The sequence below is a fragment of the Stegodyphus dumicola genome, chromosome X1 (assembly GCF_044657685.1).
Source record: "Stegodyphus dumicola isolate Sdum_Otavi_A_Nest chromosome X1, ASM4465768v1".
Classification (NCBI taxonomy): domain Eukaryota; kingdom Metazoa; phylum Arthropoda; class Arachnida; order Araneae; family Eresidae; genus Stegodyphus; species Stegodyphus dumicola.
The window spans coordinates 44,082,300-44,370,657 of NC_140780.1; the positions used below are offsets into that span (position 1 = coordinate 44,082,300).

At 36.1% G+C, this 288,358-nt stretch overlaps 1 long non-coding RNA gene across 2 annotated transcripts; it reads right to left on the reverse strand.

Annotated features, from left to right (window-relative positions):
- Positions 1-196,733: 196,733 nt before the first annotated feature.
- Positions 196,734-199,697, reverse strand: LOC146993130 (uncharacterized). Of its 2 annotated transcripts, none has more exons than XR_015038715.1 (2): positions 199,518-199,697; positions 196,734-196,875 (listed from the first exon to the last, which is right to left on the reverse strand). It is a non-coding gene; the product is annotated as an uncharacterized LOC146993130 (long non-coding RNA). The 2 variants fall into 2 exon arrangements; XR_015038714.1 differs by lacking the exon at positions 196,734-196,875 and adding an exon at positions 198,486-198,657.
- Positions 199,698-288,358: the final 88,661 nt, after the last annotated feature.

Genomic DNA, 288,358 nt, shown 5'->3' on the forward strand with positions numbered 1-288,358 from the left:
ACCCGATTAGTTACTCCAGCCAGAAACTTACCAAAACACAACAAGCATGGCCAACTATCGAGAGGGAAGCTTATGCTGTTATTTGGAGCTTGAAAAAGTTTGAAACTTGGATTTTTGGATCACCCGTGGAGCTGATAACTGATCACAATCCGTTAACTTTCATAATAAAGAACGCACCACAATCTTCTAAGTTACAAAGATGGGCCTTAGCATTACAAAAGTATGATACTACAATTTCACATTGCCCAGGTGCTAAGTTAAGCAATGCTCATGCATTGTCTACACTAGAGACTATTGAGTGACTTGTGTGAAAGAAAGAACTTTTCATAGACATTTATCAACTCTTAATATTATTATTTTTTATGTGTGTGTTTCTTTTTTAGCTACTCTCCTAGAGACTTTTAAGTATATCATAGAAACTTTAAGTATTCTATTGCATTAGAATTGTTTGATTACTAATTTTTAATCATTTATATGTTAAAGTTTTAGAAAAAGTCTTGTAGAAGGCGTAGAACTTGTAAGGATCCTAAGTTTTACTAACGTTTATTTTATTCTAAAACTGTACTATCACATCTTATTTTCTAATTCCGGCCAGAATTAAACGCTTGAACGTATTTATGCAAATTGTCTTGTTAACGCCAAGTACTTAAGTTGTGGCTTTTTGCCAAGCAAGAGAGAGTAAGGAGTTATTGGAAGCAAGCCGCTTGCCACTGTAGTTTTACGAGTTTTCACTCTGTTGCTGGTTGCCTTCAAGGCCAGAGGTTTAGCCCTCTTGATAATTGCAGACGTATCGTAGTTTTAGCAGCTCGGCGTACTACATACGTACCTTTCTTTAAATAAAGGCCAATCTTAGTGCTAGGCACTTGTATACTAATTCAAAGTTAGTTTTTAGTTAGAATTTTAGTTAGTAGTTTTTATATTCTTACGTTCAGACCACAAGTGGTTGGTCTCTGTATTTCGAAGTTTCGGAAATTCCTGCAAAGTATAAAAAATAAAGGGTTTCGTATACCCTTCCTGCTTGTATTGTCTACTTCACACATTCTTGAACATAGCTTGAGTAAGCTCCCTGTTCCTATTCAGGACCATTCATGTTTCCAAAGCAAGTCAAAAGAAACACTAGTACTGATAAACTAACCTGTATAATTAACCTGTATAAGTATTGTGTTATATGTCTTTCAACTTCAGTATTGATTAATTTGTAGACTTTAGTAGATAAGTAACTCTTTTGTTTGACGTCACCATAATTTGTCATATTTCAATAGGCTTTCACCCTATTTCAATCTTGGATGGGGGGTGTGATGTATGGGTGACGCCAACCAACAAGATGTATAGAGGGCGCTAACTCTCAGTCTGGAGAGGTGCCAAAAGTTTAGTTTCCAAGAGGGAGATCTACAGAGAGGTAATAGGGAAGGCTCATGGGAGCCATTAATGAAACGAAATTAACTTGTATTACTCTATATATTTCAGTTATTAGTATTGTAGTTTAGTATTAGTTTTGTGTTTGTGAAATAAATGTTTAAAAATACAAGAAGGTGGAGTTATTTCTCTATGAGGCGGTGGATGAAGAAAGGAATGATATCACAATCATGTTTGTAATACTCTTATTTTCCGGAGAACACCAAACGCGTGAAACAGATGCTTCTTGAAGAATGAGAACTTTTCCTACTAGAAGTATTAGAGAATCTAGTGCTGAGTAACGGCAGACGGTGCAACTAGGGAAGGTCATAGCTCTAACCAAGACACTTTGATTTCTTGTTCTTCCTCTTGGTCTTTTGTACCAACGTGGTTCTGTCAATAAAACCTTTTTCTATTATTTTCGTAGTGTATGCATCCTATGAAAGTTTTTTCTACTATACTTTCCTCATCTTTACTACATTTTGCCTCTGTCGTATGAATTTCACGTCTTCCAGTTGATTTTTTAAAGTTGCTTAGTTTTGCACGCTAGTGTATTATAGAACCAAAACTGAGTCATCGAACTGGGAGGAGGAAAGTTGAAATTCTCATAATGGCAAAAAAAAAGTTCCTTAAAGCCATATTAAATTAAGACATATTAATACTTACTTAAAGACAGCAAGGAGCTGATGGATATAGAAAAACGTTAAATCTTTTAAAATTTCCAATACACAGTTTATGCTACATTACGTTACACTTTTTAATTTAGATGTAGAAAAATGAAAAATAAAAAGGAAAAATAAATACCGTTGTAACTACACCATATGGTTAACAATGCAAATATTTAATACAGTTTTACCATTTATATAATTTATCACGAGTTTTAATTTGAGTAATTTTTACATTTTTTGTTGTTAATTTCTCATGTATGCTTCATTATTGCTTACTTATTATTTTTAATTTCACAAGAACTATTTTTCTGTATCAGCACTAAATCATTTTTAACACGACAATTATTTGCAATTAATGGACGATTCTGTAATTTGATATCACGATATTTTATAATTTAGGAATAAATGATAAAATTATGGATCCAGTGGGAAACAAGTATAGGAATATTTTACAAAATTTGACTATTAAAAATTTAATTCGCTGAAAATATTTTAAATAAAACTGAAAGGAGAATCTGAAAAACAGAAAAAATTTTATACAGTACAGAATTTCTTTTAATTTTTCGTTTAAATTACATCCGGTTGAATTAGGCCTCAGGAAAATGAATGTTTTTCAAGGGACCATAAATTTCAGATTTTCATATGTCATACTGGATTGGACGAAAATAAAAATTTGTGCATAAATAGAGCCCTGAGCACAAAATTGGCTTAGAAATAGAAGAATCAGAGCATATTTATCAGTAAAGCTTGCAAAAGCGAAACGCAAGTATTTGTCATATTTGTTTCAGTCACTAATGCAAATACGACAGTGGAAATAGTTTACGCATATGTGTAATAATTAACTTTAAAAAAATTTTTATGGATTAAACTCTACGAAATAAATTTGACTACATAATTACAATCATTCTGAATTAAATATCTTCTCCATGGTTTTGTTGGCACCTGTGTCTCTGCAACATAACCAAGTTATTTTGATGTAGGAGAGCGGTTCCTGTTGATCTAAGAGAGAACGTAGGGCGTCGTTGTCTGCGTGCGCATCTGGATTGATGTTTTTGAATGCGTTTTCGAGTTTATATGGAGACCATGAAAAATGTCTTGCAGAGAGACATGCAAGCTTCATGATAGTTTTGAGTTGCTAATAAATTTGATTTTTAAAATATAAGGAAGCATTTACTTTATTGTATTTTTATTGCGTGAGTAAACAGAATTTAATTACGATATGCTAATCAAAAAGAGTTCCATTAGTCCTGATTGAGAACGTTTCGATTTCTTACCATCATAGTGTTGCTTGCTTGAGCATCAAGCGCAGATCGAGAAGATTTCCATTGTTTCATATTGCGACTGCTTTGCCGAATTCAGAATTGGGACGACTTACAAAGGAATGCTGATGCATAAACTCAGTAATATTACAAGTAAACGCAAAATCTTATAAAAGCATGGAAAAGGGTGACTGGTGTGAAGTAATCTTAAGATAAAGTGATGGAATTCATGAATTTTTATCCCTACACGAGAATAAATAAGTTTTCGTGTGAAAACGTTTCGTTGAAACGCTTATAGCAATTGTATTTGGAAGTCTGTAGAGGCCAATCCTAAGAACACTACATAGATTCCAGATCTTATTCCATTTTTTTTACTTTCTCCGTGCAAGACATTTGTTTGTGCAAAAAATTTGCACTTTGGTTCAAGAATTTTTTACTCCCAGAAAATTTGACATATGCTTTATAATTTTCGGTATACTTTCCAGAAAACAATCCGCATTTCCTCTTTTCAGTAATCAGAATAGAAAAAAATTCAGTTCAGTGACTTCCAATGCAAAGGTATTAGGGCGAGTTAAACCAAAAAGTTTAACATTTTTTTTTTATTATCGACAACGCTGACATTAGAAGAGAGCAATGACCTTGAATGTTCATTTGACAAAGTTTTTTTTAAATTATATTCCCGTTGGGTTTGAGGTTGAAGAAGAAAAAAATGGAGACTTTTATGACATATTCTATCTTATTTCCGAAAAGTCAACAATGTGAACTGTCAATAATTTAACAACTTGTAGTAAAAAACTGTGTCTCACCCTCCTGACACTTCCCCAAGAAAATACCATTTCTCTATCTTATGAGCTCCCCTTTCTTGTCCAAGAAAAGGCACATCAATTTATCGTGCAGTGCACCAGAGACACTGATTTTTACAAGTTCAGTATAGATGACCTTGCCACATGTTGACAAAATTCATTGATTTAGCTTGAAATTATTTTCATTAAACATGTATTCGTTGTCTTTTTATTCTCATCTATTCAACCTGCTTTTTGGCATCTCGCTTTTATAAGTTATTTCCATCATAAAAGCCTATCTTTATATACACTGTATGCATTTAAGAGTGTTTCATTGCATGTTAACTGAACACAGACTAAAATGTGCCTATGGTTTTAATTTCTGCTGAAGCAGAACAGATTTGCATATGTTGCAATGAACCTCTCGGACTAGCGAATCAAATTATTGCTTTAAATGAAAGTGAAAGAAACAAGTAATTTTCTAAGAGCAATAAAATCTAAAATTAAGAACTAAAAAGTTATTTGAAAATAATGAAACCAAAATTTTGCATATCTGCAATAAATGAGCTGATTTTCTTATTATCGATCAGCTTATGAAATAAAGTATACGTACTGCTCAAAATAGAATTATTTAAAATGTAAGTAGGCAATTACCGTAGATTTTGTAGAGCACGCATACGTCATTCATTTTTTTTTTAATGTGTAAAAGAAGTTCAATTTGAGTTCAATGTTCATGAAAAAATTCGTGTTTAAAAAAGGTTGTAAGATTTTTCTTTCTTCTTACCGAGTGTATTCGTAGTGTAATTTGAAAGCATGTCCTGCTAGCATTGGGAGGTCTGGAGATCGAGTATCGGTAAGAGCATTGCACATTTTTTATGTTTCCTACACTAAGTTATGATATATAAATAATATACAAAGACGCGGAGAGAGACCAAAAAAAAAAAAAAAAAAAAAAAAGGGAAATAGTTATATTCATATTAAATGAAATGGAACGCAAATACTTCTCAGAGCACTAGTTTGCTAATATGGCATTTCTTTCATAAGATCGAAGCCGTCTCATTGTTTTCTAAACACAAGTACATAAAATACAGCAAATCAGATTTTTTAGAAGAACTTACCATTGATGAAATTTACATTTCATACGTCATTGATGAAATTTACATTTCATCACTACTTGTTTCAGTTTCGAGGCATTGTTGGTTAATACTAGATCGCTTTTTATCATCTACTAAGTCAGGAAAATTTATTTTGGATTCAGATTTGTACTGTATTTCAGATAAATTGAAATCAAAAACGTTTAATACTGAATGAATTGTATCAAGCTGTATTTAATAACTTGAATTCGTTCAGTATTAGCTTTATTACTTTAAGGAACAAAAGATATGTGCAGTTATAGCGAAGTGTTTTGAAAAATGTGTATTAATTTTTGTCAGTGCCTCCCAGACAGTATAGTAGTTAATCTGCGATACCGAAGGGCGCGGGTTCGAATCCTGGAGAAGGCATGGATGTAAGATTATCTGTCCCTTCATAGGAGGTAACAGTGGCCGCCTATTAGGTGCCTCCACAATAAAATGGCCACCAGTTCTGGCCTTAGGACTGGCCAATGCCGTTACAGGCAAGTGCCCGGCATTGGGGGGATTGTCAGTGCTTTCAATGTTTATCCCTATTTGAGTTTCAAAATTACGTTTTCAAACATTTACAATGCATACGCTTACAAACATATGCTAATTTCCCAACTTAAATTTAGTTCGAGCCAGAATTCCCTCTAGACACCTTTTCTGAATATGTATTTTAAGGATTTTGATTTTCTGACTGTTGTTTCCCACATAATATTATTTTTATTTCGTCCAGACTAGCCCCCTGATCCCTGATCTGTTGAGGGTTAGCGAAACCGACTGCAAACCGACCTGACTGGAAACAGGTTCGAAACCTGAAGAAGGCATGAATGTATTATAATTGTCTATCCCTTATTCTTGCAGGTGGAATAGCAGTAGCTTTCTGTATTACATCCTGCGCATCGCTTTCCGTGACGAGATGGCTAAATAATAGATGGATTCGGACATTATACGAAAGAACCGTGTTTTGCACAGGCACTACACTATAATTTAATAAACTCAAGAACAATGGACTGTATTATATCTCACTTTTATTCTCATTAATTTACATCGTTCATGGCCACTCGAAGCCACGGATTCTCTCACACGCTCTTAGCTCACAAACTCCAAGAGCTCAAGGCGCATGCGCCGACGCTAGTAATGAAATGCGCGCACAGGCGCAACGTACAGTCGGTCACAAAAGTATTCGAACACCGGTACCCTATCAGAAAATGACAAGATGGAGTTTTTTTTTCTCTTTCTCTCTGTGTGTCGTGTTATTCCATCCTAGGTTTTCTTCTCCCCCCCATCTTGGAAAAAACTGGAAAAAATTGGTTACGATCTCTTTTTGAATGGGGAGATGCCATTTTGAGAAAAAGCTGACGACCCTATCTTGGAGAATGAACATGACCGCTCTACACACCCTTTTACTCTCTCTCTCTCTCTCTCTTTTTGAATTGGGAAGCCATTTTGGGAAAAAGCAGACGACCCTATCTTGGAGAATGGAAATGAACGCCTCTCCCTCTCTCTTTGAAATGGAAAGCCATTTTGGGACCCTCTATTCTTGGGAAGGGAGAAAACTGAAGTCTGCACTTCGCTGTCTCTGAATGCGGAAAGCCATTTTGGGAAAAGTGGACCCTCTTCTTCTGATCTTGGAGAACTGGAAATGAACGCTCTACACGATCTCTCTTTGAATTCAGAAGGTATTTTGGGACCTTCTAATGTTGGAAAACTGAAATGGACGCTCTACGCATTTTCTCTCTCTCTCTCTCTTTAACATGAGTAGCCATTTTGGAGGATTCTCCACCACCATCCTATCCTTGGAAAACTGAAATGGACGCTCTACACCTTCTCTCTCTCTCTCTCTTTCTCTGAAATGGGTAGTCATTTGAAAACTCCCTAACTTTGGAAAAAAACAGAAATGAACGCTCTACACCATCTCTCTTTGAAAATGGGGGGGGTGTCATTTTGAGACCTCCCTCCCCTAAACTTGGAAAAAAAAACTGAAATGAACACTCTACACTTTCTCTCTTTGGACATGGGTAGCCCTTTGGGGACCCTGTGCTCTTGGTAGGAAAAAAAAAGAACTGAAGTGAAGGCTCTACACAATCTCTCTTGGAATGGGATCCATATTTCGGGAAACGTGGATCACCTCATGCTGGAAAACTGAAGTGAACCACCAAGATTGGACTCTATATAATATTTTTTTTAATTGACATCATGACCCTCCTCCCATTTGTTATTAAAAAAAATTGTTTTTTGTTTGTCTTGGTTTTTATCCCATTTCCGATGTGATTTCAGAAATGCAATTCCATAACAGTTCAATTTCATTTGAGGTTAAATGATCTAAACAGTCTTTGACCCACCCATCCGTATGATTATTTTCTTCTCCTTCCTGTTGCACCAAATTTTGTAAGTCCATATAATCATTCCATACGGGAAGGGCTGGATCCTCACAAGGCTGTCTTGAAACGCTTGGAGTCTCTTTGGGATGAGTGGAGGGATCTAGGATGTCTGGACCCGGCTGCGATTCTACCTCCATGATTTCTGGACCCGTTGGAACTTGTTAACCCGGCTGAAATTCTACCTCTACGATTTCTGGACCTGTTGGAACTTGTGAACCCGGCTGTGATTCTGCCTCCATGATTTCTGGACCCGTTGGAACTTGTGGACCCGGCTGACATTCTGCCTCTACGATGTCGGGACTTTTTGAAGCTTGTGGACCCGTCTGACATTCTACCTCTACGATGTCAGGACAGGTTGGAGGAGAAGAAGAAGAAGAAGAGGATACTGGAAGAGGTTCTGTCTGTGAGGAGTCCGAAAGAGGTTGCCTGTTTGAACAAATCGGGGAAGAAGAAGAAGCTTCTAGATTCTGAAGCGGATCTTGCACGCCAGGTAGGTTCCGGTAAGTCGACCGTTTTTTAAGAGGTAATTTTTTTTCTTCCTCCTCATCTTCAATTGTGATGACTTCAATTTCATTCTGTTGCCGGGTCGATTTTGTTTCGGGCCATGACGACGGTTTGGTCCAGCTCCTCTTATCATCTAAGGAAGGGATGGGTAAAGGTGGCGGAGGGTTTTCTTCTTCTGTTTCTTGAAACATCATCGGCAATTGGAAAGAAATCTCCTCTTTCAATTGTTTCCAAAGCGAGTACGAGCACCGATCGACGAGAAAGAGACTCTTCTGGGTTGTGACGATGAGATATTGCGTTTTCGGGGGAACGACATAGTTTTGAAAAGGTCTTAGAATATATTTCTTATATTTCATCCTGTCGCTGACTTTAAAACTTCTTTCCTTCAGATTGGGGGACGATGATTCGTAATAGGCGAGAGGAGCGGCTGTGGTCTGAACAATATGAACTTCGTCCTCAGCCGTCGTTCTCACTCCAAACGTAAAATATCGTTTCGTGAGAAAAATATTCTTCCACCGAAAACTCGTGCGCGGATCTGTATATCGCCGGTCTGTTTGAATGGGCCGTCTCAAAGCTCGATCCATCCGATTCCAAGAGAAGGGAGATTCCTCTTTCGTTTGTTGCGATTCGAATAAATTTCTGTATATATTCTGAACGAGCAGGTTGGAGGATTCGACATCTTGGTTGAAAGAAACGATCGCTTGATGAGGTGGTAAATGCGGAATAAATGTCGCACAATGACACGCCAAAAAGATTTTCAAGTTGGAGATTTGCTTTAGCGTCTTCAAATCCTCCCCGTTCGAAATCCGTTGAGTTGGAAAAACGTCTAATAGCGACATGGCTCCCAATGGAAAAGAAATGATCTCGCCCAGTACTCTCGTCTTTTTATATATCTATATAGACACACACAGACACACATAGAGGCTCTATGACGTCCGTTTTATTTGTTTTTTTTTGTTTCTCTCTCTCTTCTTTCCAAGAAATCTTATCTCTATGACCTCTTTTTCTTTTCTTAAAAAGATGAATGTGTGTGGGAATGAGGAAGTGAAAGTAATAATTTAATAAACAAAAAATTATCCAACCATGACCTTCTTTTTTTTTCAAAATCACCCTTTCCAATCCAAGGACGTCCAGAGATAGAGGAAGCAGAGAGAGAGGAGGAGGAGGGAAGGGAAGGTCACACTCTCTTTCTTTCTATAAATAAAAGGGGAGAGCCCCAAAGTCGTATTTTTGTCCAAGTGGATCATGAGGAGGCATCCCCAGCTCACTACGTGTATTCCTTTCAAATATAAATATGTTGATCTTTCCTTTTATATCATCCAAGGAGTCGTTTACCTGAAAGCCTCCGATTTTTCAAAATGTGCGGGTTATTATACCGTGGGGAGTTATCAAAAGATGCGGGACGAATTTTTATCCGACGAAAACGTGTTGATGGCTCGTGACATTCCACCTTTGGATGCACAAATTTTGTTAATGAAACGAGCCAAATATTTTTACACGTCCCACTTTCTAACCGTCTCGCAAATGAATAGGATTATGGATCGTCTTGAGAAGACAAAAGGGATTCTCGTTCATTTTAGTGAATGGTTGCACAAATGTTTGCACGAACCTCTCTCGATCGAGAAGACTGGGAAGAATACCTATTATATTCTTCTCGAGGACTCTCCTCGTTCGTCTCATCATAGAGAGGCCACGACTTTTGAAAAAATCCTCGAGCAAGAAAAAATAGAATGGTGGAACAACTACCCCATCCCTCTCCCCGAGCATCAAGAGGAGCCTGTTCAGAAGAAAAAGAAAAAACCTTTCCAAAAGCCTATCCTCATCCTCCTCGATAATGATGGGGATGAGGAGAAGCCTGTTCAGATTCCTCTCCGTTTGTCAAAACCCGTCGAGGATGCAAAACCTCTCCCTTCCTCAAGACCCCTTGAGGAAGAGAGACCCCTCGAGAAGGAGAAATCTCTCCCATTGTCAAACCTCCTCGAAGATGAAAAACCTCTCCATTTATCAAGACCCCTCGAGAAGGAGGGACCTCTTCCTTTATCAAACCCCCTCGAAGATGAAAAACCTCTCCATTTATCAAGACCCCTCGAAAATGAGGGACCTCTCGATTTGTCAAAACCCCTCGAGGATAAGGGAACCAAAACATCTCTCTCTTTCGAAGAGGAGGGACCTCTCAATTTGTCAAGACCCCTCAAGAATAAGGGAACCGAAAATCCTCTCCCTTTGTCAAGACTTCTCGAGGAGGAGGAGGAGGAGGAGAGACCGCTCCATGTCTCAAGACAGGACCCCCCTCTATCTCTTGAGGATCCGAGGGAAACGATTCCTATTGAAAAACCATCTATCGACGATCCCCAGAAAAGGTCTTCGGAGGAGATTAGACTTCCATGTAGAAAACGAATCTGCCACAATCATCATCATAATAATAATAATAATATACCCCCTTCTCAACAACAGAATCCTACAACATTTGCAGATAAATGCATTCAAACCAATCCCTTTATAGTAACCCTTTTGATTGGAGAACCCGTGCATTAGACTCGAAAAATAAAATGAGATTCTAGACTGTTTCTATGACCAGAATGTTAAGCCAATAGATAGGTCTAGCTCAGAATTTTTCTTTTTAAAAGAAAATAAATAAATAATCCAAAGACTATTCGTAAATATAAATGGTAAAGTCTTGAGTCGGCTGGAAAAAAATTTTCAGAGCTGAGAAAAATTCTACAACTCAAAAAAAAGAAAAAAAAAAAAAACTTTTTGTTAATTTTTATCATGTCTTAGACATGATAAAAATTAACGACCCTCTTCAATTTTCGTCTGGGAATGTTGTCTCACTCTTTTGAAAAACAAATCGTGATTCATTCATGGAATGATTGCCATTAGAGAAAGGATGAGTCATGGTCTATTTTTAGAAAGGGTGAGACATCCTTCCCAGACAAAAAGGGAAGGGGGTCGTTAATTTTTATCATGTCCAAGACATGATAAAAATTAACCAAGAGTTTTTTTTTTTTTTTTTTTTCATTAGAGAATTTTTATCTCAGCTCTGAGAAATTTTTTTTTCTCCCAGCCGATTCGAGACTTTACCATTTTATTAAGAATGATTTCTCCCTGATCTATTATTTCAAAATTCCAAGTTTCGCTTCAGAACCATCTGTGCTGTTGAAGAAGTAACATGATATATGTATTTTTTTTTAATGAGTTCTGTCAAGATTGAATTGTGCAGGATCGACCTTGCGAATTTTTTCTCTGTGTCTTTAAATAATAATGATACCGAACCGCTTCTTGTAGAGCGCAATGGAAAAAACCTTTTGTATGGTTAGGACAATTCATGTGTTCGATCCCATTGTATTTGAGAATCTCTTGCGTCGATCCGGAAATGCAATAAATGGATCTTTGCAACCATTTCTCTAAAAACCGCCGCTTCCAAATCATGGAAAAAGGTTCCGTCAACATCGTTAACACCCATGGAAAATAACTGTACGGAATTTCTCCTTCGTACCACGACAAGCCGTGATAATAATCACTCGCCCACACAGCGGTTCGTTTTTCTTTCTCGGTGAGCATTTGCTATGGAAATGGGGGTTTAAAAACAAATACCCCTCGAGAAGTACCGTCCAATGTGACGTAAGCCAATTTTTTCACAATAAAGGCTCCTTGAGAATCGTAGAAACCTTCAAAGTCGAGCACGATTTCCATGTTTTTTATTTCTTTTTCTTTCCAAGGTGACCTTTATTATTATTATGATGGATGTGTATTGAGATACGCACGATATTATTCAAAAAACAAATATATATATACGAATGTGACCTTTCCCAGAATTCATACGACCTGTCACGTGCAACCTTCTCTCTCTATATATATAAAAGAGGAGACGGCGAGAGAACGCTGTCCATTTTTTCCTTCAGGACACACAGCGAGAGAGAGAGAGAGAGAATTTTGTTTTCTTTTTTTCCTCAATTGAAGAAGATGGACATTTTGAGTACCAAACCTCTCAAAGATTCCTACATTGTTCTGGACATGGAATACTTTCACTGTTATGATCCAAAGACGGGAGATATATGTTTCATCTTGAAAGAACTGGGCTACATCACTTGCGATTTAGCCTTATGCGGATCCATGATTTTTCTCCCTCCTGTCCATTACGATGACTTATCGTCCCGCAATCAAGCTGTGGTCAACCAGACTACAAATAACCGACACGGCCTGCAATGGACCGAGGGTCGTCTTTCCTACGAGCATCTTCCTACGATCCTGAAAATACTGACCGAAAATGTGGAGGTGATCTACGTCAATGGATACGATAAAGCCGAATTTTTCAGCAAGCTCTGCCAGCGATCCGTTTACGAGTTTTACATCCCAGGGAAAACCGAGTGGCGGAACAAGTCGAAATGCACGCGACACCAATATTTCCAAAAGATGATTCATTGTGCCGAGAACAAGGTGAGAAATTTTCGATACCATTTGATGGAGGGTAGTTACGTTTTCCGGAAATTACATTGTTACCCCTCCGAAAGCAAAGCTGTCGAAGAGGGGGCGGAAGAATCTCCCAGGAGAACTCGTGCGACGATGAGGAGGAGGAGGAGGATGAACTTTCTAATAATAATAATAATAAATGTCTAAGTTGGGATGCTTTAGAGACCCAAGAATATTGGTCTCAACCCTTATCTCACCTAGACCTGAAAGAGGATCCTCAAGTGTACTCTTTGTGGTCCTCTTCTAAAATTTGGTCTTGGAGAGAACCCTTGAATGTTCATGAATGAAATGGTATGTAAATCCCTAGAGAAAAAAAATAGAAAAAAAAAGTTCTTTTTTTTGTAATATGTTGATTTCTTTCCAATCCCATTTCTTTTCCATAACTCCAGCCCAATCGACGAGAAGAAGACGAATTTTCCAAGTTACACAAGACGAATCTTCCAAGTTACACAAGACGTAGAAAGATTTCACAAGGATTTATAAATTACACGCTCCCACATGATATATGTATAGAGAGAAAAAGACCGTCTGTTCTCTAGCCAATACGTCAAGACTTCCCTAAACTAAGAGAGATCATGATCGGATCAGTAGTTTTTCCCTTTTCATCGTCGAAAAAGATTGGGAGGAAAAATCTTTCTCAGCTCTCTCAGAAAAATTTTTCAGCCTTTAAAAAAAAAAAAAAAAAAAAAAAAAAAAAAAACTTTTTGTTAATTTTTTTTATGTCTTAGACATGATAAAAATTAACTCTACCCCCCCCCTTTGCCTGGGAATGTTGTCTCACACTTTCTAAAATTAGACCATCACTCCTCGTTTCTTAAAGAATAGAATTCCAAGAATGGGATCTGGTCTATTTTTAGAAACGGTGAGACCCTATTCCCAGACAAAAGGCGGGTAGAGTTAATTTTTATCATGTCTAAAGTTCAGGGTCCATCCATCTTCTTATGTGAAACGGTGACCCTGACAAGATCGAGATAAACAAGTCCTGCGAGTTGTTTTGTAATCTTGACGCGATCCAAGAAAGACTTTTTATTATTTTTTTTTTGAAATAGGCGGGGGGTGGGGAGAGAAAATGTTCTCACGACCCTCAGATATCGTTTCATAAATATATTTTTTATCAAAGTGTTTCTTTCATTCCGATCCTTTTAAGAGGTTGGAATGACCCTGACATTTAGATGGGGTCGCGATCCCGACAGATGTCGCGCGAGTATAAAAGTGTGTGTCCTCCGCGAGATTTCTTCAGAGAACAGAAGAAGACGTGAACTGAGCTGGTAAGTCCCTTTGGTCCTATGAATATGGTTATCTATAAACTCGATTTGATTCTTAGCTTTTTTTAATAATGATAATAATCATAACTTCATTTAAAAAGACCTTTGAAACTTCTTAACCCTTTGAAAAGAAAAATGTCTCTTTCAAGACGATGACTCTAAAACGTTTTATTGTTTTTCCCCCCCTTTCTAGATCTTCCCTGTTATACATATATACCTTTTCGATTCTCTTTTTTGCTCCTGTTTGTGGAAGACATCACCGTATTCATCGCCATGGCGTGTTCAGAAAACTTTATCGTGCTCGATCTAGAGGGTTTCCAGTCCTACAACCACAAGAAGGGTGAATTTACCTACGTTTTAAAAGAATTGGGCTATGCGATAAAAGATTTTTTGACCGTGGGATCGTTGACGTTTACTCCTCCTCACCCCTTCCACCAACTGAGTGAAAAAAACCAAAAGACAAATGCCTGGCTGACAAGAAACCGGCACGGACTTCGTTGGAACGAGGGTCATATTCCCTACAACCATTTAGGACGCATTCTCCAATCGCTCACTCACAGCTTCTCCACGATTTATGTGGTGGGATGCCAGAAAGCTAAATTCTTTGCTAAAGCCTTGGATTATCAAAAACCCGTGACGGAAATTTATGTGCCAGATGGAATCATTTGGAAGTATCGGGAAAAATGTGCCCGACATCATCAAAGGATGAAATATTTCCATTGTGCCGAAAACAAAGTGCGCAACTATCGATGGCATATTATGGAAGGAGATTTTCATATCAATCACGTCTATCCAGATGGAACGGAGAAAGAGGAGAGGATTCAGGAGGAAGCAGACAATCCTCTGCAAGCTTTTGATAAGGCCTACGATCAGTTAGAGAAGGATCCGTCCCCAAAAGCGTACGATAACCTCATCCAGAAATGGGATAATCTGTCCTGTTTCCAAGTGATGGAACATCCGGATGAGCATACGCCTTTAAACTTGATGGGCTCTTCTTCTTTGTCGTCAACTTCCTCCAATAACTCGAGGAAGACGGAGGGTTGGGGAGACATACCTGAAAATATTCCCCATTACGATACAGCAGCCTGTTGGGACGAACCTTCCAAAGAATCTCATGAGACCCCCAAAATATCTTCAGAGGATACAAAGACAAAATCCACTGAGTGTTGGGACAATGAACGGACGACTCATGCTCCAAAATCCACTAAGACTATATCCACTGAGTGTTGGGACAATGAACGGACGACCCATGTTCCAAAATCCACTGAGACTATGTCCACTGAGTGTTGGGACGATGAAACCGAAAAGACGACAGAGAATTGGGATGACCGTTCTCAAAAGTATTTGAATTGATATATACATAAACTCAGGAGGAAAAAAATAAAGAAAAGATTTTTAGAAATAAGTAGGGAAAGGTTCTCCGCTTTCCCTATATTTATGGAAATGGACTGAGAAGAGAGAGAGAGAGAGACGAATCAGGAGACCAAAAAAAAATGGGTCTTGGAAGGAATGAGTGCAAATGCATTCGATTCCTTCCGAGACCCATTTCTTTTGGGTAACTCTCTCATCCAATCTTGGAAAAGAACTTTGTCGTATTTTTCTAGGTCCATTCTAAAAGAAATGAATCTATCCATAAATTTTCTTAAAAGAAAAAAAACAAAAAGATCCATTACCTCTTGACGGTCCAAAGTCGAGAATCTTGGAAAAAGTCATCCACTCTCTCCATCCAGTCAAGCTTCTCTGTAGAAAATCTAGTAGGTGCATCTGAATTCTCGAACACCCGGCAGTTATTATTGGACGGGAAACGTCGAATGCTGAAATAGTTAACAGTGATCCCATTCTTACAGAAACGGGGATGTTTTATTCATCCAGTCGAGTGCGGAAAAATTTCTGAGAGCCGGAGAAAAATTTCTCTGGCTGAAAAAAAAAAAAAAAAAAAACCCTTTTAGTCTGAAAATTGATGTCTTCAATTTTTCAAAATCTGAAGACATCAATTTTCAAATTTTCAGAGTAAAAGGTTTTTTTTTTTTTTTTTTTTTTTTTTTTTTTTTTTTTTAATATCTAACTTTGAACCACAGAAATTTTTTCCGGCTCTCAGAAATTTTCCCAACCGACTCGATGTAAATAAAACTTTACTGTTTGTTAAGAATGTTATTTAATGGATCGATTTCAACCTATCGAGTTTCGCTTGAGTTCCGGCCGTGCTGTGGGCCCACCTGGATACAAGTTTTCCCCTTTTGGAATAGAATAAAACTTTACTGTTTGTTAAGAATGTTATTTAATGGATCGATTTCAACCTATCGAGTTTCGCTTGAGTTCCGGCCGTGCTGTGGGCAAACCTGGATACAAGTTTTCCCCTTTTGGAATAGAATTTCCGTCAAGGTAGGCTACTTTTCCTCTTTTTGCATTTTTCATGTCATTTCATTTGTATTACAATATTCTGAAAACGAGCGTTCGAACTGATTTCTAGGCTATTTCTATACAAATGGAGCTAGATCTAAGAAAGAAATGATGTCTTTTTTTTAATTTTGTGGACTGCCAATTTGTATTGGAATATACTGAAAACGGGTGTTTGAGTCGGTTTTCAGTATATTTCAATACAAATAGAGCTCGGTCCAAGAAAGAAATGATGTCTTTTTTTTATTTTGAGGACTGCCAATTTGTATTGGAATATACTGAAAACGGATGTTTGAGTCGGTTTTCAGTATATTTCAATACAAATAGAGCTCGATCCAACAAAGAAATGACGTCTTTTTTTTATGTTGTGGACAGCCAATTTTGTATTGGAATATACTGAAAACGGGCGTTCACGTTGGTTTTCAGTATATTCCAATACAAATGGAGCTGGATCCAAGAAAAAAATGATGTCTTTTTTTTATGTTGTGGACAGCCAATTTTGTATTGGAATATACTGAAAACGGGCGTTCACGTTGGTTTTCAGTATATTCCAATACAAATGGAGCTGGATCCAAGAAAAAAATGATGTCTTTTTTTTTATTTTTTGTGGACAGCGAATTTTGTATTGGAATATACTGAAAACGGGCATTCACGTTGGTTTTCAGTATATTCCAATACAAATGGAGCTGGATCCAAGAAAGAAATGATGTCTTTTTTTTATTTTTTGTGGACAGCCAATTTTGAATTATTATACTGAAAACGGGCATTCACGTTGTTTTCAGTATATTTCAATACAAGTGGAGCTCGATCCAAGAAAAAAAATGATGTCTTTTTTTTATGTTGTGGACAGCCAATTTTGTATTGGAATATACTGAAAACGGGCGTTCGAGTCGGTTTTCAGTATATTCTAATACAAATGGAGCTCCATCCAAGAAAAAAATTATGTCTTTTTTTATGTTGTGGACAATCAATTTTGTATTGGAATATACTGAAAACGGGCGTTCGAGTCCTTTTTCCGACTATTTCTATACACATTCCACTATATTAAAATGACGTCATGGTTGAGTCCAAACAGAGTCGTCCCCGGATAGAGTCGTCTCCGGACAAAGTCGTCCTCGGACAATTTTATACCGAATTTGTATAGAAATATACTTAAAATGGGCTTGGAAGGGGGGCGGAGTCCAAACAAAGTCGTCCCCGGACCATCTTGATGACCAGACATATTGCCTTTTCAACAGCCCGTATTATTCTGAACAAAAACGTGGAATACTTTTATAGAAAAGAGAAGAATTGAAAGTGAAAGTCAAAAAGCAAAATGGGATCGGCTGGGAAAAATTTCTGAGAGCCGAGAAAAAATTCTGAGTCAGAAAAAAAAAAGAAAAAATATATAATATATATATTATATATTATATATATTATATAATATATATTATATAATATATATTATATAATATATATTATAAATACTTTTTGTTAATTTTTATCATGTCTTCTAGACATGATAAAAATTAACTCATCCCCCTTTTGTCTGGGTATGTTGTCTCACCGTTTCTAAAAATAGACCAGAACCCAGTCTTTTCTTGGAATTTAAAAGGATGAGTCATGGTCTATTTTTAGAAAGTGGGAGACAACATTCCCAGACAAAAGGGGGGTGAGTTAATTTTTATCATGTCTAGAAGACATGATAAAAATTAACAAAAAGTTTTTTTTTTTTTTTACATCTCAGAATTTTTTTCTGAGCTCTGAGAAATTTTTCCTAGCCGATCCCATTTCGTTTTTCGACTTTCACTTTCAACTCTTCACTTTTCCTATCCACTGTCGTTGGAATTGTGTTCACTGGAGGCTATTTCTTTTTTTGCAATCTCGCTTTTAGTTTTCTCTGAGATTCTTTAGAAATGGCTATACAAATTTCACCATCTATATAGAGATGATGTCCAAACAAAGTCGTCCCCGGACCATCTAGATGACCGAATATGTATAGAAATAGTCTGAAAATGGGCTTGAGGGCCGGTTTCTGGACGATTCCTCTACAAATTCGGCCGCATCCAGAAAAACAAAAATACGTAGTTTCTTTTTGGGTGGACAGGAGATGATTAATTTCTTTTCTCTCTCTCTCTCTCTCCCAAGATTGGAGGAGAGAGTGGCCCAAAAAAATGGGTCTCGGAAGGAATCGAATGCATTTTGAAATGCACTCATTCCTTCCAAGACCCATTTTTTTGGTCTCCTGATTCAACTCTCCAGTCTATGGAATAGGGAAAGCGGAGAACGTTTCCCCTTCTTTAAGCGACTGGAGACCATATCGCATCATCATCATCACCATCATCATCGTCCTCTTTCTGATACTTTTCAACGAAGGCTTGATGTCTCTGGATGATTTTGGGGAGATGATGGATCCCGAATTGAGTGATGAAAAAGAGAGGACACTTTTCCCTTCCTTGTTCGTCTTGCACAGTCTCTCGGAGGGTGATATACGTTTCCCCGTCCTCCTCAATTTTCGTCAGAGGTCTCATGAATATTTTACACATCCAAGGGAAGAGCGACTTGTTATGCAGGGATTTCGAAGCGACGAAAGCCGCTTCATTCGAAGTGAGGACAATCTGGTTCGGTTGACCCCATTCTTTGGAGTAGTTGTCCAAATCGCCTAGTCGAAGAAAATGGTGTCGATTAGGAAAAAAGACTTGGAGAACACTCGTCGTATGCGAGACGTTCGTAGGTAAGAGAGTCAAGATATCTTTGGCATTCCAGTACAGGAATCCTAGATCCACATACGCGTGCACGTAATAGTCATCGTTATATTCCAGGTTGAGCAGCATGGCTTTTGTATTTTTTTTTCCTTTCTCAAGGCGAAACACTCGTCTGATATGAACAAGAGCTCGCTGGCGATCCGTTTATATAGACTCCTCAGAGAGAGAGAGAGGGAGAGAGAGGGAGAGGGGAGGAGGAACAAGGTTGATGAATTCTAAAATAAAAAAAATGATAACGAAATGAGTGTTTGTGAAGGTCATAGAGAGATGATTATAGAGTTGTTTTATTTTTTATTTTCTCAAAAGAAAAAACCAAAAGGGTCCCATTCCATACGACATGGCCTTTGAGAAGGTGACGGGGTCATGTGTCTACAAAGTTGATAAACTTTAGAATAAAAAAAAAAAGCTTTCATCACGTAGCTCTCGAGAAGAAAATGACAGGGGTCTCTAGGATAAGGTTATAGGTAGTATACAAAGGATGGTTGATTTTTTTTTCTTTCGTTCCTCTCAATCCCATGACCTTTGAAAAGGTGACGGGGTGTTCTTTAGGAAAAAAAAATAGAAGGTTATAGAGAGAGAGAGGTAGACAAAGTTGATTTTTTTCTAGAAGTCAACCGTCACGTCGCCCATCACGTGGTCTTCTCGTATATATAGAGAGGCGAGTGGAAGACAGACTCTATTTCCCAGAGAGAGAGACTGCTGTGCGTATCCATATTTCTACTCAAGATGATGATCCGCATCTTATATAATGAGTTTGTGAGCATTCGCTGTTATGTGGATGACGGAAGATTGTTTTGGAACGCTACGGACATTTTGCCTCTGATTCATACTTCCAGTAAAAGAACCTGGGACATTCTCTCCGTGTTTTTCGACGAACACCACGTCTTCAGGAAAATAAAAGATCTTGAGAGTCTCGGCAGTTCTCAAGAGGGATATGTCCTCTCCAGCGAAGAAATGTTACATCTGGCCGAAAATAATCCTAAAAATAATCAGCTTCTGGCCTGGGTGTATAGCATTTTAACTCAGCCGCTGGTTCGAGTTGTACCCAATCAACCCGTTTACCGACTGCTCTATCCGGGGGAGAAATTTCCCTTCATTACCCTCTTTAATCTGGGAGTGCGCTACATACCGCCTCATCCAGGCATGACGGATTCTTCTACTTACCCTAAACAATATGCCAGCGCTTATTGCCAGACAGACCCCCGTCAAGAAAAGGTCGTCGAGACTCAAACGGATCCTCTGGTGGTCTCTTTAAATGTCACTAAAGTTATCACCTTCTAAAAAAAACAACCACCACCACCCAAAAAAAATTTGCTCCTCCTCCAAATTTTTTTTATCTTCTCGAAAGAAAAAAAAAGAAACTTTTCCATCTAGCCTCTTTCTTTCAATCCCTCTTAAGAGAGAGAGGGAGGAGAAAAGAAAGAGAGTTCTGAGGAGGCAAAAGAAATGGGTCTGGAAGGAAACGGGTGCATTGCGAGAAAAAGAGGGTCCTCTTTTCTTTTCTCGAAATGCACCCTTTTCTTTCCAGACCCATTTTTTTTGATCACTTCTTCAAACCAATCTTGGAAAGGTGGGGATACAATAAATTGTGCGTAAAGTCCATTTCGATCAAGACTGGATTTTTTTTTTGAAAAGAAAACATAATGTTATATATAGATAGCTAAATCTTTATCATGATATTCTTTAAGAATTTCTTAGCCATTTGTCAAAGAAGGGGACTATAATTGAAGAATTTATGAATTTGGGAACATGTCACCCATGACAAATCTAAAATCTTGGAAGTGGATACTGGAAAGCCCCGCTCTGATTATAATTCTGAGTTCTAGCATGGGACATTTTTTAGATCAATAAGCTAAACTATTTTTCTAGTCTCATATTCTCTCGTGACTAGGGTTTCAGATTTGGGTAGAGAGAGACACTGTTCTGAACAGAAACGTGGAATGCTTTTATAGAAAAGTGAAGAGTTGAAAGTGAAAGTCGAAAAACGAAACGGGATCGGCTAGGAAAAATATTTTCAGAGCTCAGGAAAAAATTCTGAGATGTAAAAAAAAAAAAAAACTTTTTGTTAATTTTTATCATGTCTTCTAGACATCATAAAAATTAACTCACCCCCCCTTTTTGTCTGGGAATGTTGTCTCCCACTTTCTAAAAATAGACCATGACTCATCCTTTTAAAGAATAGAATCCAAGAAAAGACTGGGTTCTGGTCTATTTTTAGAAACGGTGAGACAACATACTCAGACAAAAGGGGGGTGAGTTAATTTTTATCATGTCTTCATCTCACAATTTTTTTCTGAGCTCTGAAAATATTTTGCCAGCCGATCTCATTTCGTTATCATTTTTTTATTTTAGAATTCATCAACCTTGTTCCTCCTCCCCTCTCCCGCTCTCTCCCTCTCTCTCTCTCTGAGGAGTCTATATAAACGGATCGCCAGCGAGCTCTTGTTCATATCAGACGAGTGTTTCGCCTTGAGAAAGGAAAAAAAATACAAAAGCCATGCTGCTCAAACTGGAATATAACGATGACTATTACGTGCACGCGTATGTGGATCTAGGATTCCTGTACTGGAATGCCAAAGATATCTTGACTCTCTTACCTACGAACGTCTCGCATACGACGAGTGTTCTCCAAGTCTTTTTTCCTAATCGACACCATTTTCTTCGACTAGGCGATTTGGACAACTACTCCAAAGAATGGGGTCAACCGAACCAGATTGTCCTCACTTCGAATGAAGCGGCTTTCGTCGCTTCGAAATCCCTGCATAACAAGTCGCTCTTCCCTTGGATGTGTAAAATATTCATGAGACCTCTGACGAAAATTGAGGAGGACGGGGAAACGTATATCACCCTCCGAGAGACTGTGCAAGACGAACAAGAAAGGAAAAAGAGTCCTCTCTTTTTCATCACTCAATTCGGGATCCATCATCTCCCCAAAATCATCCAGAGACATCAAGCCTTCGTTGAAAAGTATCAGAAAGAGGACGATGATGATGGTGATGATGATGATGATAATGATGCGATATGGTCTCCAGTCGCTTAAAGAAGGGGAAACGTTCTCCGCTTTCCCTATTCCATAGACTGGAGAGTTGAATCAGGAGACCAAAAAAATGGGTCTTGGAAGGAATGAGTGCATTTCAAAATGCATTCGATTCCTTCCGAGACCCATTATTTTGGGCCACTCTCTCCTCCAATATTGGGAGAGAGAGAGAGAGAGAAAAGAAATTTATCATCTCCTGTCCAGCCAAAAAGAAACTATGTATTTTTGTTTTTCTGGATGCGGCCGAATTTGTAGAGGAATCGTCCAGAAACCGGCCCTCAAGCCCATTTTCAGACTATTTCTATACATATTCGGTCATCAAGATGGTCCGGGGACGACTTTGTTTGGACATCATCTCTATATAGATGGTGAAATTTGTATAGCCATGCGAGATTGCAAAAAAAGAAATAGCCTCCAGTGAACACAATTCCAACGATAGTGGATAGGAAAAGTGAAGAGTTGAAAGTGAAAGTCGAAAAACGAAATGGGATCGGCTAGGAAAAATTTCTCAGAGCTCAGAAAAAAATTCTGAGATGTAAAAAAAAAAAAAAAAAAAAAAAAAAAAAGATTTTTGTTAATTTTTATCATGTCTTCTAGACATGATAAAAATTAACTCACCCCCCTTTTGTCTGGGAATGTTGTCTCCCACTTTCTAAAAATAGACCATGACTCATCCTTTTAAATTCCAAGAAAAGACTGGGTTCTGGTCTATTTTTAGAAACGGTGAGACAACATACCCAGACAAAAGGGGGATGAGTTAATTTTTATCATGTCTAGAAGACATGATAAAAATTAACAAAAAGTATTTATAATATATATTATATAATATATATTATATAATATATATGTTATATAATATATATATTATATATTTTTTCTTTTTTTTTTTTCTGACTCAGAATTTTTTCTCGGCTCTCAGAAATTTTTCCCAGCCGATCCCATTTTGCTTTTTGACTTTCACTTTCAATTCTTCTCTTTTCTATAAAAGTATTCCACGTTTTTGTTCAGAATAATACGGGCTGTTGAAAAGGCAATATGTCTGGTCATCAAGATGGTCCGGGGACGATTTTGTTTGGACTCCGCCCCCCCCTCCAAGCCCATTTTAAGTATATTTCTATACAAATTCGGTATAAAATTGTCCGAGGACGACTTTGTCCGGAGACGACTCTATCCGGGGACGACTCTGTTTGGACTCAACCATGACGTCATTTTAATATAGTGGAATGTGTATAGAAATAGTCGGAAAAAGGACTCGAACGCCCGTTTTCAGTATATTCCAATACAAAACTGATTGTCCACAACATAAAAAAAAAATTTTTTTTCTTGGATGGAGCTCCATTTGTATTAGAATATACTGAAAACCGACTCGAACGCCCGTTTTCAGTATATTCCAATACAAAATTGGCTGTCCACAACATGAAAAAAAGACATCATTTTTTTTCTTGGATGGAGCTCCATTTGTATTGGAATATACTGAAAACCAACGTGATCGCCCGTTTTCAGTATATTCGAATACAAAATTGGCTGTCCACAAAATAAAAAAAAGACATAATTTTTTCTTGGATGGAGCTCTATTTGTGTTGAAATATACTGAAAACCAACGTGAACGCCCGTTTTCAGTATATTCCAATACAAAATTGGCTGTCCACAAAATAAAAAAAAGACATAATTTTTTTCTTGGATCGAGCTCCACTTGTATTGAAATATACTGAAAACAACGTGAATGCCCGTTTTCAGTATAATAATTCAAAATTGGCTGTCCACAAAAAATAAAAAAAAAGACATAATTTTTTTCTTGGATCCAGCTCCATTTGTATTGGAATATACTGAAAACCAACGTGAATGCCCGTTTTCAGTATATTCCAATACAAAATTGGCTGTCCACAAAAAATAAAAAAAAGACATCATTTTTTTCTTGGATTTTCTCCACTTGTATTGTAATATACTGAAAACCAACGTGAACGCCCGTCTTCAGTATATTCCAATACAAAATTGGCTGTCCACAACATAAAAAAAAGACATCATTTTTTTCTTGGATCCAGCTCTATTTGTATTGAAATATACTGAAAACCGACTCAAACATCCGTTTTCAGTATATTCCAATACAAATTGGCAGTCCTCAAAATAAAAAAAAGACGTCTTTACTTTCTTGGATCGAGCTCTATTTGTATTAAAATATACTGAAAACCGACTCAAACACCCGTTTTCAGTATATTCCAATACAAATTGGCAGTCCACAAAATTAAAAAAAAGACATCATTTCTTTCTTGGATCGAGCTCCATTTGTATAGAAATAGCCTAGTAATCAGTTCGAACGCCCGTTTTCATTATATTGTAATACAAATGAAATGACATGAAAAATGCAAAAAGAGGAAAAGTAGCCTACCTTGACGGAAATTCTATTCCAAAAGGTGAAAACTTGTATCCAGGTTTCCCCACAGCACGGCCGGAACTCAAGCGAAACTCGATAGGTTGAAATCGATCCATTAAATAACATTCTTAACAAACAGTAAAGTTTTATTCACATCGAGTCGGCTGGGAAAAGTTTCTGAGAGCCGGAAAAAATTTCTGTGGTTCAAAGTTAGATATTAAAAAAAAAAAAAAAAAAAAAAAAAAAAAAAAAAAAAAAAAAACACCTTTTACTCTGAAAATTTGAAAATTGATGTCTTCAGTTTTTGAAAAATTGAAGACATCAATTTTCAGACTAAAAGGGTTTTTTTTTTTTTTTTTTTTTTCAGCCAGAGAAATTTTTCTCCGGCTCTCAGAAATTTTTCCGCACTCGACTGGATGAATAAAACATCCCCGTTTCTTTAAGAATGGGATCACTGTTAACTATTTCAGCATTTTTCTGAACACGCCATGGCGATGAATACGGTGATGTCTTCCACAAACAGGAGCAAAAAAGAGAATCGAAAAGGTATATATGTATAACAGGGAAGATCTAGAAAGGGGGGGGGAAAAACAATAAAACGTTTTAGAGTCGTCGTCTTGAAAGAGACATTTTTCTTTTCAAAGGGTTAAGAAGTTTCAAAGGTCTTTTTAAATGAAGTTATGATTATTATCATTATTAAAAAAAAACTAAGAATCAAATCGAGTTTATAGATAACCATATTCATAGGACCAAAGGGACTTACCAGCTCAGTTCACGTCTTCTTCTGTTCTCTGAAGAAATCTCGCGGAGGACACACACTTTTATACTCGCGCGACATCTGTCGGGATCGCGACCCCATCTAAATGTCAGGGTCATTCCAACCTCTTAAAAGGATCGGAATGAAAGAAACACTTTGATAAAAAATATATTTAGGAAAAGATATCTGAGGGTCGTGAGAACATTTTCTCTCCCCACCCCCCGCCTATTTCAAAAAAAAATAATAAAAAGTCTTTCTTGGATCGCGTCAAGATTACAAAACAACTCGCAGGACTTGTTTATCTCGATCTTGTCAGGGTCACCGTTTCACATAAGAAGATGGATGGACCCTGAACTTTAGACATGATAAAAATTAACTCTACCCGCCTTTTGTCTGGGAATAGGGTCTCACCGTTTCTAAAAATAGACCAGATCCCATTCTTGGAATTCTATTCTTTAAGAAAGGAGGAGTGATGGTCTATTTTTAGAAAGTGTGAGACAACATTCCCAGACAAAAGGGGGGGTAGAGTTAATTTTTATCATGTCTAAGACATGAAAAATTTTTATCATGTCTAAGACATGAAAAAAATTAACAAAGTTTTTTTTTTTTTTTTTTTTTTTTTTTTAAAGGCTGAAAAATTTTTCTGAGAGAGCTGAGAAAGATTTTTCGTCCCAATCTTTTTCGACGATGAAAAGGGAAAAACTACTGATCGGATCTCCCTACGCTTTAGGGAAAAAATACTTATGAAATATTCATGTGTTGAAATTGGCTATTCAAATAAGTGACATTTTGTTTCTCATTGGAACTGTTCAACGGCGAGTCCACTCGTCTCATTCTTTGGGGTAGGGGATGAAAGTACAGCAGTTTGTTGAAATCGATGATAGTTTCCTCTTTAGTCGGCGGAACTGTAAATCTATCCCGTCTTAACTCTTCTAATCTCTTTGAAAGTCTTTCCACTTGCTCTGCTAAGGTTTCCTCGGTACTCATGATCTCTCTTAGTTTAGGGAAGTCTTGACGTATTGGCTAGAGAACAGAGGGTCTTTTCCTCTCTATACATATATCATGTGGGAGCGTGTAATTTATGGAAAAGAAATGGGATTGGAAAGAAATCAACATATTACAAAAAAAAAAGAACTTTTCTTTTCTATTTTTTTTCTCTAGGGATTTACATACCATTTCATTCATGAACATTCAAGGGTTCTCTCCAAGACCAAATTTTAGAAGAGGACCACAAAGAGTACACTTGAGGATCCTCTTTCAGGTCTAGGTGAGATAAGGGTTGAGACCAATATTCTTGGGTCTCTAAAGCATCCCAACTTAGACATTTATTATTATTATTAGAAAGTTCATCCTCCTCCTCCTCCTCATCGTCGCACGAGTTCTCCTGGGGAGATTCTTCCGCCTCCTCTTCGACAGCTTTGCTCTCGGAGGGGTAACAATGTAATTTCCGGAAAACGTAACTACCCTCCATCAAATGGTATCGAAAATTTCTCACCTTGTTCTCGGCACAATGAATCATCTTTTGGAAATATTGGTGTCGCGTGCATTTCGACTTGTTCCGCCACTCGGTTTTCCCTGGGATGTAAAACTCGTAAACGGATCGCTGGCAGAGCTTGCTGAAAAATTCGGCTTTATCGTATCCATTGACGTAGATCACCTCCACATTTTCGGTCAGTATTTTCAGGATCGTAGGAAGATGCTCGTAGGAAAGACGACCCTCGGTCCATTGCAGGCCGTGTCGGTTATTTGTAGTCTGGTTGACCACAGCTTGATTGCGGGACGATAAGTCATCGTAATGGACAGGAGGGAGAAAAATCATGGATCCGCATAAGGCTAAATCGCAAGTGATGTAGCCCAGTTCTTTCAAGATGAAACATATATCTCCCGTCTTTGGATCATAACAGTGAAAGTATTCCATGTCCAGAACAATGTAGGAATCTTTGAGAGGTTTGGTACTCAAAATGTCCATCTTCTTCAATTGAGGAAAAAAAGAAAACAAAATTCTCTCTCTCTCTCTCTCGCTGTGTGTCCTGAAGGAAAAAATGGACAGCGTTCTCTCGCCGTCTCCTCTTTTATATATATAGAGAGAGAAGGTTGCACGTGACAGGTCGTATGAATTCTGGGAAAGGTCACATTCGTATATATATATTTGTTTTTTGAATAATATCGTGCGTATCTCAATACACATCCATCATAATAATAATAAAGGTCACCTTGGAAAGAAAAAGAAATAAAAAACATGGAAATCGTGCTCGACTTTGAAGGTTTCTACGATTCTCAAGGAGCCTTTATTGTGAAAAAATTGGCTTACGTCACATTGGACGGTACTTCTCGAGGGGTATTTGTTTTTAAACCCCCATTTCCATGGCAAATGCTCACCGAGAAAGAAAAACGAACCGCTGTGTGGGCGAGTGATTATTATCACGGCTTGTCGTGGTACGAAGGAGAAATTCCGTACAGTTATTTTCCATGGGTGTTAACGATGTTGACGGAACCTTTTTCCATGATTTGGGTGCGAGGAGAAATGAAACGGCGGTTTTTAGAGAAATGGTTGCAAAGATCCATTTATTGCATTTCGGGATCGACGCAAGAGATTCTCAAATACAATGGGATCGAACACATGAATTGTCCTAACCGTACAAAAGTTTTTTTCCATTGCGCTCTACAAAAAGCGGTTCGGTATCATTATTATTTAAAGACACAGAGAAAAAATTCGCAAGGTCGATCCTGCACAATTCAATCTTGACAGAACTCATTAAAAAAATACATATATCATGTTACTTCTTCAACAGCACAGATGGTTCTGAAGCGAATCTTGGAATTTTGAAATAATAGATCAGGGAGAAATCATTCTTAATAAAATGGTAAAGTCTCGAATCGGCTGGGAGAAAAAAAAATTTCTCAGAGCTGAGATAAAAATTCTCTAATGAAAAAAAAAAAAACTTTTGGTTAATTTTTAGCATGTCTTTGGACATGATAAAAATTAATGACCCTCCCTTTTTGTCTGGGAAGGATGTCTCACCCTTTCTAAAAATAGATCATGACTCATCCTTTCTCTAATGGCAATCATTCCATGAATGAATCACGATTTGTTTTTCAAAAGAGTGAGACAACATTCCCAGACGAAAAGGGAAGAGGGTCGTTAATTTTTATCATGTCTAAGACATGATAAAAATTAACAAAAAGTTTTTTTTTTTTTTTTTTTTTTTTTGAGTTGAAGAATTTTTCTCAGCTCTGAAAATTTTTTTCCAGCCGACTCGAAACTTTACCATTTATATTTACGAATAGTCTTTGGATTATTTATTTATTTTCTTTTAAAAGAAAAATTCTGAGCTAGACCTATCTATTGGCTTAACATTCTGGTCATAGAAACAGTCTAGAATCTCATTTTTTTTCGAGGCTAATGCACGGGTTCTCCAATCAAAAGGGTTACTATAAAGGGATTGGTTTGAATGCATTTATCTGCAAATGTTGTAGGATTCTGTTGTTGAGAAGGGGGTATATTATTATTATTATGATGATGATGATTGTGGCAGATTCGTTTTCTACATGGAAGTCTAATCTCCTCCGAAGACCTTTTCTGGGGATCGTCGATAGATGGTTTTTCAATATGAATCGTTTCCCTCGGATCCTCAAGAGATAGAGGGGGGTCCTGTCTTGAGACATGGAGCGGTCTCTCCTCCTCCTCCTCCTCGAGAAGTCTTGAGAAAGGGAGAGGATTTTCGGTTCCCTTATTCTTGAGGGGTCTTGACAAATTGAGAGGTCCCTCCTCTTCGAAAGAGAGAGAAGTTTTGGTTCCCTTATCCTCGAGGGGTTTTGACAAATCGAGAGGTCCCTCATTTTCGAGGGGTCTTGATAAATGGAGAGGTTTTTCATCTTCGAGGGGGTTTGATAAAGGAAGAGGTCCCTCCTTCTCGAGGGGTCTTGATAAATGGAGAGGTTTTTCATCTTCGAGGAGGTTTGACAATGGGAGAGATTTCTCCTTCTCGAGGGGTCTCTCTTCCTCAAGGGGTTTTGAGGAAGGGAGAGGTTTTGCATCCTCGACGGGTTTTGACAAACGGAGAGGAATCTGAACAGGCTTCTCCTCATCCCCATCATTATCGAGGAGGATGAGGATAGGCTTTTGGAAAGGTTTTTTCTTTTTCTTCTGAACAGGCTCCTCTTGATGCTCGGGGAGAGGGATGGGGTAGTTGTTCCACCATTCTATTTTTTCTTGCTCGAGGATTTTTTCAAAAGTCGTGGCCTCTCTATGATGAGACGAACGAGGAGAGTCCTCGAGAAGAATATAATAGGTATTCTTCCCAGTCTTCTCGATCGAGAGAGGTTCGTGCAAACATTTGTGCAACCATTCACTAAAATGAACGAGAATCCCTTTTGTCTTCTCAAGACGATCCATAATCCTATTCATTTGCGAGACGGTTAGAAAGTGGGACGTGTAAAAATATTTGGCTCGTTTCATTAACAAAATTTGTGCATCCAAAGGTGGAATGTCACGAGCCATCAACACGTTTTCGTCGGATAAAAATTCGTCCCGCATCTTTTGATAACTCCCCACGGTATAATAACCCGCACATTTTGAAAAATCGGAGGCTTTCAGGTAAACGACTCCTTGGATGATATAAAAGGAAAGATCAACATATTTATATTTGAAAGGAATACACGTAGTGAGCTGGGGATGCTTCCTCATGATCCACTTGGACAAAAATACGACTTTGGGGCTCTCCCCTTTTATTTATTTCCCTTTTATTAATTCCGTTTCTAAAAGTAATAAGACTATCAGCGACAGTTCATCTGTTTCATAATTGGAGAGACAGTGATTACGGATTTGATTCATCTGCTCTGCTGTAAAAAGTTGGTGTTTTCGACGACGAGGTTTCTTGACCACCACCTCATCTGCAGAAGGTAAGAACCATTTTCGTCGAATAGCATTTAAAGCATTTGAAATATATTTCGCGGAACGTTGTTTTTGATCGATAAGATATTGGTGATATTCTTGAAGTGTTTCGGTATGATTTAGATCTTTATGCATTTGTAAACACCAAGTTTCATATTGATTTTCATAAATAGAGTAGACTAATTTACTAGTTTCTGAGGGAGACATGATGCTTCTTTTATTTTTGGTATAATGAAGAACTCTTACTTATTTATAATTTTTTTAATAGGTTTTTGAATCAAAAAAAAATATTTATAATAAGAAGAAGAAACAGTAGAAACAAAATGGCCGAATGTTGTCCAATTTGCTTAGACGAACTCATCGCCGAAGATGTAGAAACCATTTCTACTTTAACGTGCCAACATCAGTTCCACACGAAATGTATTGACATTTGGAGAGAAAAAGCATTGACGTGTCCTGTCTGCCGAGAACCGTTTGAAGATGCCCTGCAGAAATTAATTTCTATGTTTCTCCCTTTGCGACGTTCTTTTTTATATGATGTAATTTACGATTATGAAAACCGCATCAGGTTTTCAGACGATGAGGCTGATTTAGATGATTTACTCATGTATGAATTATTGGGACCTTGGGAAACTTCTGAGGAGGAAGAGGAGGAGGAAACAGAATCAATCGAACCTGAGGAAGAAAACCAGAGTGAGGAAACTAATTGAGACTGGAAAAAGGAATCGAGACCATAGATGGGTTTGAGTAAATTAGCCGATGACGGATGTAGGGATTGGACTCGAACCGATGGAATGGATTGGGACTGATATTCATCCCATTTCTTTAATCCCATCCGAAGATTTAAAGCCAATGACTTTTTCATATATTCGGAAAGAAGGAATCGCCAGGTTTTGGGACGATACTTTCCAACAATCTCGAGAGCGTTTAACATGCTGAGATAGCATTCTTGAGCTGTCCGACACAGTTTCAAATGAAAGACAACATCCATTTCATTCTCGACTTGCTTCCACCATCTCCCAGTTTGATATTTCCTTGGGTACAGCACTTCATTGTGTGGATATATTTCAGCCTCATCTTCGATCCACGGTTTCATGGTACTGGAAGGAAGGTCGTAGGGATCGCCTAAATGATAATTCAGTAACTGACAATTAGATAAATTGAGATGAAGATGGCTCGTGAAAACAATGAGACGATCGGCATAGGCTGGTTTGACCACCGAGTCTCCAAAATTCGGTTCGATCCAGATGAGAAGATCGCAATGCGTGCCGTCGCATTCGTAAGACGGATCTAACCCGCTGACGAACCAATCGTTGGAATCGTCGAGAAGAATATGGACCGTTTTATGATGTCGAACAAAAAGGGTTTCCAAATGATAGGATAAGAGGGAAGGATGCCTTCCTAAATTACCTAATACAACGGTCACGGGTGCGTCTTGACATTTCTTGAAAAGATCTTGAATGGAACCCATGCTGGTTGTTCCGCATACTTGATTCCCGAGACGAGTCAGAAAAGATCCCATGCTTCTTTATTTTTTTAACGCAGCTCGCATATATTCTTGATCTTTCTGGAATTCCGATTCAGGATAAGGTGGCTTTTGAAGACTGGCATTCACTTCATTATGAAATTGAAACCAGACGTGGGCAAAGTGTTCGCCTAAAAACCGTTCTTTATACGTTTTGAGTTTGGATAAGTAATGATACACACAAATCCCGCATCGGAGAGTTCGATATAAAGATTCTGTCACAAAGTCTCTCCAAAGAGTTTTCGCGAGACGAATATCCTCGTCCTGCTCGTCCTGAACTGAAAACGCTTCGGCCATCCAATCCGCCAGTAATAAGGACCAAAGACCAACGTGTTGTGGTAATTGATGTGATGAAAATAATCTTCGGCTGAAAAAGGTTGTGGGGATACGGAAATGCCGATCCGGGTCATCAAGTCTCGAATCGCCTGACTTTTCCCCTGGAGTAATTCAATCACCGCTTCGTCTAAAAAGAAAAAGTATTCGCTCTTCCATCGAATACGGTACAGGAGCGTTAAGACGCAGTACGTGGTCAATTTAAAGAGTTGAATCCAACTGTATTCGCCTACCCAAGCTCCAGGTCGTAGAAACGTCCTTCCCCATTTATCTTGGTTCATTAAATTGGCCATGAATAATAAATAAGTGACGACGACTTCATCTAATCGTTGTTGGGGCTCTTCTTCTCGGAAAGCGGTCGTAAAGTGGGTGACGTCGATACCCGGAGGAGGAGGTGGAGAAGAAGGGATTTTGAAGTGTAAAAGTTCATGAATTTTATGAGCCACGAACGGTGAAACACGAGCCTGGCTTTCTTGGAGTTCGTTCGAAACGATCGGTTCATCTTCTAAATAAGTTCGTTTTAAACGTTTAAAGGTTTGAGCATCCATTCTCTTTACTTAAACCACCATTGACGAAAACGGCAATACCAATCTCCCACGTCTTTATTTTGCACCAAACTGCCGAGCAATTCCCCGAAAGTTGTAAAAATCGTCAGCTTGCGAATGTATCCAAAAGCCAGAAAGAGAAAAATGAGTCCGTTGATGAGGAGGAAAAGGAGAAAGAACCAGCTTTGTGTTAAAATGAGACAAAACAGGATCACGAAGGACGTATACGCTCCAGCGACTAAAAGCGTTCCTAATGTTAAGGAATCCATTTGTTTTGTTTTCTTCTTCTTCTCTATTCTTGACCTAATGTCTCGTAATAAAGGGTCCGATACGTAATATTCTGGTAAGCATTATAAACGGGATGGTGGATAAAGAGAAATAATAAAATCCATAAGAGGATCGATACCATATTTTTGTTTTCTTTGTTTTGAGTCAGAAGAGAAGAGATAATAATAAAGTAACTCATATTAATTAAAAAAATGGTTCGAATGGATAAATCCAAATCTGATAAAGCGGAACGAAAATTGCTTCGAATGGAAGCAGCTCCTCCTAATCATGTAGGAGACCCAGTCGTTGACAACCCCCTTAACAATCACCCTCCAAGCAATCCATTTAACCATCCTCCTCCAATCCATGACAATCCTCCTAATAATGATAATGTAGGCAATATTCCCATGGACGTGGATGAGGAAATAATTCGTCGGCATAGGCAAGATCTCCTGAATTACGAAGAATACTACCCCGATCGAATGAAATCAGATAAGCGCTATGCCAGATTGGCTGACGGAAATGAGATTTATGCTAAGAATCGACAAGGAGATGAATTTTATATGCTGGATCCCGATGGAAATATTGTGTTTGCAAAACAAATCTCTCCCATCACCGGTAAAATAACCCCTGTCTATGCCGTCGATCATCTGAACAGTTCTATTTTACCCGTCGACGCTCAAAACCGTCCCGTGTATGGATTTGATAGTGATGGGGAACCCATGTTTCCCATGGAAAACGGAAAAATGGTGTATCTGTTCTACGGAGGAAAAGAATGGTATCCGGAAAATCCTCAGACCAAAGAACAAATCTATGCTTTAGACGAGCACCATCGACCCTATTTTGCCAAAGACGAGCATCAAAAGCCTTACTATGCTCGAAAACTCGATGTCAATCAATTCCCTATCGAATATGCCCCTCTCGATTCCAACGGTCAACGGATCTATATTCCCTTAGAGAACAATAAATTCCAATACCCGTTTAATCTCGTCACAAAACGACCGCTGTTTGAACTCTCTCCGGATCAGGACGAAATGTATTTCCGAAACAATACGCTTGGCGAATATTATCCCGTCAACGAATTCAACGATGAAATTTACGCTCGAGATCGTTTGCACAATGAAATGCCGGCTAGGAACATCGATGGAAACCTTTTTTTTTTCATTGTTAATTTTTATCATGTCTAGAAGACATGATAAAAATTAACAAAAAGTTTTTTTTTTTTTTTTTTTTTTTTTTTTTTTTCATTACAGAATTTTTTCTTAGCTCTGAGAAATTTTTTCCAGCCGACTGGATTCACAAGTCATCACCATTTTTTTTAGGAATGAACTCTTCCTTATCTATTTAAGCATTTCGAGTTTCGCTTCAAATGTGTACGTGCTGTTGAAGAGGGACCCACCTAGATCCTAGTTGACTCATTCATGGGGAAGGAAAAAAAAAGTATTCTATAACGTGTTGGATAATGTTGGAGGTAAGTCTCTTTCTTTTTCATTTTTTTCTAAAGATTTATGAATGACAAACGGAAAGGTTTCTTTCTTGTACTCTTGAAGGCGATGAAAATAAAACAAAGCTTCTTGGAAAGCACAATATTTGGTCCGACCTATATGTTTCGGACAAAACGATGAATATTCATAGTTCATTGGTATGGGCGCGGTATGAAACGCCTCCTTGTTCTTGGAGACGAAATTGAAATAAATAGGACGGGCCAGTATCTGGTACAAAACATTAATTTTCCAATAATGAGGGCAGTAAATGTTTTTATATCCTGCCGTTAGAGCTACGAGAAACGGTTTTAATTGATCGTACGGCAAATGACCCTCATTCCATGAAAAGCCATGCGTTATATCCGCTAACGGTAAATGAACACTCGATACACTTTGTTTGGCGGAATAGGATAATTCAGACCACGGTATGGGTGGTTCCACGTAGATAATGCCTTGGGAACGATCATGGGTGATATAAGCCACTTCTTTAATAATATAGTCGGAAAAGTCATCATTATAAGAAAGATTAAGTTCTTTGGCGAGAGGATCACCATTCAATTCGAAACCTTCGAAATTGAGAACGATATAGGATTCCATGTTTTATTTTTATCGGTCATCTTGTTCCAGGAGAACATTGAATCTAAAATCCTCTACGGTTATCACATGAAAATCTCCCAATTTGCCTTTTAGATAGGTGGCTCCAACTAAGTGGATGGATTGAGTTCCATATTTTTTCTTTAATTGTTGGAAACAAATCCGCTCTGATACTTGTACTGCAATAGGTCCTAGACGTATCTTATCCTTGCGAGTGAACAGAGTTATATATTCTATACCCACTCGATGTTGACGAAACTTTTGTAGAAATTGTATTAAGGACCAAGATTGAAGACCCAAGGTCGATTTTAAATCTCTTTTCAAATTAAACGTGGCAGTATGGGAAATAAGAACAATATATCGAAAGGAGGGACCTATTTGTCGATTGAACCGTTCGGTGATTTGCCATGGAAGAAAGGTTGAATGATTCATTTTTTTTTCAATTTAATTTAATTTTTTTTTCTTCTTCTTCGGTTCGAAGGATTAAACAAGCATGGCAGAGTATTACGATATTTCTGTTTTGAAAACTATTCAATTACCGATTGATCGACTCATCCGATTCGTGATTGGGCAAAATCCTCAACTTGAAAACTATCAAGCGACGTACCGGTTTCTGAATTTATTTTTTGAGATTACGCCTCGACTCGTTCGAGATTTTCAATCACAGGCCGTTGCTCATATCCGTCACGTGTTAGATAATATGTCGCAATATGGACACCTATATCTTTTAATCGATCAGCAGCCCCTGTTTAATGCCCTGGAATGGAATGATGAAGAATTTATTTTATCGAATGAAGAAATCTTAGACCCCATTCGCAAAATGGCCAGTCAGTTTTTTCCTAAAGATTCTGCTCATTACCATGTCACTTGCATCTATCTCTTATATTTTTACGCACTACTCGCGAATCCGAAATATACTTGGATCACAATGGATTATTTAATGCACCGCAATAAATATCATCAATATTTATTAGCTAAACATGCTCATGAAGAAAAGTAAAAATAAAATCATTAGACGAGAAATTTATTTTTGAAAAGATAAAGCAATATAATGGAATTTTATCCGAATCGATATGGTAGCGAATATTACAAATATCGAAAAAAAGATCCAGTCTTTGTGAAAAGTGAATATGGTCATGAAAGGTATGCCATTCACTCCCAAAAGGGGGAAATCTATCCCGACAAAGGTGATCCTTTCGCTAAAACTCGAGACGGCCTTCCATATTATGCCAAAGATCGGAAAGGAAATGAAAAATATCCTCTACAACGTAAAAAATCCCTCGTTATTCAAATTCAAAACGAATTCGTTCTGGCCAAATACGCGGACGGAAAAGAACGATACCCGGTGGATTTCCGAGGGAACGAATATTATTTAGTGAAAAATGAAGAACCTTACGTCCTGAAAGATGCCCAAGGTGAAATCTACTTTGCTAAAACATGTAGTGGAAAAGTCCTCATTCCCTGGAATTATTTTGAACAGTACAAGTATCTTCTCTCAGAACATTATAAACGCACATGCGATGCTGCAGGAAACTGCGTTTATCAATCCACGGTACCCGTTGAAGAAATTCTTAAAAAGTTGTTTCCATGCCTCTGTTTGTGCTTAGCTGAAATACCTACAATGGCTTTTATTCTAGCAGCTACGTTAATGTAAATACCAGGACTGTAAGAACAACGTTCTTATATATAGTCAGTGAGAAGAGAAAGAATGACTCGAAGCTGGCTGAGAAAAAATTCTATTAAAAAAAAAAAAAAAAAAAAAAAACTTTTTGTTAATTTTTATCATGTCTTTAGACATAATAAAAATTAACTCTACCCCCCTTTTTTCTTTTTGTTGTGAATGATGTCTCACCCTTTCTAAAACTAGATTTCTAAACAAAAGAATGAGTCATATCGTTCTTGGAAATTTATTTTAGAAACATGTTGACACCTGATTCAAACCAAAATAGGGGTGAGGGGTGGTAAAGTTAATTTTTATCATGTCTAAAGACATGATAAAAATTAACAAAAAGTTTTTTTTTTTTTTTTTTTTTAATCTTTAGAATTTTTTCTCAGCTGTTAAGAAATTTTTCCAACCCGACTCGATCGACCGGACATCACCATGTTTTAAGAATGGACTCTCACTTATATATTTCAGCATTGCGAGTTTCACTTCACATGATTCTGTGTTTTTGAAGAAGAAACATCTTGAAATCTGGCTTTCTTCAGTCAACTTTTGTTTTTTCCAAGTCATTACACAATGAAATGTTGGGAACCTACCTCATGCATATGTAAAAAGGTTAGTAATTCTTGTCTTTTTTCAGATTTTTGATGATAACATTATCGTAATAAATAACTTGTCTTTTATGCTGAGGCAGATCAATGGGTTCATCGTCCACTTTTAAATGTTTCGTGGTTGAGTGTTCTCCCTCTTCGTCGTCATGCTTTCGTTTGAGAGACGAATTCAATTCGGCATTTTCAAACTGAAGGGGTTCTACTATATCCAAAGACGAGGAAATATTATTTTCGGCTGAAAAGGAACTGAAATCCATTTCGGTCCGTTTCAAATGTCCAAATTCATCATTGAAACGCATAATGAGTTCCGTTTCGTGGATGGAGGTGTCGCGCATCGTTTTCAAAAATTGTCGAATGGCCGATTTCAGTTCGTTAAAGGTCGTAACAGAACCGGGAATGATTTGTACATCGGCATACTGTTTGAATTGTGTAAAAATATCGGTCGAAGATAGAAATTCTTTTTTGAATTCTACTAATATTTCAGGTTCGGAACGTTAACGGATCATGCCGTCCTCCATGTTAATATTGTGGGCCAGATGCAGATAAATCATTAAAAAGAAACCTTTATAGGAATCTTCGACGATAGAATCTTTGGTTTCGAGTAAATATTGATCCTGCATCACTTGTTCTGAGGTGAGGGATGGAGCATTTTTCGTAAACACGGCGTCAAAAGGAATTGCTACCACGCGATCATTAAACGCCTCTGTGGCCGTACACACTGGGAACGTATTGGTAGAAGCCATGAGTTTGGCACTGGGAATCGCTCCTACATTTTGCTCGTATAAATTCCGAAAACTGGTGGTCGAATTACCCGTGATTTCTTTCACGAGGTTTTCGTTTAATTTTCCCGACATTTCTTCAACAGTCACTACCCGACAACAAAATAACGAAGAGGCCAGTTCGGGTTGGGCTGATAGTCCTTGACCACTCGTCGTTTGTAAATTGACGGCTCGAATACCATGACTATAGCCTCCAAAGACCTTCGAAATCATTTGAAAGAATTTACTTTTTCCATTGCGCGTGTTGCCTTTCAAAATAAAAAATTTGCGACCGTAATTGGTCGCAATGAGAAGACTGGCCAGGACATCTAAAAGGTACATGAACAGATCGTATTCGAAACACGTATATTTACACATGTGCACATAAAAATGAAGCATGCTTTGAATGAGCGGGTTGGTTTCTAGTTTGTCATGAAACTTGCGCACGTTTTCCCGCAGCGTATCCAGTAAATCGTCCGTGAGGTCGAGAAAACAGCTTTTCAGGTATTGTAGAAAAAATTTCCGGTCGGTTAATAAACGATAGATGGCTATCAAATCCGGATCGTGACGAAATTGCATCAACTCGTGTCGACTAAAATTGATGCCCAGACGTCGATCCGATAGGTAAAATTCCGGAACCGTCCCTCCTACATGACCCGTCAAGAGATTCAGAACCCCATCGTGGGTTCGAATATGCCATTTATGTCGATCCATTTGAATGATTTTACGATCAATGTTGGTTCGACTCAGAATGGACGAGACCACATAATTAATGTTGACCTGTTTCATAATGTCTGTGAAAGGACACATGTTTTTAGTTTTATCGGCAAACTGATTCCGAGCATAGGCCTGAATGGAGGACCAGATGGCATTCATCAGGTTTAGAATTTCTATCTGGTGGGGCACTTCTTGCCAGTACTCGTGGATATTATTCCACATATAGCGTTGAGGTTTCTTACAGGAATTGTGCATGGTAATGACGAGAATCGGAAAATATCGCTCTTGAATTCGATGAATTTGTTCCACGAGCTGATCTCCAGACACCGAATATAAAATAACGCCTTTCATGGTTTTGATAATAGCTTCCAGTTTATCTTTAAATTTGTAAATTTTAGGATTGAGATTCGAACCACAAAAGAGGATCGTGTCGAGAGTAAAATCTTGGGAAATGATATCTATAATTTTACTGTTGATTTTTTCTACAGAATCTATGAGTTCGTGAGATTCTAATATCGTACGCAAATGGGATGCGAGTGTATGGGAGGACATTCGTAAATGTTGACACAAGGCACAAAAGACAGGTAAAAAAATAGTAACCTTGATTGTACTGCATAATCGTACGAAGGGGATTGGGATCGGAATGCAAACTAGGATTGTCTAACTTGAGAGCTTGATTCACTGTCTGGAATACATCGTTTTCGATGACGATAGAATTTTGACTTTCCCGGTACCATCGTTTTAGAGCCCGGTTATTCGATTCAAAGTCTGAAATCACAAACCCGTTAAACTTGATAAAGTAAAACGTTTTTAACCAATGATGACCTTCGGTTCCAAAATCCTTCCCTTTGTAAATATACATCGGGGTTTTTAGTTTATACACAAATGTAGCCACTTTTTCATCGTCGGGTCCAGCTTCCTCATCTTTGCTAATAAGCGTGGGATACGATACTCGATACAAAGGATCGTACAGTGTCACCACAGGCATCATATATTCATAAAGTTGTTTTTGAATATCCATTGGCTGGAGGTGGAGCAGTTTACGAAAAAAGCAATTGGTATTATCCTTGCGACGTTTAAATTTTGATTGAATGCCTAACAATCGCATGCTGAAAGCATTAGGATTGGTCAAATCTAAACGCCAGGTGGTTTGTTCGTCTACATAAATAATCAGCATGGGTTCGTATTTATTCGTATAGGGCTTGGAGGAATTCACAAGCGTCGCATTCGCTAAAACGTCCAACTGGAAAATAAATTCAGATGTTTCGTGATAGAACCGGGGTTGAAGTTGGCTGCAGAATTGAATATAATCATCATGAGCGATCGAAATTTCCGGCAAATGGACATGAATACCACCTCCTGGACGAACAGCCACAATAAAAGTAAAATGCTTAAGGGATAAAAAGTAAAATTTTAAGGTTGAGAGAATAACAGAATCTACATAATCGTAGAGCATAGATGAAGGAAGGGATGCATCGCATTCAGTTTTAATATCAATATCTAGGATAAGGGAATGATGGGTCGTCGAGCAAAGATCCATCGTTAAAAAAAGATTTTCGGCAGACGTTCGAGTATAAAATCGAGAAAATTGTGCGTAGTCTTTTCGGTTACAGTAAAAGATTCCTCCCGACATCTGGTAGAAAATGTAAGCATCGTTGGGCGCATCTCCAACCGAATTAATCCTTGTTAAATAATGGAGGCTCTGCGACATGATTATATATCTTTAACTTGATTAATATTTCTTAAAAAAAATACAAGCAATTCTTTGTAAGTAAATATCGTATAAAATCTCCACGTGCTCCTCTAAAGAATAAATAAACTGAGCACTTTTACCTTCATAAAGTCGGTTCCTATATAATGTTGAATTCACGGCACAGAATGATTTAAAGTGAAATTCGTTTCGCACGTCTTAAATAGATAAACCAGAGTTCTTTCTAGCCAGAGCTCAGAAAAAATTCCAAAGTGGATATTAAAAAAAAAAAAAAAAAACTTTTTGTTAATTTTTATCATGTCTTTAGACATGATAAAAATTAACTACCTTCCCCTTTTGTCTGGGAATGTTGTCTCACACTTTCGGAAAATAGAACATGACTCATCCTTTCTAAAAATAGAACTCCAATAAAAGAATGGGTCAAGGTATATTTTTTAGAGAGTGAGACATCCTTCCCTGACAAAAAGAGGGGACAGTTAATTTTTATCATGTCTAAAAAACATGATAAAAATTAACAAAAAGTTTTTTTTTTTTTTTTTTTTTTTTTTTTCCAGATTATCTGAGAAATTTTTCCCAGCCAGCTTTTACTTTTCTAGACATAAACGTCCTTGTTTATGTCCTTGAATGACGTCATTTCTCATGTATATATAAAGCGTGTAAGTTGGCTCTGTAGACTTATTCCTTTCGAGGAAGAAGGCGAGATAAAGTAAGCTCTGTCATGGATAATGAAAAGTACTACAATGTTTCGGATTATGTGGAAGTGTATGGAAATGTTTATAGACAATATTATTTTATAGCTGTTCGTTTCAAATTACCCATCTTCCATGTTGATACTTTGAAACATTTTAGCCCGGGTCTCGTTCGAGCACCTTGTATTCTCGTGGTCAGTGAAAATCGACTCATTTTCCAAGGAGAAAATTTAGACAAAGACTATCCGTTTCCTCGTGGGTCTTTAGTCTTTTGCGTGCATGGAACAAAAGAGGATCCTCGTTGGATTAACGTCTCTAGAGATACGACAGATCAGTTTTTACAAAGTTTATTTCCCTCTCGAGATTTTATCAAGGTCTCCTATGAAAATAATACTTTATTTGTTTGTTCGACCATCAATCCGTTTTCCTTGTTCTGGAAAGTACTTCCTCGCAATATGGCTTTTCGTGCCTTAAGCGATCTGACGATGACCTACATAAAAAGAGAACCTTTCCAGTTAGAGCATTGCATGCGCCTCCGATTTTTCAAACGAAATACGCACGTCTGGGAATCGTGGTCCAACTGGTATCACTATTTACATCCCATGCTCATCCTCCACTTCATACATTTAACGGGACAAGCTGCGAGTGCTCAATTGGCTGCCAAACTTCATAAATTGTTTAAACGCTCCCTTCCACCTTACCTGCATACGGATTCTATTCCATCGGACTTTTATACTTGTGAAATTACTTTTGACGACACGAAATTAACCGGTGTTTGGTTTGTCGTTTTGAATATGTCTTTAGTGATGTATGTTTCGCCTATGATTGCGTCATTCCATCATGAAACGTTCCTCGACGTGAATCGTGAACAATGTAATTATTGGCTACCGTTTTACCGAAATAATGAATTATGGACCCGAGAAGGATTTAAAATATACGTTTCCCACTTTAGAAAGAATCGTCGCTACTTGAAAGAAGTCATGATTTGGTTATCGTCCCGCTCCGAAGAAAAATATCAATATATGTTGCTCGATTTGAACAAAGTAGCCTACCTTTTAATGATTTAAAAAAAAGCAAAAAGAAAAGAATGTTACGAGAACTGGTTCGATGTCTTATTCAATACCAGTCCGACCCCACTTTTATATCTTTAAATGTTGTCGATGGTCTCAAACAAAATCTTCGAGACGACGTGATCGATGCTTTTCTCCTGAGTCGACTTTTACTCCATCTCTATCCTCAACTGTATAAAAAGAGTTCGAGCATCATCGATTTCTTGTTTCGCATTTCGGGTTTGCATTTGGAAGAGATTGTTCCGATGGAATCTCAGGACCTGGAAAACAAAATCGCTTCTTTGGAAACTCAATTGGAGGCAGATCGGAAAGCTTTTGAGAAACAAATCGAGACGCTCCAACAAGAGCACAGGAACGAAATGCGTTATTTTCTAGCAGAAAAAGAACAATATGTGAATACCGCTCGATTCGGAAAAGAGCATTCAGTCGTGGATTTGCAACGACAATTGGAACGCCTTACATGGGAGAAAGAAACCCTGCAGACTGAGTTGGAGCAGCTGAAACGGAATCACGAAACCTTACAAACTCAGTGGGAGCAATTGAAACGAGATCACGAAACCTTACAGACACAAATTCGAACGCACGAGTCTGAAAAAATACAATGGCAGAGGCAAATAGTAGAACAACAACAACAACAACAATTGAATAATAATAATAATAATAATAATAATAATAATAATAATATCGAGTTTCCAAACCGTTTGATGAACGAATGGCAAATGCTCCACCAACGCTACGAAACGGGACTTGAAGAATGGATGCAACGAACGGAAAGTTTAATCCGCCCTTTGCAAATGGCTTTACAAGAAACGATCGAGCAACTGAAACTTCCTCCTTCTTCTACGACTACGGTCATTGAAACTTACCGCTCGAATCGCCTCCTTCTCAGCAGCTCATGATCGAGTCGTCGCGATCTAAGTTAGAGCAATTACAAGAAACCCTCGACCAGTTTTTAACATCGTATCAATCGGAACAAAAACAGCACGTCCAGCAATTGAACGAGGAACTGAAAGGACAATTGACCCTTTGTCAAAACGAAAAACGGATATTGGAAAAGCAGTTGGAGCAGGGTCAGAAAGAACGAACCGACCTCCTGCAAAAATGGAAAATCGAGTCCGAAACACATTTCCAGGAAGGTATTCAACGCGTTCTTGACACGCTGCAAAAGAAAAATCCTCATATCGAGACGAAATGGCTAAGCAAATGAAGGAGTTCCACGAAACGCAGTTTATGACGTTTTTACAGACGATCCTTCCCCCCTCATTTTGGAAACCTTTAGGTGCGAACCAAGATTGGAAAACGTTTTTCTTCCAACAAATTCAAACGTATATCCAGTATTTACAAAATTGGCAAACCCAGCTTTTGAACCAATTAACACTTCTCGGGAATGCTTTAAATCAATCGCTAACGCCCGACAATTTAGCTCATACCGTTCTTCACAGTCTCCCTTCTTCCTCTAAAAGCATGATGGAAGACACGACCCTCTTGCAACGATTGCACGATCTTCAACAATCGATTGAGAACCAGAACGAAGCGAAGGAGGTCCTACAACAAATCCAAGCTCAACTCCATCGGGATCGTAGCCAAGAACATAAAAAATTACAGCAGAGTCTAGAACATGAAAAACGGCAACGCGTCGCTTTGGAAAAGAAACTGGAGGTCCTGAAAACGAATTTGGTAACTCTGATACGGACTAAATGGAATGCGTATTTTGGGGCCACGGATTACGATCAGATTCTCGCGGAACTCGAAAAAGTATTCCAATTCAAAGAAAATCTAGAGAGGACCCTCGAAACGCAATTGGCGCAACTGAAAGGTCATTTTCCCGAAATACCGGTCGTTCAATTCGATAATTTGGCGTCGAGCATGATCGAATGGGCTCGACAGGTCGAGAATCACAACGATTGTGAAGTCGAGCTCCGTAAAACAAAAGAACAACTTTTCGAATTGAAACAGAAACTCGATCAAGTCGAAAGTAATTATACGAAATGTAATGAGTACCTCCTCTACGCCAAAACGAAATTGACCACGTTCCTAAAAACGATCCTTCAGAATGACCCTAGTGATCAGAGGGAAGATTGGCCGCAAGCTGTTGTCCATCAACTCCAAAACGTGATTCACGAGCATCGACAATTTCAAGATCTCGTTTATAAACAAATTGTCACGCTTCGAGCCCAGTTTCCGAACATACCGGATCCTATTGAAGAATTGGCGAATTCGGTGATTTTATATTTCGAGCAGGAACGAGACCTGTATCGACGGCAGTTAGAGGAACGTCCTCATATTACCGAAGTGAAAGAACCCACTACTGTACCGGCCATTACGTATCCTACGGATCAAGTGGAGGAATTACAGCGGGAAGTGAAAGATTTACAAAACCAACTGGAAGTGTCTCGGTCTCGAAACCAAACTTTAGAAAACCAACTGGCTAAAGCTCTCGTAGCTCCGCAGGATGTAGAAATGTCCGATACTTCGAAATATAAACGAAAGCACGTATCGACGGTCGACGAAGACTATGTAAGAGGTCTGTCATTGGATTTACAAGAGGCCAAACACGCTTTAGATCGATGTCTGGACGAAAAAGCCCACTTGCAAAAGGAATTGGAACACATTAAAACCGAACTAACCCCTTCTCCCTCCGTATCGTCCGATTTCAAAATCCTCAGCGACCTGTTTTATCAATTATACGTGTCCTATTTTCGATTACGATTTGATGTCGTGTACGGAAAAACCGTTTTTTCGTCGGAGGAATATATTAGATCCGTGCTGAATAAATTGGATTTCGTGGATCGAAGCATTCGATCCAATATGACTGTGAAAGAATGGACCGATGTTTTATTGCAATACATCAAATGGGACGTACAAACTCTGACAGGAGGGTTAGATTGGCAGGGGTCGCATACAGCCTACATTAAAGATGAATTCTTAACCTATTGCATGAATCAAACGATTGAAATCATTGACCGGTACGCGAAAGAATTGAGGAAACAGACCGAAATGTTTAGAAGTCCATAAAATAATAATAAAGGGGAACTATGGAATATTCAGAGTTAATCGATCGTATTCTTGCGCACCCGATTTTAAAAGCGGGGATTGACGAAATCGTTGAAAATAACCCGAGAACGTTAAACCTCGTGAGCCGAGAATGGAAAAATATATTAGCCAACAATCCTCAGTTTCAAGATTTTCAAGCTAAAGCGATCCCGTTCCAGCATCCCGTAGAAAAAGGTTATATTCAGATTGAAAATATTAAAGATTTCAATCATCATTATAATATTCTCGTAGCGGGGTATTGGGTTCTCTGCGCTACTAATTATAAGAGGAATCTGAATGCCCATTCTTTCATATGTAAACTCTGTCCTCCTCTGGTGGACATTACCAAAGCCGTGGCCGCCGATCATTCCCAAATGCTGATTTCAGAACAATGTCGGTTCTTCATTGAAAAATGTAGACCTTCTCTCTGTAAAGCGTGTCGGCAAATGAGTCAACGAAATGATCTGAATTCTCAGATGTCTCAAAATCAATGGTGTTTACGCAAAACCAAAGTGTTTGATGGAACGACCCTTTTAAACGTGTTTCAAGAAACCCTGGACCAAGAATTTGTGAATAACGATATGTTTATTGGTATTTTAAATATTAAAATTAATTCGCGGTACTTTTACGAAACGGACGCTTTGTATTGTAGAGTAGGAGGCATTTGTAGAGATATGATTCTCTTTCAAGAAGATGCTCTGAATATGATCGAAAAACCCGTGTTTCAGTTAAATATTTTAGAACCTTCTTCGAGAAATATTATTAACGAAACCATTTCCACTACCTAAAAATAGAGAGAAACCTAAAAATAAAGAGAAAATCAAAACTGAAAAGGTGGATCCAGACCAGGTTCCCATCAAAAGCAAGATCAATCCAGATCTGTGCAAACCATTCAAGAAAGAGAAGTCTAAGAAGGAGGCTGAGGATGTAAAAGGCAATGAGGATCCAGTCTATTTAGGTGAGGTTTCTGCCAGTTCTATAAAGAACAAGTTTAGTAAATTTGCGTATAAACCGTACGCTCTCAGGTCTCGTCGTGATCTGGATGATCTGGATTAGAAGTTAAAAAAAAAAAAAAAACTTTTTGTTAATTTTTATCATGTCTTTAGACATGATAAAAATTAACTACCCTCCCCTTTTTGTCTGGGAATGTTGTCTCACTCTTTTGAAAAATAAACCGTGACTCATTCTTGGAATGATTGCCATTAGAAAGGATGAGTTATAGTCTATTTTTAGAAAGTGTGAGACAACATTCCCAGAAAAAAAGGGAAGGGGATTGTTAATTTTTATCATGTCTAAAGACATGATAAAAATTAACAAAAAGTTTTTTTTTTTTTTTTTTTTTTTTTTTTTTTTTTTTTTTAGATCTCAAAAATTTTTTCCAGATCAACAAGACCATCATTTTTTTTCAAGAATGTGTTCTCACTTATCTATTTAAGTCATTCAAGTTTCATTTCAGATCGTTTAATGCTATGGCCTGTGTACAAGCTTCTACATGATGAAAACAGATTCTGTGTCAAGGTATATTACCATTTTGTTTTTTTTTCCTTTTTACATAATAGAAATTTTTCTGTACTGACTTTTTAACCCCCCAACCAAATCAATTTTTTTCTCCAAACCTTTTCGCATTTAGCAAGTTAGGAACCGCGTATCAGAAAACTGCATGGCATTTTTCATAATGAGATTATCGGGCAAATCCTTTCTCGTCAATTGTTTATTTAAAGCCGTTTCTTTGGGATACGTGATGCATTTGGATTGATAGAGATACGAAGATCCTGTTTCTTCTCCCATCACAACAATCGGTTCAGGGTGACAAATATCTTCTAACGTATAAAACCCAACCCCTTTCTTGTACGCGACATTCGAAATGACGGTTTCGGGAACGAGGTCTAAATTGGGTAGCTTATGAAAATCGAATAAACAATGCGCCAGCAGGAAATTGTAAAAAGGAGAGAATTCCGTTTTAGGGTCGACAAAGAGACCTCCATTCGCCATGTCGCATACCTTTATCTTGTCGAAGAGCGTCGCTACATTTGAATTATTAATATAGTGGTATAAACCGCAAAGACGTTGCTGAAGCGTGCTCTTGAAATGCACCATCATTTCTTCTTGCATCTTCGTGGTATTGTTCACGCCTAAACCAATTTCGTTCGTGTTGCCAACACTTAAATTCCGTAGCAGTTCGTAATGGAAACGCCGATCAAACACATCCATGGCGTTATTGCGTTTCAAGTCGGTCGGGTCTTGAGAATACAGGTGGTTGATATAGTGCTCGATGCACGGGTTGAGTTTAAACGTGAGATCGTCCAACTGGACGTCGTGTAAATCGGGTCGGTAATGTTTATCCAGGAACTCGCGTGTCGGTAAAATGACAGTATTTTTCGGAAACGAGAAATTTTCCTTCACAATCAGGAAAGGTCCAACGACTTTGGTATGCGATTCCGATTCCATTCGATGATAATAAATTTGCAATCCATAAGGATTTCGAAGATGGTTCAGGCAGAGAATATTCCGAAACGCCGAAATATTGTCCGACCCACAAGGAATTTTTCGATTACTAAAAATACAATTGGATTCGTTCATTGTCTTGGTTTCTGAAAATCCGGCAAGGGTCAAGAGACATGCGATTTTTTAACAAGTCTGGAGGCAAAGTCGCTAAACAATTTAAACAATTCGACATTCCTGTCAAACGAGCAGGGGAGGTCGCTAAAGTCGTCGCAAAGAATAAACCCCTTCAAAAAGCTTTTGATAAAGTGTTTAGTAAGAAAGCTTTTCTGACCGCAGGAGGGGTGACGGCCGTCGCGCTCGGTTCTCAATATGTCAACCAATACATTCGGGACAATTCGGGCTGTTTTCTCTACAACGGAGGGGACATGGTTTGTAAACTTAAAGAATTGAGTTGTTGTCAATCCGAACCTGTTCACGGGATCGAATCGTGCACGGGATTTCCTATTCAGCAATGGAATGCGTGTGAAGGGTACGACAACGAGAAAGAGGATACGTGTTGTCGATTATGTGATTGTCAATATCACGATTGTACACCGACGCAAGAATTGAAATGCCGTCGACCCACGATCGGAGAAGCTTTAACGCATTTCAGTCAAGACGTGACGGGTTCCATCACGAGTGGTATTTTAGATGTTTTGGGTAATATACCGTACCTAAAACCAATCTTGTTGGGAATCGTTCTTGTCATCATCGGCCTTATTATTTGGAAATTCGTATAAGAAAAGATGGATATCGTTACACTTCAATCCTTAAAGACTCCTATCGATCACCTTCTTCATCATAAATATCGTCCTCGACTGAATACCGTGGTACCTCAATATATCAAATTTCATAAATTTCCGCCCTTCACGAGCCTCGTCACGCTCGAACTGGTGCGCGATCCAGAAGTACGGGAAGCGGTGCGAGACTATATTCAAACGCTGTTTCGAGAAAAAGAGAAATACGGCTATTTGTATTTTTTGAGTGAACAAAACCTCGTACTTCCATTTACAATTCAATGGAATACAGAATTGGTCGTGGATCCACTGAACGTTTTTACTATCATTACGGAAATAGATCAGATAGCCGACCAGTTCGCTCAACGGGGAGATATGACGTACGAAATAACTCGCGTTGAAATACTCTATTTTTTAGTGTTGATTGTGAATATTCAACAATTCCGAAATGGAAAAGAATACAATATGATCTCCAAGTTACGAAATGCTTCTTCTTCAACCCTCCTGAGCGATCTGAAGTAAAACTTGAAATGTTTAAATAGATAAGCGAGAGTCCATTCTAGAAAGAATTTTGAGATGTATTGCCAATCGAGTCGGCTAGGAAAAATTTCTGAGAGCCCAGAAAAATTTCTGTAGATGAAAAAAAAAACAAAAAAACTTTTTGTTAATTTTTATCATGTCTTAAGACATGATAAAAATTAACTCTCTCTTCTTTTTGTCTGGGAAGGATGTCTCACCGTTTGAAAAAACAAACCATAACTCATCCTTTCTCATGGCAATCATTGCAAGAATGAGTCACGGTTTGTTTTTCGAAACGGTGAGACATCCTTCCCAGCCAAAAAGAAGAGAGAGTTAATTTTTATCATGTCTTAAAGACATGATAAAAATTAACAAAAAGTTTTTTTTTTTTTTTTTTTTTTTTTTTTTAAGCTTTTAGAAATTTTTCCAGCCGACTCGATTCACAAGACATTTCAAGATGACGTCATCGTTTCAAGAATTGTGTATATCAGTGGATAACTTTCGCACTTCTTGTGAGTTGAGTTCCTAGCTGAGCTAAGGGAATCACCATTTCTCAATCTACAGATATTTGTTTCGTTTTCTTTTTTCTCTTTACAACAGAACACATGGAGAGGAAACTGGTCGTTCCATAAATTCAATTCTTAACCGGACAATATCGAGAAATTTTCGAGCTTCCCGACTTAGGCGAATGACGATCGGGGACGATGAATTTCTTGGTATAATGATACCTTCTTCTTCTTCGGTTTCAACCGTTTCGGCCGAAAAGCATATTTTATGTCGAGCCAAAGTTAGAGCCAATTGAAAGAGTTTCAGATTGCCGTACCTGATTTCTGGATCCGTGGAACGATTCTGATGATAAAATTCCAGCCATGATTGAACCAGGTAAGGTAGATGAGCATAGGGTTTAGCAAGTGGAACTGGTTTTTCTTCTTCGATTTTGGTCAGACACCATAAATCATGAGGAATGGAAGCATATCGAACTCGGTGAAGCGCATACTGACAATCGTATTCGTAACTCTCGAGAAACGTCAATTCGCTCACATCTGTGACGGGATGGAACAGACACGCCGTGTTTCTATTAGCAGGTTGTTTCGGATGAGATTCGAGCATGACATAACTTAAACATAAGAAAGCCTTTTTGTATTCAAACCCGATGATCGTCGAACAGAGTACGACCGGTTGAAGTGGATACGTGGTTTCTGGTTCGTAAAGAATAGGAATCCAGTGCACGGTCGTGGGAATGGCTTGATATTCCATGTACCGCTGATACGGTGATCGAACATATAAAATCGTTTCCGGTTCAGAACCGTTGACGACGAGTCCAATGCATTTCCCGTTAGGATTCGATCGAGTAGCATTTTCGAACCCGATTTGAAACGGGTATTCGATCAAGAGTCCGACCTTCTCAAGCGAATTTCTCTGATCGTACGTATTCAAAATATCTTGGACAATATATTGAGGATGGTGCTGATACGTCCATTGTTTTTGAATGAGCGCCGTACTCTTATTGTACTCAATGGGAAACGGGATGGGTTTCTCAGGATTCACGGACGGTAAAAATTCAATAAAGGAAGACGGAAAAGCCGTTCGCGTTTTCAGAGGATCGTAATAAACGTCCGGTCGATCTTTCCATTCGTTGATGAAATTATGGACGAGGTCATTCTCGTGATGGACCTGGTTGGATAAAAAAACAAAGACGATACCTTTTCCCTCCGTCATCTTCTGGTAAATGTAATCTGGGCCCGTTATCATCATCAAAGTAATGTCCTCCTGGATACGGTATATCCCATTCGTCTAAATATAGAATTGTATGATTATTTTGGGAGCGGTACACGTTTTCGAACACGGGATTTTGTAAATACCGTTCGATCGTTTTAGGATCTTTCACAAAAAATGGTGTGGCGAAAAGTTTGAAAAGATTGTGGGAGGATTCCGATGAATTCGGGATCGTGGGGAAAATGACCCGTTCGTTTTCTAAAAGAAGGATCCATGACGCATTGCGTTGAAGAAAAACGGTACACGACAAGTCCGACATTTTACAATAGGCGGCTAGGGCGAGAACGAGTGGTTTCTGACTCGGGACGACTTTATCGAAATGAACGAGTTCTCGAATCACAGAAGATTGAAGCCGCATATGGGCTAAGGGAAAAAAATCGTATCTTGAATCACATTGAATCCTCCTAAATGCAAGCCATGAAATTGGCTGTAAAGTGTAGCGTATTTATGAATATTCCTTATCCTTTGTTTTTGAGAGGGTCGGATTAAAAAAAGAAGAAAATAGACATCTGAGAAAGTATCCGCAAGTGGAAAAGCTTACGATGAGCCGATTTTATAGTTGGCGTAGTATCCGAACTGACATACGCTAAGGGGTCTAATAAAATCTAAAATCCATGGCTAGAGAATAGATGGGAAAGTCTTTTATGCTTCTGATAAAAACCGCTCGTTGTAAATCCAGAATCCATTGGTTAGAACAGATGCGGGAAATGTATTTGGAATTCTAATAAACAGACCAAACTGCCTTGAGTATCTGCAAGTAAAAATTCTTACGATGAGTCAATTTTATGGTTGAAGTAGAATCTTGGATCCATTAAGGATACTGATAGAACTTGTATGTAAATAGAGAGAAAGGAATGAACAAGATAAAATGAGTTATGAATCATTTCTCCGATCCGTTTTTGGATCTAATTATAAGACATTTATGCCTTTTATTCATACTATTCAGCTTTACTGTTTATTTGTCATTACATTAGTAATTTGTCTGACCATCTACATGATTTATGAAACACAGCAAGATAAACATTAGGAAAACTATGTTCCCCCTTCATGGTATTTGTTTTTCAGACATATATATTATGGATTAAGTTATTTCTTTATCAATAGCGTCAGATCCTGGCACCCATTCAAAAAATCATTAATAATAATTTAATATCATTAATAAAATTTTGAAACCTTCTAGTATAAACCTTTTTATCAAATTTTTAGTAAAATAAAAAAGATCCTAAAATCCTTACCTTTTAAATCTAGTGTGTCCCATAGGACAAACCGGTTTGTCCCATGGGACACACTACATTTAAAAGGTAAGGATTTTAGGATCTTTGTTATTTTACCGTCAAGGAAAATTTAAAAGTTTTATGGAATCCTTATATTTTTTTAATCAATTTACTTTTTATGTACCAAAAAAGGATTAGATTAAAAAATATAAGACGAAGTGAAAAATAATAGATAATAATTAATAATGAAGGGTAGGAGTCAAGATGGATACTGAGGAACCTACAATTTTATCTGAAAGGAAAAGAAAAAGAAAAGCATATTTGAAACATTATTGGTCACTGGAACGAGTAAAAGAAGCAAATCGATGGAGAAAACGAGAAAGGCGAAAAGATCCAAACGTTCGATTCAAAGAAAAAGAATACCAACGAATGAGACGATGGAAATGTTGGGATAACGCTCTTCCTAAACATAGACATAAGCCTGACAATACAGTATTCAAACAATGTCCGTCGATGGAGGAATGTCAAAATATTATTAAACGTATGAATATTTCGGAAGGAACACGAGCTAAGTATGAATTTTATTTTAATGAATTCTATGATTGGTATCAAAAACATGGTGACGGTATAAAATATCATTATAAAAGAGCACTAGAGATATATGAAAAGTATCTGACTGAGGAAAAGAGGAAATCGTATAATAAAATAAAAAATAAAATCGTGTTTTTATACCGTTTGCTCGGTGAAAAAAGGGAGCGCTCGAAACAAATTCATATTAAAAGATGTCAAGGTCCTCTTCTTACATTAAATGATCTCAAAATACTTAGAAAAATAGTTATAGATCGCTATGAATATGAAGAGATGGCTTTATTTATTCTTGTCATTCTTGAAACTGACTTAAAAGCAAACGAAATTTTAAAACTTCTGAACGAAACAGATCTTCGACGACATTATGCAGAAAAGAAATTGGCATCGTCCAATATATGGGATCAACGTAATCGGTTTTTGTATGAATTTTTGGCTTGGGTTATTGCCGGCCCACTTTTCCCTCGATCATTAGATGGTTGCTTAAGAAAATTAAAACGATTCTTTCAAAAGTATTTTCCGAATCGATCCTTTAGTCCTTCCTTTACCATCATTAAACGTTCTATGAAAATTGCAGGTTATCGTAAATATATACAAGAAGAAGCTAAAAAGGAGATGGAATCAGTAACACAAGAGTCTATTCTTTAAAAAACTTTCAAAAAATATAGGGATCATTGCTTTTATGGATTGAAAAAGATAACCAGATTGGATCTTCAAAAGCACTTCGTAATCTGAAGTAGAACTCAAAACACTTAGATAGGTTCAAAAAAAATAGGATAATCATTTCTTTCTAGTAAAATGAAAAATAATTAAGAAGGAAAAATCTCTTACCTTTATTGAAGCATTTGTCGTAACGTAGAAGCTGCGTTGAAAGATGTTACCTCTTCAGCAGTACAGACTGATCTGTAGGGAATGTCGGATTGTTTAAATAGATAAGTGAGAGTCTGGATAATTAAAAAACCATAAGGATCAAGTCGATTAAATTGGTAGAAAAAAAAAATCTCTCTTTTCGTCCGAAATTGATGTCTTCAATTTTTCGAAATTGTGAGACATCATTTTCGGACGAAAAGAGGGGTAATTTCTAATTGCACCCAATGTAAGATAGAGTCACGGTTTGTTTTTTCAAAAAATTTGAGACATTTTCAGACGTACATTTTTTAATGATCCAGTTCATTACGGATCCCGATAAAACCGAGCTATATTCCTATGCACACACTGAGGTTTTCCTTGAATCATAGCCTTTACTTGTGGAAATTGACACATGCATTCATGCTGATTGAACCCCCTATAGATAAATGTACCATTTTGACAAACGTCTTTCGCCAATTCTCCACAATCCGGTCCATTGTAAAAAGCTGGATCCGTACAGTAACACGACCACTGATAGAATCCATTTTTTTCGGTAAGAATAATCATACCCCCTTTTTCAGTTTGACACGGGTAAGGATTCAGTTTGGGCATACAGAGTCCTCGAACACATTGCATTTCTTCCCCGTTTGTGCAAAGAAAATCACATGTATCCACACACCAGACTTTTTCTCGTCGACAATCTTTAAGCGGTATAGATTCGTTCATGGGGATGGAATCCGATTCTATGACAGAAGTAGGAAAGAAAAATAGAAAGAGACCAAACATCATCAAGAATATATACATTTCAGCCATCTTTTTTTTTCTTTGGAAAAAAAACAAAGGATAAGGATATGGAAAGACGAGTTGATCAACACGAAGAACGTCGATCTTGTCGTCAAACGGCTCTTCAGTCTAAAATTAATACTTGGCGAGATGCTTGTACGGCATGCTTTAAAATCATGGATGATTGGGCCACGATCGATTTTAAAAAATTCCATTTCATATTTGAACGATGGGTCTCGATTCTCAATCGTATCTTGGAAAATCCAATTCGTCGATTGGACCGTTACGAAATGTCCATGTATTATTGTGAAGAGCCAGGAGGACCCAAAGAGGTTATTCAGTTATATATTAATGAAACCGAAACCGAGGAAGGAAAAATTCCCGTCTACGTTATTTTTAATCTTTTCGAGTTTATTAAAATTCATCGCAATTACTGCTTAAACTATTCCACTTCGAACAAGATGCTGGTAGATCAAAACAGGGGCACGATCAATATGAACACCTATTATGCTAATCAGGTCAATGTAGATCAAACTCGATTTTATCGTAATGAAACGACATGGCAATTATTATTCATTTTTACTTTACATGCCTTGGCTCATTTAGATGTGTTTGATTTATACGATCACGCTTACTATGATACACACCAGCACGTTCGAGATTCAGTTTTCTTCCGATTATATTTCTATGGACAAGTCATTTGGGGAATATAAAGCAAAAAAAAATGTCTTATCCTTCCAAAGTTCCTATTGAGTATGTTCAAAAAGTGTTAGAAGAGAAATTAAATCGAAACGTGCGTCGTTCTGAATTGACAGGGACATGTTCGTTGGGGCACGTTTTATTCGACTTGTCTCATTTACAAAAATTTTTTCCCCGCTATAGTCCAGAAGAGTTTATAAAGTTTCGAGACGATAAATTTATAATCATTCCGGGAAATTACTGGTATGACGCTATGAGTGAAGAACCTCGTGTCCAAGACTATGTAAAACGTTTCTTAAACCGTAATAAAGTAGAAATAAATCTAAATATGCGGCGTCGATCTCAACGTCAACGTTCTAGAAGTCGATCGAGAAGTCGATCTCAAAGTCCAACGAGAGTCCGAACACGATCTCAAAGTCCAACAAGAGTCCGAAGTCGATCTCCAAGTCCAACAAGAGTCCGAAATCGATCCCAAAGTCGCTCTTCGAGTATAGATATACCCATTCGGCATTACTTGGCTCCTCTACCTAAAAAAAGAGGGAGAAAGAGAAAGTCCAAACTCAAAGCTCGTGTTGGCTACGATCAAAAGTTTATAAAAGCCCTCGAGACAAACGAATCGGGTCTGATTCTAAAACCGACTCGAGGAATGGATCGAGATTTAAATTTGCCGGGATCTATTTGTCGGGGTATTCGCCAAGTCTGTCGCTACAAGGATCCTCAAACGAAACGTTACATCAATTTTGTTCGTGACGGGAGTGAAGATGATGAGTACGTGCTGCAACTGGAATATTAACAAATGATGGGATTTTCTAACGGATTAAAAGCCAGCGGGACAAGAGCCTTCCAGTGATCCGAATAATATAAATTATAAGGATCGTAATCATATACATAAGACGGTAAAATGGCTTTATCGGTATGATTCTTCCAAGCATAATCATCTCGAAGGGACAATAATACTGATTTAGAAGTGCACGGTGACAATAAACCTTGAATCATGCGTGTTTCCAGTAAAAGAGATGAACGGGGTCCAAAATATTCGGGATCCATAATTTGATGAGTGATCTTGGCCGTTTTATAGTTATACATCCATAGTCGTATGGACTGGGGTAAATATCGAGTACTTTCGTCGTGAGTTAAGTTCAAAAATTCTCGAATGGCAGGAATGTTACTATTCAGATACATTATGAAATTATAAATTTGTTCTTCGAACATCTTGTATTTAAACATATCAAATTCAGCAAGATGGTGACTGGACAGTTTAACACGAAAACATTTTTCCAGATATTGATTTATATTAAAATCTTTAGGATCGATTTGTCGTCGAATAACCAATTTACTACTCTCGTCCGAAGTGATAAATTCCAGTTTATATGGATTGGGTTCTTCTAAATATCTTTGATTCAACTCGAAACATGGGGAGTCAAATCGTTTTACTTTCCCGTCTGATTTATAAACCTCTTTGTAATAAATATCCATGACCACATAACCCACTAAAATGGGATATTTTTTCTGTTTCAATAAATCGAGGACGAGTTGTTTATAATCCATCTTCTTGTTTATCTCGCAGAAAGCCACGTTCGAATGAGTTGACGAATAGGCTCATGGGGCATGAGTTCTTGAAAAGTATCTAAAACCTCGGCCAGACTGCGTTGTCGACTTTTACAAATCAGTTGATGCGTTACATCGTTGAAGACCACTTTCTCGGAGAGAATGCATTGACCACGACATTTCTTCTTAAAATAATCCGGATGCATGAGTTTCACGTACCGAATAATGTCTCGAGTCGTTCGTCGTTTCAAGAACCGATGCCATTTCTTCTCGTTTAAAAATTCTCGATGACCGATGCGTTCTCTCTTTTCCACATTCAGAGCTCCAATATCCACGAGCACGGGATGATGGTCCGTGTACACAAAAGAACATAATTTTAAAACGGGAGCCGTTTCTCCGAGTCGATAACAAATACTACACAAGAAAACAATGAACGTGTAAAACGTTTCTGCTAAATATTCCGGTTGAAGAATGCGAGCACTATAAAGTCCAGGATTCATTTCAAAGAGACCTATTGTATATCCCGAACGTTCTCGGAAATGCGTCGCAAAAGGCAACACATACTCCGAACTCAATTGTCGATGAAGAAGGATCAAATCGAAAAAATGTTCGGGCAAGTCACAAGAGCTGCTGGCACTGTAAGATCTCCACTGCATCGAGTGGGAAGTAAACAGGCAGTGGAATCGTCTTTGATTGAAATTATTTAAAATGAGAAAACAGACATAATCAAAATGCCAAGCACATTTGGAAGGAGCATAATAAACAATTTCTTTCACGTGTTCAATAATAGTATGAGTGGTGGATCGACTCATCTTCTTCTTTCTTTAAAAAAGAAAGATGGTGGTGGTCTGTGTCTTAGATATGGATGAGACGCTTGGATACTTTGAAGGAGAAACATTTCAAATTCGACCCAAAACCAATTTCCTGATCCAGTTTTTACATCTTTGCAATATCGATATCATTTTGTGGAGTAAAGGTTCGGATGATTATGTCGAGCGAGTGATCAACAGTTCATTGCACGATATTGCACGATATGCGTATCGGATATTTGGCCGCACGCAATGTGAAAAGTCGTGTCGAAAGTATAATATTTCAAAATGTTCGGAACATATCAGAGTCTTGTACGATTACGACATTCTTTTAATTGGGGTCGATGATAACGTCAATGAAAATATGGACGAGCACTATGATTTAAGAATTCACGTGAAGCCGTACAAGCAGATAGATCCCCGTGATCAAGAACTGTATAAAGTCGTGGAAAAAATTACCCAATTTTGTATAGATCATCAACGAGAGTTGTAGATGAAGCGAGATAGGGTTTTTGCTATGTCAGCTGGGAACCCCATTCCGTATAGAGAAGTGAGTACGAGAAAGTTATGTGTATATAGTTCTTGAAGCAATGACGTCATTTTTAAACAAATCAATAGCGAGCCAGTTTTAAAAAATGATGATTGGGAAAAGGTCGGTTGAAAATCTGGCTGGAAAAAATCTGTCAGGAAAAATTTACAACTGAAAAAAAAAAAAAAAAAAAAAAAAGAACTTTTTGTTAATTTTTATCATGTCTTCTAGACATGATAAAAATTAATGACCCCACTTTTTTGTTTTCAATGATGTCTCAGCACCATGTTTCTAAAATACACCATGACTCACCATTTCTAAAAATAAAATTCCAAGAAAAGAATGAGTCATAGTTTATTTTTAGAAATGGTAACACATCATTCAGAGACAAAAGGGTGGTAGTGTTAATTTTTATCATGTCTTAAGACATGATAAAAATTAACAAAAAGTTTTTTTTTTTTTTTTACTTTCCAGATATTTTTCTTCCAGCTCTCACAAAATTTTTTTTTCCACTCGACTTCATCAACCAAACAAGACATTGCAAAATTCCTTCTAGAATGAATTCTCGCTTATCTATTTAAGTCATCCCATTTTCGCTTCAAATCAGTTTGTGCTGCTAAAGAGGTAACATCTCCTAAGGCCAGTAGTCTAATAACCAAGATACTACATTCTACTTTGTTCGAAAAGAAGAAATCTATTGAGTAAGAATGGATTATTCGTTGATTATCAAGAATATTCTTTCTTCTCCCATCCTTGAGAAAGCTATCGACGAATTAAAAGAACGTCAAGGTGCTCTCAACTTAATATGTCCCAACTGGGAAGATGTTTTAAATCACGATCCGCTGTACGAGACACATTGTCAACAAAAAGTTCAATTTTCCAAAGGAACTCGAAAAGATACTGTTCACATCCGAAACATTATTGGTTTACAAAATTGCTATAATGTTCTCGTGGCTGGTTATTGGTATTTGAAACCGGGGGAGAATAATAAAATAGGAACTTCGTTCATGACTCGACTGTGTGCTCCTTTAACTAAAATTGGCGAAAGCATGAAAGAGAATCCGCAACACAAATTTGCGGAGAATTGTCGTTTTTTCATGGACCGGTGCGATCCCGCGTTTTGCTCTGCTTGTAAAGGAGCCCAAGATAAATTTCAAATTCATAGAAATATGTGGTGTATACGAAAGAATCGGATCTTTAATGGAGAGGGTTTAAAAAATACTTTTCAGTGTTCGATTGAAAATATGTTTGGTACGACGACTTCTTTTCTAGGTATTCTAAACCTTCAAATTTCTAACCGGTACACGTTCGGAGAAAATTCGTACAAGGTAGGAGGTTTAGTTCGCGAATTTATCTTATTTAAAGAATCTGTCCTGTTCTCGACCGATCTGGATATTGAAACTCCTCTTTCCCTCCCTGTAGTCGAAGAGATGGAAGAAGGGGAAGAGAAGTGTCCCGAAATTATCGGCATTCCCAATTACTTCAAACCCGTTACTCATTTTTAAATAAGAAGAAAGCATTTAGAAATGGATTTATGGAAAATCCATCGTCGACATTTAGTATCCAAACGACGTTACCGATTTTTTGCCAAGATGGCTCAAAAAGAAATGGATCAACTTCCCTATCTCACCCCTCATAATATGTTTATTCATCGAGGTTTATCGGAATCGCTGTTGAGTAACAGTTTTGTGATTACCGATCATATGCTTTCCAGCATTATACACCGAAAAGATAATATTGATCCTCAGTACAGTCAATATTTGAACAAAATCGTTCCTTGCCGCAATTTTAATCAACCTCTCCTCCTTCAGTTAATAGCCACCTCGATCGCGGAAAAGGTGAAAACGGAACAGAAAGAATTACCGATGGACACAAGAGGACTTCCTAAAGACCCAATAGAGGATCCAAATGCTAGGAAAGTAAGTGTTATTAAGGGGGGTCCAGGAACCTCCACGGAGGATGCACTGAATCAAATGTTTGGCGTAAACAAGTAATTTAAAAAATAATGGACGACCCTGTCAAAATGGTGAAGGCTCAACGAAACGATATGGTCTACAGTGTTCGAAAGTATTTATTATCGATCCAGAATCTACAAACCAAATATAAACTTTTGCAATATTTTGAACAAATAGGGGCTCAACGAGATAATGCCGGTCTGGTGCATGAAGATCGAGGCGATAAAATAAAAGTTGTGAACCTCTATTGAAAAAAAGAAGATGACGCTTTGGATATTTCTTCTCGTCTTTTATCTTTACCTGATCATGATCTACCTGTTTCGAAACGAGTCACAAACGACTACAACCCATCCTTGGCAATCCATTTCTTACCACCCTCCTCAGCGGACGACGCTTTATTCGACTTGTATTCACGCAACCGATTGTGACGACGATCAAATATGTTTTCGGGGTGAATGTCTTCCCAAACTCCTTCCCCATGCTACTTGTTCTTCAGCTACGGGAGAGTGGGTTCTAGTGAATCAAAAAGGATTGAAATTCGCGACCTGTTTTTGTAAATATCCTCATCTCGTCACGCAAAAAGAACGCGGGGGGAATTGTGACGTAGACATTGCTTGCGGACCTCACGGCCGATTAGAAAGTTTAGACAAAGATCCTTTGAAAGAAGGTAAATGTGTTTGCGATTTTGGATACAAGCCGCTTTTGCAAGGTTTCGGGTGTGAAGAAATGACCGCTCACGAACGATTAGCGTTTTCGAAGGAAGAAGAAGAAAACAACGTATGGGATCCGACTGTATTTTCCGAAAAGTATCTCGCGTCTTTCCAAAAACCCGGTTACTTCCAGCAGCCCTGTTCCTTCGATGCCTTTACAGGTCAGCCTTTAAAACATACTTTTTATCATGCAGAATTTGGAAGTTGTGTGTGTGATCCGAGGTATGGGAATATCGGGGTGCGACTCGATCATCCCTATTATTTGAAAAATAACGATAAGGGCTATAATGCTTGCGCGAATATTTTTAAAAGCGAACCCGATTCCCCGATCCATCATGTGAAACTGTTTGCCTATTTCTACATGTTTGATTATTCACCGGTCGCGTTCATCGAATTTGAAAATTTAGACCCGACTCAATTATCCTATCCTTTCAATTATTACGTGGTCCAATCCAAGAAACACCATCTACAAATCGAAGAAACGTGGCCTTTTGACTACATGCAATATGTTTTTAAGTACCTTCCCTTTACGGTGCATACGCGTCACTGCCACAAAGATCCTATTTTTCATGTTAAAACGTGCTACGAAACCATTATTCGACAAAACCAGCTCACGCGTTGCCAGTTGATCGAGCAAGAACTGGATGGAAAATTAAGTCAACACGCGAACGCCTACACGCTCCTGTATCGATATCCCGTATGTCTTTTTTCAGAGGAGGATCGACGCGTTCCCGAAATTTATCAAGGCCATGTCGTTCTCAATACTTTCCATTTACTGTTGAAAACCCTCCCAAACCTTCTTCGATCGAACGGTATTCAGATGAAACCGAATGAGGAAGGCATGTGGCACGTCACGTTTGCTCGAGCTCCTTATGTAGAAACATATGCGGCGACGTTAGATCCAGCCGTCTTTCCCGATATTAAAGGAGAACCCACGAAAGCGTTGGAAAAAGGTCATTTCTTTTAAAGAGAAAGAGAGAGAAAATCAAAATAAAAGAAAGGGAGACATATAATCAAAATAAAAATGAAACGCGCTCATGAAGAATCCGAAAAGGAAATGGACCATGAAGAGGGGGAGAAGGAGGAAGAAGAACCTACCCATAAACGAATTAAAGAGTCGGACGTGTCTCTATTATTAGAGCTTCAAAATAAACACACAGATCCCGGTCAGCAAATGAATCGAGAATTGGAAACGGCTCACGAAAAATATCTCGTTTCTTATCTACGGAAAGTCATTGAAAAACTGCCCATGAGTAAACACGTTCTAGATTCAACGACCGAAATTCCAGAAGGCTACGAAGGATTTTTAAAAATGTACAGTATCGCTAAAACATGCGTCCATTCGGAAATTCAGTTAAAAAAATTGATGGCGTTTAATTCCATCTTTGACATGTTGAATGGCGTGATCGGGAAAGTCATTCACGATAAATATATTGCTCCATATTTAACGAAACTTGTTACCGATCACGATTTGAATCGGGCTTTTGCCGTATTCCAAGAAACTCTGCAAGCAGACGATACGAACGTATCCACGGAACTCCATTGCGTTTCGTTTTTGATTCAAGACGAATTGTCAAAGAAGGAACCTCTCAAAGTCCCCAATCCTTTGTATAATCGTTTCACGCAGCAAATGTATGCCGTCAGTAAATACGTGACAAGTATATTAATGGCGATCGCAGCGAATCATGCAACTGCATCTACGCCTGACTTTGAAATGATCGGAACACCTAGAAAAGGAGAAAAATAACCAATGAAAAAAAAAAAGCTTAGGAATACGAAAGTCCATTAGTAACAAAACATGACAATGTCAGTTGGAAAAATTTTCTAACAGCTGGAAAAAAAAAAAAAAAAAAAAAAAAAAAAAAAAAAAAAACCTTTTTGTTAATTTTTATCATGTCTTTAGACATGATAAAAATTAACTCTACCCCCTTTTTCTTTTTTGTTGTGAATGATGTCTCACACTTTCTAAAACTAGATTTCTAAGCAAAAGAATGAGTCATATCGTTCTTGGAAATTTATTTTAGAAACATGTTGACACCTGATTCAAACCAAAATAAGGGGTGAGGGGTAGTAAAGTTAATTTTTATCATGTCTAAAGACATGATAAAAATTAACAAAAAGTTTTTTTTTTTTTTTTTTTTTTTTTTTTTTTTTTTTTAAGTCAATTCGATGTGGACAAGAAGTTACCCTTTTTTAACCAGAATAAACTTTCACTTAACTATTTAAATCGTCAGTCAGTGCTGTGGACTGGATCCAAGCTTATACTCCATCATAGGAAAAAACCTTCTTATTTGGGTCCATATTCTTAAAAGAATTTCTTTTTTTGAATGGCTATTCTCCATTCGATAAACCACGCAACCAACACCAGAAACACGATCCATCGAAACTGAAATATATAGAAGAGTTTAGGAAAGAAATGAAATCCATGGAATATAGTTTCGGCCGCTTCATGATACCGTAAAGGCCGATCAAGGTTGACGAGCTGTTTAACCGGTTCAGGAGCGATTAATAATTGTCTGTCTTGATTCACCAGAATCACGGAATGAGCCCAATCCACCTCATTTAAAGAATCCACGTTGAATTTTTCTGCCGAGGGGTAATTGGGATAAACATGTTCCGTTACATATCGTAAATGCGCGTCTAAGAGTTGAGCTGTAAAAATAATATTTTTGGGATACGTCAATAACAATTGACTTCTTAGAAATTCTTCCTGATAAGGAATCCAAGCTGATGAACGATCAAGAATCGTTTCCATCATGATATTATTTCATCTACTCTGTTTTTTCCTTCTTTACCTATTCCAATGTTTCATGTACCGAAATTTACTCGTCTATTATTCGGGACAATCGATCCCTTTACATTTCAATCTTCTTCAATGGTATCGACAAGTCCATCAAGAAATCACATAATAAAGGAATCATTAGTGGATAAAACAATGTTTGGTTTTAATCTTCGTTCGACTCTCGCCATAACCATTTTAATATGTCTGGTGACAACACTGGTCATCATGGCCCTCATCGTATATCGTCTCTCCTACGGCAGTGTGGCTTTCGTTTACGATGCTGCTGATCCGAATAAAGTCACGACCAAAGGAACGACAGCGAGCGATTTCTGGGCCAACAATAAAATGTTGCTCATTGCTCCAACGGTTGTCAATGTGATCAATATACTAATGGTCAGTTTATTACTTTACGTGTAACCGAAAAGAGAATAAAGACTAGATTCAAAAATACATCACGATGGATACAAAGGCTATCATGGTAATTATCTTATTAGGAATTGTATTTGTCTCGTTACTCAATATGTTACTCAATATAGGCTACCTGGCAACAGCTATTTACAGTGATGCGACACCCAAAACAGGAGCCGAACATTTTAATCAACGCAACTGGATGTTTTACGGAAATATAATGCTACATATTATTGCTCTGATGCTAGGTGGAGGCATTTTTATGAAAAAGTAATGATTTAATTTAAAAAAATATGACAAGACCTACCCAAGATGAATCCAAAATCTTTCAGAGAAATACTTTCATAGATAACGATGAGTCACTCGTATTCATAAACACGTTCAAGGTGATGGACGGGCGTAACTTCAATCCAAGAAGAAATATACCAACAACTGCTTTTATTGACATCTTGCCCACTCAAGAAGGAAGAACAAGAATGATCAGAGTCAGCTAGAAAAATTTCCCAAGAGCTTAAAAAAAAAAAAAAAGTCTTCTAGACATGATAAAAATTCACTCTACCCTCCTTTTCGTTTTGAATGATGTCAACATGTTTCTAAAAATAGATCTCTAAGAATGAATCATACTTTTCTTGGAAATCTATTTTTAGACACATGTTGACATCATTCAAAACGAAAAGGAGGGTAGAGTGAATTTTTATCATGTCTAGAAGACATGATAAAAATTAACAAAAAGTTTTTTTTTTTTTTTTTTTTTCACTACTAGAAAATATTTTTCTCAGCTCTCAGAAATTTTCCCAGCCAACTCGATTGACCAGACATCACCATTTTCTTACAATAATGAACTTTCACTTATTCATTTAAACCATCCCAGTTTCACTTCAAATCAGTTTGTGCTTGAATACAAGCTTCTGTTCAGGTATGTTAATAATATATTTTTTGTTTCTTTGGCTTTTCGCGTTTAGTTTATGTGATTCGTCTTTCGCTATAGAGATCCAATATTTTATAATGGCAATTTTGATTTAAGATGGTCACCATTTTTGCCATTTTCCGTAGCGCTTGATCTGCTCGAGTGTCCATGTTGCGTCTATCTTCATAAGACATATCTAAATACAGCTCATTGGCGTTCGGTTCAATATTTAGGTGATACACTTCATGATTGCGTTCTTTGTCCATGAGAAACTTGAACACATCAAATTCATTTGGCCGGCGATCTGATTTGAACGGTTTCAGGACTCTCGGACTGTAAAGTCGTTTCCCCTTCGGATCAAAGACGAAACCCGGACAAGGTCCACCTTTTTGAGAACGAACTTCCACCTCGTCCGGTTCGACATCTTCTTCGACCTGTCGGCCATTGTCGGAACGATACTGTAATTTAAACCGTCGCCAGTATCCTCCGATTCTGGAAAATATTGTCGGTAAAGCGTTTCGGCTTGAGTTGTTCTTCGGGTAATAAATTGGCATACTCCACATATTCAGTGAACAATTTCCGGAAAATAGGATCTTTCTCACTTAAATAAGTGGCCATTTCATCCAACGTCATTTCGTATAACTGTTCGACAAAATTCATGATGGAAGTGCTTTTTTCTTCTTATTATTATTATTGAATTTTCAAAGCGGACATTATATCTTCCATTCTCTCACATTGATAACGGTATTTTAAATATTTGAAAGATGTGATGGCCATGAGCGCTAGAAAAATGACGAGCGTTAAGACCGTGAAATGAAATTTAAAGTGAGTTTCTTCCTCATGCACAATCAACACGCAAATGGAATAGAGTAATCCGCTCGCTAAAGCAAAGATACCGAACGGTTCTAGCTTCGAAATATTCATGGGGATCCTAAAAGCGACTGGGCAACTCTCAAGTTAGTAAATACTTTATTCCAAAATTCTTCGTGAATAGCGAGCGAATTTTCTAAAGAGGCCTGGAACGTTTCGTACTGAGGCAGAGTTTGAGCAAACGATAAAATACAGTCTTTGGGATTCTGCATCGGCGTATAAACTAACCATTCGCGTAACCGGTTCCACGTCTCGGGCCAACATTGAATTTCTTGGTTGAACCGATCGGCAATCGAGGGACCGAACGTTTCATTCAAAAACCAAGAAATGCAAGCTACAGTTTGTTTCATAATCGTTTCTGAATTCATGGTTCCTTATTTTTAAATATTTTTTTTTTCATTTATTTCAGAAAAAGAAAAAGAAGAGCAAAGACTGAATCATTTAGACGAATTGTTTCAGTACCTTCTCCAACACAAGAAAACAATTGTGTTTGGGAACCTGAGTCGATTACCCTATGTGATCAACGATTACATTTCCAAACATTTATCCCACCTCACCATTTTTGTCATTTGTCCCTTTTATACGTACCCGTCTTCCCCTCATGTGCGTGTGATTAAACCGGAAGAATTGAGCACGAACACGTGCGATTTATTATTCTACATTGAACCTTTTCCGCATGCCGTTTTACACCACGACATTAAAACGGCTCAACACCTCGTCATTTTAACGAGCCACATGATTTTTATCGATCGATACCATACGTGTTCCTATTTATCCTATTTTCATTTCCCGGGAAGTTTAGAAAGGTATATGGAAAATACCAAACAGCTGATGGATTTGGAACAGACGTTCCTTTACAAAACGGATCTACCCGAAGTTAAAGAGTCCAAGAAAGCTCTTTCGATCGGTCCTAGTCCTACCCTGGATCGATGGATCAGTCCCGAGAATCCCGATCCGACTCCCTTAGAAAACATGTCATGGATTTTAATCGATCTCACGTCCTTCCGGAATACGTCGTCACTGTTATTTCATTTTTGGACAGCTTTTGATTACATGCTGAATCATATCGATCGCATTGAAGGCTGGCAATTGTGTTTTAAAACGTCCGCGGAAGCTCGTGCTTATAAGAAACTCGTTCAGAAATGGATCGATTATCTCTGTTGTAGGGAATTCCAGCACGGGAACGTGTTACAATTGAATGAAATTCTCTCCCTCACGCCTTTTTATCGAGCAGGGACGGTCGATCTTCCCATTATTTTAGAAAAGAAACGATTCGGACCTTTGGAATATATTGTTTGCACATCGGTTCAAGATGCGTATCGAGCTTCTATGCGATATAACTTAGATCCTGTCGTCGGATCCGTGTTTCGATTGAAATAAAGTCAGAATGAATGATCCTAACGAGGATGATGTTTCGAAGGAAATTCCACCTCTTGGAACACCCGAAGTTATTTATTATGACGATATTCTACCTTCACAAATTCAAAACCAAGTCGACCTTCCCGACGATTTCGAACTTCAATTTCCTCTCCACACGTATGCCAAATCCGATGTAACCACTAGCCCTTACATTATTCGACCGTCCGTTTCTCCTTCTTCTCGAAGTTCGAGTCCAAGTTCAAGAAGAAGTCCAAGAAAACGCAGTCCGAGTCTAAGCAGGAGCAGAAGTCCAAGTCCAAGAAGAAGAAAAAGTCAGAGAAATCGTAGTCGTAGTTTAGAAATACGTCATACTAGAAGCAGAAGTCCTGTAAGAAGAAGTCGTTCGGCTTCCTTTTCATCGTCTGCATCTTCTTCTTCCTCTCCTTCCAATATGAATCGTAGAGGAACACAAAGACCCATTCGTAGAAGACCTATGAGAAAACGTCGAGGATACGTTCTTGGATCTCGAACCGTTCGTGTGGGTCCTAATCGATTGCTTCATAAATATGGTAACCATTCCATTACGTTTGTGACCGAAGGTGGGGCCCACATACGAAATAAGAAAATTCCCAATAAAGCTTGTCGATATCTATTAAGTCATTGCTCACGACGGCATCCAACAGCTCGAGATCGATTGCCACGACAAGCTCGTATTGTTTTGAGAAAGAAAAGAGCTTAAACACAACGAGTTGAAAAAGAAACAATATCCAAGCAATTCACAAAAGCCAAAAAACAATTCAACAAAATAATAAAGTTCACTTACCAAAATGTGTATATAATAGACTTTAACTGAAGATCTTTCGAGGCTGGTATCCAAAGCACAAACTGATCTGAAACCGAAACTCGAGTAATTTAAATAGTTAAGTGGAAATCCTTTTTCTGGTTTTATCGATCGAACCAACTGGGAAAAATTTCCAAAGCTGTATTAAAAAAAAAAAAAAAAAAAAAACTTTTTGTAAATTTTAATCATGTCTTCAGACATGATTAAAATTAACTATACCCCCTTTTGTTCAAATGATGTTAATCTGTTGTCTCGATATGTTTCTAAAAATAGAACATGACTCATTTCTTTCTTGGAAATTTATTTTTAGAAATATGTTCGAAAAGATGAGACATCATTCCCAGACAAAAAGAAGAGAGAGTTAATTTTTATCATGTCTAAAGACATGATAAAAATTAACAAAAATTTTTTTTTTTTTTTCCGCGAAGTTAAATTTTTTCCTACTACCCAACTTTTGCTTCTCCTTTCTACCTCCTCCCCCCTTTCGTTTCACAGTATATAAACAGCTGGAGCTGAGACGATTTTCTCATTTCATACTGAGGACAAGATGGATCAGGAAAACACTGTAACCCTGGAGCCTTTGACATTACCCTTGAAGGATCGTCTCAAGTACGTGTTGGATGAAGTCGTGCTGGAAGAATTTAATCAATCTAATTTGTTTACGACTAAAACCACCGTTCAGTTGAGAGTTTTAAAAAGAATAGCTAATATGATGATGTTTCCGTGGACCTTGATTCAAGATTTGAAACCTCTTGTACCCGTCCATCGATACTGTTTAAATACCATTTGGCGTTTATGGATGGATGTGCAACAGCAGTTGGTACAAAATAAAACCATCTCCACGCCAGATGAATGGAATATGATCGAGAAAGTTTTATTTAAAGACTATTCTAGATCGACCGATCTAATAAGACTTTCCAACATCTTATTCAAACGACAGGAAATACCTAAGATAGAAGTGTATAAATTATTTGCCGTAGACGGATTGCTGGGCGAGGATCTGCAAAAGTATGTTTTTAATCTACAGTACGGAGGAGATGAAAAAACACCTTTAAACGAACAAGAAGCTCTAGATTTTAAAGCAGTTCATGCTCGAATCGTCCGTTGTTTATATCACGAAGTTTCCAAACGATCGGAATCTCTTCTCTACGTGGATGTGATTCGACGTACTATAGAAGAAATAATAAACACTACACCTTCTACCATTGATGAAGTAAGCGAATGGGGTGCATTGTATTTAAAGTATCTTGGAGAGGATCTATTTTCAAATATATTTTACGAAATTAAAGTCTGGAAGACGAAAGAATTGGAACAATACCAGGCGAAAAAGAATCAACAAGAAAATAATTCTCAAAAGAGAAAGAATGTGAGAGAGGATCCTAGAATCAAGAAGAAAAACAGAAATAATATGTCGGACCCTACTTTAGCTTCGAGTGATTATTTCGACCCTTCGATTGTCGATTTGCAACCTGTTCGTTATCCTTCTCCCAAGAGTCCACCTCCATCGGAAAAGGGGGAAGAAGATCCTATTTCTCCCGAGAGTCCACCTCCATCGGAAAGGGGAGGAGAAGATCCTGTAGAAGCTTCCTTCGAAAGACTAGAGTGTGAAGACGAAAATGTAGAAACTACAAGTAGTGAACAAGGCAAAATGAACCCCTAGAGACTCGGAACATTTTTTCCATGGCTCTTTAATGGAATATAAAGAGTGGACAGTCCAATAATACATTGGAGGTATGTGGGAGACTATATATATATATTTTTTGGAATAGATTTAAATACTTTAGATGCACAAATATTAGACGAAATGAACTTGTTTTTGTCCTTTACAAGAAGAACTACTAACCATGATAAAATGTTTTTCGAATAGCATCCTTTCCAAAATATTTTTTCATCAGGTTCCATCCTCAACTGTAAAAACTGATTTTGACAAGATTTTATAGATAAGATAGTTCATTAAAAAAATTTTTGAAAACTGGTTTTTATCGCTATTCCATACGCAACTGTAAAAACTAAAATTTATAGGATTTTATAGTTGAGACAATTTATTTTTTAATTAAAAAATTTTTTTTTGGAACTGGTTTTTGTATATGTTCCATACGCAACTGTAAATACTGAATTGAATCTCATTTTATACTTGTTACTATATAAAAAAAAGAATCCTTTTATTTTTGTTGTTAAAAAAATGCAACAACATCGAACTTTTTTTCGATATATAGGAACAAAGCCCTCCTCCAAGATGAAATGGGAATCGTTTCAAAATAGAAATGAATATACTGTCACTTCTTACGATCTCGATCACGCTATTCGGTATGCTCAAGAAGCGACTCAACTCTATATTTACGAACAAGCTCTTCAAAGTCGGTACGCTTTTATTTTTAAACATACCACCTTCCAAATAAGAAAAGCCGACTCCAAACGGGATTACTACATACCTAAAACCCTCGATCCGGAACAATGTCACGTCGTCGAAAAATTTGTTTTTACGCAAACGGGATGTGACATGATTGCCTGCTTCCCTTTCCAAGAAAATTTAGAATCGTGTTCCCCGGAAGATGAACCGCGATGGATTCGACTCGGAACGGGTTTCAGTTTAGCTTGCCAACCCGCCTGCGATCGTTTATATTCCAACACGCAGCAGAGTATGGACACGGAATATCGAAATGGAAAATGTGTAGCCGTAAATCTCGCCAAGAAATTATTAGCTCTCTTGCCCGAACAAGTTTTCTTTCAATCAAATCATCCTTCTCTTCCTCGTCATCATGCCGGCCTCAATCTCGTCGAGGGTCATTTACGACTCAACCAGCCTTATTGTGAAGCGTACGGTCTTGTTTTCAACGGGTCTGATTGTGTGACGACGACGGGGCAAGATATTGGCGAATTTTTCTTGGGAAGCAGTATCTATCGATCTATTTCCACTCTGCAAAAAAACCATACGTTACCACCATTTCCTCCTCATCTTCCCGACTTTGTACAAAACTGGCCCAAGAAACATGTGAAACGGTCCTTGGTTCATGAATTGGCGATTGATGTAGGGATCGATATCGGATTAGAAGCCGCGCAAAAAATCCTTGAAAAACGGATGCCTAAACTCTTAACCAAATTGAGTATGCAGTCTCTTCCCATTCAATCGGCCATCCTTCAAGCCGTCGTTCGGACCCAATTAAGTACGCTCGCAACACTTTCCAGAATCGCCGCGACAGGATTCTCGGTTACTTCCAATGTGCTAACGGGTATAAGTATTCTGTCCGCCGTACTCGATATATTGGATCCGTTTCATTTCAATAAAGTGCTGACCGCTCGAACTCTTTACGATATCGACTGGCGATTAGACGTTCAGTTTTATCAATCGGAAACGGACCATGTTCTAGAAATCACACCCGATCTTCTATGGGACGTGTTAGAAGAAGATGCGAGCGATCGATACCTCTTCTTTGCCGAGAAAGTGCAAGAATATTTAGATGCTATCCATAAAGTGCCCATGACCGATCGACCCCAAACGCGAATGTCATTTCTCCAAAAATCACGAACAGACGAAAGAACCCCGAAAAATTGGATTTATTTCACGATAATTGTTTATTTGTTAACAGGATTCACCTTCCTATTTCAACCCTACATGCATTACTTATGCGTGACCATCTTTTTCCTATTTGTGTTTTATTTTTATCGTCATTCTAAATGAAAGCTGAAGATTTTTGGAGGGAAAAAAAACGAATGACTTGGAGGGGGAGTAACTAACCAGTGAATAAACTAAAAATCAGTTAGTACTTACAAATTACAAGAAGATGTTTCTTCTTTCACAGCACAGAGTGATCTGAAGTGAAACTTGGAGTTTAAATAGATAAGCAAGAGTCTCTTCCAGAAACAATTTTAACATGTCTGGTTTTCTGGATCAACTCGGCTGGGAAAAAACTGTAAGAACTGAAAAAAAAAAAAAAAAAAAAAAAAAAAAAAAACTTTTGGTTTATTTTTATCATGTCTTTAGACATGATAAAAATTAACTACCTCCCCCTTTTGTCTGGGAATGTTGTCTCAAACTTTCTAAAAATAGACCATCACTCCTTTCTAAAGAATAGAATTCCAAGAATGAGTCATGGTTTGTTTTTTCGACTGGGTGAGACATCCTTCCCAGACAAAAAGAGGGGACAGTTAATTTTTATCATGTCTATAAGACATGATAAAAATTAACCAAAAGTTTTTTTTTTTTTTTTTTTTTTTTTTTTTTTTTTTTTTCAGCTGTGAAAAATTTTTTCCCAGCCGACTCGATGGACAAGATACTATTTTTTAATAATGGACTCGTTTATCTATTTAAGCTTTCCAAGTTTCGTTTCAGATGAGTCCATGCTGCGGATACTGTTCTCCTGAAGATCTTTCAATAATACCACTTTCTCGGATAAAATTCATTACCATTCGCTTTTTTAGCATAACTTAGATAGATATAGAGAAATTCCTCATTTTTATGATCTTTCGGGTAATACTCATTTCCATTTTCGTCTCGTGCATATCGGATGTAATTCGTCTCTGGCTTTTCCCGAATTCTATCCTGAATATAATATTCTTTTCCAATGCTGGATTTAGGATAAATCTCTCCTCCCCTCGCATTGACAGCATACGTTTTCACATTTACATCCAATGAATTTAACGGGTATTCTCCTCCATTGTTTAATTTAGGATAAAATTCGTCTCCGGAATTGGATTTGGCGTACCGACGAGGAAGCGCTATATATTCATGACCCCGATATTCCACAGCGTAATATTCATTTCCATGCTCGTCTTTGGCAAAAATAGGTCGATTGTCATTATCGAAATAATACAGCTCCTGTTTAGGTTTTTTAGGATCTTTTGGATATCGTTCCTTTCCAAATTCATCTATGGTGTAAACCGAAACCATGTTTTTTTCCTTTACCGATCTTGATATTTACATGAGTCACCTCCGATTATCCAGTTATCTTTTGATACATCTTTCGAATCCAGTCTTCAATCGATTGGCCCGTCGTTTTGAGATGTTCGGAATTATGAACGGTCAAATAAGCCATGTAAGCGGCTAGACCAAACGTGAGGACTAATAAAAATAAAAAGATGAGCCGGTTCGTTAAGAGGGTGACTGCGACTAGGATGATGCTGATATAAACCGTAGAGTAAAACAATATGCCTTGACCTAAATAATGATCCATTTTTTTTCTACTTTATTCCATTTGAATCAACGAGTCAGCCGAGACCGGATAGTCATCGGTCGTGACGGGCTTTTCGGTCATTTCACCTGTGTACAACAACGTCATGTCAGGATCGGGGAGGGCTTTTAATTTTCGGTCTTCCCAGTAAGCTGAACGAGGATGCGTGACGAGAATTCTAAAAAACAATTTCATGTCGCGCTCGGTCCAAATTTCATAGACTGAGGTAAAGAGGGGGATACCTTCGGGATGCTGCGTCGCATCAAAAACAGCTTCTCGTCCATCTATTTTATATCGCGCTCCATGTTCCGGTATAATACGACTCAGCTCTTGAACTTCAAGTCGAAGGGTTAATCCAGCCGGTAAAATCCCTTCATAGGCTTCTTCTTTGGGTACGCATACGTGATACCCGTACGGAGTGGCTCGAATTCCTTCTGTGGAGGAAGAAGGACAAAAGACAAAAGGTTAACGCCAATTACAAGTGGCATATAATACGGAATCGGGAATAAATCGTCCCGATCGTATGCGATGGCCTTCACGACACGTTTCGGGAACACTATAAGTCGAAGCCTGTTTCACGAATCGCTGCGACCAAAATTTCAAACCTTGCCGTCGAACGCGTTTCTTTCGAATTTTTCCCTTTTCGAAAAGACACATGTGAGGAGAAGTGGGTAAATAAATAGCCGTTTTCAATTGTTTGAGGAATGGGTACGGCGTGCAGTCGGGATGAGAACAAATATTATAGCCGGGAATATAAACTTCTTCGTTGGTTTCGTCACAAGAGGCACGAGGTTCATGATCAAGAGTCGTCCAGGGCCGAATCCAGTTCGCAACGATCGATAAATGATCGAATTTAAACACATCGAGATGCCGATACTGAAACGCGCCGGGGATGCGCGGTCGACATTCATTTCCGTCAAAAAATGTTTGAGGAGGACACGTTTGAATTTCCCTCCGAGCGCAATCAAAATATTGATCGCTCGTATCGCCTATCGCGAGTTTCGACGATGACGACTTATCCTCACAAGCCCATTCAACCGTATATTGATCCGACACTCGATAGCCTGGTTCTAGAACCGTACGTTTTCGGGTTGGATCACACGTGTAAGCTACAGCTCGATCCAAAGATGTTGAAAATGGATAGGACGGGAGATGTTTCGTATACTCGTGAGCGGGAACGACAGTTTCTTTTGAGCTCGGTTGAACATTTTCACAGAAAAGAGGCGGTTGACATGTTTGGGACGTTTCGTCGTACACCATCGGTAAATGGAATAAGGCATCGCCGGTCCATGTATCCCAGGAAAGAGGACAGGATATAGTGTCTCGAACCATTCCGTTTTCACAAATCGCGTAACCCGGAGAGTACAGAAAAGATCCTTTTTGGACGATGGGGAGAGGTCGTTGCGTATTATCCGGAAATCCGTCGCAGAGATCAGACACGCATCGCCGATAATGTGTCGAATATTTTTCTCCGGGCGAACATCGAATCATTTTCGGTCGATGGCCACGACACTCGATATACGTCACCTCGTCAATCGGAAAATGTTGACCGTCTTCACAGTAAGATACGAAATGTTTTCGCGAAGTGCAAGCGTCGTAGTAGAAAAATGTCTTGGGCGGACAGGCGATTCGAATCGGTTGTTCGTTCTGGCATTCGTAATAAAAACGTCGATTGGTTGGATCGGGTAAAACCGATCCGTCATGCTGATCGATGCAGGGATTGATAGGAATGCAGGTAGAAGGAGAATGTTCTTCTTGACACATGAGCACGTCTAGAACACGACCGTGCCGACATCGATAATAATAATACATCATGGACTTTTCGCGGGGTACAAAACTCTGCGATCGTAATAAAAACAGGTAGAGGTTTTTCCCCGTTGCGGGGAGCTGAGTATCATCGGGCTGTCCAAAACATTCATCTTTTTCCCAAATCCGTCCTTCCGCGAAATAATATTCGAGTGGGAGAGGAAACGTCCATGTTTTTCCCGTGGAGGTGTGAAACGAAACCTCGTTGTCGTTTGAGGTCTCGATCTGATATTGGAAACGCGTCGTTGTCGTCGGAGGAGAAGAAGGAACTTTCGGGGACGGGACCGAAAAATTATAGAAATACAAGTAGCAGGAGTATAAACCCAAAACGAATAAAAGTATGACGAGCATCCAGCCTTTATTCATAAACGAGATGTGCCAATTATGGAAAGAGCAAAAAATTCCGAAAAAGGACGCAGCAGCGTGTTGTTCCAAACCGAATTATCGACATTTTTTAAAACAAGATCGCGCGTTGGATGAAATGCCGGCTCTGTATCGTGAATGTTTATCCTGTCAACAAAAAAGAAAGATCTTGGCGCGATAAAAAAGTAAGTCAGAATGGATTCGTATCGTCTAACCCGACGTTATTTTCGTCAATTGCAACGGCTTCACTTCCTCTCGCAAATGCGGCAACGTGATTGGTATCATCATATCGTCATCCAATACGTGATGGATCCCCAAAAAGGACGCCATTTCACACTTTTTCATCCGGCTATGGATACCCATACAGAAGAGTCGCTGGTTTTCTTTGGAAAACGTCGCTTGTTTCTTATGTTTATGTTGAAACGGATCGTTCACCAAGGTTTGAATGCCGAACAACGGTTACAACCGAACGCGTTATTACCTCTCAAATCGCTCGACGATCCCGTCTATGAAACATAATGCAAGGCTATTCAAAATATTTGGGAGGTCGATGCTCATTGGTATACTACGGAGAATAAAAACGATATTGCCGTGAAGAATACGGCTCCTTTCATCAAAACCGAACCTCAAGCTCTGTAATTTAAAATATCCATCGGATGGGTGAGATGATTGGGATACGACACGATTTCAATCGTATGAGACCATTTTAGCATGTATTTATAATGTAAAAGATCGTGCCGTCTCAGCGTATCGAGCCGGATAGCTGAAATATAGGTTTTTTCTTCGTTGGTTTTCTCGTACAAATAACAAATACCTTGATCGACGAACACGTAAACATCTTGAGGAAACAGTTGCAGAAGCGACTTGTCCTTGGAAAAGTGTCGAATCACAGTATAATGAGAACTCGTAGGGATCGGAACCGGTTCTAATTTATAAAGGAGGAAAGAAAGAAAAATGATACACCCGAGCGCGATCATTCTATGCATTGTATTTCTAGTGACTCTCTTGAATCTTTTTTATAAACCCAATCTCCGGATGCCTTCTATTCCTCCCTCATCATCATTAGCCTTACCAGAAATTTCAACCGAGACGTATTGCCCTTTCCAAATCTTTCAGTGTCCCGATAGCCATTGCGATTGTTCTCAGCTCTGTGAAACAAATCCCACGTTTTACGAAAAACTCACTCTTTCTGATAAAACATGGAATCATCTCGAACCGGGTACTTATTGTATTCCCCAAGGAATCCGGACCGCTTGTCTTTCTTCCTCGGAAATTCCTATTTTTTCGGCCTCGGGATGGCTCTGTGCTCCTCGTTCCTCTTTCACCCATCCCTGTCAACATCCAGAAGCCCGTGATCCTTCTCTCAATGTTTTAATAGATCGTCGAACCCAACAACCCGCTCAAGAAGTAGCCGATTATTACGAAATGTTAGAAGATGGATCGTTCCGATACCAGTGTCAATGCCATTCTTTAGATCGACGAGGTAATCGAATGATTCAAACATCTCCGTGGGTCTGTTCTATCGATTACTGCGTTCGAGATTTGTGGAACGTGCCCGGACTAGGATGGGACGCCGAACAACACGTCTGTGAATGTGGACCCTACGTGCATCGAGTTCTGGGCGATCTATCTTCCCCCTGTGTTTTGGAATATACACACATAGACGAAAAGCATAGGTTAACGGGAAAACGAGAATGTATGACCGACCAATCTGTTGAATTCCGACCGATTTATTGTCCAGAGAATCAGTCGGTTTTACGGTTCACAAAACGGGTCTTGCGAGGCAACACAGCGTACGATTATGTCACTGTACATGGAACAAGTGTTCCTAAAATTTCGAGAGGTCAAGAATGACATCTCATTTCAAACGAATCGAGAAAAATTTTCAAACGGACCAAGAATTGAGTCGGTTTGAAAAGGAAGACGAAAGCCCCAAAGAGGAAGGATGGTCAAAGAGACAAACGTTCGCCATTCATTTACTACTGGTAACGGCGGGTCCTACGATTCTTTTCGCTTTACTTGGCAACGTATTGAAGATTCATTATTATGTCGTCTGTTTAATTCTATTATTTTACTTTGGAGCTCTGGCCTACTTGATACGATACCGATTTCAGTGGCTATTGCAAGCTTTTAAAGAAAGCCAGAAATATATTCGTTGAATATGGGAGTGGATTATATAAAAAAACTTTGGAAAAAAATGAAGAGGGAGAAGAATAATAAAAAAGGAAGAAGCAATAATTTAACTATGGCGATGGATCCTGTACTTATTCATCTATCTCCCAAAAATTCTGAAGGTAAAGAGTTAGATTTGGAAATATGGATAAACCCCGATGATACGGATGACAAGATTATAGAAATACATCGTCATGATCGCAAAGACAAAACGAAAGAATTTGAACCCTGTTGTCAAAATCCTTTTTTAACTCCCGCTATCCTCCAACGTAGAGAAAATGAAAAGAATAAGACGATAGATAAAACATTAGAATTGACCAAAGAAGCCATTCACATGTTGAAAGAAGTCTTTTCGGGAAATGGAGAATTCAGTACAATGGAATTTGATGCATCGTCCACTGAGGTAAGAGCTGATTTTAGACAGCCGACCAAAGAACCTGAAGTTGAGAAAGCAACAAGTTGTCAAGGTCGTAAACATAAGAAAAGAGTTAATAAAAAGAAATAATACATTTAAAAAGACCTCCGCATCTTTCCATGAATTTCTTGAACAATTAACTGTTTTCACGAGACTCAATCCACATCTTTGCTGGATCTAAAGAGAATCTTGAGAAAAGATATGGCTTAAAATGTTTCCAGGAGAGTTGAAGTGCAGGCTTTTTTTCAACAGCACAGAGGGATCTGAATCAAAAATTTAAATGCTGAAATATATAGAAGAGAAATTCCATTCTTAAAAAAAAACTGGGATTTCTTGTCAATCGAATCAGGTGGAAAAAATTCTAAAGGCTTAAAAAAAAAAAAAAAAAAAAAAAAAAAACTTTTTGTTAATTTTTATCATGTCTTTAGACATGATAAAAATTAACTCTACCCTCCTTTTTGTTTCTCTACCCTCCTTTTTGTTTTGAATGATGTCTCACCTTTCCTAAAAATAGATTTCTAAGAATGAATCATACTTTCCTTGAAGTCTATTGTTTACAAACATGTCTAGACAACATATTGACATCATTCAAAACGAAAAGGAGGGTAGAGTTAATTTTTATCATGTCTAAAAGACATGATAAAAATTAACAAAAAGTTTTTTTTTTTTTTTTTTTTTTTTTTTTTTTTTTTTAAGGCTAAAGAATTTTTTCTCCCAGCTCTCAAAAATATTTACGATGTCTCGATACCTCTACCTACTTTTATTTCCCCCCTCTCCCTCTCTTAGTATATAAATGGTTGAAAAAGAAATCGGAGTTCATTCTGTTTCGTAAAAAGATAGCGAACACATGGCAACGGATAACTTAGTCATTTCATATGAAGAAGATCCTTTTGAGGATATTCCAGATACGGAACCCACTTTTTATGGACCATTTTCACCCGTTTTTAGAGTACCGAAAAAGTCTTCTCCTTCTCCAACTCATTCTTTGGAAATACTGTCTTCTCCTCCCTCGTCATCCACTCATCAGCGCTCTAGAAAGAAGAAGTCCTCACAGACCAAGCTCCACCAAAAAATTGTTGGTGTGTTGACTGTCACCTCTGATGGATATACTCTTACGAACTGCGTCCGGTTTATAACCAGAGACCTGAAAACACATACGAAGGAATTTATTCAGCAATTGAATGCGGATCTGGAACGACTTCATATTGAAAAACTGTACGTGGCAAATGAACCCACTCGAGAAAAAATTCATCAAAAGGTACATCTCAAGTTTTTATGGACTGTTATTTACAAACCTCAACATCGTCAGCCACAGCAATGTCCATCTTGTCGATCGAAATCTTGTCATCGATTTATGGCCATGCTAGCGCTCCAACAATTAGTGAAATTTGCTGTTCATAAATGTATTCATTGAGTGGATAGGTAATCAAGGAATTTTTCTCTCTTTTTCCTTTTTTCAGATGATCCAGAGAAACAAATACTCTACTTCATATGGTTTAGTGGTAAAGACCTCATCAGGACAGGTGGTGATGATTCATCGAAAAATGCCATACTGTTTTCAAAATTATTTAATTCAGCTTTTAAAAAATAAACGTATCGAACCACCCTTCGATTTGGAAAAAATATCGGTGCTTCAAGATGAATTTGAAAACCATATTTATCCGACTCCATCCCAATTTACAAGACGATTATGATCGGTACAAGGCTAAATTAGCTTATGAAGATGAATGGGATTTCCCGCATGGACAAATGGATAAAAGACGCTTCAAAAAAGACGACGACCCTCGATTCAAATGGTTCAGAGTCGCGTATCAGGAATTTGAAGAAGAGTCCGGCTACCGATTCGCCTACCAACCCTCGGACGTGGCTCAGTATCCCTTAATCAAACTAGAATTTACGGGATTAGATCAATGCATTTATACACAATATTTTTTTATAGTCGAACATCCTAAACATTTACGCCGTAATACCTACTTTGATAATTATTCTCCTTTCCAATCTCAAGCTGCTTATAGAATGGCTCTCGAACGCAATATCGGGAGTACTGATGATCGGATGGTCTATCGGGGTTACTTAATTAAAATCGAAGAGGCTCTAAAGTATCTAACACGTCAACAGGAAATGAAAAAGGACGGGAAGGATCAAGTGTTGCTATATTTTTTAGACGGAGATAAATGGAATCCACCCGATTCTATATATTTGTTATTTAGAAAAGTAAAAAAATGGAATAAGATCCCTTAACCACCCCGCATTTCCCACTTGAAGAATCCATCCTATCTATTCTTTTTTTTAAATGTCTCGGGATGTCATCCGACGCATTCTCTCCACAAAAAAAAAAAAAAAAAAAAAAAAAAAAAAAAAAAAAAAAAACAAGTTCCTCCCACCTACCCCAAAAAGAAGAAGAAGAGGAAATTTCCCATGAGTCTTTTGGAGAACCCTCCCCCCTCTCTCTCTCCCTATATATAAAAGAAACCGAGAGAAAAGTTGTCTTTTCTTTTTTTTTTCCATCTCGTCCTCAGGAGAAAGAGAGAGAGAGAGAGAAAACCAAATGCCATGGAGTGGTTACGGCGAGAGTCTTTTTCCCTCGCGATTCGTTTCCGTTTTGCCAAGACGATCCCCCTCACGTTTTACTTGAGGTCGGGCACGCTCTATTTTCGAGGATCGGAACTCGTGACTTGCCTTTCCCAGCAAGGGACTTGGATGAGTCCGAAAGGTCAACGGACTATTCAGCAATGGATCTCTCGAGCCCCTTTTCGCCCTTACCGATCCTTAACGACGGATCTCTGGATCGATACGTCGGACCGCCCCAGCCGGATTCTCCGCCATATCCCTTTTATCACCTTCGATTCCCTGGAAAGACTGCTCAACGATTTGGGTCCAGACGCTCTCCTATTTTCGACCTGGCTTCAGAGTGTGATGAGAGAACCTCTTCAAATCCAAGAAGATTCTCAGACCGGGGAAACTTATTTTAGTCCCGTGGAGAACAAGGTGATGGATTTTCAGTTTCAAAATTTATCGGAACTGTTTCAATGTGCTTTATGTTTTTATTCTTCTTAAAGAGGAGTGGGGGGGGGAAAGAAAACCTAAAAATTGTAGAATAATCATAAAAAATAATTTTGTTTTTCTTTAAAAAAAATATTGAGATAGTCCAATCTTGTGGAGGAGGTGGAAAATTCAAAACTATTATCTAAAACAGATATGGCGGTCAGTCCATTTCGATCCACGGAGGAGGATATGTGTGAGATTCTCTGATCCATAGAGGGTTTCAGGAAAAAAAAACTGCGAAAGTTTCCCCCCTATCTCCAAAGAATGGGTATCCAGGTTGAATGCAGAGTACAGACTGATGGGAAGCCGAAACTCGAGTTTCTTAAATAGAAAAAAATGAGAGCTCCTTCTAGAAACAATTTTAGATGTCTTGTTTGGATGAGTGAGTCGACTGGGAAAAATTTCTCAGCGCTGTGGAAAAAAATTTTGAGTTAAAAAAAAAAACTTTTGGTTAATTTTTATCATGTCTTATAGACATGATAAAAATTAACTCTCTCTTCTTTTTGTCTGGGAATGATGTCTCACCGTTTCGAAAAATAGAACATATCCCATTCTTGAAATTCTATTATTTTAGAAAGGATGATGAGTGATGGTCTATTTTTCGAAACGGTGAGACATCATTCCCAGACAAAAAGAAGAGAGAGTTAATTTTTATCATGTCTATAAGACATGATAAAAATTAACAAAAAGTTTTTTTTTTTTTTTTCAATTTAGGAAATTTTTCTCTGAGCTTTGGCAATTTTTTTTCCCAGCCAGCTCCATCCATAAAACAACACCTCTCAAAATCTTTTCTCACTTATCTATTTAAACCACTCGAATTTTTTTGCTTCCAATGAGTCCACGCATCTTGGCCTTTCTTCCACTCTGCTCTGAGAAAGATAAGGTAGATTGTTTTCGGTGGACCGTCCTGTTGACGCTTCCGATTTATATAGAGAGTTATATATAGATAGGGTCCCTCCTAACTCCCTCTATTATGACTATTAGTCTTTTTTTTTCCAAGAAATATACAAAGAATGATCCACAGTTTTTTTTCCGTTAATGAAAAAACAAATATGCTTCTACCTTCCGACTTCTTTTTAGTACCTCTTTAGGTGTCTCCTCCTTCTGGATCTTTTCCTTCTCCTCTCTTCCTCGCGAGCAGGGAATTGGAAATGCTGTTCAGGATGCAACGCCCGTAAAGACACCATTTTCTTCCTGGAGAGGGCGTCTACGGCAAACACCGTCTTGTCATGAAATTGGAGTTGGTAGTAAAGAGGTCCGTGAATAATATACACGGAGCGAGCTCGCAGTCGATAGGGAATCATACGATACCCATCGGCTTCTGATTCCATTTCCCATCCATAAAGACGGATAGAAGCTTCTCCGGTTTGAAGAATATGAACCCACTCGGGTGAAACGTAAAACAGTTTTAAAAAAGTTCCAGCATCGACAGCGATCACATTTTCCCATCGCAGATAAGCGTGTAAGCGAAAGGTTCCTGCCTCCATCATCGATTGGAAAGCAAAGTGCTTGAAAACTTCGATGGACGAAAAATAATGCAGGATTTTTCCATCGTAACAGGATAAATAGCACATGGTTTCTTGGACGATTTGTTCCATACGCTCCGGGTCCCGAAACCATTCTTCGAAACGGGAGAGAGGTTCCCATTGATCAGCTACTTCGAGATGACAGACGGGCGTGATTTCCACCAGGGTAGGTAGAACTGCAACAGCATCGGTCGACATTTTAGTTTTGCTCGGTTGAGAAGGAAGAACGAGAATGAACCCTGTAAGCAGAAAAACTCGGATCTATATAAATACTAGAGGAAAAAAGGCGGGGGGGGGAAGGGAAGTTCTTCCCTCCTCCCAAAGAATAAGAAAAGTGGGTGGAAAGAAAAAAATCATTTCACTTTCAGGAAAAAAAAAAGAATTTTTTTTCTTGTCAACATGTTGTCTAGACATGTTTCTAAAAATAGATTTCCAACAAAGGTTCATTCTTTTCTTAGAAATCTATTTTTAGAAAAGAATTGACATATCCTTCAAAACAAATTTCTTTTTTTTTTCCTTCCCTCCAGCAGCCAACTGGATGGGCAAGCGTTTCGGGTCAGATCAGTCCGTGCTGACATTATTTTTTTTAAATACAATGGAATTAGTATAGGAATGTACTAGAAACTGACCCAAGGTTGAAAAGAAAATATCAAAATCAATACTCACTTCTTGACGATTTCTTTTTTCCAAAAACCTGTTGAAGAATTCTTGATGGGTTATCCAATCTCTAGACCTGTCTGAAGGGAATCCAATCTAAGGTGAGCGCGCATTTACCTGACGCGAAACTCGGAATATCTGCATAAATAACAAAACGTCCATTCTTAAAAACTCATCGTCTAGTCCATTGAGTTGGTTGGAGGGGGAGAAAAAATTTCTAAGCAATTAAAAAAAAAAAAAACTTTTTGTTAATTTTTATCATGTCTTATAGACATGATAAAAATTAACTGTCCCCTCTTTTTGTCAAGGAAGGATGTCTCACCGTTTCGAAAACGAAACCAAAACTCATCCTTCTCATGGCAATTATTCCAAGAATGAGTCACGGTTTGTTTTTCGAAACGGTGAGACATCCTTCCCAGACAAAAAGAAGAGAGAGTTAATTTTTATCATGTCTAGAAGACATGATAAAAATTAACAAAAAGTTTTTTTTTTTTTTTATCACTCAGAAATTTTTTCCAAAGCTCTGAGAATTTTTTCCCAGCCGACTCAATGATCCAAACAAGACAGATCCAAATTGTTTCTAGAAGGAACTCTCCCTTCTCTATTTAAACCACTCGTGTTTCCAACTTCAGTTCAGTCTGTGCTGTGAATTCGACCTGGATACACACTTCTCCCTCCTGAAAGAATTTCTGTGAAGGTATGCGAACATTTTTCTCAGCTCTTAGAAAAATTTTACCAGCTGACTTGATCGACGAGAGACATCTCGAACATTCTGTTATCTGCGGAAGTCGTTTCATTTTCGTGCAGTCCATGCTGTGGACTCACCTGAATATCCATTGCTCCCTCCCCCTTCTGGTAAGAGTCGTAGCTTTTTTAGATCCTCGTCGCTCTTTTTACGTTTCGTTGGATATCTAGGACGAACTTTTTTACCTTATTCCTTTCAAACTCTAATATTGAGGTTGGAGAGCCATCATGGAAAATCAGCCATGATCCTGACGAATCTAAACCGACTCCTTGAAAGCAGAGCTATGTCATGTTTTTTTTGATGACAGATTTCCAAGCTCCGAGTGATGAGAAATTTAGAAATTTTGCAGTGTTAACGGAAAGGAGGAGACAGAAACCTGGAGAATGGAAATGAAGCTGAGAAAAAATGCTAAGAGCTCAGGAAAAAAAAGGCTCTTTCCAGGAGGGAGGAGAAGCGCAATTCTAGGTTGAGTGCACAGCACACACGGATCTGAAGTTGGAAACGCGAGGGGTTTAAATAGAGAAGCGAGAGTTTCTTCTAGAAACAATTTTGGATGTCTTGTTGTTTGGATCATCGAGTCGACTGGGAAAAAAAATTCTCAGAGCTCTGGAAAATACTTTTTAAGTGATGAAAAAAAAAAAATTTTGGTTAATTTTTATCATGTCTTCTAGACATGATAAAAATTAACTGTCCCTCCTTTTTGTCTAGGAAGGTTGTCTCACCGTTTCTAAAAATAGATCATGACTCATTCTTGGAATAATTGCCTTGAAAAAGGGTGAGTGATAGTCTATTTTTAGAAAGGGTGAGACATCCTTCCCAGACAAAAAAGAAGAGAGAGTTAATTTTTATCATGTCTTAAGACATGATAAAAATTAACCAAAAGTTTTTTTTTTTTTTCAATCTCATCTAGAGAATTTTTTCTAGCCGACTCGATCGACAAGACATGACATGACCATTGTTTCTTTTTTTTAATAATGGACTTTCACCTATCCCTTTCAACCCTCCGAATTTAGCTTTGGATCCGTGTCCTTGCTTCCACATTCAGAGCTCTTTTCTTCAACATTTCGTTGCAGGGGAAGAATCAATTCTCTCACGACGTTTAGATATTCTTTCAGAATGCTAGAAAACTCATTCAAAGAAGAAGTATCTAAGGGTGGAGTTGCCGGTTGAGGAAAATTCACGAGTCTTGGAACCGGATTATGCGAATCCGTCTGTATGCCAAACTGTAAAGGTGAACCACCCGCTTTAGGAGAGCATATAATAGTAAGATCCATCTTTTTCCAATTTTTGATTTGAATATACTTGTTTCTTCTTACTCGGAACATTTTCCTTTTTCTTCCTCCTCATCCAGGAACTGAATTCCAGGTGGAAAGGAAGCATTTGTAATAAACTGTTGTTTCTTGGTTCCACACGCCTGACATTTTCCCGTGACCATCGGCCGTCGATTTTTCGACATGCGATAGTGGACGTCGACCGTATCGGTCTTGGTTCGGCATTTCACACACCAAATGGAATACGAAACAGGTTCCGCGTCAGAATGCTCCATTGCAGTAACACACTCTTTATTATTTTCTTCTCTTTCGATAGAGAGAGAGAGATCTTAACCAGAAGTGTACATATAAAATTTAGGATACGTTTCGGATCCGTCCGCTCTTTTCGCATACCCCACTTCTTCACAGAGGTATTCCGTTTGCTGATCCGCTCTTCGAGGATAAAACTCGTTTCCCCAAGCATCGCGAGCATAACGAATTCGATCGCCGGCCGTTAAACAATATTCGACTCCATCCGCCTTTTTAGGATACATTTCATGCCCCGATTCGTCTTTGGCATAAGGGAATAAAACAGACGTATAAAGCGAATACTCGTCCCCATTTTGAAATTTCGGGTAGTATTCTCGTCCAAAAGCCGTTCGGGCATACCGTCGAGGAGCTAAAATGTATTGGGTTCCGTTTAAATCTACCGCGTAATACTCATGACCATTTTCGTCTCGAGCCAAGATAGGATTTCCTTCAGGATCCGTAACGTATAATTCGTAATGAGGATGTTGGGGGTCGGTCGGGTATCGTTCTTTCCCCGATGCGTCTACTCGATAAACAGACATGCTTAGTTCTTGTCGCCTGCTCCTTCCTTCCTCCCACTCGAGACCCGTTGAGGTGAGGGTATGAGGTTGATATCTATAAAATGGGTTGACCCTTTCAAACTATTCTATTGTTTAAAGACGGGTGGGTTAGGAAAAAAAATATTAATAAAAGCAAATATCTGAACGGTTTAACACAATGGGTGAATGGAAAAAGGAATAGTTCTCTCTCTCCACTCACAGGATGGTTTCTTCTTCTTGAACGGCTCACACTCAACTGAAGCGAAACTCGGAACTCGAAATGTTTAAATAGATCATAGAGTCCATTCCAGAAAGAATCCGGAGATGTCTTGTCCAGCCAAGTTGACTGGGAAAAAAATTCTCAGAGCTCTGAAAAAAATTCTCAGAGTTTAAAAAAAAAAAAAAAAAAAAAAAAAACTTTTGGTTAATTTTTATCATGTCTTATAGACATGATAAAAATTAACTGTCCCCTCTTTTTGTCTGGGAAGGATGTCTCACCCATTCGAAAAAACAAACCATGACTCATTCTTGGAATTGTTGCTATTAGAAAGGGTGAGTGATGGTCTATTTTTAGAAAGAGTGAGACATCCTTCCCAGACAAAAAGGGGGGTTCATTAATTTTTATCATGTCTAGAAGACATGAAAAATTAACCAAAAGTTTTTTTTTTTTGAGTAACAGAAATTTTTTCCAGCCGACTCGATCGATAAGACGTCCCCATTTTTTTATTTAAGAATGGATTCTTGTTTATTTGTGTAATCATTCCGAGTTTCGTTTTAGATGAGTCTATGTTGTTGAAGAGGAAACATGGGTACCCTCATTTTTTTTTCCTATCTGATTTCTAAGATGAATTCAGTGAGTTCACCTTGACCTTTTCAAATTTTGTTTGTTTACTTTTAGCCCAGAGGTCGACGGATAAATCATTCTGATTTTTTATACATTTTTTTGTGTCCCTCTCTCTCTTTCTAAGAAACCTATCTCGTTCCAAGTCTTCTCGAAGTGCTATTGGTTCGTTTCGAGACGAGGTCATTTCACACACACCCCTCCTCCTCCTCAAAAAGCATATGTATATAAATTAAAGGAAGTGATTTTCTATACACACCCTTCACCTTTTTGAGTCGTGTCACGATGAGCCTATCCAGTAGAGAACGTCTTAGGGAAAGAATGCGTGAACAGAAACGACGCTGGCGAAGCAATTCAGCTAATCGAGAGCGAGAACGAATACTTCAAAAGGAACGTTATGCTGTTCTTAAAAAGAACTCCCGACCGCGAAAGAAACATCTTCCTCCCAAGCAGTGGGAAAGCTATACGAATTTGCAGTATAAGGATATGTGGTCCGAAGAAGCCTATCAAAAATGTATTCGACAATGTAATAAAGAGCAATACAATTTCCTGATCTACGTTCTCGTCCGTTTGTACACCTATTACGCGTTACCTGAATCGAAACGTCCCCCTCCTCTGGATATTATTGTGCAAGGATCTGCCGGAACGGGTAAATCTTTCCTGATCCAAGCTTTATACCAAACTCTGATTCGAACGCCTCTTTTTAGCGAAGCGTGCTCGGTTCTCAAACTCGCACTCAGTGCTCAAGGAGCGGTTTACATTACGGGAGATACTTTGCATCATGCCCTGCGTCTTCAAATGAACGGGACTTTTGTTCGACCTCTGACCCAAGAGACTTTAGACTATTACAGACCCCTGTATGCTCCTTTACGGATGGTGATTTTGGATGACGTTTCCACGATCGGATCCAATTTATTTTCGCGCCTCGACCAGCAACTTCGACAATTGTGTCATGTGCCGGATAAGCCGTTTGGGAATGTGCATATGATTAAATTCGGAGATTTGCAGCAGCTCCAACCGATTCGCGACATGCCCATTTTTTATTCTGAAGGGTGGTGGACGCCTCAATCCACGCTCTACTATGAACTAGTCGAATGTATGCGATTCTCTCTGGATTACGAGGAGAGACTCGATCGTTTAACGAGAAATCACTTTTTAGAACCGGACGATGTGGCATTTTTCCAGTCCCGCGTTCGCAGTTTCGACGAAATTCCTCGCGAAGCTATTATTCTCTGTTTTTCGAGCAAGGATGCAGAGAAATATAATATGAAACGTCTCCAATCCCGAGGGACGTACTGTTCGTGTCTGGCTCGAGACGTGATTTATTCCGAGAGCGAAAAATTGCGGAAGAGGATGATGAAACGGAGTCAACATTTACATCGATCTCAGATGGCGAATCTCGAATCCGTCCTCCATTTACAAAGAGAAGCGCGATATCAATTGACTAAAACGCTCGACAGATCCAAAGGATGGATGAATGGAGCGATTGGAACACTACACCAAATAGACCAGGATGAAGACGGAGTTGTGACGCGAGTCTGGCTGCAATTTTCGAATAGTCTAGCTCCTATCGATCGCGTCTCCATTCGTATTGACACCTGTTCGACAAAAACACTCGCATTTTATCGCGAACAGTTTCCTTTGATGTTAGCCGAAGCGATCACGGCTCATAAAGCCCAAGGAGCCACCTTTCCGTCGATCGCAATTTACATGCACGGACCTTTTAATCGATTTCAGCAATATGTCGCTTTTTCTCGAGTGACTCAACCCCAGGGATTGTATATTCTGGACCAGTTTCGTCCCCGCATGAAATTGGCGAGCAAGCAAAAATACGAGGAGGAACTGGAGCGATTGCAAAACATGTCCCGGATTCCGTGTGATATATCGGCTCGAGAAGAGAACCAAGATCCGTACGAGTTTCTCATGAACCTTCTTCAATGTGGGAATCGTCTTTCCTTCCATCTTTCCAATAGAAACATCTCCCAAGAAAAAGAAGTCGTCAAACTAGAAGAAAAACCTTCTTTCCATGTAAAACCTGTTATAAAATGTGAATCTTAAATCTTTTTTTAAAAATTCAATAAAAAGAAATATTCTCCATCAAAACCCCTCCATTCTTTCAAAGCTTCACAAAACGCTCAACAATGTCCACACAATGGGAAGAGAAAAATCGATCTCAACGGTCCACACAACATGTTGACTCCTCAAAATATGTCTCTCCCAAGTGACAGGATGCTTCTTCTTCAACGGCTGACACTCATCTAAAGCAAAACTGGGAATGCTTAAATAGATAAGCGAGAGTTTATTCTTAAAAAAAATGGCGCTGTCTTGTCAATGGAGAATCGAGTCGGCTGGGAAAAAATTTTGAGAGCCGGGAAAAAAAAATTCTCTAACTCTAAAAAAAAAAAAAAAAAAAAAAAAAAACTTTTGGTTAATTTTTATCATGTCTTATAGACATGATAAAAATTAACTCTACCCTCCTTTTGTCTGGGAATGTTGTCTCTCCGTTTCTAAAAATAGACCAGAACCCATTCTTGGAATTTTATTCTTTTTAGAAAGGATGAGTGATGGTCTATTTTTAGAAACGGTGAGACAACATTCCCAGACAAAAGGGGAAGGTAGTTAATTTTTATCATGTCTAAAGACATGATAAAATTTAACAAAAAGTTTTTTTTTTTTTTTTTTTTTTTTTTTTTTTTTTTTTTTAGAGTTAGAAAATTTTTTTTCCTGCTCTCAAAAATATTTTCCCAGCCGACTCGATTCTCCAATTGACGACACAGCGTCATTTTTTTAAGAATGGATTCTCGTTTACCTATTTAAGCATTTCGAGTGTCACTTCAGATGAATGTCAGCCGTTGAGGAAGAAAAACACAGATTCCCATTTTCTCATTTCCTTCAGAGAGAGAGAGGCCTAGATTTTCGAGACTCGATGACATTTCAAGCATTTTTTGTTTAAGCTATTCGACTTCATATTTGTCTGACGTTCAAGAGTATGATCTCTCGTGGATGGATCTCTTCCACCTCATTCTCTTTCCAGTCGATTAGAAGGGGAAGGGGAGATTTTTTTTTCCTCATGGAGGATGTCTCCTGAATACCGTTCAAAGAGTCTATGGAGAAATTATATGGTCAGAGTCACGGATTTCCAAGGCAATCTGCTTCTCAGCTAAAAAAAAGGATCTCTCTTTCCCAGTCTGTCTTCGATTGCCTCGTTAACTGTGAAACCATTCGCTTTCCCGATTTTATGGTTCTCCCAGTATAATCAGACAGTCGGTCACAAAAGTATTCGAACACCGGTACCCTATCAGAAAATGACAAGATGGCGTTTTTTTTCTCTTTTCCTCTGTGTGTCGTGTTATTCCATCCTAGGTTTTCTTCTCCCCCCCCATCTTGGAAAAAATTGGTTACGATCTCTTTTTGAATGGGGAGATGCCATTTTGAGAAAAAGCTGACGACCCTATCTTGGAGAATGAACATGCCCGCTCTACACACCCTTTTACTCTCTCTCTCTCTTTTTGAATTGGGAAGCCATTTTGGGAAAAAGCAGACGACCCTATCTTGGAGAATGGAAATGAACGCCTCTCCCTCTCTCTTTGAAATGGAAAGCCATTTTGGGACCCTCTATTCTTGGGAAGGGAGAAAACTGAAGTCTGCACTTCGCTGTCTCTGAATGCGGAAAGCCATTTTGGGAAAAGTGGACCCTCTTCTTCTGATCTTGGAGAACTGGAAATGAACGCTCTACACGATCTCTCTTTGAATTCAGAAGGTATTTTGGGACCTTCTAATGTTGGAAAACTGAAATGGACGCTCTACGCATTTTCTTTCTCTCTCTCTCTCTTTAACATGAGTAGCCACTTTGGAGGATTCTCCACCACCATCCTAACCTTGGAAAACTGAAATGAACGCTCTACACCTTCTCTCTCTCTCTCTCTCTTTCTCTGAAATGGGTAGTCATTTGAAAACTCCCTAACTTTGGAAAAAACAGAAATGAACGCTCTACACCATCTCTCTTTGAAAATGGAGGGGTGTCATTTTGAGACCTCCCTCCCCTAAACTTGGAAAAAAAACTGAAATGAACGCTCTACACTTTCTCTCTTTGGACATGGGTAGCCCTTTGGGGACCCTCTCCTCTTGGTAGGAAAAAAAAAAGAACTGAAGTGAAGGCTCTACACAATCTCTCTTGGAATGGGATCCATATTTCGGGAAACGTGGATCACCTCATGCTGGAAAACTGAAGTGAACCACGAAGATTGGACTCTATATAATATTTTTTTTAATTGACATCATGACCCTCCTCCCCTTTGTTATTAAAAAAAATTGTTTTTTGTTTGTTTTGGTTTTTATCCCATTTCCGATGTGATTTCAGAAATGCAATTCCATAACAGTTCAATTTCATTTGAGGTTAAATGATCTAAACAGTCTTTGACCCACCCATCCGTATGATTATTTTCTTCTCTTTCCTGTTGCACCAAATTTTGTAAGTCCATATAATCATTCCATACGGGAAGGGCTGGATCCTCAAAAGGCTGTCTTGAAACACTTGGAGTCTCTTTGGGATGAGTGGAGGGATCTAGGATGTCTGGACCCGGCTGCGATTCTACCTCCATGATTTCTGGACCCGTTGAAACTTGTTTACCCGGCTGAAATTCTACCTCTACGATTTCTGGACCTGTTGGAACTTGTGAACCCGGCTGTGATTCTGCCTCCATGATTTCTGGACCCGTTGGAACTTGTGGACCCGGCTGACATTCTGCCTCTACGATGTCGGGACTTTTTGAAGCTTGTGGACCAGTCTGACATTCTACCTCTACGATGTCGGGACAGGTTGGAGGAGAAGAAGAAGAAGAAGAGGATACTGGAAGAGGTTCTGTCTGTGAGGAGTTGGAAAGAGGTTGCCTGTTTGAACAAGTCGGGAAAGAAGAAGAAGAAGAAGAAGCTTCTGGATTCTGAAGCGGATCTTGCACGCCAGGTAGGTTCCGGTAAGTCGACCGTTTTTTAAGAGGTAATTTTTTTTCTTCCTCCTCATCTTCAATTGTGATGACTTCAATTTCATTCCGTTGCCGGGTCGATTTTGTTTCGGGCCATGACGACGGTTTGGTCCAGCTCCTCTTATCATCTAAGGAAGGGATGGGTAAAGGTGGCGGAGGGATTTCTTCTTCTTTTTCTTGAAACATCATCGGCAATTGGAAAGAAATCTTCTCTTTCAATTGTTTCCAAAGCGAGTACGAGCACCGATCGACGAGAAAGAGACTCTTCTGGGTTGTGACGATGAGATATTGCGTTTTCGGGGGAACGACATAGTTTTGAAAAGGTCTTAGAATATATTTCTTATATTTCATCCTGTCGCTGACTTTAAAACTTCTTTCCTTCAGATTGGGGGACGATGATTCGTAATAGGCGAGAGGAGCGGCTGTGGTCTGAACAATATGAACTTCGTCCTCAGCCGTCGTTCTCACTCCAAACGTAAAATATCGTTTCGTGAGAAAAATATTCTTCCACCGAAAACTCGTGCGCGGATCTGTATATCGCCGGTCTGTTTGAATGGCCGTCTCAAAGCTCGATCCATCCGATTCCAAGAGAAGGGAGATTCCTCTTTCGTTTGTTGCGATTCGAATAAATTTCTGTATATATTCTGAACGAGCAGGTTGGAGGATTCGACATCTTGGTTGAAAGAAACGATCGCTTGATGAGGTGGTAAATGCGGAATAAATGTCGCACAATGACACGCCAAAAAGATTTTCAAGTTGGAGATTTGCTTTAGCGTCTTCAAATCCTCCCCGTTCGAAATCCGTTGAGTTGGAAAAACGTCTAATAGCGACATGGCTCCCAATGGAAAAGAAATGATCTCGCCCAGTACTCTCGTCTTTTTATATATCTATATAGACACAAACAGACACACATAGAGGCTCTATGACGTCCGTTTTATTTGTTTTTTTTTCTTTCTCTCTCTCTCTCTCTCTTCTTTCCAAGAAATCTTATCTCCATGACCTCTTTTTCTTTTCTTAAAAAGATGAATGTGTGTGGGAATGAGGAAGTGAAAGTAATAATTTAATAAACAAAAAATTATCCAACCATGACCTTCTTTTTTTTTTCAAAGTCACCCTTTCCAATCCAAGGACGTCCAGAGATAGAGGAAGCAGAGAGAGAGGAGGAGGAGGGAAGGGAAGGTCACACTCTCTTTCTCTCTATAAATAAAAGGGGAGAGCCCCAAAGTCGTATTTTTGTCCAAGTGGATCATGAGGAGGCATCCCCAGCTCACTACATGTATTCCTTTCAAATATAAATATGTTGATCTTTCCTTTTATATCATCCAAGGAGTCGTTTACCTGAAAGCCTCCGATTTTTCAAAATGTGCGGGTTATTATACCGTGGGGAGTTATCAAAAGATGCGGGACGAATTTTTATCCGACGAAAACGTGTTGATGGCTCGTGACATTCCACCTTTGGATGCACAAATTTTGTTAATGAAACGAGCCAAATATTTTTACACGTCCCACTTTCTAACCGTCTCGCAAATGAATAGGATTATGGATCGTCTTGAGAAGACAAAAGGGATTCTCGTTCATTTTAGTGAATGGTTGCACAAATGTTTGCACGAACCTCTCTCGATCGAGAAGACTGGGAAGAATACCTATTATATTCTTCTCGAGGACTCTCCTCGTTCGTCTCATCATAGAGAGGCCACGACTTTTGAAAAAATCCTCGAGCAAGAAAAAATAGAATGGTGGAACAACTACCCCATCCCTCTCCCCGAGCATCAAGAGGAGCCTGTTCAGAAGAAAAAGAAAAAACCTTTCCAAAAGCCTATCCTCATCCTCCTCGATAATGATGGGGATGAGGAGAAGCCTGTTCAGATTCCTCTCCGTTTGTCAAAACCCGTCGAGGATGAAAAACCTCTCCCTTCCTCAAAAAGCCCTTGAGGAAGAGAGACCCCTCGAGAAGGAGAAATCTCTCCCATTGTCAAACCTCCTCGAAGATGAAAAATCTCTCCATTTATCAAGACCCCTCGAGAAGGAGGGACCTCTTCCTTTATCAAACCCCCTCTAAGATGAAAAACCTCTCCATTTATCAAGACCCCTCGAAAATGAGGGACCTCTCGATTTGTCAAAACCCCTCGAGGATAAGGGAACCAAAACTGCTCTCTCTTTCGAAGAGGAGGGACCTCTCAATTTGTCAAGACCCCTCAAGAATAAGGAAACCGAAAATCCTCTCCCTTTCTCAAGACTTCTCGAGGAGGAGGAGGAGAGACCGCTCCATGTCTCAAGACAGGACCCCCCTCTATCTCTTGAGGATCCGAGGGAAACGATTCCTATTGAAAAACCATCTATCGACGATCCCCAGAAAAGGTCTTCGGAGGAGATTAGACTTCCATGTAGAAAACGAATCTGCCACAATCATCATCATCATAATAATAATAATATACCCCCTTCTCAACAACAGAATCCTACAACATTGGCAGATAAATGCATTCAAACCAATCCCTTTATAGTAACCCTTTTGATTGGAGAACCCGTGCATTAGCCTCGAAAAATAAAATGAGATTCTAGACTGTTTCTATGAGCAGAATGTTAAGCCAATAGATAGGTCTAGCTCAGAATTTTTCTTTTTAAAAGAAAATAAATAAATAATGCAAAGACTATTCGTAAATATAAATGGTAAAGTCTTGAGTCGGCTGGAAAAAAATTTTCAGAGCTGAGAAAAATTCTACAACTCAAAAAAAAAAAAAATTTGTTAATTTTTGTTAATATATTATATAATATATATTATAAATACTTTTTGTTAATTTTTATCATGTCTTCTAGACATGATAAAAATTAACTCATCCCCCTTTTGTCTGGGTATGTTGTCTCACCGTTTCTAAAAATAGACCAGAACCCAGTCTTTTCTTGGAATTTAAAAGGATGAGTCATGGTCTATTTTTAGAAAGTGGGAGACAACATTCCCAGACAAAAGGGGGGTGAGTTAATTTTTATCATGTCTAGAAGACATGATAAAAATTAACAAAAAGTTTTTTTTTTTTTTTAATCTCAGAATTTTTTTCTCAGCTCTGAGAAATTTTTCCTAGCCGATCCCATTTCGTTTTTCGACTTTCACTTTCAACTCTTCACTTTTCCTATCCACTGTCGTTGGAATTGTGTTCACTGGAGGCTATTTCTTTTTTTGCAATCTCGCTTTTAGTTTTCTCTGAGATTCTTTAGAAATGGCTATACAAATTTCACCATCTATATAGAGATGATGTCCAAACAAAGTCGTCCCCGGACCATCTAGATGACCGAATATGTATAGAAATAGTCTGAAAATGAGCTTGAGGGCCGGTTTCTGGACGATTCCTCTACAAATTCGGCCGCATCCAGAAAAACAAAAATACGTAGTTTCTTTTTGGGTGGACAGGAGATGATTAATTTCTTTTCTCTCTCTCTCCCTCTCCCAAGACTGGAGGAGAGAGTGGCCCAAAAAAATGGGTCTCGGAAGGAATCGAATGCATTTTGAAATGCACTCATTCCTTCCAAGACCCATTTTTTTGGTCTCCTGATTCAACTCTCCAGTCTATGGAATAGGGAAAGCGGAGAACGTTTCCCCTTCTTTAAGCGACTGGAGACCATATCGCATCATCATCATCACCATCATCATCGTCCTCTTTCTGATACTTTTCAACGAAAGCTTGATGTCTCTGGATGATTTTGGGGAGATGATGGATCCCGAATTGAGTGATGAAAAAGAGAGGACTCTTTTTCCTTTCTTGTTCGTCTTGCACAGTCTCTCGGAGGGTGATATACGTTTCCCCGTCCTCCTCAATTTTCGTCAGAGGTCTCATGAATATTTTACACATCCAAGGGAAGAGCGACTTGTTATGCAGGGATTTCGAAGCGACGAAAGCCGCTTCATTCGAAGTGAGGACAATCTGGTTCGGTTGACCCCATTCTTTGGAGTAGTTGTCCAAATCGCCTAGTCGAAGAAAATGGTGTCGATTAGGAAAAAAGACTTGGAGAACACTCGTCGTATGCGAGACGTTCGTAGGTAAGAGAGTCAAGATATCTTTGGCATTCCAGTACAGGAATCCTAGATCCACATACGCGTGCACGTAATAGTCATCGTTATATTCCAGGTTGAGCAGCATGGCTTTTGTATTTTTTTCCTTTCTCAAGGCGAAACACTCGTCTGATATGAACAAGAGCTCGCTGGCGATCCGTTTATATAGACTCCTCAGAGAGAGAGAGAGAGGGAGAGAGAGGGAGAGGGGAGGAGGAACAAGGTTGATGAATTCTAAAATAAAAAAAATGATAACGAAATGAGTGTTTGTGAAGGTCATAGAGAGATGATTATAGAGTTGTTTTATTTTTTATTTTCTCAAAAGAAAAAACCAAAAGGGTCCCATTCCATACGACATGGCCTTTGAGAAGGTGACGGGGTCATGTGTCTACAAAGTTGATAAACTTTAGAATAAAAAAAAAGCTTTCATCACGTAGCTCTCGAGAAGAAAATGACAGGGGTCTCTAGGAGAAGGTCATAGGTAGTATACAAAGGATGGTTGATTTTTTTTTCTTTCGTTCCTCTCAATCCCATGACCTTTGAAAAGGTGACGGGGTGTTCTTTAGGGAAAAAAAATAGAAGGTTATAGAGAGAGAGAGGTAGACAAAGTTGATTTTTTTTCTAGAAGTCAACCGTCACGTCGCCCATCACGTGGTCTTCTCGTATATATAGAGAGGCGAGTGGAAGACAGACTCTATTTCCCAGAGAGAGAGACTGCTGTGTGTATCCATATTTCTACTCAAGATGATGATCCGCATCTTATATAATGAGTTTGTGAGCATTCGCTGTTATGTGGATGACGGAAGATTGTTTTGGAACGCTACGGACATTTTGCCTCTGATTCATACTTCCAGTAAAAGAACCTGGGACATTCTCTCCGTGTTTTTCGACGAACACCACGTCTTCAGGAAAATAAAAGATCTTGAGAGTCTCGGCAGTTCTCAAGAGGGATATGTCCTCTCCAGCGAAGAAATGTTACATCTGGCCGAAAATAATCCTAAAAATAATCAGCTTCTGGCCTGGGTGTATAGCATTTTAACTCAGCCGCTGGTTCGAGTTGTACCCAATCAACCCGTTTACCGACTGCTCTATCCGGGGGAGAAATTTCCCTTCATTACCCTCTTTAATCTGGGAGTGCGCTACATACCGCCTCATCCAGGCATGACGGATTCTTCTACTTACCCTAAACAATATGCCAGCGCTTATTGCCAGACAGACCCCCGTCAAGAAAAGGTCGTCGAGACTCAAACGGATCCTCTAGTGGTCTCTTTAAATGTCACTAAAGTTATCACCTTCTAAAAAAAACAACCACCACCACCCAAAAAAAATTTGCTCCTCCTCCAAATTTTTTTTTATCTTCTCGAAAGAAAAAAAAAGAAACTTTTCCATCTAGCCTCTTTCTTTCAATCCCTCTTAAGAGAGAGAGGGAGGAGAAAAGAAAGAGAGTTCTGAGGAGGCAAAAGAAATGGGTCTGTAAGGAAACGGGTGCATTGCGAGAAAAAGAGGGTCCTCTTTTCTTTTCTCGAAATGCACCCTTTTCCTTCCAGACCCATTTTTTTTTATCACTTCTTCAAACCAATCTTGGAAAGGTGGGGATACAATAAATTGTGCGTAAAGTCCATTTCGATCAAGACTGGATTTTTTTTTGAAAAGAAAACATAATGTTATATATAGATAGCTAAATCTTTATCATGATATTCTTTAAGAATTTCTTAGCCATTTGTCAAAGAAGGGGACTATAATTGAAGAATTTATGAATTTGGGAACATGTCACCCATGACAAATCTAAAATCTTGGAAGTGGATACTGGAAAGCCCCGCTCTGATTATAATTCTGAGTTCTAGCATGGGACATTTTTTAGATCAATAAGCTAAACTATTTTTCTAGTCTCATATTCTCTCGTGACTAGGGTTTCAGATTTGGGTAGAGAGAGACACTGTTCTGAACAGAAACGTGGAATGCTTTTATAGAAAAGTGAAGAGTTGAAAGTGAAAGTCGAAAAACGAAATGGGATCGGCTAGGAAAAATATTTTCAGAGCTCAGGAAAAAATTCTGAGATGTAAAAAAAAAAAAAAAAACATTTTGTTAATTTTTATCATGTCTTCTAGACATCATAAAAATTAACTCACCCCCCCTTTTTGTCTGGGAATGTTGTCTCCCACTTTCTAAAAATAGACCATGACTCATCCTTTCAAAGAATAGAATCCAAGAAAAGACTGGGTTCTGGTCTATTTTTAGAAACGGTGAGACAACATACCCAGACAAAAGGGGGGTGAGTTAATTTTTATCATGTCTAAAAGACATGATAAAAATTAACAAAAAGTTTTTTTTTTTTTTTTTTACATCTCAGAATTTTTTTCTGAGCTCTGAAAATATTTTGCCAGCCGATCTCATTTCGTTATCATTTTTTTTATTTTAGAATTCATCAACCTTGTTCATCCTCCCCTCTCCCTCTCTCTCTCTCTGAGGAGTCTATATAAACGGATCGCCAGCGAGCTCTTGTTCATATCAGACGAGTGTTTCGCCTCGAGAAAGGAAAAAAAAATACAAAAGCCCTGCTGCTCAAACTGGAATATAACGATGACTATTACGTGCACGCGTATGTGGATCTAGGATTCCTGTACTGGAATGCCAAAGATATCTTGACTCTCTTACCTACGAACGTCTCGCATACGACGAGTGTTCTCCAAGTCTTTTTTCCTAATCGACACCATTTTCTTCGACTATGTGATTTGGACAACTACTCCAAAGAATGGGGTCAACCGAACCAGATTGTCCTCACTTCGAATGAAGCGGCTTTCGTCGCTTCGAAATCCCTGCATAACAAGTCGCTCTTCCCTTGGATGTGTAAAATATTCATGAGACCTCTGACGAAAATTGAGGAGGACGGGGAAACGTATATCACCCTCCGAGAGACTGTGCAAGACGAACAAGAAAGGAAAAAGAGTCCTCTCTTTTTCATCACTCAATTCGGGATCCATCATCTCCCCAAAATCATCCAGAGACATCAAGCTTTCGTTGAAAAGTATCAGAAAGAGGACGATGATGATGGTGATGATGATGATGATAATGATGCGATATGGTCTCCAGTCGCTTAAAGAAGGGGAAACGTTCTCCGCTTTCCCTATTCCATAGACTGGAGAGTTGAATCAGGAGACCAAAAAAATGGGTCTTGGAAGGAATGAGTGCATTTCAAAATGCATTCGATTCCTTCCGAGACCCATTTTTTTGGGCCAATCTCTCCTCCAATATTGGGAGAGAGAGAGAGAGAGAGAAAAGAAATTTATCATCTCCTGTCCACCCAAAAAGAAACTATGTATTTTTGTTTTTCTGGATGCGGCCGAATTTGTAGAGGAATCATCCAGAAACCGGCCCTCAAGCCCATTTTCAGACTATTTCTATACATATTCGGTCATCAAGATGGTCCGGGGACGACTTTGTTTGGACATCATCTCTATATAGATGGTGAAATTTGTATAGCCATTTCTAAAGAATCTCAGAGAAAACTAAAAGCGAGATTGCAAAAAAAGAAATAGCCTCCAGTGAACACAGTTTCAACGACAGTGGATAGGAAAAGTGAAGAGTTGAAAGTGAAAGTCGAAAAACGAAATGGGATCGGCTAGGAAAAATTTCTCAGAGCTGAGAAAAAAATTCTGAGATTAAAAAAAAAAAAAAAACTTTTTGTTAATTTTTATCATGTCTTCTAGACATGATAAAAATTAACTCACCCCCCCTTTTGTCTGGGAATGTTGTCTCCCACTTTCTAAAAATAGGCCATGACTCATCCTTTTAATTTCCAAGAAAAGACTGGGTTCTGGTCTATTTTTAGAAACGGTGAGACAACATACCCAGACAAAAGGGGGATGAGTTAATTTTTATCATGTCTAGAAGACATGATAAAAATTAACAAAAAGTATTTATAATATATATTATATAATATATATATTATATAATATATATATTATATATTTTTTCTTTTTTTTTCTGACTCAGAATTTTTTCTCGGCTCTCAGAAATTTTTCCCAGCCGATCCCATTTTGCTTTTTGACTTTCACTTTCAATTCTTCTCTTTTCTATAAAAGTATTCCACGTTTTTGTTCAGAATAATACGGGCTGTTGAAAAGGCAATATGTCTGGTCATCAAGATGGTCCGGGGACGACTTTGTTTGGACTCCGCCCCCCTCCAAGCCCATTTTAAGTATATTTCTATACAAATTCGGTATAAAATTGTCCGAGGACGACTTTGTCCGGAGACGACTCTATCCGGGAACGACTCTGATTGGACTCAACCATGACGTCATTTTAATATACTGGAATGTGTATAGAAATAGTCGGAAAAAGGACTCGAACGCCCGTTTTCAGTATATTCCAATACAAAATTGATTGTCCACAACATAAAAAAAGACATCATTTTTTTCTTGGATGGAGCTCCATTTGTATTAGAATATACTGAAAACCGACTCGAACGCCCGTTTTCAGTATATTCCAATACAAAATTGGCTGTCCACAACATAAAAAAAGACATCATTTTTTTTCTTGGATGGAGCTCCATTTGTATTGGAATATACTGAAAACCAACGTGAACGCCCGTTTTCAGTATATTCCAATACAAAATTGGCTGTCCACAAAATAAAAAAAAAGACATCATTTTTTTCTTGGATGGAGCTCCATTTGTACTGAAATATACTGAAAACCAACGTGAACGCCCGTTTTCAGTATATTCCAATACAAAATTGGCTGTCCACAAAATAAAAAAAAGACATAATTTTTTTCTTGGATCGAGCTCCACTTGTATTGAAATATACTGAAAACAACGTGAATACCCGTTTTCAGTATAATAATTCAAAATTGGCTGTCCACAAAAAATAAAAAAAAGACATCATTTTTTTCTTGGATCCAGCTCCATTTGTCTTGGAATATACTGAAAACCAACGTGAATGCCGGTTTTCAGTATATTCCAATACAAAATTGGCTGACCACAAAATATAAAAAAAACGACATCATTTTTTTCTTGGATCCAGCTCCATTTGCATTGGAATATACTGAAAACCAACGTGAACGCCCGTTTTCAGTATATTCCAATACAAAATTGGCTGTCCACAACATAAAAAAAAGACATCATTTTTTTCTTGGATCCAGCTATCCAGTATATTGAAATATACTGAAAACCGACGTGAACGCCCGTTTTCAGTATATTCCAATACAAAATTGGCAGTCCACAAAATAAAAAAAAAGACATCATTTTTTTCTTGGATCGAGCTCTATTTGTATTGAAATATACTGAAAACCGACTCAAACACCCGTTTTCAGTATATTCCAATACAAATTGGCAGTCCTCAAAATAAAAAAAAGACATCATTTCTTTCTTGGATCGAGCTCTATTTGTATTGAAATATACTGAAAACCGACTCAAACACCCGTTTTCAGTATATTCCAATACAAATTGGCAGTCCACAAAATAAAAAAAAAGACATCATTTCTTTCTTGGACCGAGCTCTATTTGTATTTAAATATACTGAAAACCGACTCAAACACCCGTTTTCAGTATATTCCAATACAAATTGGCAGTCCACAAAATTAAAAAAAAGACATCATTTCTTTCTTAGATCGAGCTCCATTTGTATAGAAATAGCCTAGAAATCAGTTCGAACGCCCGTTTTCAGTATATTGTAATACAAATGAAATGACATGAAAAATGCAAAAAGAGGAAAAGTAGCCTACCTTGACGGAAATTCTCTTCCAAAAGGGGAAAACTTGTATCCAGGTTTGCCCACAGCACGGCCGGAACTCAAGCGAAACTCGATAGGTTGAAATCGATCCATTAAATAACATTCTTAAAAAACAGTAAAGTTTTATTCTATTCCAAAAGGGGAAAACTTGTATCCAGGTGGGCCCACAGCACGGCCGGAACTCAAGCGAAACTCGATAGGTTGAAATCGATCCATTAAATAACATTCTTAACAAACAGTAAAGTTTTATTCACATCGAGTCGGCTGGGAAAAGTTTCTGAGAGCCGGAAAAAATTTCTGTGGTTCAAAGTTAGATATTAAAAAAAAAAAAAAAAAATACCCCCCTTTTACTCTGAAAATTTGAAAATTGATGTCTTCAGTTTTTGAAAAATTGAAGACATCAATTTTCAGACTAAAAGGTTTTTTTTTTTTTTTTTTTTTTTTCAGCCAGAGAAATTTTTCTCCGGCTCTCAGAAATTTTTCCGCACTCGACTGGATTAATAAAACATCCCCGTTTCTTTAAGAATGGGATCACTGTTAACTATTTCAGCATTCGACGTTTCGCGTCCAATAATAACTGCCGGGTGTTCGAGAATGCAGATGCACCTACTAGATTTTCTACAGAGAAGCTTGACTGGATGGAGAGAGTGGATGACTTTTTCCAAGATTCTCGACTTTGGACCGTCAAGAGGTAATGGATCTTTTTGTTTTTTTTCTTTTAAGAAAATTTATGGATAGATTCATTTCTTTTTAAATGGACCTAGAAAAATAGGACAAAGTTCTTTTCCAAGATTGGATGAGAGAGGGACCCAAAAAAATGGGTCTCGGAAGGAATCGAATGCATTTGCACTCATTCCTTCCAAGACCCATTTTTTTTGGTCTCCTGATTCGTCTCTCTCTCTCTCTCTCTCTCTCTTCTCAGTCCATTTCCATAATTATAGGGAAAGCGGAGAACCTTTCCCTACTTATTTCTAAAAATCTTTTCTTTATTTTTTTTCTCCTGAGTTTATGTATATATCAATTCAAATACTTTTGAGAACGGTCATCCCAATTCTCTGTCGTCTTTTCGGTTTCATTGTCCCAACACTGAGTGGACATAGTCTCAGTAGATTTTGGAGCATGAGTCATCTGTTCATTGTCCCAACACTCAGTGGACATAGTCTTAGTGGATTTTGGAGCATGAGTCGTCCGTTCATCGTCCCAACACTCAGTGGATTTTGTCTTTGGATCCTCTGAAGATATTTTGGGGGTGTCATGAGATTCTTTGGAAGGTTCGTCCCAACAGGCTGCTGGATCGTAATGGGGAATATTTTCAGGTATGTCTCCCCAACCCTCCGTCTTCCTCGAGTTATTGGAGGAAGTTGACGACAAAGAAGAAGAGCCCATCAAGTTTAAAAGCGTATGCTCATCCGGATGTTCCATCACTTGGAAACAGGACAGATTATCCCAATTCTGGATGAGGTTATCGTACGCTTTTGGGGACGGATCCTTCTCTAACTGATCGTAGGCCTTATCAAAAGCTTGCAGAGGATTGTCTGCTTCCTCCTGAATCCTCTCCTCTTTCTCCGTTCCGTCTGGATAGACATGATTGATATGAAAATCTCCTTCCATAATATACCATCGATAGTTGCGCACTTTGTTTTCGGAACAATGGAAATATTTCATCCTTTGATGATGTCGGGCACATTTTTCCCGATACTTCCAAATGATTCCATCTGGCACATAAATTTCCGTCACGGGTTTTTGATAATCCAAGGCTTTAGCAAAGAATTTAGCTTTCTGGCATCCCACCACATAAATCGTGGAGAAGCTGTGAGTGAGCGATTGGAGAATGCGTCCTAAATGGTTGTAGGGAATATGACCCTCGTTCCAACGAAGTCCGTGCCGGTTTCTTGTCAGCCAGGCATTTGTCTTTTGGTTTTCTTCACTCAGTTGGTGGAAGGGGTGAGGAGGAGTAAACGTCAACGATCCCACGGTCAAAAAATCTTTTGTCGCATAGCCCAATTCTTTTAAAACGTAGGTAAATTCACCCTTCTTGTGGTTGTAGGACGGGAAACCCTCTAGATCGAGCACGATAAAGTTTTCTGAACACGCCATGGCGATGAATACGGTGATGTCTTCCACAAACAGGAGCAAAAAAGAGAATCGAAAAGGTATATATGTATAACAGGGAAGATTTAGAAAGGGGGGGGAAAAACAATAAAACGTTTTAGAGTCGTCGTCTTGAAAGAGACATTTTTCTTTTCAAAGGGTTAAGAAGTTTCAAAGGTCTTTTTAAATGAAGTTATGATTATTATCATTATTAAAAAAAAACTAAGAATCAAATCGAGTTTATAGATAACCATATTCATAAGACCAAAGGGACTTACCAGCTCAGTTCACGTCTTCTTCTGTTCTCTGAAGAAATCTCGCGGAGGACACACACTTTTATACTCGCGCGACATCTGTCGGGATCGCGACCCCATCTAAATGTCAGGGTCATTCCAACCTCTTAAAAGGATCGGAATGAAAGAAACACTTTGATAAAAAATATATTTATAAAAAGATATCTGAGGGTCGTGAGAACATTTTCTCTCCCCACACCCTGCCTATTTCAAAAAAAAATAATAAAAAGTCTTTCTTGGATCGCGTCAAGATTACAAAACAACTCACAGGACTTGTTTATCTCGATCTTGTCAGGGTCACCGTTTCACATAAGAAGATGGATGGACCCTGAACTTTAGACATGATAAAAATTAACTCTACCCGCCTTTTGTCTGGGAATAGGGTCTCACCGTTTCTAAAAATAGACCAGATCCCATTCTTGGAATTCTATTCTTTAAGAAAGGAGGAGTGATGGTCTATTTTTAGAAAGTGTGAGACAACATTCCCAGACAAAAGGGGGGGGGGTAGAGTTAATTTTTATCACGTCTAAGACATGAAAAATTTTTATCATGTCTAAGACATGAAAAAAATTAACAAAAAGTTTTTTTTTTTTTTTAAAGGCTGAAAAATTTTTTTGAGAGAGCTGAGAAAGATTTTTCCTCCCAATCTTTTTCGACGATGAAAAGGGAAAAACTACTGATCCGATCTCCCTACGCTTTAGGGAAAAAAATACTTATGAAATATTCATGTGTTGAAATTGGCTATTCAAATAAGTGACATTTTGTTTCTCATTGGAACTGTTCAACGGCGAGTCCACTCGTCTCATTCTTTGGGGTAGGGGATGAAAGTACAGCAGTTTGTTGAAATCGATGATAGTTTCCTCTTTAGTCGGCGGAACTGTAAATCTATCCCGTCTTAACTCTTCTAATCTCTTTGAAAGTCTTTCCACTTGCTCTGCTAAGGTTTCCTCGGTACTCATGATCTCTCTTAGTTTAGGGAAGTCTTGACGTATTGGCTAGAGAACAGAGGGTCTTTTTCTCTCTATACATATATCATGTGGGAGCGTATAATTTATAAATCCTTGTGAAATCTTTCTACGTCTTGTGTAACTTGGAAGATTCGTCTTGTGTAACTTGGAAAATTCGTCTTCTTCTCGTCGATTGGGCTGGAGTTATGGAAAAGAAATGGGATTGGAAAGAAACCAACATATTACAAAAAAAAAGAACTTTTTTTTTCTATTTTTTTTCTCTAGGGATTTACATACCATTTCATTCATGAACATTCAAGGGTTCTCTCCAAGACCAAATTTTAGAAGAGGACCACAAAGAGTACACTTGAGGATCCTCTTTCAGGTCTAGGTGAGATAAGGGTTGAGACCAATATTCTTGGGTTTCTAAAGCATCCCAACTTAGACATTTATTATTATTATTAGAAAGTTCATCCTCCTCCTCCTCATCGTTGCACGAGTTCTCCTGGGGAGATTCTTCCGCCTCCTCTTCGACAGCTTTGCTCTCGGAGGGGTAACAATGTAATTTCCGGAAAACGTAACTACCCTCCATCAAATGGTATCGAAAATTTCTCACCTTGTTCTCGGCACAATGAATCATCTTTTGGAAATATTGGTGTCGCGTGCATTTCGACTTGTTCCGCCACTCGGTTTTCCCTGGGATGTAAAACTCGTAAACGGATCGCTGGCAGAGCTTGCTGAAAAATTCGGCTTTATCGTATCCATTGACGTAGATCACCTCCACATTTTCGGTCAGTATTTTCAGGATCGTAGGAAGATGCTGGTAGGAAAGACGACCCTCGGTCCATTGCAGGCCGTGTCGGTTATTTGTAGTCTGGTTGACCACAGCTTGATTGCGGGACGATAAGTCATCGTAATGGACAGGAGGGAGAAAAATCATGGATCCGCATAAGGTTAAATCGCAAGTGATGTAGCCCAGTTCTTTCAAGATGAAACATATATCTCCCGTCTTTGGATCATAACAGTGAAAGTATTCCATGTCCAGAACAATGTAGGAATCTTTGAGAGGTTTGGTACTCAAAATGTCCATCTTCTTCAATTGAGGAAAAAAAGAAAATAAAATTCTCTCTCTCTCTCGCTGTGTGTCCTGAAGGAAAAAATGGATAGCGTTCTCTCGCCGTCTCTTCTTTTATATATATATAGAGAGAGAAGGTTGCACGTGACAGGTCGTATGAATTCTGGGAAAGATCACATTCGTATATATATATTTGTTTTTTGAATAATATCGTGCGTATCTCAATACACATCCATCATAATAATAATAAAGGTCACCTTGGAAAGAAAAAGAAATAAAAAACATGGAACTCGTGCTCGACTTTGAAGGTTTCTACGATTCTCAAGGAGCCTTTATTGTGAAAGAATTGGCTTACGTCACATTGGACGGTACTTCTCGAGGGGTATTTGTTTTTAAACCCCCGTTTCCATGGCAAATGCTCACCGAGAAAGAAAAACGAACCGCTGTGTGGGCGAGTGATTATTATCACGGCTTGTCGTGGAACGAAGGAGAAATTCCGTACAGTTATTTTCCATGGGTGTTAACGATGTTGACGGAACCTTTTTCCATGATTTGGGTGCGAGGAGAAATGAAACGGCAGTTTTGAGAGAAATGGTTGCAAAGATCCATTTATTGCATTTCGGGATCGACGCAAGAGATTCTCAAATACAATGGGATCGAACACATGAATTGTCCTAACCATACAAAAGGTTTTTTCCATTGCGCTCTACAAAAAGCGGTTCGGTATCATTATTATTTAAAGACACAGAGAAAAAATTCGCAAGGTCGATCCTGCACAATTCAATCTTGACAGAACTCATTAAAAAAATACATATATCATGTTATTTCTTCAACAGCACAGATGGTTCTGAAGCGGAACTTGGAATTTTGAAATAATAGATCAGGGAGAAATCATTCTTAATAAAATGGTAAAGTATCGAATCGGCTGGGAGAAAAAAAATTTCTCAGAATTGAGATAAAAATTCTCTAATGAAAAAAAAAAAAAAAAAAAAAAAAAAAAAACTTTTGGTTAATTTTTATCAGGTCTTAGACATGATAAAAATTAACGACCCCCTTCCCTTTTTGTCTGGGAAGGATGTCTCACCCTTTCTAAAAATAGACCATGACTCATTCTTTCTCTAATGGCAATCATTCCATGAATGAATCACGATTTGTTTTTCAAAAGAGTGAGACAACATTCCCAGACGAAAAAGGAAGGGGGTCGTTAATTTTTATCATGTCTAATACATGATAAAAATTAACAAAAAGGTTTTTTTTTTTTTTTTTTTTTTTTTTTTTTTTGAGTTGTAGAATTTTTCTCAGCTCTGAAAATTTTTTTCCAGCCGACTCAAGACTTTACCATTTATATTTACGAATAGTCTTTGGATTATTTATTTATTTTCTTTTAAAAAGAAAAATTCTGAGCTAGACCTATCTATTGGCTTAACATTCTGGTCATAGAAACAGTCTAGAATCTCATTTTATTTTTCGAGTCTAATGCACGGGTTCTCCAATCAAAAGGGTTACTATAAAGGGATTGGTTTGAATGCATTTATCTGCAAATGTTGTAGGATTCTGTTGTTGAGAAGGGGATATATTATTTTTATTATTATGATGATGATTGTGGCAGATTCGTTTTCTACATGGAAGTCTAATCTCCTCCGAAGACCTTTTCTGGGGATCGTCGATAGATGGTTTTTCAATAGGAATCGTTTCCCTCGGATTCTCAAGAGATAGAGGGGGGTCCTGTCTTGAGACATGGAGCGGTCTCTCCTCCTCCTCCTCCTCCTCGAGAAGTCTTGACAAAGGGAGAGGATTTTCGGTTCCCTTATTCTTGAGGGGTCTTGACAAATTGAGAGGTCCCTCCTCTTCGAAAGAGAGAGAAGTTTTGGTTCCCTTATCCTCGAGGGGTTTTGACAAATCGAGAGGTCCCTCATTTTCGAGGGGTCTTGATAAATGGAGAGGTTTTTCATCTTCGAGGGGGTTTGATAAAGGAAGAGGTCCCTCCTTCTCGAGGGGTCTTGATAAATGGAGAGGTTTTTCATCTTCGAGGAGGTTTGACAATGGGAGAGATTTCTCCTTCTCGAGGGGTCTCTCTTCCTCAAGGGGTTTTGAGGAAGGGAGAGGTTTTGCATCCTCGACGGGTTTTGACAAACGGAGAGGAATCTGAACAGGCTTCTCCTCATCCCCATCATTATCGAGGAGGATGAGGATAGGCTTTTGGAAAGGTTTTTTTCTTTTTCTTCTGAACAGGCTCCTCTTGATGCTCGGGGAGAGGGATGGGGTAGTTGTTCCACCATTCTATTTTTTCTTGCTCGAGGATTTTTTCAAAAGTCGTGGCCTCTCTATGATGAGACGAACGAGGAGAGTCCTCGAGAAGAATATAATAGGTATTCTTCCCAGTCTTCTCGATCGAGAGAGGTTCGTGCAAACATTTGTGCAACCATTCACTAAAATGAACGAGAATCCCTTTTGTCTTCTCAAGACGATCCATAATCCTATTCATTTGCGAGACGGTTAGAAAGTGGGACGTGTAAAAATATTTGGCTCGTTTCATTAACAAAATTTGTGCATCCAAAGGTGGAATGTCACGAGCCATCAACACGTTTTCGTCGGATAAAAATTCGTCCCGCATCTTTTGATAACTCCCCACGGTATAATATCCCGCACATTTTGAAAAATCGGAGGCTTTCAGGTAAACGACTCCTTGGATGATATAAAAGGAAAGATCAACATATTTATATTTGAAAGGAATACACGTAGTGAGCTGGGGATGCCTCCTCATGATCCACTTGGACAAAAATACGACTTTAGGGCTCTCCCCTTTTATTTATAGAGAGAAAGAGAGTGTGACCTTCCCTTCCCTCCTCCTCCTCTCTCTCTGCTTCCTCTATCTCTGGACGTCCTTGGATTGGAAAGGGTGACTTTGAAAAAAAAAGAAGGTCATGGTTGGATAATTTTTTGTTTATTAAATTATTACTTTCACTTCCTCATTCCCACACACATTCATCTTTTTAAGAAAAGCAAAAGAGGTCATGGAGATAAGATTTCTTGGAAAGAAGAGAGAGAGAGAGAGAGAAACAAAAAAAAACAAATAAAACGGACGTCATAGAGCCTGTATGTGTGTCTGTGTGTGTCTATATAGATATATAAAAAGACGAGAGTACTGGGCGAGATCATTTCTTTTCCATTGGGAGCCATGTCGCTATTAGACGTTTTTCCAACTCAACGGATTTCGAACGGGGAGGATTTGAAGACGCTAAAGCAAATCTCCAACTTGAAAATCTTTTTGGCGTGTCATTGTGCGACATTTATTCCGCATTTACCACCTCATCAAGCGATCGTTTCTTTCAACCAAGATGTCGAATCCTCCAACCTGCTCGTTCAGAATATATACAGAAATTTATTCGAATCGCAACAAACGAAAGAGGAATCTCCCTTCTCTTGGAATCGGATGGATCGAGCTTTGAGACGGCCCATTCAAACAGACCGGCGATATACAGATCCGCGCACGAGTTTTCGGTGGAAGAATATTTTCCTCACGAAACGATATTTTACGTTTGGAGTGAGAACGACGGCTGAGGACGAAGTTCATATTGTTCAGACCACAGCCGCTCCTCTCGCCTATTACGAATCATCGTCCCCCAATCTGAAGGAAAGAAGTTTTAAAGTCAGCGACAGGATGAAATATAAGAAATATATTCTAAGACCTTTTCAAAACTATGTCGTTCCCCCGAAAACGCAATATCTCATCGTCACAACCCAGAACAGTCTCTTTCTCGTCGATCGGTGCTCGTACTCGCTTTGGAAACAATTGAAAGAGGAGATTTCTTTCCAATTGCCGATGATGTTTCAAGAAAAAGAAGAAGAAAACCCTCCGCCACCTTTACCCATCCCTTCCTTAGATGATAAGAGGAGCTGGACCAAACCGTCGTCATGGCCCGAAACAAAATCGACCCGGCAACGGAATGAAATTGAAGTCACCACAATTGAAGATGAGGAGGAAGAAAAAAAATTACCTCTTAAAAAACGGTCGACTTACCGGAACCTACCTGGCGTGCAAGATCCGCTTCAGAATCCAGAAGCTTCTTCTTCTTTTTCTTCTTCCCCGACTTGTTCAAACAGGCAACCTCTTTCGGACTCCTCACAGACAGAACCTCTTCCAGTATCCTCTTCTTCTTCTTCTTCTTCTCCTCCAACCTGTCCCGACATCGTAGAGGTAGAATGTCAGACGGGTCCACAAGCTTCAAAAAGTCCCGACATCGTAGAGATAGAATGTCAGCCGGGTCCACAAGTTCCAACAGGTCCAGAAATCATGGAGGCAGAATCACAGCCGGGTTCACAAGTTCCAACGGGTCCAGAAATCATGGAGGTAGAATTTCAGCCGGGTAAACAAGTTCCAACGGGTCCAGAAATCATGGAGGTAGAATCGCAGCCGGGTCCAGACATCCTAGATCCCTCCACTCATCCCAAAGAGACTCCAAGTGTTTCAAGACAGCCTTGTGAGGATCCAGCCCTTCCCGTATGGAATGATTATATGGACTTACAAAATTTGGTGCAACAGGAAGGAGAAGAAAATAATCATACGGATGGGTGGGTCAAAGACTGTTTAGATCATTTAACCTCAAATGAAATTGAACTGTTATGGAATTGTATTATTATTATTAGAAAGTTCATCCTCCTCCTCCTCCTCATCGTCGCACGAGTTCTCCTGGGGAGATTCTTCCGCCTCCTCTTCGACAGCTTTGCTCTCGGAGGGGTAACAATGTAATTTCCGGAAAACGTAACTACCCTCCATCAAATGGTATCGAAAATTTCTCACCTTGTTCTCGGCACAATGAATCATCTTTTGGAAATATTGGTGTCGCGTGCATTTCGACTTGTTCCGCCACTCGGTTTTCCCTGGGATGTAAAACTCGTAAACGGATCGCTGGCAGAGCTTGCTGAAAAATTCGGCTTTATCGTATCCATTGACGTAGATCACCTCCACATTTTCGGTCAGTATTTTCAGGATCGTAGGAAGATGCTCGTAGGAAAGACGACCCTCGGTCCATTGCAGGCCGTGTCGGTTATTTGTAGTCTGGTTGAACACAGCTTGATTGCGGGACGATAAGTCATCGTAATGGACAGGAGGGAGAAAAATCATGGATCCGCATAAGGTTAAATCGCAAGTGATGTAGCCCAGTTCTTTCAAGATGAAACATATATCTCCCGTCTTTGGATCATAACAGTGAAAGTATTCCATGTCCAGAACAATGTAGGAATCTTTGAGAGGTTTGGTACTCAAAATGTCCATCTTCTTCAATTGAGGAAAAAAAGAAAACAAAATTCTCTCTCTCTCTCGCTGTGTGTCCTGAAGGAAAAAATGGATAGCGTTCTCTCGCCGTCTCCTCTTTTTTATATATATAGAGAGAGAAGGTTGCACGTGACAGGTCGTATGAATTCTGGGAAAGATCACATTCGTATATATATATTTGTGTTTTGAATAATATCGTGCGTATCTCAATACACATCCATCATAATAATAATAAAGATCACCTTGGAAAGAAAAAGAAATAAAAAACATGGAACTCGTGCTCGACTTTGAAGGTTTCTACGATTCTCAAGGAGCCTTTATTGTGAAAGAATTGGCTTACGTCACATTGGACGGTACTTCTCGAGGGGTATTTGTTTTTAAACCCCCGTTTCCATGGCAAATGCTCACCGAGAAAGAAAAACTAACCGCTGTGTGGGCGAGTGATTATTATCACGGCTTGTCGTGGTACGAAGGAGAAATTCCGTACAGTTATTTTCCATGGTTGTTAACGATGTTGACGGAACCTTTTTCCATGATTTGGGTGCGAGGAGAAATGAAACGGCAGTTTTGAGAGAAATGGTTGCAAAGATCCATTTATTGCATTTCGGGATCGACGCAAGAGATTCTCAAATACAATGGGATCGAACACATGAATTGTCCTAACCATACAAAAGGTTTTTTCCATTGCGGTCTACAAAAAGCGGTTCGGTATCATTATTATTTAAAGACACAGAGAAAAAATTCGCAAGGTCGATCCTGCACAATTTAATCTTGACAGAACTCATTAAAAAGAAAATACATATATCATGTTACTTCTTCAACAGCACAGATGGTTCTGAAGCGGAACTTGGAATTTTGAAATACTAGATCAGGGAGAAATCATTCTTAATAAAATGGTAAAGTATCGAATCGGCTGGGAGAAAAAAAAATTTCTCAGAGCTGAGATAAAAATTCTCTAATGAAAAAAAAAAAACTTTTGGTTAATTTTTATCATGTCTTAGACATGATAAAAATTAACGACCCCCTTCCCTTTTTGTCTGGGAAGGATGTCTCACCCTTTCTAAAAATAGACCATGACTCATTCTTTCTCTAATGGCAATCATTCCATGAATGAATCACGATTTGTTTTTCAAAAGAGTGAGACAACATTCCCAGACGAAAAAGGAAGGGGGTCGTTAATTTTTATCATGTCTAATACATGATAAAAATTAACAAAAAGGTTTTTTTTTTTTTTTTTTTTTTTTTTTTTTTTTTGAGTTGTAGAATTTTTCTCAGCTCTGAAAATTTTTTTCCAGCCGACTCAAGACTTTACCATTTATATTTACGAATAGTCTTTGGATTATTTATTTATTTTCTTTTAAAAAGAAAAATTCTGAGCTAGACCTATCTATTGGCTTAACATTCTGGTCATAGAAACAGTCTAGAATCTCATTTTATTTTTCGAGTCTAATGCACGGGTTCTCCAATCAAAAGGGTTACTATAAAGGGATTGGTTTGAATGCATTTATCTGCAAATGTTGTAGGATTCTGTTGTTGAGAAGGGGGTATATTATTATTATTATTATGATGATGATTGTGGCAGATTCGTTTTCTACATGGAAGTCTAATCTCCTCCGAAGACCTTTTCTGGGGATCGTCGATAGATGGTTTTTCAATAGGAATCGTTTCCCTCGGATCCTCAAGAGATAGAGGGGGGTCCTGTCTTGAGACATGGAGCGGTCTCTCCTCCTCCTCCTCCTCCTCGAGAAGTCTTGACAAAGGGAGAGGATTTTCGGTTCCCTTATTCTTGAGGGGTCTTGACAAATTGAGAGGTCCCTCCTCTTCGAAAGAGAGAGATGTTTTGGTTCCCTTATCCTCGAGGGGTTTTGACAAATCGAGAGGTCCCTCATTTTCGAGGGGTCTTGATAAATGGAGAGGTTTTTCATCTTCGAGGGGGTTTGATAAAGGAAGAGGTCCCTCCTTCTCGAGGGGTCTTGATAAATGGAGAGGTTTTTCATCTTCGAGGAGGTTTGACAATGGGAGAGATTTCTCCTTCTCGAGGGGTCTCTCTTCCTCAAGGGGTTTTGAGGAAGGGAGAGGTTTTGCATCCTCGACGGGTTTTGACAAACGGAGAGGAATCTGAACAGGCTTCTCCTCATCCCCATCATTATCGAGGAGGATGAGGATAGGCTTTTGGAAAGGTTTTTTCTTTTTCTTCTGAACAGGCTCCTCTTGATGCTCGGGGAGAGGGATGGGGTAGTTGTTCCACCATTCTATTTTTTCTTGCTCGAGGATTTTTTCAAAAGTCGTGGCCTCTCTATGATGAGACGAACGAGGAGAGTCCTCGAGAAGAATATAATAGGTATTCTTCCCAGTCTTCTCGATCGAGAGAGGTTCGTGCAAACATTTGTGCAACCATTCACTAAAATGAACGAGAATCCCTTTTGTCTTCTCAAGACGATCCATAATCCTATTCATTTGCGAGACGGTTAGAAAGTGGGACGTGTAAAAATATTTGGCTCGTTTCATTAACAAAATTTGTGCATCCAAAGGTGGAATGTCACGAGCCATCAACACGTTTTCGTCGGATAAAAATTCGTCCCGCATCTTTTGATAACTCCCCACGGTATAATAACCCGCACATTTTGAAAAATCGGAGGCTTTCAGGTAAACGACTCCTTGGATGATATAAAAGGAAAGATCAACATATTTATATTTGAAAGGAATACACGTAGTGAGCTGGGGATGCCTCCTCATGATCCACTTGGACAAAAATACGACTTTGGGGCTCTCCCCTTTTATTTATAGAGAGAAAGAGAGTGTGACCTTCCCTTCCCTCCTCCTCCTCTCTCTCTGCTTCCTCTATCTCTGGACGTCCTTGGATTGGAAAGGGTGACTTTGAAAAAAAAAGAAGGTCATGGTTGGATAATTTTTTGTTTATTAAATTATTACTTTCACTTCCTCATTCCCACACACATTCATCTTTTTAAGAAAAGAAAAAGAGGTCATGGAGATAAGATTTCTTGGAAAGAAGAGAGAGAGAGAGAGAGAAACAAAAAAAACAAATAAAACGGACGTCATAGAGCCTGTATGTGTGTCTGTGTGTGTCTATATAGATATATAAAAAGACGAGAGTACTGGGCGAGATCATTTCTTTTCCATTGGGAGCCATGTCGCTATTAGACGTTTTTCCAACTCAACGGATTTCGAACGGGGAGGATTTGAAGACGCTAAAGCAAATCTCCAACTTGAAAATCTTTTTGGCGTGTCATTGTGCGACATTTATTCCGCATTTACCACCTCATCAAGCGATCGTTTCTTTCAACCAAGATGTCGAATCCTCCAACCTGCTCGTTCAGAATATATACAGAAATTTATTCGAATCGCAACAAACGAAAGAGGAATCTCCCTTCTCTTGGAATCGGATGGATCGAGCTTTGAGACGGCCCATTCAAACAGACCGGCGATATACAGATCCGCGCACGAGTTTTCGGTGGAAGAATATTTTCCTCACGAAACGATATTTTACGTTTGGAGTGAGAACGACGGCTGAGGACGAAGTTCATATTGTTCAGACCACAGCCGCTCCTCTCGCCTATTACGAATCATCGTCCCCCAATCTGAAGGAAAGAAGTTTTAAAGTCAGCGACAGGATGAAATATAAGAAATATATTCTAAGACCTTTTCAAAACTATGTCGTTCCCCCGAAAACGCAATATCTCATCGTCACAACCCAGAAGAGTCTCTTTCTCGTCGATCGGTGCTCGTACTCGCTTTGGAAACAATTGAAAGAGGAGATTTCTTTCCAATTGCCGATGATGTTTCAAGAAACAGAAGAAGAAAACCCTCCGCCACCTTTACCCATCCCTTCCTTAGATGATAAGAGGAGCTGGACCAAACCGTCGTCATGGCCCGAAACAAAATCGACCCGGCAACGGAATAAAATTGAAGTCATCACAATTGAAGATGAGGAGGAAGAAAAAAAATTACCTCTTAAAAAACGGTCGACTTACCGGAACCTACCTGGCGTGCAAGATCCGCTTCAGAATCCAGAAGCTTCTTCTTCTTTTTCTTCTTCCCCGACTTGTTCAAACAGGCAACCTCTTTCGGACTCCTCACAGACAGAACCTCTTCCAGTATCCTCTTCTTCTTCTTCTTCTTCTCCTCCAACCTGTCCCGACATCGTAGAGGTAGAATGTCAGACGGGTCCACAAGCTTCAAAAAGTCCCGACATCGTAGAGATAGAATGTCAGCCGGGTCCACAAGTTCCAACAGGTCCAGAAATCATGGAGGCAGAATCACAGCCGGGTTCACAAGTTCCAACGGGTCCAGAAATCATGGAGGTAGAATTTCAGCCGGGTAAACAAGTTCCAACGGGTCCAGAAATCATGGAGGTAGAATCGCAGCCGGGTCCAGACATCCTAGATCCCTCCACTCATCCCAAAGAGACTCCAAGTGTTTCAAGACAGCCTTGTGAGGATCCAGCCCTTCCCGTATGGAATGATTATATGGACTTACAAAATTTGGTGCAACAGGAAGGAGAAGAAAATAATCATACGGATGGGTGGGTCAAAGACTGTTTAGATCATTTAACCTCAAATGAAATTGAACTGTTATGGAATTGTATTATTATTATTAGAAAGTTCATCCTCCTCCTCCTCCTCATCGTCGCACGAGTTCTCCTGGGGAGATTCTTCCGCCTCCTCTTCGACAGCTTTGCTCTCGGAGGGGTAACAATGTAATTTCCGGAAAACGTAACTACCCTCCATCAAATGGTATCGAAAATTTCTCACCTTGTTCTCGGCACAATGAATCATCTTTTGGAAATATTGGTGTCGCGTGCATTTCGACTTGTTCCGCCACTCGGTTTTCCCTGGGATGTAAAACTCGTAAACGGATCGCTGGCAGAGCTTGCTGAAAAATTCGGCTTTATCGTATCCATTGACGTAGATCACCTCCACATTTTCGGTCAGTATTTTCAGGATCGTAGGAAGATGCTCGTAGGAAAGACGACCCTCGGTCCATTGCAGGCCGTGTCGGTTATTTGTAGTCTGGTTGAACACAGCTTGATTGCGGGACGATAAGTCATCGTAATGGACAGGAGGGAGAAAAATCATGGATCCGCATAAGGTTAAATCGCAAGTGATGTAGCCCAGTTCTTTCAAGATGAAACATATATCTCCCGTCTTTGGATCATAACAGTGAAAGTATTCCATGTCCAGAACAATGTAGGAATCTTTGAGAGGTTTGGTACTCAAAATGTCCATCTTCTTCAATTGAGGAAAAAAAGAAAACAAAATTCTCTCTCTCTCTCGCTGTGTGTCCTGAAGGAAAAAATGGATAGCGTTCTCTCGCCGTCTCCTCTTTTTTATATATAGAGAGAGAGAAGGTTGCACGTGACAGGTCGTATGAATTCTGGGAAAGATCACATTCGTATATATATATTTGTGTTTTGAATAATATCGTGCGTATCTCAATACACATCCATCATAATAATAATAAAGATCACCTTGGAAAGAAAAAGAAATAAAAAACATGGAACTCGTGCTCGACTTTGAAGTTTTCTACGATTCTCAAGGAGCCTTTATTGTGAAAGAATTGGCTTACGTCACATTGGACGGTACTTCTCGAGGGGTATTTGTTTTTAAACCCCCGTTTCCATGGCAAATGCTCACCGAGAAAGAAAAACTAACCGCTGTGCGGGCGAGTGATTATTATCACGGCTTGTCGTGGTACGAAGGAGAAATTCCGTACAGTTATTTTCCATGGTTGTTAACGATGTTGACGGAACCTTTTTCCATGATTTGGGTGCGAGGAGAAATGAAACGGCAGTTTTGAGAGAAATGGTTGCAAAGATCCATTTATTGCATTTCGGGATCGACGCAAGAGATTCTCAAATACAATGGGATCGAACACATGAATTGTCCTAACCATACAAAAGGTTTTTTCCATTGCGCTCTACAAAAAGCGGTTCGGTATCATTATTATTTAAAGACACAGAGAAAAAATTCGCAAGGTCGATCCTGCACAATTTAATCTTGACAGAACTCATTAAAAAGAAAATACATATATCATGTTACTTCTTCAACAGCACAGATGGTTCTGAAGCGGAACTTGGAATTTTGAAATACTAGATCAGGGAGAAATCATTCTTAATAAAATGGTAAAGTATCGAATCGGCTGGGAGAAAAAAAAATTTCTCAGAGCTGAGATAAAAATTCTCTAATGAAAAAAAAAAAAACTTTTGGTTAATTTTTATCATGTCTTAGACATGATAAAAATTAACGACCCCCTTCCCTTTTTGTCTGGGAAGGATGTCTCACCCTTTCTAAAAATAGACCATGACTCATTCTTTCTCTAATGGCAATCATTCCATGAATGAATCACGATTTGTTTTTCAAAAGAGTGAGACAACATTCCCAGACGAAAAAGGAAGGGGGTCGTTAATTTTTATCATGTCTAATACATGATAAAAATTAACAAAAAGGTTTTTTTTTTTTTTTTTTTTTTTTTTTTTTGAGTTGTAGAATTTTTCTCAGCTCTGAAAATTTTTTTCCAGCCGACTCAAGACTTTACCATTTATATTTACGAATAGTCTTTGGATTATTTATTTATTTTCTTTTAAAAAGAAAAATTCTGAGCTAGACCTATCTATTGGCTTAACATTCTGGTCATAGAAACAGTCTAGAATCTCATTTTATTTTTCGAGTCTAATGCACGGGTTCTCCAATCAAAAGGGTTACTATAAAGGGATTGGTTTGAATGCATTTATCTGCAAATGTTGTAGGATTCTGTTGTTGAGAAGGGGGTATATTATTATTATTATTATGATGATGATTGTGGCAGATTCGTTTTCTACATGGAAGTCTAATCTCCTCCGAAGACCTTTTCTGGGGATCGTCGATAGATGGTTTTTCAATAGGAATCGTTTCCCTCGGATCCTCAAGAGATAGAGGGGGGTCCTGTCTTGAGACATGGAGCGGTCTCTCCTCCTCCTCCTCCTCCTCGAGAAGTCTTGACAAAGGGAGAGGATTTTCGGTTCCCTTATTCTTGAGGGGTCTTGACAAATTGAGAGGTCCCTCCTCTTCGAAAGAGAGAGAAGTTTTGGTTCCCTTATCCTCGAGGGGTTTTGACAAATCGAGAGGTCCCTCATTTTCGAGGGGTCTTGATAAGTGGAGAGGTTTTTCATCTTCGAGGGGGTTTGATAAAGGAAGAGGTCCCTCCTTCTCGAGGGGTCTTGATAAATGGAGAGGTTTTTCATCTTCGAGGAGGTTTGACAATGGGAGAGATTTCTCCTTCTCGAGGGGTCTCTCTTCCTCAAGGGGTTTTGAGGAAGGGAGAGGTTTTGCATCCTCGACGGGTTTTGACAAACGGAGAGGAATCTGAACAGGCTTCTCCTCATCCCCATCATTATCGAGGAGGATGAGGATAGGCTTTTGGAAAGGTTTTTTCTTTTTCTTCTGAACAGGCTCCTCTTGATGCTCGGGGAGAGGGATGGGGTAGTTGTTCCACCATTCTATTTTTTCTTGCTCGAGGATTTTTTCAAAAGTCGTGGCCTCTCTATGATGAGACGAACGAGGAGAGTCCTCGAGAAGAATATAATAGGTATTCTTCCCAGTCTTCTCGATCGAGAGAGGTTCGTGCAAACATTTGTGCAACCATTCACTAAAATGAACGAGAATCCCTTTTGTCTTCTCAAGACGATCCATAATCCTATTCATTTGCGAGACGGTTAGAAAGTGGGACGTGTAAAAATATTTGGCTCGTTTCATTAACAAAATTTGTGCATCCAAAGGTGGAATGTCACGAGCCATCAACACGTTTTCGTCGGATAAAAATTCGTCCCGCATCTTTTGATAACTCCCCACGGTATAATAACCCGCACATTTTGAAAAATCGGAGGCTTTCAGGTAAACGACTCCTTGGATGATATAAAAGGAAAGATCAACATATTTATATTTGAAAGGAATACACGTAGTGAGCTGGGGATGCCTCCTCATGATCCACTTGGACAAAAATACGAATTTGGGGCTCTCCCCTTTTATTTATAGAGAGAAAGAGAGTGTGACCTTCCCTTCCCTCCTCCTCCTCTCTCTCTGCTTCCTCTATCTCTGGACGTCCTTGGATTGGAAAGGGTGACTTTGAAAAAAAAAAGAAGGTCATGGTTGGATAATTTTTTGTTTATTAAATTATTACTTTCACTTCCTCATTCCCACACACATTCATCTTTTTAAGAAAAGAAAAAGAGGTCATGGAGATAAGATTTCTTGGAAAGAAGAGAGAGAGAGAGGGAAACAAAAAAAAACAAATAAAACGGACGTCATAGAGCCTCTATGTGTGTCTGTGTGTGTCTATATAGATATATAAAAAGACGAGAGTACTGGGCGAGATCATTTCTTTTCCATTGAGAGCCATGTCGCTATTAGACGTTTTCCCAACTCAACGGATTTCGAACGGGGAGGATTTGAAGACGCTAAAGCAAATCTCCAACTTGAAAATCTTTTTGGCGTGTCATTGTGCGACATTTATTCCGCATTTACCACCTCATCAAGCGATCGTTTCTTTCAACCAAGATGTCGAATCCTCCAACCTGCTCGTTCAGAATATATACAGAAATTTATTCGAATCGCAACAAACGAAAGAGGAATCTCCCTTCTCTTGGAATCGGATGGATCGAGCTTTGAGACGGCCCATTCAAACAGACCGGCGATATACAGATCCGCGCACGAGTTTTCGGTGGAAGAATATTTTCCTCACGAAACGATATTTTACGTTTGGAGTGAGAACGACGGCTGAGGACGAAGTTCATATTGTTCAGACCACAGCCGCTCCTCTCGCCTATTACGAATCATCGTCCCCCAATCTGAAGGAAAGAAGTTTTAAAGTCAGCGACAGGATGAAATATAAGAAATATATTCTAAGACCTTTTCAAAACTATGTCGTTCCCCCGAAAACGCAATATCTCATCGTCACAACCCAGAACAGTCTCTTTCTCGTCGATCGGTGCTCGTACTCGCTTTGGAAACAATTGAAAGAGGAGATTTCTTTCCAATTGCCGATGATGTTTCAAGAAAAAGAAGAAGAAAACCCTCCGCCACCTTTACCCATCCCTTCCTTAGATGATAAGAGGAGCTGGACCAAACCGTCGTCATGGCCCGAAACAAAATCGACCCGGCAACGGAATGAAATTGAAGTCACCACAATTGAAGATGAGGAGGAAGAAAAAAAATTACCTCTTAAAAAACGGTCGACTTACCGGAACCTACCTGGCGTGCAAGATCCGCTTCAGAATCCAGAAGCTTCTTCTTCTTTTTCTTCTTCCCCGACTTGTTCAAACAGGCAACCTCTTTCGGACTCCTCACAGACAGAACCTCTTCCAGTATCCTCTTCTTCTTCTTCTTCTTCTCCTCCAACCTGTCCCGACATCGTAGAGGTAGAATGTCAGACGGGTCCACAAGCTTCAAAAAGTCCCGACATCGTAGAGATAGAATGTCAGCCGGGTCCACAAGTTCCAACAGGTCCAGAAATCATGGAGGCAGAATCACAGCCGGGTTCACAAGTTCCAACGGGTCCAGAAATCATGGAGGTAGAATTTCAGCCGGGTAAACAAGTTCCAACGGGTCCAGAAATCATGGAGGTAGAATCGCAGCCGGGTCCAGACATCCTAGATCCCTCCACTCATCCCAAAGAGACTCCAAGTGTTTCAAGACAGCCTTGTGAGGATCCAGCCCTTCCCGTATGGAATGATTATATGGACTTACAAAATTTGGTGCAACAGGAAGGAGAAGAAAATAATCATACGGATGGGTGGGTCAAAGACTGTTTAGATCATTTAACCTCAAATGAAATTGAACTGTTATGGAATTGTATTATTATTATTAGAAAGTTCATCCTCCTCCTCCTCCTCATCGTCGCACGAGTTCTCCTGGGGAGATTCTTCCGCCTCCTCTTCGACAGCTTTGCTCTCGGAGGGGTAACAATGTAATTTCCGGAAAACGTAACTACCCTCCATCAAATGGTATCGAAAATTTCTCACCTTGTTCTCGGCACAATGAATCATCTTTTGGAAATATTGGTGTCGCGTGCATTTCGACTTGTTCCGCCACTCGGTTTTCCCTGGGATGTAAAACTCGTAAACGGATCGCTGGCAGAGCTTGCTGAAAAATTCGGCTTTATCGTATCCATTGACGTAGATCACCTCCACATTTTCGGTCAGTATTTTCAGGATCGTAGGAAGATGCTCGTAGGAAAGACGACCCTCGGTCCATTGCAGGCCGTGTCGGTTATTTGTAGTCTGGTTGAACACAGCTTGATTGCGGGACGATAAGTCATCGTAATGGACAGGAGGGAGAAAAATCATGGATCCGCATAAGGTTAAATCGCAAGTGATGTAGCCCAGTTCTTTCAAGATGAAACATATATCTCCCGTCTTTGGATCATAACAGTGAAAGTATTCCATGTCCAGAACAATGTAGGAATCTTTGAGAGGTTTGGTACTCAAAATGTCCATCTTCTTCAATTGAGGAAAAAAAGAAAACAAAATTCTCTCTCTCTCTCGCTGTGTGTCCTGAAGGAAAAAATGGATAGCGTTCTCTCGCCGTCTCCTCTTTTATATATATAGAGAGAGAAAAGGCTGCACGTGACAGGTCGTATGAATTCTGGGAAAGATCACATTCGTATATATATATTTGTTTTCTGAATAATATCGTGCTTATCTCAATACACATCCATCATAATAATAATAAAGATCACCTTGGAAAGAAAAGGAAATAAAAAACATGGAACTCGTGCTCGACTTTGAAGGTTTCTACGATTCTCAAGGAGCCTTTATTGTGAAAGAATTGGCTTACGTCACATTGGACGGTACTTCTCGAGGGGTATTTGTTTTTAAACCCCCGTTTCCATGGCAAATGCTCACCGAGAAAGAAAAACGAACCGCTGTGTGGGCGAGTGATTATTATCACGGCTTGTCGTGGTACGAAGGAGAAATTCCGTACAGTTATTTTCCATGGTTGTTAACGATGTTGACGGAACCTTTTTCCATGATTTGGGTGCGAGGAGAAATGAAACGGCAGTTTTGAGAGAAATGGTTGCAAAGATCCATTTATTGCATTTCGGGATCGACGCAAGAGATTCTCAAATACAATGGGATCGAACACATGAATTGTCCTAACCATACAAAAGGTTTTTTCCATTGCGCTCTACAAAAAGCGGTTCGGTATCATTATTATTTAAAGACACAGAGAAAAAATTCGCAAGGTCGATCCTGCACAATTCAATCTTGACAGAACTCCTTAAAAAAAAATACATATATCATGTTACTTCTTCAACAGCACAGATGGTTCTGAAGCGGAACTTGGAATTTTGAAATAATAGATCAGGGAGAAATCATTCTTAATAAAATGGTAAAGTATCGAATCGGCTGGGAGAAAAAAAAATTTCTCAGAATTGAGATAAAAATTCTCTAATGAAAAAAAAAAAAAAAAAAAAAACTTTTGGTTAATTTTTATCATGTCTTAGACATGATAAAAATTAACGACCCCCTTCCCTTTTTGTCTGGGAAGGATGTCTCACCCTTTCTAAAAATAGACCATGACTCATTCTTTCTCTAATGGCAATCATTCCATGAATGAATCACGATTTGTTTTTCAAAAGAGTGAGACAACATTCCCAGACGAAAAAGGAACGGGGTCGTTAATTTTTATCATGTCTAATACATGATAAAAATTATTAAAAAGGTTTTTTTTTTTTTTTTTTTTTTTTGAGTTGTAGAATTTTTCTCAGCTCTGAAAATTTTTTTCCAGCCGACTCAAGACTTTACCATTTATATTTACGAATAGTCTTTGGATTATTTATTTATTTTCTTTTAAAAAGAAAAATTCTGAGCTAGACCTATCTATTGGCTTAACATTCTGGTCATAGAAACAGTCTAGAATCTCATTTTATTTTTCGAGTCTAATGCACGGGTTCTCCAATCAAAAGGGTTACTATAAAGGGATTGGTTTGAATGCATTTATCTGCAAATGTTGTAGGATTCTGTTGTTGAGAAGGGGGTATATTATTATTATTATTATGATGATGATTGTGGCAGATTCGTTTTCTACATGGAAGTCTAATCTCCTCCGAAGACCTTTTCTGGGGATCGTCGATAGATGGTTTTTCAATAGGAATCGTTTCCCTCGGATCCTCAAGAGATAGAGGGGGGTCCTGTCTTGAGACATGGAGCGGTCTCTCCTCCTCCTCCTCCTCCTCGAGAAGTCTTGACAAAGGGAGAGGATTTTCGGTTCCCTTATTCTTGAGGGGTCTTGACAAATTGAGAGGTCCCTCCTCTTCGAAAGAGAGAGAAGTTTTGGTTCCCTTATCCTCGAGGGGTTTTGACAAATCGAGAGGTCCCTCATTTTCGAGGGGTCTTGATAAGTGGAGAGGTTTTTCATCTTCGAGGGGGTTTGATAAAGGAAGAGGTCCCTCCTTCTCGAGGGGTCTTGATAAATGGAGAGGTTTTTCATCTTCGAGGAGGTTTGACAATGGGAGAGATTTCTCCTTCTCGAGGGGTCTCTCTTCCTCAAGGGGTTTTGAGGAAGGGAGAGGTTTTGCATCCTCGACGGGTTTTGACAAACGGAGAGGAATCTGAACAGGCTTCTCCTCATCCCCATCATTATCGAGGAGGATGAGGATAGGCTTTTGGAAAGGTTTTTTCTTTTTCTTCTGAACAGGCTCCTCTTGATGCTCGGGGAGAGGGATGGGGTAGTTGTTCCACCATTCTATTTTTTCTTGCTCGAGGATTTTTTCAAAAGTCGTGGCCTCTCTATGATGAGACGAACGAGGAGAGTCCTCGAGAAGAATATAATAGGTATTCTTCCCAGTCTTCTCGATCGAGAGAGGTTCGTGCAAACATTTGTGCAACCATTCACTAAAATGAACGAGAATCCCTTTTGTCTTCTCAAGACGATCCATAATCCTATTCATTTGCGAGACGGTTAGAAAGTGGGACGTGTAAAAATATTTGGCTCGTTTCATTAACAAAATTTGTGCATCCAAAGGTGGAATGTCACGAGCCATCAACACGTTTTCGTCGGATAAAAATTCGTCCCGCATCTTTTGATAACTCCCCACGGTATAATAACCCGCACATTTTGAAAAATCGGAGGCTTTCAGGTAAACGACTCCTTGGATGATATAAAAGGAAAGATCAACATATTTATATTTGAAAGGAATACACGTAGTGAGCTGGGGATGCCTCCTCATGATCCACTTGGACAAAAATACGAATTTGGGGCTCTCCCCTTTTATTTATAGAGAGAAAGAGAGTGTGACCTTCCCTTCCCTCCTCCTCCTCTCTCTCTGCTTCCTCTATCTCTGGACGTCCTTGGATTGGAAAGGGTGACTTTGAAAAAAAAAAGAAGGTCATGGTTGGATAATTTTTTGTTTATTAAATTATTACTTTCACTTCCTCATTCCCACACACATTCATCTTTTTAAGAAAAGAAAAAGAGGTCATGGAGATAAGATTTCTTGGAAAGAAGAGAGAGAGAGAGGGAAACAAAAAAAAACAAATAAAACGGACGTCATAGAGCCTCTATGTGTGTCTGTGTGTGTCTATATAGATATATAAAAAGACGAGAGTACTGGGCGAGATCATTTCTTTTCCATTGAGAGCCATGTTGCTATTAGACGTTTTCCCAACTCAACGGATTTCGAACGGGGAGGATTTGAAGACGCTAAAGCAAATCTCCAACTTGAAAATCTTTTTGGCGTGTCATTGTGCGACATTTATTCCGCATTTACCACCTCATCAAGCGATCGTTTCTTTCAACCAAGATGTCGAATCCTCCAACCTGCTCGTTCAGAATATATACAGAAATTTATTCGAATCGCAACAAACGAAAGAGGAATCTCCCTTCTCTTGGAATCGGATGGATCGAGCTTTGAGACGGCCCATTCAAACAGACCGGCGATATACAGATCCGCGCACGAGTTTTCGGTGGAAGAATATTTTCCTCACGAAACGATATTTTACGTTTGGAGTGAGAACGACGGCTGAGGACGAAGTTCATATTGTTCAGACCACAGCCGCTCCTCTCGCCTATTACGAATCATCGTCCCCCAATCTGAAGGAAAGAAGTTTTAAAGTCAGCGACAGGATGAAATATAAGAAATATATTCTAAGACCTTTTCAAAACTATGTCGTTCCCCCGAAAACGCAATATCTCATCGTCACAACCCAGAACAGTCTCTTTCTCGTCGATCGGTGCTCGTACTCGCTTTGGAAACAATTGAAAGAGGAGATTTCTTTCCAATTGCCGATGATGTTTCAAGAAAAAGAAGAAGAAAACCCTCCGCCACCTTTACCCATCCCTTCCTTAGATGATAAGAGGAGCTGGACCAAACCGTCGTCATGGCCCGAAACAAAATCGACCCGGCAACGGAATGAAATTGAAGTCACCACAATTGAAGATGAGGAGGAAGAAAAAAAATTACCTCTTAAAAAACGGTCGACTTACCGGAACCTACCTGGCGTGCAAGATCCGCTTCAGAATCCAGAAGCTTCTTCTTCTTTTTCTTCTTCCCCGACTTGTTCAAACAGGCAACCTCTTTCGGACTCCTCACAGACAGAACCTCTTCCAGTATCCTCTTCTTCTTCTTCTTCTTCTCCTCCAACCTGTCCCGACATCGTAGAGGTAGAATGTCAGACGGGTCCACAAGCTTCAAAAAGTCCCGACATCGTAGAGATAGAATGTCAGCCGGGTCCACAAGTTCCAACAGGTCCAGAAATCATGGAGGCAGAATCACAGCCGGGTTCACAAGTTCCAACGGGTCCAGAAATCATGGAGGTAGAATTTCAGCCGGGTAAACAAGTTCCAACGGGTCCAGAAATCATGGAGGTAGAATCGCAGCCGGGTCCAGACATCCTAGATCCCTCCACTCATCCCAAAGAGACTCCAAGTGTTTCAAGACAGCCTTGTGAGGATCCAGCCCTTCCCGTATGGAATGATTATATGGACTTACAAAATTTGGTGCAACAGGAAGGAGAAGAAAATAATCATACGGATGGGTGGGTCAAAGACTGTTTAGATCATTTAACCTCAAATGAAATTGAACTGTTATGGAATTGTATTATTATTATTAGAAAGTTCATCCTCCTCCTCCTCCTCATCGTCGCACGAGTTCTCCTGGGGAGATTCTTCCGCCTCCTCTTCGACAGCTTTGCTCTCGGAGGGGTAACAATGTAATTTCCGGAAAACGTAACTACCCTCCATCAAATGGTATCGAAAATTTCTCACCTTGTTCTCGGCACAATGAATCATCTTTTGGAAATATTGGTGTCGCGTGCATTTCGACTTGTTCCGCCACTCGGTTTTCCCTGGGATGTAAAACTCGTAAACGGATCGCTGGCAGAGCTTGCTGAAAAATTCGGCTTTATCGTATCCATTGACGTAGATCACCTCCACATTTTCGGTCAGTATATTCAGGATCGTAGGAAGATGCTCGTAGGAAAGACGACCCTCGGTCCATTGCAGGCCGTGTCGGTTATTTGTAGTCTGGTTGAACACAGCTTGATTGCGGGACGATAAGTCATCGTAATGGACAGGAGGGAGAAAAATCATGGATCCGCATAAGGTTAAATCGCAAGTGATGTAGCCCAGTTCTTTCAAGATGAAACATATATCTCCCGTCTTTGGATCATAACAGTGAAAGTATTCCATGTCCAGAACAATGTAGGAATCTTTGAGAGGTTTGGTACTCAAAATGTCCATCTTCTTCAATTGAGGAAAAAAAGAAAACAAAATTCTCTCTCTCTCTCGCTGTGTGTCCTGAAGGAAAAAATGGATAGCGTTCTCTCGCCGTCTCCTCTTTTATATATATATAGAGAGAGAAGGCTGCACGTGACAGGTCGTATGAATTCTGGGAAAGATCACATTCGTATATATATATTTGTTTTCTGAATAATATCGTGCTTATCTCAATACACATCCATCATAATAATAATAAAGATCACCTTGGAAAGAAAAGGAAATAAAAAACATGGAACTCGTGCTCGACTTTGAAGGTTTCTACGATTCTCAAGGAGCCTTTATTGTGAAAGAATTGGCTTACGTCACATTGGACGGTACTTCTCGAGGGGTATTTGTTTTTAAACCCCCGTTTCCATGGCAAATGCTCACCGAGAAAGAAAAACGAACCGCTGTGTGGGCGAGTGATTATTATCACGGCTTGTCGTGGTACGAAGGAGAAATTCCGTACAGTTATTTTCCATGGTTGTTAACGATGTTGACGGAACCTTTTTCCATGATTTGGGTGCGAGGAGAAATGAAACGGCAGTTTTGAGAGAAATGGTTGCAAAGATCCATTTATTGCATTTCGGGATCGACGCAAGAGATTCTCAAATACAATGGGATCGAACACATGAATTGTCCTAACCATACAAAAGGTTTTTTCCATTGCGCTCTACAAAAAGCGGTTCGGTATCATTATTATTTAAAGACACAGAGAAAAAATTCGCAAGGTCGATCCTGCACAATTCAATCTTGACAGAACTCCTTAAAAAAAATACATATATCATGTTACTTCTTCAACAGCACAGATGGTTCTGAAGCGGAACTTGGAATTTTGAAATAATAGATCAGGGAGAAATCATTCTTAATAAAATGGTAAAGTATTGAATCGGCTGGGAGAAAAAAAAATTTCTCAGAATTGAGATAAAAATTCTCTAATGAAAAAAAAAAAAAAAAAAAAAACTTTTGGTTAATTTTTATCATGTCTTAGACATGATAAAAATTACCGACCCCCTTCCCTTTTTGTCTGGGAAGGATGTCTCACCCTTTCTAAAAATAGACCATGACTCATTCTTTCTCTAATGGCAATCATTCCATGAATGAATCACGATTTGTTTTTCAAAAGAGTGAGACAACATTCCCAGACGAAAAAGGAACGGGGTCGTTAATTTTTATCATGTCTAATACATGATAAAAATTATTAAAAAGGTTTTTTTTTTTTTTTTTTTTTTTTTTGAGTTGTAGAATTTTTCTCAGCTCTGAAAATTTTTTTCCAGCCGACTCAAGACTTTACCATTTATATTTACGAATAGTCTTTGGATTATTTATTTATTTTCTTTTAAAAAGAAAAATTCTGAGCTAGACCTATCTATTGGCTTAACATTCTGGTCATAGAAACAGTCTAGAATCTCATTTTATTTTTCGAGTCTAATGCACGGGTTCTCCAATCAAAAGGGTTACTATAAAGGGATTGGTTTGAATGCATTTATCTGCAAATGTTGTAGGATTCTGTTGTTGAGAAGGGGATATATTATTTTTATTATTATGATGATGATTGTGGCAGATTCGTTTTCTACATGGAAGTCTAATCTCCTCCGAAGACCTTTTCTGGGGATCGTCGATAGATGGTTTTTCAATAGGAATCGTTTCCCTCGGATCCTCAAGAGATAGAGGGGGGTCCTGTCTTGAGACATGGAGGGGTCTCTCCTCCTCCTCCTCCTCCTCGAGAAGTCTTGACAAAGGGAGAGGATTTTCGGTTCCCTTATTCTTGAGGGGTCTTGACAAATTGAGAGGTCCCTCCTCTTCGAAAGAGAGAGAAGTTTTGGTTCCCTTATCCTCGAGGGGTTTTGACAAATCGAGAGGTCCCTCATTTTCGAGGGGTCTTGATAAATGGAGAGGTTTTTCATCTTCGAGGGGGTTTGATAAAGGAAGAGGTCCCTCCTTCTCGAGGGGTCTTGATAAATGGAGAGGTTTTTCATCTTCGAGGAGGTTTGACAATGGGAGAGATTTCTCCTTCTCGAGGGGTCTCTCTTCCTCAAGGGGTTTTGAGGAAGGGAGAGGTTTTGCATCCTCGACGGGTTTTGACAAACGGAGAGGAATCTGAACAGGCTTCTCCTCATCCCCATCATTATCGAGGAGGATGAGGATAGGCTTTTGGAAAGGTTTTTTCTTTTTCTTCTGAACAGGCTCCTCTTGATGCTCGGGGAGAGGGATGGGGTAGTTGTTCCACCATTCTATTTTTTCTTGCTCGAGGATTTTTTCAAAAGTCGTGGCCTCTCTATGATGAGACGAACGAGGAGAGTCCTCGAGAAGAATATAATAGGTATTCTTCCCAGTCTTCTCGATCGAGAGAGGTTCGTGCAAACATTTGTGCAACCATTCACTAAAATGAACGAGAATCCCTTTTGTCTTCTCAAGACGATCCATAATCCTATTCATTTGCGAGACGGTTAGAAAGTGGGACGTGTAAAAATATTTGGCTCGTTTCATTAACAAAATTTGTGCATCCAAAGGTGGAATGTCACGAGCCATCAACACGTTTTCGTCGGATAAAAATTCGTCCCGCATCTTTTGATAACTCCCCACGGTATAATAACCCGCACATTTTGAAAAATCGGAGGCTTTCAGGTAAACGACTCCTTGGATGATATAAAAGGAAAGATCAACATATTTATATTTGAAAGGAATACACGTAGTGAGCTGGGGATGCCTCCTCATGATCCACTTGGACAAAAATACGACTTTGGGGCTCTCCCCTTTTATTTATAGAGAGAAAGAGAGTGTGACCTTCCCTTCCCTCCTCCTCCTCTCTCTCTGCTTCCTCTATCTCTGGACGTCCTTGGATTGGAAAGGGTGACTTTGAAAAAAAAAAAGAAGGTCATGGTTGGATAATTTTTTGTTTATTAAATTATTACTTTCACTTCCTCATTCCCACACACATTCATCTTTTTAAGAAAAGAAAAAGAGGTCATGGAGATGAGATTTCTTGGAAAGAAGAGAGAGAGAGAGAGAAACAAAAAAAAACAAATAAAACGGACGTCATAGAGCCTCTATGTGTGTCTGTGTGTGTCTATATAGATATATAAAAAGACGAGAGTACTGGGCGAGATCATTTCTTTTCCATTGGGAGCCATGTCGCTATTACACGTTTTTCCAACTCAACGGATTTCGAACGGGGAGGATTTGAAGACGCTAAAGCAAATCTCCAACTTGAAAATCTTTTTGGCGTGTCATTGTGCGACATTTATTCCGCATTTACCACCTCATCAAGCGATCGTTTCTTTCAACCAAGATGTCGAATCCTCCAACCTGCTCGTTCAGAATATATACAGAAATTTATTCGAATCGCAACAAACGAAAGAGGAATCTCCCTTCTCTTGGAATCGGATGGATCGAGCTTTGAGACGGCCCATTCAAACAGACCGGCGATATACAGATCCGCGCACGAGTTTTCGGTGGAAGAATATTTTTCTCACGAAACGATATTTTACGTTTGGAGTGAGAACGACGGCTGAGGACGAAGTTCATATTGTTCAGACCACAGCCGCTCCTCTCGCCTATTACGAATCATCGTCCCCCAATCTGAAGGAAAGAAGTTTTAAAGTCAGCGACAGGATGAAATATAAGAAATATATTCTAAGACCTTTTCAAAACTATGTCGTTCCCCCGAAAACGCAATATCTCATCGTCACAACCCAGAACAGTCTCTTTCTCGTCGATCGGTGCTCGTACTCGCTTTGGAAACAATTGAAAGAGGAGATTTCTTTCCAATTGCCGATGATGTTTCAAGAAAAAGAAGAAGAAAACCCTCCGCCACCTTTACCCATCCCTTCCTTAGATGATAAGAGGAGCTGGACCAAACCGTCGTCATGGCCCGAAACAAAATCGACCCGGCAACGGAATGAAATTGAAGTCACCACAATTGAAGATGAGGAGGAAGAAAAAAAATTACCTCTTAAAAAACAGTCGACTTACCGGAACCTACCTGGCGTGCAAGATCCGCTTCAGAATCCAGAAGCTTCTTCTTCTTCTTCTTCTTCCCCGACTTGTTCAAACAGGCAACCTCTTTCGGACTCCTCACAGACAGAACCTCTTCCAGTATCCTCTTCTTCTTCTTCTTCTCCTCCAACCTGTCCTGACATCGTAGAGGTAGAATGTCAGACGGGTCCACAAGCTTCAAAAAGTCCCGACATCGTAGAGGCAGAATGTCAGCCGGGTCCACAAGTTCCAACGGGTCCAGAAATCATGGAGGCAGAATCACAGCCGGGTTCACAAGTTCCAACAGGTCCAGAAATCGTAGAGGTAGAATTTCAGCCGGGTAAACAAGTTCCAATGGGTCCAGAAATCATGGAGGTAGAATCGCAGCCGGGTCCAGACATCCTAGATCCCTCCACTCATCCCAAAGAGACTCCAAGTGTTTCAAGACAGCCTTGTGAGGATCCAGCCCTTCCCGTATGGAATGATTATATGGACTTACAAAATTTGGTGCAACAGGAAGGAGAAGAAAATAATCATACGGATGGGTGGGTCAAAGACTGTTTAGATCATTTAACCTCAAATGAAATTGAACTATGGGATTGCATTTCTGAAATCACAACGGAAATGGGATAAAAACCAAAACAAACAAAAAACAATTTTTTTAATAACAAATGGGAGGAGGGTCATGATGTCAATTAAAAAAAATATTATATAGAGTCCAAACTTGGTGGTTCACTTCAGTTTTCCAGCATGAGGTGATCCACGTTTCCCGAAATATGGATCGCATTCCAAGAGAGATTGTGTAGAGCCTTCACTTCAGTTCTTTTTTTTTCCTACGAAGAGGAGAGGGTCCCCAAAGGGCTACCCATGTCCAAAGAGAGAAAGTGTAGAGCGTTCATTTCAGTTTTTTTCCAAGTTTAGGGGAGGGAGGTCTCAAAATGACACCCCCCCATTTTCAAAGAGAGATGGTGTAGAGCGTTCATTTCTGTTTTTTCCAAAGTTAGGGAGTTTTCAAATGACTACCCATTTCAGAGAAAGAGAGAGAGAGAGAGAGAGAGAGAGAAGGTGTAGAGCGTTCATTTCAGTTTTCCAAGGTTAGGATGGTGGTGGAGAATCCTCCAAAGTGGCTACTCATGTTAAAGAGAGAGAGAGAGAAAGAAAATGCGTAGAGCGTCCATTTCAGTTTTCCAACATTAGAAGGTCCCAAAATACCTTCTGAATTCAAAGAGAGATCGTGTAGAGCGTTCATTTCCAGTTCTCCAAGATCAGAAGATGAGGGCCCACTTTTCCCAAAATGGCTTTCCGCATTCAGAGACAGCGAAGTGCAGACTTCAGTTTTCTCCCTTCCCAAGAATAGAGGGTCCCAAAATGGCTTTCCATTTCAAAGAGAGAGGGAGAGGCGTTCATTTCCATTCTCCAAGATAGGGTCGTCTGCTTTTTCCCAAAATGGCTTCCCAATTCAAAAAGAGAGAGAGAGTAAAAGGGTGTGTAGAGCGGTCATGTTCATTCTCCAAGATAGGGTCGTCAGCTTTTTCTCAAAATGGCATCTCCCCATTCAAAAAGAGATCGTAACCAATTTTTTCCAGTTTTTTCCAAGATGGGGGGGGGAGAAGAAAACCTAGGATGGAATAACACGACACACAGAGAGAAAGAGAAAAAAAAACGCCATCTTGTCATTTTCTGATAGGGTACCGGTGTTCGAATACTTTTGTGATCGACTGTACCGCCCGCCTTGACATGATGTAATCATTCAAAATTAAATCTTACAATAAAAAATTACAGAGTGACAATACGAAATACAAGTAAATAATTGTAAACATCAATTAATAACATCAACAAAATCAAACTACTATAATAAGAAAATACAATAATTAATTACAAACGTACTTTTTGTTTAATTTGGCATAGGTAAAAGACAAATTTTATTAATTGATCTCTTAAAAATACCTCTTTTCGTTTTCACTGAAACTACTCTAACCTTATTGTCTTTTTCAAAGAACCATTTAGTTCTTTCTTGCATTGCACTCAAATAGTTATTTCTCCAATACTTTCAATTTGTTTGCACTATTTTAGTCAATTTTTGCCAGCTCTTTAATCTATTATCGTTAACGTTTAAAATATTAGTTTCTGCAATAGCCGTGATAGGTCTGCCTATCAGGAAGTGGCCTGGTGTCAAGATATCACAATCCTCTGGTTCAGATGATAAAGGATGCAAGGGCCTAGAATTCAAATGCCTTCAATTTGAGCAATTACTGTAAGAAACTCCTCATATGTTAGTTTTAAATTGCCTACTACGCGTTTCAAATAAAACTTAACAGATTTGACACCTGCCTCCCAAAGACCTCAATGATTGGGAGCTCTAGGGGGAATGAACGACCAATCAATACTCTCACTCGATAAATAATTACCTAATTCATCATCTGGTTTGCTGACTAGCCTATTCCATTTCTTTAATTCTGCATTACTACCAACAAAATTGGTTGAGTTATCTGAAAATATGCGTGCACACTTGCCTCTCCTGCTGAAAAAACGCTTTAAGGTTGCAATAAATGCTTGACCAGACAGGTCTGTTTCCAACTCAAGATGGCAAGCTTTGTTAACAAAACAAACGAAAATGCACACATACACCTTGTTAAGGCGACCTTTTCTCTGATGTGGGTATTTTATAAAATAAGGACAAAAAAAAATCAACTCCAACACAATTGAATGGAAAATTCAGGCTGACTCTTTCTTGAGGGAAATGACCCATATGTTGTTGACAGGGCACTGGTTTTGCTTTGAACACAATAATTAGATTAGTCAACTTATGATTCTTTGGTAAGATTATAGGAAATTTTCTATCAAAATTCAACTTACAATTAGCTAATCTGCCTCCAACTCGTAAAATTCCATATTGATCTAAAAATGGAAAAACACGTCTTACCTTGCTATCTGGAGGTACCTTACCCTCCTTTTCGAGGCTTGAGATTTCTTTTTTAAATTCACTATCTTGAATTAGCTTAACCAGTTTAAGTTCAGCTAATTTTAATTCTGAGCTCTGAAGAGGACCTGAAACCTTGTCCTTCCCCTTGCACTTGTTTACAAACCTAAAAATAAAACTTAAAACACGAATAATTTTAGTGTAGTTGTTACTTAAATTTAAGAAATCCTCAATGAAAAGGTTAGCTTTCACATTAAGAAAAATATTAGATTCACTAAGGATTTTAAGTTCGTCTGGAAAGTCCTTCACAATGACTTCCACCGGAATCTCTCTATTTGGATAGTCGTCGTGTCTCAGGAACAGAGGGCCTTTCCACCACATATCATTTTGTAGAAGTTTACTGGGATCCAAACCTCGGGATATAAGATCACTCGGATTCTCCTTTGATGACACATGACGCCATTGATGACCATTAGTCAACTCTTGAATTGTTGCCACTCGATTTGCAACAAATGTCTTCAACTGGTAAGGTTCCTTTTGTATCCATGAAAGCACGATCATGGAGTCACTCCACAGATACACTTTGTTCACAGGAATCTCTAATGCAGATATTACTCTAACAATTAACTTTGCAAGTAGGACTGCCGCACAAAGCTCCAGTCTCGGGATTGTAACTCGTTTAATAGGCGAGACTCTGGATTTACTCGTCACTAGCCTTGTCTTCACTTCTCCATCACTCGAAAGGCACTTGCAATATATGGTTGCTCCGTATGCTACCTCAGAGGCATCTGCTAATCCATGAAGTTACACATAGTCTACTTCTGCAATAAGAATAAACCTTTCAATTTCTATTTTACTTAAAACTTCCAGTTCAGTAGAGAACTTCTTCCATTTATCAGCTTCCTTTTTGGTAGTGGTTCATCCCAATTCAGCTTTAACAACCACAACCGTTGGAGGAATATTTTGGCTTTACTTATGATTGGCCCTAGTAAACCAATCGGGTCAAACAATCTTGCAATTGTGGACAATATTTGTCGTTTGGTAACAACTATGTCATTATCGAGTTTCACTCTAAAACAGAAACAGTCTCTTCTAGACCTCCAAGACACTCCAAGTGTTGTAGACTCTGCTTCATTAGGAAAGGAATAGGAGTGATCTTCTTCCGCAAGTTCAGCATGATTACTGCACCACTTGTGCAGTGTCATTCCTGCACTCTTCAGTATTGCAGTTAACTGAGATTTAAGCTCCTTAGCTGTACTCAAATATTCCGCTCCACTAAGCACATCATCCATATAAATTTTTTTAAGTAAGACTGGCGCAGCTAATGGAAATTTTCATCAATCGACAATTGTTTAAGAGTTCTCATAGCTAAGTATGGCGCACTAACTGTACCGTAAGTCACAGTATTAAGCTTGTAGATTTTCACAGGTGCATCATTTTCTTTTTTCCACAGGATTCCCTGCAAGCATCTCTGTTCAGGGTTAATTTTAATCATTCTATACATTCTTCTAATATCCGCCGTAAATGCGAATGGGTACTTTCTAAATCTAAGCATGATTGAAAAGAGGTCATCTTGAATAACCCCTCCATTACGTTGTAAAGAATTTAGCGAAATTCCATTTGATGTTAAATATGATGCATTAAACACTGTTCTCAATTTAGTTGTTGTTTTTTGAGGTCGGTATATCCCATGATGTGGCATATAGTACACTACACTAGGCTCATTTTTCTCTTCAACCTCAGTCATATGCCCAAGCTCTTCATACTCCTTTAAAAAATCCTGATACAGACTCAAATATGCAGGGTCTTTAACTAATCTTTTCCATATGGAATTTAATCTCTCAAAGGCAACATCTTTTGAATTTCCTAAGCAAATAGGATCTTCCTTTAGTGGCATTGTTACAATGTAACTCCCTTCTTCATTCCGCTTATGAGTTTGCACATAATGTTCTTCACATATTGCTGTTTCTTTATTTTTTTTGAATGGCTATTTCAACATTCTCTATTTCCCTAAATTTTCTCATTGTTTGTTCTAAGTCATTAGATGTTTTCATTAAGCCACAATGTACGCGGCTCTGTTCTTCTGATGTAACGCTTCCCGACACTATAAACCCGAACACGCTGTTTTGTAAAATAAGACTCGAGTTTTCATAGTGAATTTGTTCAGATTTTAATATCTCAAAGAAAACCTCAGCTCCTAAAAGCATCTCTATACGTTCTGGAACATTAAAATTCTCATCAGCTAATTTTATGTTACAAAACTCCTACATTTTAATATCAATTTTCCTTGAAAGAATCAAGTCTTGCGTGATTTTTGGTACTACTAATAAGTCTAAATGTCACATGTAACTTTTATCTTTATTGCTAATGCATGCCGAAACTCTTTTCCGAATTGTAAACAAGGAGTCACTTAATCCGGAAATCGCAATGTTTACCTTCTCAGAATCAAAGTTGAATTTATTTGCACAGTCTCTGCTTATAAACGATGAAGTACTGCCGCTATCAAGTAATGTTTTGACTGGATGTAGCTTACCCATACCATCACTAATAAAGCAAATAGCCGTGCTCAGAAGAACACTTTTTTTGGATCTGTTTACACTGGTCGCTGTAAGTAGAGTATTACCGCTGTTAGGCAGAAAGTCTGGCGCTAGGGGGAAAAGCACACTGGAACTACTCGCTGTTTCGTTTTTATTTTTTCCCTTCTCTTTCGATGATTTATTTTCTACTGGAAAATACAGTGTCACGTGGTGTCTTTTCCCACAAACGGAACACGAAAACTTTGATTTGCAGTTTTTGACAGAATGATTTAAGACTAGACAATTAAAACATAATTTATGACTTTTGATGATTTCAACCCGATCATTCACCGGTTGTTTCAAGAAATTCGGTCATTTAGCCAAAAAATGATTCTCCTCACAAAGAACACACTTTAAACCTTTTACATCGGTAAGGAATACCTTTTAAACATTTTTCGACGTTTTGTAATTGTTGCGAGATTTTTGAAAACTGTCCACACTTGCGGCAAGGGACTTTTCGCGAGATGTGAAAAATAAATCTGCTTTCTTTGCCATTTGTTGAGGCGGAAACCAACTTTTAGCTTGCCCTACAGAAATATGGGCTTACGTTTCTCGATCTAATGTCTCAAACAATTTGTCTGATATTACTAACTGCTTCAGAGTTTCAAAATCAGACACTTTCCTCAATTTTAAGTAATATTCGAAATTTGTGGTTAATCGCGACACGAACTGCACATGGGACTCATTTAGGCGTTGAGCCTTTTTAAAATTTTCTAAAACAATTTGTGGTGTAGGTTTTTATTCTTTTAGAATAATAGCTTTTACTTTTTCATAGTCACTTAGCTCTTCATCTCTAATATACACGATAATGTTCGAAGCCCGTTCCCCTAACAAGTTTAACAATATTTCCGCTTTAGATTTCTCAGGAAAATTTTTTGTCGCGAAAGCTTTTTTCCAAAGACGAGAAAAAATAACTCCAGTTTTCAGGTTTACTCGGAACCTTCAATGTTAGTGTTCTTATACTTTTAATAAGAGAATCTAAGGAATCGGAACTTTCTCCTTTAGTTTCGTTTTGATCATTATTAACACTTTTGGTTTCAGCTCGCAATCGAGCAATTTCCAGTTCTGTTTTACATCTCTCTAATTTAATTTGTTTTAACTGTAATACTTTAGCTTCTTCAGATTTACGATGCTTTACTATGGAATTACCCAACTCTATTGCCTAATTTGGATCGGATTTAAAAGCTTCACTACTTTTAATCGCTAAATTTAAATCTGTAACAGTTATCTTTTCACGTAATTCTATATTCAGTTCTAAAGCCAATAGCTTTATATCCTCTTTAAGTGCACCTTTTATCAACATTGTACTCTTAATGAAATAACACAAGATAATAAGTAATTCTTCTCAATTACTTAAACACAGTAACACAGTATATACATTTTCTCAAAACTCTTACACAGCATCTCAAAATAACAAAATGGCCCTTTATTCTTAAATCGAAACTGCTGACTTACTTGTTACTTGTAAATAACTCATAATCCATAGCTCTCTGGCCCATGACGGACCACGATGTTTTGCACAGGCACTACACTATAATTTAATAAACTCAAGAACAATGGACTGTATCATATCTCACTTTTATTCTCATTAATTTACATCGTTCATGGCCACTCGAAGCCACGGATTCTCTCACACGCTCTTAGCTCACAAACTCCAAGAGCTCAAGGCGCATGCGCCGACGCTAGTAATGAAATGCGCGCGCAGGCGCAACAAACCGCTTAAACACAATACCTACCTGTTAATAATAATTTCTAATAAGTGTCATGAGCATTTATATCATTCGTCTACTTAATCAAAGACGTAAACAAAGGTTAATAACGTTTGACGTTTAGTTGATTATAGCTAAGCAAAGGAGGGCTATTAGTTTAAATGAAGAAGCCCTTCGTGTAGGATGATTTTAAAGAAAAGTGGCTTGTATTTATAGTGTTCATGGGGAAAACCACAGAAACGCAATGCAGCCAGCGCGTTGCTGGAATTTGAGCCTGGATTGAAGTACCTGAGCAAAAAATAGTGTTGGATGTATATTTAATATTTGCAGTTATTTTTTTCTTTGTCTTATTTATTTGCTCACTGTTTATTTTTATGTTATGATTTACAATAATCTTGTTACTGGCAACATGCTTTATTTTACTATTAAGTTTGTGTGAATGGCAACAGTTATTCATGTTTATGTTTCAGTAGAATAGCGTTCTTAGCCGCACTGCGCTGCAGACAATTTTTCTCTTAGATATTACATGTTTTACAATATCAATAAAGTTTTTATACAAAAGTAGTAAGCGCCCGTAACCGGCGAACGGAAGTGACGTCATAGAAAAGGGCGTGCGCAGTATCCAGAGGGGCCTGGAATCGGAAGTGACGACACCAGCTCCATCTTGTATCACGCGATGGAATGACATCATCAAACTTTCGTTTTTATTCTGTGGCAACGATTTTATGTTTTCAAAGTTTTTATTTTTTGTGGCAACGAGCTCTGGAGCCACGTGTTTGGCATGACATCACTTTTAATTTATTATTTTTAATTATTTAACACGTGATTAATTATTTAATACGTCATTAATTTTTAATTACTTACTCTTTTTTAATAAGCATTTTAATTATTTAGTACGTCATTATTTTAATTATTACCTTTAATTAATTTTTATGGAATTTAATATTATTTTCCCTGAATTTTAAAAATAACTCCACGACCGGGATTCGAAACCGCCATCTCTGAGATGAAAGACCTGAACGTTACCACATGGCTACCCGGTTGTCTTATCAGACCTGTTATTTTAAACCCTCTTTGTTCCTTTCACTTTTTTTGCACCATTGATGTCATAAGGCTGAAAGTCTGCGCATTCGCTTTGACATGAAAACCGCGTCACACATTTGTTTTTACACGACGGGTACGATTTCTTTTGGCTTCTTAATCATTACTTTATTTATTGCTGTTTTAAATGTAAGATTTTCCCACAGTTTAATTTTTTTATTATTATTAAGATATTTTTAATTGTTTTCATTTTTCATCTCATTCTTACTATTTTTAAGTTATTAGTCAATTTATTAATTTTTTATTTCATTTTTTTTCCTTTCCTAAACATAAATTTTATTTTTAACTTTCGCAAATTGACGTTTACTTCCACAAAAGTGAATTTAAATTTTCTTTTGACATTTTATCTTGCAAAGTTTTTTTTTTCTTTTTTCTTTTCAAATTTATTCCCTTTTCTATTTTTGCTTTAATTTTTTTTTATATTTAACTTTTTTTTGGTTTTACAAAAGTAATATTTTATTTTTACAAATTTATTTTTTTCCTTTTCACTTTTTATATTGCAAATGTTTTTTTTTTCCAAATTTATTCTTTTTCTGTATTTTTATTTTATTTTTTTATTTACATTTAACTTTTTTACTTTAAAAAGGTTTTTTTTTGTTTAAACGCTTTTTTTTTTACAAAAGTAATATCTATTTTTACAAATTTAATTTTTCCTTTCCGCTTTTTATTTTAAAAAAAGGTGTTACTACATTTTTAACTTTATTTTTTACAAAAGTAATACTTAGTTTCATAAGTTAATTTTTTTTTTGAGTTTTTTGTTTATACAAATGCAGTCTTTTGTTTTTCCTTTATGCATTTTACTTCCAAAAGTAAATTTTTTTTCCCCTTTCCTTTAATTTTTTTTGTTACATTTTTATTTTACCCTTAACATTTTCCCCTTGTTTTAAGTACAACATCATGTTACACTTCCATATCTCCAAACGAAAACTTACCTACATTTCTCCGTCTTTGAAATTTTAAGCTGGAATTTACATGCATATAACTTCACTAGATAATATTTTCTGTAACTTTAAACCAATATACACAATGTTCATTCTATATAGTTTAACTATATACTCTATATAGTTTAACTGGAATACTACTTTTCTTGCTATTTTACTACTAAGTTGGAGATACTCAGAACTTTTCCTTCTAATGTATTGTACTAACTATTAATGACTGTATTAACATTTTGGCCAACTATACAAAACTTCGCTGATTTTCTTTTACACGTCTTGCTTTTATTCAAAGGCTTCACCAAACTATGTCTAACAAATGTAATTTTTACAGTTTCCATTTACACATTTACCCTTATATATAACTTCTAAAACAAATTCATGCTGTATTTCTGATTCATTTTCCCCCAAAATATTAAATATACTTATATGAATGTAAATTCCAGCTTAAAATTTCAAAGACGGACAAATGTAGGTAAGTTTACGTTTGGAGAAATGGAAGTGAAACATGATGTTGTATTTAGAACAAGGGAAAAAAGTTAAGGGTAAAATAAAAATGTAACAAAAAAAAAATTTAAAGGAAAGGGGGGAAAATTTTCGTTATACAAATTTCGTTTTTTCAAGACCTACTGACTTTATACAAATCTTATAAGGAGCAATAAATTTTCATGGTATGAAGTCCACTCAAACCAATGCATAGGGCATTTCTACCCAGTTAAGTTTAGATACATACCAATAGTACTTCATCTCTTCTTATTTTACTCTACAGACAATTATACATATATATATATATTCAGAACACTCCCTTTTATTCAGTAAGATTCATTTATACTACTGACACAAATTTTGCTAACTCTTTGAAATATTTTACAAAAATATCTTGTATTTTCTTGCACACATCCTCACATCCTACTTAAATCACCGAACATACACTTAACCTTTATTTTTCCTTCATATGAAAACGTCACTCGGATTCTTAATATGATTCCACCATTTACCGCAGAAACTTTATAAACACTACTATATTTGAACTTATCACAGCCTTACTCCCTTAACAAGGTACAGAAGATTGAATTATATTTTAACTACACAGAAGAATATCCACATTATAACGTATTATTTTAAATTTGAATTATAGTCACATTTTGTGAAGGAGAACTTGAAGTCTATAATACACAGGGAATTAATATTCAGCCATGGAAATGAAATTTATCGCCTTTTTCCCAACTTGGAATATAAAAATTTGTTAACTTGGAATATTTTTAACGTATTCATTGTAACTTAACTGAAAGATACCCATATTTTACATTGTCATAAATTTATTCAGCAAACTTACTGAACTCTTACAGCCTTTTGAGAACGAAATTTAATTTATCATACCTGACAAATAACTCCTACATAGTTATGATACATTACACAAAATATTGAGCAGACTTCCAAATAATGATCCAACATAGTAATTAACTTAAAAGACCTAACACAAATAATTTTAAGATATAAATTTCAAACTGACATTGCTTAATAATGAACTTTTACAGCTTTTTTGACATTTAACTTCTCATAGATAGTAAATAAAATTACACACAAATAATTATACAAAATAGGTAATAATGACAGAAACTCCATATAATGATCTACTATAGTCAGCAATTTTAAAAATTTTAACGCATTTTAATATGTCATAAGAAAGATCACACTTTCAAAAAGCATTATTATAATTAAACATTGGAGTCACACAATCCTGCTCACATGTATAACATTTTTATTTATCACGAACATGGCACATAATAAGTAAATAAAATACATTTCACAAAGTATGAATCGCATTTTCTCTTTTAACCGGTTGTACTCTTAAGAAAAGATGCAGTATGGAATGCTTAGAACCACTCGGTGCCACAGTTCCTCATTTCCCCACGCATTGATCAAAATATACGTGTACTTTAAAAATCAATTAAACAAATTCAAATGCAAGTATTCAAACAGGAATACTTCACAAATTAGATAAAAGACAGGTACACAATGAACTTAAGTGATAAACACAGGAAAGCATGTAAGGACCAAGAAACAAAAATGTATTCGCGCAGAACTTTTCAAGATAAAGTTGCTCTATTTTTTGCACATGGGTTGCATTTTTCGTTTCAGATTAAGCAAACATTCAAGATAATTACTGTATAGCTAGGAATTTTATTCACACTTGTTAGTAACGTAATTTATTAGAATAGTGACCGACATATAGGAGAAGTATACCATATCCATGGAAAAGAAAAAATTTCCCCAACCGGACTGTAATAGTGAAATATAAAAGGGAATAAGAAAATACCATATTTCCAACAAAATTAGTATCTGAGTATACAAAACATGAACAAGAAAGGAATATTTTTTTTCTGAAAATGTTCCGAATGTGATAAGTCAGGAATAAGAATCTTGACTAGTTTCATGAACATAACAGAGCATAAAAAATAATGGAGAATTTTTAATTTTATTTTGTCTGTAGTACATTTACTTATACTAAATTCTTCCACTTGGTTGACTGTACTTTACATTTAGACGCAAGTTGATAAATCAGACTGATTTTGTGTTTTAAAGCTTCAAATTCAGAAATAATACAACACAAAAGCAAAAAGATTAAAACGACAAGAGAATATACTGTAAACAACCGAACGTGATAAATGACTTTTGGGGGCTGATTTTCATGAATTCATAGATCGATAGCAAAATTTTAATGCATTGTATATGAACTATGTTTTCAAATGTATTAAGATCACTCTTTTCCAACTTTACATAGACTTTAAGTAATTATTTAATATAAATTGATCGTTTTTCGTGCGATTTATCTACGTATTTACTTAATTTTTGCATTTTGTTTCCAATTATAATACCAAAAGGACATAAGAGAACATTTGTTTCTTGAAATCGTCCATATTTTTACCCAAATGTTATTTCTTTCATATCTTTGAAGTAACCTATAAAATACATAGTTATCTTGTACTACCCAGACAACCGTTGGTCTTGCCAATGTCTGAGTCACAAAGCTAGAGAATTTATGTGATATTTAATCATTGCGGAGAACTTCTTACTGCGTTTTTGATGAAAATTGGCCGAATTTAGTAGTTCATTACCGATCTAGGAGCCTTTAACTATTTCTATTAAAAACAAACACACTCAGAAATTATCATCAAGATTTTCCATACAGATATATTTGTCTAATTTTCATGCCATTGCATTTCCATTAAAATATGATTCATTGCCAGATAATTAAATTTTTGTTATTTTTCCCGCATCCGAATGCTGATTACATATTTTTTAACAAAATTGCAAACAAGTTAAATGAATATTTCTTGAAATACTGAACATTTCATTCCGGAAAGTTTGCATGAGTATATTCATTTTGAATCGTTTAATATTTCTTTTCCTGCATCCCAAGTAAATTTTGAACATAAAATTTTCAGTTTTGACGAGAAAGTTAATTGCGGATGGCTGTGATGTTATCGTGTTTTCATAAACAGTTTTTTTGTGAAGTACCTTTTCGATAACCTTTTGAACGCTTTGAAGATTACCACTTTTACATTACTGCCAGTGCAAATCATTGAGTTTTCAAATATTTTCCTATTTATCGTTTAGAACGCTTCGTAAAGACTTGCGATCAAATTTTTACTAAATAGTTATATTATTTGATTTAATAATTGTGTTACACATTTAGAAGATTTAACAACACTACTACGCTGAACGAGAAATTACTACTACGCTGAAACACTACTACGCTGAAAAGAAATGGAATTTTTATCTTAGTATACTATAGGATCACCACGATCACTGACTTGCATTTTTATAGATTTTTCTCGTAAAGACTATTTCTTAAAAGAAGTTTATATACTAATTTCATTAGAAACATGTCTAAAAATATTTCATCTTCATAAGAAACATCAACGCTTTGATTTGAATTGCTAGGAAAACAAGAACCATTGTTTTGTATACATTGTTTCTCTCTGACTCAAAAGTTTCTGCTCTGTCATGTTCGAAATAAACAATTAACCGTATATACCTAATATATTGCATTGATGCGTTATATTTTAACTTACTGCATTACATTTCAAGTGAATATGTTTATTGCATCTTTTTATAAAGTCTTAAAGGCTGAAATGAGTGTTTCATTACCAAATTTGTACTTTCTAACTTCATTCTACTGAAACGAAAACTTCATAACTTATTGCAAAGAAAAATGTTTACGTGCTATACTTTTTGATTAATTTTCATACCACAGTATCATCTTTGAAAATTTGTTTCCTAGTCCACTGCTAATATATTACTAATTTTCGCTCTTTCAATACATTTCGTGCGTGACAAAAATCTCAGTTTAGAAAAAATTTTTATTTAACAACTTGTATTGCATTGCTGGGCCGGAGCCATGCTTATGAAGTTTTCGTTTCAGTAGAATGAAGTTAGAAAGTACAAATTTGGTAATGAAACACTCCTTTCAGCCTTTAAGATTCTATTAAAAGATGCAATAAACACATTCACATGAAATGTAATGCAGTAAGTTATAATATATCTCATCAATGCAATATATTAGGTATATACGGTTAATTGTTTATTTCGAACATGACAGAGCAGGAAATTTTGAGTCAGAGAGAAACCATGTTTACAAAACAATGGTTCTTGTTTTCCTAGTAATTCAAATCAAAGCGTTGATGTTTCTTATGAAGATGAGATATTTTTAGACATGTTTCTAATGAAATTAGCATATAAACTTCTTCTAAAAAATAGTCTTTACGAGAAAAATCTATGACAATACAAGTCAGTGATCGTGGTGACCTTAAAGAAAATATTCGAAGTCTGTATGAGCTGAGTTAAAAGTCTCCATTATCTACATTCGAATACATCTAAGTCAGAGAAAGTTAATCTATTCCTATAGTATACTAAGATAAAAATTCCATTTCTTTTCTTAATTTCTGGTTCACCGTAGTAGTGTTGTTAAATCTTCTAACTGTGTAACACAATTATTAAATCAAATAATATAACTATTTAGTAAAAATTTGTTCTCAAGTCTTTACGAAGCGTTGTAAACGATAAATAGGAAAATATTTGAAAACTCAATGATTTGCACTGGCAGTAATGTAAAAGTGGTAATTTTCAAAGTGTTCAAAAGGTTATCGAAAAGATACTTCACAAAAAACTGTTTATGAAAACACGATAACATCGCAGCCATCCGCAATTAAGTTTCTCTTCAAAACTGAAAATTTTATGTTCAAAATTTACTTGGGTTGCAGGAAAAGAAATATTAAACGATTCAGAATGAATATACTCATGCAAACTTTCCGAAATGAAATGTTCAGTATTTCAGAAAATATTCATTTAACTTGTTTGCAATTTTGTTAATAATATGTAATGAGCATTCGGATGCAGGAAAAATAACAAAAATTTAATTATCTGGCAATGAATAATATTTTAATGGAAATGCAATGGCATGAAAATTAGACAAATATATCTGTATGGAAAATCTTGACGATAATTTCTGAGTGTGTTTGTTTTTAATAGAAATAGTTAAAGGCTCCTAGATCGGTAATGAACTACTAAATTCGGCCAATTTTCATCAAAAACGCAGTAAGAAGTTCTCCGCAATGATTAAATATCACTTAAATTCTCTAGCTTTGTGACTCAGACATTGGCAAGACCAACGGTTGTCTGGGTAGTACAAGATAACTATGTATTTTATAGGTTACTTCAAAGATATGAAAGAAATAACAGTTGGGTAAAAATATGGACGATTTCAAGAAACAAATGTTCTCTTATGTCCTTTTGGTATTATAATTGGAAACAAAATGCAAAAATTAAGTAAATACGTAGATAAATCGCACGAAAAACGATCAATTTATATTAAATAATTACTTAAAGTCTATGTAAAGTTGGAAAACAGTGATCTTAATACATTTGAAAACATAGTTCATATACAATGCATTAAAATTTTGCTATCGATCTATGAATTCATGAAAATCAGCCCCCAAAAGTCATTTATCACGTTCGGTTGTTTATAGTATATTCTCTTGTCGTTTTAATCTTTTTGCTTTTGTGTTGTATTATTTCTGAATTTGAAGCTTTAAAACACAAAATCAGTCTGATTTATCAACTTGCGTCTAAATGTAAAGTACAGTCAACCAAGTGGAAGAATTTAGTATAAGTAAATGTACTACAGACAAAATAAAATTAAAAATTCTCCATTATTTTTCATGCTGTGTTCTGTTCATGAAACTAGTCAAGATTCTTATTCCTGACTTATCACATTCGGAACATTTTCAGAAAAAAAAAATATTCATTTCTTGTTCATGTTTTGCAAACTCAGATACTAATTTTGTTGGAAATATGGTATTTTCTTATTCCTTTTTATATTTCACTATTACAGTCCGGCTTGGGAATTTTTTTTTCCATGGATATGGCCTACTTCTCCTATATGTCTATCACTGTTCTAATAAATAACGTTACTAACAAGTGTGAATAAAATCCCTAGCTATACAGTAATTATCTTGAATGTTTGCTTAATCTGAAACAAAAAATGCAACCCATGTGCAAAAAATAGAGCAACTTTATCTTAAAAAGTTCTGCGCGAATACATTTTTGTTTCTTGGTCCTTACATGCTTTTCTGTGTTTATCACTTAAGTTCATTGTGTACCTATCTTTTATCTAATTTGTGAAGTATTCCCGTTTGAATACTTGCATTTGAATTTGTTTAATTTATTTTTAAAGTACACGTATATTTTGATCAATGCGTGGGGAAATGAGGAACTGTGGCACCGAGTGGTTCGAAGCATTCCATACTGCATCTTTTCTTAAGAGTACAGCCGGTTAAAAGAGAAATTGCGTTTCATACTTTGTGAAATGTATTTTATTTACTTATTACGTGCCATGTTCGTGATAAATAAAAATGTTATACATGTGAGCAGGATTGTGTGACTCCAATGTTTAATTCAAATGATGCTTTTAGAAAGTGTGATCTTTCTTATGACATATTAAAATGTGTTAAAATTTTTAAAATTGCTGTCTATAGTAGATCATTATATGGAGTTTCTGTCATTATTACCTATTTTGTATAATTATTTGTGTGCAATTTTATTTACTATCTATGAGAAGTTAAATGTCAAAAAAGCTGTAAAATTTCATTATTAAGCAAAGTCAGTTTGATATTTCTATCTTAAAATTATTTGTGTTAGGTCTTTTAAGTTAATTACTATGTTGGATCATTATTTGGAAGTCTGCTCAATATTTCGTGTAATGTATCATAACTATGTACGAGTTATTTGTCAGGTATGATAAATTAAATTTCGTTCTCAAAAGGCTGTAAGAGTTCAGTAAGTTTGCTGAATAAACTTATGACAATGTAAAATATGGTTATCTTTCATTTAAGTTACAATGAATACGTTAAAAATATTCCAAGTTAACAAATTTTTATATTCCAAGTTAGGAAAAAGGCGATAAATTTCATTTCCTTGGCTGAATATTAATTCCCTGTGTATTATAGACTTTAAGTTCTCCTTCACAAAATGTGACTATAATTCAAATTTAAAATAATACGTTACAATGTGGATATTCTTCTCTGGAGTTAAAATATAATTCAATCTTCTGTACCTTGTTAAGAGAGTAAGGCTGTGATAATTTCAAATATAGTAGTGTTTATAAAGTTTCTGCGGTAAATGGTGGAATCATATTTAGAATCCGAGTGACGTTTTCATATGAAGGAAAAATAAAGGTTCAGTGTATGTTCGGTGATTTAAGTAGGATGTGTGTAAGAAAATACAAGATATTTTTGTAAAATATTTCAAAGAGTTAGCAAAATTTGTGTCAGTAGTATAAATGAATCGTACTGAATAAAAGGGAGTGTTCTGAATATATATATATATATATATATGTATGTATGTATAATTGTCTGTAGAGTAAAATAAGAAGAGATGGAGTACTATTGGTATGTATCTAAACTTAACTGGATAGAAATGCCCTATGCTTTGGTTTGAGTGGACTTCGTACCATGAAAATTTGTTCCTCCTGATAAGATTTGTATAAAGTCAGTAGGTCTTGAAATAACGAAATTTGTATAAGACTATATTTAATTTTTTTCTGGGAAAGGAATCAGAAATGCAGCATGAATTTGTTTTAGAAGTTAAATATAAGGCTAAATGTGTAAATGGTATCAGGTTCAATGTTCCGTCTTACTTTCTTTGGGAACATGCACAGACCTGACTCGGAACAGGGAGCTTACTAAAGCTATGTTCAATAAATGTGGGAAGTAAACAAGATACACAGGAAGGGTATACGAAACCTTTTATTTTTCACTCTTTACAATAATTTCCGTACTTCGGAATACAGAGACCAACTACTTGTGGTCTGAACGTAAGAATATAAAAATATTTAACTAAACTCTAACTTAACTTTGGAATAATAAACGTGGAAGATTGGCCGTATATTAACAGGAAGCCGTATGTAGTACAGAGAACTGTTAACACTACAATACGTTTAAAATTATCAAGAGGATTAAACCTCTGGCCTGGAAGGCAACCAGCAACCGAGTAAAACTTCTAAGGCAAGCGGCCTGCTTCGACTAACTCCTTCCTCTCTCTCGCTTGGCAAAAAGCCACAACTTAAGTACTTGGCGTTCGCCCGACAAATTTTGCATAAATAAGTTAACGCTTTTAATTCTGGCCGGAAGTAGAAAATAAGAAGTGATAGTAAAGATTTAAAATAAAATAAACGTTAGTAAAACTTAAGATCCTTACATACTTCCCGCCAGAGTTAATTAGTTTGAAACTGAGGTCTAAAACGACCTTGTTGAAAACTTTTAGCTCTAAAATCTAACGCGAGGCCAATCTTTTACAAACATTTCTCACTAGAAACTAGAAATTTAAAAAAAAAATTTGTTTTTACAATAGCAGCTCCATGGACACCCAATTTTTCATCTGTACTGCATCTAAACAGGAGCTTTTATTCAAATCTGGTTCCTTCCAGAGATCTGGAAGGAAAACTATTTTAATGAAATATTACACAATGAAATGGCAAGTAACATGCATATTGTAAAGTCGTCAGCTATTTTCCCACGGGCTCCCACGAAGTCTGGGAAAAGGAGACTTCAAATGGGCGCCAGATGACCACCCTAATGACACTTACGAATTCTTGAGGTCGAACGTGACCCCCAACAAAGTGCGGAAAGCATATTGTTTTTACGAAAGGAGAAAACTTTCATACAAGTTCTCACGGGTTGTGGAGTGTCCATTGTGTGTATGCGACAGACTGTCGCCAACTGCCTGTTTCTCGAAATAATTTAGATAGACCTCCCAAAAAGACGTTCTGAATTTTCCCACGGAAAATTTCAGTTTCTCAGGCTGTCAAGACAGTATCTGAGAACAATCAGCGCCTGTTGACCAATGGAGAGATGCTCCGAAAAAGACGTTTAGCGAATCACTGCAGCAGACGCACAAGACACGCCCAGAAAACCTGGACATAAAAACAGTGAGTGAAAATAATTAGAGAGTTTTTTTAGTCTGAAGGATACGCAGTCGTTGCGTAGAGAAGAGAGAGCCTTTCTCTTGTATTTTACGGCTCTTCCCGAGTCGCTAGTAAGCTTTAGAGAGCCCCTTTCTCTCTTGTGTATTTTACGGCTCGTCCCGAGTCACTACTAAGCTCTGTCAAGAGTGGAAAAAGAAACCCTCAAGGAAGCGTAGCCGGACTTTTTCTCCGCTACCTCTGTTTGAACTCAAGTGATTATCGTTTCCTTTTGGAAAAGGACTACTTTGCTAAGCAAACTACTTTGTTATGATAAGCAGTTGAACTTACCTTAAAATTCAATTTGTGAAATTTAACACTTACCTTATTTTCAATCACGCTACCAATAAAAATTGCTACAGCTAAAATCGCTACAGCTAGAAGGTATGTGTTAATTGGTGGCAGCGGTGGGATCGTAAAAACCCAATAGACAAACAAAGACGTGATCGTTTTGGAGAACCGTCCCGGTTCTTATCTTCATTCAGAATCAGCCGATTCTAGCAGTAGAAAAGAATTCTTTCGCAGTAAAGTTTGGAGAGTTTAACCAGCAGCTGAAAAGGGATCATCAATGAGAAGCGTTCGTGAAGAATCAACTACTACAAAGACTAGTTCCGGAAGTGCCTGGGAAAGAGTGTGAAGTAAAATTCTCCCTCGGGTGTAAAGACAAGACACAAGAAGTCCAGACAAGAGTGAAGTGTTGTGAATTCGCGTTTTGTGTTTACCACCCTCTGTGCAGTGAAAGTGCTTTTGGTGTTTAGTGAAAGAAGAATCGCCCAGTCGACTATTGTTCAATTGGTTTCCTTCTTTGGTCATTGAATCGCGTGTGCAAATAGAAAAGAAAGGAAAGAAGAGCTGTTATTTTTTTTGTCTGCAATGGGTAAGTTGATATGGCATTATCTTTTTAAAGAGGCATTTTAATGGAGTTTTTTTTTTTGTGTATCGAAATTATATGTTTAAATGGTTACTCGTAAATGTTTTGTTTTTGATGAGTAGAGAATTTTATAATAGTATTTTCAACCTTTAGAAAGCACGCATCAGTTGTAAATTGAGTCAATAAGTATTGCTCTTTGTGACTAATATTCTTTTGCCAATAAGTATTTAGCAAATTTTTTTTATATACTGCATTAAGTATGGTTATGTGTTAAGCTGCAACAGATTATTTAAGAAATGCTTAATTTACTTTAATTTTTTTTCCTATGTTGCTAATGGTACGTATTTTATGTCATACATACCATAAATTGCATTGCTATGTTGTTTTACTGTAGTATTTCTGGATAGTGTGAAACTTTCAGAGTAGACAAACTGGTACCTTTAGTTTATTTTATTGTATCATTTTAAAATTTTGTCACTGGCAAAATGTCATATCTTGGCAAGGGTAGAAAGCAAGACCTCATAAATCTGTCTGTAGAATTAGGTCTAGAAGTTCCTCCAAATGCAAAAATACAAGATCTTGAAAACCTCATTGTACAGAGCCCTCAGTATGACGAAAAATTCGTCGAGGCAACACTAGAGTCGATTATCGAAGCGCGAATCGAAGCGCGAATCGAACAACATAGACGCGAAGAAGCCGAAGAGCGTAAACTTGAAAGGGAAAAGGAGAGAGAATTTGAATTAGAACGTCTAAGGTTGACAAACGCCAATAATGGCAGAGAAAATTCTCAAAATAATATTCCGAGATCTATGAGAGATTTGCAAAATTCAGTGCAGAGATATAATCCCGAATCATCGGATATTTCGCTTTACTTAGCGATGTTTGAGCGTCAAGCTCGCAAAGCGAAGGTAGAGGAAGGAGACTGGGTGTCGCATTTGATGGCTCTATTGCCAATGGACATTGTTTCTGTTATTCTACGAGAGCCGGAACAGGAGCTAGATAATTACTCCTACGTAAAGAAAATTCTTTTGCAGCGGTTTAATTTGAACCCAGAGGCGTTCCGCGTCAAATTTGTTCAACACCAGCGTCGTGCGGGTAGTTTATATAAAGACTTTGCTTTTGAGTTAAAAAACTATCTAGATGAATGGTTAAACGGAGTAGACGTACGAGATTTCGATGCGCTAAAAGACTTAATGCTGACGGATCAAATTAAACGTCGAGTAAACAGCGAAATTCGCGAACACTTCGTGGATGAGTGGCCGAGTATAATATCTTCTGCCGAACTAGTGAAGAAATTAGATGAATATGAAGCAGTACGAAAGTCCGTAAAAAAACCAACAGGTTTTACTAAAAATACCGAACAGGATTCAAATATTAACGAAAGGAAAAAAGGAGAATTTTCAGATCGAGTACGTCGCCAGGATAATGTTTCGAAAGAAAACACTGCGGAGAAATGGAAGTCAAGTGTTTTCGAACAACGGAGAATACCTAGATGTTATGAATGTAATTCAGATAGTCATCTCCGACCTCAGTGTCCTCGGTTAAAAAGACAAGAGGCCGCTGAAGTTGTAAACAAACTAGGCATTTCAGGATCTCCAGATACATGGCTAGCTCCCTATATGAGTATAGCGAGAGTAAATAATCGAGAAATGCCTGTACTCCGAGATACTGGCTCCACTATCGATCTGATCGGATTGGACCAAGTAACACATCAGATGCTTCTAGGAGAGACAGTGTGGGTTAAGCAGCCGCTAAATTTACATCCCTGGTGTTTACCCTTGGCTCGAATTGAATTAGAGGGAGAGGACTTTGGGAAAGTCATTACTAAAGCCGCAGTGATTAGCTCCGACCTGAATCAAGAATATTATCTGCTGGGAAATCGAACAGCCCGATTGATAGAACAGAATAAAATGCAGCCCCATAAAATCAATGCTGTTATGACTCGCAGTCAAACGAAAGCTTGCAGCAGGAAAGAAAATTCCCCTAGCCAAGGTCCAGAGAACAACGAAGTTGAGCGCCCCGCGGGGCGAATGAATGACGAGGAGGAGGGTGAAATTTTCCCCGTCCAGTCAGCTAACGTCCGAGGCAAAGAAAGGGTGAAGTGTCCTCACCCTTCGGAGAACAGGTCAAGAAATGGACAAATCAAGATAACAAAAGGGGTCATTAACCCACGAAGTGCATGGACTTCTTTAGATTTACGAAGAAAGCGAAACATTTCTAAGAAAAAAACGCTGGTCCGTCAGGACGAATTTTTGTCTGGAATCCCGGAAGAAAGAACTCAGAAAGAAAAAAGTGCAGGAAGACCCCCGGAGCGTTTCCATTCACGATGTGCTGTTCGGAAATCTGAAACTGAACATCGAAATCGAACAGATCACTGGCAAAGTAGTTTTCAAGATAGAAACACAAAGTATTTAGCCGTAAGTGGGAAACCCACAGACATAATGAAAGCTCATAGGTGCGAAAACGCACCAAATAAATTGAGATTTTATCTGAATTAGGTACCAATAGGAGCCGACAACTTGTTTTGAGTACAATAATTTTTTGTTTGTTTTGTTTATTGTAGTACTTTGTATTTGTATATTGAGTGTTGATCCTTTTAGAATTACTTAGGACTTATTGTGTTCCTTAGCTTTATAGTACAGTTGCAACCTTATAACTTTGAGGTAGTTTACCGCCCAGGCAAATTGAATAAAAATGCTGATGGGCTGAGTCGTTTCGAATCGGGCGAAACATAGAGTGTATAAGAGGTGATCATGCCAGTTTCTTATCTGAATAAGTATTTTGTATACAGTAAAAGTGTAATATAAGAATATATCATCAGTTATTTTGTCCCTTTGTTAAGAATATTTGTGATGTGTATGTATATATATATGTGTGTGATTCTGATTTTAAATATTCCATTAATTCTCGCCTCTAAAGTTAATGCCTTATTGACTTATATGTGAACTTTTCAATAGTGACATTACTAGTACTGTTATTAATCAATGTAGCTGTGTTCCTGTAAAGGTGTGTTTGAAAGTGTTATCGAGAGAACAGTTTATTTCGTGTCATTTTTTAAGTTAGTGCAATGACGAGGAGAACTTTCCTCTTCGTTTCAACTCGAGAAAAGTTCTTCCGAAGGGGGAAGGAATCTATAGCTGTAACGTCGTCAGCTATTTTCCCACGGGCTCCCACGAAGTCTGGGAAAAGGAGACTTCAAATGGGCGCCAGATGACCACCCTGATGACACTTACGAATTCTTGAGGTCGAACGTGACCCCCAACAAAGTGCGGAAAGCATATTGTTTTTACGAAAGGAGAAAACTTTCATACAAGTTCTCACGGGTTGTGGAGTGTCCATTGTGTGTATGCGACAGACTGTCGCCAACTGCCTGTTTCTCGAAATAATTTAGATAGACCTCCCAAAAAGACGTTCTGAATTTTCCCACGGAAAATTTCAGTTTCTCAGGCTGTCAAGACAGTATCTGAGAACAATCAGCGCCTGTTGACCAATGGAGAGATGCTCCGAAAAAGACGTTTAGCGAATCACTGCAGCAGACGCACAAGACACGCCCAGAAAACCTGGACATAAAAACAGTGAGTGAAAATAATTAGAGAGTTTTTTTAGTCTGAAGGATACGCAGTCGTTGCGTAGAGAAGAGAGAGCCTTTCTCTTGTATTTTACGGCTCTTCCCGAGTCGCTAGTAAGCTTTAGAGAGCCCCTTTCTCTCTTGTGTATTTTACGGCTCGTCCCGAGTCACTACTAAGCTCTGTCAAGAGCGGAAAAAGAAACCCTCAAGGAAGCGTAGCCGGACTTTTTCTCCGCTACCTCTGTTTGAACTCAAGTGATTATCGTTTCCGTTTGGAAAAGGACTACTTTGCTAAGCAAACTACTTTGTTATGATAAGCAGTTGAACTTACCTTAAAATTCAATTTGTGAAATTTAACACTTACCTTATTTTCAATCACGCTACCAATAAAAATTGCTACAGCTAAAATCGCTACAATATTTATATTTCTCTTAACATTCTTATTTCATCCATGACTATTTTAATTATCTCTCCCCGTGCTCTCTGACATGTGTTGAAAAGAACACCAAACACGAATGTGTTTATGTATACGTGTTCAACACTGCCTCCTACAATCAAAACACTAACGTGTTAAAATTCAACATGACAAGACCTCGTAACACACCCAACTCTAAACTCTGAGGTACTATTCTGAAAGAGGCTAACTCTGAAGTGTAGCGTCAGAGAGCCTAACTACATTCATTCAAACTTTAACACATATTCACCATAATTTGGTCTTTTTTCAGTCACACGAGTAAGTTTTAAATTTATTTTTTTTTATTATTATTTTTTTTTTTTTTGCATTACTTTCACTTTTACCATATCATAGTTTTTCTTAACATTTAAAATAACAGTTCACATTGTATATAAGAACATATTAACATGCCGTTAATTTTACGCATTTTAAAACATACATTAGTAGTACATTGTTAACTTCTATTCTTTTCCAAGCAAGTGCCAATTCTTCTACATTGAAATACTACATTTCAAAAAGTCTTTCAGACTAAAACTTCTTTCTTGCCAGAATGTTTTAAATAAAATTTATATAATAACTTTTACAATATTTAAGTATTTACACATTCCTATTATACATGAACTTTAGTTTTACGCGCGAGTAATTGAAAAACATAATACCAAAATCGGTAACAACCCATTTCTCGCCTTTTTGGCGATAAAGGTAGACCTCACATGAGGTAAAACTTCTTGAAATCTACCACTTGCAGTAAGAATGAAAGATTAACTTAAGTTTGCAAAGTAACATAAAATTTTACTTATCTTTGTGATATTCGGACATTCTTTTCTGAGCCCAGTCCTGGAAGGTAGCGCAGATTCTGGTTTGATTTATCCTCCTTCTTGTGCGGGCTCGCCCTTCAGTTTCTTCCTCTAGAAGCTTTCTTTTTCCTCCAGTTCGGTCACCCTTGAATACCTTCTTTTTCGCCTCTGCCTGTGGTCTTGGCCGTTTGATGGCAGCTGGTCTTGGCGGAACCGGGACACTTCTTTCCCGTTCCTGCTTGGACCTCGTTGCTGGACGTTTAAATTTTCCTTGTATCATTTCCTCGGCCGCTAGTGACCCTTCCGCAGTTCGGCGACATTTGCTGCGGAGAGTCCTGTCCGATGAGTCGATCTTCCGGTTGGGAGCCGGGTTATAGTTGGCGTTATTTCTCCTGGCTTTCTTTGCTTTCGTCGTACTTCTCCCTTCTTCATTCTGGGGGTGTTCGTGAGCTCTCTTTTCTGGACGGTGGAACGGCTTCTTTTTCTTGTTACCTTCAATTTTCCAACGGGGAAACTTCCTTTTCAATTGCTCCTGCCTCCTAATGGCTTGTCCTTGTGCTTGACGTTGTTCCACCTCTGGAGCTTGTGCCTGCCGTGTCTGCCGTGCCGGATCCTGCAAAAGATCTTTGAAAATTTGCATTTTATTACGATCATAGTAGGGTTTTATTTGATCAATGTTTGCGGAGCATGTTTCACCATTTCTGGCTTTTAACACCACTACAGCGTGAGTTATCTTTTCTATGACATATGGTCCTTCAAATCGTGGAAAAAATTTGGCAGTTTTATCTTCTGGTGCTGAAGAAAGTGAATGCTTAATTTTTAACACTTCATCCCCTACTTTATAAGTTACTCCCCGTCGTTTCATATCATAATAAAGCTTCTGTTTTCTCTGTGCTACTTCAGTATTCTTTTTTGCTTCTTTAATTAATTTTTCTATATCACCCATTTTAAATTCTGGGGCTCTTTGTTGCACATAAAATAATTTATCTAACGGCGTTATAATCTTTCTGCCTAAAAATAACTCAGCAGGAGTTTTGCCCGTTGTATCATGTTTTGCGGTCCTAAGGGCGAAAGCAAATTCATTGACATAGTTATCCCAGCTTTTATGAAAATTTTTAACATAACTACGGATAATTTTCACTATATTTCTATTGACCCGTTCCGCTATATTTGATTGCGGCCGATACGGGACCATTTTTAAATGACGTATGCCCAGTTTTTGGCACATGTCTTCAAATACATTACTTACAAATTGAGGACCATTATCCGATATAACTTTTAGGGGCGCCCCATATTTTAAAATATATTTATTTAAAATAGAATCAGTAACTAATTTCGCGGAGGCTCGTTTTAAGGGAACAATTTCGGTCCACTTACTAAAATGATCAACCATAACAAGGAGATAGCGACTTTTAATTAACTGACTTTTTGGGAAAGGGCCCAATAAATCGATGCCAATTATTTCATTTGGAAATTCGGATTTAATACTATTTAGAAACCCGGCCGGGCGGAAATTAATATAATTAACTGCTTGACATGTTGGGCAGGACTGGACATGCGCCCTTGTTAACTTTTACAGTTCAGGAAAATAGACTGCCTCGCGCACGCGTTGTATAGTTTTTCGAATACCAGCATGAGAAGCTAAAGGGCTGTCATGCAACTCCTGCAGGATATTTAATCTAAGACTAGCTGGGATAACAGGTCGAAATTCGTTGTTGGAATTCGTAGTTTTTGTATAAAATAATAGACCATCTATTAGTTCGTAATGGGCCGCCCTATTTCTTATCGCCACAATATCTTGGTGGCTAAAATTTTCAGGATCCTTTAAATACTCATAAATGCTTCCAAACTCAGGATCCTTACCCAGTTCGGTTATTACAGTTTCTCGGGAATATATTGTACATGCTGTGAGCATTGCCACCTTTACAGTATTACCTTCTTCATCTATTTTAATTCTGGATAGGGCATCTGCTACGATATTTTCCTTTCCGGGGGTATGCTTGATTACCAGATTATATTCTTGTAGCTTGAGTGCCCATCTTATTAACCTTGGGGATAAGTTTTTCCCTGAGTACAATCTAGTTACCGCCGCATGATCAGAGTACACTGTTATTGGCGCCTTTCCAAAATAGACTCGGAACTTTTGCACTGCTAACAGAACTGCAAGTGCCTCTCTCTCGGTCGCGGAATAGTTTCTTTGTGTTTGATTTAAAGTTCGGCTAAAAAATGCCACGGGCTGCTGATTTTGTGAAAGTACCGCTCCTACCGCATAATCCGAAGCATCCGCTGAAATTTCTAAATTCTCATTCTTTTCAGGAAATTTCAACACAGGGGCTTACGTTAATGCTTGCTTTAATTTTTCGAACGCACTATTGGCTTCGGCCGTCCACGAGAATCTTGCCTTTTTCCTTTTTAATTTTAACAATGGTTCAGCAATAGCTTCAAAATCTTTTATAAAGGACCTATAATATGAACAAAGTCCTAGAAAAGAAGAGAGCTTCTTCGCCGTGTTTGGAGTCGGATACTTTTGTACAGCAATTATTTTTGATTCGTCTGTCTCGATTCCTTTCTGAGATATTTTGTAACCTAAATATTTTAATTGAGGGGCTGCAAATTTGCACTTTTCGACATTAACTTTTATACCGGCCTCATTTAATAAAGAAAACACCTGTCTTAAATCCTGTACATGTTGGTCGAGATTATCACTAGTAATAATGATATTGTCTAAATAGATAAATGTGGACTTTCCAAGAACAGGCCTTAACACTATGTCCATACATCGCTGAAATGTTGCCGGTGCCCCTGAAAGACCAAACGGCATACGCAGGAATGCATAAGTTGGTTATAAAAGCAGTCTTAGGCACGTCCTCAGGCCTAACCCCTATTTGAAAATAACCAGTCGTTAAGTCTAAAGTCTATATATATTTGGTCGATGTTATGTTCCTTAGAATTTCTTCAATAATAGGTAACGGATATACCGGATATTTAGTTATTGAGTTTAATTTACGGTAGTCAATCGCGAACCACCTTTTTGGATGTGTCAATGGATAGTCATTATTTTTCTTACATAAAACCACCGGGCTAGCATAACTACTTGAGATGGGCGTTATGATCGTTTTACGTAGCATATCGGTGATATGCCATTCTATAATTTTTTCCTTATTCTTATCATACCGGTATGCTTTGTGGCGAACTGGCATTGAATCTCCGGTGTCAATACTATGGTTAGTAACCTGAGTAAATCCTGGAATATCACTAAATAACGAAGCAAATTCACTTACCACTTGTCGGATTCTTCGTTGCTCTTCATTAGGCAGGTGGTCAAGGTTTAACATCGGCGGTGCAGCCTTTTCTTCTCGAACTGGTTTCATCGTCAGCTTAAGGGACGCTTCATTAAAATCCAGCGTTGCTTGTGCCTCTGAAAGAAAATCTATTCCTAAGATAATATGTGCTTTCAGATTCTTTACTATGAAAAACATAACCTTTACTTGTTCGTCCTTGATACGGATGTATAGCGGTAATTTACCTATGCACTTACATCTTTCTCCTTGCGCAGCTAACACTGTCGTATTATCCGAATTATATATATGCGATATTTACGAAAATACTTCCTAAAAAAATCTTCTGCCACACAGGAACACTGCGCGCCTGTATCCAGGAGTGCGGTGGCTGGGATATTATTCACCAACACTTCAATTTTCGGAAGAGTCAAATTTTTCACCATTACTGTATTTAACTTGACGGAAGAGGGGTTTTCTTGGCCTTCGGATTTCCGCACCCTCCCGTCAGCAGAAATCCGTTTTAGTTTAAATCATTTTTCATTTCCGTGCTTTCCTTCTTTTTCCACTTTTTTTGCTTCCGTAGCCGTGTGCTTGACTTTTGCTGTGGTCTTGGCGCACCAAATTGGTTTCGTTGTTGATATTGGCGTCTTCTTTCAATATCCGCCGTTCTTCTACTTTCAAACTGGATTGCTAGCTCAAATAACTTTTCCAGTGTAGTCGGATTTCTTAATTCAATAAAGTCTTGCACTTGGGGAAGTAACCTCGGCAAAATCACTTGAATTATCTCAGTATCCGGACGGTTTCCATACAAGAGTTTGAAGACGTGAATTTTTCTTAAAATAAAGCTTGAGAGATTTTCGATTCTTTGTTGATATATGCTGAAAAGTTCCGTTTCTAATTTCGCACTATCCCTTACGACAGGGAAGGCTTTTACTAGGGCAGTCTTGAAATTCTCGTAAATATAGGTGGTACTTCCTGCTTGACCCAAGAGACTTCTGCCTATACATTTGAAACAGTTAAGCGCTTGGCCCCTCAAAGCGCTGGTAGCTAAGGTAACTTTTTGAAACTCGTGCACGGGGTAGAGCATGAAGTGGTCATCCAATTTTTCCAAAAAACTGTTTACCGGTGAGTTTCCATTAAATGTTGCTTCTGGTTTCATCGAAGCGCGCATGGTCTGGACGATGTAACCAAATCCTTCCAGGGCGGCAGCTGGCATTTCTGGATTCTGAGCCGCTTCTGCAGGCAGCACAGGTTCTTCTTGAAACTCGGCCATGGTTATTCTTCTTCGTTGGGCGCCACTATCAGGTTGAATGTTCCGTCTTACTTTCTTTGGGAACATGCACAGACCTGACTCGGAACAGGGAGCTTACTAAAGCTATGTTCAATAAATGTGGGAAGTAGACAAGATACACAGGAAGGGTATACGAAACCCTTTATTTTTCACTCTTTACAATAATTTCCGTACTTCGGAATACAGAGACCAACTACTTGTGGTCTGAACGTAAGAATATAAAAATATTTAACTAAACTCTAACTTAACTTTGGAATAATAAACGTGGAAGATTAGCCGTATATTAACAGGAAGCCGTATGTAGTACAGAGAACTGTTAACACTACAATACGTTTAAAATTATCAAGAGGATTAAACCTCTGGCCTGGAAGGCAACCAGTAACCGAGTAAAACTTCTAAGGCAAGCGGCCTGCTTCGACTAACTCCTTCCTCTCTCTCGCTTGGCAAAAAGCCACAACTTAAGTACTTGGCGTTCGCCAGACAAATTTTGCATAAATAAGTTAACGCTTTTAATTCTGACCGGAAGTAGAAAATAAGAAGTGATAGTAAAGATTTAAAATAAAATAAACGTTAGTAAAACTTAAGATCCTTACAATGGAAACCGTAAAAATTACATTTGTCAGACATAGTTTGGTGAATCCTTTGAATAAAAGCAAGACGTGTAAAAGAAAATCAGCAAAGTTTTGTACAGTTGGCCAAAATGTTAATACAGTCATTAATAGTTAGTACAATACATTAGAAGGAAAAGTTCTGTGTATCTCCAACTTAGTAGTAAAAATGTCAGAAATGTAGTATTCCAGTTAAACTATATAGAGTATATAGTTAAACTATATAGAATGAACATTGTGTATATTGGTTTAAAATTACAGAAAATATTATCTAGTGAAGTTATACGCATGTAAATTCCAGCTTAAAATTTCAAAAACGGAGAAATGTAGGTAAGTTTACGTTTGGAGAAATGGAAGTGTAACATGATGTTGTATTTAAAACAAGGGAAAAAAGTTAAGGGTAAAATAAAAATGTAACAAAAAAAATTTAAAGGAAAGGGGAAAAAAATTTTTTTGGAAGTAAAATGCATAAAGGAAAAAACAAAAAACTGCATTTGTGTAAACAAAACCTCAAAAAAAATTAAACTTATGAAACTAAATATTAGTTTTGTAAAAAAATAGAGTTAAAAATGTAGTAACACCTTTTTTTGAAATAAAAAGCGGAAAGGAAAAATTAAATTTGTAAAAATAGATATTACTTTTGTAAAAAAAAAAGCGTTTAAACAAAAAAAAAACCTTTTTAAAGTAAAAAAGTTAAATGTAAATAAAAAAATAAAATAAAAATACAGAAAAAGAATAAATTTGGAAAAAAAAATTGCAAAATAAAAAGTGAAAAGGAAAAAAATAAATTTGTAAAAATAAAATATTACTTTTGTAAAACCAAGAAAAGAAAGTTAAATATAAAAAAAAAATTAAAGCAAAAATAGAAAAGGGAATAAATTTGAAAAAAGAAAAAGAAAAAAAAAAAACTTTGCAAGATAAAAAGTCAAAAAAAAATTTTAATTCACTTTTGTGGAAGTAAACGTGAATTTGCGAAAGTTAAAAGTAAAATTTATGTTTAGGAAAGGAAAAATTAAATAAAAAATTAATAAATTAACTAATAACTTAAAAAATAGTAAGAATGAGATGAAAAATAAAAACAATTAAAAATATCTTAATAATAAAAAAATTAAACTGTGGGAAAATCTTACATTTAAAACAGGAATGAATAAGGTAATGATTAAGAAGCCAAAAGAAATCCTAGCCAACAAGTAAACTAGTAAAAACAAATGTGTGAACAACTAGTAAAAACAAACTAGTAAAAACAAATGTGTGACGGGGTTTTCATGTCAAAACGAATGCGCAGACTCTCAGCCTTATGACATCAATGGTGCAAAAAAAGTGAAAGGAACAAAGAGGGTTTAAAATAACAGGTCTGATAAGACGACCGGGTAGCCATGTGGTAACGTTCAGGTCTTTCATCTCAGAGATGGCGGTTTCGAATCCCGGTCGTGGAGTTATTTTTAAAATTCAGGGAAAATAATATTAAATTCCATAAAAATTAATTAAAGGTAATAATTAAAATAATGACGTACTAAATAATTAAAATGCTTATTAAAAAAGAGTAAGTAATTAAAAATTAATGACGTATTAAATAATTAATCACGTGTTAAATAATTAAAAATAATAAATTAAAAGTGATGTCATGCCAAACACGTGGCTCCAGAGCTCGTTGCCACAAAAAATAAAAACTTTGAAAACATAAAATCGTTGCCACAGAATAAAAGCGAAAGTTTGATGATGTCATTCCATCACGTGATACAAGATGGCGCTGGTGTCGCCACTTCCGGTTCCAGGCCCCTCTGGATACTGCCCACGTACCTTTTCTATGACGTCACTTCCGTCCGCCGGTTACGGGCGCTTATTACTTACAAAGCTGATGCTTTTTAGTTCAAGGCAACTATTTGGTTCCCCAGGTGAAACATTTAATGCTATTTAATGTGTTGTAATTATATGCTTTAGAACTGTGTTTAACGAACTTTTAAGTACTGGTACTGCGAATCGTCTGCGTGACGTTAGAAAGATAAGCGAAAATATTTTTTGCTGCTTAAGTATCTTGTTGAAGTTATTTGTGCTTATTAATCATTATTCATGGTAATAATGAGAGAATTAAGTGAAGCTGATCTTAAAAGATTAAGAGGACGAACGAAATGTACCCTAACGCGGCTTCACAATAGGTTCAGTAATCAGTTACGTTTAACGGAGTTAAAAGCGCGATTAGAAAGAATTGAACAAATATTTAAGGAATTTGATCAATATGATGCTGTTTTACCCGAAGAAGCTTCTGAAATTGCTGAATTCGAAGCTAATTATTTTGAAACGAAAGTAATGTATGAATCCGCCATTGAATCCGTAACGGCCAGAAATGCTTGGATTTCAAATCCCACTACAGTTTTAAACTTCCGCGTTTAAACATTCCGAGTTTCAATGGTAAATATACTGATTGGCTTAATTTTAAAGATCTGTTCATGGCGACAGTTCATACCAATCAGTCATTAGCGAAAATTCAGAAATTCCAATATTTGATAGGACTTTTAACAGACGAACCAGTTGCCATTATTAAGCACATTCCGATTTCCGAAACTACATACGATGAGGCTTGGAACAAATTGATGAATCGTTATGATAGAAAAAATTGAATTGTAATGTCGCTTGTCAGAACATTTATTGAGCAACCCAAAATTACTAGCTCTGATTCTGTTAATCTAAGAAGACTATCTGATACATCTGATGCAGTTATCCGTGGATTAAAATCTCTTGACGAAAAGGCTTCGTCTAGAGATATTTGGCTAATTTATTTTTTGTTAGAAAAGGTCGATTCTGAAACGCGCCATTTATGGTCACAAAAAAATGGTGAAGAAGAATTTCCTACCTTAGAATGTTTTTTGGAATTCTTAAACTCAAGATGTGTTTCACTCGAAAAGTTAAACACTCATAATACTGAAAAGCGAGTGTTGCATAAAAATCAGTGCTCTGTTTTGAAGAATGTTTCACATAATAATAAACATTCTGTTTTAAAATGTCAGCATTGCAATGGTTGTCATACTTTATCGAGGTGTTATAAATTTAAAGGTGCAGATTTACGACTAGGAAAAATATCATTCGGAAGAATTTATTATGCTTCAATTGTTTCGGAAATCATCAATTAAAATTTTGTTCATCGCAGAATGTGTGTTCTATTTGCAAAGCAAAACACCATACTTTACTACATGAAGATATTAAAAGTAATAACGTAGTTGTGTCAAATTCATCTCCCTCTGCTGAACAAATTTCTAATTCAGACGAACAAAATATTATTTTTCTATTCAGGGTGTTTCTATTCAGGGTCAGAGTACTTCATTTTTACCAACGGCGGCAGTAATAATTTACGATTCTGCTGGTCAAGGTCACGAATGTATCGTTCTTTTTGACAGTGGAAGTGAAGCTTCCTTCATCAGTGAATCATTTATTCGACAATTAAATATACGCAGACAAAATGCCCGTATTTGCGTAAAGGAACTTGGTGATTCTGAAGCAGCTTTGACTCGTGGTTATGTAAATGTAAAATTGTTTCCGAAATCTGAGTTGAAAAAAAAATGGTGTTTTAATACAAGCATATAATCTTAAAAAATTAACTTCGTATTTGCCTTCAGTAAAGATTGACAGCAAAGACCTTGATAATTTGAATTCAATTAATCTTGCAGATCCGAATTTCAGTACGCCGAAGCAAATAGACATGATAATTGGAACTGACTATTTCTTTTCTCTGCTTCAGCCAGGCAGATTGTTGGCTATAAAAATGTAATTGCGCAAAGTACTATCTTTGGTTGGGTTGTATCGGGCAGAATTAAAACAGAAGGCAATACTCCGCATCCTATTAGTGTTAATCGCATTAGTTTACATATTGAGGATAACGTCGATGCAACACTTAAGCGTTTTTGGGAGTTGGAAGAATTAACGTTCCAAAATCAGAAGTCAACGATTGAAGAAGTGTTTTGTGAGAATCATTTTAAAGAAAATTATCGAGTAAACGAATACGGCAGATTTGTTGTCCGACTGGCCATTTTCAGTAAAGCTGAACAGTTAGGTGACTCCCAACCTTTCGATATTTCCCCCCACCCTCGTCTTCTATCCATGGAAAGAAAATTTGATTTAGATGAAGAACTTGGTAGGCAATACAAGGAGTTTATTCAAGAATACGAAACTCATATGGTTCCAGTTGTTCAGACTGAAGAAAATAAGCAAGTATATTATCTAACGCATCATGCTGTTGTTAAACCAAGTAGCTCTACCACTAAACTTCGTGTAGTATTTGACGGTTCATGTAAACCTAAAAATTCAGTTTCTTTGAACTCTGTTTTAGGGGCAGGTGCAACACAACAACGAGATATATTTTCAATATTGCTCAACTTTCGTATCCATAAAATAGCTTTTTCTGCTGAAATAGAAAAAATGTACCGCCAGATTTTAGTAGATAATGATTATCAACATTTACAAAGAATTGTTTGGAGAGAATCTGTTAATTCAAAATTGCAGACATATAAATTATATACAGTTACTTATGACACTGTACTGGCACCATTTTAGCAAAACGCTGTCTGTGGCAAATTGCTTTGGATGCAGACCAGGATCATCCTCTTGTATCCTCCGTTCTTAAAAATGATTTCTATGTAGATGATTGTTTATCTGGATCAAACAGTTTACAGGAAGCAGTTGACTTATGCTCTAAGCTTTTACAACTATTAGAGAAACGTGGATTCAATTTAAGGAAATAGAGATCAAACTGCTCTAAGCTTCTCGAAAATTTATCCATTGATAATCATGAAGAAGGTGACCTGGAAGTTCACTCAGATGAATGTGCCACGACTTTAGGGCTGTTTTGGAACTCTACAGAAGACGTATTTTTATTTAACATTTCTATGGATTTTGGGACTGAAATTACTAAAAGAAGGTTCATTTCTCAATCTTCTAAAATCTTTGATCCTCTTGGCTTGCTATCACCATGTACAGTCAAGTTGAAAATGTTTTATCAGCAGTTGTGGCTTTTAAAACTTGACTGGGATGCCCCACTGCCTAAAGAATAGGAAGAGAAGTTGCGGTGACTTCAAGAAGATTCTTAGAAGGTTCTTAGAAATGTTAAAATTTCGAGGTGGCTTCAAACTACGTCTAACCACATCTATCTGCATGGTTTTTGTGACGCGTCAGAATCTGCTTACGCTGCTGTTATCTATTGTGTTCAACCATCATCTCACAGAAATGAAGTCAATTTGATGGTTGCTAAAACCAAAGTTGCTCCCATTAAACAAGTGTCCATACCTAGACTGGAACTCCTAGGTACATTGCTCCTTGCCAGATTAATCAAAGCTGTCCGTAAAGCCTTCTCCAGCACTGAAATTTCCTTTCACGCTTGGACTGACTCTAAGGTTGTTCTTTGTTGGTTAGCAGCTCATCCTCGAAATTGGAAGCCTTTTGTGGCAAACAGGACTTCAGAAATATTAGATGCTATTCCCTATCAACAGTGGAGCTATATTTCGTCGAAACAAAATCCTGCCGATCTTCCTTCTAAAGGAATCGATCCTAAACTTCTACCGAACATATCCCTATGGTGGCATGGGCCATCATTCTTAGCGTTCGACAGTTCAAAGCGGTCTCTACAATGTTCTGTCAGTAATGAGACCAACAGTGATGCAACTGTCTTAGCTGAACAAAGGACAAAATAAATTTTTTGTACAACACCTTATTTGACTAATGACACTCTGGACAATTTATTTCAGAACTGTTCTTCTTTATCTAAAATAGTTAATGTAATTTCTTCTTGCTTAAGATTTATTTCTAGGTGCAAAGAACGGGTTTTTTGGTTCTGAAGATAATAGGTTAAAAAATACTGCAGTAGTACCTTCATCTAGTGAAAGGCAAGCAGCTATGAAGTTGATCATTAAATGGATCCAGTTTGTGCACTTCCATAAAGATATAAAGGATCTCAAGAATAATTCATCTTTAAGTCCTAAAAGTGTTTTAAGCTCACTTTTTCCTTTTCTAGATGATGATGGCGTTTTACGGGTGGGAGTACGGCTGCGAAATTCTGATTTATCATTCAATTCTAAGCATCCCATAATTATCCCAGGTCAACACCAGATTGCCTTGTTACTTGTTAAACAATATCATGTAACTTATATGCATGCAAGGCCCAGTTTACTAGCTAACATTTTAAAGCAAAACTATTGGATTGTAAATGGTAAGAAACTTATTCAGTCTTTTATCCATAAATGTATTGTTTGTCACAGGTATAAATTGTCATCTAATAATCAATTAATGGCAATGTTAGAGTTGCTACAGTAAAAATTGTGAATGGTTATTTTAAAAGACCTGTAGTAAAAATTTACCGTTGCCATTGCATCGGGAATGATCTATTGTTAATGCAATTACAAGGGTGTGAGTTAATGTTGGATGTATATTTAATATTTGCATTTCTTTTTTTCTTTGCCTTATTTATTGCCTCACTGTTTATTTTTATGTTATGATTTACAATAATCTTGTTACTGGCAACATGCTTTATTTTACTATTAAGTTTGTGTGAATGGCAACAGTTGTTCATGTTTATGTTTCAGTAGAATAGCGTTCTTGGCCGCACTGCGCTGCAGGCAATTTTTCTCTTAAATATTACATGTTTTATAATATCAATAAAGTTTTTATACAAAGCTGATACTTTTTAGTTCAAGGCAACTAAATAGGATACTCTATAAACAAAGATTTAACTAGCTCAGCATGAAAAATGGTTTTTATAGACAGTTAGTAACTGAATGCTGCAATGATAAATTTGTAAAATACTCACCTCGCCCCAGAACCTGCTGGTAAGAGAACAACTAGAAGAAGCATCTACTGGAATCTAAATTTAAGAAATATTCAATAAACAACTTTAAGAATATTCCTTCTTAAAGTTGTTTATTGAATATTTCTTAACTAAACTCTTTAGAATATATTAATAATAATAACTTTAAACACATAATCTTAGCAATATATTTTTCTTCAATAGTTTCATATTTGGTTTAAACATTTTAAGTAATAAAATAATTAAATTTAAATAAATCTATAATCATTATCTAACGAGATCTTGAATGTTAATTTATAGACTTTTAAGTTTCAAGAATAGCAGAAATAAATATTTTCTTAATTTCGGTCTTAAAAAGTTTGTAATTTATTTAAATACAAATTTAAGTAACGTAAAGAAACTAGTTCTAAATGGTAAGATTTTGTGTCATTTGGAAAATAAATTTATTATTTAAATTTATTGTTTATATATTATTCTATAGAACTGCTTCTTTTTCGTTTGACATGCATAATTGCATTGTTTTTGCTTCATGGTTAAGAAAACACGGCTTTTACTTACCTCCCAATTGTCTCCTCCATCACACGTTTTATTAAGTATCGATCACCAGAGCTCTCAAACAGTCAAAATAAGCGATTAATGAATGACTTGATTTCATCAACTGAAGAGCATCTTTAAGAAGAACCATTGAAACCGAGACCTTGCCACTTCAAACAATCAAGTCAGACGGGTTCTGATCACGAAAATGTTCCATTTGACAAAGTTCAAGTTCTCAGTTCGAGTTGACGTAATATGTCACCGTACCTCACTCGCAGTGACAACTTAAAGCAGGGTCAATGAATCTTATATATCAAATTGAATACTAATGTTGATATTCTTGATGTAAATACTTTTTTCTGAAAGCATTCACATTTGAGTGTTCAACTTAATAGTTTTAAACTATATCCTCACTTGTTGTTTTCATTATTCTAAATTATGTTGATTAAGTACAATGTTTCATCATGCTGCTCGTTGTTATATGTTATGTTTTAACACTAAAATGCGATGCATTTATAATCGGTTTGCAAATTTGGCTTTAGTTGTTTTCCAATTCGTATACCCTCTGAAAAGACCATACGGCAGAATTGCCAGGAGGGTCGGTCCTGCTCCAGTTTCTTAAGTGAAGTTTAAAAAAAAAAAAAAAAAAAAAAAAAAAAAAAACCCGCAATATATTTATCTAATTTCCTTAATTAACATTTTTCTCACAAATAGCAATACCATGGTTTTAAAACATTGAAATACTACACTTTCATTAAGTTTACTTTATGTGTACGGGTTTAGATATATTTTACATTGCTTAAAATAAGAAATTCTGATAGAAAACAGGAAATTTAGTATAAAGAAAAGTCAGGGATGTCAAATCGTTTGTTTAATCGAATATGACAAAGCTCGAGTATAATATATGCTTAAAAAAACAAAATGACTTCACGGAGGAGTTTCTAAGGAAAATTAATTCATATTATACAAGAAGAAAACTGAGAAAATCCCCAGATTGAAACTTGTGCCGAATAACAGAACAGACAAATTGTTTGTTTAATCCGACTATTAAACAGAAGATGGGTATCTGCTTTAGGAAGGAATGCATTCATGAAGAAAATTTTAATAGAAAATTGCTCGCATTTATGCTACAAATAGAAGAAGAGGAAGAGGGGGTATGAATAAACTTTATGCAGCTAATCCGCTGTTCGGCAATAGAATCGGGATTTAACTATCAGTACTTAACAATCACATCGACTCAGTCACTAGTGATTATATAATGCTGTCTTCTAATCAGTTTCCCTCTTTCTTCTATTGTATTGCTTACTTTGGTTTATGTTTTATTTAATCATCGCGAAGTTGTAATCAAATAAACCCAAAGGCTGTCTGCCGTAGAGAAGGGAAATCTTCATGCAGGACATTCAAAGGACAACTAGCTCGCATTCACGTTATACACGCGGAAAACCACCAAAAACGCCCTTACAGCTAGCCCGTTTGCCTGGAATCGAACTCAGGTCAAACTACCAGTGTTCAGAAACCAGCGAAGGATTTTTTCTATTTAACAGCCTTTCTTCTCATGTATTTCACTCTTTCTTCCTTGTCGAAATAATACATGGCTAATGAAAACCATTAATATTTTTGCTTTTATGGTTATTTTATTATCTTAAATACAGCAGTTAAGAATTTCAAAGGAAAGCATGAATTAATGTTATCATTTTGAAATTACTGAATGTTTAATAAGATTTATTTTTGATAATTAGTTACTTTAAACAAAAACAGACAAAAAGAAGCTCATATCTGAATATTCTTATTTAATATAAATCATATATTTATCTGTTTTATTAATACATATAGTTATGTTTTCATTCATAAGTATGCATACAAAAGATCTGTAGTTTTACGGGAAATTTATATACGACATCTCTTTTTCTTGATATTTCTCTTTCTCCACTTTAAATGAACACAAAATCTTTTACTGTCTTTAACCAAATAATGTGTTACAATTCAACAAGGATTAAGCGCTTTTTATCGATAAAAAGCTAAAATCTGGAAACTGAATGAAGACACCAAATTAATTCTATTGAAAGAAAGGTATTTGAAATATATGCTTACTCCTAATTTAAAAAACGTTAACATTAATTACTTCCCAAGTAGCTTAAATTATCAAGAAATAACAAATTATTTTCAAACGCTACTTTTTTTTATAATAATAGTAATAAAAAAAATTTCACTATGAAATTACAAACTGGTACTTACGGAAAATCTCGTCGACCACAAGAGACGGCGCCAATCGCTCCAAACAACAACAAAAAAAAAAAAAAAATTACTAAATACAATTAAAAATATCCAATTCTTATTTTTCTTTTAAAATTTATTATATTATCATTTATTTATATTTAATTTTTCATAAAAAATTCCCATTATTTTTTTATTAAGGTGATATACTGTATAAGCAATTATTTTCGCTAGGTTTTTCGCTAGGCGCCATGAAGCCGTTAAGATTTGGAATATTCAACAACACGCTCTTCTGTAGTAATCAGGGCCTGTCATATCCTTCCTTTTCTTGGGCGTGTAGCTTCTGGATATGTATTTACTTCCTACCGTAGACGTATCGTATTGTGTGCGTTGCATAAAACAACCATTTTAACGGCACAAAACTTTATTAACACACAAATAAAAATAATAAGTACAAACGATGAACACACAAGTATCACTTCGTTTCTTGCATCTAAGCTGACATACAACACATTTCCTTCGTTACTTCGCTACTATCTACTAACTACTCTTCTCTAGTCAGTTCATGAGAGAGAGGCGTTGCAGGCCATTCGGCTAAACTGCGCATGCGTGGTCATCACGTCATGACACCTCCCCTCGAAAAGATTTGATTGCGTCTTTCAATGACCTGTCAAATCCACATATATAAACATTTCTTGAAACAAAATAAAATAACATCCATGAAATTTTCGAACTTAATTAACCAATTCTTACCATTTTAAATTAAAATTACTTCAACATAAAATCAGTAATCCTATTCATTAAAAAAAAAATGTAACATTCAATTAACATTTCAAACTTAAATCCTTCACATAATCATAATCATATAAGCAGTTATCATATAAACGAGACAATACAAATCAATCATTAACATTAAACATAATACTTTAGCAAACCCTAGCTAAATCTTTAAACACATTACCTAACGTTAGAAAAAAAATTTAGCATTTTAGCTAAAAAAAAATCAAACTAAACAGTCAAAATGTCTTATAGTTCATAGTTCATAACATCGGTCATGTTTCACTCACTGGGAAATATAATCATGTCATTTTAAGTCACGTCATCAATAAATTCAGCATAGTCTTTTAGTCTACACATAATGTTATTGTTCCATTTTGTTAACGCATAAATTACTGGATTGCACATATTCACTTTCTGATTCAACGATTAGCTTTAGCTGTAAAAGCTTATCTATTTGACGATCAGCTTCATTTCTTAGAACTTCAGGTATTCGATACGGTTTCTGCCTTCTTGGCATACTTCCAGGTTTCAGTTTGATGCTGTGTTCTCCCACATTGGCGATTTTCGAAATACCAGTTCTTAGGTTCTTATGCCTTCTTAAAATTTCCATAAGTTCTTTCTTCTTATGCGGTTCAAGGTGTGTAAAATCACATTCCTCATTAGAATAGTGTTCTTTTGCTTTCCGTGGAACAATTCTTGGAACGTTTTCAACTTCGCCGAAATCAATATCTGTATCATATATCACACCGACATTATTCACAGCGGTATTGAACTCTCGTATCTTGTTTGCGTGAACGTGCTTCGATGAATTGTCAGGCATTTGTACTATGTAACTATAATCAGTATGCTTTTTGATGATCGTAGCAGGTCCCGTCCATCTGGCATAAACTTTGTTTTGGCTATCAGGGATTAAAACTATAACCCTGTCACCTTCCTTGAATTCTTTATGACGAGTCTTTCGGTTACGGTAGAATGCATAAGCTTGTTGCTTTCCAACATCTGTAAGTCCTGCGTATTCAGCAGCTTTTTCCAATTTCGTCTTCAAATCATTCAGATAATCGGTAACTGAACTTAACTGTCCATGAGGAACAGGAGTTTCATTAGTCCATGACGATTTCAAAATAGACAACGGGCCATTAGGACGTCTTCCATAAAGCATTTGGAACGGACTAACACCAGTCGTAGCATTAGGAACTTCTCGGTAGGCCCAAAGTAAATACGGTAGATGTTTCTCCCAATCTTTCGAATGTTCTCTAACGGTATGATGTATCATTCCCTCTAAAACATCATTAAATCTTTCTACCAGGCCATTTGAACTTGGATGATAAGGAGTCGAGAACCTTGGGGACGATCCGATCCTTTTCAAAAACTCTTGGGTCAACGAAGCAGTAAAATTAGTTCCTTGATCTGAAGCAACAATTTGAGGAATTCTTGTGCGTGAAAAGATTTGCAACAATGCATCGCATGTTGCTTTGGCATTCAAACTCTTCAATGGCACCGCTTCGGGCCACCTTGTACATTGATCAACAGCACACAGAACATATTTGTAACCTCTACAGCTTGGCTCTACAGGTCCTAGGATATCCACATTAATTACCTGGAATGGTTCTTTAGGACGTGTTACTGGCGTAATCGGAACTTCATCAAAGGGACGCTTTTTCGCTTGAAGTTGACAAGAAGTACAAGCACTGCAGTATTCATTTACATCTTTCTTGATTTCCGGCCAATAGAACGAATATCTCAAACGCTCGGCTGTCTTCTTGGTTCGCAGGTGGCTTCCCCATAAGCTAGAATGAGCTAAGTCCAAAATCTGTTTCCTTCTTTCTTTAGGAACGACTAACTGGTAAACTCTTTCTCCTAGAACTTTATCTTTATGATACAAAAAGTTGTCAATAACAATAAAGTTATTACTTCCGTTCTTAACATTTTGCCAGCATGTTTTTAAAGATGGGTCATTCATTTGTTGCACTCGAAACAGTTCTGAATCCGAAACACATTGATCGTGTCTCGTGCTACTTTTGGAATCATCCTTACCTGTATCTTCATATACAAGAGTACAACATTCTATTATCTTCTTAACAGTTTCATTACATTTTTCATTAATTAGGTTTTCCCTATCATGGTTAAGTATTTCGTCAAAATTTTCAGTTTCATGAAAAGGCATTTCACCGAAACTATCAGTAGCAATGTTTACATTTTTACATTCAAAATTAAACTTTCTTTTATCATCTCCCCTTAACTCATTAAAAGCACTTAACGACAAGAGTAAATCATTACATAACTTATCCACCATTGCACATGTTATAAAAATAGGTGACATAAATTTATCATTTTCAGAATATATTACTAAAGGTAGGTTAATGAGAGGAGCTTTTAAAGCTTGCCCGAAAGCTGACGTGAGGATAACACTTCCATGTGGCGTACGGTATTTTTCTGGTACAATGTCGGTCTTGACAACGGTCAATTGCGTGCCTGTATCTGCTATTGGATTAATTAATTTCCCATCACATATAAGTTTAACGGTTGGCAAGTCATCTATTAATTCTTTAACTTCTTGATTCGCAGTAAAATATTTAAAAGAAATCTTTGCAGTTACGACGTTAGAATTATTCTTAATTTCTTCTTTAGCAACCCTTTCCTTATCTTCATGCAACAATATATTATGATACTTAGAATTACATTTTGAACATTTTAATTGAGAAGGGCAATTTTTTATTCTACAATTCCTTTCGAAACAAAGAAAGCACCGATTAGAAGCCCTTAAACTCTATTTCTTTCTTCCGGAGACATAACGCATTTTTCCGAAGCATGATTTTCGCTTTCGCAAAATAAGCAAGGGAAAGTTTGAACAACTGTAATTTTGCTTACATTAGGGGAATAGCTGGCGCCAAATTTGTTGGTCTTGAATGAATTCCGAGTGTGGAAGTTGTTTCGCTTTTCATTTGGTTGTGAATACCTTCCAAGAGAATTAGCGTGACTCTTAGAATAAAATAGATTTAATGAAGTTCGTTCGCGACTTTCAATTTCCCGTTTTAGAAATTTCATGAGGTTATCGACATTAAAAGTTTCCTCATCTGCGTTTTGACGAGCAAAATCAAGCGTTATATCCTGAGGTATGCATTTCATTAACAAAGGGTATAGTAACTTTCCATACGATTCGGTCTTGACCCCTATCGAATTTAGTGACCTTACTTGTACGTTGCAAGTATCATATAATTCCCTCAAAGAATTAATGTCATTAGAACTTCGGACAGGCCGTAAATTTAAAACTTTATGCATGTAAGAATTAATAAGGAGATCTTTTCGACCATACCTCTCTTTGAGAATTTTAAAAGCTTCGTCGTAGTTTTATGGAGATAAAGAAAAGCCTTCTATTGTTTTTAAAGCTGCACCGCCTAACAGGCTAAGTAAGTAATTAAACTTATCTACTTTAGATAGTTTTACGTTTTGATTTATTGCCGTATCAAAAGAATTGTAAAATGTCTGCCACATTTCAGCATTTCCATAAAATTTATCAATCATAATCTTCGGCAATTTAACATCATAATTAGAACTTTTATCGACACCAGAAATAGATAAATTGTTACTATCATTAGAAGAACCATTAGAAACTAGCGAATTATTGCTATTTCTTTTTTCTTTCAATAATTTTGTGCCTCTAAAGCTCCATTTCGAAATTTTTTCTTCGTATTCCAAGGCACTTTCGATTTCGGTTTCAATGTCATTAACATCCGTCAAAGTTTTAATTTTTTCGTCTAACTCTTTCAAAGAAATAGCTTTTACTTTTAAACTTTCCAGTGATTCTTCAAGGTCTTCAAGGTTACCGGCTGCAATTAATGATTCAATAGCATTTGTTACTTTAGTAATTGCTGAACGCATAACTTTCCGTTCTTTCTTAGATTTCGTTAGCTCTTCAGCCATTTTTGTAACCTTGAATTCCACTTTACCACAAAATAAATTCAACAAATTTCTTACCTTTCTGAAGACTCACTTACGCATTTATCCGTGAATTTTGCAGAATGATATATCCTCCTGTTCTGACACCACTGTCATATCCTTCCTTTTCTTGGGCGTGTAGCTTCTGGATATGTATTTACTTCCTACCGTAGACGTATCGTATTGTGTGCGTTGCATAAAACAGCCATTTTAACGGCACAAAACTTTATTAACACACAAATAAAAATAATAAGTACAAACGATGAACACACAAGTATCACTTCGTTTCTTGCATCTAAGCTGACATACAACACATTTCCTTCGTTACTTCGCTACTACCTACTAACTACTCTTCTCTAGTCAGTTTCATGAGAGAGAGGCGTTGCAGGCCATTCGGCTAAACTGCGCATGCGTGGTCATCACGTCATGACAGGGACCAAATTTTAATCATTTTTTTTTTTTTTTTTGTTCCGAAAATGCGTGATAGAGGGGAAAAAAGGTGTCTTTACTCAAAAATAATAACTAACCACATGGTAATCAAGATTTTACCAAGCCCAGCGTGTTTGAAAAAGACTTTTCCATTTTTGGCAAAACATCGCGTAATTTGGCGTCTTTTCTTTAATAGGCAAAACTGATCGACGGGAGTTTCCGTAAGTACCTAAAAATTCTAATTATTTCCCTCATATCGAATTTAAAAAAAAATTCTTTCGTTGAATTCACGTTTGTGTGCGCATTAAATTAGACAAATAAACCCTTAAAGATCTCTCCATCCTTATCAAAATTAATTCAACTTTTTTTTTTGTGTGTGTGTTTTTATGCTATCTTACAAAGGTGTTGGCATTTGCATATACATGTATTACGTCTTAAATTATTTATGCATATAAGTTTCTTAAATTTTTATCCTATACCGTAGAACTTAGGTGTTTAAGAGAATGCCAAGAGCAAGAGACCCTAAACCTCGGCCTTAATTCCTAGACACCATAAAATTTATTTAGCGGCACACCTGCTGGCTCGGCAAAGCTATACGCCTTCAGAAGCTCACTTTTCTTATCTAGCTTATTAAGGTCCTCTCTGCGCCACATAAGCAACTCCATAATCCGTATCCGTTAATGATGCATTTTTATTTACGTGGCAGTTTAATATTTGAAGTTTGAAAATTTGAAGTTGGGTACCTTTATGTTTCTTTAGCTTTTTGAATAAATGTCTGTATGAATACGTCAGTTTTCGAACAGCGAACGGTGGGAGAGTGCACATTCTTACGCCTTGGCCCCAGATATTTATATTAATATTTATTGGCGCATGATATTTTTTTTTTTGGCTTAGAATGTATGCTCGGTCGGAATGCTATTCACTTAATTATATTTTGTAATACGAAAAATTTCATCTCAATGGTGATGAGACATTTCCAAAAATGGTACTTACGTATTATTCTGTCGACCGGCCAAGTAGGACGATTTAGCGCCAATTATGGATCACTTCCTTTAGACTTCCTTTAGACTTCCGCGGTAACGATTCGTGATTAGTGAGAGTTGCTGAAATTTCTGCCAACGGTCGACGGGATAATACGTAAGTACCCTGAAAAATCTTATAATTAGCAATAGTTATTTATACATTTTGTTTATTTAAGAACATAAATTTCCCATCCTTTGAGGATAACTAATTACAACATCCGATACCAAAACACTAGATACAATGGCATTTACCGTACCCAAAGAAGTTCCAGTGAATTTATGAGCTATTTACAGGGTAAAATTTCGGCATACGGGTAAGGTAAGCTTCGGCTTTGAGTCTTTTAATTTCATGAAGCTGTTATTCGAACTCAGTCTTTCTTTGTGAAAAATATCTCTTTGTTGAAGTAACAGGATAACCGCTTTTTGATCTCTTGACAAATGCCAAGTCATGGAATGCACTGCAATCAAATCGGAAAAAATGAAATGCATGGTCATATGAGGGATTGTTATAAAGGAATTTATCACAAATTACAAGTATCTGAAGGCCAACTACACTGATTCCATCAGGCAGAAATTGAGGTTATCAGAATATGGCTATTTGGCATAGAATGCCTTCGTGGAAGCCGTTTTAAAGGATATTAGCTCCTATTCACCTTGCAGGTGAGGAAAATCACGAAAACTCTCATGCAGCTAGCCCATTAACTGGGATTTGGAACCAGGTTGAACTATCGGTGTTCAATAAATTTTCCGCTCAGCCGCTGTTGGGCCCCTTTAAGCAGAGATAAACATAAATTAAATGCACATGTAGCGTGTATATATAATATTTGCGATATTTTTTAATTGCTTTTAAACCCAAAAGTCATCTGAAATAAGTAACAAATACATATATTTAAGATCGTGGGCGTTTTGGAAGTGCAAAGGCCTATGTAAATTTCTATTTTAAGTTGTTAAAGTAATGTTCAATAACTAAATATTTATGAATTTCATATCTATTTTACAGATGAATGCTATTATAGTTTGTAAATATTTGAACGAAGGAATTAAGTTCTTTACAGTCATGTGACTGTCACACAAATTCAAAAAAATATATAAAATTGTAGAAGTCATCTTCCGCTCACAAAACAAATGCTGCAGAAATAATTATACTTTGGTATGGACACTGTTCAAGCCGCACTTGATCTTCAAACTGAATGTTTGGGAAGTGAGTATGATGCTTAAATTCAAATTACATTTTTTCCCCCTTCCGCATTGTTATGACCCCGATCGTCACTTAAATGCAGCGAGGGTCCATCGGAGTCCACCTCCTATACTTCTGAACCTTTGAGAGAAATACTAATTCAAATCGCAACCACAGATAAGGGTTTGCTCCGATATTTTTATTTTATTACTTCCCTATTTATCATTAATTTAATTTTATTTATTAAATTTTTTATCTATTTACACTCTAGTTAATATTAATTATTGATTAATCATTACTTTATTTATTTTATTTTAACTTCACTGACGGCTCCTGCACTTCTATGCATTCTCTAATTCATGTCCTTCTCCTATTCATTCTCTAATTCATATCCTTCTTCTTATTCATTACTTTATTTATTTTATTTAAACTTTACTGACCGCTTTCCATAGGGCTCCTGCACTTCTAATTACAGAAATTAAAGCCTGACCCTGGTAGCGGTCCTACTCTTTACATAATGATTCGTAACAAGAGCGGGCGGTCCACACCGCCGGGCAACACATTTTTAGGGGCGCCATAGTATGCGTGAACCATTATTTTACATTCAAATGGATCATTGAGGCAGGGGAAGAAGGATTAAACTGTTAACTGTCATAAGGAATAAACAGAAAAGAAAAACAGTCTTTACGCTAGATAAAATATTCAAGAAAATTACCACGCTATTTCAACAACATAGTTTTGCTATGCCTTTTTTTATTTCGTCGAAACTTCTGAATGCAAATTTCGAATATCAACTAATTTATAACAGTCGCTGACATTAATAAGGAAGAATTCCTCGAAAGAAAGTATTTCAAAGATATATTTCCGTTAGTGAAATTAAAATCTGAATTTCGAATTTTTTGCAGTTTATTCTAAAATATGATCTCCAGAAGAAGCTACAAATATTGCAATACTTGTGTGAACTTTTCCTCTTAATTGCTTAAGTGTTGCTAGCTGTGTGAAGCGTTTTCTAAATAAAAAATAATTTCAGAACTACAAATAAAGGTATATTTTACATTGAAGAATTCTGGCCACAGAACAATCAAATAGACCTCTACGATGTCCTGATCAACCGAGCCCTAGCGTGCTTTTGCCATAATTAAATACACCACCTGATCAACCGAACAGAGAAACAACCGAATAAGAGTAGAATTTTTAAATGTTGAAAATAACGGTTTTTTTTTTTTTTTAAATTAAAGTGAATTTCTATTTCCCTACATGTATTTTGACATTTTTTTTTCCAGTTATTTGTTTGTATATCAAAAGGGGCGGTAAATTTAGGGACCGCCTCGGGCGTCAAATTTCTAGTTACGCCACATATAATAAATACAGAAAGTGTAATGATTTGTAAATACCCTAATACACTATATTATGCTATTGCTTCATTGCAAATTAGGCAAAGATGTTGACGCTCATCACGTCTACTGCGTAACCGATGCTTCACATACCGACGATCAGAATGAATCTAATATAGAATATTTGCTCAGCAGGAGCTTTAAGCTATTTATTACTGCGAAAGCTTTTTTTCTGATGTTGGTGATATGGTTTTTCCACGTCAGTTTCTCATTAAGTGTAATCCCAAGTTATTTTGCATTTGACGCGTGTGAGATCACTTCGTTTAACAAATAGAGTTTTTCCTTGAGCTGGGTCTGACTATGTTTCCTTCTAACTATGAGCAACTGGGATTTTTGGGCATTGACTGAAATTCTCCACTTGGTACACCAACATTCAATTCCTTGCATAATGTCTTGTAGTTTCTTTATTGCGGAGTTGGCGTTAGCAGACTTCACAGCAAAAGCTGTTTCGTCTGCGTAACAGCCTAAGAAGTTATTTCGGTCTAGGTGTGTCCGGTTAAAATCAAAGACATATAGAAGATACAAAATGGGTCCTAAAATGGACCCTGGGGGAACGCCAGCATTAACCTTTCGTGTATTAGTAGTATCCTTTGCAATGAAGACCACGAAACTTCGATTGTCAATGAAAGAGACAATATGTTCGATAATCTCTCTATCAATATTAAAGTTTATCAGCTTGTAAATAAGCCCCTTATGCTAAACGCGATCGAAGGCTTTCGTCATTTCCAGCATGAGGATGGCAATATTCTGCCTATGGTGCAGAGCGTTTCCACAAAACTCCACAAGTCGAATAAGTTGTTTGATGGTGGATAAGTTATTCCGGAATCCGAATTATTCGGGCGGTAGCACGTCAAGGAAGGGCCTGAGCCTGTTCAGAATGATTCGTTCATAAGTTTTCCCCAGACCCGAGAGCAGGCTAATAGGCCTATAGCCCTCAAGCTTAGTGGCATCTTTTCCTGGTTCGGGTAACAGTATAATTTTTTCTTCCTTCCAGGTATTGGGGAAGTAACTGATACTGAGGGATGCATTTGTAATGCTAGTAAACTTTGTGACAAACTACATTCACAGGTGTTTTCTTGGTAGCGACGTTGTTTATAGCGTCATGCTCTGGTGCTCTCCGTGTTTTTAGCTTCTTGATTAAGTCCCTTATTTCTAAAGGCGAGGCATAGTTAATCTGCTTCCTAACGGTGGGTGCATTTAGCCAGTCTTTTACCTTATGGCAGCCTTAATAGACGAAATCCAGGTCACGTGAGATCCGATTTGGCATAAACTGCTGCTCTAAATAATCGGCCAGTATTTCAGCTTTATCTTTGCTAGTAAAAGCTATTTTGTCATTTGTAAAAATGGGCCACGTGCTGTTCGCCTTACATTTTAAATTCTTTATGAAAGCCCATAGGGAACCATCCATAGGGTTTAAGCTCAAAACCTTTTCTTCCCGGGTATCGTTTCTGAATTGTTCAATCCATTTCTTATATCCTTGTTTAGTCTATTCACTCTGTTTTAACGCTAGGACTCCAGGTTAAGTGCCATCTTTTGCATAGTCGATTGCGCGCTGTGATTAGATTTCTAATGTTCTTGGGCAACCTGTTCGCATATTTTTCTTTAGTAATGTAGCGTGAGGCGCTTTTGATCGCATTGCTGATGCAGTCAGTTAGATTGTTAATAGCCGTGCCAATGTCTTTCCTGGACTTCCAAGGGCTGGGGAGGTTGTTCTGGAGCATCTCCTTGTAGCGCTCCCAGTTTGTGATATTCACGTGTTCATTAATCTATATCTTAAAGGTACAAAGCGTCACAATAGGTAAGGAGTTAAATAGCAAAAGCCGAAGCAAAAAATAGCAAAAAAGCACGTGACGTCAGAAATAGCGTACTTTTTTTGTGCCGTCATAGGTTTGTTATCTCACATGACTTCTGACATCATCACAAATGCAGTATCCATGAGTAACTGTTATTCGATTTCTGGTAGTATTAAATAACTACGTTTGTTTTGAGGAAAATCGTAAACCCACAGTCATAATTTTCCATTGTTTAAATATGCACTTCTTTGATTTAAATTTGTTCATATTTATCGTTATGTGCTTTTACAGGTTTGGATTGTTAATACTACTGTACTAATACTTTTGAGTTGGTGGTTTGCTCTTTTTATGTGCCTTCAGTTCACATTTACATACCTTGCAATATGGATTTGTTTTATCACTTTTCATTCCTTTTTTAACCAATTCTCACACGCAAATATTTTATGTTAAGTATTTCAAAATGTGTTATTGAACACCTTGCCTCTTACGTAGATAAAGTCCGCCTATAAATACAGCGATTCTTTAATGTGCGTTCGATTTTTTAAAGAAGCAAAAAAGAACACTGAAGTAGCACAGAAAAGCTTTATTATGATATGAAACGACGGGGAGTAACTTATAAAGTAGGAGATGAAGTGTTAAAAATTAAGCATTCACTTTCTTCAGCACCAGAAGAAAAAACTGCCAAATTTTATCCACGATTTGAAGGACCATATGTCATAGAAAAAATAACTCAGGCTGTAGTGGTGTTAAAAGCCAGGAATGGTTAAACCTGCACCGCAAACATTGACCAGATAAAACCATTCATTAATCGTAATAAAATGCCAATATTTAAAGATCTTTTGCAGGATCCGGCACGGCAGGCACAAGCTCCAGAGGTGGAACAACGACAATCACAAGACCAAGCCATTACTAGACAAGAGCAGTTGAAAAGAAAGTTCCCCCGTTGGAAAATTGAAGGTAACAAGAAAAAGAAGCCGTTCCACCGACCAGAAAAGAGAGGGCACGTCCACCCCCAGAATGAAGAAGGGAGAAGTACGACGAATGCAAAGAGAGCCAGGAGAAATGACAGCAACTATAACACGGCTCCAAAACGTAAGATCTACCCATCGGATAAGAGCCTACGCAGCAAATGTCGACGAATTGATGAAGGAACTGCAGAGGCAAAGAAACAAGAAAAATTTGAACAGCCAGCAACGAGATCCAAGCAGGAACGAGAGAGAGTTGTCCCGGTTCCGCCAAGACCAACTGCCATCAAACGGCCGATACCACAGGCAGAGGCTAAAAAGAAGGTCTTCAAGGGTGACCGAACTGAAAGGAAAAAAAGTTCATGGAGGAAGGAACAGAAGGGCGAACCCGCACAAGACGGAAGATCAACCAGACTGTAGTCTTCGCCACTTTCCAAGCCAGGGCAGAAAAAGGATGTCTGAATATCACAAAGATAAGTAAAACTTTATGTTACTTTGAAACCTTAAGTTAATTCTTCATTCTTACTGCAAGTGGCAGAATTCAACAAGTTTTACCTCATGTGAGGCCTACCTTTATCGCCAAAAAGGCGAGAAATAAGTTGTTACCTATTTTGATATTGTTTTTCAATTACTCGCGAGTAAAACTAAAATTAATGTATAGTAGGAATGTGTAAATACATGAATATTGTAAGAGCATTTATAATCTTTGAGAATGGTACCTTAAGAAAATTGCAAAAATTATTGTATACAATTTTATTTAAAAGATTCTGGCAAGAAAGAAGTTTTACTCTGAAAGATTTTTGAAATGTAGTATTTCAATGTAGAAGAATTGGCACTTGCTTGGAAAAGAATAGAAGTTAACAATGTACTACTAATGTATGTTTTAAAATGCGTAAAATTAATGGCATGTTAATATGTTCTTATATACAATGTGAACTGTTATGTTAAAAGTTAAGAAATACTGTGATATGTTAAAAGTGAAAATATTAGAGTAATGGCCAAAAATTTTAACTTATTCGTATGACTGTAAAAAGAGCAAATTATTGTGAATATGTGTTAAAGGTTGAATGAATGTAGTTAGGCTCTCTGACGCTACACTTCAGAGTTAGCCACTTTTCAGAATAGTACCTCAGGGTTCAGAGATGAATATAAGGTGTGTTCTGAGGTCTTGTTATGTTGAATTTTAACACGTTAGTGTTTTGATTGCAGGCGGTGGTGTTGAACACTTGTACATAGACACGCACGTGTTTGGTGTTTTTCTTTACAACACATGTCAGAGAGCACGGGGAGATAATTAAATAACGTCATGAATGAAATAAGAATTTTAAAAGAGAAATATAAATATTCATGTTACTTGCCATTTGATTGTGTAACATTTCATTAAACTAGTTTTCCTTCTAGATCTCTGGAAGGAACCAGATTGAACTAAGAAACTCCTGTTTATAGATGCAGTACAGATGAAAATTATTTGTCCATGGAGTTGATAATGTAAAAACGACTTTTTAATTTCTAGATTAGATAATTTCTAGTGAGAAATGTTTGTAAAAGATTGGCCTCGCATTAGATTCTAGAGCTAAAAGTTTTCAACAAGGTCGTTTTAGACCTCAGTTTCAAACTAATTAACTCTGGCGGGAAGTATGTAAGGATCTTAAGTTTTACTAACGTTTATTTTATTTTAAATCTTTACTATCACTTCTTATTTTCTACTGCCGGCCAGAATTAAAAGCTTTAACTTATTTATGCAAATTTGTCTTGCTAACGCCAAGTACTTCAGTTGTGGCTTTTTGCCAAGCAAGAGAGAGGAAGGAGTTATTGGAAGCAGGCCGCTTGCCATTGTCGTTTTACGAGCTTTCACTCGGTTGCTGGTTGCCTTCAAGGCCAGAGGTTTAGTCCTGTTGATAATTTCAAACGTTTTATACGTAGTTTTAGCAGCTCTCCGTACTACATACGGAGTTTGTTAAATAACGGCCAATCTTATTGCTAGGCACTTGTATACTAATTCAAAGTTAGTTTTAGTTAGTAGTTTTATATTCTTACGTTCAGACCCCAAGTGGTTGGTCTCTGTATTCCGAAGTTCCGGAAATACCTGTAAAGATAGAAAAATAAAGGGTTTCGTATACCCTTCCTGTGTGTATTGTCTACTTCACAATTTATTGAACATACCTTGAGTAAGGTTCCGAGTCAGGACAGTTCATGTTTACAAAGCAAGTCAAGAGGAACACAAGTCCTAATAAGAAAACTTACTGAACATTGTAATATTCTTTTATATTCATCACGTTTTCAGTATCCACACATGTTTACAGGTTCAAATGCCATATTTCAAAATCAAAGTTATTTATGAAATAAAACCTTATAAAATCTGATAAATCATTTGTTTGTCCAAATTTTTAAATCTAAAATCTCTTACATTAAATTATTTCTATCTCTTAAATTACATCCCATTATTAATATCAATTTAATTTATTAATGTGTTTGTCCTAAACACATTAATAAATTAAATTGATATTAATAATTTCAAAGAAGTTTGAATTTTTCAAACTTCTTTGAAATACTTTTTGTGTCCTGAAAATGCAAAGTATTTTCATAAAAAAATAAACAGGCATACAAAATTGTTAATAACCAGTATTATATGATTAATTGTTCATTTAATAGTTGATTTGATCTCTTTTGACTTATTTCATCTCTAAATTTTCTACACAGAAATCCTCTGTCTAATTTTTATTAGCTTTTCTCAGACAATTTTTAAAGTGGAATAAAAGTCGTGATTGTGCAAAACACATCTTTGAAGCTAAATGTATTCTAAGAAGTACAAAAAATGTAAACGAGATTTTGTACCTCCCCCAAATCAGTCATTTAAACTATTCCAGCCGTTCAGGAAAACGATAAACATTGTGAACATAAAAATCTGCCCTTTTTTATATATACTTTAATAAAAGGAAATGTGTTCCTTCTTTTAATATATATAAGAAAAGGAACCCATTTTCCTTTCTAAACTTTTCAAAGTCGCCAAGGCTTAAAAAATGATAAACTACCGTGAGGTATTAACCCGCCTTTAAAAAAAAATATTCACTACAGCACTTGAACAGTTCGCGTACGTAGAATCCGTTCTTTTCGATTGGGTTCAAATGACGAATCCGACAACTCAATGCGCATGCGTGGTTAATGTTGGTGGGAATAGCTCAAGCGGCTAATCGCACCGGTGGTGCGAATAACATCGGCCAAAAATGTCAGTATTAAATTTAACTTTGTTTGTGTGAATGCTATACGCCTAGAACAGGAGGAAGCAATCTCGTTTTCTGTACTCATTGCAAAAAAGCGTGATCAACGTTGCTTGAACCAAAGAAAAAAAACAGAAGTTTACCTGCTTGAAAAAAAAACAGAAATAGTAAAAAATATTGTAAAACATTAGAAGATAATGTAAATCTAACAAATGAAGGTGAAACATATGATGCGAGTGAATTTTAAAAGTTTCATTGGATATAATGCATAAATTGTTTCTACCTCAAACTTCGCTTAGAAAGTCCTCCACGAAGGCATCCCTCCCTTTAGGCAGATAACCTACGTGTGCTTTGTCATAATTAAATAATCTAATACAATCCTCAAACTTTGAATCACGAACGAATTTGCCATAGGTTTATTTTTCTCATATTAATATTATGAGATTAAAAATAGTCAAATGAAACGAAAATGTTATCTAGTGTCTATATATTCATATTTAAAGTTAATTTTCTGTTTCTCATGACCATGTATTAAAGGTAAGTTTGAAGAAAATCTTTAAACTCGGTTTTCTCAAAACAAAAATTTTCGCAGTTTGTATGTCTTGAAAATGCTCCATGCATCTCATTTTTTATTCAAAAATGAATGATATTTGGAAGAAACTATCTTGTTATATGTTACAATAGATCTGTAAATGCGTTTTAGGATATGAGGTTATTAAGAAGTTTAAACTTGTGGTAATGTTTAACCAAAAAAGATATTTTTCCGAAAACTGGGTTTAAGTTCACAAAAGTCCTTTTTAAAAAGTTCTGATTCATCATATTCAATAACGGATATACAAAAACCTTTGTCAAGTCTTTATGACAAAGGAAAAATTAGGAAAGAATATAGAAAATTAGCGCGCAAGGAGCATTTTAAATCTTTAATTAAAATAATTAATTACTTGTTTAAAATTTTTTTAATTTAAAATAAATTAAAATTTTGAGCATATATTTTATAAACTGATGTTATAATACGTATAGCTATACAATTTCTTATTGAAAACACAAAAACTTAAAAAACTAAATTTTGAAGTCCACCGTCCACTAGGAAAGGATGTAATGCTTACAATTATTTTCAGCATTCGTACGAATACTGTGTATAAAATAAACATTTGCTTTAACAAAATGCTTAATCAGAAAGTAATATGCCCGGTATTTCCGGTATGTTATTATAACTAACACATATAAAATGATCATTTTGCTTTAGTTTACATTTTTTTCCTTACCAAAATCATGTATCAGACGCGCCGACCCATGTGTCTTGTCACCCGGGTGACGTCATTACCAGCAACCAATAGCACGCTTTTTCCGTTCCTGACCTAAACTTTAATATTAAAGAACTTTAGTTTACATTAACCCCGTTCACATGCAACGCTCCTTCGCACAGCTGCCGTTAGCAAGGGGAGAAAAAGGAGACATGAAAGAGTTTCGTCTTTAGGACCCGTTCAGAAGACCACCGTCTTCCTTCCCCTTTACACCTAAAGCCTCTATGAACAATCACGTCTCCGAATTGGCAGATTTCTAATACTGTTCACACATTTTTAACGTGGTTTACTGTTGTTAATTTTGTAATTTGTACTTTCGTAACTGATATCTGAACTTTCGTAATGGTTCCTGAAAAATATATGCTTTTTAATTATTATTATTATTATATAAGCTATTATTTAGTTCACTCTTGGTGCTTGTCGCTATGGTTAAAAGATGGTAATGAATTTTTAAACTGCTTCCCGATATGATATAGAACTCAAACTTTGTACATACACTGCTTGTGGATGTGGTGTCACGCTTTTGATTTTTAGAGGATTAGATTTTTTTTCAAATTTAAAGTTGAAACGACTTTTTGCAAATATTAACAAATAAACTGAGAATCTCAGAATATTATAGTTTGCACCATAACACACTGTGAAAGAAAAAAAAATTAAATGAAATTTTTAGCGTAATTTTTTTTAAAAATATTTTGGGAGAATTTTTGAAAATCGTTCATATTTTTAGACTTTTTGACGCCCATTAATTTTAAAATTTCATATCTAAAAATATATCGGTTACAAACTTCCGACATTTTCACAGTTTATAAAACAAACTTTTCGCATTAAAAAAATGATAAAGGAAATTAAATGGATGATTTTGTACTTTTTTGAAAGATATGCAATGAAGCAGAATGGAAAATATTGGTTCTTCTTGGGCATCAATTCGAAACATCGGTTTCAAAGTAATAATCTCATTATACCACACTATTTTTATGACATTATTTACGCTATATAAGTTGTTATTGTTACCAGTTGTTAGTTCAGCGTGAGATTGGAGATATTTCTGAGTTAACTTTCTCTTAAGATGCGTTGTGTTTAACGTTCTTTAGATTGAAGCATAACTACTGATTATACTTAGTGATATGCTAAACACTTGTACGAGTATTTCTGTGGAAAATTCCAGAACTTTGAAGTGTTTATGTTGATAAAATAAAATTAATTAAGCTATCATCGGATTTGAGTGCAATGACAACTATTAAAAACTATTATCAATCTATTACAAACCCGTACGCACGCAGCAATATTATAAGTAATTAATGTATTAAAATTGTTTTGAACGTGTTTTACAAAAAAACAGGTAAAGAAAAATTCTGCTTGCGTTTTATGAGTTTTTGCAATTTTTCTGGCCACATAAGGTTTTAAAAAAAGGATTGTAATTTATGTTTATATTTACCAATTGAATAAATAGCACTAGGTTTGATTTATATACATGTGTGTATATTGAAATTCAGTAATAAAATTTTAAAGATTTGAAATGATTAAATGTCTATTTAGACAGTTTGAATTCTTTAAACTGCAAATGCAAACTGAGAAACTTTTGCACTTTTTCCAATAAATCCTTTTACTCCTAAAACATATACAGGTATGGATTAAATTTTTTATTATTTTTACTGCTTATATAAAATTATATACTTTATAGAAACAAGGATGGATTTTGCAAAATACTTTCGGAAAAAATTATTTGAAATGAAAATGTGACTGAGATCATATTTGTTTTAAAGATTTTAGATAAAAGTGTATTTTTCCCCCCTCAGAAACTAATTCATTAATTGCAAAATCATTCCTTGAAGTTATTAAGAACACTCTAATAAATACAATAAAAAACTGGGGGGAGACATTGAAAATTGTAGGAGAAGAAAGACATTTTAATCGTAAAATTTTTCTTCAAAAATTTAAATTAAAAAAATGCTAGCAAAAACTTTTTTTCAGCTCAAAATTATTTTGTCTCACAAAACCATTTAATAATATTCATAATTATTAAATGGATGATTCATAATTATTAAGTAGATGAAAATGCTTAAATTTTAAAAAAAAAATCATTCAAAAGGTACCGAGTCCCTTTTTGCGTTGAAGCCGATATGCACTTGTTTTAACTTTAGTTTTAATTTGAACGATATTTTTGGATTACCTAGCATCAGATAAACCTTGTCTGTATTTGCCTATAATTTCCGTATCTTGTACAGTTCTGTCTAATTTTGGGGGGGATGCTATCACATCCCCAGACATCTATCAGCGCGATTGTTTCGCTGACAGTCCAGCGAGCAGTAACTAAAATTAAGTGAACCGCGCAGTATAGTACGGGAAATCTCCCCATTTGCCCTGCTCCCGAGAGGTAAGAAACATTCAACCTAGTTCTACCTCCAATTCGGCGAGGCAGTTAATGCTTGTCCCATGTGAACGGGACACGTTGGAAGAACCGGTTTTCGCTACCGGTCGAATCTGCTCTTGTGAACGGGGCTATTGTGTCTACGAGAGCTTGCCTTTTTTCCCCAAGGAGGTTAGAATAGAAGGAGGGAAGGTTCAACTCAAACGGTGAAGCTTGGCGGCCATCTTCCTGTTATCACCGTGACTTGTGCAAGGAAGTCTGTCATTGCAACATTTTTTTCTTTTCTTTTTGAAGCATGTCAGCTTGTATTGCATATGGATGCACAAATAGATTCTCGAAAAAAATTCCGGGCATTATTTTTCACACGTAAGTATTAATTTTCTTTTTTTTTATGTAATATGACAACTATGTCAAAAAATATCACAATGTCATGTGGTTTTCTTTCCAGATGTGAAAAAAAGGGCTTAAAATAGGTTATTTAATATAACTATAATCAAAATATATTAAATACATTTTAATGTTTCTGTTTATAGCTGGTATCTTCGTTCCTTAAGATACAATGCTATATGGTAGGATTTAAATTGTATAATTTGAAAGTTTTAGTTAATTCGTTTTATAACTTTCATGAAAAGTAAGAAATCAATTGTTACTATTTTTATTAATTGTAAAGGTGTTAAATAAAGCAATGCTTTTCTTTATATATTAATTATTATTCATTTTTTTAAGATAAACTGTTCTGTTGTTAAAAATTTTTTGTATAAACTTACAAATTTCTGAGCAGTATAGTGATAAAATTAAGTAAAATATTTACACACTTGAACATGTGGAAAGATGTATCCAAAAACTTATATAGGTGTATTTCTGTAATTCAACTTAATTAAAGGCAGTTTCTTTGAGATTAATAAATATGAAATGCGCATAAACTGAAATCAATGAATTCTGTTTTATTTTATTAAGATTTATTTTCTAACCTAAGCGAATCCGTGAAATATGCAGAAACATCATTTTTTAAAGGCTTTAATGTTATGCGCATGCATTTAGATTTCGAACTATTTCTTAACAATTTGCTGTACATAATAAATTATGGATATCATCTTTATTACTTTAAAACAAAAATTCAACAATAGCGGGGGATTTCATTATAAATTTAACATAATTTTACTGGAAAATAAATGCACGGAACAGCTTAGAAACACGTACATGTCACTGCCGTAATGCAATGTTTTGAAGTCACAAACATGGACGCCGCTGCGTATTTCCTAAGGCTCCTATATACCAGGCTGAATCATCAGGCATTCGCGATCCCAAGTGGGAGATTTAATGGCGGCTGTGTGGTTATGGTGCAACAATTTTTTGTGTTTTTTTTGGGTAAAATGGGCGGATGTGCAGCTATTAATTGTTCAAATCATTCACGGAAAGGTCATACATTGGTAAAATTTCCTAAAAATGAAGAAAGAAGGAAAATATGGGTAAATAATTGCCGAAGAGACAATTGGAAACCTGGTCCAGGCGCTGAACTTTGCTTAGTAAGTATAATGTTAATTACGCCTTCATTTAGAGTTTATATCTTCTCTGATGTTTATAATGTGCAAGTAAAGTGAAATTCTTGTGTACAATAACCTGAGTATCTGCTAATTTCTGTAAAAATAGCTATAATTAAATTAGTCTAGGGTTAATGTACCCGTCGCCAAACATCGCCAATGTGGATGTTTTGAATGTGGAAAAGAAATTTCTCTTCTAATATAAAGCGCAGATTTTGTTTTCCTGTGCTAATTGTGGAATTTATACTAATGTAACATGAAAATCATTAGCATATTGAAATTTATTAAAAAATAAATAATAATTTGGAAAGTCAAGATAAAATCTGAATGTTTGCTAGAGATATATGTAACATTATACTATAGTTGCAATATCGTTGGAATGATATATAATTTTTTCTTTATTTTATAATCACTGTTGTTAAAAAGTTAGATGAGTTGTTTATGCACGGTCCCCACTACTGTTTCTTGGTTAAAATAACTTCCAGAATTTTGACATTGACATCTGAAGTCAATAGAATAAATTGAATAGTATGAGACAAAATATATATAATCTGACTTCAATAATTGCAAGTACCATATATTTATAATCACAGTATTATACAATTTGGCAATTTTAAAAAGATAATAAGAGTAAAGATTTAGAAATGAATGCAGAACATTCAAATAAGCACAGAAAACTTGTGAAACTGCATGTGTATTTTTCAAAAATAATTGTAGTGTTTTTAATGCATGTGTAGTGTTTAATGCATGCATAACAATCAAATAAATCTGCCTGTAATGATGAATTTCAAAGGCCAAGCCAAAATCCTTTCATGAATAACAATTACTGATCTGTTACAAAACAGATTTTTATACATGATAAATAATATTTTCTGAAGCGTTATTTTGTGTTGTCATCTCTAAATAAAAAATTGCCTACAAATTCAGAAAGCTACTGAACTACGTTCTAGAGTTTTTAATAACTTGAATTGGATATGTCTGTGCCGATGTAATTTAAAAAATTGTCGTTTAAACTGGCCTTGATGCTTTTTAAAATGCATGTTGGCACTGTGCTCTGAAATTAGGGCTATGTTTTGAATGATTAGAGAATTAAAAATTAAATATTTCAATTAGAGCAATAAACATTACTACAATTATAACAAGAATCATAGTCTGCTCTAATTATAAATGTATTTATCGGCCTAGTATCTTAAAAGTTGGGTGAAGTGAACTCTTATTTTCTTATCTATTGTAAGAGCATTATAGCAAGAAATATAAAGTTTTATTTTAGTTGTTTTTAATGTTATAGCAAAACACTACTTCATTTAATTTTTGGATAATGTTCTAAAGAACACTTCAAATTATAGGCAAAAAATAAATATTGGATAATTAAATTCTGCCCAAGCTTACAAGATGCTGCTGCTGATATGTTAGACATGGTTTGTTTATTGTTTCAGTTTTTTATAATACTGGGCCTAATTTAATTACCTGCATATTTATTTATTGCCTATACTTACTTACAGTTCATGCTTGCTGCCTTTGGCACAACCTCACTGTGTGGTTTGTTTTTTGTACTTTTATTTATTTTGTATACTTTTTTTATTACTTTATGTATTTACAGGATCATTTTGAGGTATCTCAATTTGAGTCACTATGCAAAGATAGAAAAAACTAAGAAAACACTCTTTAGCATTCCAAATCCACCACCATCTGTAACTGACAAGAGGATAAGAGAAGTAAGATGTCCTAAGCCAAATACTGAAGTGGTAAATTATTTAATATTCTCCAAAAAAGTTGTTGAAAAAATCATTGTTATTACAAATATATTAATTCATCCAACCATTGTTTAAAAAAATAATCACAGCATAACATGTTTACTATTTCTTTTTGAATTTAGGAAACTCTACCTGCTTCAAATGAAGAGTTGTTAAAAAAAATAGAATTCCTTGAGCAACAGCTTCAAGAAAAAGATGCAAAATTGACATCATTTTTGTTCGATGAGCAAGTAGGAGCCCTTGCTGTGCAGTCAAAAAGGAACTGGTCAGAAAAGTCCATTATAAAAGGACTGAAGATGCGATTTGCTTTGGGCAAACATGGATATAATTACCTCAGAAGTACTGGATATCCAGCACCATCGTACAGTACCTTGAACAGGAGGATTAGGGAAATAAAAATAAATTTCGGCATTTTAGAAAATTTGTTTTTTTTCCTCAAGACAAAAGTTCATTCATTGGATGCTCTTGATAGGAACTGCCGCCTTTTAGTTGACGAAATGGAAATAGCTTCATATCAAGATTTTGATACATCGTCTAAGTCATTCATTGAAAATGTTACGTTAGGAAAACCTGCAGTTGCTAAGAGGCCTTAAAACATCATGGAAACAGATTGTTGCCAATGAATTAACAGGGTCTTCAACATCAGGTTCTGACATGAAAGATCTAATTCATAGAACTGTAGTAGCAGCTACAGAAATAGGTTTAACTGTAAGAGCCTCTGTTTCAGATATGGAAAGCAATAACAGAGCAATGTGGTCGTCATTGGATGTATCTATCTCTAGGATAGATAGGAAGACAAATTACAATATTGGAGGACCTGATGTTTTCATTCACAGTATTGCAGATGTACCACATCTCATTAAAAACATGATAAATGCATTTCTTTCAAGTATTATGATATTACCAGAGGAATTTCGCCAGCAGCATGCCTTGCCATCGAGGATAGTAGCTTCAGTGTATGTGAAACGACTCTGGTCAAGTGAGATAGAATCAGATGCTGCCCTACATCACTTGAACAGAGTTCATCTCTTCCCAACACACTTTTCCTCGATGAATGTGGCATCTGCTGTGCAATTGTTTTCTGTAAAAACAGCTGCTGCTATTGAAAAAGCAGTTATTTTACACCAAGTTGCAAAAGAAACATTAACTTCTGCATGGTGGCTGAGACTTGTAGCAGAATGGTTTACAATTATGACTGCAAGGCATCCAAAAAAAGGCATCACTATCAAAAATCAAGATGAGAAATTTAATATTTTATTGAAATTCATTCATGTGACTGGAACTGTTCAGTTTGGGAAAGCATGGAAGCCATTTCAAACTGGCATTATTATGAGCACATTGAGTGTTGTGAAACTCTCAAAAGAATTATTTTCCGAGGGGTTTACATTTTTCTTACCAGGCAGGTTGACACAAGATGCGCTGGAAAATGCCTTTTCACAGATTAGACGAAAGTCGGGTGCAAAGCCTACTGCTTTGCAAGCCAAGAGAGCACTGAAATTAGTGTGCCTATCACAGTTCATTTCAGATATCAATAATCCAAATTATTGTTCTGAAAGTGACCACAGCCTCTTTGATGCTTCTGAATTAGAGGTTGCTATCAGAAAGGAGGTCTTGCATCCTATCTCCAATTCTGTAGTGCCATCTACCTCTTCTGCAGTGGCAGTGAAACGTCGCTTGCCCCCAGCTGTGGAAGAAAATGATATACATTACATCGCAGGAGCCATATATAATAAGTTGTTGAAAAAAAAAAGCATATGTGAAAATTGTAAAACAGCTATGACCATTTCAGAGGACATGCTGGAACCTGACATACCCGAGCATCGCACAATTCTTACAAAACATAGCAATAAAGGTGGACTGAAGGTCATCTCTTCAGGAATGTATCGAATATGTAGGGAAGCTGAACGAGAATTTCAAAAATGTAAAGATGTACTCCTTCGTTTACAATCAGTCATCACAAAAGAATTAGTTGAAAGAATAATCGATAAATGTACACATGTGGCCATGCCAGAATGCTGTAATCTTAAGAAAGTAATTATTGATAATTTTTTCATTACTAGATGCAAAGGCCTTACACAGCATCTTATCAACAAAAGAGCCCATAACGTTTCATATTCATCAGCATCGGCCAATAAGAAACAAAAAGTAAAAGAATTTTAGAAGGTATGTATGTTTTATATTAAATAATTTATGTGTTTTATGTAATATGTATTACTTTTTCCTAGGCTACGAGTATATAAATTTCTGTGTTTGATGTTATATATGTTACTTTCTGCTAGGCTATGAGTATATTATTATGGTATTATTTTCTTGTTTCTAATATATAGAAATATAGCGTATTTTCCAGTATACAATTTCAATTAAGTTTTACTTAAAAGTATGGGAAAGCAGATTTGTTTCATGCATGATCTTTATAATACTGGTATGAAATAAATGAATTTTAATCTGTAAACAATTTTTTGTTAATATTGAAATGTGTTTCTTTGGATACATTTTTAGGCACTTGTGGATCATGTTAGACAACATGCAATAGAGAAAAGATGTCCGTGTGCATAAATTTTCCCATTGTGTTACTTCATTTTATCTAAATTTCAAGGATAATTATTTTCATTTTTATATGGCATGTTATCAGTATAAAGTCTAGTGAAAATAAATTGGTATGTGTATCTGTTTTTGAAGTGTAATGCTTAAATAAAAAGATGGTGTGTGTTTCTTCATTTAAACAAAATTTCAAGGATAGTATTTTTCAGCGTTGTACTGTTTGTTATTTCTCAATGTAAAGGGTAACAAGGGAAAAAAAACTGGTATGGTACATCTGTTTTTTTAAGCATGATAATTTTATTTATTTCTGTAGTGATGCATATATATAGAGAGAAGGTATTTGGTCCAACTGAAGTTATAATAAATCTAATTTTACTAGATCTCTTTCTCCCCTCAGGTGTAGAAAATTTTCAAATGCAGAAAGTTTATTTGCAGAATTAATTCATTTCTGATAAACTGATTATCATTAATTTTTTATATAACATGTTATTAAGTTACACGTTTGACTACTGTGTAATAAACTTGTATTTAGGGCAAAAAATTAACTATTTTGCAGCTGGTGACTAATATCATATGCTTCTAAGAATATTACTTTTAACTTTTTTCATAATTTTTGTATTTCAGGAACATGAAACTGTTATTTTGATATACTTAAATAATAAAAGTGTGTATCTGAATCAATTAATGGATACAAATATTTTAAAGTTATTTTTAGAAGATATTTGCCATATCGCTTCTAATAATTCATAAAGTATGTTAAAATATAGGTAAATAATTTGGTGCAGAATTCAAATTTAGGGTTTGAAATATAGTGAATCATGAGACTAAATGATTTTTATTGTCATGATTTGCCTGGGCTTAAGAATGTACTTTTCGCCCGGTGGAAATTGTCATCAAACTGTCCTGAGCAGGCTTTTTGTTGATAATAACTTCCAGGCTTATCAGTACCTCCTTTTGAGTGGAGGGTATACAAATATAGTACCCAATTTAAATTACATTGTGATTGTAATAATATTGTGGTATTAAATAAGTGATTATAATTACAATTTAGATAATTGCATTGTAATTATATTACATTGTATCTGTGAACTCTTAATTTCATTACTTTATGCAATTATGTTGTAAGTGCATAATCTAATTGCAATAATATAATCTATTCGCAATTACAAAATAATTATAAATGCAGTTACATCTTAAATAGAGGCCATTTTAATGCTTTTAAATTTTCGCAAGATAACTTCCCATTAAGGTTCATTTGGAGGAAACTATGCAAATACTAAAAAAGAAATTATGCTAAATTTACATATTTTGTACAGTAGTTTCTTTTTATAATGCTGTTCAATATATCTTCAATACTTTTGTAAATTTAACGACATTCTTTGCAGTCACTGTGGTGCTTTAAGAAGAAGTTTCTTAGTTATGCTTTCTAATAAGAATGTGTTAAAAATTAAGTATTATGTATAATAACTAGCAATTAAAAAACCTTGACTGCATGAAAATGCTGTTGCTGTGTAAAATAGAAAATAAGCTTTCTTTTATGCTTTGAAATGAATTACGTGGGGTTAAGTCGTCCTTTTACAATTTAAGAATGTGGTTAACACACATTCTTAAATTGGGCAGGTTTTATCTAAATTATTAGTATAAAATATATAAACTATGAATTATTTTGTAACATAACTCAAATTACAAAATTAATTCTATATACGTTCAAACTTATTATCTTTTATGGAATAACTGTTTTTTAATTTAGGTAAAAATTGGATCTTTAGAAGTATTACAAATACAATGCAACACAAAGGTGATCTGATTGGAGAGGAAGGACTTTTTATTACGGTTTCTAGTTCGTATTTATATTACATTTGGTGAAAATCATCCAAAACACAGAATGCTGTACTTTCTTCTTCCATATATGTTATGAAATATTTCACACAGAGTCTTGCACAATTATTTCCATATACCTCAGACTAAAATGACAACATATTCTTAAGTTATTTTTTTAGTATGAATTTAGTGTTTTTATGGAAATTTTTGTTAAAATGTCATTAAGATAAATTTATTTGCACACTCTACGCTTTAACTATTTCCCCATTTGACACTATTGAAAGTTTTTATTCATATCTTATTTATTTTAGTCTGCTAACAAAACTGAAACATCTAAAGAATAAGTTATTTTGAATATGTTTACAAAATATACGCGAAATTTTTATTTAAGTGAAAACGTCTATATACTATTCGAGAATTAATAAATTATCCGAAAAGTTTATGTGCGCTGAATGCCGCGCGTCTATAAAATAAATCTTTAAAAAAACAGCAGACATTCAGCCAGCACCCCATTTTTCGAATTTTTGACGTCACGGAAATATCGACTAGTTTCACCTGGCAAGACTAAGGCTCCTCTAAACCAGGCTGAATCACCAACGTTTCTCTCTTGGCGAGGGAGTGAACGCGCTACCAATTTTGGCGCGTTTATCGCACACGCTGGCTGAATGTCTGCTGTTTTCTTAAAGATTTATTTTATAGACGCGCGGTATTCAGCGCATATAAACTTTTCGGATAATTTATTAATTCTCGAATAGTATATAGACGTTTTCACTTAAATAAAAATTTCGCGTATATTTTGTAAACATATTCAAAATAACTTATTCTTTAGATGTTTCAGTTTCGTTAGCAGACTATAATAAATAAGATATGAATAAAAACTTTCAATAGTGTCAAATGGGGAAATAGTTAAAGCGTAGAGTGTGCAAATAAATTTATCTTAATGACATTTTAACAAAAATTTCCATAAAAACACTGTAAATTCATACTAAAAAAATAACTTAAGAATATGTTGTCATTTAAGTCTGAGGTACATGGAAATAATTGTGCAAGATTCTGAAGAAACACTTTCTTTTAAATGTGTGAAATATTTCATAACATATATGGAAGAGGAAAGTACAGCATTCTGTGTTTTGGATGCTTTTCATCAAATGTAATATAAATACGAACTAGAAACCGTAATAAAAAGTCCTTCCTCTTCAATCAGATCACCTTTGTGTTGCATTGTATTTGTAATACTTCTAAAAATCCAGTTTTTACCTAAATTAAAAAAACAGTTATTCCATAAAAGATAATAACTTTGAATGTATATAGAATGAATTTTGTAATTTGAGTTATGTTACAAAATAATTCATAGTTTATATATTTTATACTAATAATTTAGATAAAACCTGTCCAATTTAAGAATGTGTGTTAACCACATTCTTAAATTGTAAAAGGACGACTTAACCACATGTAATTCATTTCAAAGCATAAAAGAAAGCTTATTTTTTATTTTACACAGCAACAGCATTTTCATGCAGTCAAGTTTTTTTAACTGCTAGTTATTATACATAATACTTAAATTAAAACCCATTCTTATTAGAAAGCATAACTAGAAACTTCTTTTTAAAGCACCACAGTGATTGCAAAGAATGTTGTTAAATTTACAAAAGTATTGAAGATATATTGAACAACATTATAACAAGAAAGTACAGTACAAAATATGTAAATTGCATAACTTCTTTTTTAGTATTTGCATAGTTTCCTCCAAATGAACCTTAATGGGAAGTTATCTTGCGAAAATTTAAAAGTATTAAAATGGCCTCTATTTAAGATGTAACTGCATTTATAATTATTTTGTAATTGCGAATAGATTATATTATTGCAATTAGATTATGCACTTACAACATAATTGCATAAAGTAATGAAATTAAGAGTTCACAGATACAATGTAATATAATTACAATGCAATTACCTAAATTGTAATTATAATCACTTATTTAATACCACAATATTATTACAATCACAATGTAATTTAAATTGGGTACCATATTTGCATACCCTCCACTCAAAAGGAGGTACTGATAAGCCTGGAAGTTATTATCAACAAAAAGCCTGTTCAGGACAGTTTGATGACAATTTCCACCGGGCGAAAAGTACATTCTTAAGCCCAAGCAAATCATGACAATAAAAATCATTTAGTCTTATGATTGACTATATTTTAAACCCTAAATTTGAATTCTGCGCCAAATTATTTACCTATATTTTAACTTACTTTATGAATTATTAGAAGCGATATGGCAAATATCTTCTAAAAATAACTGTAAAATATTTGTATCCATTAATTGATTCAGATACACACTTTTATTATTTAAGTATATCAAAATAACAGTTTCATGTTCCTGAAATACAAAAATTATGAAAAAAGTTAAAGTAATATTCTTAGAAGCATATGATATTAGTCACCAGATGCAAAATTATAGTTAATTTTTTGCCCTAAATACAATTTTATTACACAGTAGTCAAATGTGTAACTTAATAACATGTTATATAAAAAATTAATGATAATAAGTTTATCAGAAATGAATTAATTCTGCAAATAAACTTTCTGCACTTGAAAATTTTCTACACCTGAGGGGAGGGAGAGATCTAGTAAAATTAGATTTATTATAACTTCAGTTGGACCAAACACCTTCTCTCTATATATATGCATCACTAAAGAAATTATCATGCTTAAAAAACAGATATACCATACCAGTTTTTTTCCCCTTGTTACACTTTACATTGAGAAATAACAAACCGTACAACAGTGAAAAATACTATCCTTGAAATTTTGTTTAAATGAAGAAACACACACCATCTTTTTATTTAAGCATTACACTTCAAAAACAGATACACATACCAATTTATTTTCACTAGCCTTTATACTGATAACATGCCATATAAAAATGAAAAGAATTATCCTTGAAATTTAGATAAAATGAAGTAACACAATGGGAAAATTTATGCACACGGACATCTTTTTTCTATTGCATGTTGTCTGACATGATCCACAAGTGCCTAAAAATGTACCCAAAGAAACGCATTTCAATATTAACAAAAAATTGTTTACAGATTAAAATTCATTCATTTCATACCAGTATTATAAAGATCATGTATGAAACAAATCTGCTTTCCCATACTTTTAAGTAAAACTTTTATACTGGAAAATAGACTATATTTCTATATATTAGAAACAAGAAAATACTAATTTGAATGTTCTGCCTTCATTTCTAAATCTTTACTCCATTGCCAAATTGTATAATACTGTGATTATAAATAAACTTGCACAATCATTGCAATTATTGAAGTCAGATTATATATATTTTGTCTCACACTATTCAATTTATTCTATTGACTTCAGATGTCAATGTCAAAATTCTGGAAGTTATTTTAACCAAGAAACAGTAGTGGGCACCGTGCATAAACAACTCATCTAACTTTTTAACAATAGTGATTATAAAATAAAGAAAAAATTATATATCATTCCAACGATATTGCAACTATAGTATAATGTTACATATATCTTTAGCAAACATTCAGATTTTATCTTGACTTTCCAAATTATTATTTATTTTTTAATAAATTTCAATATGCTAATGATTTTCAAGTTACATTAGTATAAATTCCACAATTAGCACAGGAAAACAAAATCCGCGCTTTATATTAGAAGAGAAATTTCTTTTCCATGTTCAAAACATCTACATTGGCGATGTTTGGCGACGGGTACATTAACCCTAGACTAATTTAATTATAGCTATTATTACAGAAATTAGCAGATACTCAGGTTATTGTACACAAGAATTTCACTTTACTTGCACATTATAAACATCAGAGAAGATATAAACTCTAAATGAAGGCGTAATTAACATTATACTTACTAAGCAAAGTTCAGCGCCTGGACCAGGTTTCCAATTGTCTCTTCGGCAATTATTTACCCATATTTTTCTTCTTTCTTCATTTTTAGGAAATTTTACCAATGTATGACCTTTCCGTGAATGATTTGAACAATTAATAGCTGTACATCCGCCCATTTTACACAAAAAAAAACACAAAAAATTGTTGCATCGTAACCACTCAGCCGCCATTAAATCTCCCACTTGGGAGCGCGAATGCCTGATGATTCAGCCTGGTATATAGGAGCCTTAGGCAAGACGGCGTACCCCACTTTTGACTACTACGGCGCGTTTTCGAAAGAACTGTGGTGTTGATTAGTGTGTTTGGGTGCTAATTGTGAGATTTTTGCAATTTAAATTATTATGAGTGGAAATTTAAGTAAAATCTTTAGTGAATAGTTGTTTATCGCCGTAGTGTACTTGAGCAAAGAGGTGAATAATTCACTGCTGATGCATTAACAGTATGAAAAATTTGGAAGGCTCCGCAATAAATGTGATGCATTCATCGCAAAATTCAGCGAAGCCAGTAAAACAAACGAGTGTTCGCAAAACTTATCCACATCTGAAGTCCCTATACAAAAATTGTATGTGTGCCAACCCAGATATTTTAATAAATAAATAAATTAAAAAAAAAAAACAAACTTGCAGAAAACTTTAGATCAAGGAATAAGAAAGAATTGCAGTGCCTCTGTGTGCTTAAAAACTACGAAGCATTCTGCAGACTATACCAAAATCAAGGTTGACAAATAGATTAATATATTTTAATGTTTCTTTTAGTGTATATATTTCAAAAGTATTAAAATAACTTGGACAGTTGTTTAATTGCTTAAAACAGCAATAAAGTTCATTTATAAAGATATACAAGGAACTTCATAATTATCAAAATATTTCATTGCTTTGGTGAAAAACTAAAATTACTTAACTTTTATAACATTAAGTATCTTCGTAACTGTAGTATTATGCTCTGTTTTATAACTTTATTCATTTGTTATACATTAAAATATTTTGTTTTATTTACTAAATGTGTAATCAATTATCAGGATTACTAAATGTGTTAAGAATTTCCATACATGCTTGTGCAGTGTGATTGCATGTTTGTGTAATGAACGAAAAAGAAAGTTCAAGTGTGTGTCTGTGCAATTTTGACGATATAAATACTGAAATGTGTGTACAGTAAAAATTCAACTAAAAAATATTCGGAAAGCTCTTGCAATTTTGGATAGTCAAGCATATTGTTGCGTGCGTACGGATTCGTTATGAAATGAATGCACAAGTCCGATGAAAAATGAACAAAAATTTATTATTATCACAACAAAAATGCTTAAATTTTCTCAAATTATCATGCAGTATTACAATATCTCACAATAGTTATCTTTTAACTACTCAAATGTCCAATAGAACGTAATTCAAAACAGCTAAAGAACGCTAATCCGCGAATTCGCTACAATCAACAACAGTAGTTTTCTAAACAACAACAAACTAAGCAACTACTACAAACTGAGATGTTTTCCTCCTTTTATAAGATTTTAAAATCACGCGCTAGAATTTTCCAGCACTTTCTCGAAATCAAAAAGAGATATTTATTTATTTAACGCACGCGCTCTTGTATTTTTAATTTTTCCGGCTTAGCTTTCTTTTAATATTCGTCACGCGCTGCACTGCGCGAGAAATAAAACCATTTAATTTATAATTGAACTAACATTAGCTTTTTAAATACCAAATTCGTAACACTGCCCCCTTCCCAAGGACTGCACGTCCCGGGCAGTACAATCCCTGGACAGGAAGCTAAACTTACAACTGTGGCATAAATGCAACTGAGGCATAAACATTACATTACAATATCAAACAATATAAACAATAAATGCAATAACTAACTTAAACAAATCAAATGCTATCAAATACTAAATACAAAACAAATACTAAATACAAATCAAATACTATCAAATACTAAATACAAAACAAATACTAAATACAAATCAAATACTAAATGCAAATCAAATACTAAATACAAATCAAATACTAAATGCAAATCAAATCAAATACACATTTATAAACAAAAAGGACCATGGTCTGATACTATTTACAATTATTTACATTACGTACTATGGCCATAGTAATGAGCTAACCTGTCGTAATGAACGACTTTAGGTTTAGAGTTCGAAGACTTACGAATCCGAACCACGACGTCATTCAGCCTTTTTAGGACTGTATACGGGCCATCCCAAGGTGACTGTAATTTCGGACAAAGTCCTTTCCGTCGAGTCGGATTCCACAACCACACCTTGTCTCCTTCGTGGAACTGATGTTCAGTAGCTCTTGTGTCGTAGCGGGTCTTCATCTTCTCCGTCGCCAAGTTGACTCGCTCTCGTACAAAGTTGTGCATCACTTCGAACCGGGCCTGGAGATCTTGAATATGTTCCTCAGAGAATGAAGGAGCATCCGGAGGACGGCTAAACAATAGATCACAAGGCAGACGAAGGTCACGACCGAAGAGCATCTGTGATGGAGAATAGCCGGTAGTCTCGTGGACAGCACTGCGGTAAGCCAGTAAAAAGAGTGGTAATTAATTTCTTGTCCCAGTCCTGTTGGTTTCTGGAAACCACTAATGAGAGGTTATTAAGGATGGTTCGATTGAACCTCTCTACCATGCCGTCCGACTGGGGATGCAATGGCGTCGTTTGAGTTTTGTCAATGCCGAGTAGTTTGCATAGTTCTTTGATTACTGCCGAAACAAAATTCCTTCCCTGATCGGAATGTAACTGAAGAGGCACTCCGAACCTGGAAATCCAGTGCTGTATCATTACCTCAGTTACTGTGACAGCCTCTTGATCAGGAATAGGATAAGCTTCAGGCCACTTGGTGAAGTAATCAATGACAACGAGTATGTATTTGTTGCCATCAGCAGTTCGTGGCAGAGGTCCCAGGATGTCAAAGGCGATACGTTCAAAAGGCGCCCCTACGTTGTAACGTTGCAGCTAGCCTCGGCTGCGTCTCCTCGGTCCTTTCCGACCTGCACAGGCATCGCAAGATCGGCACCACTTTTGCACGTCATCCTTTGCATTATTCCAGTAAAAGCGCTCACGAACTCTCTGCAAGGTCTTCATTATTCCAAAGTGACCTCCAGTAGGGGTGCTATGTAACTCTTTAAGGGCATCAGGAATGCGGGATCTTGGAAGTATAAGTTGCCATCGGAACGTCTTCCCATCATCCGATTCGAATTTCCGGTATAAGACGCCGTTTCGAATGTGAAGTGAATCCCAGAGTGCCCAATATTGTTTGGCTGTAGGACTACAGATAGAAATGTCCTGCCTGGTAGGTTTTCTGTTTGATGACTCCATTAAATCAATTATGGGTTTAATATCGCGGTCTTCCAGCTGGTCTTTCCTGACTTCATCATCACTCCACGGTTCTCGATCAGCCGATGTTGATGTTGTAATTTGTCTTGCGACCGGAGTCAGCAGCTCGTATTTCGCTTCCACCCTGGAACAATATCGGCAGCTTTCTTGGCAAGGTCTTCTAGACAGGGCGTCGGCGTTTCCGTGTGATGATCCCTTACGATGACGGATAGTGATGTCATATTCTTGGAGTCTCTGTATCCACCTGGCTATTTGACCCTCAGGATTCTTGAAATTTAAAAGCCAGGTCAATGATGCATGATCGGTGCGGAGCAGGAATTTTCTGCCGTATAGATAGTGATGGAACTGTTCTACAGCTTTGACTATGGCGAGCAACTCTTTCCTGGTGACACAATAATTCCTCTCTGGTTTAGACAGGCACTTGCTCCAGTATGCCACTACACGTTCTTGGCCGTCTATTTCTTGGGACAAAACAGCGCCAACACTTTCATTACTCGCGTCGGTGTCGAGAATAAATGGTCGGTCAAGCTGAGGATACGTCAGGATTGGAGCAGATGTTAAAGCCTCCTTCAAGTTGTTAAATGCATCCTCACATTCTTTTGTCCACAAGAACTTCTGGTTGCTCTCTGTCAGCTTGTGTAGGGGTCTTGCGATGGAAGAAAAGTCCTTCACGAATTTCCTATAGTAGGTGCAAAGCCCTAGGAAGCTTCTCAGCTGATGGACATTTTCGGGACGTTTCTAGGATTTGACGGCTGATACCTTTTCAGGATCCGTGCGCACACCTTCTGCAGAGATGACATGTCCCAGGTAAGTCACTTCCTTTCGGAACAATTTGCATTTAGCGGGACTCAGCTTCAGATTGGCTTCTTTCAGTTTCTGAAGCACCTTCCTAAGATTTTCTAAATGTTCTTCAAAACTCTTTCCGACGATGATGATGTCGTCCAGGTATATGAGGCAGGCTTCGTAGGAAAGGCCTTTCAAAACAGTTTCCATAAGACGTTCGAATGTTGCCGGCGCATTACACAGTCCAAACGGCATCACCTTGAATTGCCAAAGCCCTTGTCCCGTAGTAAATGCCGTCTTTTCTCGGTCTTCAGGCTGTATTTCTACCTGCCAATACCCACTCTTTAAATCAAGTGTTGAGAACCACTTGCTTCCAGAAAGAGTGTCTAGAATGTCGTCAATTCTAGGAAGAGGGTAACTGTCTTTCTTCGTAACCTCATTCAACCGGCGATAGTCGACGCAAAATCTTGTTGAGCCGTCTTTCTTTCTGACTAGGACGATGGGAGATGCCCATGGACTTACTGAAGGCTCGATGACATCGCCTTCTTCCATATCTTTTAACAGTGTTCGCACCTCTTCCTGTTTAGCAAACGGTAGACGTCTTGGATGTTGCTTGATCGGGGGATGATCACCGGTATCTATTCTATGTTGTATCAAACTAGTTCGACCCACGTCAGAATACGAACGGGAGAAAACAACTTGAAGATCTTTAACGACGCGATCGGCAGCATTCTTCTCTTCATCGTTTAATTGCGCATTCTGAAGTAACTCTGATGTAATGCTTTCTGAAGACACGGATTCTTGGATGTTACTCTTTCTTTCAACGGTGGTTACTGGAGTACATGTCGCAACCACTTCACCTTTCTTAATAACTCTCGCCTTCTCAGTTACATTGGCGACTCTCACCGGGATAACCGTTCTGGATAGGTCGACGAGTGTTGAGGCTACTAGTACTCCTTTTGGGCTATTACAGTTATGGGGATATTCTATGATGCCGTAGCGGAAATTTCTGTTTTCGGCTATGGATCCAGGAAGTAAAATTTCTGTTCTTGCCGGTATTGTGATATTGTCTTGTGCTATGATTTTATGGACAGATTTAACTTCATCATTGACTCCAAATAACGCTATGTCCTCAGATGTAGAATGCAATTCGTTATTTTTAAAGTCCAAGGAAAAATTGTATTTCCTTAGAAAGTCCAATCCGAGTATGCAAGAATCAGTGATCTCTGCTACATATGCCGTGTGATGGTAAGCGGCACTTCCAAACGTGATGTTAGCATTTACTTTTCCATCGATGTTGATCTTCTCACCGGACACAGTCTGTAGGGTAACGCAGGGCGGCGTCCAGATAAGTTTGCTTCCCAGTTGTTGAGCCAAATCTTTTCGGATGATGGTAACGTTGGCTCCTGTATCTATCGTCATATTGCAGGGAACTCCATTAATATGTCCTATTATGAAAAGTCCATTACTGCCGCCTCTCACTGCAGAAATCTGAAGCGCTTTAAACTGGGGCTTTTCATGATCTGGCAACCTCCGCCCCGCGAGATGGCCACTAATTAGTTTCCCTGCTGTTTGTTAGGAGCGGTCTTAGCATCGTGCCCTGGGGCGTTCTGCAGTTTCGTCGTATGTGTCCTTCAGCACCGCAGTTCCAGCACTTTACGGTCGGTTTCTTGTCACCAATATTCTGTCTCAAGGCGTTCAGTTGTCTAGTTAAATCGTCTAGACGAGCAGTGACTTGATCCCCTGGCTCCTGGACTTGAGCAGCTCTGACTGGATGGCGGTCTCGACGGGTGGCTTGCTGGGCTGCCTCAAATTTCATGGCATACACTAAAGCGCTTTTCAGATCTTTAACATCCGCCATTCGCAGTGCTTCCTGTATTTCAGGGTCCCGGATGCCATCGATGAAATATTGCAGGGACAGGATTTCCCTTGTTTCTGTCGGGCACTCCGAAAAGGCGTGATGTGACAGCCTTTCAACATCCATGGCGAGCTCCTGAAGCGTTTCGGTGAGCTTTTGTTGACGAGATTTTAATTGGAGCCTGCTGTAGTCTTTTAAACATTTCTCGCCGAAGCGCAGCTCCAAAGCACCGGATAGAGCTTCGAAATCTAGCCTTTGATTTTCGGGAAGCGTCTGCAGGATATCCACTGCGTCTGCTCTCAGAGAAGCGGCGAGATGACAGGCCTTAGCTTGGGAATCCCATCCATTCGCATCCGCAACGATAGAAAATTGTGTCCTATACACCTGCCAGGAGGTCTTCCCATCATATGTAGATAGTTTCAGAACGGAACGAGCAGGCATCGATAAAAATTTGAAACCTTCAGAATTGTTTCCTACCGTCGCTATGCACTTTTTTAGGCTGTCAACTTCTTTGGCGACGGCAGCAGAAACCCTATCATCAATTTGTTGTTCGACGGCAGAAACTCTTTCTTCAATTTGTTGTTGGAAGGCTGAAACTCTTCCTTCGACTCGTTGCTCCACAGCCGACACTCTATCTTCTATTTCATCTTTGACAGAAGAAACCTTTTCTTCAATTTGCCCGACTTTATTTTCGACAGCTCCTATTCTGTCTTCCATAGCCTCAAATTTACTTTCTATTACGCAGGTTATTTCTCTTTTCATTTCGTCGTGACCTGCTTCAATCTTTTCTTGTACAGCTTTTGTCTTCTTTAAAAGTTACTTGACCAGCTTCCAACTTTTCGTGAACGGCTTCCATTTCCTTTTTAACGGATCTCATCTCTCCTTTAACGGAATCTTGACCCAATTTCATTTCTTCCTTAACGGAGTTGACGGCCCCTTCCATCTTTTCTTGGAAAGCAGCAAATGCAGTCATCATTTGCCTGAATTGTTCTTCCATCGCTCTTGTTATTGGCATTCAAATCCCACTTCTGACACCAAAAATTGTTGCGTGCGTACGGGTTCGTTATGAAATGAATGCACAAGTCCGATGAAAAATGAACAAAAATTTATTATTATCACAACAAAAATGCTTAAATTTTCTCAAATTATCATGCAGTATTACAATATCTCACAATAGTTATCTTTTAACTACTCAAATGTCCAATAGAACGTAATTCAAAACAGCTAAAGAACGCTAATCCGCGAATTCGCTACAATCAACAACAGTAGTTTTCTAAACAACAACAAACTAAGCAACTACTACAAACTGAGATGTTTTCCTCCTTTTATAAGATTTTAAAATCACGCGCTAGAATTTTCCAGCACTTTCTCGAAATCAAAAAGAGATATTTATTTATTTAACGCACGCGCTCTTGTATTTTTAATTTTTCCGGCTTAGCTTTCTTTTAATATTCGTCACGCGCTGCACTGCGCGAGAAATAAAACCATTTAATTTATAATTGAACTAAAATTAGCTTTTTAAATACCAAATTCGTAACAATATAAAAAATGAAATACTGTAATAAGTGAATGGAAGAATAAACTACTAGTCTAAAATCATAAAAACAGTTCATCTTATTTGTATCAACTTGACTATCAAAAGCCAATATTTAATATTATGCACGATTTTGAAAAAAATGTATGCTGCTGATCTTTGGAATATGATAACGGGTTATTTTTACAATGGTTGTTAAGACTGCAAATTGAGACTTTAAATATGAACAATAGTAATCTGAAAATTTGAAGTTGTAATTTTATATCCAACAATCTCTGCCAAATAACTTCCATGCTTTAAGCAATTAAAATACATATTTTTAACCACTTGTTATTAATTGTATAAAGTAAATTCTATAATTTAAATTTTATTTACTTTCATCTATTTTAATGTTTGCCATTATAAATTTCATACTACATTTTTAAGATTTCATTGTTGCTAATTAAACTTCCTTTACAATTTATTTAGTTATTTTATACGTACATTTATATTTTATGTAAGAAAGGGATTTATGTGCAATAGATATACAGTAAAAATCATTTAACACAAGACAGAGGGGACTGAAATATTTTTTCGTGTTAAAGAATATTGGGTTGATCTTTACATTATGGTAATTTGGCGTTTTTTTGGCGACCAACTCTCCTACAGCAACCCTCTATTCTTTTTTCCCGCCGCCATTTTGTCTTCACGAAGTAAAGACATGTTTCTTTTCTTTTTATCTACTGAACACTTCTTCCAACAATCTACTAGCCGAATTACACTTATGCTAGAAATTTTATCTAACAAAACTGCTTAATCATGACAAATATTCACTGCAAAATTGGGAAAAAGTGCACAATACCATACTCCTTACGCGTTTTTCAAAATAACACATACACATAAACCATGTACACGCCGACTTATTTTTACTTAAAAAAACATCCCAGAATTGCACAAAAATGGCGATTGCGCACACTCTTCACTATATCCATGTACACTGCTTTTTTCTCATAAATTAGAAAAATTTCACGAAAATACATGACAATTTTCTCAATCTTTAAACCCGGTAAAAAGAACATATATGAAATTACCTGATCGCGAAAAAGTATTTACCCTTTCCAAATATGAACATTTCCACATATAAAATAAATAAAATATCCAAAAACTTTTACCTCTAAATCATCTATTACATTATACACGTCACCAACGAATTCATACCGCAAGCATTACATTATTTATTGCATTATATCATTTAATTAAAATATAATTAAATTCAAAAACACTACTTAAAATATAAATGAGCACATACATTAAATTAATACATACATAAATACCCATTTCGAATTCACTTTAGTTACGGCCATGGGATCCAAAAATTCACGAACACTGTTTCACACAACACAGAATAAAGCCAAATACAAAATTTCCAGATTTTTTCCCGATTTCCCCCCTTTTCCGATTAAAGAACCGTAATTCGTCCATTAATATCACATGACATATCCCATGATCTCTCATTTCCCTCACACAAAATAATGCGTAATCGGAACTGAGTACTGCTCACATTATTACCAAAGTGCCAGGTAGTAACCTTTATCGCCTCCAAAATGTCGCCAAACTACCAGTTACCATATTGTAAAGATCAACCGAATATTGAAAAAAAAAAAAAAAAAAAAAAAAAAAAAAACATATATTCAACAAAATTAAGCTTATTAGAGTACATATTATTTACATAGATATGTATATATGCATATTTTTAATAAAAATCAATGAAACAAAAACATCCACAAGAACTTAATGGAATTTAATACAAAATTTTCAAGTTTTTTGAAAAAAAAAAAAAAAAAAACATTTATTGAGTTTTGGGAAAATAATCTGATATTTTTCTTTGCATTGTCTTTTCTAGCATCAAATTGTTCAATGTCGAACATTTTGCTATTCATTTCACCATTGGAATGTGCGTCTGTATAATTGTCCATACTTTTTATGATGTTCCTCATTTAAGATGATGTGGGAACAGGAACTGCATTATTCATTTATTTTCGTCATCAAAATCTGCATCAATGATATTTTTTTACCTTTGAACAAACTCTAAAATAACTTTGTCTGCCATAATTGGGGCTGTACACACATTATCGTAAACTGCTGCAACGAATTCTTCCGATAGACAGTAAGACAGTTCATTAATACAGAAACTTTCTCAAACATTTCATTAAGTGTCAGCTCAGTTTCAATATCCTACTTCTCCATTTCTTTTGGCGCCAAAGAACGATACTTTTGAGAATCGTGTGTAATGAAAAGAATTTTCATTCATGCTTAGAATCACTGAATTCCATGCAATGCATCATATGCACAAAACTCACTAATTTTTACTCATACTACCATGTACTCGTCACCAAATTCCAAAGCTAACTGATGAGAGATGAGATGTTTGTAGAGGTGGAAGGCAAAAGTAGCATAGATAAACAAAACTGGCTAGTATCACAGGCTATTTCGAGGGTATTTCAAAGCCAAATTAGCCTCTTTTCTAAGGAAACGTGAAACCACCTCTCTTTCATTTCACACTCCACTTAAATCTCCCCTGCGATGCCAGTGTTTTCTGTATTTTGTTCATTTCCAGAAAGGATACCTTTTCATGTTAAACAATTTTTGTTGTAAGAGAAACAAAATGCATGAAAATACATAGTAGTTTGTCGGGACCGTTGCATTATTTCGTGTTAACCAATATTTCATGTTAAACGTATTCCACTGTATACAGATGTGTTTGGACTATGTATATACAAATATTTTTTTTAAAGGAAAATTTATAATCCTTCCACAAATTTTCTTGCATTATGCTACTAAAAATTGATCAGTAAATATACAAATAAAGAAATTTAGAACCAATTTTTCAGAAAGAATAAAAATTGAAATTCAAATTAACTTGATAAAATCCTGTAAATGTAGAATATCAAATATTCTTTTTAGACTAGTAAAATCTTTTTAAAAGATATTTTAATGATTTTACTTTCTCCCACCCCCTTATTTTCCTTTGCTACTGCTGTTTGATAAGAGGTTCTAGTAAAGTTTTGTGTTAAGATTATTTTGAACTTTAAAAGATTTTCCACTGCAGGATTTTAATTTTTTCTACATTTTTAAGGGCATGTTTTCTTTCTTTCTTTCTTTTTTTTTTTTTAGATTAGAAAAATATTTTTAAATCGGAAGATATTTTCAATGATTTTCCTTCGCTTTGAGGAGGACTAGAATTTTTTGGTGAACTATTAAGATAAAAAATATATTGAAATGGTTCATCAGCTGATTCTGTTCTGGATACATAGAAGCAAGGATTTTGTTTTAAAAGGGGAAATGTAATTAAATTCGACATACCTCCTCTTGACGATATTATGTTAAAGTTGGTTGGATTCCTCACCTTTCTTGTTCTTTTATACTTCTTTTTTGTTTTTCTTGTGATGGTTTATTTTAACATGTTGACTGCTGTGGGGATCACCGGTGACCAGCACTCGATTTGGCTACAGTGCCCCAGGTGCCACCGGCAATGCGACCAATAGTAAAATACAAACTTAGAATAAATATTGATACTGATAAATTTTTAAATAGTACCATTGTTACTATAATGGTTTGAAGAATAATAAATCGTAAAAATTTAAATTATAAATCACAAAAATGGTCTACATATGTTTGGGGGTCGCCGGTGACAGCCAGCATGAAAAATGCATTAAGCACGATTATATATAACATTATGTTCTGTAGCTAATATTTCAACATAATATATATATCGCATAATAAAAATTTCAAGTTGGCATCATGGGCAAATCACGTAAAATGCGCGCGGCAGTCAACGTATTAATTTTTACATTTTAAAGTATTCTTATTCTACATTTAGATAGGATTTTATGAAGATCATTTGAACTTCAGTTTTTTAGTCTTTGTGAAAAGTTGGTTCTAAATTTCTTTATACATATATATCTCTAAGAACTCCTAGAAAAAACGAATTCATATATTTATTTATCCCACATTTTCATTTTGAAACATTTTAGTACATGCTTTTCCTCAATATTTTAAAAGTTGATTTTTTGTTAACTGAAATAAGTAATATGGAAAAATTCTATCAAAAAACATAATTCAACTCAACCGAAACAGAAGATAAATAGAGATGATAATAATGTGAGGTATTTGATCCTCTTCCCCTTATAGTCATTTCAAACATTTCAGCGTGTTTTTCCATTCAGCTGAAACAGTAAAAATATAGAAAAATTCCCACAGAAACATAATTCGGCTGAGAAACAAAACAGGCCAAAAATGGGTTGCCGTCAGAAAACTGGTCTAAAACAGGGCTTCTTAAAACTTTTTTTTAGTCGTGACCCTTTTTTATCACAGATTTTTTTCATGACCCCAAAATATTTACGAAAATTTTGTGGGATCCCATAAGCATTGCAAAAATCCGAAACGCGCGAGTGAAACTGTCAATTTTTTCATTTGTACTGTAAGATAGTATTGCAGTTTTAGGTTAATATCTTTAATATCTCATTTTAAGACAATGTTAAAATTTTAATTAAGTAACAGATGAAATGACAGCGTCATGTGCAAAGCAAGTAAAATGAACATTTATATTATAAAAAGAATGCATTGAAACATTTTTGTCTTTCTCTTTGTCTGTATTGTCTTATCTTTATCTATTTTCAGATACATTGTGTAAACATATTGGGTAATTGAAAATTATTATATTGAGTTTAAGAAATAACAAAACTACTAAAAATTTTTGCGACCTCCTGCTGTAGATGGGGGTTGCGATCTACAGTTTAAGAAAGTCTGGTCTAAAATAACGTTACAATATTTGATCTTGCTAGAACATTGGATAACTGAGGCCACAGCCAGTGTGGTTATGGCAGGTGTGCAAAATTTTGGAATTCACAGAAATATCAAGTAGCAAAATTTTTGAAATTAAAAAAAAAAAAGTGAAAAAGTTTTTAGAATTTAGGATCCACAGAGATTGCATAGCACAACAAAATGTACCTGCTGAAGCTAGGACTCCAGTGCATGGTAATATTCTTGTAAGGAGTGTATGCCTGAATGCAGAGATGCATTTTGAGTCATCATCGCTAGGTCACCAGCCTACACAGCATTGTGTGATATGTCATTCATGCAAATAAGGAATAAAATTGATTGCACTTTAGTTAAATAACCTAACTTGTTTCTTGTAAGTATTATGCGAGAGTACTTTAATTGTTGAATAAGAATACAACACTTGCTTTCTGTTCATCTGAAATCGGATAGATTTTCTAGCAGTTATTCCAGCAGAAGTTTGAAGGAACTGATCATTCTGTATTTAATTAGATAATCAAAATACACAAGCTGTGGACATAACATATTAAACCATAATTCACTTTTCACATTGGACAGCCAATGTTTTTTTTTTTTTTTCCTTTTCAAAATGCAATTGATAACTTGTATTGTTTTTTTTTTTTTTTACAAAATTTAAACCTGGGAGTCATGAACAAATTTGTGGGGGTCACCAAATTCAAAGAAATTTATTTGACAATAAAAGATATACAGAATTTGAAGAGAATTTTTGATGTTTTTTAACATTTCCATATTTTAATTTTGATTTTATTGCTTTCCACTTGATTTGTGTGTTATGCTTGATGATTTCCAAACAGCTCGAATCAAATTTCAAAGCAATTGCATACGCGCAGCTAAGATGTAGTTTTTTTTTTTACTATCTTAGTAGTGTCTTGCATGCAATTTGTAATTGTAATACGCATCATTTCTAAACTATGTTTCTTATTTCTAATCAAATTTGTTGTCAAGTAAGCACTTAACATTTCCTAAGTATTGGAAAATTCAGTAGTGTCTAAGGATAATAAAAACAATTTGGTTTTAGTTGCAATTTTGTTCCTGATGGTTAAATGGCCCAAAATAGATACCCAATGTTCACAAGAGAAAAAGGATGGATGTACCAACATCAAAAAAACTTAGAGGAAAACTATTAATGAAAATGAAAACAAAAATGAATCCACTGGTTCTCTTTCTGCTTCTAAAAAAAATTGAGTAAATATCAAGAAGAGTTTATTTTATACTGTTTTACATGTTGCATTATTAATGGAAAATGAATAGCCATTGTGTGTTAAATGCAGTAAAAACTTGGCATATGGAAAGCATGAAACCTGCAAAATTAAAAACACATTTAGAAACGGTACTTTTCCGTTTTGCAAGCGCAAACGATAAAGTCGCCAACAATGGTACAACTGATGCCAAATGAAATATCTTCGCTGGCAACCTTTTCCGCCTCATTTTCAAAACATGTCGCAGCCATTTCTTATCAGATTGATTGTTTCTTTCAATACTGGCATACAATTACATAGAATTTTTACAAGATAGTTAAATTTTATGCCTTAAGACCATTCATGGTAATTAAGTCAATTAGAATGCAATCACACCACTCACTCAAAGGCGAAAATATAGAAAAGGCAAAATCAAGGGTTAAGCTAATACTTTGGCAAGGAGAATTGAACAAAAACGACAGAAACATGTTCTTCAGAATTTACTACAGAAAATAATACAGATTTCTTGTTTAAAACAACATACGATAAAACTGACAGAAATTTTTTTGAAAAATTTCCAAATAAGGAATTAGGTTGGATCTGTGACCCATTTTGCCTTTGGTATTTTCAATTCCAATGTATCTCTAAATGAAAAAGAACAATTAATTGATATTTTAAGTGACAGAATACTGTGTGTTCAAGTTAAGTCTCTAACTTGCCAAAAATTTTAGCTATCTACTGGAAACGAATATGCCGATTTAAAAGGAATGAAAGTAAATTATTACGTTTTTTACATAAAACTTCTAAAATGCTTATGTTACATCTTTCTGTTATATAAGCATTGAAAGTGGTTTTCTCACTGAAATAGAAATAATTTTTCTACTGAATCAACATGGAGAACTTTTTTATTGAAATATTTTTTTCTCTGTGACATTAGTTGCATTTATTACAAACTAAAGATTAAAGAACTGTTTTTAAAACATTTTGAATTCGTTGTCATATTGATCTATGAAGCACTAGATTAGTGAGTTTTTATTGCATCATTGACAAATATGGTTTTTAAACAATCAAAAAATTTTCTGCGGAGATAATTACTTGTCAAATATGAATGTGTTTTCAAGCGGAAATAAATAATGAGTTGTAAAAAGAAAATTCAGTTAGAACATTCACATCTCTAACAGTAATTTGGATTGATTTAATCTTTATAATACAATATATTTTACAATGATAAGGCAAACTCCAATGTGAAAGATTACGATAGTACCTAGAGTATTCAGCATATCGTATAATCCTATAACCAGATAATAATAATATTAAAATTAATTTTATCTGAATGAAGTTTTCTTATTACAGAAACAGTAAAACAGTAAAACTTTCAGTCAATATACTTCATACAGTTCACAAGTGCAAGCCACAAGTTCTGTTTATTAGAGCTGGAGCAAACCGCATGTATTCGTTACTGAGTAACGGGTACATCGGTTGACTCGAAGTACCGATTCGGTACTCACAAATTCATTTCGTTACTCGCATCTGTTCGTTACTCGCATCTGTCGTACGATGCGGTTTGTTCGAGTACGAACGATGCGGTTGCTATACGAATACGAATGATGCGATTTCTATGCGAATACGAATGATGCGATTTCTATGCGAATACGAATGATGCGGTTTCTATGCGAATGCGAATGATGCGGTTGCGTTACAATGCGCTCATATTTTTCATAGATAATTTTGAATTTTTTTGGGCATCGGGCAAATTCTTGTTTACATTATGTGTTTTAGTTGAAATACTATTTAGTTTAGTTGTTGATATTTAAGAAGATGATCAATTTTGATAGCGGGAAGCGTTATTTTGTATTTGCTTTTTACTATTGCTATTTATGTTTGTAATTTGAAAATTTAGATGATTATTTATTTATTTATTTTCTTGAACGTGCCATAGTGAGATTTTATTGATTTGAAATATTTATATACTGCACTTAGGTATTGTTTATATAAGAATATGTAGGTTAATATAGGTTCTTTACTTCCTTGTATCAAATAAAATGGTAGTAATTATTGTAATCGAGAAAACTTTGGGTATCATATTTTAACGGAAATATCCGTTTTTGACGATTACGGAACCCATGTGAATTATTTTTTGGGGTGACGTCTGTACGTACGAACACAATGAAGGACTCTCTCTTTTTTTTTTCAAAAAAAAAAAAAACTTATTGTTAAATGTAATCCCATTTACTCTAAGCTGATACTTATGACTAATGATTATGACTCTAAGTTGATACTTGAAAGGGATTTTTTTCGTGATGTGCAAGTACGTATGTATGCATTTTGCATAACTCAAAAACGATTAGTTATAGAACGTTGAAATTTTGTATATGGGTCCGTTATAACATCTAGATGTGCACCTCCCTTTTTATTGCAATTGGTAATGCTACCAAACGTAAATATGTATATATATATCAAATAAATTATAATTAAATGTAAAGTACATATATATATATATCCTTATAATTAAATTTAAAGTGCACACACACACACACAAACATATATATATATATATATAATAAAAGCTTTTATTTTATTTAATTATCACTAAATAAGTTACTTGACTTTTATTTTCGCAATCATTGGTTGTAGTCAGGACTTAATTTTTAAAATTAGAAGTGCTGGAGCTCTATGGAAGGCCATCAGGAAAGATGAATAAATAAATAAATAAATAAAAATAAATAAAATAACTATTACAATAATAAAATAATTAGCAACTAGAATATTAAATGATTATTATTATAATTCAATAAAAATTTAAAGACAAATGAAAATTTAGTTAATTCTTAAATTAATGATGAATAACTAAATAATGAAATAAAATACCAGACATCATCTTGTTTGGGGGCTGCGGCTAAAATTGCAATTTAAGAACTAAGCCGAGCATTAGCTAAATTTAGGCTTTTGATGAGAAAATAATGTACTGTTTACCAGAGTATAGATAGAAATTTGGTTATGTAGCCCATTCTTCTAAAACGACGTTTCGTCGCTGCCTTCCACCACCAATTCTCTCTCTTTTTTTTTTTTTTCCGGTTTCGGTTTATTCGGTTACAGCAAAGCACACTAGGGCTATTGCCCCTACGGGGAGGGAGGCCTTCGTGGAGGATTTTTTAAAGGGAACTGACTCATATGCAAGTTACACACGGGGAAAACCATGAAAACGCCCGTGCAGCTAGCCGTTAGCCGGGAATTGAACCCCGAACCGAACTATTAGTGCTCAGCGACTTTACCGCTCGAGCTCTGGTGGGCTCTTTTTTTCTTTTCATTCGCTGTTTGAAAAACGGGTGTTCACTTTACGATAAAGTAAGCACCTGTTTACTTCAATTAAAATGTGTGAGACGATATGACTCTTCCTACTTTAATCTCACTTAGCTTTTCATTTCTAATATTGATTCAATGTTTTCTGTAGACAAAGTATTCTGATTAGAATAATGGATATCAAACATGTTCAAAAGGTGTGTATCTGAATATAATTAGGTTTTTATAACATAGGGCCCATTTTATTAGTTTCACATAGTTCTAAAGTAATTGACCACAGTATCGCTGTTTTGAAAGAAAGTAAAAATGTGAGAAATGTATAATGAACATTAATATACAAGCTTTATTAAAAGTAGTCAGCCTTTTAAAACGTGACCGTCTATGCTTTTAGATGATTTTTGGAGCTCTGTGCATTTGCTCTGGCATCTTAAAAAAGTGATGTTCAATATCAACGTATGTTTATGTTCTCAAAAATACAGGTTTCTTTCAGAAAGCGACCTCTTAGAAGTCGTCAATAAATGATTCAGTATAGTTATTTTCTAATAGACCATAGAATAAATTTATTTTAACGTCAATTTTAAAATGGCTGCTTGTACTAAGAGTTAAGAGCAATAAGACTCTAATTTTTCTTTCGCAATTAGCTGTCATGCCAGCTGAATTGTTTTCTGCAGAATCTTATTGTGTATAATTGAAATATTTAGCTATGCATTCAACAAATATACAACAAATGGAAGACAAATCATTAAAAAAATTAAAATTTGGAACATTAATAATAATTTTTTTGTTATACATAAAATATTATTAATGAATGATGAATTTATATCATATTATATATAAATCAAAATTTAACTCCTATACCTTTATAATAAATTGGAGAAAAGCTATAAAGTGAATTAATTTTTAAAAACAAAACGAAAATTAAAAAAAAAAAAAAAATTTGTCATATACCTAGAATCTAAAATTGACGAACACTGAATTTTACGCCTCATGTGTGTATGCGTGTGTTTAATTATGGCAAAGCACACTATGGCTATCTGCCTAAGGGATGGATGCTTTCGTGGAGGACTTTCTAAGGGAAACTGGCTTGTATACACGTTACACATGGGGAAAACCACGAAAACACCCACGTAGCCGGATCGTTCGCGGGATTTGAACCTCGGACCGAACTACCAGTGTTCAGCGACTTTACCGCTCGGCCGCTGGTGGGCCGTTTTACGGCTCATATAATAATAAATGCATATTCATATTGTAACAGAAATTTTGTTAGAAGTCTAGCATATGTATAGTTATTTGTGATCTTTTAAAACTGTCGTAACTTGATGCATATTTATCATTATTGTGAACCAAAACAGTATGCTTTACACCTTTACAAATATACGTGATAGATTTTAATATTTATTTCTGCATATACTTACGTTTCCCAAAGATACGAAAGCAAGTCAAGCAGATTAAGCAGACTTAAGTTCTCTGTTAGCTAGTGTGACATAATTTCGGATTCTATGAGCCTTCCAGAATTATTAGCAAAATAGTGAAAATGTCTTTACAAAGTGTTTTTATAAGCAAACAGCAGATGTACACTGAGCAGTGATCAACTGATATATTTCTTAAATGATTTGGTTTAGTTGATTATGACAAAACACACTGGGGCTATGTGTCTAAGAGGAAAAATGCCTTCGTAGAGCACTTTCTTAGGAAAGCTGGCTCGTATGGTACGTGGTATGCTGGCTCGTATGGTACGTGGTAAGCTGGCTCGTATGGTACGTGGTAAGCTGGCTTGTAAGCTGGTACGGGAAAAAAACCACAAAACGCTTATGAAGCCAGCCCGTTTGCCTGAGATCGAACTCAGGTCGGAACTACCAGTGTTCAGCGATTTTACCGCTCGACCGCTGATGAGCCATTTCTTAAATGAATAAAGGTATACTCATAGCATTATGAAATAACATTGATTGAAATATTTAGTGCTTCACTATTATCTCTAATAAAGTAACATAAAAATGTCCTTACCTTTTATAGATTTCTAAATTTCTTTTAAGTTCTTTCTTAATTCGTACTTAACCTATGCATGTGCGAATGTTTTTATCGATTATATTGTTAAGTGTAAAAAGCAAGTTGACATTTATAACATAGCATTCCTTGTCTCAACAAATAACAGTCTCAACTAGGAGTTTTTGGAAAGGGGATGAATCGGGGAAATTTCACCCTTTCGTCATTAGCGGTTCTGATGAAGGGAATGGGGGAAGCAGCAAACGAAATAACGAATAACGGACAAATAACGAAAGCTAATCTTTAATGCGGTCTCCCAGTTTCTGTATTTTTATTTGGGAAAGTTTTATGGTCATTATGAAAAAGTGAAAATTTGATATGGATTCCGCATGACTTCCTTCTACGACTATTTAAATTATGCTTATTTTTGCTGCACTTCATTTAAACTTATTTCCTCGAATTATTCTAACTCAATTAAGCGATACCCGAAGGCAAATTACAAATGGCACCAAACATTGCAAATTTTGAAACTAAATTTCCCGGTCAATCTTTGTCCTACGGGACTCAAACTTCTTGCATTTTTATTTTTTCATAACAAGTATAAAACTTTGCCAGATATAAATATAGAAACTAGAAGACGACATTAAAAGTTAGATTTCATAATTTGTCCAAAATTAATTCTTTTTTAAATTTGATATTGACAAAATATGAATATTTTCGTCATTTAAAATACTTCTGTATTTTTGTTGCACCGTATTTAAACTTGCTTCCTCGAGTTATTGACATTAAATTACATTAATTCCATTATCTATTGGAAAATAATTATAGCAAATCATCTATTTCCAACATCTCTAAAAGGTCACCTTTTAAGAGATCTCTATTTTGGGGAACATAAACAAACATTGGTAGTGAACATCATCTTTTTAAGACCACCACGTGTAAAATCCTCTAAAAGCATGAATGGTTGCATTTAATGAAGACCCATTACTTTTAATAAGGAATGTAACATTAATCTTAATTATACATGTTTTTGATGTGTGTGCCAAAAAGTGATACCGTACTTCCGTTGCTTTAGAAATGTGTGAAATTAAAAAAATGGATACTATACAACAAAAATGTTATTATATTCAGATACACACCTTTTGAACACGTCTGAAATTCATTATTCTGCTCAACATAATTTGTCTGCATAAAATATTAAATATTATTAAAAAATCAAAAGCTAAGTCGAAGTAGAAACAGTCATCTCCAAGGATAAATAAGTCCTGAAGTCTTCTAAGTCCTGAGTCATCTCTTCTAAACCATTTTAATTGAAGTAAACAGACATTCTCCTTATCGTAAAGTAAACACTTATTTTTCAAACAGCGGATGAAACGGGAAAGAGGGAATTGGTGGGGGAAGGCAGCGAACGAAATAACACTTTTTCGAACTGGGGATGAAATGAGAAAGGACGAAACGATACTAAGCCAATAAGACAAGATCTGGTATTTTACTTTATTATTTAATTAATCATCATAAACTTAAAAATTATTTTAATTTTTATTTGTTTTTACATTTTTATTAAATTTTACTTATAAGTATTTTATACTTCAGTTGCTAATTATTATGTTACTTTAATTATTCATTATTTTAATCACTATTTTTTATTATTTTAATTATTAAGTTTTTTAATAAGTAATTTTTTGTTATTTTAATTATTAATTAATGTTATTATTGTAATATTTATTTCCTTTCTTTCTTTATATTTTCCTATTTTCCTGACGGCCTTCCGTAGGCGCTTCTGACTTTAGAAACTAAGCCCTGACAGCAATAGAAAATTTAATAATGAATCATATCCAGTGCACCAAAAAATAATAGCCAAAATAAAGTGAATTATTTCTACTCAAAAATGCGACGCAAAACTCCCTATCGCAGCACTACCCAGTTCCCGCGGGGTAGAAAAGCTCACGTGATACAATGCGATGAGACGTTTCAAGGCCCTTTTTAGGGCCGTAGACAGATAAAATAGGCTCAGGATACGGATACCGACGGATTTTACCGAAAGTAACGAGTAACGATACGATAGTAACGAGTACTGGTTCACCGAGTAATGAATACATACGGGTACACAATTTCTCGTTACTTCTACAGCACTATCAAAGAATGTCTATGCAACAACAATACATATTCTTTGGTCATATCAAGGAGGTTAGAATAGAAGGAGGGAAGGTTCAACTGAAACGGTGAGGCTTGGCGGCCATGTTCCTGTTATCGCTGTGACTTGTGCAAGGAAGTCTGTAATTGGAATATTTTTTTTTTTCTTTTCTTTTTGAAGCATGTCATCTTGTGTTGTATATGGATGCACAAAAAGATTTTTGAAAAAGATTCCTGGGATTACTTTTCACGCGTAAGTATTGATTTTCTTTTTTTTTTTATGTAATTTGATAACTATGGTAAAAAAAATATCACAATGTCATGTTTTTTTTTTTTTTTTTTTTTTTTTTTTTTTTTTCAGATGTAAAAAAGGGACTTAATAATAATCAAAATATGTTAAATACATTTTAATGTTTCTGTTTATAGCTGGAATCTTTGTTCCTTAACACACAATGATGTATGCTAGGATTTAAACTGTATAATTTGAACGTTTTAGGTAATTCGTTTGATAATTTTCATGAAAAATTAGACACCAATTGTTACTATTTTTATGGTTTTTAAAGGTATTAAATAAAGTAATGCTTTTCTTTATGTATTAATTATTATTCAATTTAAAATTTTTGAACTATTAAGAATATAATTTGTGCATTTGATCAAGATAAACTAACTTTTCTGTTGTTAAAATGTTTTTGCATAAATTTACAAATTTGTGGGCAGTATAGCAATAAAAGTAAGTAAAATATTTACACAACTGAACATGTGTAAAGATGTATCCAAAAATATAGGTATATTTCTCTAATTTAGCTTAATTCAAGGCAATTTCTTTCAGATTCTTAAATATGAAACGCGCATAAACTGAAATCACTGAATTCACATAAATCTGTTTTATTTTATTAATATTTATATTCTTGTTGTTATAAGATTGTTAGTTGTGAAAAGAGTTTAAAACTTTCATTTAAAAAAAAATGCAACCTGTGACTATTTTTTTAGATAATTATCTGCTATTAATTTCAGGTTAAATATATTTTAAATGATTCTTTAAAATTTTACAATACTGTGAATAAATCAGAAATATCACTTCTTAAAGGAAAAACTGGAAAGTACACCCAACAGGTTGCTAATAAAACCTAAACAAATTCTATTTTTAAAGGCTTTAATGTTATGCACATGCATTTAGATTTCGAACTATTTCTTAATGATTTTCTGTACGTAGTAAATTACGGGTATTATCATCTTTATAAGATATCATATATAAAATATGTAAAATTTCATTATAAATTTTACATATATTTAGTGGAAAATACATGCACGGAACAGCTTAAAAACACGTACGTTTCACTGACGTAATGCAATGTTTTGAAGTTACAAACATCACGCCGCTTGTTCGGTGGAGTTTCATTTCCCGATAGTGGAGGAAACTGCGAACCCTCCTCCTTATATTCTAACCTCCTTGGGTCATATCCGTTCTCCAAGGTGATGTCGTCCGCTTTTCTCAAAATGGCGTCCCAATTCAAAGAGAGATAGTGACCATTTTTCAGTCTTTTCCAAGATGGGGAAAGAAGAAAACCTAGGATGGAATAATACGAGAGAGATAGAGAGAAAAAACGCCATCTTGTCATTTTCTGATAGGGTACCGGTAATCGAATACTTTTGTGACCGCCTGTACAGGAAATTGAGGAACACGTGTTAAGAAGAAACGTTCATTGACAAAACGTCAGATGCGCCGAGAATCTCAAATCCTTCCAGTGCCCTCAAACAGGTAAAGAATTTCCTGCGAAATGTGTCCTCTGTGGAGGAGGACATGCATCTTGCAGTAAGGAATGCCCCAAAAGACCAGGAAATATAGATATTGAAAAAATTAATGAAGAAACACCAAACAATTCCCCAAATATGCAAAATCACCAGACTCACTCTACTCTCAGCCAATCACGTAATCAAGGATCAAGGAAGTTAATTTACGGAGTGCGCTAGGCTAGGCCTTTAACTCCGCATCATCAGAGATAGAATAATTACATCAAAAGAGGGGTTCATCTAATAAGGGAAAATTTTGAAGCCTAATTATAAAAATAAAAGCTTTTCAGATAATGCCTTCCGCATGAGAAAAAAGGAAAACTCTTAGAAAGTCTTTAAATTAAATTTTGTGTTTAAAAAGGGCCAGGAATAAATTTTGAGAGACGAGTCAACATTCAAAAAGTTTTGAAAAGAATAAAAAGGTGCAATACATTTCCTTGATTCTTGATATCAACAGCAAAATAAAATCCTTAGGACGAGCAATCCGGAGAGTTGGGCAAAAAGGGCTGGGGGCGAAACCCCTTGGGCGGGTTCTGGTAGCAGTTCAGTGTGATACACTGAAGCAGGAGAAGAAAATTATTGGTCGCTATTTAGTGCGACGTTAAAAGGTCCCCTTAGGGGGTCGAAAGCAACCCGTTTAGCGGGTGGAAAAGAAGCTTTTAAGAAGCTATTGAGAAATTAAGTGCAGTCGCGTGCGGCTGCGGAGATAAGTTGTCCCTTGTTAAAGAAACGTTAGAAGACTCTTCTTAAGCCCATATCACACGGCGTTTGCTTCACACGAACAACTGTTTCGGACAATTTTTCTGCCTGGTTTACTATTGAAAGAAAGACGTGCAACTTTTTCCTTCCTTTCGAAAAAAGTTGCAAGTTGTTCGTTTTCAACCAATCAGCTATCAGCGTCGAATGCTGTTAGCTTGTTTGTAATGGAGAACCAGTTTCCCCTGTGTTAACCCCAAAGCGATCTGTGGTGATTGGCTGTTGTGACAAAGCAGAAAAATTGTTCCAAACAGTTGTTCTTTCGAAACAAGGTGACGTGTGATAGCAGCCTTAAAGAGTTAAAGAACAGGGTTCCTCCGGTCAATGCCCTTACGCATTGTTAACGCGGGGGCGGTTGGGGTTTAGGAACGAGAGGAAAGCATCCACTTGGGCGTCTGTATTCCAATACCGACGCCGTTTAAAAGGTAGTTGAGCATAATCAGCTTGTAAGATTGCTCTGGGTCGCTTTTTAGAAGAGGCAACCGCAGGATCATATAACGGCAGGGTATGTAATACTGGATTTCCAACAAGATGGATGTTTTTGAAAAATCTTTCCGAAAGTCGCTGTATAAAGCGATTAATGGGCATAATTTTGAGGTCGTTATGAATGTCACCGTTCCTTATAAACCATGGAGCGTTTAATATCTGCCGTAAAAATTTTGATTGAAAAATTTGGACGTGTTTACGGTTAGTCAGAGCAGCTGAGCCCCAGATGGGACTCGCGTAAGTGAGAATAGGCCTTATTATAGATTTATAAAGCAAGATCTTGTTATCAAGTGACAGGTCGCTATTTTTAGCGAAAAAGGGGCGCAGGTTGGCTTTGACAGCTTCCGCATTCGCAATAATTTTTTGAATGTGAAGTTGCCAAGTTAATTTTGAGTCTAGTAAAACACCAAGGTATTTGTAAGTAGTAACCCAGGGAATAATTCACTGAAGAAAATTAGATTATCTAAACGAGGGATGTTTCTTCGGATGAATAAAGTGGCAGCAAATTTAGCGACATTAATTTTGATTTTATACAGTCCGAGCCAGAGTTCTAAGGCTGAAAGGTAACTCTGTAATGTAGAGATTACCGTGGTGATGTTGTTATGTTGAGTTAGGATGGCCGTATCGTCTGCATATAAAGCTAAATCGATACTAGGTGCCTTAGGCACGGCGTTGATATAGATATTGAAGAGCAGAGGTGAGACAAGACTGTCCTGAGGACATCCAGCATGGATCGGGCTGGGAGTGGAGAGTTCGTGGTTAACTCGTACGCGGAAGCTTCGTCCGGCTAAGTACGAGCTAATAATTTTAATGATGTGAGCCGGAAACCCAAGTTGCATGAGCTTGTAAATAAGTCCTTTTCATTCATTCATTCATTACTATTCACGCCGAAATATTGCATGTGATGCAACGTGTCCGGCTCATGACAAATACGCCCATTGGGCACATGACATATGCAGTGTCTGGGCCGAGTGATAGAAGGCAATAGGAAGTGAAAAAAGGGGGGTGACAACATGACGCCACAAACAGAGTAACGAACAGAAGCCCAAGACCAGGAGAGGCAGCAATGTGTGAAGTGTCAGGGTATAAGTTATTCCTGATAGGTATATTACAATACATCGTGAAATATTGACAAAACAAAAGGTAATACATACGGAAAATACAAAAGTGAGCAATTACAATACAAAATACAAAATAAAACGAGTTATAATACAACAATTTATGTACAATATATACAAAAGATGAAGTTTGATGAAAGATAGTTTAGGTAGGAAAATTAGAGTCCCTGGTAAGGAAGGCAGCTAATGGTCTGATTTTACTATCTTCTGGGAATACAGTGTATTCGAAGACTTTGAAATGAGTCATGTACGAGCAGTTTCTCGCCTTGTCAAAAAATTTTCGATTCGCATCATGGAGAAAGTTCTCGACATTCTCTATTTTTAAGTCTCTGTGCAGAGTATCATTTGAAACATAAAAATGAGCATTGGTGATTTGCCTTAAAAATTTGTTTTGTGTGATCTGCAACTTCTTGATATTATTTTTCGAACAAGTCGCCCAGGCAGGAGACGCGTAGGAAAAGATAGGCTGAATAATGGCAGTATAAATATGTCTTTTTCTGCGCAGGTCAAGTTTTGATTTATTTCCAATTAACGGAATAAGATCTTTGATAGCCGCAACAGTTTTTCCTCTTACTTTCTGGATGTGGTCTTTCCATGTGAATTTATTATTTAAAATGACTCCAAGATAAGTTGCTTTGTTGACAAGCGGAACTTCAACATTAAAGATTTTAATTTTATTAACAAACGGACTTCTAGAGTGCCTTTTTCCAATAATAATCAGCTGGGATTTTTGTGCATTGATGGCAATGCGCCATTTCGTGCACCATTGCTCAATTTCTGGAATTCTATCTTGTAATTTACAAATGGCAAGTTCTTGATTGTGAGATTTATATGCAAGCGCCGTATCATCGGCGTAACATCCTAAATAAAAATTTGAGTCAGTGCAAATTTTGGGGAAATCAGAAACATAAAATATAAAAAGAATTGGTCCCAAAATTGATCCTTGAGCTACACCAGCATTGAGTCTTCTGGGATCAGAGTTGTCATTACCAATATTTACGAAGAATTTTCTGTATTTAATAAAAGAATAAATGAGTAATATTAGATCTCTGTCAAAATCTAGGGATATAAGCTTGAGAATAAGCCCCTCATGCCAGACGCGGTCGAAAGCTTTCGCCACGTCTAGCATGAGTAAGGCGACACTCTGATGTTTAAAAAGTGCAGAACCGATGTATTCACATAGTCGGACAAGCTGCTTGGTCGTAGACAAATTCTTACGGAAGCCAAATTGTTCAGGAGGTATCTTATCCATGTAAGGCTCGATTCTCTTATAGATAACTCGCTCGTAGATTTTGCCCAGACCGGGCAGTAAGCTAATGGGTCTGTAACCCTCCGGGGAGGTAGCATTTTTACCAGGCTTGGGTAATAAAATTACTTTAGCAGTTTTCCATTTATCTGGGAAATAATTATTTTCAAGACAGGCATTTAAAATGCTGACATATTTCGTGATAACATTAATAGGCAAGTTTTTGATGGCGACGTTAGTGATGTTATCAAAACCGGGAGCTTTTCTATTTTTCATTCTTTTGATAATTTCCTTAACTTCATTAAGTGAAGTATAATTAGTCTTGTTTTTGGGTCCCTGGCCATTAATCCAGTCTTGAACAAAATATCTGGTGTCATATGAAAATAAAGGGTCGCTTGGATCTTGGTTAGGAACAAATTGTTTTTCCAAAAAGTCAGCCATTACATTGGCTTTGTCTTTGTTAGTGACAGCTATAATATTATCACCGTAAATAGGTTTATTGTTCGGTTTTTTACCTCGAAGATTCCTTGCAAAAGACCAGAAAGCATTATTTGGCTCATTGAATGTTTCAATTTTTGCATTCCAAGACTCATCTCTGTGTTTATAAATACTTTTCTTAATTTCTCTGTTCAGTTTATTTAACTCTTTTTTGATCCTAGGATCCCAGGCAATATGCCATCTTTTGCGCAGTTTGTTTCTTTGTGAAATCAGGTTTCTAATGTTACTAGGCAATCTAGCACTGTACTTATCAGCAGGAATTTTCTTAGTAGCCCTGTTATATGCACTAAGTATACTATTATTGAGAACATCAATTGCATAGTCAATATCAAATTTTGTTTTAAGTTGCTTAATAGCCGGAGGGTTTTCAAAGAGGAAATTATAAAATTTATTCCAGTCCGTAGTGATTTTAAATCTTTCGTCAGTGTTTTTATTTGTACCAAGCGTAGCTAAAACCGGCACATGATCTGAAGTTAATTCAACTTTCACATCAAGATAAATCGGGATTGAGGTGGTGGTAAGAAGAACATCCAGGATGTCTCCTTTTCGAGGGTCGTCAGGAAGATAGGAATATTCAGTAGGCGCGTAAAAATAAATAGGATAATTATTAATAAATTCTAGTAAAAGTTCTCCATTTCTGTTGGTGCGTCTGCAACCCCACTCTACATTCTTCGCGTTGAGATCGCCAGCTAAGATGATATTTTCTGAATTAGGCAGCAATTGAGCGAGTTTATCTTCATCAATAGGAATATGTGGAGGGTTATACAATGCAATGAAATAAATTATGCCATAATTTGGTAATAAAACAGAAGCTGTAACAGCTTCGTAGCCGTTATCTCTATCTTCGCTAATCAGGCATGATTGCAAGGAGTGCTTAACATAAATAGCTGCCCCCCCCACCACGGTGACTCAGTCTGTCACATTTGTAACAGTTGTAATTTGCGATCTTAATATTCATACAAGGAGTCGCAAACGTTTCGGTGACAAGAGCAACATCAATATCATAGGTTAGTAAGAAATTATGAAATTCCTGGATTCTATTTAGGATGCTATGAGCATTCCAAATCATGATTTGAATAGGAGCTCTATTAATTCTGTGCGGGCCCATTATCAGTATTGTTGGGTTGATTGCTTTCATGATGTTTTCTGTTCAAGTCCTTAACTTGTTGTGTGAGCTGGAAAAAACCAGCGGATTTTATTGCTGAAACCAGTTCAGCGAGATCAGTGAAAACATTTTTGGCCTCAGTAATAGTATCTGTGTAGATACCAGTCGAAAGAGCAGCTGCGAAAGATTTAACTTCAACTATTCTATTGGAAAAAGTTTTAGGCTTTTCAGTTTTATTTTTTGGAAATTTTTCACATCCTTTGAAACTGGATGTGTGATTGCCACCGCAATTTACACAAACTAAAGGAACATCTTTCTTATTTTTGTCCGGACAGTCTTTTACATAATGATTTTTACTACACCTGACACATTTCGGTTCATAGTTACAGCCCGCCTGAGTGTGGCCAAAACCCTGGCATCGAAAACATTGCAATGGTCCCTGTCGGCCTCTGTATTCAACAATTTTGACTCTGAGGTCGCATAAATAGCGTTCATGATATATTTGTTTAGAGTTTTCATTTTTTGGTAGGGTAACAAGGAATAGTGGAAGTTTCTGAACTTCACCGCCTCTACGTCGTGACATTTGCTTTATTTCAATTATTTGATAATTTAATTCAGTTAAACTTTCCTTAATTTCCTCAGTTTCAGTTGTGAGAAGTAGTCCATTAATTACTACCTTGAGATTTTTATCCTCTGGCAGAATGTACGAATGATGCTCCACTTTCATCTCTTTTAAGATCCTAACAATTCCCTTATAACTGTCAGGATCAGAAGTAATAATTTTAACACCATCCTTGATATTCTGTCCAATGAATTTATATTTATGTTGATGGAATAATCCAGTCAACGCTTTATATTTGAATTTGGTTTCTTTGAGAATTATCGGAGGGAGTTTGTTCTTTTTGGGTGTTTTGACCTGTGTGTTATTATCATTAGTGGAATTTTGCTGATCATCAGCATTGGAAGTATCCATTTCAATGTTATCAGAGATAGTGTGTTGTTCAGGAATGGCTGATTCTTGACTAGTATTCTTTGAACTTTCCTGCGGTACATTCGTACCATTGTTATCTATCTGAGTGATAACTGGTGAAATGATTTGCGTGAAATTATCTAATTTAATCTTTTTAAAACCCTGTCTGGGATTTCTTGTACGGACTGTTTTGTCTCCAAAACGTTGTGGATAGTCTTCATCAGAGCTAGTATCTTTATCTAATGTTTTTTCATCTTCAGAAACAATTGCGTTATCATGAATACTAATTGGGCTACGTGCCCTCTCATTTTCTTCGTAATTTTTACTTGTGGTTGGAATTTGAGGTTGTGTCTTATCTTGATTTAAAACTGAGTCAGTTTTACTTTGAGTAAGGAGTGCATTGACAATTTCAAGTGAGCTTAACAAAAAATTTAAGAATTTTGTTTCAATTTCTGTGAGTTCACCTTTATCCAATTTGAGTTGTTCCAACTCATGTATTTGTAATTTGTAACTTTCTACGAGCCTCTCCATGGTCGCGCTAAGCCAAAGCAAAACGCAGAGAAATCCAGAAATCCAGCACCCATAAGGCAGTAGTCCTACACCCCGGAATGGAGCCCTGGCTCGACAGCCTTCTCCACAGACAGATGTGTAGGCGGAAAACACACGAGGCCCCTGACAATCACCTGAAGCGAAAGCTTGGGGGTAACTACGTGCGTTATAAAATCCAAAAAATTCGCGCAGAACAGAGAGAATATAACTGATTAATTTAAATCGCGCAGTAAAGCGAAATTTATCGTAATATGGCAAAAACAAGTAACCAGCAATTAGGCTATTTGGCAAGACACGCGGTATTAAATTTCATAATTTAAAACTCAAAAGGCCAAAATAATCGAAAATAATAAATTAGTGAAAGCGTATCAGCATTTCACAAATCATACAAACCAAAAATAGCATTAAAAAATGCTGATGCAGTCAGATAAGCAATGCACGTGTTCGCAAAGGCAAACCCCGTTGAACGGACGTACTCCAGAGACAGATCGGAAGCAGGCACAATATCAAACGGTGAACCTTCACCCACCAACTCCCCGCTCATGGTAAATAAGTCCGTCATGCCAAACCCTGTCAAAGGCTTTAGCTATGTCACGTGTTAAGAAGAAACGTTCGTTGACAAAACGTCAGATGCGCCGAGAATCTCAAATCCTTCCAGTGCCATCAAACAGGTAAAGAATTTCCTGCGAAATGTGTCCTCTGTGGAGGAGGACATGCATCTTGTAGTAAGGAATGCCTCAAAACACGAGGAAATATAGATATTGAAAAAATTAATGAAGATACACGAAAAAATTCCCCAAATATGCAAAATCAACAGACTCACTCTACTCTCAGCCAATCACGTAATTTGGGCACTGTCCCGTACAACCAATCATAGGGGCGATTACCAAGAGCAATCCAAACACGGTTAATGACAGGAAATTCCTCAAGAAATCTATGAATAAGAAATCTATAATAACGATAAAGAAGACCAATCCTCCAAAAATAAACGAAAATCAGTAAACAGAGACATAGAAAAACAATCCTTTGAAGAATTCACCGAGTTCATTACTGAAATTTACCAAATTTACCAGCAATACAAGCAGGCTTCTAACCCCGACTCCAGGCTCAAGATTGCAATGGCGCGCACTAAAGATATTCATCCAGAACGAGCATGAATAATTACCGCAGTGGCTAATTGCACCGAAGGTGCTAATAGCTAACAGGCTATTCACACCACCTACTTTCGCGCATGCGCACAAGCAGCCCAGGTACCAGCATTTTACCGCAGTGGCTAATCGCACCCAAGGTCCGTAGAAAGAACAGGTTAGCTCACTTGGGGTAAACAAACGAAAATGCGTTCTCGCTGTCTATTGGCTGTGACGTCATTAAAGTTTTCTCTCCTCAGATCAACATAGATTTTTGCATTGATTTAAGCTGAATGTAAGCTTGTGCGCGACTGTGGAAACTCATTCGTGTCTTGTTTTTTTTTTTCCTCTCAAATATAATTAAATTTATGTAGCATAATGGTTGGTACGCACTGCGCGATTGCATTATGCACAATAATGCAGGCAAAATAAAAAATAATCATCAGAATGTATTATTTCATAGGTATAGAAACTTACAGTGTGTTTTGATTTGATGCAACTTATTTTGAATTTTCGGGTTACTTAAATTAATTTATTCATTAATATATATAGAAACTTCTATGCATTTTATTAGGTGTATTTAAATGCCAACGGTTTTGAATATTGTTGTGAATTGTGACAGATGCATATAAATATGCTTAAATAGTTTTAAATTATGTGTATGTAGCTCACTGCATTAAATAACTCGTGTTACACATGGAAAAATGACCATGCAACCAGCCTTTTCTCCAGGAATTGAAGTCAAACCACCAGTGTTCAGCTGATGAGCCTTGTCAATTACTTAGAATTTGAGCCTATTGTACTGTTAATATGGTACATGCCAGAAATACAATATCATTAATACACGGGATACATATAAGTAATAAGAAGGACTAACAACACCGCAGAGTACAGAAAGCAACATAGAAGTCCACAATTCATTTGGCGAGCAAATTAAGTTGTATTATTATACTTAAGGCTATCAGTTCTGGATAATTTAGTTACAGTAATTTTGCAAAGATAGTAAAGCAGTTCCTTCAGCAATATTAATTTTCTAATTATTAAGGCTTTTTTCTTTCATATTATTTGAAAACAGAGTAATACAGAGCATGCATTTAAATGCAATCAAAATTTAGGAAATGTATGATTTAAGAATATAGAAACGTTTAAAAAACAAATATGCTAAAATTCTTGTAAAATATAAAATTTCATTTTCTATCTGTACTTATAATTTGTTATGATTTGTATTATGAATGAATAATATAACTTAAGCAAATATTTTATTTATTATAGTTTTAAAATTTGCATTCCATTACTATACAGTGCACCATGATATATTTCATACAAAATTTCCTTTATAAAATTAAGATCCATATTTACTAAGATTTTGTGGAATGTAGTGTTTAAAATTTATTACCAAATTTGACTTTCGCATTTAATTATATAAATTTACCTGCAGAATTATATTTTGCTAGTATCTACGAATGTAATCATTATGTCTGTGGGGATATTGTACACAGGTCATCATATTAAATAAACATCCACCCTTTTTCCATGTGTTCACAGAAAGCACGATGACAGTCAAATGACGTTAAGATAAACTGCATAATGTATTTATGAGTGTATTTATCTGTGTATGAATAATATTTTTCCACAACTAAACTGATAACTCTAATTTTTTTTCATTCATAGAATGGTTAAACTGAATATGCTAAATAAAATGTAACATTTAAGTTATTATATATACATATTTCTTTTTTGATACCAAAACAAACACATACAGCATTCAGTCCTCTTAATATCTACCCACCAGCGGCCGAGCAGTAAAGTGGCTGAACACGGGTAGTTCGGTCCGAGGTTCGAATCCCGCGAACGGGCTGGCTGCATGGGCGTTTTCGTGGTTTCCCCATGTGTAACGTGTATACAAGCCAAAAGGAAGGTCCCAAAAGACCAGGAAATATAGATATTGAAAAAATTAATGAAGAAACACCAAAAAATTCCCCAAATATGCAAAATCAACACACTCAGTCTACTCTCAGCCAATCACGTAAGGATCAAGGATCAAGGAAGTGCAATTTACGGAGTTCATAGGCAATTACGCCTTTACCTCCACATCTTCAAAGGAAATTAAATCATCCGAAAGAGGGGATTGTCAAATAGGGTAAAAATTTTGATAAGCCGAATGACTTGGAGTAAGTGCTTTCACACTGAGTCAAAAAAAGGCAAAAAACTCAGAAGGTCTTAATTTTGCGCCGAAAAAGGGCCAGAATAATTTAGATAGGGGCAGCCATAAAAATTTGAATAGAAAAATAAAAGGTGAAGTTTCCTTGAACCTTGATAATCATTTTTAGCATACGTCAGATGAAGAAAACGCAGGGGAATTCCGATGCGCGTTCTTCGAGGTGGGAGGGAGGGGGGAACCTGTTTACAGGTCGAAAAAGTAGTTCTGCCAGTGATCAGCTGGGAGGGAGAAGTTTCATTTTTGACCGCTATTTAATGCGGTTTTTAAAGGCCTAAAAGGACGCTGTTAAGCGCCTAGGAAAGTTCCTTTTTAAAGGAAGAGAGAAGCTATAAGTTAAAAATCTTTTACAGTTTTATTTCATTTGATAGGTTAAAGTATTTTAAATCAGTCCTATTTGACTGTGATGTTTCTTATTAAAGAAACTTAAAGGGGGTTCCTCGAGTTAATGCCGTGTGCATTAAAGAACTTTAGAGGCGGGGGGGTTAAGGAACGAGAGGTAGTTATTCACGTGGCTATCAGTGCGCTCATATCTAGCCCGTTTAAATGGCAGAGCTGAATATTCCCTGTTAAGAACCGCTCTGGGTCTTTTCCGGGAAGAAGCAACAGCAGGATCGTATACGGGTAGCATATGAAGCACAGGATTTGCAACACGTTGAATATTTTTGAAAAATTTTTCCGAAAGTCGCTGTATATAGCGAATAATGGGCATAATTTTGAGGTCGTTATGAATCTCTTCGTTTCGTACAAACCACGGAGCTTTTAGAATTTGCCGAAGCATTTTAGATTGAAAAATTTGGACATGTTTTCTGTTAGTCAGTGCACATGGGCCCCATACGGGACACGCATACGTAAGAACCGGTCTAATCATTGATTTGTAGAGCAAGATTTTGTTATCAGTTGACAGGTCGCTATTACTAGCTAAAAGGGGGCGTAGGGCGGTTTTGACAGCTGTCGCACCCGCTATGATTTTGCGGATGTGAGGCTGCCAAGTTAGTTTTGAGTCTAGTAAAACACCTAGATATTTGTAAGAAGAGACCCAAGGAATGGGTTCACCGAAGAGCATGAAATTAGGTAAACTTGGGATGTTTCTTCGGATGAACATAGTGGCAGCACATTTTGCGACATTGATTTTTATTTTATACAGACCGAGCCAGAGTTCTACGGTCGAAAGGTAACTCTGCAGTTGTGAGATTACCTGGAGGGTGTTGGAGTGTTGTGAAATGATTGCTGTATCGTCTGCGTATAGCGTAAGATCGATATTTGGGGCCTTAGGAATATCATTTACATAAAGGTTAAAGATTGCAGGGGCGAAGAGGCTACCTTGAGCCACCCCAGCATAGATTGGGCGGGGAGAGGAGGATTCGTGGTTAACTCGCACGCGGAAACTGCGTCCGGTCAAGTACGAGTTAATAATTTTAATGAGATGGGCCGAAAAACCAAGCCGCATGAACTTGTAAATAATCCCGTCATGCCAAGTCCTGTCAAAGGATTTGGCAATGTCCAGATAGACAATTCCAGTTTTCTCTCGCTTACGAAAGCCTTCATGAATGAATTCCACTACACGGAGTAACTGGTGTACCGTGGAGTGTTTATGTAGGAAGCCGAATTGTTCCGGGATTAGTAAATTTTGATCCCGACAGAATTCATTCAGGCGATTAAGTAAGACAAATTCATAGATCTTAGAGAGAGAAGATAACAGACTTATGGGTCTGTAATTGACGGGCAAGTTTAAATTTTGTCCCGGTTTTGGAATGGGGACGACTGCTGCAATTTTCCAGCAGTCGGGGAAATAGCTTCTCCTGAGCATTAAATTTATGAGTACCGTGATCCATACGATAAACATAGGGGAGGGGGAAATTTTGATCATGCGATTCGAAATAGAATCTATGCCAGGTGCCTTGTCAGGTTTCAGTTTGTCAATGAAAACGTTGACTTCAGTAGGGTCCGTTGGCCTGAGTTCAGTTGTGATAGGTTGTGTTAAAAAATCTTTAACCCGTGCTTGTATGCGCCCCAGTGTAACCGGGCGGTTACAGTAGGAGTCGTGGTTTGGTGTGAATTGAGTTGCAAGGCTGTCAGCTATGACATTCGCCTTTTCTGAGTCAGTGTAGGCCATCTGTGCGCCATCGGCCGTTTGAAGGGGCGGAATATATGTTGGGACATGTAAGATATTGGCAATGTCGTTGATTTTATGAAAAAGGGTCTTACCCGCTTGGTCCACTTGCTCATATCCAGCTGAGTCCAGGGGCGAAGGCGTTCTTTTCATAAAGTTCTTCTGGCGCTGGATTGCCTCGAACTGTTGCTTGAGGTCATAAAATTGAATGATGAGTTGCATTCGTTCGTCATCTGGTGACGCAGATTGCACAGGGGGAGTCTGATCCCTAATATCACTCATATTCGCATCAATAACATCATTATCGACATTAAAATTCCCCGAATTAAGCTGAGTTGGCGGGATCTCGTCACACGAGCGACCGTCACTCTTGCCGTCCATCCTCGGAATCCCCCAAATCACGTAATTTGGGCACTGCCCCGTACAACCAATCATACGTAGCGATTACCCAGAGCAACCCAAACATGGTTAACGACAGGAAATTCCTCAAGAAATCTATAAATAAGAAATCTATAATAACGATAAAGAAGACCAATCCTCCAAAAATAAACGAAAATCAGTAAACAGAGACATAGAAAAACAATCCTTTGAAGAATTCAAAGGGTTCATTACTGAAATTTACCAAATTTACCAGCAATACAAACAGGCTTCTAACCCCGACTCCAGGCTCAAGATTGCAATGGCTCGCACTAAAGATACTCATCCAGAACGAGCATGAATAATTACCGCAGTGGCTAATCGCACCGACAGTGCGAATAGCTAACAGGCTATTCACACCACCTACTTTCGCGCACGCGCACAAGCAGCCCAGGTACCAGCATTTTACCGCAGTGGCTAATCGCACCGACGGTGCGAATAGCTAAAAGCCTATTTACACCATCTACGTTCGCGCATACGCACAATCAGCCCAGGTACCAGCATTTTACACCGATTTCCGTAAGGCAGGCGATAGTAAGAGCCAAGATTGTTAACCCTAACTCAGCAATAGAAAGGGCTGTTAATAGTCCACCAGCAAGAGAATAATTTGCAAGTAATAATTATCAGTTACAAAGACGATGTCAATCTATATACATGATTCGCGCGTGCGCACAAGCAGCCCAGGTACCAGCATTTTACCGCAGTGGCTCATCGCACCGACGGTGCGAATAGCTAAAAGCCTATTTACACCACCTACGTTCGCGCATACGCACAATCAGCCCAGGTACCAGCATTTTACACCGATTTCCGTAAGGCAGGCGATAGTAAGAGCCAAGATTGTTAACCCTAACTCAGCAATAGAAAGGGCTGTTAATAGTCCACCAGCAAGAGAATAATTTGCAAGTAATAATTATCAGTTACAAAGACGATGTCAATCTATATACATGATAATGTTTAGGAAATGATTCGATAAAATAGGGATTTAATGATGGTTCTGATTGCAAGCGAGGACAAGAAATTAGTTAAAAAATCTTTAGTGTATTGACGAAAAGGCTACAGAAATTACTTAAATTCTTTTATTTAACAGAGGAATTTTTATGCAAACTTAGACGCCTTATAGCAAAGGACTGCCAGAATTTATTATTCAATAAGAAAACTTACTAAAATATGTAATATTCTTATATATTCATCATTTTTTCAGTATCCACTCATGTTTATAGGTTCAAATGCCATATTTCAAAATCAAAGTTATTTATGAAATAAAACCTTATACAATCTGATAAATCATTTCTGTGTGCAAATTTTTAAATCTAAATCTCTTACATTAATTTTTTTCTGTCTTTTAAATTACATCCCAATATTTATTTCAATTCAGTTTATTAATGTGCTTGAACTAATAATTCTAAGTTCTTTGAAGTACTTTATGTGTCATGAAAATGCCAAATATTTCCATAAAAAATAAACAGGCATACAGAATTGTTATTAACAAGTATTATGTGATTAATTAGTCATTTAATAGCTGATTTAATCGCTTATTTCATGTCTAAATTTTCTACACAGAAAACCTCTGTCTAATTTTTATTATCTTTCCACGGACGAAGATTTTCAAAGAGGAATGAATTAAAGTCTTGATTGCGCAAAACACATCTTTGAAGCTAAATGTATTCTAAGAAAATCAAAAAAATGTAAACAAGATTTTGTCCCCCCCCCAATCAGTCATTTAAACTATTTCAACCGTTCAGGAAAACGATAAACATTGCGAACAATCTACCTTTTTTTATATGTACTTTAATAAAAGGAAATGTGTTCCTTCTTTCCTTCTTTTTATAAGAAAAGGAAACAATTTTGCTTTTTAAACTTTTAGAAAGCAAAATGGTTCTAAAAGTTTAGAGTCTCCAACGCTTAAAAAGTGATAAACTACGCAAAGGTAATAACCCGCCTTAAAAAAAAAAAAAAAAAAAAAAAAAAAAAAAAAAAAAAAGACTCACTACATCTCTTAGGCGGTTCGCGTACGTAGAATCCGTTATGGATCTAACATTTCAATGCACATGCGTGGTCAATGGTGGTGCGAATAGCTTAAGCGGCTAAACGCACCGCTGGTGCGAATAGCATCGGCCGCATTTTACGCCGATTTCCGTAAGGCAGGCAGTAGTGAGAGCGAAGGTTGTTAACCCTAACTCAGCAATACAAAGATTTGTTAGTAGTTCACCAGCAAGAGAATAATTTGCAAGTAATAATTATCAGTTACAAAGACGAAGTCAATCTACATACATGAAAATGTTCAGGAAATGATTGGATAAAATAGGGATTTAATGATGGTTCTGATTGCAAGCGAGGACAAGTAATTAGTTAAAATCTTTTGTGTATTGACAAAAAGGCTACAGAAATGCAAACTTAGACCTGTTCTTATAGCATAGGACTGTCAGAATTTATTATTCAGTAAGAAAACTTACTGAAAATGATAATATTCTTATATATTCAGCACTTCTTCAGTATCCACGCAGGTTTATAGGTTTAAATGCCATATTTCAAAATTAAAGTTATTTATGAAATAAAGCCTTACAAAATCTGATAAATCATTTGTGTGTGCAAATTTTTAAATCTAAATCTCTTACATTAAATTATAACTGTTTTTTAAATTACATCCCATTATTTATTTCAATTTAATTGATTAATGTGTTTGTACTAATATTTCATTTGTACTAATATTTCAAAGTTCTTTGAAGTACTTTTTGTGTCCTGAAAATGCCAAGGAATTCCATAAAAAAAATAAGCAGGCATACAGAATAATTCATTTAATATTTGATATAATCGCTTTTAACTTATTTCATGTCTAAATTTTCTACACAGAAATCTGCTGTCTAATTTTTAGTATCTTTTATCGGACGAAATTTTTCAAAGAGGAATGAATTAAAGGCATGATTGAGCAAAACACATCTTTAAAGCTAAATGTATTCTAAGAAGTATAAAAAATGTCAGCACGATTCCCCCCCTTTAAATCAGTCATTTAAACTATTCAAACCGTTCAGGAAAAGGATAAACATTGAGAACATAAAAATCTGCCTTTTTTATATATACTTTAATAAAAGGAAATGCGTTCCTTCTTTTTATAAGAAAAGGAACCCATTTTCCATTCTAAACTTTTGAAAGTCGCCAACGCTTAAAAAATGATAAACTACGCCAAGGTAGAAACCCGCCTTTTACAACTCAATGCGCATGCGTGCTTAATGTTGGTGCGAATAGTGTCGTGTCACGTGACTATTCGCACCAACATTCGTAATAATCAAATCATCACAACCCGACTTCTCCCAAAGAAATACAGAAAATTATAAAGAAACTTAATCCAAAGAAAGCATCTGGATATGACAATATCACTAATAAGGCCCTGCAATACCTCCCAAAGAAAGGCATCATCCTTATTACGAATATTTTTAACGCATGTTTAAGACTTGATATATTCCCAAAAAAATTGGAAACACACCATTCTAACTGTCATTAAAGTGCCTGGCAAAGCTGGAGGTCTCACAAGTAACTTTAGATCGATCAGTCTTCTGCCTGCAATTGCCAAACTTTTCGAAAAGCTTACCGAGTATCGACTCACCACTTTTATTAATGAAAATAACATCATCAAAGACCATCAAATTGGATTTCGCCAGGGATTCTCAACGACTCAGCAGATTGCCCGAATCGTAGAATTCATAGGTGAAAATTTTAATAGAAAGGAAGTAGTTGCTGCTATTTTTATGGATGTAGAGAAAGCCTTCAATAAAATTTGGCATCACGGTCTTATGATTAAGCTGATGAACTATAATTTCCCACCTGCCATCATCCATCTAATCACTGATTTTTTAAAGAACAGAACTTTTCAAGTTAAGATTCAAGATAACTATTCCACCACAAGAAAAATTCACGCGGGTTTACCACAAGGGTCGGTAATTTCTCCGCTTCTCTATAATTTATATACTAATGATCTTCCTAATATTAAAAATATTCTCACTGCATGCTATGCCGATGACACGGCACTTTTATGTCACTCACTTAATCCGTATCATGCAAGAAATAAACTACAGAATGCCACTAATTACATTTCACCCTGGTTTAAAGGATGGAAAATTAAAATTAACCCCGAAAAATCAAAAGTGATTTACTTTAAAAAAGGAAATATCCCTCAAGACTGAGAAGAAATTACGATGGACGGACAAATCGTGTCACGTGACCACCAAGTAAAATATCTAGGTGTTAATCTCGACCAGAAGTTAACATTCAAATTTCATGTTAATCAAACACCACTTAACGAATGATGATCTCCGATCTCTCCGACAAAACGTTTCTTCTTTTACTTTTTGTAATAATTTAGACTCAGATTCTTGCACTTCTTTTTTTTGGGGGGGGGTGGACTCAAAATAACTAACCTATAAATTTAATTTACTTGCGCGAAAAAATATTTTCTTTTCCTTCAAAGGTTAAAGAAAATTATAACGATATTCGTTTTATGGACTCTTGATAAACGTGACCTTCGAACTTCGACGCCGGCTTCGAACTTTGGCGCTGTGGAGACAGATATTTCGCTCATGGGCAGCCGAGCCACTTTTGCTGCGAAGAAGTTTTCCTTCTTAACCAAGGAGGTTAGAATAGCCTCCTCCTTGTTCAATTCTAACCACCTTGTTCTTAACAATACATATTCTTTGCCAGTACCTTCGAGAGTAAAGTCATTTAATCTTTTTTTCCAGTCCCTTGAGAAAGCGTTTAAACCAGATGAGCTAAAATCGGAAATTATTTTGAATATTCTGGGTGAGAGCGAATAATTTAATAGTTTATTTGACTGAAGAAGACATGCGGAATTATGATAAGCTTAGAACAATAGTGTTGAAAGAATTTCAGACAACGCCACAAGAGTGTTATACAGTTTTCAAAAAGCGTAAAAATTACAAAAAAAAAAAAAAAAAAAAAAAAAAAAAAAAAAAAAGATTACAGAAAGCTATGTTTAATTTGCGTCAAGATGAAATGCTACATTTGAGTATTGTTGTCAGATGCGCTAAGTGAGTGATTTTAAATTATTATGTGAATTAATTGCATCAGATGAAATATTCGGTTTATTTGATTGAGAATTGATGACACATATTGCAATTAAACAAGAAGAATCATGTTTCAAACCGCAAAAACTAGGTCGAGATTGTGATATTTATTTAACTTCAAAGGGTAAATGTAAAAGTAAATATAATGTATTTATGAAACCTTCTAGTGGAAACGAAATTCTAGATTCTCACTCAAAATTAATATTTCTAAATTCTCTATAAAGGCAAAAAAAAAAAAAATTATCTTATCTTTTCTATCTTCCGGATGGCCGAGGAAACATCCATTCTGATTAAACAAAATATGTGTAAATCTCTAATAAACAGAGGAGCGTTATACCACACAACGTTTATTCACGAACACCAAAGACGAACAGAAACATATACATAATTGACATCACAGTTTCTTTCTACAAACAAACACTACCGCCATCTAAAGATATATAATCCTAAACTTAACACTCCCCCCCCCCCCCATGTATCCGTAAACGAATGCATCAATTTTATTGAACTTCAAGATTATAAAGTCTTTCATTTGGTCTTCTAACAACACCCTTATCTAACTGAATATCACAAGATCTAATTCTATCACCTCTTCCGTGAAATAATTCCTTAATCCTACCTATCTTCCAGTTACAGCGTTTCACATTATCTTCTCGTACAAGTCCAACATCATTAATTTTAAACACGGGAGAATTCTTTGGAGTTTTTGAAAACATGACTTATCTTAATTCTAACAAATATTCTTTATAAAACCTTTTCCAAAAATGCTCTAATATTAATTGCCTATGCTTCCATTTTTTAATTAACTGAGATCTTGTAGATTCTAGTTTATATTCAGGTGAAGGTAAAACAGTTAATCTAGATCCAGTTATAAAATGAGATGGTGAAAGAGGATCAGGTTCATTTGGTTCATTGTATACATACTTTATAGGTCTAGAATTAATAACAGCTTCAACTTCAACTAAGACAGTATACAGTTCTTCATAATATAAAGAAGCTTTACCTAAGATATGTTTTAAACAAGTTTTTAAAGATCTTACCAAACGTTCCCAGAATCCGCCCCACCAAGGAGCACCTTCTACAATAAATTTCCATTCAAACCCATTTTTACCAAGGAAATTTAGAACCTTTTCATCTTTACATAATTTATACAAATATTTTAATTCACGATCAGCAGTTTTAAAGGTTTTAGCATTATCAGAATATATAACTCTACAAATACCCCTACGTGCAAAAAATCTACGTAAGGCTTGAATGAAACACTCTGCACATAAATTTGATAACAATTCTAAATGGACTCCTCGAGTCACTGCACAGGTAAACAATGAAATATACACTTTTGTACCATCCTTTAAATACAAAGGGCCAGCGAAATCTATGCCACTTTTCTCAAATGGTTGAGCTTTCTCCACTCGGTCAGCTGGAAGAGGAGCCGATATCTCGTGTCCAGCTTTAGCATTATATTTTTTACAAAATCTACAATCATGTAACACAGATTTTACAAAACGTCTAGCTTTTAAAATCCAAAATTTCCCTCTTACTTGCACTAAAGTTTCATTTACACCACTATGAAGTACCTTTTCGTGACAATTCAAAATAATTAAACGAGAAAAATAATTATTTAGTAATATTCATCGACATCTAATGATGGTTTCACTAATCTACTTCCAACTCTTAAACAACTCTTTTCATCCATTACTGGATTTAACCCAAACAATTTGGAATTATGAGACAATGGTTTTTTACATTTAACATCATTCAACTCTTCAAACAAATACTCACCTTGTGATAAGATAATCCAATAACACATAGCATTACATATTTCATTTTTGGTCACAGGACCAATCACTCTATTCTGTGACTTTAAATTATTAATGAATCTAAATACATATGACGTGACTCTTAAAAGTTTACCTAAGTCACTAAAAGTTTCTATTTTTAACACAGGTTGTAAAGGTTGAACACTGCTAGTAACTTGAGTCACAACTCTTTCTTCAACACTATCTACTATGTTACAATGCTCGTTCACTTTAGGCCAATTTATTTCATCTTGATGAAGACATGGAGGTCCATGCCACCACACTTGATCTACTACAAGATCACTCACTTTAACACCACGTGTGATTTTATCGGCCGGATTATCTGAGCCAGGACAATGATGCCACATGCTCGGGGATGTTTTGTCTTGAATTTCAGACACTCGATTATGTACGAATGTTTTCCATCGCCGTGGTGAGTTCTTTATCCAATGAAGCACAATAAGAGAATCTCTCCATAAATGAATCTTAGCTTGAGGAAAATACACACGGACTGTAGTTACAAGTCTTGCACCTAACACTGCTGCCATGAGCTCGAGTCTTGGTAAAGATAATTTTTTCAGGGGTGTCACTCTGCTCTTGGCTATCACTAAACTTGTTCCACAATATTTTAAGCTACGGAATTTCACGTACACTGCTGCTCCGTAAGAACTTTGAGATGAATCACAAAAACAATGTAGTTCTAGTGTTTCAGGTGTTTCATCAACATCACGGAAATACTGTAAGGATCTTAAGTTTTACTAACGTTTATTTTATTTTAAATCTTTACTATCACTTCTTATTTTCTACTTCCGGCCAGAATTAAAAGCGTTAACTTATTTATGCAAAATTTGTCTGGCGAACGCCAAGTACTTAAGTTGTGGCTTTTTGCCAAGCGAGGGAGAGGAAGGAGTTAGTCGAAGCAGGCCGCTTGCCTTAGAAAGTTTACTCGGTTGCTGTTTGCCTTCCAGGCCAGAGGTTTAATCCTCGTGATAATTTTAAACGTATTGTAGTGTTAACAGTTCTCTGTACTACATACGGCTTCCTGTTAATATCCGGCCAATCTTACACGTAGGCCCTTGTTGATTATTCCAAATTTAAGTTAGAGTTTAGTTATATTTTTATATTCTTACGTTCAGACCACAAGTAGTTGGTCTCTATATTCCGAAGTACGGAAATTATTGTAAAGAGTGAAAAATAAAGGGTTTCGTATACCCTTCCTGTGTATATTGTCTACTTCCCACATTTATTGAACATAGCTTTCGTAAGCTCCCTGTTCCGAGTCAGGTCTGTGCATGTTCCCAAAGAAAGTAAGACGGAACATTGAACCTGATAGTGGCGCCAAACGAAGAAGAATAACTATGGCCGAGTTTCAAGAAGAACCTGTGCTGCCTGCAGAAACGGCTCAGAATCCAGAAATGCCAGCTGCCGCCCTGGAAGGATTTGGTTACATCGTCCAGACCATGCGCGCTTCGATGAAACCAGAAGCAACATTTAATGGAAACTCACCGGTAACCAGTTTTTTGGAAAAATTGGATGACCACTTCATGCTCTACCCCGTGCACGAGTTTCAAAAAGTTACCTTAGCTACCAGCGCTTTGAGGGGCCAAGCGCTTAACTGGTTCAAATGTATAGGCAGAAGTCTCTTGGGTCAAGCAGGAAATCCCACCTATACTTACGAGAATTTCAAGACTGCCCTAGTAAAAGCCTTTCCTGTCGTAAGGGATCGTGCGAAATTAGAAACGGAACAAATCAGCATATATCAGCAAAGAATCGAAAATCTCTCAAGCTTTATTTTAATAAAAATTCACGTCTTCAAACTCTTGTATGGAAACCGTCCGGATCCTGAGATAATTCAAGTGATTTTGCCGAGGTTACTTCCCCAAGTACAAGACTTTATTGAATTAAGGAATCCGACTACACTGGAAAAATTATTTGAGCTAGCAATCCAGTTTGAAAGTAGAAGAACGGCGGACATTGAAAGAAGACGCCAGTATGAAAAACGAAACCAATTTGGTGCGCCAAGACCACAGCAAAGTCAAGCACACGGCTACGGAAGCAAAGCGAATCAGTGGGCAAGGAAACCCGAGCATCCAAAAACAGCCGGCGAACGTCGACAGTTCAATAGCAATCCAGGAAAAAAGTCTCAAGGCCAGTGGAAAAAGAAGGAAAGCATGGAAATGAAAAATGATTTAAACTAAAACGGATTTCTGCTGACGGGAGGGTGCAAAAATCCGAAGGTTAAGAAAACCCCTCTTCCTTCAAGTTAAATACAGTAATGGTGAAAAATTTGACTCTTCCGAAGATTGAAGTGTTGGTGAATAATATCCCAGCCACCGCACTCCTGGATACAGGCGCGCAGTGTTCCTGTGTGGCAGAAGATTTTTTTAGGAAGTATTTTCGTAAATATCGCATATATATAATTCGGATAATACGACAGTGTTAGCTGCGCAAGGAGAAAGATGTAAGTGCATAGGTAAATTACCGCTATACATCCGTATCAAGGACGAACAAGTAAAGGTTATGTTTTTCATAGTAAAGAATCTGAAAGCACATATTATCTTAGGAATAGACTTTCTTTCAGAGGCACAAGCAACGCTGGATTTTAATGAAGCGTCCCTTAAGCTGACGATGAAACCAGTTCGAGAAGAAAAGGCTGCACCGCCGATATTAAACCTTGACCACCTGCCTAATGAAGAGCAACGAAGAATCCGACTAGTGGTAAGTGAATTTGCTTCGTTATTTAGTGATATTCCAGGATTTACTCAGGTTACTAACCATAGTATTGACACCGGAGATTCAATGCCAGTTCGCCACAAAGCATACCGGTATGATAAGAATAAGGAAAAAATTATAGAATGGCATATCACCGATATGCTACGTAAAACGATCATAACGCCCATCTCAAGTAGTTATGCTAGCCCGGTGGTTTTATGTAAGAAAAATCATGACTATCCATTGACACATCCAAAAAGGTGGTTCGCGATTGACTACCGTAAATTAAACTCAATAACTAAATATCCGGTATATCCGTTACCTATTATTGAAGAAATTCTAAGGAACATAACATCGACCAAATATATATAGACTTTAGACTTAACGACTGGTTATTTTCAAATAGGGGTTAGGCCTGAGGACGTGCCTAAGACTGCTTTTATAACCAAGTCTGGCACTTATGCATTTCTGCGTATGCCGTTTGGCCTTTCAGGGGCACCGGCAACATTTCAGCGATGTATGGACATTGTGTTAAGGCCTGTTCTTGGAAAGTCCACATTTATCTATTTAGACGATATCATTATTACTAGTGATAATCTCGACCAACATGTACAGGATTTAAGACAGGTGTTTTCTTTATTAAATGAGGCCGGTCTAAAAGTTAATGTCGAAAAGTGCAAATTTGCATCCCCTGAATTAAAATATTTAGGTTACAAAATATCTCAGAAAGGAATCGAGACAGACGAATCAAAAATAATTGCTGTACAAAAGTATCCGACTCCACACACGGCGAAGAAGCTCTGTTCTTTTCTAGGACTTTGTTCATATTATAGATCCTTTATAAAAGATTTTGAAGCTATTGCTGAACCATTGTTAAAATTAAAAAGGAAAAAGGCAAGATTCTCGTGGACGGCCGAAGCCAATAGTGCGTTCGAAAAATTAAAGCAAGCATTTCCGCAAGCCCCTGTGTTGAAATTTCCTGAAAAGGATGAGAATTTAGAAATTTCAGCGGATGCTTCGGATTATGCGGTAGGAGCGGTACTTTCACAAAATCAGCAGCCCGTGGCATTTTTTAGCCGAACTTTAAATCAAACACAAAGAAACTATTCCACGACCGAGAGAGAGGTACTTGCAGTTCTGTTAGCAGTGCAAAAGTTCCGAGTCTATTTTGGAAAGGCGCCAATAACAGTGTACTCTGATCATGCGGCGGTAACTAGATTGTACTCAGGGAAAAACTTATCTCCAAGGTTAATAAGATGGGCACTCAAGCTACAAGAATATAATCTGGTAATCAAGCATACCCCTGGAAAGGAAAATATCGTAGCAGATGCCCTATCCAGAATTAAAATAGATGAAGAAGGTAATACTGTAAAGATGGCAATGCTCACAGCATGTACAATAAATTCCCGAGAAACTGTAATAACCGAACTGGGTAAGGATCCTGAGTTTGGAAGCATTTATGAGTATTTAAAGGATCCTGAAAATTTTAGCCACCAAGATATTGTGGAGATAAGAAATAGGGCGGCTCATTACGAACTAATAGATGGTCTATTATTTTATACAAAAACTACGAATTCCAACAACGAATTTCGACCTGTTATCCCAGCTAGTCTTAGATTAAATATCCTGCAGGTGTTGCATGACAGCCCTTTAGCTTCTCATGCTGGTATTCGAAAAACTATACAACGCGTACGCGAGGCAGTCTATTTTCCTGAACTGTAAAAGTTAACAAGGGCGCATGTCCAGTCCTGCCCAACATGTCAAGCAGTTAATTATATTAATTTCCGCCCGGCCGGGTTTCTAAATAGTATTAAATCCGAATTTCCAAATGAAATAATTGGCATCGATTTATTGGGCCCTTTCCCAAAAAGTCAGTTAATTAAAAGTCGCTATCTCCTTGTTATGGTTGATCATTTTAGTAAGTGGACCGAAATTGTTCCCTTAAAACGAGCCTCCGCGAAATTAGTTACTGATTCTATTTTAAATAAATATATTTTAAAATACGGGGTGCCCCTAAAAGTTATATCGGATAATGGTCCTCAATTTGTAAGTAATGTATTTGAAGACATGTGCCAAAAACTGGGCATACGTCATTTAAAAATGGTCCCGTATCGGCCGCAATCAAATATAGGGGAACGGGTCAATAGAAATATAGTGAAAATTATCCGTAGTTATGTTAAAAATTTTCATAAAAGCTGGGATAACTATGTCAATGAATTTGCTTTCGCCCTTAGGACCGCAAAACATGATACAACGGGCAAAACTCCTGCTGAGTTATTTTTAGACAGAAAGATTATAACGCCGTTAGATAAATTATTTTATGTGCGACAAAGAGCCCCAGAATTTAAAATGGGTGATATAGAAAAATTAATTAAAGAAGCAAAAAAGAATACTAAAGTAGCACAGAGGAAACAGAAGCTTTATTATGATATGAAACGACGGGGAGTAACTTATAAAGTAGGGGATGAAGTGTTAAAAATTAAGCATTCACTTTCTTCAGCACCAGAAGATAAAACTGCCAAATTTTTTCCACGATTTGAAGGACCATATGTCATAGAAAAAATAACTCACGCTGTAGTGGTGTTAAAAGCCAGAAATGGTGAAACATGCTCCGCAAACATTGATCAAATAAAACCCTACTATGATCGTAATAAAATGCAAATTTTCAAAGATCTTTTGCAGGATCCGGCACGGCAGACACGGCAGGCACAAGCTCCAGAGGTGGAACAACGTCAAGCATAAGGACAAGCCATTAGGAGGCAGGAGCAATTGAAAAGAAAGTTTCCCCGTTGGAAAATTGATGGTAACAAGAGAAAGAAGCCGTTCCACCGTCCAGAAAAGAGAGCTCACGAACACCCCCAGAATGAAGAAGGGAGAAGTACGACGAATGCAAAGAAAGCCAAGAGAAATAACGGCAACTATAACCCGGCTCCCAAACGGAAGATCGACTCATAGGACAGGACCCTCCGCAGCAAATGTCGCCTAACTGCGGAAGGGCCACTAGCGGCGGAGGAAAAGATACAAGGAAAATTTGAACGGCCAGCTACGAGGTCCAAGCAGGAACGCAAAAGAAGTGTCCCGGTTCCGCCAAGACCAGCTGCCATCAAACGGCCAAGACCACAGGCAGAGGCGAAAAAGAAGGTATTCAAGGGTGACCGAACTGGAGGAAAAAGAAAGCTTCTAGAGGAAGAAACTGAAGGGCGAGCCCGCACAAGAAGGAGGATAAATCAAACCAGAATCTGCGCTACCTTCCAGGACTGGGCTCAGAAAAGAATGTCCGAATATCACAAAGATAAGTAAAATTTTATGTTACTTTGCAAACTTAAGTTAATCTTTCATTCTTACTGCAAGTGGCAGATTTCAAGAAGTTTTACCTCATGTGAGGCCTACCTTTATCGCCAAAAAGGCGAGAAATGAGTTGTTACCGATTTTGGTATTATGTTTTTCAATTACTCGCGCGTAAAACTAAAGTTGATGTATAATAGGAATGTGTAAATACTTAAATATTGTAAAAGTTATTGTATAAATTTTATTTAAAACATTCTTGCAAGAAAGAAGTTTTAGTCTGAAAGACTTTTTGAAATGTAGCATTTCAATGTAGAAGAATTGGCACTTGCTTTGAAAAGAATAGAAGTTAACAATGTACTACTAATGTATGTTTTAAAATGCGTAAAATTAACGGCATGTTAATATGTTCTTATATACAATGTGAACTGTTATTTTAAATGTTAAGAAAAACTATGATATGGTAAAAGTGAAAGTAATGCAAAAAAAAAAAAAAAATAATAAATAAAAAAAAATAAATTTAAAACTTACTCGTGTGACTGAAAAAAGACCAAATTATGGTGAATATGTGTTAAAGTTTGAATGAATGTAGTTAGGCTCTCTGACGCTACACTTCAGAGTTAGCCTCTTTCAGAATAGTACCTCAGAGTTTAGAGTTGGGTGTGTTACGAGGTCTTGTCATGTTGAATTTTAACACGTTAGTGTTTTGATTGTAGGAGGCAGTGTTGAACACGTATACATAAACACATTCGTGTTTGGTGTTCTTTTCAACACATGTCAGAGAGCACGGGGAGAGATAATTAAAATAGTCATGAATGAAATAAGAATGTTAAGAGAAATATAAATATGCATGTTACTTGCCATTTCATTGTGTAACATTTCATTAAACTAGTTTTCATTCCAGATCTCTGGAAGGAACCAGATTTGAATAAAAGCTCCTGTTTAGATGCAGTACAGATGAAAAATTGGGTGTCCATGGAGCTGCTATTGTAAAAACAAATTTTTTTTTTAAATTTCTAGTTTCTAGTGAGAAATGTTTGTAAAAGATTGGCCTCGCGTTAGATTTTAGAGCTAAAAGTTTTCAACAAGGTCGTTTTAGACCTCAGTTTCAAACTAATTAACTCTGGCGGGAAGTATGTAAGGATCTTAAGTTTTACTAACGTTTATTTTATTTTAAATCTTTACTATCACTTCTTATTTTCTACTTCCGGCCAGAATTAAAAGCGTTAACTTATTTATGCAAAATTTGTCTGGCGAACGCCAAGTACTTAAGTTGTGGCTTTTTGCCAAGCGAGGGAGAGGAAGGAGTTAGTCGAAGCAGGCCGCTTGCCTTAGAAGTTTTACTCGGTTGCTGTTTGCCTTCCAGGCCAGAGGTTTAATCCTCGTGATAATTTTAAACGTATTGTAGTGTTAACAGTTCTCTGTACTACATACGGCTTCCTGTTAATATCCGACCAATCTTACACGTAGGCCCTTGTTGATTATTCCAAATTTAAGTTAGAGTTTAGTTATATTTTTATATTCTTACGTTCAGACCACAAGTAGTTGGTCTCTGTATTCCGAAGTACGGAAATTATTGTAAAGAGCGAAAAATAAAGGGTTTCGTATACCCTTCCTGTGTATCTTGTCTACTTCCCACATTTATTGAACATAGCTTTAGTAAGCTCCCTGTTCCGAGTCAGGTCTGTGCATGTTCCCAAAGATAGTAAGACGGAACATTGAACCTGATAATACCACCGAGGTATCTGGATATTAGGTAGATCACATAGTTGCCTATACCATTTGCTCCCCTAGTCTTGCAATTCTGGTGGGATAATTTCATCCCAATCAACACCTTTCAGCCATAAATCCTGAAACAGAACTTTTGCTTGAATAACATATGGAGCAAGAAACCCAATAGGATCGAAGATTTTTGAAGCAGCTTTTAAAACACAACGTTTTGTTTGGTCATTTGACTGGATGAAATCAATAACGTCTTGTGCATTAAAACAGAAGATATCCTTAATTGTATCCCATTGAAGTCCAAGAATCTTTGAGGGGGAATCACAGTCAGGCAATTTAAAGCTAACGAAGTTGTCACTTGATTTATACTGGTTTTTTACAGTATCCGAATTAGAATTCCATTTGGTCAATGTCATTGATGCCTTTTTCATTATATCATTGGCTTCATGATATATCTGTATAGCTTCCTCCTCCGTATCTGATCCACAAATAAAATCGTCAACATACATGAAGTTTTCTAACATTTCTACAGTTCTGGGATGTATGTCTTCAAATTTCTTTAAATGATGCTTAATGCAAGCACCCAGCAAAAATGGACTTGATTTTGCTCCAAAAATTACACGACACATCCGATAAACTTGAATTCTCGGATTGCTCAAACTTGAATTCTCATCAATCCACAAAAATCGCATTGAATCCCGATCTTCAGGTGCAACAGAAATTTGCAAAAACGCTTTCTCAATATCTGACGTAAATGCAATTCGATGAAGTCGAAAATTTATTAGAACTTTCAAAAGTTCAGGAAGAAGATTTGGTCCTTGTAGTAAATTATCATTTAGAGATTCATGATTTTTTTTCCTTTGAATAAGCATCATAAACAATGCGAAGTTTTGTAGAATTATGATCTTCACGGATGACAGCACGGTGAGGTATGTAGTAAGTTCGTCTCCCAGATGGAATACCAAGATCGACCTTTTCTATGATTTCTTGCTTAAGCTGATAGTCAATCACTTCTTTATATTGCGCATAAAAGTTCAAGTTTGATTTAAATTGTTCAATCAGATTTAAAAATCGTCTTTCAGCATTCTTAAAATTGTCTCTTAAAGTCACATTCTGATCTTTCCATGGAAGTCTAACTTCGTATCTATCACCCTTTTCTGTAATCGGGTTGTTAAATATTTGCAAGGCCATTTCATTTTGTTCTTCGTCAGAAATATTTTTAATTCCTATAGATTCAATATCCCAAAACGATTCGACGCTTTTTAGAAGTTTCTCTTCTACAATTACGTTTCAACACGCATCATGGATTTCAAAGTCTGATGAAGAAAATCTGCCTTGTATACACCACCCAAACAAGGTTTTCATCGCTACGGCATTTCTGTTTATCCTTTTTATTTCTTCGCTTGCTATTTTCCACATAATGTCCGCGCCGATTAAAACGGAAATATGACTCATTCCATCGGCGCCGCCGCAGTCTGTCAAAGTGACGCCGAATGCCTGGAGTTTGGATTTCATTTCTACATCTGGTACCCGTATATCGGTTTTTGTTATGACTGGTACTTCAATGACTTCGAGATTTATGGATTTTTCAGGGTCATTAATATTGCGGAGAGTAAGTTCAACTTTCTTTCGACGCCAATATTTTCCGTTCTTTTCGCCGAAGGTATGCAGATTTAAAACAGTTTCTCCTTTCACTGGTAACTGTAATTTTCTTGATAAATCTTCTCGAATTTGGCTACCGCCGTCAAGAAGACATCTCACAATACAATTCTTATTTCTGCCCTCAGCCACAGCATACACCGTTTGAAGCATAATATTAGATCCAGTTTTGGCAGAAGAATTTTGAACAATTTCTGCCGATGTTTCGGTTTCCTTATTTTTTACACTGGAGACAGCTGATGTGGGATTTACACACACACTTTCATGATGTTTACCGCGGCATTTTTTGCAGGAAAACTGTTTGTTCTTACAGTTGATAGCTAAATGTTTACATCCAAAACACAGAAAACATTTTCCTGTACGTTTCAAAATGTTGCGTTTCTCTTCAGAGTTCACGTCAGTACATTTATATCTCGTATGGTCTTCTTTATCACAAAATATACATTTGTATCCAATTGTTGATAAAGCTGAAGCAGTCGGAACTTTCGGTTTATAATTCGGATAAACTTTCGTGCGTTGTTCATTTTGACGAAAGTATGGTTTCTGATTCGTTTTCGCAGAGTTCATTAAACTTGCAGCTTCTCGACAGTTAACTTCCTTTTTTAAGAATTCTATAAGTTACTTTATATCAAATCCTGCTTCCATATTTCGACTTCGATTAAATTCCAAATTTAATTCCTCTGGAAATTTCTGCAAAATGATAGGACAGAGAATATTTCCATAACTTCCAGAAGTAACGTTTAACGATCCTAAACTTCGAATGTTGACTTCGCATTCATCGTACAGCTTATGCAGTGCTTTAACATTTGAAATGTTTCCCACTGGTTCAAGGGATAATAATTTATTCATATGCGAGGTGATAACAACATCTTGTCTTCCAAAACGTTCTTTCAATATTTCTACTGCGGAATCATAATTCTGGTCACTTAAAGCGAAACCGGAAATGGCAGCTAAAGCATTACCTCCAAGTAAGGATTTTAGGTACGCAAATTTTTCAGTTTTTCTCAATCCACTATGATTATGAATTGTATTTTCGAATTGGTTCCAAAAGTCTAACCATTTACACGAATCTCCGTAATAAGTTCCGATTTGCAGACGTGGCAACTTCACTGTTTTCGCTTCAACTGGAAGTGCAACATTAGCCGTTTCGTTCTGATGAACTGTTCTAGAAGATTCCGAATTCTTCTTCAAAAATCTTTGCATTCTTCCTCTCCATATAACAGTTTTATCCTGGTATTCTTGGCTTACGGTAACTTCATTTTCAATCTCCTCCGAAGTTACTTTCGTTTCGATTTCTGAATCTAAACTTTTCAGTTCGTTGATTTTCTCAATTAACTGTTCATATAAATCCTCGATTATCTCAATTTTCTCATTTAGCGGAATATTATTTCCTAAATTCGTTTCGACTTTGGTTATCAGTTTCGTAGTTAATTGCCTTATAACCGATCGTTTCTTTTTCAAATTTTCAAGAACGCCCTCCATTTTCGAACTATTCAGTCTGTCAATTTTCTGATTCGTAATAATCCCGGTTTGCAGGCACCATAAACAAAATATGTGTAAATCTCTAATAAACAGAGGAGCGTTATACCACACAACGTTTATTTACGAACACCAAAGACGAACATTGGCAATCTAAAGATATATAATCCTAAACTTAACACTGATCTTTGAACTATCTAAATTCAAAGATTCTTCAAAATATTGACACTTAGACTTCTGTGAAACATAAATAGATTATATTTATACACAATTAATAGACTACGTTTAGATGAACATTACGCTCTTTCCTTCATACAATCTTTCTAGTTCTTGTTCTGGTTCTAGCTAAATGCAAATCAGAGTTCTATGTACGTTTTTGTTTTGATTATTCTAGATTTTAGATGTAATGGCGCTGACAGTCCAGAGTTTAGATGTAACATCTCCTCCCACCATTGAGGTCCGACGGTACGGAGGAACTCAATACACACAGGTCCAGTCGATGAGGGAAACCAACAACTCTTCCAGCTCTGGTTATCACGTGAGGACTTGAAGCAGGTTCTGAAACACAATCAGCCTGACCAGTCGTAGGGTTGTTTCTATCTCGAGATGTTCTGCCGTGGAACAGAGGACCAGCAGATTTGGGAATAGAGATCTCCGACGGGGAAAGCCGGGCCACTGGAGGAAGCAGAGTTCATTTCTTATCTTGACCCTCGTTAGTCTAACTTTTCCGTCTATACTGGGAAAAAGCTCGATTATGTTGGCTAAACACTAATGAGTGCGGTGTCTCTGGCTATCTTCCAACAGAACGACATCGCCTACTTGACACTGTTGATATTTTCCCCTCTTTATCGCATGTTGTCTCAACTGACCAAGATATTCACTACGAAATCTGTTTCTTAGATCACGTCTTATTCTCTGTCGATATTTGGATCAGCGATTTAGTTCTTGGTAGTCTACGCAGTCAATATCAGGAACTCCTGATGACGCCAATTCATAAAGGAACATCACAGGGGTCAATGGTGAAGGATCTTGATTATCTTCTGATACGTATGTGATATGTCGTGTATTAATCATTTGTTCACAGTCACATAATATAATATATAACTCTTCGTAATTTAAGAAAGTTCGGCCTTATATTCTTCTTAAAAATTTTCTTTCATCATTCGCACAAGCCTCTCCCGCCAGGTAGCAGTCGGAGGTTTGAATTTTCATCGTGTCCTTTAAATAGAAACAGCTGAACATATGGCGTTCTACTTCACTTTCTTAAGAACACTGTTAGTCCGTACCAAATTAGTTCCGTTGTTGGAATATATTGCATAAGATCTACCTCTTCTAGAAATGAATCTAGACTATCCAAGCTTTAGATCCATCACGGAGATAGAGAGGATCTGCTAGATCTACATCGACGACTTCAAAAACGGCCCTTTCTCTAAGTTTGAATTCGGGTGGAAATCCTGGCTCGACTACTACTCTTTGTGTAGCAAATCTTTTACATCTTACACATTTCCTGATAATATTTGATAATATTTCGAACAGTTTTTCTGGATTTTATATCCAAAATTTTTCTCTAAAATTTGCCATTAAAATGCTGACAACAGCATGCTGGAGTTCTACATGTGTCTCATAAATTAGTCTCTAAACAAGAGAGTGTTTTAAAGGTAAAATGAGAGGATATTGGAACTTTTCTTCATCTTAACGCTGTAGGACGTCCGTTTTCGCTCTGAAAATTCCATTTCGTCTACGATTAGTCTCAAAGCACGAACAGTGGAGTCTTTTATGCATGTGAATGATTCTTTCTGTTCCAAACCTACAAAGTGTCTTTTCAGCATTCTCAAATTCATCAACTGAGATATCAGGGATTAGGTCTTTGATGGCTGTCTTTTGATGGCTTTACTGTGAAAGACGACGTATTTTGGGACAACTCGATTTGATATTCGCGATTTGAAGTTCTTTCTCCAACTGCGCTAGTTTGATTTGATCTAACTCTACCTTTGTTTCGTTTTCAAGTTTTTGTAACGCAATTTGTGATTTGTTTTTGGCTTTGAGTTATTTTCCCTTGCTTAAGCGCGTAATCAACTACGCTTTTACTAACTCTTGATAAGTTTTCAAAACTTTATTATTTCTTTATAAAAGTTTTTAAAATAACAATTTTCACATCTTTCGCAATGGTTAGATCTAACTCCGCAGCGAAAGCTTTAAACTCTTCTTTCCCTAATTTAGCTCCGATGTTAATGAGAGTGATAGAGTGGACACTGCGAGAATACACGAAGAAACCATGGAATTTTGAGATAAGTATCCTTCTTTCATCTAAACTAAATCAAATCTAAGTGCTTTTAAATTTATTAATATAATTGTTCACCAGTTTTTAGCGTTAAATAATGCTTGAAATTGCTCATTGCTTGCGTCTCTTTTTGTGGTAACAATTCCAAACAGGCGCTAACTTCGTTATCAGTTCTCGTTTGTCAACAATTCTCCCTTCTGAGCCCGCCCTACTATACAGGTTAAGCCCTATCTACTAGTATAAGGCCTTAGTCCTGTCTTGTTTTGAGGTATTTCCAGTTTCCAGAGAGGGAAAATGGAGATTTTGCGGAGCGACGTGTATATTAGGTTGCGCTATGCGCTATTTCGCTCTCCGATCTTTTTTTTTTTTCCCCTGAGATCGCTTAAATATTTTTTTGCCTTTAAATATTATACCTCATCGATTTTTTTTCTCAAACTGTTGTTTGCTATCTGTTTAATGTCTTTTTCTTCATTGCCTTAAATAAATTCTTAGAATTATGAGATAATATAAATACTGTTTTCTTCAATGTGTTAAACTAGCATTAATTAACAAGTAATAAATTATGATAGCAAACTGACAATAAATAAACTTGTAATAAATTATGATAAATATATTAATAAATACCACCGATCTATGTTTATTGTCTTTAGTTATTTTAGTTAAAGTAATATATATTTTTGTCTGATGTTATGGGTCTTTTGCTGTGTGTCTCAGGATGAAAGCATACATATTGCCTTGTATTCCATGTTCAATACCATGAATACGAAGCATCTCAACACTAACCTTCCCCCCCCCATCATCACATCTATTCAGCCTTAGCAAACATACTCAGTGTGAGACACTATTTATTGCAAATGATCACAGCTTCCTCTCCTTTTGACTACACCCATGGACACAATAATATTTTTAGGATATTATCTACTACTTTTCCTTATCTTTTTATCCGCGATTAAATTCGCATGTAGGTATGGCGGAAACATGACGAAAAATGTAGTCACAAAGCGGAATAAATTATAAAAATATTTGTGGCAACACAAACTTTCTGATTACTGTTTCAGAAAGCAGCTATATTATGTAGTCAGCTGTAAAAAGTTGGTAGTAATTGCTTGTAAAATAAATAAGTTATCCAGATTCTTGCAACAGTCACCTATTCGAACATTTTATGGGTTTTAAGGTGTATGAGTTCCCTTAAGAGAGGAATTTTTATGCAAACTTAGACGTCTTATAGCATAGGACTGTCAGAATTTATTATTCAATAAGAAAACTTACTAAAAATTATAATATTCTTATATATTCATCATTTTTTCAGTATCCACTCATGTTTATAGGTTCAAATGCCATATTTCAAAATCAAAGTTATTTATGAAATAAAACCTTATACAATCTGATAAATCATTTCTGTGTGCAAATTTTAAAATCTAAATCTCTTACATTAATTTTTTCTGTCTTTTAAATTACATCCCATTATTTATTTCAATTTAGTTTATTAATGTGCTTGAACTTCAAAGTTCTTTGAAGTACTTTATGTGTCCTGAAAATGCCAAATATTTCCATAAAAAAATAAACAGGCATACAGAATACTGAATTGTTATTAACCAGTATTATCTGATTAATTAGTCATTTAATAGTTGATTTAATCGCTTATTTCATGTCTAAATTTTCTACACAGAAAACCTCTGTCTAATTTTTATTATCTTTCCACGGACGAAGATTTTCAAAGAGGAATGAATTAAAGTCTTGATTGCGCAAAACACATCTTTGAAGCTAAATGTATTCTAAGAAAATCAAAAAAATGTAAACAAGATTTTGTTCCCCCCCCCCCAATCAGTCATTTAAACTATTTCAACCGTTCAGGAAAACGATAAACATTGCGAACAATCTACCTTTTTTTATATGTACTTTAATAAAAGGAAATGTGTTCCTTCTTTTTATAAGAAAAGGAACCCATTTTAGAAAGCAAAACGGTTCTAAAAGTTTAGAGTCTCCAACGCTTAAAAAATGATAAACTACGCCAAAGTAGTAACCCGCCTTCAAAAATAAAAAAAAAATAAAAAATAAAAAATAAAAAAAAAAGGCTCACTACAACTCTTAGGCAGTTCGCGTACGTCGAATCCGTTATGGATCTAACAGTTCAATGCACATGCGTGGTCAATGGTGGTGCGAATAGCTTAAGCGGCTAAACGCACCGCTGGTGCGAATAGCATCGGCCGCATTTTACGCCGATTTCCGTAAAGCAGGCGGTAGTGAGAGCGAAGGTTGTTAATCCTAACTCAGCAATAGAAAGGTTTGTTAGTAGTTCACCAGCAAGAGAATAATTTGCAAGTAATAATTATCAGTTACAAAGCCGAAGTCAATCTATATACATAATAATGTTCAGGAAATTATTAGATAAAATAGGGTTTTAATGATGGTTCTGATTGCAAGCGAAGTCAAGTAATTAGTTAAAAAAAATCTTTAGTGTCTTGACAAAAAGGCTACAAAAATTACTTAAATTCTTTTATTTAACAGAGGAATTTTTATGCAAACTTAGACCTATTCTTATAACATAGGACTGTCAAAATTTATTATTCAATAAGAAAACTGACTGAAGATGATAATATTCTTATATATTCATCATTTTTTCAGTATCCACTCATGTTTATAGGTTCAAATGCCATATTTCAAAATCAAAGTTATTTATGAAATAAAACCTTATACAATCTGATAAATCCTTTCTGTGTGCAAATTTTTAAATCTAAATCTCTTACATTAATTTTTTTCTGTCTTTTAAATTACATCCCATTATTTATTTCAATTTAATTGATTAATGTGTTTGTACTAATATTTCAAAGTTCTTTGAAGTACTTTTTGTGTCCTGAAAATGCCAAGGAATTCCATAAAAAAATAAGCAGGCATACAGAATAATTCATTTAATATTTCATATAATCGCTTTTAACTTATTTCATGTCTAAATTTTTTACACAGAAATCCGCTGTCTAATTTTTAGTATCTTTTATCGGACGAAATTTTTGAAAGAGGAATGAATTAAAGGCTTGATTGAGCAAAACACATCTTTAAACTAAATGTATTCTAAGAAGTATAAAACTGTCAGCACGATTCCCCCCCTTTAAATCAGTCATTTAAACTATTTACACCGTTCAGGAAAAGGATATACATTGCGAACATAAAAATCTGCCTTTTTTATATATATTTTAATAAAAGGAAATGTGTTCCTTCTTTTTATAAGAAAAGGAACCCATTTTCCATTCTAAACTTTTGAAAGTCGCCAACGCTTAAAAAATGATAAACTACGCCATGGTAGAAACCTGCCTTTTACAACTCAATGCGCATGCGGGGTTAATGTTGGTGCGAATAGATTAAGCGGCTAATCGCACCGGTGGTGCGAATAGCATCGGCCAATAATTACGCCCATACGGCTAATCCAAATACCATGCAACATATTAATTATGCCAAGTTTATGTTTTATAATAGTAATGGTATTAAAAATCAAAAAATTGAAATTCAAAACTACATCAACCAGCACAGTCTGGATGCAATTTTATTAAGTGAAACCCACCTCAAATCAAATGACAAATTTAAAATTCCCAACTACAACATCTATAGATCTGACCGTCTTCATAATCGTGGTGGCGGTACAGCTATTCTCATGAAAAAATGTCTGAACAGTACCATCTTTCCTCTTCCCCTTATGAGCTTTGAAGCAACTGTATCTATTTTGAACAGTGATAATAAAGAATATCTCATCATTGCTGTTTATAAGCCACCCAACAATAGCCTCAACACTCAAGATCTTGACTATATTCTCAAGTTATCCAACTATTATTGAGGGGGACCTAAATTGTAAGGACGCGAACTGGAACTCCAGGCGAAATAATCCAGACGGAATTATTCTTAATAATTACATCATCAACAACCCTGATATCAACATTTATGGTCCAGATGAACCTACGCATCTTCATCAAATCTCAAATACTTCTGATGTATTAGACATCTTAATTACCTTCAATGTTCCTCAAATACCTTTTCTCCAAGTGGATAATGAACTTTCTTCAGATCACCTACCAGTACGCTTCACTTTGTATGGCTTAAAGCATGGTCTTCCGCCTATAAAGTGCCGCATTAATTGGGAAAACTATGCTTAACACCTTGAAGAAAACATATCTGCTACCACTAAAATGACTAATAAAAGCGAAATTCATGATGCCACAGTCTATCTTAGCAGTAAAATCAACGAAGCCAACAACCACGCCAAATTTATTCCAAAACAGACTAATTATACGGTCCCACACAGTATTAGACAGAAAATTACAGAGAAAAATAGACTAAGAAAAATTTATCAACGTTCTCACTCCACCCAAGACAAAAGAAGATTTAATGCTGCCAATCGGAACCTCAGAAAACTTATCCAAGAGTACAGAAACAATTGCTGGGATAACTTCATTGAAAGTCTTTCGCACACCGACCATTCTGTGTGGAAAGTTGCTAAAGCTCTAGATATGATATTTTCTACTACTTTTCCTTATCTTTTTATCCGCGATTAAATTCGCATGTAGGTATGGCGGATAAAAACCGGTATTTTCATTTGTGATCTGACTTCGTCCATCTAAAAATGGAGTTGCTTAGCTTTTGCGAAATGTTTGATTTTGTTCAAGGAGGCGTAAATTCTCGCTATATTACTGAAGCAGAGAGAATTTTAAAAAGCGCATCATTTGGTAAAGCACGGAATTTTACTTGAAAAACCCAATGTACAAATTTTGACTTCCTATTGAAGGGTAAGTTCTATAGTGTAATGATCGCATGAAATCGACGGACATTTCCTTTTTGGAAAAGGAAAAATAATTAATTTTTTTTAAAACATTTCTTGTTCATGTAAAAGAGGAATTGCTGGCTGTTGTAAGCATTGTGTCGCTGTTTTGATTTTAACGTTCACTGAATGTAAGCAAATGATTTCATATGTATTTAACTTGGGATGTCCAGAAATTCTTTGCTGTCAAAAGTGTGTTTTTTTTCCATAAAATTTATTTTGAATCATTATATACTAAAAATATATTGATCTATATATGTGTTTATTGTATTTATACATACATAATAGCACACATAATACATAGCATTATATGTTATACATTATATTATAATTTATACATAATATATAGCTATTTAGCTTAATTTCTAAAATTAGAAGTGCCGGAGCCCTATGGAAGACCGTCAGCAAATAGGGAACAAGAGTAAATAAATAAAACGACTATTAAACTAATTAATAATTTTAAAATTCAATAGTCAATTATTATCAAATTAATTAATAGCTACTTAATTATTGTTTATTAAATGCTATTTAATCAATAATTATATATAATTAATTACAATTTAATTGATAGCTATTAGATAATTAGTTAATTATTTATTGAAAGATTTAATAATTAAAGATTAAAGTAATTAAATATTTAAAATTAAATTAAATGTAAACAGATAAATTTCAATTTAATAAGCGATTTTTAATATAAATTTATTGCTAAAAATAAAATTTTCAAGATAGAATTCCTACTGAAATTGTTATTCAATTACATAAAAGCTGCAATTACAATATTCAATTACAAGTGCAGCATCCTTCTTGTTTAGAGCTCTGGTGCACTCCGGCTGGAATTATGATTTTTTACAAAAACTAAGAAGCATCGGAGCCGGGATCCGGGCAGCTCCGGCCCAATTTAAGCTCTGATCGTAGGGTGAAAAAACTTCTTTTATCATCACAAAAATTAAATATTATTAAAATAATATAAAGTAATAATTAAAATTTATAAAGTATAGCTGATGAAAATTCAGATAATGCTCAAAACAGGGCAAAAGAGAATGATGGTGTTAGCGTATGAGAGGGTGGAAACAAAAAATGAGGGAAATCTTGGTGAGAGAGAATGTTTTATTTGACCGCGGCTCTTTGTTGATATAATTATAGCCATTAAACGGATGTGTGTCACGGGTAAAATGAGTCCTCAATCTGAATCCTAAGGATGAATGTAAAGTTACTGGTTACACTTTTCGCTCCCCGTATTTGGTTACACTTGTGGATACTGTGACAAGACGATGTATAGAAGCAATGAGCCATTTATTGCAGTATTTCACTCTTATTGTACTCGTTGTCACTTTACGCACATTTAAGAACACAAATTTTCCTTCCTGCGAGGATAACTAACTCTAACCATCGATAACAATACACTAGATACGATAGCATGGCGAGAAATTTACGCGTTCCTACTCAAGTCCCCCAAATTTATTGGGAAAATCCTAAAGGGAAAGGTTTCCGAATGTCAGTGAGGGGACTTTACTTGAACGTCTCATGTTCTCATTAGTTCGCATTTCTAGGGAAATTGAGTATTGCAAGATCTGCTTATTGTTAAACTAAAACGTTAGGAATTCTACATTTTTCCCCTTGAAATTGTAGTTCAGTTTTGTAAAATGAAGTACCGGACCTCATCTTAGTTAGGGCTCCGGTGCGCTCCAGCTAGAATTGTAATTTATTTTAAAAATTGAGAAGTACCGGAGCTGGGCTCTGATGCAATTTAAGCACTGGCTATTATATACATAATAGCACTACTTATCAGATGCAATTCTGAGAATATCAACAAGCAAAGCACCTAAAAATGAAAAAAAGACACTTGTAAAAGAAATATTAGTGTTCTATATGTATTATAGAAAATACATGAAATGAATAATACCATTACCAAACACTTCAAAAAAAAAAAAAAAAAAAAGCAGATTAAGTATTTTCTACCTCAGTACTCAGTACTATAAAGCAATCCTGCCATATAGCGTGTAGTTAATTTTTGATTACATAATATTACAAGCATTTTCTTTAGATTTGTCCTACGAGTGGTTAAAACTGATAGTTCCATCTCAGCTCAAATCCGGGTGAACAAGCAGTGCAGTTTTTTTTTTTTTTTTCGAATACAAGCGAGTTTTCCCTATAAAGTTCTTCATAAAGCATTCTTCTTCAGGCTGATAACCAATGTGCTTAGTCATATTCAAAGACCCTAATCTAACCTTACCTTTCCTTTAGATTCCATATTCACATGTTATATCTTTATCTGTTAAGATTTTTTCATAACAGGATCACCAAGCTTCTACCAATCCAGCAGGAGCATACTCAAAACATGTCAAATCCATGTGAATGATAACAAAATCGATGTTTTCACCTTGCAAACCTTTATAAATGTTCCAAATTTTCTTAAGGATTTTTAATAACCTTATTATTTAGAAATGCGTTTATTGTTGTTTTTATATTAACAAAAGCATTTAAATATAAAATATCAATTTTAAAAATAATTGAAGTTTTCTTTTAACCAGATTTGCTTTTCTAATGCTGTTTTTAATTAGTAACATTATGTCTGAACAAAAAATTTAAGAATAAGTCTATTAAAAAGGTCTGTGTGATAAGTCTATTAATTAATAACATTGTATGAACTTCATCATCTTTGAATATGAAACACTGAACTAACTCTTTGAATATGAAACATCCTAAATGAAAACACCGAGTCCATTTCAATCTAATACAAGAATAAATTATACATATCAAAATTCACAGTAAGAGCTTCTCCATATTATATTACACAAGGATTAGAAACCAAGTCTCCACTTACGAAATCTTACACTGACATAATGGTCTTGTACTGAAACAGAATTGTAGCAACATAGATGATATAAATTACATTATGCCAAAGAATTATTTAAATTTCCTGAATAAATTATAGCATTTAGAGTAAAGAAAGACACACACAAAAAAAATTCAGATTTGTTGTAAAATTGGTGCCATGTCTTTATGCTATAATAACTTCACACATTATCTACACATGTGTTTTCCTTTCAGTCAAGAAGATTGATGGAAATATTGTTCTTACAAAAATTATTCTGACATATATTTGGAGAAACATATATTTCTTTTTGAGTTACATGATCAACAGAAACTATACAGCTATAGCGTATAAAAAACTTTGAAAAATTATATATTGAAACTTGTGGAAATTTGGGGAAATTTATTTGGTTCGATAATCAAGAGGTAAAAGTGGTTTATTAAAAATTTCTCAGTGCTATAAGAAACCAACGAGAATTTATGAGTATGTTTCGATATCATGTTTATCCATTATTGGGGCTAACATACATTGTTATCAGTTTATGTTTGCCCAAAATGGTCGAAGGTTGAGTAAAAATATTAGGAGTTTGAAGATAATCATCAATATACCTTAATATCTTTGCAACAGAAACATAATACCAAACAAAATAACAAAAAAAAAAAAAATTATCAAATGAATTTTAGTATGCCATAACAGTTTCATGCGAAAATATAACACACCTCTTAGATAAACAACTACAATCATTATATACAACAGCCATTTCATTTAAAAAAAAAAAGGCATAAATTACATTAATCAGATAAAATTTGTTGTAAGAGCTTCATTATCTGGTTAAAATTCTTAAGCAAACAAGAAACCATTTCAAGTACCATAACATAATTTTCATAAGAGAATTCCATCCATCACAGAATATTAAAAGCACTTTGGTAGAAATTTGATCATTTAAAAAGTACAATTTCATATAATGCACATTTTTTATTCTTTATTCTTACGGAAAACATTGTATTTTTAAAGAAAGACAACGCTTTCTTTCTTTTAAGTACATAGACTCCAGAATTCTAATAATTATAATAAAAAAGGCATTTGCCAGCAAAATAACGGTTAACTATAAAATCATAACCATTTGTATAATATAACCATTTGTATGCACTGTCTTTGGTCGCACGTGTACCAGGAATGCATAAAAAAAAAACTAACACTTTTATAAAATGCTGAAACTAGGGGTTGGATAATCAGAAAATACTTAAATATTTAGTATTTGAATGAGGTTGATTGTATATGCTTTATATAGCTTTGTCCAAAAACAATGTACTATTCGTATGTAACACAGAATAAAGTATACTAAATTACTGTTGACAATTTCAGTTTCTTGGTGCATATTTCATAGCTGATTATACACATGTAATATTAATGTGTGCCAGTTTTCAATCGAAAGCACTACACAAGGGCATCATCTACACCCTTAGGTATAGATGAGCCTGAGCAAGCTTTACTGTAATCAAATAAACCATAACCATTTTACCTTAGACTATTCATTTAACAACTGCGGCAAAATTTGGTACACTTCTGTTATCAGGACCGAATTCAGAAATGTATGTACGAATGCGTTCACATATGCATGTATATATGTACGTATGCATGTATGTTTGTATATAAACACACATATAAAAGTGCATACACACATACATACATTTCTGAATCCAGTCCCTATAACAGAAGAGTACATAGATTTTTCTATATAATAAAACATAAAATTTATGTGTGTATTTTTTTATAAGGAACAATATTTCTGACATGAATCAGCTGTCATCAACTAATGTCAAGAGCAAGTGAAAAACAAAAGAATAATTATATAGAATTAAGATGTAATGTATATTAAAAAAAAATTTCTTTAGTGTAACTCTTCTTTTATTCATAGAACTTTATACTTGTATTTTCTTTTATTCAATCATTAACAGTTAGAAATGAATAGTGATTGGCTAAATATGGATATGTTCTTGTGTGTTTCATGCAGTTCTACTTCTGTTACTTACTCCGCGACATACTGAATTTAATTTTTATTTGGAAACTGATTAAATTAATTGTGATGGTGTGTGCTGAGAAATGGAATTTTGTGAAGAATATTTAAACTTGCCAATAAAAATAGGAATAATTTTAAAGTTTCTGTCAACATTTTTTATATTGTTATCAAATGTGACTTTAAAAAATTCTTTTTTTTTATAGTAAAATGTGAATTGCATTAAAAGGGTATGATTTTATTTTAATTCCTTTATGAAAATAATTAACCTAAAAGACACACAGATCTCATTAACATATGAAAAACATAATAGTTCTATAAGCAATTCAAATTATATATTGTGATATACAGTAAGACCCCACTTAACGCAGGGGATACGTTCCATCAAAGTAGAGCGTAATGCGAAACAGCGCTAAACGAGGCTATCTTTACATGTAAATATTGGTGTTAGGGGAAGATGGCTAGGAAATTGGTTAGGTATTAAATTTAAAAAGTATGTTTTTTTAATAAAAATAAAACCAAACATTTATTTCTTAAAGCCCAAATTAATACCACATTATTATTTCTTGCAAAAATAAAAACAAAATATAAATAACAAAACGAATATTCTTAAAAAAAAAACAAATAAATTTCTAAGTCAGTCATATTTAGTTAGCCTTCCGCGTTTTCAGTGTTCTGCCTTTTTGTGACAAAAGCATCTAATGTTGTTTGCCTTTTTCTTTTGCGTTGTTCTCTTAAAAGTTCTTCATAAACGGATAGAGCATCTCTAACACCACGCCTTACTTTTGAGCTCCTGTCAAAATTCGGATCATTTTCAATGAATTGATCCATTATTTCAGTTATGGTAGACAAAGTCCTTTTTACAAACGGCATCGAAAGTTCTTTTTGCTCTTCTTCTGAATCACTGCTGTCAACATTTTTGTTTTCTTCTTGTTCAGTTAATTCCTTGAGCTCATCATTAGAAAGACTAGCTGCTGCTTCTTGAATTATTTCTTCGACATCTTCCACATTTACCCCTTCAAAATATGTCTGTACAATACCGCACCAAACAAGAAATACAAGTACACTCTTTCGGATATGTATTTGAAACCTATCGCTGCATAATATTTCGGGGAATCCCCATATGCTGCGAGCGATTTCGTGGAATCCCGGGTTGAAATAAAAGAGCGCTAAACCGAAACAGCGTTAAGCGGGGTCTTACTGTATTCTAAAAGCAAAATTATATAATACATAATGATATAAATTAAATACATATAATAAATATATAAAACTCTGTAATGAATAATGATCATAACTGTATAATAAATGCGAACACACATTATATCACTGTGCTGTGAATGGAAGAATATTTAATTAGAAATTTACTTTTTATATATATTTGATAACATGGAACAGTAAAACATAAAGATCACAAGAAGTTATGAAAATAGGTTATGCAACTTAAGAAACAACAAGTTCTTTGAAATGCACTTTAAGTTACTGCAATATCATGAGACACCATAAATAACCATAAGACGCGATAACTTAAGACAATATCATAAGACATACTACCAAGATAAGTATAATTTGTTCCTTCTTTTACATCAATAAGTTTTCTTTAAAAATTTAACCAGTGAATGCCAAAACAAATTTATTATCGGTGCCTTTGATGCAAGGTCACACAAAGATAAACTCGATTTAGCAAATTTCTGAAACATTAAAGTCAAAAGTGTTAAATTACAACTGTTAAGAAAGCAATTGTCTGGCAAATTTTAATTCTTATATGAAAACTGAATTAAATTTCGAATAAGTGACTGGGCTTGTACAGTATTTTAGAAGATATTTCATGTTCATACACTGAAAATAAATTGCACTTTAATGAAAGAGCTGGAAATATAGTCTGCATGATGCATAAAATATGATCAAATCTATTTGTTAAATACTTAATACTTACTTTCAGGAATGTAGATGGAGGGTAACAGTTTTTATATATTATTCTGAGAAATAACTTAAGATTGATTTGCAACACTTGGTATAAATAAAGATATTTTTCACCAAAGAATTAATATTATTTTCAGACTTTTTACTGTCAAACTAAATGTAGAAGCTAGACGATTTGAATATTTCATCTAACCTCTTCATTTAATGACATAAATGTATTTTTAACAGAATTAATTTTTACTCAGGGAAAGAACATGTTGTCTAGCTGCCCGGGGTTCAGCCCAGCTTTAATACAGAAAGCCAAAACACATCAAATACAATTGAATGATACAGCATTTTAAAATGTTGCAAAAATTTTAAATGCAATTTTGTGGAAGAGCTATTGCAATTACCTACACACTAAAACTTTGACCAAAAATTCAAGAAAACAAAGATACTCCCTTTTCTTTCCAATGAACAAAAGTCATATACTAATATAGGGATGCTCAACTTATTGTACTATAAAACCTAAACATAAGAATGAAATTATGTCAGCTATCTGAGATGTCCAATACCTAGAAATTCTATATATTGTAGAATAGAACCTGCGTCTGAAAACAGACGACAGGTAAAACATAATTCAAATACTTTACTTTTAGCCTGGAAGCAGGTGTTCTATATTAAACTGTCTTAATTCACATACAGAATTAGTGATATAATAGCTCAAAATATTGTAAGAATCAAACACGCATTATACAGTCAAAATTCTTTAATCCGGACTCGTCGGGACTTCGGCGATTCCGAATTATCGATTTTTACGGATTATAGATCATTAGTTCAAATCTGGTAAGATGGCATGCAGAAATTATAAAATGAAAAATATGAAACCGTAATTTATGAAATAAAGAACAATTATGATCTAAAGGGTATCAAAATTTACAAAAAAAAAAGCTTAATATTTATTTGTTTACTTTATTAAACATTTCTTTCAACGCGTGCATGCGTAAAGCATACATTACGCATAGTCAAAAGTAGAAAATTGCAACCAGAAAACTATTTGATTTGTATTCGTGATATTTATAATGACGAGGAATTTGATTTAAATCATATCAAAGACTGAGTACATCGAGATGAAATCTACATTATAAGCCGAATAAAATAAAAACATCTGCCCTGAAGATAAGGATAGTGCTGACAGATCAACTTACAGTTCATTGCGCGCCGTCTGTTTATCAATTGCGTTGCCGTACGCACAACACATGCGCAGAAAGTTTGTAGCTTTGAGGTCCGGATTATAGATCATTCCAGATTATGGGTGTCCGGATTAACGACTTTTGACTGTATTAACATTAAAAAAATCTATATACATTTATTAGTGTACGAGGATTGATCCTGAAATATTATAAGGTCACTTTCAAGGAAATGATAGAAACATTTCACTCGGGAAAGGGACATTCTCTCTGGCTGCCCGTGTTCCATCCCAGCTTCTGTAACATAAGTTTCATAGTAGAATTTAGTCTTTAAAAAAAAAAAAAAAAAAGGATAAATGAAATTCGTCTTCTAATTTTGGGTACATTATGAGAAGAACATTCAGGTAGTCATCAGAACTAATTCTAAACCTTTATTATTATATTTTCCTTAAAGATTTTATAAAATACTCCTTCTAAAATAATATAATTTTGCCCTTTTCCCACAAATAAATATACATGGAAAAATATCCAAACAATCGCAAATTTTATTTAACACAACACACAATTAAAAAATATTAAAACCATGTTTCATAAAATTTCAACGAGCAAACAACGAAAAGTAAGCAATGTTTCAAAATGAGACAGTGTATGATATTCTTTGAAACATAGGTGTACACAAAGTCCAACCTTGCATTAGTCACTGGAATATAATATCTGCTGATATTTTACTCAGCAAATTTGACTCATTTAGCATTTGTATATGTTATACGGTCAGATAGAGCTTTCATATCGCCATTAAAAAAACTTTCACTAAGCGATACAAAATATTCCTCTCAATGCCGGAAAACTCAAAGAGTAATAAAAAAGTCTTTAATAATTGAACATCTACTTCACTTTAACCGATAATAAAAATATGAAATGTTCATCATTACATGAATCCTGTGGACTGAGTTTAACTATCATGACATCACCTGCAATATTAATTTTTACTTGACTTATCTTTATTACTTTTATATATTTCTTATTAGTAAAATAAAGCTTTTAATAATGCAATATCTGTGCTCTCCTCATGTTTTGAAAATAAATTCTACATTCATTTGTTTATATAAAATGACCCATTACATTACTCAACACTTAGTGATTGTGTATATTCTACACATTTAGTTTAGATTGCTTTCGTTTGCCATTAAAAAAAGATATACAGTGGATGGACAAAAATATGGAAACACCTTGTGAAATGCATGTTTGAAAAGAAAGATTGATTTTAATGAAATATGTAGGTGGTGCTAGCGTTTTTGACTACTGACGCCACCTATACAATGTGCTAAACAGTTCAGTTGTTGTCGGAGTACTGTTATGTGAGGTTGTCATTGCATTATGTCAGAGTTAACAGACTTCGAACGTGGGCAAATTGTTGGAGCACGTATGGTAGGTGCTTCCGTAAGCAAGGTAGCCGAGGTGTTTAGTGTTTCAAGAGGTACTGTATCGAAGATTTATTCCGCATATTTGAAAAGCTGAAAAACATCATCTGCTAAATAACAGCGCAGACAAAAGTGTGTCCTGAGTGATCGTGACAGACGATCATTAAGAGCAATTGTGACGAAAAATAAGAAGACCACAGCTGCAAAAGTTACTGCTGAAATGAATGTTGTGTTACCGAACCCTGTGAGTACCAAAACAATTGGAAGGGAGCTTCATAAACAGGGAATTGCTGGCCGTGCTGCAATTGAGAAGCCACTCATCGGTGATGCTAATGCCCGTAACATGAAAAGGTGGTGTTTAAGTCATAAAGCCTGGACTATAGAGCAGTGGAAGCGAGTAATATGGTCTGACGAGTCTTCTTTCACATTGTTTCCCACTTTTGGCCGAGTTTACGTTTGAAGAACGCCATCTCAAGCCTATAATACAGACTGCTTGTTGCCAAGAGTGAAACATGGCAGGGTTCTGTTATGGTTTGGGCAGCCATATCGTGGTTCTCTGCTAGCCCCATGATAACTGTGTCAGGGCACATGACTGCCAAGACTTATGTGAACATTTTGGCCGATCAAGTTCATTCCATGGTACAAACTTTGTTTCCCGATGGTGATGGTGTCTTCCAAGACGACAAAGCCCCTGTTCACACAGCTCACATTGTCCAGGACTGGTTTTCTGAGCACGAGGATGAGTTGTCCCATCTCCCCTGGCCACCACAGTCACCAGACCTGAATATTATCAAACCTTTGTGGTCTACATTGGAACGGAAAGTGCGTTCTCGTTATCCACCGCCAACATCGTTATCTGAACTTGCCACCGTTTTGCAGGAAGAATGGTATAATATTCCCTTGGCAAACATACAGGAACTGTATTTATCCATTCCGAGAAGACTGCAAGCTGTTTTTGATGCCAACGAGTTTCCTACACCACATTAAGCAAAGAAACATGTTTTTTTAAAGGTGTTTCCATATTTTTGTCCAACCCCTGTATGTTTCGCTGAGGATTAAAAATATTCATCACAAAGCACCAAAAATCTAAGAGTAATAAAATAAATAAAAACAAGGAAGGAAAAATATCAGAGTAATAATAATATAAAAATACTCTAATGATAGAACCTCTACCTCACTATATTCCAAAAATAAAAATGGTACCTCAATGCAGGGAGAGCCCGTTTAAGTGACATTACATTGCTCAACACCCACCCACAAATCTCACTCGCATTCGGAAACAAAATACCAAAAATAAAAATCATTGCATAGGAATGAAGGTAATCATACTTAACTTTCCTTATATTTCCCCATAACAGGCATACAGCTACATCTAGCGGCTAAATAGTCAAATGTGGTACACCCGGTCGATGCAGTGAATTAAATGGCGATTCAAATATGACATACCCGGCCTTGAGGTAATGTTCGCTGCTGATGCACATATGATCACACGCCTGTACTGAACGGGTTAAAGGGTATTATAAACTCATTTTAAAACACAATTAATTTTGTGAAAATATTACACAAATTGAAGGAATATACATTTTTACTATAATGTAATCTACGATTTGTCACTTTGAAAATGTGGAGAACTAAAGCGCGAAATAAAAGAAAACTACAACACACATTTGAAAAATCTCATTGAGCTTAAATTAGTTTCTCAATTAGATGTTTTGAGTGTGTTTAAAATTAAGCCAAATAACTTCCTTCACTTCAAACCCATTACATAAGACTAGTATTTAAGAAAAATGGTAAAAGATTGCAAACATGTTAACAATTCTACTGATCTAGAAACGGAAATTACTGATTTTCACCTTAATTAAGATCAAGAATATCACAAAAAGGCATTTGAATAGTCCTAGATCAGAAAAATCATTGAAATGTTAAACTTTTAAAAAGATAAATTCCTGCTTTCGTTCAGGTATTTATTTTTCATTTTGCTGAATGTTCTGTTAATAATACAAAGAGTATACATTTTCTTTAACATATTATACCACACATTTTTATGCATTGTGTAATGCACTCATAAATGAAATATTAAAAGTGCAATATATAACTGAAGCTTACCAAAATTTTATAAACTTAAAATTGGCTCCCATTAAGCTAAAATTGCGCATAACTGCACCAAGGGAAGGAATGAAATTTTATTTCTTTGTCTGTATTTGGTTTCAATTTCATATAGAAAGAATTAAAATAGGTTATCTAGGCAACAAAATTTAAACAGACATTTTCAGTAAAAATTACAGAATAACAGATTTTGTTTCCCTGAAGACGCAACACCTCACTATTCCAGCTATGATACAGACTGCATACTGTCATAGAGAAAGTCCTTCCTTAAACAGGGAATGCATATACTTTAATCTGTAGATCTTCACAAATAGGTTCATAAAACTTCACAATATGCCAAAATAGTTCAGATTAAGGGAAAAATATAATAAAGTATGCTTGAAACAACTAATAAAAAGCACATTTTGAGCAGCTTTAACAGAAGACAATTTGGTCTCACTAACTTTCTTTACGAGTACTCATTAAATTTTTATTTACATTTCTTTTTTTGTTCAACATTTAACTTTCATTGGTTTTAAGAGAAACAGCACTTGATAGAGAGACTCTAAATTCGGAAAAAACTGAAAAAAAATTGGTTTATACACAGGCAGAGTAATTACACTGACCTGTTGGGAAGAGAAGACCCCGTTAGACAAGGAAAATATTAGGCCAGACAGAGAGGAAAATGCTTAGCCTCCTCCTCGTAATGCGAAAGGAGGCCACTTGGGAAAAAATTACACTACAGCAGTAATTTTGAAACCACTAAGAAGCAACAGAACTCTAACAAATTTCAGACTTCTGATAATTATAGTGTGATTCACAGTTAAACCTCACTTCGAATATTACAATACAATATAAAGAAAGAACCTCTTCAGACACTTCAATATGGAATTCAAAACCTAAGAAATTAATGCATAGACGCTACCCTAAACATTAAAACATAATGTGAAACTTTCACGTAAAATAAATAAGTAGTAAAACTCCAATATAAAGCAACATGTGAAAAGGGACCTACAAATTATAACATTCAAGCATTTCTAGTGAAAATAAAGTTAATATAAAACAAGAATTACCAGCCACAGATGTCTCTTTTTGCTCTGCACTATTTCTCCATTCTTTTTCTTTCATGATATGTTCTGCAATCCAAGAGTGCACAAAAATGATGACAAATTACACTAGAAGAGGCCAAGGGGGGGGGAAGGAATCTTTAGATTTTAACTACCTTGAAATTAAAGAATAATTATACACAAAGGGAAATATCTAATATGGTTTCTTAATTTATAAAACTTCAAAAGTAGCCTTCTTTATTTTAAATTCCAGCAATGTTCTACATTGTTACTAAAATCATGACTGCAGTCGATAGAAAAGCAAATGATTTTCCTAATACGACAGAAGTACAGTAAGCGAAAGAGGTTTTTAATGTATGGGTACAACATGAACAATGAAAGAAAAAAAATTATACAGTTATTATGGATACACAGAATAAAAGGGATAATAATCTTCGAGAAAAGTAAATAATTTCAGCGCTGGTAGAAAGATGGCTCCGAAAGACAATAAGCGGGTAATTTCAAATAACAAATAAACAAAATAAACTTTACTGTTAGCTTTGAAGCAGGTGTTATATATTAAACTATCTTAATTCACACACAGAATTAGTGACATAACAGATCAAAAAAGAGTAAGAATCAAACTCGCAATATATTGACATTAAAAGATCTATACATATATACTTTTATAGTTTTTTTTTTTTTTTTTTTTTTTTTTTTTTTTTTTTAAGAAAGGGATCAAAAAACACCATTCTACAAACAGATTTCGAAAAACATCTTGAAAAATTCGAAAAACACCTTGTCATAAACCATAAAATAAATATTTCATTCAGAATTTTAACGCAAGAACCGTTTCTCATTTTAAGTTCTTTACTTAGGTACACTCATCCATGAGAGAGCACAGCTTAGTCCAATGTACAAGAAATTATCCTGAAATATTACCACGTCACTTTAATGCAATTATAGCAATATTTCACTGAGGGAAAGAACATATTGTCTAGCTGCCCGGGTTGGAGCCCAGCGTTAATACAGCAAGTTAAAACACATCAAATGCCATTGAATGATACAGCATTTTGAAATGTTGCGAAAAAATTTAAATAAAATTTCGTGAATGAGCTATTGCAATTACCTATATACTAAAATTTTGACCAAAAATTCAACAAAACTAAGATACTCTTTTTTTCTTTCTAAGGAATCAAAGTCATATACTAATGTACGGATGCTCAACTTATTGTACTATAAAACCTAAACATGGGAATGAAATTTTCTCAGCTATGTGAGATGTCCAATACCGAGAAATTCCATAAATTGTAGATTAGAACGTACCTCTCAAAACACACGAAAGGTAAAACACAATTCAAATACTTTACTTTTAGTCTTGAAGGAGATGTTCTATATTAAACTGTCTTAGCTCACATACAGAATTAGTAATATAATAGCTCAAAATGTTGTAAGAACCAAACATGCATTATATAAACATTAAAAAAAATCTACATACATTTATTAGGGTTACGAGGGTTTATTCTGAAATATTATAATGTCACTTTCAGTGAAATGATAGAAAGTTTCACTCAGGGAAGGGACATTCTGTCTGGCTGCCTGTGTTCCATCCCAGCTTCTGTTACAAAAGTTTCATAGAAGAATTTTAAAAATCTAGAAACGAAACTTACGAAGAAATTATCGACCATAATTGGTGCTATGATTTAGTCATTCTTACAGACATAATAACTAAAATCTTAAACTTGAGGGGGGGAGAGAGAACTAAACTAAAGTTTTTGAATTTAAGGGTATTTTAAATTAATTTTAAATCAGAATTAATTTTGTAAAAATATTACACATATATAAGGAATATACATTTTTACCATAATGCAATGTACATTTTGCCACTTTGAAAATCTGGACAACTAAAGCGTGAAATATAAGAAAACTGAAACAAACATTTGGAAAATCTCATCGAGCTTAAATTAGTTTCTAAATTAGATGTTTTGAGTGTATTTAAAATTAGGCCAACTACTATGTTCACTTCAAACCCATTACATAAGACTAGTGTTTAAGAAAAATGGTAAAAGATTGCAAATATGTTAAAAATTCTACTGATCTAGAAATAGAAATAACTGGTTTTCATCATAATTAAGATGAAGAATATCACAAAAAGCCATTTGAATAGTCCTAGATCAGAAAAATCATGAACTGTTAAACTTTTAAAAAGATAAACTCCTGCTTTCGATCTACCTAAAAATGTGAAAGAGGATTTTCAACAACAATCTTGTTAAAATCAATGTTCAGATACAGAATAACAAACAAACATCCGGACGACTGCATGGATTTAGCAATAACATCGCATGTACCAGAGGGAGAAAAAAAAAACTCTCAGAAGAAATGCAATGTTAAATTTCACATTAAAATATGATTTCCCTGTATTTAATTTTCATCTTGCTGAATTTTTTTGTAAATAATACAAAGAGTATACCTTTTCTTTAAGATATTATACCACACATTTTTATACTTTGTTGAATGCACCTATAACTGAAATATTAAAAGTGCAATATATAATGGTAGCTATGCAAAATTTTATAAACTTAAAATTGGCTCCCATTAAGTTAAAGTTGTTAATAACTGCACCAAGGGAAAGAATGCAATTTTATTTCTTTGTCTGTATTTGGTTTCATTTTCATATAGAAAGAGTTAAAAATAGGTTACCTAGGTAAAAAAATTTAAACACACATTTTCAGGAAAAATTACAGAATAACAGATTTTGTTTCCCTGAAGACACAACACCTCGCTGTTCCAGCTATGATACAGACTGCATACTGTCATAGAGAAATTCCTTTCTTAAACAGGGAATTCATATACTTTAATCTGTTTTTACACAAGTACTGTTTATGACTAATCCATGGTCCAGGAGTAAAATACTTTATAGTACACCCATCTAAATTTTTATTATTTCCGGTCATCTGTATAGACTGTTTACCTATCACGACTAAACTCCCAATCTGCATTCCAAATAACTCATACAATTCTTCAAGTCATATTTCGTAGTCTATCATTTTTAATACGGCAGGTACTTGCTGACCGCAGACTTGTGAAGCCTGATTTCGCGTATAGCAGTACCTTAAAAGATCCCATTTTATTTGTGCACTGCTAGAATTTCATTCATACGTGGTGCAACATTCATCCATCAACACCGGAAAGAATTTATCTGCTACGTTAAACAATTTCCATCGACTGAAAATGAAGTCCGAAAAATCTTACAAATTTCAAAAGCAATCGATGCCGAAGAATTTTCACATATGGAAGACAGAGAAGTCAAACAATGAATCAGAAAATTACAAAAGAAGAATTGGGGTCTTATAAAACCCCTTGATAATAAAAGCGCTCATTATGAAGAAGAGCTTTTAACTGAAGATAAGATGAAGAAATTGTTAAATAACACAAAAAGCAATGTCTGATCTTCTAGTGAAGAATTACCCAATTAAAGAAAAAACATGTGATCTTTACAGCGGCACGCATACAGTTGCATCAATCATTCTTATAAGCAAAAGACATCAGCTGTTTCTCAAAAAATATTTCTGTCATGCATTTGCCAAGAGAACGGAAAGAAGTCCAAAAGAAACTTTCAGAGTGCTTTGCAAAACAAAGTGGAAAGTTATCCTGCAGAATTTTTTTACGATAATAATAAAACATTTCTGATTTGATTTCAAAACGAATTTTTATTTGTGAAACCAATTTTAAATAGATCTTCGCAAATAGGTTCATAAAACTTCCCAATACGCCAAAATAGTTCAGATTAAGGGAAAAATTTAATAAAGTATGCTTAAAACAACTAATAAAAAGCACATTTTGAACAGCCTTAACAGACGACAATTTGGCCCCACTAACTTTCATTAAGAGTACTCATTAAATTTTTATTTACATTTCTTTTTTGTTCAACATTTAACTTTCAATGGTTTTAAGAGAAACAGCACTTGATAGACAGACTCTAAATTCGGAAAAAACTGAAACAAAATTGGTTTATACACAGGCAGAGTAATTACACTGACCTGTTGGGAAGAGAAGACCCCGTTAGACAAGGAAAATATTAGGCCAGTCAGAGAGGAAAATGCTTAGCTTCCTCCTCGTAATGCGAAAGGAGGCCACTTGGGAAAAAATTACACTAAAGCGGTAATTTTGATACCGCTAAGAAGCAACAGAACTCTAACAAATCTCAGACTTCTGATAATTATATTGTGATTAACAGTTCAACCTCACTTCGAATATTACAATACAATATAAAGAAAGAACCACTTCAGACACTTCAATATGGAATTCAAAACCTAGACACTTCAATATGGAATTCAAAACCTAAGAAATTAATGCATAGACGCTACCCTAAACATTAAAACATAATGTGAAACTTTCACGTAAAATAAATAAGTAGTAAAACTCCAATATAAAGCAACATGTGAAAAGGGACCTACAAATTATAACATTCAAGCATTTCTAGTGAAAATAAAGTTAATATAAAACAAGAATTACCAGCCACAGATGTCTTTTTCCTCTGCACTATTTCTCCATACTTTTTCTTTCATGATATGTTCTGCAATCCAAGAGTGCACAAAAATGATGACAAATTACACTAGAAATGGCCAAGAGGGGGGGGAAGGAATCATTAGATTTTAACTACTTTGAAATTAAAGAATATCTATACACAAAAAGAAATATCTAATATTGTTTCTTAATATATAAAACTTCAAAAGTAGACTTCTTTGTTTTAAATTCCAGCAACGTGCTACATTGTTACTAAAATCATGACTGCAGTCGATACAAAAGAAAATGATTTTCCTAATACGACAGAAGTACAGTAAGCGAAAGAGGTTTTTAATGCATGGGTACAACATGAACAATGAAAGAAAAAAAAATTATACAGTTATTACGGATACACAGAATAAAAGGGATAATGATCTTCGAGAAAAGTAAATAATTTTAGCGCTGATACAAAGATGGCACCGAAAGTCAATAAGCAGGTAATTTTAAATGACAAATAAGCAAAATAAACTTTAATGTTAGCTTTGAAGCAGGTGTTACATATAAAACTATCTTAATTCACACACAGAATTAGTGACATAACAGATCAAAAGAGAGTAAGAATCAAACTCGCAATATATTGACATTAAAAGATCTATACATATATACTTTTATACCTTTTTTTTTTTTTTTTTTTTTTTTTTTTTTTTAGAAAGGGCTTAAAAACACCATTCTAAAAACAGATTTCGAAAAACATCTTGGAAACAAAAGTCATAAACCATGAAATAAATATTTCATTCAGAATTTTAACGCAAGAACCGTTTCTCATTTTAAGTTCTTTACTTAGGTACACTAATCCATGAGAGAGCACAGCTTAGTCCAATGTACAAGAAATTATCCTGAAATATTACCACGTCACTTTAATGCAATTATAGCAATATTTCACTCAGGGAAAGAACATATTGTCTAGCTGCCCGGGTTCGAGCCCAGCTTTATTACAGCAAGCCAAACACATCAAATGCCATTGAATGATATACCATTTTGAAATGTTGCAAAAATATTTAAATAAAATTTCGTGAATGAGCTATTGCAATTACCTATATACTAAAATTTTGATCAAAAATTCAACAAAACTAAGATACACTTTTTTTCTTTCGAAGGAATCAAAGTCATATACTAATGTAGGGATGCTCAACTTATTGTACTATAAAACCTAAACATGGGAATGAAATTTTGTCAGCTATGTGAGATGTCCAATACTGAGAAATTCCATAAATTGGAGATTAGAACGTACCTCTCAAAACACACGAAAGGTAAAACACAATTCAAATACTTTACTTTTAGTCTTGAAGCAGATGTTCTATATTAAACTGTCTTAGCTCACATACAGAATTAGTAATATAATAGCTCAAAATGTTGTAAGAACCAAACACGCATTATATAAACATTAAAAAAAAATCTACATACATTTATTAGTGTTACGAGGTTTATTCTGAAATATAATAATGTCACTTTCAGTGAAATGATAGAAATTTTCACTCAGGGAAGGGACATTCTGTCTGGCTGCCTGGGTTCCATCCCAGCTTCTGTTACAAAAGTTTCATAGAAGAATTTTAAAAATCTAGAAACGAAACTTATGAGGAAATTATCGACCATAATTGGTTCTATGATTTAGTCATTCTTACAGACATAATAACTAAAATCTTAAACTTGAGGGGGGGGGAGAGAACTAAACTAAAGTTTTTGAATTTAAGGGTATTTTAAATTAATTTTAAATCAGAATTAATTTTGTAAAAATATTACACAAATATAAGGAATATACATTTTTACCATAATGCAATGTACATTTTGCCACTTTGAAAATCTGGAGAACTAAAGCGTGAAATATAAGAAAACTGAAAGAAACATTTGGAAAATCTCATCGAAGCTTAAATTAGTTTCTAAATTAGATGTTTTGAGTGTATTTAAAATTAGGCCAACTACTACGTTCACTTCAAACCCATTACATAAGACTAGTGTTTAAGAAAAATGGTAAAAGATTGCAAATATGTTAACAATTCTACTGATCTAGAAATAGAAATAACTGGTTTTCATCCTAATTAAGATGAAGAATATCACAAAAAGCCATTTGAATAGTCCTAGATCAGAAAAATCATGAACTGTTAAACTTTTAAAAAGATAAATTCCTGCTTTCGATCTACCTAAAAATGTGAAAGAGGATTTTCAACAACAATCTTGTTAAAATCAATGTTCAGATACAGAATAACAAACAAACATCCGGACGACTGCATGGATTTAGCAATAACATCGCATGTACACTGCTCAAAAAAAAAAAAAAAAATGGGACAGTCCTATATCTCCCGATCTACTGGACCGATTGACAAAATTCAAATTGCGTTCTTCATGTCTCGAAAGCGCGACTTAGGATATATATTAGATTTATATATAGCACTATTCTAACATAGGTATTTTGACACAAAATCGGACTTTTTCTGAAATAACATACCAATTTTTTTACATATTTCGATTCTACGACTCAAATTACGCCTAAATATGAAATTTTGTAAAATTTGGAGCGAAATTTACGGAGAAATTCACAAATTTATGTTGGCACTTTTTTGTCAGTTTGCGCCAAGAATACTTCACTTGGCGAACTTCTTAATATATAGGAACCTAGTTTCCTTAGGAAAAAAAGTCACCGTCGTTCCTTTTTTCCAAATAATATTCTTTATATTATATTTTTAATTATAACTTATTATTTTAAGTAATTTTTTCTTTTTCGAATTTCATTTTAATTGTTTAAGTTGCACGTTTTTTTTTTTTTTTTTTTTTTTTTTTTTTTTTTCGAATAACTGTTTTAAAAATTTCTATTTACCTATTCGAACTGCGTAAATAAAGGTTTTTTATTTTTTTTTCAAATAGTTTTCTTTATATATATATATTTCGTCATAGCTATTATTTTAGGTCATTTTTAAATTTTTATACTTTTATTTTAATTGTTTGTGTTGCATTGTCTCTTCAGATAATTGTTTTAAAATTTTCTATTTATTCCTTCGAACTGTGCATTTTAAATATATTTATTAATATCAATTTTCCAGAATTTGATTTTATTTATTTGAACTGCCTTTTTTTCGGAAGAATACTTTGTAACCCAGACTACGATGCGTTTGAAAACTGCATACTATATTAAAAGAGAAAATACAGTTAAGCACAGTTTTACACACCTTTCAATGTTCCGTTCAGAAAAAATATATATAAATAAGAGAGATGTATAACCGATATTTTAACTTAGGATGACTTGCATACACACACTGCTTTAAACAGTTTTATCATAGTGCCCATTGCTTTACACAATTTTATCCTACATTTGGTTTCTTAAAATGTTATTCATATTTTAATCAAATATTTTATTTTTGAAATCGCAAGAATCAAATATCATAAGATTGAAAAGTTTTAAATTTAAAAAAATACGAATACTAAATTTTACGGAAAAATTTATTTTTCTTCTCTGTTTCTTTAAGCATTCTGAAAGTATATTGAAAAGTATCCAACTTTTCGAAACATTTTGGTATTTCTGACAATCATTTTAAATAAAGTTATCACCTTCCATTTCATAAAGGCCCACAAACGGCCGAGCGGTAAAGTTTCTGAACACTGGTAGTTCACTCCGGGGTTCGAACTCCGGTAAACGGGCTGGTTGCATGGGCGTTTTCGTGGATTTTCTCATGTGTACCGCGTATGACAGCTGGTTTCCCTTAGAAAGTTCTTCACGAAGTATTTCGTCAGAGCCTTTATCAGTCTTTAGAGGCTAAACATTTTGGAGCTATGAGATGAAAGGAAAGACTGGTTTCATCAAAAGGTTTTGGTTTATTTTATTATGACAAAGCACACTACGGCTATCTGCCTAAGGGAAGGAATGCCTTCCTGGAGGACTTTCTAAGGGAAACTGGCTCGCATACACGTTACACATGGGGAAACCCACGAAAACGCCCATGCAGCCAGCCCGTTCGCGGGATTCGAACCTCGGACCGAACTACCAGTGTTCAGCGACTTTACCGCTCGGCCGCTGTTTCATCAGGAAGGGAAAAAAAACATCTTTAAGTGACATCCACATACATCACTGGATAAACTCCTGAATCTTCAAATAATTCGACTGAGGAAATCATGGGATTCACCATTTATGATACGATATGATGTTCTATAACGTAATTTACACAACCATATAGTTTAAAACCAGTCGCTCTTCACTTTAATCTGCAATGATATCGTTTTGTCTTTTCTGTTAACACAAGCTCAATTGATGGTATTTGCTGGTGTACACGTCCAACTGTTTTCTCTTTGAACACCTAAATTCTTTGAAGTATCCTGATAGTATATTCGAAAGCGTCCAACTTTTTGAACATCTTGGTACGTCTGACAGCCAAATTTCCCTGCAAATTTTTGCTTACTTTTCTCCCTAATTTTCTTCTTTCCTTCTACAGTTATTTTCAGTGCTCACACAAGAAAATTAAGATTTTTCGACTGCTAGACTTCCATACATTTTGCATTCATTCTTGTCAATTTTTTAAAACATCAATTATATGAATTGCGTTTCAGCTAAAGACAGCTTTTCATTTTCTAGTCATTTTAGCTATAAATAAAGTTTAAAGCGAAGTTCAAAGGATAAATATTTTAATTAAAAGATTTTTTCTAAATGACAAAGAAATAAAACAGTCCAGCAGGGTTTATTCTGTACCACAGAGTAACCCGATTCTTATACCGGCTGAAACAATCTAAATCATATTAAATATCATGTTTTTTATACAATCTATAACGCGAGAGAGAAATTAGCTTCTTAAAACATGCTTTCTAAGAGAATTAATATAAAAATTTATATTTATATATATATTTTTTAAAGTTGGGACTTGAACCATACTGTCAGACTTTTAAAGCTTATTTTACATGGTGGTTATTATTAAAGTTCCACTTTGAAATGGTCATAAAAGGAAAACTACCGGACCAAATGTTATCAAACTTGGGAATCGTGTAAAGGAGGTTATATGAATTTATTTTCGGCGGAAAAAAAAAAAAAAAAAAGAGTTCAAAAACTCAACATCAGGGGAAAAGTGGCGCTGTATACAATATTGTTAAATGAAATAAGACACGAAAACATCTGTTTAAAATGTGTTTAATATTTTCCGAAACGTGTTACAAAGCATGTTCAATGTAGCGTCCAGCATTTTCCGAAAGCAAGTTAAATCATGTTACTGCATTCTCAACAGCAGCTCTTAGCATATCAGGTTTGGTTTTGGTTTGGTTTATTAGATTACGGCAAAGCACTCAAGGGCTATCTGCCTTAAGGGAGGGATGCTTTCGTGGAGGACTTTTTAAGGGAAACTGGCTCGTATACACGTTACACATAGCATATCAGGAGGAATGTTATCAGTGTATCACATTTTTCATTTCTGCCAAATTGTTTAGATTATCACCATAAACAGTGCTTTTGAGATAACCTCATAGACAAAAGTCACAGAGGTTGAGGTCTGGTGGGAAGAGGGGAAGTGTTGGCCTATAAGACGTTCATTCGTGAAATGTTGCCTAAGTAACTATGCGACACTCTTGAGGTGGTGCCCAGCCCTGCATAAAAATCGTAGTATCTAAAATGCCACGTTACTACAGTTCATGTATCACGAAACATTTTAATATTGGCTCTAAGTGAGCTGCAATCGCAGTGGTCCAGCTGTTGACTGCTCTTCAGAAAAAAATGGTTCAGTTATAAAACTAGCTGTCATTCAACAGTAAACGGTGTGAAATGACTGTTATGCAATCGAATGCAGTAGGAGAATGCAATGGAACTAGATAGATAACATGAGCGATTTCTTTCGCCCAAATCGATTAAAAGCGTTTTGAATCAGTATCTTCATGTTTTATTGCCGAATTCAGGCTTAAAAAATTACAAATTAGCGATCTGTAAGAAAACTATTTCCAGATTGTACGCACTTGTGAGAGTGATTTGCGATCTCCCATTTTCTAATCGCTAATTCGTGGTTTTCACGGACGAAATTCTCACTTACAGGGATGGCGCACTCGACATTTATCGAATTTAACGTCTTTAAATGGTAATTTGCCTACTTCAAAGTTTCTTAAGGGTATACAACATATTAAACCCATTTAACAAAAGGTTAAGTTAGATTCCGACCCATATTTCGTTTAACAATATTGCATACAGCGCCATTTCCCCCCCTGGTGGTGAGGTTTCGAACTTCCTTTTTTTCGCGGAAAATAAATTCCCATGACCTCCTTTACACGATTTCCAAGTTTGATAACATTTGATCCAGTAGTTTTCCTTTTATGACCGTTTCAATGTGGAACTTTAATTATAACCACTCTGTATATTATTAAATTTTAATTTGAAGCTATGCGTTATATGTATACCAAGCGTAAAATTTTCGCTTTTATGGAAAAATAAAAAATCGAAGCAAATATACTTAGTATAATGGACCAAAACTGAAAACATTTCCCCTCCCTCCGAAAATAAAATATTGAAATTTCGAACTTGAATTTACTGGGTTATCGAAATATTTAATTTGACTTATCTTCTAAGTCCTAGTTCCGACAACAATTCCGTCAAAAATTCCGAATTACTTAAGCTAAAGTAAAAGATTTAGTATATATTCACTGTATGTTAATAAAGTAATCAGAGTGTAATAAAAATAGATTATAGAATTTACGCTGATGTAACTTTTTGTCTGACTGCACAACATGTAATGGAAGAGAAGGTTTGTAGAGATCTGTTTTTGACATGCCTCTAAAAGTAGATGTCATATTAATTTTGTCCCTTCAATGTCAAAAAACTTTCCTTTGAGAGGCAACTTTAGTTTTTGAGAAAGAAAAAAAATCACAAGAAGACAAATTTGAAGAACATGCAGGACGATTGAATATACATACTTATTTTCCGAACACAAGCGATTCTCCGACTGGTTATTGAATAATGAAAAAATGCATTGTCATGCAATACAAAACATTTGGAATACGTTTTCTGGCTGAATAACGTAAGATTAAAAGTCATCTGCTTAATTCACATCCATTTACAAGTCAACTACTCGGGCAATTGCAGAATTGTTTTGATCCTGAGCTTGTAAGACAAACCTAATATCACTGGATTTAAACACTTCTTTAATCTTCCGAGAACGTTCCTTCTTTAGCTCATATTCCAAGAATATTAAGTGAATACAATTATTGCCAAAGAAATTGAATATTCATTTGCACTACGGCTTGGTAGTTTACTAACGAGTTAACAAAACTTAAATTCTGCTTTTTGTGTCAAAGAATACAACAATATTTTAAATATTTACAAATAAAATATTAAATTGGAGATTTAATTGGAGCCTCATCAGTTGCCTAGCATTTGAAAAAGAAAAGATTGTTAAATACTAATTGTTTGCTGCTCAGTCTAACCCAGGCTGCATGGTTGGTTTTCTTAGTTTTTTAGGTTCTCTTTACAAAGATTCTCTATGAAAGCATCTTAATCAAATAGCTCCCATGTTCTTTCTATGTTCAAATAACCAACTAACCTAGTTCAAGCGCGATTTCCAAGTGAAGTTACTAGTAAAATCCGAATACTCATTAAAAATCATGTAGCTAGCCAATCGGGAGTAACATGAAAGATACGGAACCAATAATTGAAATGTTGTTACGGTACGCTGTTTCTTAACTTAGATGGTCATTCCTTAAATAAATAGCCCACCAACGGCCGAGCGGTAAAGCTGAGCTGAACACTGGTAGTTCAGTTCGAGTTTCGAATCCCGCGAACGGGCTGGCCGTATGGGCGGTTTCGTGGTTTTCCCCATGTGTAACGTGTATACGAGCCAGTTTCCCTTAGAAAGTCCTCCACGAAGGCATCCCACCCTTTAGGCAGATAGCCCTCGTGTGCTTTGCCATAATTAAATAATCCAATCCAATCCTTAATTAAATATAATTGATTTGTAAATTCTACTAGAACTGACGGTAAGAATTGAAATGGAAATAAGTAATATGGTGTGCAATCTTGATTAATATAAAATTAAAAATATTTGCATAGAAAAATGTTTGCATTCAGACAGAAAGTTTTTTGAAATATTTGCAATTACTTTATAAGAAGGATTTATTAATAACCGTAATAATTACTTATTATAGTACTGATGATTAGGATTCAGTTCTTGACAATTACATTCTAAATTAGAATTTTAAGGATATAATGAAAATACGCTACGCACAAAAATACATTTTAGGAAAAAAATGAGTTGATTTTTTATATTTTAAAACTTCTTAAATTCATTTAGTAAACATCGTATCCTCGTTGTTTATTGAATCCAGAATGTTGGTGTCGTTTATATAATTATTCTTACTTGTCCACAGAATCTGCTGACTTATCCAGCCATTAAGTAGCTGCAGATCATTTCTACATAACCATTGAACTTCCATTAATTCAGTCTCTAGAGGGTTGTATGTTTATATCATAATTTGACTTTTATAAAAAATGATTATTCTAAATATTATGTTTCTATAAAAATATATTGTGCTTTAAAAATATGGATAATAGTATCAGCCGCTCTTTCAGCCACTTCAAAAGCAACAGTTTGTTTAGAAATAAATTATGCAGTTAATGTCATAAAATTCAAATAAATATCAAACGAAAATTCTCAGTTTTAGACAATTCGATTTAAACGAAGTACAGTAGCAGACGATAAAACGCCGAAGGTAAAAATTTACTCTTACAAAAACTTCCTCTTAATTTTCTTAAGAAAAGAAAAGATACGAGAGAAATTTAAAAAAAATAGTTAAAAATTTGAATAATATCATCTATAATTTAAAAAAAATAGCCTTTCATATAGTATTAATAAATATTTATTACGCATCATTGAGGGAAAAAAGGTCATATAATTAATTCTCCGTAAAATTTTACTTGAAGTTTAAGGTTAAAAATAGCTGTGGCAATTCAGTGTAACAAAAGTCCATAGACCACATTTGGCGTTATTATCGCTCAAAAAAAAGGTGCCAAATTTCAAAACGCGAAATTATGTAAATTCGTGTATATCTTAGAAAATTTTGAATAAAAAAGTCTAATTTTTTGCAGATATGCTTAAAAATATACCTACTTTAAGATGATGGTAAAAATTTTATAGGTTATAATTCAAAATGTTTTTCGAAAAATCTATAGAAATTATTTAAAAATAGAAATTTAAAAAATAAAACGCAAAAAATGGGTAAATTTTATTTGGAATGAACCAAAATTTCGAAATGTGAGAGGAAAAAATCAAAAAAGTTTAATAAAAAAGAGATATTAATAAATATTTGCCAAATTCAATTAACATTGAGGAGCTAAAATTTTGAGAGCTAATATTTTAAAAACTATTCGTACGATTTTTACAAAACTTGGTATTCTGGCATAATTTGAGTCGTAGAATCGAAATATGTAAAAAAATTGGTATGTTATTTCAGAAAAAGTCCGATTTTGTGTCAAAATACCTATGTTAGAATAGTACTATATATAAATCTAATATATATCCTAAGTCGCGCTTTCGAGACATGAAAAACGTAGTTTGAATTTTGTCAATCGGCCAAGTAGAACGGGAGATATAGCACTGTCCCATTTTTTTTTTTTTTTTTTTTGAGCAGTGTACCAGAGGGAGAAAAAAAAAAAACTCTCAGAAGAAATGCAATGTTAAATTTCACATTAAAATATGATTTCCCTGTATTTAATTTTCATCTTGCTGAATTTTTTTGTAAATAATACAAAGAGTATACCATTTCTTTAAGATATTATACCACACATTTTTATACTTTGTGCAATGCACTTATAACTGAAATATTAAAAGTGCAATATATAATTGCAGCTATGCAAAATTTTATAAACTTAAAATTGGCTCCCATTAAGTTAAAGTTGTTAATAACTGCACCAAGGGAAGGAATGCAATTTTATTTCTTTGTCTGTATTTGGTTTCATTTTCATATAGAAAGAGTTAAAAATAGGTTACCTAGGTAACAAAATTTAAACACACATTTTCAGGAAAAATTACAGAATAACAGATTTTGTTTCCCTGAAGACACAACACCTCGCTATTCCAGCTATGATACAGACTGCATACTGTCATAGAGAAATTCCTTTCTTAAACAGGGAATTCATATACTTTAATCTGTTTTTACACAAGTACTGTTTATGACTAATCCATGGTCCAGGAGTAAAATACTTTATACTACACCCATCTAAATTTTTATTATTTCCGGTCATCTGTATAGACTGTTTACCTATCACGACTAAACTCCCAATCTGCATTCCAAATAACTCATACAATTCTTCAAGTCATATTTCGTAGTCTATCATTTTTAATACGGCAGGTACTTGCTGAGCGCAGACTTGTAAAGCCTGATTTCGCGTATAGCAGTACCTTAAAAGATCCCATTTTATTTGTGCACTGCTAGAATTTCATTCATACGTGGTGCAACATTCATCCATCAACACCGGAAAGAATTTATGTGCTACTTTAAACAATTTCCATCGACTCAAAATGAAGTCCGAAAAATCTAACAAATTTCAAAAGCAATCGATGCTGAAGAATTTTCACATACGGAAGACAGAGAAGTCAAACAATGAATCAGAAAATTACAAAAGAAGAATTGGGGTCTTATAAAACCCCTTGATAATAAAAGCGCTCATTATGAAGAAGAGTTTTTAACTGAAGATAAGATAAAGAAATTGTTAAATAACACAAAAAGCAATGTCTGATCTTCTAGCGAAGAATTACCCAATTAAAGAAAAAACATGTGCTCTTTACAGCGGCACGCATACAGTTGCATCAATCACTCTTATAAGCAAAAGACATCAGCTGCTTTCTCAAAAAATATTTCTGTCATGCATTTGCCAAGACAACGGAAAGAAGTCCAAAAGAAAATTTCAGAGTGCTTTGCAAAACAAAGTGGAAAGTTATCCTGCAGAATTTCACTTCAATAATAATACAAAATCTCTGATTTGATTTCAAAACGAATTTTTATTTGTGAAACCAATTTTAAATAGATCTTTGCAAATAGGTTCATAAAACTTCCCAATATGCCAAAATAGTTCAGATTAAGGGAAAAATTTAATAAAGTATGCTTAAAACAACTAATAAAAAGCACATTTTGAGCAGCCTTAACAGACGACAATTTAGTCCCCACTAACTTTCATTACGAGTACTCATTAAATTTTTATTTACATTTCTTTTTTGTTCAACATTTAACTTTCAATGGTTTTAAGAGAAACAGCACTTGATAGACAGACCCTGAATTCGGAAAAAACTGAAACAAAATTGGTTTATACACAGGCAGAGTAATTACACTGACCTGTTGCGAAGAGAAGACCCCGTGGGACAAGGAAAATATTAGGCCAGACAGAGAGGAAAATGCTTAGCCTCCTCCTCGTAATGCGAAAGGAGGCCACTTGGGAAAAAATTACACTACAGCAGTAATTTTGAAACCACTAAGAAGCAACAGAACTCTAACAAATTTCAGACTTCTGATAATTATAGTGTGATTCACAGTTAAACATCACTTCGAATATTACAATACAATATAAAGAAAGAACCACTTCAGACACTTCAATATGGAATTCAAAACCTAAGAAATTAATGCATAGACGCTACCCTAAACATTAAAACATAATGTGAAACTTTCACGTAAAAT